General features: G+C 38.7%; 13 protein-coding genes across 21 annotated transcripts; 6 read left to right on the top strand and 7 right to left on the bottom strand.

Annotated features, from left to right (window-relative positions):
• The first annotated feature begins 2,186 nt into the window (after positions 1–2,186).
• Positions 2,187–20,940, top strand: rufy3 (RUN and FYVE domain containing 3). 2 transcript variants are annotated; one of them, XM_063896898.1, is made up of 18 exons: positions 2,187–2,741; positions 7,711–7,884; positions 10,243–10,360; positions 10,971–11,072; positions 11,967–12,090; positions 12,976–13,040; positions 13,584–13,649; positions 13,727–13,796; positions 13,882–13,971; positions 15,126–15,209; positions 15,675–15,842; positions 16,198–16,295; positions 17,323–17,442; positions 17,781–17,907; positions 17,995–18,074; positions 18,163–18,193; positions 18,454–18,531; positions 19,364–20,940. In XM_063896898.1, exons 1-18 carry the CDS (start codon positions 2,480–2,482, stop codon positions 19,505–19,507), a joined length of 2,001 nt encoding a protein of 666 aa, XP_063752968.1. In that variant the 5' UTR covers positions 2,187–2,479; the 3' UTR covers positions 19,508–20,940. The 2 variants fall into 2 exon arrangements, with proteins under 2 accessions (XP_063752968.1, XP_063752969.1); XM_063896899.1 differs by lacking the exon at positions 2,187–2,741 and adding an exon at positions 4,825–5,457.
• Positions 20,941–21,018: 78 nt separating this feature from the next.
• Positions 21,019–27,996, bottom strand: grsf1 (G-rich RNA sequence binding factor 1). Its single transcript, XM_063896901.1, has 10 exons — positions 27,609–27,996; positions 26,965–27,109; positions 26,118–26,273; positions 25,289–25,423; positions 24,496–24,634; positions 23,291–23,409; positions 23,046–23,116; positions 22,798–22,933; positions 21,946–21,991; positions 21,019–21,750 (listed from the first exon to the last, which is right to left on the bottom strand). Exons 1-9 carry the CDS (start codon positions 27,810–27,812, stop codon positions 21,948–21,950), a joined length of 1,149 nt encoding a protein of 382 aa, XP_063752971.1. The 5' UTR covers positions 27,813–27,996; the 3' UTR covers positions 21,019–21,750; positions 21,946–21,947.
• A 3,604-nt stretch (positions 27,997–31,600) lies between these two features.
• On the top strand, positions 31,601–56,530 carry mapk1 (mitogen-activated protein kinase 1). Its single transcript, XM_063896756.1, has 9 exons — positions 31,601–31,943; positions 44,767–44,949; positions 45,888–46,077; positions 46,751–46,867; positions 49,082–49,196; positions 49,668–49,799; positions 50,336–50,445; positions 50,594–50,722; positions 52,874–56,530. Exons 1-8 carry the CDS (start codon positions 31,804–31,806, stop codon positions 50,708–50,710), a joined length of 1,104 nt encoding a protein of 367 aa, XP_063752826.1. The 5' UTR covers positions 31,601–31,803; the 3' UTR covers positions 50,711–50,722; positions 52,874–56,530.
• A 3,197-nt stretch (positions 56,531–59,727) lies between these two features.
• On the top strand, positions 59,728–90,576 carry ypel1 (yippee-like 1). 4 transcript variants are annotated; one of them, XM_063897887.1, is made up of 7 exons: positions 59,728–60,157; positions 60,941–61,013; positions 67,041–67,171; positions 68,296–68,580; positions 81,281–81,324; positions 82,753–82,861; positions 85,715–90,576. In XM_063897887.1, exons 4-7 carry the CDS (start codon positions 68,464–68,466, stop codon positions 85,802–85,804), a joined length of 360 nt encoding a protein of 119 aa, XP_063753957.1. In that variant the 5' UTR covers positions 59,728–60,157; positions 60,941–61,013; positions 67,041–67,171; positions 68,296–68,463; the 3' UTR covers positions 85,805–90,576. The 4 variants fall into 4 exon arrangements, with proteins under 4 accessions (XP_063753957.1, XP_063753959.1, XP_063753958.1 ...); XM_063897889.1 differs by lacking the exon at positions 60,941–61,013 and having other exon boundaries at positions 59,750–59,831; positions 60,105–60,157; XM_063897888.1 differs by lacking the exons at positions 59,728–60,157; positions 60,941–61,013 and adding an exon at positions 63,589–63,862.
• Positions 90,577–106,559: 15,983 nt separating this feature from the next.
• Positions 106,560–134,071, bottom strand: ppil2 (peptidylprolyl isomerase (cyclophilin)-like 2). Its single transcript, XM_063897785.1, has 20 exons — positions 133,911–134,071; positions 133,645–133,694; positions 132,943–132,988; positions 132,769–132,831; positions 132,313–132,364; positions 131,449–131,500; positions 131,119–131,210; positions 130,259–130,348; positions 130,094–130,169; positions 129,780–129,940; positions 126,866–126,941; positions 124,081–124,187; positions 120,059–120,148; positions 118,022–118,055; positions 115,685–115,802; positions 114,924–114,980; positions 110,121–110,193; positions 109,697–109,759; positions 108,421–108,563; positions 106,560–106,795 (listed from the first exon to the last, which is right to left on the bottom strand). The coding sequence occupies exons 1-20, from the start codon at positions 133,940–133,942 to the stop codon at positions 106,693–106,695; spliced, it is 1,578 nt and encodes a 525-aa protein (XP_063753855.1). The 5' UTR covers positions 133,943–134,071; the 3' UTR covers positions 106,560–106,692.
• Positions 134,072–134,556: 485 nt separating this feature from the next.
• Positions 134,557–144,374, bottom strand: LOC134874009 (STAM-binding protein-like A). 2 transcript variants are annotated; one of them, XM_063897970.1, is made up of 10 exons: positions 144,207–144,374; positions 142,344–142,568; positions 142,078–142,153; positions 141,890–141,985; positions 139,778–140,177; positions 139,456–139,580; positions 138,907–139,044; positions 138,047–138,159; positions 136,936–137,035; positions 134,557–135,501 (listed from the first exon to the last, which is right to left on the bottom strand). In XM_063897970.1, the coding sequence occupies exons 2-10, from the start codon at positions 142,544–142,546 to the stop codon at positions 135,445–135,447; spliced, it is 1,308 nt and encodes a 435-aa protein (XP_063754040.1). In that variant the 5' UTR covers positions 142,547–142,568; positions 144,207–144,374; the 3' UTR covers positions 134,557–135,444. The 2 variants fall into 2 exon arrangements, with proteins under 2 accessions (XP_063754040.1, XP_063754041.1); XM_063897971.1 differs by lacking the exon at positions 144,207–144,374 and adding an exon at positions 144,041–144,200.
• Positions 144,375–145,178: 804 nt separating this feature from the next.
• LOC134873267 (outer dense fiber protein 2-like) lies at positions 145,179–156,583 on the bottom strand. Its single transcript, XM_063896750.1, is given in 18 exon segments — positions 145,179–145,438; positions 145,518–145,643; positions 146,436–146,598; positions 146,927–147,027; positions 147,535–147,798; positions 148,452–148,562; positions 148,811–148,946; positions 149,477–149,586; positions 150,082–150,264; positions 151,928–152,044; positions 152,480–152,551; positions 152,626–152,663; positions 152,666–152,699; positions 152,798–152,929; positions 153,016–153,145; positions 153,960–154,102; positions 154,269–154,385; positions 154,955–156,583. Coding segments are annotated over 18 exon segments (2,226 nt in total). The 5' UTR covers positions 155,057–156,583; the 3' UTR covers positions 145,179–145,291.
• Positions 156,584–157,497: 914 nt separating this feature from the next.
• Positions 157,498–161,274, bottom strand: LOC134873268 (protein SET). Its single transcript, XM_063896752.1, has 8 exons — positions 160,985–161,274; positions 159,870–159,927; positions 159,487–159,629; positions 159,258–159,361; positions 159,064–159,177; positions 158,733–158,903; positions 158,453–158,584; positions 157,498–158,370 (listed from the first exon to the last, which is right to left on the bottom strand). Exons 1-8 carry the CDS (start codon positions 161,055–161,057, stop codon positions 158,347–158,349), a joined length of 819 nt encoding a protein of 272 aa, XP_063752822.1. The 5' UTR covers positions 161,058–161,274; the 3' UTR covers positions 157,498–158,346.
• A 3,443-nt stretch (positions 161,275–164,717) lies between these two features.
• Positions 164,718–187,106, top strand: LOC134873457 (serine/threonine-protein kinase N2-like). The gene is made up of 21 exons (XM_063897067.1): positions 164,718–165,043; positions 165,265–165,362; positions 165,640–165,793; positions 167,993–168,138; positions 168,573–168,774; positions 169,802–169,927; positions 171,397–171,506; positions 176,112–176,255; positions 177,106–177,181; positions 177,285–177,477; positions 177,565–177,700; positions 179,484–179,530; positions 179,621–179,678; positions 179,770–179,861; positions 180,372–180,548; positions 180,830–180,892; positions 180,980–181,056; positions 181,265–181,407; positions 181,875–181,982; positions 182,297–182,377; positions 184,226–187,106. The coding sequence occupies exons 3-21, from the start codon at positions 165,646–165,648 to the stop codon at positions 184,427–184,429; spliced, it is 2,331 nt and encodes a 776-aa protein (XP_063753137.1). The 5' UTR covers positions 164,718–165,043; positions 165,265–165,362; positions 165,640–165,645; the 3' UTR covers positions 184,430–187,106.
• Positions 187,107–188,318: 1,212 nt separating this feature from the next.
• LOC134873458 (palmitoyltransferase ZDHHC12-B-like) lies at positions 188,319–193,031 on the bottom strand. Its single transcript, XM_063897068.1, has 5 exons — positions 192,696–193,031; positions 191,751–191,884; positions 191,247–191,327; positions 190,669–190,835; positions 188,319–190,213 (listed from the first exon to the last, which is right to left on the bottom strand). Exons 1-5 carry the CDS (start codon positions 192,802–192,804, stop codon positions 189,898–189,900), a joined length of 807 nt encoding a protein of 268 aa, XP_063753138.1. The 5' UTR covers positions 192,805–193,031; the 3' UTR covers positions 188,319–189,897.
• Positions 193,032–193,369: 338 nt separating this feature from the next.
• Positions 193,370–200,338, bottom strand: slc25a25a (solute carrier family 25 member 25a). 2 transcript variants are annotated; one of them, XM_063897663.1, is made up of 10 exons: positions 199,973–200,338; positions 198,232–198,358; positions 198,026–198,113; positions 197,832–197,943; positions 196,625–196,783; positions 195,895–196,047; positions 195,693–195,800; positions 195,412–195,579; positions 195,099–195,249; positions 193,370–194,748 (listed from the first exon to the last, which is right to left on the bottom strand). In XM_063897663.1, the coding sequence occupies exons 1-10, from the start codon at positions 200,132–200,134 to the stop codon at positions 194,567–194,569; spliced, it is 1,410 nt and encodes a 469-aa protein (XP_063753733.1). In that variant the 5' UTR covers positions 200,135–200,338; the 3' UTR covers positions 193,370–194,566. The 2 variants fall into 2 exon arrangements, with proteins under 2 accessions (XP_063753733.1, XP_063753732.1); XM_063897662.1 differs by having other exon boundaries at positions 193,370–194,751; positions 199,973–200,335.
• Positions 200,339–207,502: 7,164 nt separating this feature from the next.
• On the top strand, positions 207,503–237,440 carry LOC134873711 (early estrogen-induced gene 1 protein-like). Of its 2 annotated transcripts, XM_063897513.1 has the most exons (13): positions 207,503–207,617; positions 207,712–208,013; positions 225,233–225,353; positions 226,108–226,137; positions 228,182–228,298; positions 229,461–229,507; positions 230,328–230,390; positions 230,442–230,479; positions 231,009–231,113; positions 232,484–232,679; positions 232,783–232,904; positions 233,340–233,409; positions 234,459–237,440. In XM_063897513.1, exons 2-13 carry the CDS (start codon positions 207,871–207,873, stop codon positions 234,502–234,504), a joined length of 1,098 nt encoding a protein of 365 aa, XP_063753583.1. In that variant the 5' UTR covers positions 207,503–207,617; positions 207,712–207,870; the 3' UTR covers positions 234,505–237,440. The 2 variants fall into 2 exon arrangements, with proteins under 2 accessions (XP_063753583.1, XP_063753582.1); XM_063897512.1 differs by having other exon boundaries at positions 230,328–230,479.
• Positions 237,441–244,202: 6,762 nt separating this feature from the next.
• LOC134874003 (alveolar macrophage chemotactic factor-like) lies at positions 244,203–246,900 on the top strand. Of its 2 annotated transcripts, XM_063897958.1 has the most exons (5): positions 244,203–244,316; positions 245,066–245,183; positions 245,822–245,902; positions 246,164–246,210; positions 246,367–246,900. In XM_063897958.1, the coding sequence occupies exons 1-4, from the start codon at positions 244,250–244,252 to the stop codon at positions 246,198–246,200; spliced, it is 303 nt and encodes a 100-aa protein (XP_063754028.1). In that variant the 5' UTR covers positions 244,203–244,249; the 3' UTR covers positions 246,201–246,210; positions 246,367–246,900. The 2 variants fall into 2 exon arrangements, with proteins under 2 accessions (XP_063754028.1, XP_063754027.1); XM_063897957.1 differs by lacking the exon at positions 246,164–246,210.
• The last annotated feature ends 336 nt before the right edge of the window (positions 246,901–247,236 follow it).

The following is a 247,236-nucleotide window of genomic DNA, read 5'->3' as shown; positions in this document are numbered from 1 at the left end:
GAGAGGTGAGCAGAGTGTGAGGAGAAGAGAGACTGGAGCTTATAAACACAGTGAGAGAAGTGCAGGAGGAGGAGTTTCGACACTCAACACTGCTTTCATTCACTGATTAACTAAAATGTGTTTTTCATGTGACACATTTTTTATAATTGCAGGAGCAATTTCTCATTTATCTGTTATGTTTTTAAGCAGATGGGGCTTACACATCTGTTGATGTACTTTGCATGAGTACTATTAACTTCACTTTTAATGTTTATTTGTAAACTTCACAGAGTGGAAAAATATTGTATCTTCAGATGTTTAAATGTTAACCCCACCAAACAAACATGTTACCTAATTATACAAACTCATTTAAAATCTACTTGGTGCATTGATTGTCTGCATCTAGATTACCTTATGTGAATGTAGTGATTTTTTTTCTTCTAAATTGTGTGTCTGTCTTTTGGGGCCTTAGGAAACAGGATTCATTAATGTCCCGTCATTGTTACTGTCTTTTGTGTATTTATCCCAGTTTCTGTACATTTTCTATTACTATAAGATATTATTTGGCAATATACAGTAGCATTAAAAGCCTGAATTATTCTTCAGATATTATGGATGATGCTGGATGGCTTATTTATTTATATTGTCACAATTAAAGCATGTATTGTGTAAATGAATCCAATAAAATAATCTAAATGTTTTTAAACTGGTTATTGCAAATGGAGCGAGACACTGAGTTGTTAGATGGCTCTGTTATCAGAAGTGTCAGAGAATGAAAAAGTAGAAGTGCTTGTGAGGAGGTTTTTGTCACGGTGTAAATCACTGTGATACGTACTCAACAGTGGTGTCCCATGTTTTACAGTAATAGACTGCTGAGTCTCCCTCCTCCACATTGCTGATGATCAAACGATAATCAAAGTCATTAAAACTAGCTGCACCTTTACCAGCTTTGATTACACTTTAATGATCAATAATTATAATCAACACATATAATATATATTATTCTGAAATGGGGCAATCTGCATAATAAGTACTTTTACTGTCGGTACATAAAGTATATGTTGATGCTAATACTTTTGTACTTTTACTTGAATAACATATTGATGCAGGACTGTTACTTGTAACAGAGTATTTCTACACTCTGGTACTTTTAATTTTACTCAACTACAATATCTGAGTACTTCTCCCACCTCTGATGTGCAGTCAGTTCAGTTTAAGGTCCTGTAGCAGATGTTGTTATTATGAAAATTACAGACCACATCTTCACACATACACCTCTCACTCATGTCTGTTTCTCTGTCTGTGGACAGATGTTGATGCAGGGATAGTGCTGACTCAGACGCCTGCTGTCCACACAGTTTCTACAGGACAAGAAGTTGTAAGAGAGGCTCCTTGATATGTCCTTAGATGTTATCATACTGAAAGTTCACCCAACTTTGGATCAGGATTTTCCTCAGGCAGATTCAACTCTAAGGCCTCATCACCAATAGATTACCAGTTCATCATTAAACAGGCAGAGGCAGGAGACTCTGCTCAGTATTTCGGATGTGGGATGACTCTGCTTCTGCAGCTGTCTCAAAGTGATTCACAAACCTCAGTGAGAGACTCACTACAGTTTTAATGAATTCTGAGAGCGATTTCGTGAATGGTATTCTTTGTCTGATACTGATATTTAGACATATATCTAAAAAGACTAAATGGAGTCCTCAAGTTCATCAGTGTTTTGGAATATAACCAGACTGATGAAGTGAACGAGATTTTGATAGTGAAAGTTGGTCTTAGCAGGACGTTTCAGTTCCACTCCCCATCTCATTTATTTACTTTAGGAGCATGTACATGTATGGTGCATCTCAGGTGACGTTAAAGAGTAATCCAAAGTTAATGTAGCTAGAAGTATAAGTAATTACTTCAGCAGTGAGTAAGTAAAGTAAGGCATTATTTTTTTTAACTACTAGAAGTGTGTAATATTAACCATGTCATTTTAAAACCAAATGTATGAATCGTTGCTATTATAAATACGCACTCATTAATGAAAAAGAACATGTATGTGGCCGTATAACACAGAAAACAAAAACTTCATCAGAGAGTCTTAGAAATAGAAGAGGCACAAGAGCTCCGGCTGGTGTTGCAATGAATCGTGGGAGCATGCAGGCCTTCAGTCATGGGTCTTCTGCGAGTGAGCCCTCTTCTCTCATATGAACAATCTCTGGTCATGTGAACGGATTGCTGGAATGCTGACACAGCGCGCAAACTCTCGCGAAATTAGAAACAGATTTGATCAAAATGCTCACGCATAGCTATTTCCGGGTCAGGTGGAGGTTGTGGAGGACAGCACGAAAGGCGTAGTGATTACTAGGGAAAAGGGGTAAACTAACCGGCCTATCGATTGTTTTACTTCGCTAAAAACGGAGGTGCATGGCCGCTAATCGCTGCTAGCTGGCTGACCACTGACCGACAGCACACTCCCTGGTCACATGAAGGGGATTTAACCGGAGAGAGGATGGCTGAGCAGGATGTGTCTCCGGGACATCCACCTCTGCAGTCGTTTTCGGAGGTTTTGGAAAGTTCTGGGAGACAGAATTCCTCAGATGGAAACGGACACGTTGATAGTCCAGATGAGACCCTCTCTCCGACTTCGGTGATATACTTCAAGGAGGCGTTGAACTCCTCTAACGTGACATTTGGGAAGGTTGAGTCTGTGTCACCCTCCCCGCTTCGAAAGTATGACTTCAGGATTGAGAGAATCGAGTCAAAGCGCAGAAGTAAGTGCTTGTGAACTTTAAAATAGTCCAGCTGGTTAACAGTAGCCTCCGCAATGTACTAACAATAACAACTGTACCTGCTGTTAGCCGTGCTAGCTTGTTTGCTAACTTTTGACTGTAACTAAACAAACGACTTACTAGCTCGGTAGGATTTATAAAACTGATAATAGCTAATGTTAGGGAGATGATGCATAATACAAACTGGCTTTTCAGTTAAAAGTAATCCTCCAATACGTTTGCGAAAAGGAAAGCTTAGTGGTGTATCAATTAGTAAATATATCTACTGTAAACTTCATTCGGTTGCATGTGATCCTCTGATGAACGCCCTGTGTGTCAAAGTCTGTGAGTCTTCACATGGTAAAATGCTTCTCAACGCCACTGGCTGCTATGGTTTACATTTAACGGTGGATTAGTGACACATTAGCTTGCTGTCTGTGATTAAATCTCCCACAATTCACCTCACCCAACCACATATTATGGCAGGAACAGAAAACACATCTTGATAGAGTAACGTAATTGCTTTCAATGTTGCATCATCATAACATAATTGTGTATCTAGTTGAAACACTCTTTTGTAAGGAGGTCAATAATGTGAGCAGCCTGTCTGTCTGTTGCTGACTGTCAGCGTTACACCTTGATATTGCTAAGGCTTCACCATTCAAGTAGATTAGTCTAGTAATTGGTTGTTTTCGTCTTATTCGACTAAGATTTCTTGATTCAATTAGTCATTCTTAAATGCTGAATGACTAACTTCAAAGGGTGTTATGGTCAAATCATTAGTAAACCAGATTTAAGGTTGTGATGTTGCATTAATCTTTTTAGTGATACTCAGTTATTCGTATTTATTGATTAAATTAAATGATAGATTAAATAAACCATCAATAAATTAAAAAAAGGTTGTTAGTCAACTAAGATTATCATAAATCAGGACATATTGCAATATGAAACTAACTACTGTGTGGAATTTGGATCAAACTAGGACTGCTTCTTCTAAGTCAACTTAAACTAGTCACTTGGTCTTTGGTTAAGAAACACAAATCTAAGTCTGTTTTGGCCTATTCTTTGCTCTTTTCTAATGTTGTCCTTTTGGCATTATTTATTTTACTGGGAGGGAGTTTGGTACTTTGCTAAGTTATTTGGCAACATACAAAATATATGTTTTTATTTTCTTAAATAACAGTTGTTCAGAATATATGTGTTGTTTGAATTCCAGGTAAGTTGCCAGCAAGGATGTCTATGTAAAACTTTTTTTTTTAAAGTACCGTTAATTATTGCTGTTTTATTCTGTCCAATGACCGTTGATGCAGTGGTGTTCCAATTTGTTCTGCATAGATTTAAATAGTGGCAGACAAAAACATTGAGTGTCGATTTAAAAATGTCAATGACCTGCCATAGTGCCAAGTAAGAAAACAAATCTGCTCCTGCTGATAAGCCATAAAAATACCTTTTTTATACATCCTTTTTTAAAACACTTATATAATAAGTGGTTTGCAACTTTTCCTGGTTCTTTAGGCTGTTCAGCACTCAGAGGTGCTTTGATTTCTTAATGAACCTGACAGTAGTAACTGTGAAGAAAACAGTCAATCCCAAAATGATCATTTTGACCACAATTAAAAATGTTGTAATGTTTTGTATTGAAATTTGTCATCCATTTATTGATTCCCATTCTCAACACAAATGCTTTACTTTTTAATTAGATCAACCTGCACCTGGCATGTGTAAACTGTACTAAAAATCCAGATCTTACTTTTCTGACTTTCCAAGAACTCACTTGGTTTTTTAACAATGTCATGATGGCCATTTTTTCTGGATAATTGGCCTTATATTTGCTCACTGCTTTGGCTGTCCTGCTGCGAGCAGTTGAATAATCATATGGTCAAATAACCTGCCTCTATCCCAGTTCAGGGGACACTGTTGATGCCTGAGAGACAGCTGAGTCCTCAATGCTGCATCATTAGACATTGACTACTCTAGGGACCCCCCCCCCTCCTTTTTTTTTTTTACGCATGCACCATCTGCTCACGTGACAATGTGCTGCTGTACCCAGCTCTGCTGTCAGCCATCTTGGTCGACACCCACCCAGTGTATTCACTGCGGTGCACAGGCAGTCCAATCACAGTGAACCGGTGCTAAGCTGACCGGAGGAGGGCTGTGATTTTCGGCACTGTGCTCTCTTGCATTTTAAAACCCCCAGTCTGTACAAAAGAATAACAAGAGGTGCAGGAGGAGGTGGGTGGAGGAGGAGAGGGAAGGGCAGCCTCTCTCAAGACAACAGCGTATTCCACTCAGTTGTAACCAGGAGGGGAGGAGGATACAGGCATAAAGAGGAGGAAAAGAAAGCAGCACCCTTTCAGACACCTGCTGAGAGCTGCTGCAGGCCTTCCTAAGACTTCCTTTTTCTGCTCCCTGCTTTGATGCTTTTGTCATCCTCTCTCATTTCCTCTTGCCTCTGACCTGTTATTTGGGGGGACTTGTTTTTGGAACAAAAGCACCTTTTTTTCCACTCAGTGGTGTTGGTTTTGCATCAGCTGAGTCATCATGTCTGATCTGACGCCTCAGAGCGAAACCCCCACTCCCACCACCGACAAGATCACCCAGGCCGCCCGAGAGACCATTTATCTGTGCAACTTTCGCGTGTCTGTCGACGGCGAATGGCTCTGCCTTCGAGAGCTCAACGACATCTCCCTGACGCCAGACCCAGAGCCGGCCCATGAAGGTAATGTGACAGATTAGCTCAAGGTCCTGAGGAGGGCTGCAGGGCACAGTGGGATCTCTGTTTTGGGCGTGGTGGTTGCACAAGGTCCCCAGACGCAACACGTTTCATCCAGTGAACTGTGCTAATGTGTCCCGTTTGAGCTGTGTCACGATGGCTGTCAGGCTTTGATGGCTGAGAGTCTGAGAGCCACACAGCAGGATGATGCCACTTGTAAATAAAACAGGGCCGGGCAACAAAACAACCAGGAAGTGCCACTTGTTTTGACGTTTGATCAAATTAGATTGCAGGAAATCAAATAGATGGCGATGATGGATAATATTTGGTTTCTGTTTTCCTCAATTTCACTATAACACACATCAGGAATAGGTTTGCGCCTTGGTGATGTTTTTTACCCTCACTGAGACTAAACAAAACAGGATGCAACTGAATCCAGATATTTAACTTGACAGTGATTAAGTAACTTGTTTTGAATATGCCGTTATTTTCATAATTAATAAGGTTGCTTATTATTATCTCGATTGATCCTTTGGTCTACAAACATTTAGAAAATAATTGTGAAAAATGTCCATCCGAGTTTCTGACACTCCAAGGTGATATCTTTAAATGTATTCTGTCCAAAACCCAAAGACATTCAGTTTAATGTGATATAAAACAGAGAAACCCAGGAAATCGCAATAATTTCTAGGTTGAAAACATATTTTTCCGCCATTTTTTGCATAAATCACTTCTCTGATGTTGGTGATTATCTTTCTGTTTATCGACTTGTGTTGCATCTGTATTTTGCATGAATCATGTGGCAGTATTTACTATAGTTTCATGGTTTAATTGGATTGGAGCAGAGTATCTGCTGTACAGCAATGGCCTTCCTCTTTCTCATCTGTGGCCACGCCTTCTCTCAGCACAGAGCAGGCAGGTCCACTGTTTTCCTGAGGAAGGGAGGCAGCTCACACTGTTTCTCCAGCTGGTTAGCAAATTTGACACTGCAGCACTTAAAACCTGCTCTACTGCCATGACGTGACAGGACATTTCATAGAAGACAGAAACATTTGTTCTGCCATGCTACTTTAAACTAAATCTAAATCTCTTATGTTGGAGTCTGATCAATGTGTTTATTATCAGGGATGCTTGATATTTAATTGTCCATGTGTATCTTAAAATCTAGAACTTCAGAGTCATTTCATTCTAGCTGGTATTGATCATTTTTAATTATTGCAATAAATCCACGTCTACTTTCCATTTAACTTTTTTTGTAATTATTGCACGAGTAAAAGCTTTTAAAATCCGATCTGAGCTATTAAACTGATACTGCTGGTTCAGATTTATCAAATGTTTGCAATAACAAACCAACATTTTTGTGTTCATTAAATGCAGAAGTTGAATGTCCTAATTACCATGGCCAAAATAATGCCGATTCATCGATTACCATTCAAATAACCCTTACCACGATAGATATGTCACGATAGAGTCCCACATAGGCCTATCCTTAGTTAGGACTATTCTCCATTATCTGTCATTTTGTTTTGGAAGTCTATACTTTCATGCTATATAACCTTGATCAGCCTGAAGGGTGTTCTTTTCCCCATAATGACCAACTCGCTGCACATTATCCCACTTATTACACGGCCAGATACTAAACAAACTAATGACTCGACTCCCAATATTAATTGAATTCATTTGATTTTATTGACTCAAAAATTATCATATTTCTTCCGCTAAGGAAAACAAATCTGTAACTGCGACAACAACTTTACGGCAGCACTAATGGATTTTTTATGAAACTGTTTAGGTCTGTTACAGTTTCTAATCCACTAGTCCATATGCAAACTACAGATCAGTAATCTGGATGTTGTGTTAAATGTAAACAAATGCTGAAGGAGAACACAACCTAGTAGAACTCCTCTACTAAAAGCTTCTCAGTGACTGGATATCTACTTACATAAATGAAGGACTAGGAACAGACGTGTAGATGGATCATTCTCTTTTTCAAAGCTATTCACCGTTTATATTAATAATTAGATGAAGGGTAATGCTTTATTAGGTCAGTTTTACGTTTTAATCTTGTCCATCTTTGCAGCATAAGTGCATTTGTTTAGTCATCTTCCTCATGTACTTCATGACACTACAATTCTTCCTGGAAAACATTGGATCTTGTCCCCTGACGGTGCTTACTAAATTTACCTCCACCTGTTAAACCACATGTTTCATAACAAGGATTTCTCTGATGGCCCTCTTCTCTTTTTTTCCTTCTGTTAGATCCTAAGGATCCCATTGCAATCGAAAGGCTTAACCTGATGAACATGGCCAAGCTGAGCATCAAGGGCCTGATCGAGTCTGCTCTCAACCTCGGACGCACACTGGACTCCGACTATGCGCCTCTTCAGCAGTTCTTCGTGGTCATGGAGCACTGTCTGAAACATGGGTTGAAAAGTAAGCACACTTCACACATGGTCTCCTTTAGCACCTCCAAACTTATGCCCCTTTTCCACCAAACCGGATCCGGTTCAAGATCCGATCTTTTGCTTTTCTGGCGCTTTTTTGGTTCTAGCCTGTAGCACCCCTTGTATTTCCACCGCTCAGAGGCCGAGTGGAGCTCAAGTGGAGCTGTGTCATTGCGTCATCGTTTGCATCATGATGTAACCGTTTACGTCCCCTCTTATGACTGATTCATATTCACTGTCTGACTGTCACACGAGCAGCTGATGCACCCTCCCCAAAACTGAATGTGTTTCAGTCTGAACTGACGCTGTTTGGCATCAAAACGCTGTTATGAAAGTGTCTCTGGCATTACACAGGTGATGTTAGCATAGCAAGCGAGGCTACTCTGACTATCTTCATTACTCTGACTGTCTTCATTACTCTGACTGTCTTCGCTACTCTGACTGTCTTCATTACTCTGACTGTCTTCACTACTCTGACTGTCTTCATTACTCTGACTGTCTTCACTACTCTGACTGTCTTCACTACTCTGACTGTCTTCACTACTCTGACTGTCTTCACTACTCTGACTGTCTTCACTACTCTGACTGTCTTCATTACTCTGACTGTCTTCACTACTCTGACTGTCTTCACTACTCTGACTGTCTTCACTACTCTGACTGTCTTCACTACTCTGCTATCATATTGTGGCATAAGCCGTTTTCTACAGGTAGATTTTACCGCCTCAGTTTTCGTTATGATTTTACTTCTGATGGCAACCTTTGTAGCCCGTGTACTGATTCCATCCGATAGCTGCAATAATACAAAACAACAGGAGCACGTCTGCCTGCTGTTCCCAATGATCAATAACAGTGAACGGATGGTGATTAAAGTACAGTAAAAATAAACAGCATCACACTGAGCCTGGTTAGTGCTGCCTGACTTTATAAAGTGTGTGGTCGTGTTGTAGTCACTTTGCTCAGCGCTACGGCTTGTTACAACTTGTACTCGCTGTACTCGCCATGAACTGTTATTTCTCAGGTTAATCTCTCCCCTCCGAAGTAAGCGTGACGTATTGGTTCGTATTGGATCTTGAATTTTGCCGGGCAGCCAAAGTTGGGCCAAAAAGATCCGGTTTTTCGGTGCTTAAAGCCAGCGCCGCTGCCATGGAAACATGAAAAGCCAGATCTTTATCGGCTCCAGCTCCGGCTCCGGGTTGGTGGGAAAGTGGCATTAGTCAGCAATTCTTTCATCAAATGGCGCACAAACACTTTTTCCTCATAGAATGAGTTCACATAAATACAAGTGTATTGCAGTGCTTAATTTTGGAGTAATTTGACTCCCATTATTATCATCGCACAGTACAATGTGCAACACCAAATGTACTGATTTTTGAAAACAGTAAGTTTAAAACTCCTTACATAGGATGTCAAATGTCAAGAGCTCATGTCGATTAATGTGCATCGTCCCTTGTTAAATAAAGTATTTTAAAAGTGATTTTTACAGTGCACTATCAATGTTACTTTTAAAATATATTTTTGGTAACACTCCGTTATACAGTTCTACTAATTATGTTGTTTTAATGATACATTTTAAGAGCTCCAAAACAACTAAAAACAACAAAGCTCAGATGGACCAGAGAGACAAATGTGTCCTTTTTTTAATGAATTTATGATAAAAACGTGAAAATGTCTTTAAACAAGGTTCTTACGGAGCATTAAAAGTCTTTAATTAATTAATTAATCTAAAGATAATAGAATCAATCTAAGTCATGGGAAGTAGGATTTTATGAATTGTTTTTTTCTGAAGTTACATATAATAAATAATGAATTACATCTACTTCTTAAAATCATTTCACCTAATCTTCTAGCATCACCATAATGCATTTTGGAAAAGTGGAAAACATTTGCTTAAGGTTGTTTTTAAATTTCTTTCAAGCTGGCGTTAAAAAAAGTGTTTAAATGTAACTGCATGGACATTGGAGGTCTTGCCCACTGTGGGTACTGTATAAAATATTCTTCATAAATATATTATCTTAGTTAGGGTTAATATACTATGTGTGTCATTACAAAGAAATGTTAACAATATAATAACTCTACTACCTCCTGCATGTATACCCATTCCTCAGACATTAAGTTTAAGCCTCTTAGACATCTAAATAACATCTATCTTCAATATTGTACGACTTAAAAGGGATTAAAACGACACATTTGCTGATGAAATGCTCTGCATCAGAGAGTAGATTTTAGTTGTCTGCGTACACTTCAGTTAAGAGATTATGCCCAGTTAGTTTCTGTTCCTGAGTATGATGACTCAGTGAACCAAATTCCTCAAAAACAAAGGCTTAACATTCACTGTCTCACTCCTCAGCCAAGAAGACCTTCCTGGGGCAGAACAAGTCGTTCTGGGGGGCGTTGGAGCTGGTGGAGAAGCTGACGCCCGAGGCAGGAGAAATCACTGCCAGTGTGAAAGACCTGCCTGGCCTCAAGTGAGTTTGTTACATCAATTACCTAAAGACGGCTGACAGATTTGTGGTAGTTGCCAGCTAATAGAGTCCTGTTTTGCGTACACCAAAGTTTTATGTTCGAAATTTATAGTACAGGTTTTTTGTCAATTTCTGACATATTCTGGAACAAAAAGGGCAGTTTCAACCAGGAAATGTCCATATTTGTTCTCCCGGTGGACTGCTTTTGGATACGTTTGGGTTGATTTTGACGATTTAGGGGACTCTGGATAATTTGGATTGGACAGATTGCTTATTTATTTGAAAGAAAATGTTCCACAGGAGAGGCAATCATTTTATTTTTGTGCTCTCTATATCCAATGGTAGCAACACCACTCATGTTGGTCAAAATCTGTCCAACGAGACTACAAATATGGCCACCTTCTGGTTAAAACTGCAGTTTTTTTATCCTGAACATGTCAGAAATGGATTCAATATCCTCAATTACCCCCAAAATGGTCAGCCAATTTGACTATTGTTTACAAAGGCTATAGTGCTAATTAAGGCAACTTGTGCTAATTGTGCAAATTACTCAACATATGCAAGTTAGCATCCGGCAGTTTCTATGTGCTGGTGACCCGATTTTTTATTCCAGAACTCCTCTAGGACGAGGGCGTGCCTGGTTGCGATTGGCCTTGATGCAGAAGAAACTCTCTGACTACATGAAGACCATCATCAACAGAAAGGACCTGCTCAGGTGAGGGTCATACAGGGCTGAGGCCCACTTGCACCCGGAATAACAGTTTAGAAGTAAGGATAAGAAATAAAATGTTTTGTGTTTCATTCACCTAATGAAAGTAATTCGCACATACCTTCCTTGTTTGTGGTAAATATCAGAGAGGCTGACTCTTTGTCTCCCTGTTGCTGGTTGAAGTACCCCAAAACACTGGGTCCTACATTCCCCATAATGCAGCATGAGTAGAGTGATGCATTGACGTATTTTTGTAGGCCGACCCAGAATGTAGCATTGCAGAGGGTTCCTGGACAAAAAGTAATGGAATTTTTCATATTCATTCATTTGGGAATATTGCAGGAAAAATATCCACTTTTACCACAACTTTTCTAATCAAGCGTGAAACCAATCGGTAGAAGTATATAGCTAACATAACGGTATATACTGTATGAGCTACATGGTGGTCCATGGGTCAGTTGTAAGCAACTGCTGTTTTAAAGACACAAAAAAGCTTCCAACGTTCACAGGTTGGGTTTTATACTGTCGTGTTCCATGTAATAGAACAAAACGTGAATATCTTGTAAGCTTGTATTAAATAAGACCTAATGAAAGGCATTTCACCAAAAAAAGACCATTGACTTCAGGACAAGGGAACCCGGAATAGCTCAAATGCTGACTAATTTCCCGGTTTTGGACTCATTCCTGCACCATTCTATAGAGTCTTTCATCAGACCCTCACAGTGGTTCATGGATGATGTTTTTTTGTAGGCTGGAATAGCATCGCATTGCTCCACACTACAAAAATCAGTCTATAATGTGCAATCAATCAAGTATTGCAGAAAACCAAACAAATTTAAACATGCTGGAACATAAAGCCTTTTTCTTGTCAGTGACAGTATTTCTCACTCTACTTTATAGTGAATTTTATGAAGCCAATGCCTTGATGATGGAGGAGGAAGGAGCTGTCATCGCTGGGCTGCTCGTTGGACTTAATGTCATTGACGCTAATCTGTGTATGAAGGGAGAGGACTTGGACTCTCAGGTAACACTTCCATTCCCACCAACACGCAGAGCCGCAGTAACACAGGGACATACAGAACTAGTGGTTACAGAAAAAAAGCAATACCTCAAGGTTCTTACACAGTGTTTCTGTAGGTTATCTGAGATAACAGAACATACTGCATCATGTTTTCAGGCTGAAATGCCCTGAATAAACACATCAGCAGATAGAACAGTGTACATTAGTTTAATTCCTTACCTTTTAAAATGTGGCTTTTCTTTTTTCAAATAAATTACTGGTATGACTTTGTAGGATTTTAATGTAGGCGCATTGAATTACCAGTTTGTCTTTAAGTGTAGATTTTTTGTGTTGAATTCACTAAATGTTAGGATTAGATAATGCTTCATATGCATGTTTAAACCATAAAATAAACTTCTATCACACAAAGAACTGTTAATTCAACATGTTTTACCCTTAAAACTTTTAAATTATTTTTAAAAACATCTCCAAAATTGACTTGAAGGACTGTAAAAACTGTGACTCTTAATTAGTCAGCAAAATAAACCTGCATTCATCCAAAGTTAAGACGGCACCTCTTTCTTCACTCTTCATCAGCCGGCAATTTGGGAATAAAGGCAGAGTTATTGGGAGGATAGACATATTGACAGCTTGCCATCAGTTTAGTAAACAAGAGTTACTCCAAGTGTGACAAAATCGAAACTTCTCCACTCATAAAGCTCCTGTTAATTGACTCCTGGAATATTTAGATAACCTGAATACATTTAAACCAGGACAAAAACTGTTAGTGCGCACATTAGTAAAGCTCTTCCAGAAGTAGTCATGTTATTCCTGCATTTATTGCATTAGAGCTGCAGTGTTGCTTCAGTTGTCGTTGATTATCTGTTTCGTACCGAATTACTTCTGCAGGTCGGGGTGATTGATTTCTCAATGTACCTCAAAGATGGAGGACACAGCAGTAAGAGTGCAGAGGGGTGAGTTCTCATTTCTAACTGTATCAGCGTCTGTAGTTATATGTTAGCGTTTTACGATGATGTTTTAGGTGATCTATGAAATTCTGCTATAGTTTGAAACTCCAGTTAAATGTTCTCTATGCTCATTGGTGTCAATAATTTGGGCACTTTTTGAGGCAAAATAGGTCAAATAATGTTTACTCCAAGGCACCGTTTAATTACTTGTTTGTAGTCTTTGCTTATTTTTGAGTAAATACATTAAAGTATTGATAAAGAACCAAAGTAATTACATCAGCACCAATATTAAAGCATTTATTGATTCATATGCCAATAATTTTCCAGATTTGTATTATTTGGTCCACAAAACATGATCAGCACGTTTGAAATGTCTTAATGTTGTCATTTCATCTTTTACTTTGTCTGAATATATTTCTATTTACTAAAATGTTAAGATTGGAAAATCTGATCTTGTTACAACTTAAAAGTTATTTCTTGAAAATGTAATTACACATTTTTGCATGATTCAATGAAAACTGACCAAAACAATCATTCCTACCTCTTCAGTGACGGTCAGATCACAGCCATTCTTGACCAGAAGAATTATGTGGAGGAGCTGAACAGACATTTAAGGTTTGTCCGGTTCTCTCTTCACCTTTTCCGGCAGCTTGTTGAGCTCCAGGCTGACGTGATGTGTCTTCTGTTTATAGTGCATCAGTAAATAACCTCCAGGCCAAGGTGGATGCTCTGGAGAAGTCTAACACAAAGCTAACAGAAGAGGTGAGAGTCATGCTCAGCTGAGCTAAAATACAGCAGCTATTTTGTTGTTGTTTACAGAAGGGTTCCTTGACTTTTGTCTCCTCAGCTCGCCGTGGCAAATAACAGGATCATCACTTTACAAGAAGACGTTGAGAGAGTGAAGGAGGAGAGCTCATATCAGCTGGAGTCCAGGAAGGTGAGCACATCAAACACTGAATTGTTTGGAATATGGAGATAAAACACTACGATATGATCATTTTATCCATACTCTAAAAATGTTTACCTCAATTGCAATCCAGACATGGTGAACTCAAAAATATGTTTGCAGCAGGGTAACCAGAGGCCTGTACTATGAAGCAGGATTTTGGGTTAGCGATGTAACTTCAGGGTTAATTATCAAAATCTAATCTATCTGTTTTAATTGCAGTAACATGTCCTGCATTGTCCCGCACAAAAATAGTTGTTGTCCCACATGTGACTCGTTGGCACCTGGTTTGAGGTCACAAGACTCATGATTATTAAAATGAACTGCAGTCATTTTTTCTTATAAGTGCAAAGAAAGCAACACGGTTTAATATCATCAAACAATATAATGAAATGATTATTTTTTAATAGTAAAATAAATGAAGACAATACAATAGATAAAAGCATAAAACAGTAGCACTACAGACATTGATTTTAAATGATTAAAAAAATTATTGTGAGTATTACCAACCTTTGAAATGTCCAAGTTATACAATTAGAATCAAGGATTCAACTAAGCCATGTCAAAAAAGAATAATATTCTATTTTTTAAGGAGGATATACAGTTATTTTCACACAGGAAAAGATGTCCAATGTGTTTCAGTTATATAATATGTAGTTTCCTATCTAAAGGTAGCACGGTAATTCTTCTTCTGCTGTTAAATCTTATGATCCTGCTTTTTAAATGTTATAATCAGTTTTAGTAAACTTCACTAATTGTATCCCAGATTTAGTAAACTAAGAACTAATTAGGGGTTTCAATGATTCCTCTTTTAAAACAGAAAAATATCTCAACTTTAGCATATATTTAAATAAACTTTATTACGATTGTATCCTTGTTATTAATTGAGAAAACGATGGAGGTGATTTATATAATTGATTACAAGCCCTCTGTATTAAAAACATACACGTGATTTATCCCATTACTGTCACATTGTGGTGGTTGATATAGGACAGACTTTGTTTTAGCCATATTGCTCTGCTGCTGTTTTGAATGGTGGTGATTGGTAGCTAAAAATAACAAAGGTATCACATGGTCGGCTTTAAATGTACATATTCCTGCAATAAACATAAAAAAAACTAAAAACCTTTGTCACTTCTTTTCAGGCATCAAAGAGCGAGTCGGCACCAGACGGACAAGTGCTGGGTGAAACGCGCAAGCAGCTCAAAGAAGAAACGTTGCTTCGATTGGTGCGTGCAGGCTCTACTCAAAGCTTCTCTACTCATGTTAGATGTCTATATTGTTATGACATACTGAGAGTATCTATAAAATGAATAAATATAGATATGAAATATATACATTTATGTGCAAATGTTGCTTTATTTCATTACAACTTCTAAACAATACTGCTTTTCTTTATTCAGTTACGTGTTCAAATCTGGCTTTTCACAATTTTTTTCCTGTGATCTTGCTTTTGCTTATTTGTTTATATTTTCTAGATAACCTGTGTTTCTTTTCTATTTAATGTTCAAATCTACTCTTTTTCTGTGTACTTTTGCTGCTGTAGCGCCTTAAATGTCCCCGCTGCGGGAAACAACAGGATTTCTGATATGCTATAACATTGCATGTTATCTTAACTTGAATAGAATCCCTATGCAGAGGAAATATCAGCCTGCTTTTGTGAGGTGTGCATCTGAAGTTAGGTGTGTGTGCAGGATGTGGAGAAGGAGCTGGAGGTGCAGATCGGGATGAAGCAGGAGATGGAGCTGTCCATGAAGATGCTGGAGAAAGACGTCTGTGAAAAGCAGGACGCTCTGGTGGAGCTCCGACAGCAGCTGGAGGACCTCCGCGTCATCAACCAACAGCTTAGCCACAAGTCACAGGTCAGTCTGTTCTTCCCATCCTTACATTTCACCTGGGAATTGTAGGTAACTATACATCCAATGTCTTCATCTTTTAACTAATAAATCTGATTATATTTTAAAATCTTTGGAGCTGATGACACTAGCTGTGGCTCAAACTGTAATCTATCATAGTCTATGATAAAAAAAAAAAGGTTTTAAAACATCACCCCACACAGCGCTGTTGCAGTTGAGAATCTGAATCTGAACTGAATTAAAACTGGATAAAGGATAATGCTTTGCAGACAAATAATTGAAATAATAAATAAGCACCAAACTCTCCAAGGTTTTGTGTTAAGGAGACATAATAATGAATCGTTTCCCTCATCTTCCTCAGAGTGCAGACGCCGGCTCTAAACAGAAGAGTGAAGCCATCGCTCGCCTGGAGGAGAAGATAAACCAGATGTCAGGCACTGTCAAACAGATGGAGACCAGGTGAGGACAGCTTCTCCAAAGCCACGACTGCCTTTTAAATTATTATTACAGTACATTGTTTTTTCTTCACGGAATCACTTACGAAAACATCTTATTGTCCTTTTTTGTCATTCTCCTCCCTCCACTTTCATTAATTTTTTCATTCTCATTATTTATTTGAATCATCAGTGAGAAGCATTTGGTGAAGCAGGCTAGGAACCTGAACTCAGCAGCGGGGAAGCTGCTGCAGCAGTAGCTCCCCGCTTTCATAAATCTGAATACAAACATACGACCGCTGCCTAATATAGAAATAACCAAACTAGGATGTTATCTCTTTTCTGTACCATGCTCCTTTGTTGTTGAAAATAAAACCATTTTCCCACAACCTCCTGCAGTGGCTCTCCAGCATCCGCTTCGAGTAGTGTGGACAGAATGGATCTATTTAGCGTCCCTAAATCCTTGTGTTCAGATGTTATCCACATCAGACTTATACTTCTGTTTGGTAAACATTTCTTTAAAATAACGCATTGAAGCTTTTTTGGCAAAAGACGAGTAGATGGCTTGGTGTTGGAAGTTCACTGTGAAAAGTTTTTAAAGATTTCAAGGACTGAAGTCCGAATGAACAGAGCCCAGATATTTTGGAGGTAGTTGACTTTCAGTAATGTTACTCCAAAGAATAAGAATAGGTCCAACCCACAGAGATGGAACTGATGTTTATGGGCTGGTGTCACATGCTGTCATTTGGTGATCCAAATTCAAATGTATTAGGGCCAGGATAAGGGTAAGATGAAAAAAGAAAATGGCAAAATTAATTTATTAATTTTGAATTGTATGTGCGCATAACATTGGTGTAAACTGTAGTAATCATTAGGCTAATAAAACAATAAACAAACACAGCCTGCTTCATCTTCCTTGGCCAAAGTCTCCCTTTTCTTTCAGTGTACTCCATTTCTTTGTGTTTTTTCATTTATTTAAGTTCCAACCATGTTTCTTTTCGTCAAGTTTTCATTTTACCATGAGTTTGTGTAACACCCCCTCCCCTAACCAGATGCAAACAGGCTGAGAGAGAGAAGGCTCTGGCTGTAGAGGCCAATCGGCTCTTCAAACAGGAGTTTGGGGACAAAATCGAGAGTCTGCAGGTGGAGGTGGAGCTGCTGAGGAAGAACAGGTACATGTTTTCACAGTTATTTATCCTATTAATATTATATTATATTTTATTTTATTTAGATTTATTTTCACATAAATATATATTTTTTATTTTGTAATTTTGTAAAAACTTGTTTTATTAATATTTGCAGTTAATTGTTTAATTTCTCTGACCTTGTAGTTGTATAACCAATTTTATGTAGTGTGAGAGAGCTTCTTGGAAATAAACTAATAAAAGGTGACTTTAAAAATGCTGCATGTGGATGTTTTATTGCTCTGTTTTCTTCAGACAAAGCAAGATTCTTATAAATGTTATTTATATTAACTCATTTTCACTGTGTTACACTTGTTTGGTTTCAGGTGTTATCTGGAGGTTGAGCTGAGGAAAGAGCGGGAGCGGCGGAGCGAGCATCACCATGGCGACGCTGCTTCCGCCCAGCCCGCTGCTCCTCGGAGGGAGAGGAGACTCCCAGAGAACATACCAAAAGTAAAGCTCTGATTACAGATAAGTAAAAGTTGCGTTTGACTGTCTTCACTTTGTTCTGTATATAATATCTGTGTATTGTACCAACAGCGGCCCTCAGAAGCCCTAGCAGCCAAAAGGGAGAGTGAGCAGTCAGGAGCAGAGGACAAAAGCAGTCTGAGCTCCAGCTTGTAGGTCCTTTTAACAACTACAGCTTTGAGAAACAACATAAACAATTGAGGAAATATTTTTATTTATTATTTTACGTCCTTTTTTAAGGTCCTCAAGGTCACACCATGAGGATGAGCAGGTAAGTTCTGACACACACTACATAAAATATTGAATTATGTTACTGTAGTTTATTATCTGTTTATGAATTTCTGACAAAAAACAAAGGAAAAAATCAATCCAAGTATTTAATTAAAGCAGTTTGAAACATAAAGATGCAAACAAGAACTGTAGTAACAGCTGAAACAGTCAACCAGTAGCGATTCAATAAATAAAAAATGTCTATAATTAACCATATGAATAATAATAATAATGATCATATTTTAAACTGATTTCCTGCAGGAAGAGTCGTTAGGGGAGATCAGTCAGCCGTGCATCTGTACGATGTGTGAACAGGAGGACTCCCTCCTGAAGACAAAGGTACGAGAACGGAATATTATTCTGACCTTCCTGTCTCACAATGCATTTCACAATATTTAATGCTACTTTCAATCAGAAGAGGGTGTTTTATTAAAGCCCACAGCCTCAGTCTTTACCCTAACATTACTGGAACTGACAACCAATGATCAAATCAAATGCAAGGTTTACACAAATGGGATTTTAAGATAAATGATTCTTTATACCAAATTGCGCTTGGTCATTACATTACATGGCACTCCATGTTGAACTTTAAATCAAATAAGCATCAGTCAAATTTCCCTTTATTAACTCATTTTATTATCTTTACCATATTATGCTGAACAGTAAAAGGCATTTCCAGAAACAAGCCTTAAACAAAGCATTTTTTGTCCACATGTAGGACTTAATCATGGCTCAATATCTGACATTCATATAAAGTCTGGTCTGATTTTTAACCGGATAATCTGCAAATTATTTCCATGAGTATGACTGTAGTGATTTGTTTCCATTCCATTGACCTTTTAGTCGAACCAGCTCTGAGTTAGACGAACATTTATAATATTGACATTAACCACAAAGAAAGTTTGGCATCATTATGAAACTTTCTTAACTGCAAACATGAAAACAGAATTACAAAAAAGCTGTTACTGCTCTGAAGAAAAATACCTTGTGTGGAATCTTCAGTGGGATCAATGTAGGTGCTGCATCTTGTTATGCTTTAATAATGGGAACAGTCAAAGTGCTATAATAACTATTGAAATGTGAAATAATAATAATACTGTTTGGTGAAGATTCAGCCAGCATGCTTCACTTCCTGTCCCAGTGTGTTATAACCCTGTTCTTGTGTGTGTAGAAGCAGTGTAAAAACTGCAGCGGGGTTTTCTGTGAGAGCTGTGTGTCCAACGAGCTGCCGTTACCTTCCTCCATCCTCCCAGAGACTGTGTGTACCGCCTGCTTCTCTCTGTTGCTCCAACAATATGCTTCAACCCCAACCTGAAACAACTCTGCATTTTAATACAGGACACTATGTTCGGACACATGGAAACGGAGGCATTCAATTTAAAGCTGGCACTGCAACAATGCACTTTTTGACTTTGTGTCCTGAGACCTTATGAAATATCTGATGGCGTCCCTTGGGAGGTCGGAACTCTAATGTCCAAACATGTGCCAGTTAGAGCTGTTTTGGAGGCAGGTTTTTATGTATAGAAAAAGACAACTTGAATCATCTCATCTCGTGCATGAAAACTGACTCTGCACATGTCCACTAAGTGGATTATTGATTTAGAAGGTCAACTGTAATATTTTATTAAAAATAATTAGGTTTTAAAAAAAGAAATACTGGACTTTTTTGTTTGTCACAACTGTCATGCACCGCTGTTAATCATGTACACATCATGATCCAATGGATTAGATGAAGTAGGAATTTTCACACTTTTGACCGAATACTATATGTAACATTGTATTTCAAATGTCTCAATATTTGCGGAAAGACTTTCAAAAGCTTTATTATCCACCCTCAAATTGTAAAATACAAATTGAATAATACATACGTTGGCAATTCAATAACAAAATTGCATAACTGTAATGCCTAACTTAAGACTAGAGAAAATACAAATATTTACGATATAGGCCTACTGCTGTATCACAATGGCAAACTGCTTGTCTGTACCTTGTTCCTTATCCGATCATCATGTTATGAAGACTTCATCACACTGTTGTTTTAAAACTGTAGAGTGGATTAGGCTGACATTTTGATCAGTGTACTGATTCTCAGTCTTGCAATGAGTTAATGACAAAGTCGTTACGACTACATTCAATATGAAGCTGAAGTCAGCAGCAAGTTAGCTTAGCTTAGCACAGGCTCTGTTCTAAAGATTGTAAAATAACATATGAAGTTTACACATTATTGTAAGGGGAAGGGGGAATATTTTTTTCCTGGGGACAGTAAATACTTTGTGTTGAATGTGTTTGTGTTGGAACTCAAACCTTAGCACTGCGCCAGATATTCTTTATGCTAGGCTAAGCTAACATGCTAGTGGCTGTAGCTTCATGTTAAGCATACAGGCATAATCGTGTTTCCCATGATGGCACACTGTTTACGAAGCTGAATATTCTTGGTAAAATATGTATTTACTGTTGTGTTCAGTCTTAGTTAGGAGTGGCATTAACACATTTGCTTAAAGACTCTGGTTTATCTCAAACAGTGCGGCAGTTTGGGTTATTTTGTTCTGGATAATTTAAGTTTTTTTCTGGACATCTAAACATATTACTGCACTTTTAAAAAGCATGGCTCTGGCTGTACTGAATAGGGCTTATAGCTGCAACAGCTGTTTTTATGTGCAGTAAATCATGGTATTGTTTTTGTTGAAGCTCTTAACACATGAGATGGAGATGCGTGTTAGATCAACAATAAACTTTTATTAAATGTTACTGGTGTGTATCTGGATTATTTCAATGTATTAGCCCTGTCATATATGTCCTTTTTTTGCTTTTAAGTATCAAAACATGTTCAGTTTGCATGGTTTTCTTTATTGCTTTGAGCTATTTTGTGTACAGAAACATATTTCAGAATAGATAAAAAGCTCTTAGGTAAAAGTGGGTGACTGACAATAAGTTATATTTGGTTCACCATAACAGCTTGACAAAATGTATCTGCAATTAGTTTTAACATTCAAATCAACCTTTTTATTTCTGAAGAAACACAAATCACTTTAGATGCTAGTTTTTGCAAAGCACAAGTTCTGTCTGCAAATTCATAACTTTTTAGCTTTATTAAAGATTCGATTGGCTAAAAGTTTAAAGACCAGCAAAATATATATAGATCTACATGTTTGGGTGTTATCTCAAAGCTGAATCAACCAGCGTGGTACCTAATGTGCCAAGAATCATGTTGTTACTTTAAGAGCCTCAAATACAATGGTGTTATACTAAAAGGGGAAGCTCATATGCTTTCTTAAGTTTGGTTAGCTTTAAGTGATATTGAAACATCAGGTGCAGTTTCTCCTCATTTTGGAAAATCTCACTTGAGACATTGCAGGCTTTCCTGCAAAGTACATTAGCATGCATCATTATGGAAGATTTAAAGCAAATCTAAGCCAATCACACACAATATCCAGGTACAAAGCTATTTTTGATTTGACACAAGGAATGTTTATTGTTTGAAGTCCAAATAGGGTTGAACATAAATTAAATAGTCCTGTGTAATGTATGTGTGTTCATGGCTTCTGGGTCGGCCTTCACCTGCAGGAGACGATACAATATGTCAAACCACATCCAAAGTTGAAAAGTACAGCAGAGATTAAGAAAGGTAAAACAATTAACATTTAAATATATTAAAATGTCTAATAATAAACTGTCTTTTAGAAATGCAGCATATTTCTTTCTATCAACAATTTGGAATTTCAAACTTTCTGGACCTAATTCAGTGTTTCTCACCTTCAATTTTCTGAAGAGTTCAGGAATAACTCCACGTATCTTTGTCCTAAAAATCAAAGAAGGTTCAAATGGTCAGTTAAACTCAGTGACACAAACGATAGTGATTCTTTTTTCTATTTAAAATGTCACATATAACGTTGTAGCAGACCGGTAAAACTGGGGTTTTAAGGAAATAAAGATGACATCAAATCACAGCCATATAAATTGCTTCAACCATTACCTACATAAAACACTTTAATTTACACTTCTAAAATGGTGACATACATTTCAAAATATACAGAACTTTAAAGAATAGGAAGGTTTTGTACGAGGATAAATTAGTTATGGACATTATTTCCATCATGGTGATGCAGTGACAGCTAAGGACAAAACGCTACATTTTGACTGTAAAAAACCTACTATAACATCCTGACAAACACCAAGCATCATATCAAGTCCAAACGAAACGGAGAAGTGTTCTTATACCTTAACATCTGATGTCTTTTAAATATTCAAATGTATGTGCAGAGAAATTATAGCAGTATCAGATGAAAAGAAATAATTCTTTTAAAGCCCGACTCCTAGGCCATGACACATACGGGACGGGACTCATTAGATGCTGGTTAATCAGAAATAGTTATTATAAAGTAAACAGGTAATGAAGTGGCAACAAATATGAAGTGTGTAAAAACATCAGTAATGTAGATGTTAATGTTAAAACCAAGGCGGAAAATTAAATAGATGATGGCAGGACCATGTCCAAGTGAAAAGAGACCAGAGCACAATCTGGAGTGGGGCTTTAAGTATTGTTATCTATCTACGTATCTTTCCATTCATACCACTACCTCAGCTGTCTCCCCTCTCCGCACTCACCTATGTAATCTCTGTCTCTGGACATGGCGGTCAAGGCGTCCTGGTGGCAGTTGAAGTAAACTTCGGCCTCTCCATTCGGCCTCCCTTCAGGACTGCACGAAATGGTGATTTTAGACACAACTAGAGGAGCGAAGAACTGGGGAACAAAAACAAAACTTTAAAAATATGAAACCACATGCGGATTGTAATCTAATAAAACAACCCAACCATCTTCAACTTGTCAAAGTTATCTAGATTTTTTTTGTTACCTTAACAATGTCTTCTGCTGACACCTGGTAAGGAAGTCCTCTCATGTGGATGTGGTGACTCTGGGGGGATCCTGATAGAGCATATACAAACTGACTACACCAGTATAGTCAAAGGAAGACATTTGCCTCAAAAAAAGCCAAAAATGTAATTATCTTTAATAATTCATCACTTAAATCACTTCCCTTCTGATATTTGCTATATCTATTTTTATGAGTCTATTCCTCCATTTTTAAAACCCCCTCACCATGTTTGCTCTGTGAGTCAAAGGCCGTCTTCCTGTTTGCGGACTGAGTGCCGGTGTTACTCCTGCCCACCCAACTCGAATAGATCTGGTCAGTAGAGCTGGGAAACACCTCGATGTATCTGCAAATAAAATGGGGAAAATTACCCCTTGTGGCTCACTAGGTTGATTGCTTTTTATCAGTGTGCCTGTGTTAAGCACACATTTTGGCAGGGGTGTGAGGGTTTTTTTCCTTCAATTTTGGAAGTTCAATGTCAGATTCCTGTAATAAGTCTATGATAAACTGAGTAACAAACATGTCTCCATTGAGAACCTATTGATCCACTGTCTATTAAAACATAAAATCTTTCATTCTATTATCAAAAAAAGGTCCAATCTAAAGCCAGCAACATTTGGGGCAATAGTGTCTCTATTAAACAAACTTGCATTTAAAAAGATTCTGAAAAAAAACACATATACAGTATATTTGTTACTTAGTAGTTAAAAAATGTAACTCTGTGAAAGTGGACAAATAGAATTAATATTTTTCTGTGAGTCGTGATGGCAGTGTGACTCTGAAGCTTCGATACTTGCTTCAAACCCTAAACTACAGTTGCAAAGAAACCACTGCTTCAAGTCACGTGACATATGACATCTGAAGCAGCAACTGCTTCATTGCCTGAAGGAATCACCTGACAGGTTCGTGGTCCAATCAGGTGATTCACTGGCACTACCTCGTCTCAATTCCGACAGGTGACGGGTTGAGACAGTTTGAGCGCCTCAACACTTTATAACCGCTCCAAAAAATGCACAATTTGTGGGTTGTGTTGGATTATTATAGAGCCAGCATTAAGAGTCTTTGAGTGTTCCCCATCCCACATAATCACCCCCTGCCATAATTACCCAAGCACACCCAACTATGCCATATTTTCTAGCACTCTCTCCTAAATACAACAAACACCAATCTTTATTTGTAAATACAACATGATATTCAGTCTAAGTATGTGTGTGCATCAAATAGTTTTCAAGGCAGATATTTTAAATCTACTGCAGCCTTGCACTTCACCAGGAGAGGTCACTGTCACTGAATCTTCGAGTAATGAACCAATTTTTAAAGTTTAGGTGAGGCACAGTGTTGAAGGAGTGTTGTGGTATTTGCACATTAACACTATCGGCTGTCAGTTTGAAGTGGGCACATTACAGGTGATGTGAGCGCAGCAGCATCCTACCTGTGTCCGATGAGCTCTCTGTCTCTCTGCAGAGCTTCATCAGCTGCTTCTTTGGAGGAAAATTGCACATAGGCCTCTCCAGAGTTTTTCCCTCTGCGGTTTTTGACGAAGGTGATCCCATTCCCCACTATTTCCAAACCTGAGAGATGAAAAGGCACTGAATTAAATGTCTGGCATTTAAGAAGAATACCTTTTTTCAAATATTGATAATTATTCCCTTTATCGTTGTACCTTTTTCCTTCCTGTAAAATCAGTTTAAGAAAAAGGTGTCAAACTTGGTCATGATACTTTCAAGGATTGAAAGTCTTGTTTCCATAAATAATAATATGTAGTTTCAGAAAGGCTAAAAGCCAACACAAGTGGATTGAAGCAGAATATTCCATTACATAAAACCATGCTGAGAATTTGAGGTATGATCACATCACATATGTAACTTTAACAAGACTTCACAACGCTCTGGGATTATAACAGGTTTGACAGTTGACATGTTTGGATCAAATAACGTGAAAACAATATTAAGCAGCCACCACTGGATACAAACGTATAACGCTATTTTACTGATAACATTAGCTTAGCCTAATCTTTTGTCTGCAACTGTTCAGAAATACCTAATTGAAATAATTAAACATGCAAACGTAAAAAAAAAAGCAGAGCATTAGCAAATCAGCTGTGGAGCTAAATCTGAGCGAGGTATATGGCCAAACTTTTATTAAATAATGCCTCCTTGCCCATCCAAAACCTAAGCTTGTTCTCCGCTCACATGCCATATTTCCAGAAAATGAGTGAGGTTTACCTGAAAAGAATTGGACAATGTCGTTCTCGGTGCAGGAGAAGGGGAGACCTCTGATACGCACAACCCCTAAATCAGATGGAACTTTGATGGCTTTCTTCAGGATTTCATCAGCGTCGCTGGTATTCACTTCATACACTGAAAACGCAGCAAGCAGGACATGAGCATCAGTTTTTATAATGTGTTGTCCTTTATTAACAGTACATTAAACCCAGTAAGCCCCAGGACCCGCACACTGACTAAATGGGACACCAGGTGTCCAAAACTACCACCAGGGGACCAACTGCAGCCTGTGGGCTATTTTTATTTGGCCCACAGCAAATTCTAAAAGTATAACGGAATATGGCCCACACCTGAAAAGTGTGCTTGTCTTGTATTATACTTCTTTAATATGTACATTGCACAGTATTAATGTATAAATAAGCCCAATTTTCAAATAAGTTTCAACATTTTCTGACAAATCTTACTTAAATAAATGAAAGAAAAGATTTTTTAAAAGCCCTTCCCAGCTTATACTCATATGAAGCTTGAAATACACACTTCCTATTGCACCTAATCCACCCCCCCCCCCCCCCCTATTAATGAAAAGCTGTGATGTGGGCAGTTGTTTTTCTGCATAGTCAATTATCAAGAATAGTTTACCCACATTTGATTGATTTTGCCAACTTATAACTTAACTTATGAGGCAATATACCTCAGCTCTAGTGAGTGGCGCTGCCCATTGTATATTTCTCTGTATGTAAGGTTTGGACACCCCTGATCTACACCCGCTACATTTTCCTGCTGCAGCTTGTCAAAATGTCCAACCTTATACCAATAAAATGAGGCGAACCTTCCACATATCGCGGGCCGAGGTACTGTCGGTGCTTCTCCAGAGCCTTTCTGACATCGTCTTCGTGCTCCATCTGGATGATGGCTGCTCCCGACGCCCGCCCCTGCGTATCCACAGCGATATGGATCCCCCTCTCCCCGTCAAGGATCCTGCACTCTAAAACACGGTAACAATTCTTTATTATTTTCTCTCACAACACAGTCGTTGTATTGTTCTCTTGTTTGTTTTTTAATGTTAGATAATAAGGAGGACAACAACTGTAATTATTTACACACAGTGAACAATTAGGATGTTAACTTCAGACACATGTTTAAGGTATTGATAAGTGATAATATAGTTATGATAAAAAAATAAAGGTCATGCTGGTTAACAGTTTGGACATGATCTTTTCTTAAAATAAGAAGTGCACAGATAGATATGAATAGTAAACTTCAGTGAAAATAATACCAACTTAAACTGGGAAACATTAAAATAAAGCAAGTAAATACTGTTATTTTTATATTGAATCACCAACATATTTTGTCCCCACCACTTTGCATTAAGAGAGAGCTATTTTGCAAAAGAGAACATGTAGAATCCCGAGGAGTGTTCAAGCCTTTGGGATTTATTTCTGCAAGTGACGCAATTTGGACTATATTAGCAATAATTGAATAGAAAATAGTAAAGCATAGTTACTGCACAATTTGTCAAAAAGAATTGTAAGCATATGACCGTAAACATACAGGATGTATGTATGTATGTATTGTTTGCAGGGGGTGCTTATTGCAGTAGTTGTTTTTAAAATCTGAAAAAAGAATGACGCCCATGTTTGTGACACTCATTTACTGACTTCTCCCAGAATGCTCACCTGAGAAAAACTGCAGGAGGTCCTGCGTGGAGCATGACCAGGGGAGCCCTCTAACCTCCATGAAGTACACTTCCTTCTTTTCTGGTACTGGTTCAGGATGATAGGGCGTCAACGGCGGGTATTCATCTTCCTGCGTTTCTCCTGCCTGAATAAAAGGAAGGAAAAATCAGTTGCACATCATCAGCCATATGAAACCAACATACTAGAATCACTTGTAGAGGTATGCTGTGGCTTTATCATGGATATATACAATATATATGATCAGAGGTGGGAAGTAACTAAATACATTTAGTATAGTAAATACAGTACAAAACTGTACATGAGTACAATTTTGAGATACTTGTACTTTACTTGAGTATTTCCATGTTATGCTACTTTGTCGGCAGTGGCTTTGTCTGTAAGAGCTTGTCCCGAACAAAAACAATGGAGTGAGCTGGTAGCTGGAGTATTCCTACATTCTGCTACTTCTACTTAAGTACATGATCTGAGTACTTCTCCCACCTCCGTATATGATTCTGAAATGGACCACTCTGCATATAGTATAAACGTTAGCAATTCACGATATGAATACTTCTTCCACCACTGCAAAGTATAAAGCAGCTTGAAATATAAATACTTAACAACACTCTGTGGAAGAGACTCACTTTGGTACAGAAGCGGTACTGGCTGGGTCTCACTGAGAGCTGCTGCGGACAGACTTGCCGGGTTGTCCATGTCGGCTGCGAAAAGAAGCTGGACCCGGCAGACAACACGCTGCTGCTACGTGATGTTGTGATGCCTGTTGGCAACTTTCTGACTGCGACACACCGCTGCAGTAAACACAACAGAGACTTACTGTTCCGGGACATGTTAGCAGAGTCTAGCCGGGTTTCAGGTCGGGTATTTTAGAATAAAATAAGTAGATGTAACAAGCCGTTTTACGTTGGTTTCGATTTATCTATTATTTTGACCAACTAGATTCGCTACCGGCTTATACTGACTCACATGGGTTACTCAAGGGCATATCTTTAGGGTTTCACCGGTGCTAACAAGCTAACAGTTCAATGTGTTCTACTTCCGGATAACTTTTCACAATAAAAGTCAAATCAAGTAGCATTCACATTGTTTACACCTCACAGAGCGATTCATTGTAAACCAACTCATATAAAGCATTTTATAAATGCTAAATATCGAAAATGACCACCAGTTTCAATAGATAAATATTTTAATTTAGAAAACTTCTAAACACCAATTAAAACGTAATACAATTGTGGAGCTGTGGAACCGGGTACTTTTGATGTATTTCTTATGTCAGAATCAGAAATCAGAAATACTTTATTTATCCCAATCTGGGAAATAATTTCGGTGTGTACTTAATGTGTAGCATTATGCAGAGTACATGCCAACGGTGTGTACATTGCTCTTGATTTTTATAAAGACATGTTTTCCTACTACCACTAATGCATGTTGTATTATGTTACATTCCCCCCTGACATATTACAACCTTCAAGAATACAACACGTGGTGATTTGACATATAAAAGATATCATTCTTTTAATTTATTATGGTACATTCATTATTTTAGCCTTCATTTTTGGTTTGTGCTTTCCTCTTTTTTGTTTGGCTCACTGTGCATTGAGCACTTTAGATCATGTATATAAAGAACTTTATCATAAAACTGGGATTAGAAAAACTCATAATTTGCCTTAAATACCTTCCCTGGTTATTACAATCCCTTCATTTTAATGTGTAGGCTGTAAAGGAAAAGCTATGTGTACCAATTTATGTACACTTGATAACTTTTTATTCCATCAAGTACTTCCTGTCTCTCACTGTGCTCTAGCTGAAGTGTCCTGTATGCTGCCACCTGCAGGTCCGGATGCCAGAAATCCTTATTTGGCGTCAAGAAATGCTTTAAAAAATCTTCCAGCTGATTCAGTCACACAGATGGGTTTCTGCTTCAGCTTTTAAAGCAGCACAGAGGTGTTTATCAATAAATATAAATACATTTCACTTATAACATCTGCAGTGCTCTTGCTGTGGGAATATATGTAGTTATGTTATTAAAAGTGGTTTGTTGGGCAAAAGCATTCATCCTCCAGATTTAAGCAAACTTTGTATAAAATATGTAATAATGCTTTAGGTGTCTGGTTACAAGTCCCCTACTACCACCCCCCTGCTAAAAAAGTGCTGTTATATCAGTGAAGAATACTTCATCAGGTTCTAAATAGGGATATTATTTTCTGGAAAGGTAAGTTTTTGTCAGGGTTTGGGGAAATAGGACCCAAGTGCAGCAACAAAGGGAGGCAGGTATGGGTACAAACGAAAGGCGAGCTTTATTCCAAAAGCTGTTTTACAAAAATACGAAGTTAGGAAAAAATCCAGGACATGAAAAACACCTGACTTGAACACATGAAGACGATAAATCCAGGACATGAAAAACGCTTGACTTGACACATGAAAGACGACAATGAACTGACAGAGAACACAAGGGTAAGCAGGACTAAATACAAAGACACTAATCACAGGCAGAAACATAAGGGCAACAGGTGACAACAATCAGGGGCGGGGCAGACGCTGACAATGGCGGGAAAACACACAAAGACAGAAAGTAACAGGGCCTGCAATGAGAAACAAGGTAAGTACAAAATAAAACAGGAAATGGAAAACGAGACACAACATGAAACACAGGGGCTTGACTAGACATGACATGACGTGAATACATGAACACCTCACTTGGTATGACATAAATAGTAGATTAAACATGAAATGACAGACATAATAAATAAACAGAACTAACAGATTTGACGAGACATAACAGTTTTGAGGTGGGATTTGAATAGTTTGATGGTGTCGGACTGTCTGATGTGTGGTGGGAGGGAGTTCCAGAGTCTGGGAGCATTGCAGCTGAAAGCCCTGGCACCCATGATGAGTGAAGTGAGGATGGTTAGCAGACCAGCAAAGGATGAGCAGAGGGAGCGAGAGGGGGTGCACTCATGAAGGAGGGGGAAGTATATGAAGGTTTAGAAAAGAAAAGCGTGGAAAAGAACCAAATGTAAAGAATGTTTTCTTGTCTGTCCAACAGTCCAAAATTGAAGATAATGTATATACCTGATAAGACATTTTTATTTGATGAATAAAACAGTTCTTGGTTTAAATATCAAATATGTTTTTATTTACAATGATTCTCTGAAATAGCAGTTTATAACTATAACATTGAGCTTTTTTTCTTTAACTTTTTATATAAATAAAGGCAAACATTTATTTGGGGGATTTAGATTCACAACTTCAGTGTGTCCCAAGGCCTTCTGTCCCTCATTATTATCCATGAGCTTATGTGTTAATATGACCTTTCCATTACTTATTCGAGTGTTGCTTTATCTAAAGCGATTTACATACATTCAATACCATGGACAATCCCAAAGCAATTTGGTGAAGTATTGCCCACGGACACAACGACATGCTGATTACAGTGGGACTCAAGTCTCCTTGGTGCCAGGATAACAACCTCCATCTCAACGTCAGCAAAACTAAGGAGCTAAATGTGGATTACATGAAGCAGCAGAAAGAGGGACAGGCCCCCATCGCCATCAATGGGACTACTGTGGAGAGAGTCAGCAGCTTCAGGTGCCTCGGTGTCCACATCAGTGAGGACCAGACATGGACTCATCACACAAATACAATCACCAAAACAGCTCGACAGCGGCTCTTCTTCCTCTGCAGGCTGCAGACGGTTCAGCATGGACTCCAGGATAGCCTGCAACTTCTACAGGTGCACCATAACAAGTATCCTAACCGGCTGCATCCAGGCCTGGTATGTTAGTTGCATCAATCATAAAACTTTAGAGGGTGGTGTAAACTGAACAGCAATTCACCAAGAAAGAGCTGCCATCCATGGAGGACCTCTACACCCAGCGTCTGCCGTCTGGCAAGCGGTACTACAGCATCAGGACAAAGACCGCCAGACTCAGGTAGCCTATAGTTTTATCCGACAGGCCATAAGACTACTTAATTCTTGACCTTGCACTACTTTGTTATTTTTTATTCATGTCTTGTTGTATGTTTATATTGCATTGTCTGAGGAACCTGTGACCCAAGTTTTTCAATACAAAACTACACTGTAGCTGTGTATATGACATCATAATCTTTGAACCTTTGAAGAGCAGGCCTTTAACTGTACATGAATACTGTTCATAACTAACGTACTTCTTGTTAATACTACTAACATACTTTTTGGAATTTTGTTTTGTTTGCCCCATTTACATCCCGATCTTTACACAGCCATTTACTGTTTTCAAAGGTCAAATAACAATGGTTAGTTTTTATTTTCATGCCATGTGAGCAAGAGCAATATCCCAATATTAATCAAAAACATAAGCTCTGAATTTTGTAAAGGTGGAATGCTGTTCATATGTATATCTAATATTCATATTTTGGATCATAGAAATATCAAGCATGAAAATAAATTCCCCTTTAAGAAGACTAAGGAAATGGATACTGCTTTCACATCAAGATCAACCTTATTGTAAGCGTGTGCTACTGAGTCGAAGCAGTACCTGAAGACTTCACTGGCCATCTAAAAAAGTAAAGAGGGAAATAAATTAAAAAAAACACCGGATCACATGACCGCCTCGGTTATTTCCTGCAGCAGCAGCAGCAACCTCTCAGCTACTCGCTCCTGCACAGCAGTGGTGTGGCCGCTCTGAACGCAGTCTAACGGGAAGAAGAAAACACTCAAAGTGAAGGCCTCTAACGTGTTCACAGCGACGACGGATATATAACACGCATATAACTGTTTTCAAATCTTAGTTCCAGTTTTTTGTATTTGATAGCCTTGTAAAAAAAACAAGAAGGTTCATAATGGCGACAGCTGCGGTGTCTGCCCCTGCTGGCCCCAGCCCCGGGTCGGGAACGGAGCTAGTCCGCGGCCAGGCCTTCGACGTCGGGCCTCGGTACAGCAACCTCTCCTATATCGGAGAGGGAGCATACGGGATGGTGTGGTGAGTGTTTCTCTGTTTACCTTCCTGGCGTTGTTTACTCTTTTCTTTTTACATGATGTACTTTATTGACGTTTCTCTTTTAGCCCGACTGAACATTCACCAACTTACGTCTTTTGCGTTAAAAACATGACATTAACTAGCTTTAATATCATGTTTGAGCAAGCAGGCAAGAGTTTCAAACCAATGTTAGTTTAAGCAACACATTGTCTCTCTGGGAGGAAAAAACTGGTTAAATCACGGCAGAAATGGCTTGACTTTTTGTCGGTGATGATGATTGACTAGAAGTCGATGCAACTTTGGTCAACGTGGAATTCTATATTATTTGCGTCAGTGGCGGGCCGTGCATTTCACACCTAGGCCTTCAGTGATGTCCTACACAGTCCTACCTGAATTATTCCACCTCTTAATACCATCATTATGACGCCATGGCTCTAGAAACTATACATTTAGACAGAAACGCAGTATAACCGGGCGTTGCATCACCTTAACATAGTCAAGTACAACAGAGTTATATTAATATTTCTGAAGCATTTATAATGAATACATCAGCATATTTACAGTTAACTTAATTAATCAGATTATCTGACAAACCGCTCCTTGACACCTGTGTCCGTCACATAACGCAGGACAAGTGCCAGCTGTGCTACATTACCCACATCTGACGTCTCGTCCACCATAACAGCGACAAAGGGTGCTTTTTTAATCTTCATTTTGATCTCTTCTCCCATCACTTCAGCAATAGCATAAATCAGGTCGTTTTGTATTTTGCCTGAAGTCCCAGTAAACATGTTGTTTGTGTACAGGTGGTAATGCAAATCTGTGTTGTTCTCAGCACGAAAAGAAAGAAGCTCCACGTAGTTTCCTCTGTTTCTGGACTCGGCGCTTTCATCGTGTCCCCTAAATGAAAGTTCCTGTTTACCCAAAAACAGGACACAATCAATCAGTCTTTCAATATTTCCCTATTTTTGTTCACCCTTTCGTTGTGGAGCTCCGTTTCCCTGGGCACTTGTTCGTTGAGCTGTAGATCCACTCGGGTGTCCCCAAAGCTTTTCAAAAGCACCAGTGCTTCCAAGTGCCCAGCTGTGCTTTGGTGTCTCGCTGCTGCCTTGGTTAGACAACTCAAGTTTGCAAATTTAGTGTGGCTCCAAACACCAAATCGATCAGTTGCAAATACCAGGCATTCCCGGTAGTACAATTTGCAGTGCCTCTCGGAGGCTGTGAGCCAGGGGTACCGCTCGTAGTTTCCCTGCTGTGCTAGGCTCGCTAGCGTTGGAGTTGGTCGTTCCCTTTTCAAGATGTGTAGCTTTACTTGAAAAGTTCGTTTTGAAAATGGCGTTGTAATTATATCTTCTACCAAATTGATCTCTTGTCCTCCTTCAGCCATTGTGGGTTGAAAAAAATAGCTTGTAGAAATCTACACAAATTAGCTCGCTCAAGTTCTAATTCTGTTTGCTAGCTTTGCCCATGGACTGTATGGCTCTGCCTACTGCCTAGCTCTGCCTCTCAATAGTGCGTATCCAATCAGAAGATGTGCACGTGCTAACGTTAGCGTACGCCTGCTAGCTGGCCCGTTGTCGCCACCTCGAAATCTGATTGGTTAACGCCACAGTTTTGTTTGCGTTCACTTTAAGCTTACAGCCGCCCGCACTGTTGATTCTGAAGGCCTAAGGGCAGATTTCTTTGACCCTAGCAACACATTATGGCTGAAATATGATTGGATAAAAGCTCTAACATAAAGGCCAGCCCTCCAAATCTCGTTCTGAGGCTGGAAGCAGCGCAGCCAAGACGAACGCTATAAAATGAAGAGAATAGACTATGGGGAATAATTTAATACGTATTTGTGGAAAAAATATATCAAAATTTAATTTATATTCTGATGATGTTTAGGCCAGCAGAGAAGGCCTTGCTGGCCCTGACGGCCCACCACTGATTTGCGTTAGTTAAAAACAAATTATAGAAATGTCTCCATGAAATGCCATCACTTTTACCTGGATGTCTTTCTACATGCAGCTTGTAAAATGAACACGTTTGGTGTAATGTCAAAAAGGGTGTGTCCAATTCCAATTTAAATGTACAGTTACTTTAATTGACTTTATTGTGGTTTCTCTCTCCCAAATCAGCCATTTTAATATAAAACCACTGAGTATACAGGTTTCAATTGTAATCAATAAGAACGTGTACTCTGACTTAAATAAAACATACATGGTCATTTTACTTCTTTTGTAATACTTTATAGAAGAATATTTTTCTGGGTCATTGGGAAAAGCCACTCTTTACTTTGATACCCCTCAATCTGAAGAACCTTTGCAAGTGATAAATATAGGAGCAGGAAAATCTTAAGATTGACCTGATATATTTACACTACATTTACAGCGGTTTAATTGACTTTGGGATGGTTTTGTCTATCCCCCAGACCAACTCTTGTAATACCTTACCTTGGAATAAACAGATTCTCATTTGTAATCAATACAGAATTTATATTCACTCTGAAGCTACTACATGCTATTTTAGTCCATTATATAATCACAGTAAAATGTAAATTTGATCTCAACCACAGTATGTTTACATTAACAGTGATTTCAATTGACTTTCTTGTGAGTTGCCAACTCATAGTTTTTCTCCGCTATTGTAAATTCCTTATGTTCTCTCGGATTTTTGGTTCACGCTGTGTTTTGATTTCATTGATAATATTCGCCAAAAATGTACTAAGGGATTTTTCTTGTACTTGTGCTCCAGTATTTAAGGCTGATGGCTGGTTACAAATGAATAGGCGAGACCTAATCTAAAAGCAGTATTTCCTGCCTAAATGTTATTGTATCAGGATAAACTCGTCAAAACTAAATGTATGGACACTTTCATATTATCACCTTCACAAATCAAGAATGAACTGTTTCTCCTAAACTTCACAACATTAGCATTATAGGGTCGATGTATTGTTAAAATCTGCAGTGCCCTAACAAAACTCTCCTCACAAAGATAAGATAAGATGTACCTTTTATTAATCCTCGTGGGGAAATTCAAGTGTTTTGCAGCAACAGAGAAGAGGAAAAACAGTACAGGTTCACACAGGGATATGAAACACAAATTCAAAATAAAAAATAAAAAATTCTAAAAACTAAAATAAAGGTACAGGTAACACCAAATATTGAAGTAACATACCTGCTTTAGTCTGTATTTTTTCCAAGGAAACAGCGATTCAGTATATTAGAAATGAGGATCTCAACAAACTACAGGAAACACCCCAAAAACAGATTGACTACTGAGTATAAATAACATGGATCCTACTTTTATTTTCACGCATACAAAAACAGGCACGGACAGTTTCTTCATGCTAGACAAAAGTTACAACGAGCTGAATTTACTCTCAATGATACCATATTTCCATTTATTGTTTGTGTGTTCTTAAAAGCCTTTCTTGCTTGTCAGGTGGTTGTTGAGACATAATATGCAAAAGCATAGCCATATCATTTAAACAATAATGGTGATCAGATTTCCGTTGAGTTTCCAAAGAAGAAATTCCGATTTTTAAAATATTTTACTTTCATTTATTTTTTAGAAACTTTTGTTAAAGGCAATATATCCTTCATTTTAGTAATGACCTAAATGACCTTTTATATTGTTACCCTGACCATGGCTACACTTTTTACAATATGTAAATGCTGTATGAACTGTTGAGCCTATTCTTTACTCGTATCGCCCAGTTTTTTACTTTGGTGTTTCTATGGTTTGGGATTGGAGTGGGTGATGTGTCAGACTCCGCATCTACTCCGGCAGCAGCGATCGATGTGATGTTAACTGGATGGCTTATGATAGTAACTAGTTGGAGCTACTGTGTGTTAAACGCCACTACAGAATTGTACTCAAATTTTGCGGTTGCTAGGTAACATGGGTAAGGACACACAATTAATTAGCTGTAAAGTGCATTATGGCTTTTAACGTTCAGGATGCTAGTAACCAGACTGCAGGCTTTTATTTTGAAATGCGGAAACCAAGTAATCAGCGGGCGCGATCCAAAAAATAGCTGGGTGACAAAAAGCATATTTCATTTGGACCTGTGGAAAGTTAGTGTCAAAACTCTATTTGTGTGTAAAATGCAAATCCACAAACGTAGAGTATAGATCTTTACTTGTAAATCCATTTGATTTATTCCTAGATATATTTATTTTTTGTGGAGTTTGTTTGTATATTTGAAGATCCATTTTACATTTACAAAATATTTGTTATTTTTGTTGAGTTTTTAAATCAGTTTTTGCATTTACAGATTACACATTCAAACATGCATTGTCATACTGTCGAAACTACTGAAACAAATCTACCTGTATTTTGTAGACGTACCATGGTTTATGTGACCTTAAATCAGTCATTTGTTCTTCCTCATGCCTTTGTAATAGCATTGCACCATTATATATGTATATGAAACACATAAAAAGTTAGTGAGGCGTTAAGAAAGTTCTAAAACTGTGTAAAAATGTAAATGGATTACACAAGCTTTGGTTATTATGCTTCTGAAGATCAACTGCTTAAGCGCTACAGATCGGAACACCCGTTATGGTATAACTTCCTGTTGGGACACTGTTTTGACAAAAAATACAGAGTATTTCAGTCAAATTCCAAAGAAGTTGTTCCACTGTTCACCAAAAGTTTTGATTTGTTATGTTGATTGTTTAGGTAAGGGATAATAAAGAACCTTCCGGTGCGCGTCAGGCTCCATGATCACCCTGTTGGGTCGTTCTTTTAGTACATGCCACATATTAAATAAACAAAAGACTTGACTCCCAATATTAATTGAATCATAATCGAGTATTAAACTGAGCCGTGTATTAATAACATTTAATCTTTTTTTATTTAAAAGGGACATTAGCCAACATTCAAGCAAATGTAAATGTACAGCTTGCTAGTTTTCAGTAGTCCCTTTGCCTGATGTTGTCATTCTTTTGTGTGTATTTTTCTGAGAAGCTGAAGGATAGTGGAGAGTGTTCAGTTAGTACAATTTGTCCAAAGAACGGTCTGCTTATCAGTATGTTTTGAGTTAGTCAGTATATATGCTGTGTTACAAAATCTGGTTGTTTTTCTAATAAAAGAGAGTTCAACAGTGAGGCAAGTCTTTCTCTTTTTTCAGAGGCTCTTCACACAAGCTTCAGTTTGTGCACACCGTCGGCCTTATACAAACGTAACATACTGTATCACCTTCTGTCATGATATTCAGAAGGTTAGAATGCTCTGCCTTTTCAACACGCCCACATAAACAGTTAGATCATGGGGGAATGCTGCTCAAGTAGATCCAGTTTTATATTTGAGCGGTAGCGGTAGTTGGTCATGTTTGGTCAGTTTAGCAGAACAAGATACTTTATCTATCCCCAAGGGGAAATTGAAGTTCATGGCAAATTTTAAGATATTTAACAATGGGATGGCCTCTCATTGTTTCTCATTTTTATTTTGTTGCTCGTTTATTTTTTTATGAATTTACTTTTTACAGGGTATCTTGATCATCATCATCATTACCACCATCATTATCATCATCATCATCATCGTATGACCTAAGTCGAGAGACCTTGCACTACAATCTTCGAGCATTTCTGGTTGCCCATGACTGTTTTTAAGACTGATTCTTCTCCCTCATCAGGAGCTCTGTGAAGGCTATTTACCAACCCCTCAGATAGGATAACAATGGCCAGCAAATCTAGCCTTCCAGTCGGATGTGAGAGGATTTTTTTCAGGATAGATTATGAACACTCTGAAGGAGGTTGGCACAACACCTGTCAAGATGATATTGCAGTCTAGCATTGAGGGTCCAGGTCTAGGAGCCGTATATGAGGATGGGCTTGAAGGTTGTCCTTGCGTTAGGCAGGTCACCTTATTTGTCCAAATATTGTACCCCGCCCGTGACCAAGACTTAGACTTTTCAATTGAGGGAACCTTTGTCGGAATCTATGATGAATGATCCCAGATATTTTAAATAATTGTAAATCTTTGCGAAGACCATTCCTTGAAGGTATTGTGATCGATAAAGAAAATTTGAATTGTACAAATAAAAACTGACGTAGGTTCTTCATATGTTGACTGGCTAATTCATGGTAAGATCTGCCTTTTTATGGTTGCAGATATGATATGTGTTATCATACTTTATCTGCAGCAATACCAAATCAATGCATCTCTAAGTTGATTGACTGTAAAACTTTAGAATTTATCAGTTGATGTTTGCCATTTCGGTGCTTGTTTAAAAACATTTGTCTGTTTTTTTAATGCAATCGCAATACATTGAGGTACTGTATATAAAAAGGATACAAAATGAGAGCAGTATCTTGTTGTTGACAGTCCACTATCCGACGTGACTTGAACGCCTCCTTAGAACCGGTGTCATGCTTTCTTTTGACATAAAACCTTTATGAAGTGGTAAAGTTGTTGAGACTGCCAGAAGCTGCAGCCTCCACATTGCCCACTTTTAAATAAGTATTCTAACCAATGCAACTAACACTAATTGAAATTCTCTTTATCAGTTCCCTCTTAATGGTCAATCATCGGTGATCACTAGTTCAAGAATTCATTTAAGGTTATCACAGTTTGCCCAAAGCCCAATGGGACATGCCGGGATAACTTGTTTTGCCCAACCAACATTCCAAAACCCAAAACATATTCAATTGAAATGATCGAATGGAGAAAAGCCAGCTATGCTATGTCATGATTTCAGATGTCCAGTAAAAGCTCACCATGATATTTTGAGGGTATTAACGTATGTTTAGTTTGCGTTTTATACATAGTTGTATAGCACTAAAATGACATTTTTAGAAAACAACTATTGTTTTGGGCAGCACTGGCGCACATTTCACATGTACTTAAGATATTTCTAGTAAACATTTAATCATATTTAAACTCTTTTTGTCCCCCACCTTAACCCTGCCTGTTTCTTGCTGTTGCTGATGCTCTGCTTCATTACACCATGAGCCGTCCTCTTGAAATGCCACTGTGGCCGTCTCCATGGCAACCCCTCTGCCTCTGACATCAGTACCACCACTCCATAGCCAATGGGAGAGGAAGGGAGAGAATGAGAGCCTTGACACTCTGAGATGTTGTTGTGCAATTCAGAAGATGTCATTTGAGATGTCATTTGGTTGATTATGCCTGCCAAGACGAGCAAAGTGAGCAAAGCGCGTAAAACATTCCCGCACATGGAGGGTTGTTGCATTGAAGCTGATATCCAGGTTCATCCTCAGATCCTGGCAGACGCGTTTTGTTACTGCTCTGCTGTTGCATCAACATGTTTCTCAGGAAATTGACAAATGAGCACAAACTTGTTTTGCTTGGAGTACACAATTAAGGTTAGAGTTCTGTGTTGTGGCCTGGAGGGAGGAGGGGGAAATGATGGTTATTCTACGCAAAGTCAAATTTGAAGAAGTGGTAAGGCGGTTTTGATATTATCTGTTTGTCTCCTTTTTATATTGAAGAAATTGTCAGCACAGTTGACACACAAGTACAGTTTTAAAGTACAGTGAAGCTTTGTAAGCAGCGCAGAGCTGGAAAGATTCTAAACCACATATTTGCAATAAACGAATGGTTTTGCATTTTGTTCCATGGATCCCAACAAATGGTTTTTAATGGAGAAACAGCAGAGATGTGGTTGATTTAGAAAGAAAAAAAGACTGTCCAGATATATTGATAGTTGTTACAGTTTTCTTTGGAGGCCACAAACTTACAATTAGATTTGGAACTGATTGATTTGGGGATGTTCTTAATGGTTGTGTGTATTAAATCTAAGGCTCTGTCTGTAGTATGTGGTGAATTTTAGTTTGGTGTATTATTATAATTTTATAATTATTTGTTCAGAAACAAACAAGTTTCTGTTGACATTCAGTGTAGGTCAACAGATTGCACTTGGCGTATCTATCAGGTCTAATGCCTTAATGTATATCGTTCTCCTAAAATGTTTGTTTTCCCTACCCACTTTGTTACAGTACTACATTTCCTTGCACGCTTGCCATTTTTCAGTCAGGAGAATTATGCAAAACCATTCGCAGCAATATGTATCGCATGCGTTCACAAGTCTAACATGTATGAAATGACACCTATCTATTACTTTTATTTTGGGTAATGAGTCATTTTTTTAAAAGTATGACACATTTTATGATGTCTATCACCAAGTTTCTTTGCATCACAGGATGATTCTGGAGCTTATCAAAGCGTACATTTTCAGAAGGCAGGGGAAAATACCATCCTTTTTATCTACAAACAGCCAAGGACAAATTGTGTGAACTCTTGCTTGCATTAGTCAGTGTAGCCCGCGGCTTCACTACTGCAACCTCTCAAAAAAATGATATCAGTTCTAAGAAAGACTAAACTTAATTGATCTCTGTGGATAATAAGAGTTTGAACTCTTAAGGCCTTCTAATCCTACAGTACAGTCCTTAATGCACCGTCAACCTGTTGGTCTGAAGCTCTTTGCATCCTCCTGTCACGATGCGTTTAAAGCCCTTGCATATCGTTGGCATTCATATCTGCACTTGGTGGCTCACGTCACCCTTAAGCATTGTGAGCTTTTCGCCTTCTTCCTTTTAACCCCTTGAATGTTGTCATGGTAACAGCCTTATTGCATAACACAGCCGCTGCAGTGTAAAGCCTTGTATTCTCATCTCCTTGGAAACAGAAGCCCCCACCCCTCTCTGCTCCTTCCTGGGCACTGAGCATGCTTGGAAAACCATACAGAAGCAGAGGAAATAGGAAAGGCAGCTCAGAACAGATTGTCGTTGCTGTTATATAAATGCAGTCCATTTACTGGTGCATACAAGACACTGCAGCTCTTATTGTCAACAGAGCATCTTCTATTAAGATAAGCACAGGGGATAAATTACAAGACTATCAGTTTTTGCTTTTTTTAATTGATCAGAATGTATTTAACCTTTTCCTGAATATTCTGATCCATCAAATAAGGCTGCAGGTTATGATTGTATTTGTTTTGATTGATCGCTTTTTAAAATTAATTAATTAATTGATTTGATTTGTGCATAATAAGACAACATTTCTTTTAATCCATCTACATTTCCAAAACCTGATTGTTTACGTAAACTGATTGCTAGAATAAAGTCAATAGATAATTCATTTTGGAATTCAGAAAGTAATCAAACTGTTGTTTTTTAAATGGCTTTTCTAAAGGCTTCCATTGAATAGATTGGTTCATAAAAAGACACACAAAAAAAACTGAATCCAGGATAATTTCCCAAATCTGAAGTTCACTATACTGATTGCTAGTCGAGAGATAATTCAGTTTCTAGTCAGAAAAGACTAAGATAACCAGAACGTTTTCCCATTGGTGTAGCAGCAACCGGTGTTTGTTTTTTCCTAAAATGGAATCTTCTGAAGGCTTTGCAGTCAGGAATTACAGTCAGCTGTGTTAGACCGTTGCCACAATCAGTTGGTTGTGGTCTACCCCCTACCAGACAAACTAACATCAGTTAAAGTCGTGAACGCCTGAGAGTGCCATTCATAGAAAATGAAAGTCCACCCTTCAGAGATATGACTAAGAAGGTCTAGACATTCGCAGTAACCATAGGCGGACATATTAAGACTACAAACTCAACCTCAGTGTACTTTGTACTTCCTCAAAAGGTTCCTTCTGTTACACGCCTTAACAAACTAACAAGGAACTGAAGGGCTTGCCTCAGTAAACATGATGCAATGTACTGTGAACCAAGGTAGTGTTCTCTCCCAACGTTACACAACCACTGATTTCTCTTTTTCTTTTTCTTGTCTCCCATGAAAGCACTTCAAGCATTGTGCACCCTACTTAGACAACACATGTACAATGCTTCTATTATTATAAAATGATTTTCAACCTATCATATAATAGGTTAAATCTATATAAAAGTCAAATTAGGCATGCACTTAACCTCAATTTATGCAAAACAAATGTGCGTTTAATTTATTGATACAGTCTTAGATGGCATAGGGGTGTAAAGACATTGTGCTTTTGAGTTTATATCATGCAAAATCAATTGGTAGAGCCTACTGTACACCATTGACTGCTCTCATCCTGTAGATGTATGCGTGCCATAGCTCCCCGCTGCTTTGTAAGCGAGGGTATCTGCTGCTGTAGAACAATTACATGGAGAGCTCTTTCCTCCCACACACACACACACACACACACACACACACACACACACACACACACACACACACACACACACACACATTCCTCTCTCCCAAGTTGAAAGGAAGGTCACTCATATTGCTCTCGCAGAAGGCTGGCACACTTGTGTTTACATTTTAGTCCCTACAACCCCCATCACTATAGCAACTCATTTTCTTATTTTTGTCATACTATGTGGGTGTTTTTCAGTCATGCCTGTTGTTTGTAATGTGTAGGAATAAAATAACTATTGGCTGGAGATGTAAAAGATGAAGCCAATAGGTACAGCTTCTTTGGACCATCTCGGTTGTTTTTTTTTTACTGCTCCAAATGGCAGCAGCTTGTTTGACAGCAGATGATTTGGAAATCCAGAAAATTGTAGAAGCTGGAAGGGGTAATTAGGCTTTGTTGGCAGTAGGTGGTGAGTTTTGGTGTGTCAGTTCCTGTGCACGAACAAAGTCTAGCCAGATTGCGAAACCAACACAACACTATAGTATCATTAATTCATCAGTCATTCTTTAGGACTCATATTCTGCCATTGCATTTTTAACCTCCATGTGCTGTAGTGATCTAGAATCCACTAATGTATCATAACACCTACAATGAATAAGCAAGCAATAGTCAGAGAACTTGGAAGTAGCAACTATACACATTAGTTTTCACTTTTTGTATTACATTTAGTACAGTAATGAGATGGCATGCAAGACGCAGTTTCAAACCTGTTTGGGAATTAAAAAAATCTCTTGGCTGAGTAAATGTGGGGAAGTTTGTATGGTCATTAAGCCAGAAAAAAAGAAACTGAATTTAAACAGTGGACATGTCTGTACCTGGAACTGTGTGGAGGAGGTGTCTCACCGTGGAATTTAACAATTATTCTGCCGAGTGTAAACACACAGACATTTGTATTGTATACACGTAAAAGAGTTTTTATTGCATTTAGCTTCAAATCGTGTGTTTGGAAAGCAGTGTTTTGTACCACAATATCATCACTTTCAAACTCCTAAATCACACACACACACACACACACACACACACACACACACACACACACACACACACACACACACACACACACACACACACACACACACACACACACACCTGAACCTGTAGGAAGGGTGAAATCCAATATCCCGAAAGAGCTTAGTGCTCATTGAACAGGTTAATACACGTTGATGCACCTTAAGCTGCTAAAAGTTGAATTTTACCCACATCTTTCTCCCACTTGGGAGTTGGGATGTCTTTCTTGTTTGCTTCGTATCAATTACAGGAGTTGAAGTGCTGTAGTGCCTTATTTTTCTTGATTTTATTTTAGTTTCCTCATAAGAAGTAGTGTTTATTAAACTTTTGTTGCATTAAGTGCAGTATGTGTGATGTAAAATGTCTCCTTAGCTCTGTGCATTAACTTACTGCCCCTTTTCTGAATCTGGCTTTAGTGTGATATTTGCAGGACCCATGCATGCAGATTTCTATATCATTTCCTGTATACAGTATGTTCGGCTTTTCTTTATAGAAGATATTGTGAAATAGAGCCGAGTTGTTCTCACCACTCTCAAACAGACACTACTGAGAGCAATTACTTGATAAGAATTTCTTCAATGTATTCAGTTTAATCAATGCTTTGTAATATTGTTTCCTCTTTGTAAATGCAGTTAAGATTCAAACAGTGGTCAGCCTTTCTTGTACTCCTGGAATATATATCTTGAACATTTAAAAGGAATAGAAAGTATTTCATGGAAGGTACAATATACTAGAAATTACATAATTTATTAGAAAGAAAAAAAAGCTTTGCTTAATAACTCAATAAATTCCGCACTAGGATTAAGTGAACAATTTTACACTAATCGATGTTATCTCATGCTTGATGGTTTAGTGTTATTCAAAATATTGCTTTTTAAAGCAAATTGTTACTGGTTTATTTTGTACATCCACAATTAAACAATGTTTTACCATTATAAAAAATAACATGGACTGCATTTTAAAAAATGTACTGGTCCTCAAAGTTCATTCTACAGTAAAAGCCTTTTGTAGTCAAACTTGCACAACACATCACACTCTGCACTTCTGTAGTATAATCACAAACGGAGTAGGAAACCACAATGACGTAAGTTTCTTCGTTCAAGCCATTAATCTGGCATAGCGTCTTCCCTGCGGTGTGCAGAGTGGCTTCATCCGATGCAATGTCCTGTTTGGTAGCTTGCCTAAGCAGATATGGCCTCTAAACTCTACTGGGCTGTGTGTCATCATGCTAAACTCTCAGGTTTGAATACTTATATACCTCAAATGTAGATCAACACTTTCTGTGGTTGGCAGTTTTGTTCCACTCCTACATTCCCGATTGTACTTAAATTGAACAGATGCAGATCTGGACTTGTGCCGGCCTTCATTACAGTTGCTCAAAGCGCAGCTCTGTGTGGTATCCAAACCATATGGAAGATTGATTTATTGGCAACTATTGCTGCTATCATACTTTTCTGTAGCAATGCTATTGGATATTTTTAAGATGCGCTTTGGCTTAACAAAATCTTAACAGAATATACAAAACAGGGAGTTAAAGTTCAATACTATATCCCTTTTCTGCGGTCCTAAAGGTGGAGACGCATGGGGAAAATAAGTTTGGTAATGCTGTGTTCTTTGTATTGTTGTAGTCTTCTTCTACTTAAAAATGAATGTCTAATGTGTTTTATTTTTGTTTTTATCATCCAGCTCTGCCTACGACCGTGACAACAAAATACGTGTGGCCATTAAGAAGATCAGCCCTTTTGAGCACCAGACCTACTGCCAACGCACCCTGAGAGAGATCAAAATCCTTCTGCGCTTCAAACATGAAAACATCATCGGCATCAACGACATCATCCGCACACCTACCATTGACCAGATGAAGGACGTGTATCCTTTTGTATACACTTCTCATGGTTTGCATGCGTTTGGTTTTGTTTGCAGTTCAATTCAATAGCATAAACGGGTCTTACAATTGAGGTTGTTGTTGGCATACTGAAGTACTTGTATTGGATGTTTTTTCCAGATCATCAAGATGTAATGCTTCACCATTAGCCATTACTTGGCCTTAAACGGCAGCATTTGTGGTTGACTAGACAGTTTCTGTTGCACTTTATTACATAATAGCCACCTGTCGCCATATATTTGGCAGAGACACTCTTAATTGTAGCCCGGCAGCATAAAAGCTGCATAGTTACTGTTTTATAATGCAGACAGTGTAGTTTTACACTCTGCCTTGCATAAAGAAATGGATTTGACTGAACGTTGCAGCTATCCAGCTCTCTTATTTTTGCTAGCCAGATCCACCCAAACAAAAAACGTTAAACATGGTTTCAGTAAATTCTAAATACACTAGCAAGACTCATTTTCCAACCATGGGGTAATTTTAGATTTGACTGAGCTGAGAGGTTGCCCACAAAACTATTCAAGTCAGCAGTTTGGCCTTTTTTTTTGTTGCACTGCCAGCCTGCAGGAAGAACCAAAAAGTATAATGTCAAGCTACATGATGCAAAGCATTTCATTTTCTTTGCAATGCATTCAATTTCAATGTGGTACTAAAACCTACATTTTGTTTGGATACTAGGGCTGGGCCCTAAAAATAAACGGTTGAACTCGAGGGGTAAGGAGCTGTATGAAGGAATTGATTGATCGTGTTATTCATGTTGATATGAGGACAAATAGGCCGGTAAAATAATCATAATGTCAGTTTTGGTCACAGCTGATTGCCCAACCCTGAAAACCTTGGATATTATTTTGCATCACGATGTGGAAATTAAAAAACAAATTGCACTGTTTAATGAGAAGTTCTTTAACCTGGAACTGTGCAGATACATTGTCCAGGATCTCATGGAGACCGACCTGTACAAGCTCCTTAAAACTCAACACCTGAGCAACGACCACATCTGCTACTTCCTCTACCAGATCCTAAGAGGGCTGAAGTACATTCACTCTGCCAACGTCCTGCACCGTGACCTGAAGCCCTCCAACCTTCTGCTCAACACCACTTGTGATCTTAAGGTAGTTGCTCAAAGACAAATGAACAGGAATCAAACTGAATGTGCTGATTTGAAAGCCTGTTTTAAGTCCCTGATTATACGTGTTTTGTTTCATATTTAGTGCCAAAACTTACTGTTTAAAGTCCTATCATCCCAAACTGATTTTTGTCAATTTTGTTCACATCTCACCTCACCCGTCTCCACCTTCAAATATCACACTGTTGTTTGTAACAGGGTTAATCCTTGCAGAGATGATGACATTATGTCAAGTTGCCTCTTAGCCAAATGTTAAGAGTGAAATTAGTGCCCTCTAGAAAGCAGTGGCGCTGTTCATTTGTAAAGGGTTTGCGAAAGGTGAGAGTGGAAACTATGTAGACTATATTGCACCGCCAATGAGGTGGACAAGGTAATAGTGTTGGTTGTCATGGTTCAGACCACACTGCCTCTGTTATTATTGTACTACCTTCTTAAGAATATGTGCAAGTTTTGGCTACAGCACTCCGAGAGTGCTTTGTTGATGAGCAATAACAGCAAGAGCACTTGACAAAAACCAGACAAATATTTGTACAATATGTCCCCCTCCGTAAGTACAAAACAAACTATTGCTCTGATAGTTGTTATTGAAATGACTGCCTTTTTATTTTTATCTTGTTATTGAAATGTTGCATTTTTTTTCCCTGTCTTGTCCCTCGCAGATCTGTGATTTTGGTTTGGCTCGCGTGGCTGATCCTGACCACGATCACACTGGGTTCTTAACAGAGTATGTAGCCACTCGTTGGTACCGAGCACCTGAGATCATGCTCAACTCCAAGGTGAGTTTCTTTGCCTGCCGACAGTCAAGGATTAAAAGTTGAGTGAATGTTTGTGGTTTTCGTTTTGTACCTTTTAAAATATGATCTGTTTTGTTTAAAACCTCGTCCCTACTTTAAAGTTTTTTTAAGTGGAGGCTATGCAACTTTTTGTACCTTTTTTTAATTCTAACTCTTCCCAATTGGTCTAATTTGGTTCTTTAAAAATCACTCAACTTGAAACTGAAAGTATTTTTCTTCTGGAAAATGTTGAGGCTGAACTGGACAAGAGAGGCGTGGTAGTGGCTTTTGAAGTAGTAACCAAGGAGGTTCAAATTACAAAGTTATCCATGGTCACATTTCTTCGAATGTAATGTAAATCATTAGCCTGGGTGCCAGCCGAACTTAGCCCCGCCCATAACATTTTAGGTCGGGAAGTTCGGTCTGGCTCTGCTCCGTTGGGGAAACATTATCTCCGATCTTGCGACAGTCGAACCAATCAGATTGCCAGGGTGGGCTTTATACGATGATGGACAGATGATCAACAGGGACGTAATCGACTACGTCACTAAAGAGCGCTGGGGTTGAATTAGTTTGAAACAAACATGGCTGCCGCTGGAGAGCGAGGATGTTTAGATTCTGCCATCGAGTCTGTTCTACAGGATCTCAACATTGCATTCATTTTGAAAGACGAACAGAGGAACGCAATAAAGGCTTTTATCGATAGAAAAGATGTTTTTGCCGTCCTTCCTACGTGAGTTCCGTTGACAACAAGTGTGTGTCGCTTAATCTACGTCACATACTACGTTGCTCTGATTGGTTGTAGGTCTATCCAATTGAGCGAAGAGGCATTTTTTTTCCTGGTTCGGTTGAAACACGCCCCATAATCAAAGTTCTATAGAGCTCCTGCGGTCACGTGACTTTTGGTTGGGAGCCACCATTTTGGCAGTCAACATGACCACCGGTGCCAGTGTTTTCTTACCGAGCGAGTATACTTCTCATTTTAATTCAAGTGAAATTCGGCTTTATAGTACAAAATTAGAGAGATTAAATATAAGCGACCCATATAATTCACCCGGTGTGCTTTTCAAGAGCATAACCTCCTGCTCTGAAGACGATGTACCCGACTTGCGCTACGCAGACATCCACAGCTATCTTGTAAGCTTTCCATCAGTGTACTCAGGAGACTCCCTCAGAGCGTACAAAAGCTTGGAGGCTTACAAATGGTGTCAGTCCGGCTTCGTAAACAACATTCAACTGTGGAGTCTTACATCCAAAAACTTCGGCATCATCACTGCAAGGGTAAGTATTAAATTATTCCAGTTTGATAGGCAGTGTCACGTTAGCATTGTTTGTTTATTAGCTTGGCTAGCTACGGAAGTGTCATCCGGGGACAGGGACATCACAGTGTCCGTTAGCTATAATAACTGGGTGCTACTTCTTAAATTAAACTAATTAAATTTAATTAAACTGACCAGAAACTTTTTGTAGCATTGTACTGTATTCCTTCACCCACCTGATATGAAGTGATCACTGCATAAGCGAAAGCCAACGGCCGGGGGGTCCCATCTTTCAGTCTTTTTCTGAAGGCTCCTGGCTCTTTTAATCGCTCCAATCCACTTCTCCCTCCTCTCCGCGTCTTTAGGAATGCGATAATACGATACACCTTTCTTTTTCCCACGCCTATTTGTGCAACCTGGTGCACAGCAGTTATCCACCATCCTTGACAGTCTGCCAGTGCCTGTCAATTTACTGCCGCGATGACTGCCAAAATGGCTGCCCCTGTCGTATCTCGTCACGTGACCAGCATATATGACATCATCTGCAGGAGCTCTATGGATCAGTTTCAGACTCACTTTCAGAATAGAATCGTGAGTATGACGTAGTCAGGCTAGTAAATCATACCTCAGACACAGAGAATGTGTAGGTCTAGAAAAGGACACCTCACAAATGGTTGTTAATGATGGTGATGTACCTCAAGGTTTAACTCTTGGTCCTCTGTTCCTTACTTTGTATGACCTTCCTGAGATTGTCCACCTGTCAGCTCTAATCTGATGATATGGTCACATATCTACATGCTGCCATGTCCTGCAAGCATGCTTCAATTGTGCTTATATGTTCAAATTCATGCGATTCTGTCTGTGCTTATGTGTTTTATCTGGCATATTTTACAGTCCACCAACAAATACTGTTTTAACTTTAAATGTGTTAGTCATTACTTTTTCCTCTCCCTCTCAGGGCTACACTAAGTCCATAGACATCTGGTCAGTGGGCTGCATTCTGGCCGAGATGTTGTCCAACAGGCCAATCTTTCCTGGGAAGCACTACTTGGATCAGCTCAACCATATTTTGGGTGATTATTGTTTTTATTTCGACTGATTTAAGGAAAAGTGTGGCAACATTATCGTTTAAACCCTCAACAAACCCAGCAGAACTTCTCTGGGTTATCATTGTAGTTCTAATATTGTCAGTAAATTATAGGTTAATGATGGTTGGATATTCGTCAGGGGGAAAAGACCTGAATTAGCAAACCTTTTCTGAATAAAAGATTTGAAAAATCAACACTAAAAGATCACACTCAGACAGTACCAATAGCTTCCTGGTGCCACTACATAGAATTTCTAGCTGTTAATATTAATTTATTAAGTTGTACTTTTTGGTGCTAGACCACACATTGCTTGTCCCATCTGTCCTTTTGTGTTCCCTTCAGACTGTTAAGTACTCAAAAGTTCAAGCAAAGGCTGTTTTAATTTAGCAGTTTTTCTTAGAGTTGTGAATTGCCTTACACTGAAACAAATAGTTATTGCTAATGTTTTTTCTTCAGGAATCCTGGGCTCTCCTTCTCAGGAGGATCTTAACTGCATCATCAACATTAAGGCCAGGAACTATCTTTTGTCGCTGCCTTTACGCTGCAAAGTGCCGTGGAACCGCCTCTTCCCCAATGCTGATCCCAAAGGTCAGAGCCGGGACAAACTTTTCATCGCCAAAACTTTTCCCACTGATCATGGAATAACTATATCAATATAATAATCAAGAACAAATACATTTAACCACTACTACCACAACAGTGGCAACATTTTGGGATGAGAATATATAATCTATGGAGATTATTGAGAGGTCAAACATGCAGCAGCTGAATAAATAAATTCTCAGGCAGCTCAGAATTGAGTTAAAACAGTTAAATTAGTAAATGTGAGCGTGAGAGGAAACCATTTAGGGCTTGACGGTGCCCTCTAGTGGGCTAGCATTGTTGTTTAAGATGAGGTGAAATACACCACTATTAATACCCGAGGGGAAAAGGTATTATTTTATGTGGGGGGCAAGCCTTTGTTGTTTGTGGCACCTTGGTCACGAAGGAGCGTCTGGGGTTTAAGTACCTCGTTCTGCTCCGCTCGGGATCCACCACTAGCTCTTTGGTCTTGCTAATGCTGAGCTAATACAAAGCTCTCCACCAGGAGAACTGAATCCAGCGTTCTTCTCTTTGTGCTGCAGCTCTGGACCTGCTGGACAAGATGTTGACCTTTAACCCTCACAAGAGGATCGAGGTGGAGGAGGCCCTGGCGCACCCTTACCTGGAGCAGTATTACGACCCAACAGATGAGGTGAGACAGTCTTTCTTGGCTATTTGATGTCAGTTGGTGCTGTATAGGACTATTGGAAGGAGGACATTTAATGTTTTGCTAACCACAATGTAGGGCCCTGTGTTTTTGGGCATCTGTATCAACCTGTCCTCTCCGCCTCAATGTGTAGCCTGTTGCCGAGGCCCCATTCAAGTTTGACATGGAGCTAGATGACCTACCCAAAGAGACACTGAAGGAGCTCATCTTTGCAGAAACTGCACGTTTCCAGGCCGGCTTTAGGTCCTAACATCTCAAACAGGTGAGTCTACATCACATGCAACCCAGTTTATAACCTGAAATCGTACATAAACTCAGAGAGAGGCAGTGTTTAGAACTACAGGTGCATAACACAATTGCAATTAGCTGCATTCAAGTCTCGAAACATTCCACTTTCCACTCGCCTCAACTTTAAAAGAGTAGCAGAGTTGAGAGTCCTTCAGGAAAACAATTTTAAACACCAAAACTGCGAGTGAGTGGTGTTACAGCTTTAACAACTACTGATTAATATGTGTTTAATTTAACTACTGAACACTCAAGAGCTAAAGTGAGAATCTCTCATCACAGTATAATATAGATTAAAATGTTGCTTTTAGAAAGTGGAAAATTAAAGTTTCCATGAAGATAACGGCACTTTGAAAGTCTAATAGATGTTTTTCTGTTTCTAATTAAGTTTTTTTTTTTTGGAGTCCAATCATTTAATATCCCTAAGGTAACAACAGATATTTTTAAGGAAACAAAGTGGATCACAACGTTTATGTCATTTAATCTGCACTCCAAAAGTATCAAAACAGTATTTCGTCATTCAAGGGGTATAATGTATCAAAGTTTACAATAAGTGCAAATGCTCTGTTTAAGGGAGCTGTTAGTTTGTACAGTATACAAAGCCAAATCCTATATGAATTACTTCTTAGTCTGGGCTTGAGTACATAGTTGTTCTGAGGGGAATCCAAATACTCCTAAATATTTTGACTGTCAAAGGTTATTTTTGCCAGTGATGAATGTGAAGAAAAATATCCCCATACATTGTGGCTTTTTCTTATGTTAAAAAAAACTAAAACAAATTGTTGGTTAGGCTTGAAACAATTAATAATCGTCAAACTCTTTTAAAAGAAAATGCACTTTTAAATCGAAAACAGGTCAAACAGGAGATAACACAAGGATTTCTCAAACTAGCCTTATTCTTGATGCCCAGCCCACCCCATTCTCTGCTAACCACCAGCTGCTCCCTGACAGGCCTCTTGTGATAATCACTATCCATGCTGAATTTTACAGCATATTGTTCACCTTGTGTCAGTGTGTGTAATTAATGTGTTTCCTCTGCAGCAATCCATGCATAACAATAGTACTGAAAAGCAACATAGTGTGACATCTCCTCAGAGCAGCACGAAGCTGCTCTGCAAAGGCAAAGGTTTGATTGTTTGTGCAGCTTTAAAATGTATTCTCAACGCTCTTATGTCAGTATCTGTATAATGTTCATGTATCTCAAATGCTTTCATATTACATTGTCCCTTTAATGGGATCAAAGTAGAAGCCAGAGGTGATTATATAAAATACTTGTAAATGGTTTATTAAAGAAATGGGATATTCTCTGCAAGAACACCTACCTCATTCTGGAGGGGTGCAACTGAAAGGTTGAGAAGCAAGGCCCAGTATCATATTTAATATGAAAGGCAATTAGCAGTACTTTTAACAGGAAACAACACCAGCAAATGCTTTTGCAACTATTTCAAATAAATTCATATGGAAACAGAGATATACAGGATGGGAAAATGTATAATTAATAATGTTGCAAACGTTGTCCAAAGGGCCTGCAATGACCGTCCTGCTGCACATTATTACGCTTATCATACTGCTACTATTGATTCATGTAAATGACCGTATTGATTCCCCTAAGACAAAACATAACTTAAAGTGGCGCCAGGACTGATCGAGGGTTTCTGCCCCTGAACTGTCAAAATATGCTCCCTTTTCTTTAAACACTTCAGAGCCCATACCGTGTTCCCTTACTATTTCATTCCTGTCCGTCTTCCTCTGTGGGGTCCTACAGCTCTCTGAGTCTTATAACTTCTTTCCTTCCCTTTCACTGTTTTCTTGTTCTCTTTTTCTTTTCTTTACTGGGGACAGTTCAGCCATCTTGAATCCAAATTATTCAAATAAGTATTCAAAAGGTATTCCAGAGGGTTTTCTGATTCAAGGAGTTTTTTGGCCCTCGCTGACATTAAGTAGTTTTTCTGTGGATTTTCTGTATATGACTACACATGGCCTCTTTATCAGACTTCTTAGGCAGTGGTCTTCTGTCAAAAAGAGAGCAGACTGAATGTCTAATTTGACCAATCAGAATTGCGTATTCAACTAAGCCGTATAATAATTTCCGTTACTAATCGCACCTGTTTTCTTTTTCTCCCCCCAGATGTTTCTGTGGACTGGCTCCTGCGTTGCCACCGCTCCTCCTCACCTCCACACTGTTGCTGTGATCGTTTTTATTTTACTGGTTTTTATTTTCCCTCTCCTGTCGTACACATCACCCATCACCTTGGGTCTCACTCGTCAAGTCCGCTCTGCTCAGGAATGGCGTCAGGAATCAACCAATCAATCATTCTCTTCTCTTTTTCTCTCTATTATCTCTATCTCTCTGTCCCTGGGGTGAGGGGCGGTGGGGAGGTTTACATCACAGCTTACAGTTTTGGGGGGTGATTTTGTGTTTTAAGCCAAGATAAACATTTGTTTTTGTTCGTCTCAAAGGTTAGGCTCTGGCTATACCTTTACAAGACCTTTTTATGTCCAATGGAATGAGGTGCAACTGTCCTGATGGTCACTCCGCGTTCATTGCAAAAACAAACAGAATATCACTTATAAGAATCATTCAGCATAAAGAAAAGGGGTCTTTTTGAATTTTCTATCCTTTGTCATACTGTTACAAGGGATTCATTGATCTCTATCTTTTTCTCTCTTTATCTTTTTGCTGAATTAATTCAACTGATTTATGCAATGAAATAACATAATCAGCGACTTTACAGGCCAAAAGCCATGACTTGGTGTTGATGAGGATCTATATTTTAATAAAGACCTATTTGAATCCTCAACACTCACTAGGCCCAAATGCAAATATACATAAAAATAAAGCCCAAAGAGTCTTAAGATATGTTAAGAGTGAGGATAGATGGGGAATCAGATGCATTTATAGCCTTTTTTTAATCAAACACAAACAAAAGATGCCCATCTTCATTTCTCATTGGCTTTGATAAAATTTCAGGGTTGTGTATAAATGCACAGATTACAAGTGCATTGAAAGATTTTCACCATCAATTTCTGCCTTAGCCACAAGCAACCTAAAGGAAATGTCTGTTTATATCATACAAGTCTGTATTTACACTATGCTGTTTTTAATATGGGAGATCATTTTCCGCATTCAGACAACAACGCAGTTATCACAGAACTTGTTTTTGTCTGGAGGAAATGTTGTCGTGCCTCGTCTTTCTGTTACATGTTTTCTTTTTTCTTCATCTCCATTGTGTCAATTCCTCTCTCGCAAGCCTTGTTAGAATAATACTGTGCCCTTTGCATGACTGTTATAAGCTCTGTAAACAAAGACAACGATGTTAAGTGCCACACCAGCCAAGGGACAGCGCCCGGGCTCTTTCTGTTCCAACTTTTGTGGTATGTCACACTATCCTATCACATGGTGCTTTTTGTCCTGTGTCCTTTTTTAGCTTTAGCATTTTCTGTGTTTATGTGAATTCAATTTACAGGTCGTAGACTCCTCATTTTTAGCCAAACTCCATCCTGCATGCTAAGGCGTCTTGTTGTGGTTGCAAATAGGAGAATAACCATACAACTGTATTTATGCCAACCACACAAAAACAACGAAACACGTTTCCCAAACGGGACAAATGGGATCCAGGCATAGTACAGTTGAAAAAATACCAGATCGGGTTTTCCCATTTAGTCCATTGTAACATTTCTTTTTTTGCGTTGAATTGCACATTTTCAGGCTGATAACAGTTGGCAGTGTCAGTACCTGCTGACGAATGCTTTTCAGCCAAAAAAACACCACACAGCTAAAGTCTAGGCCACACTTTCCTTTCGTATTTGTCAGTTACTGCTGATTTAAGACTGTTGAATTTTTAAAGATTTTTTATTTTATGCAAAAGGAACAAAGTCTAAATATATGTGTCAGAAAAAAACAACCATGTCATTTTAATCTGAGTAGCACTGCAGTGTCACATCTGCTTGTTTCTCAGTAGTTTCCCTTTTGTCGTTTACAGTACTGCAGCGTCTAAAGAAAAAACATTTAGTGATGTGTGAGTGACTTAAACAAGAAGTATTATTCACAACACTAAAATGAAATGCACTCAAGCCATAACTGGTCTTCAGACCACATCCAGCTGTGATGTCATGCTGTGCTGACTCAACGTTGAGTACACCTCTACATCACTGCAGCCAGGGGATGTTCAGATGTTGTGAAGAAGTGAGACTTCAGATTAACCTGTGATAATCAAAACCAAGATGGCTCACAGGCTGAGACTACAAATGTGTGTACAAAGCCTTTTACTATGTAATATGGCCCTAATTGCCAGCAAATAAGAGAAAGACAGATAGATTTACAACAAACTATTATTTTAATCTGTCGATCTGACCTTTTATTAATATGATCGTTTGGTCATTTAATCGTGAATTTGCCCATCACCAGTTCCCTGATATATATATATTTTTTATCTCACCAAAAGTTGAAAACCTGGAGATAATTGATATGAAACTCTGGAAAACAGCAAATCCTTTTATGTTAAGAAGCTGTTAACAGCAAATGTTACGTATTTTTCCCTAATAAACCATTATCAGAACCTTTTAAAGATTAAAGTAATCAGCTGATGCTTGAATCATCAGTGCTAAATTGGTCCACTCCAGAAATGATTGCAACAATACCACAACAGGCAGAACAAAGGTGAGATACAAAAATGTGCAATATTTGTACGTTTACGGTTATTCATCAATGACATTAATCGTGTCATATAAGTGCAAAATTACACATGGAGCTTTTAAGAGAATATGAGTATACAACAGCGGAAAATATAAAGTGTAACCCGAAAATATCATACAACAGATCAGTATACTGTTCAACACACAAACAAAAATGTGTTTCCATCGACAGATTTAATCAATGCTGATGACTAAATATGAATAAAATACCAAAACTCCATTGCAGAAATTAAAAGTTTTTGCACACTCAAATATCCCCTGTACACTCACTGAACACGCCTGTCTGCCACAGGATGATTAATGCACTTGCTTCTACAGTAGTTGGGATTGGGACTTGTAATCCGAGGTGCCTGCTGGGATTTGACTTTCCTGTAGATAGTGTTTAGTTGTTTCTTTTTTTGAGGGGTGGGGGGTTCAATTAGAACATAAAGGGCACTGGAAACCTTAATGGGATTTGTTGTATAAAAAAAGCTTCTGCTGAGTTCTTCGTGCAACCTGTCTGTTTGTGCCTTTTTTGATGGTCTTGATATCCGAGATTTGATGTGCAGCTTTTGTTCAGTCGGAATCCGTTTGTAATCGCAGTATACGCTCTTAAAAATGAACACAATCACATCTGAGGGTGGGGGTGGGGGGGTGTTAATCTTTCTCTTCAGTTTTGTACATTTTAAAAAGATGTGTTGCCACAGATGTGTGATTCGTGATTGTATTGAAAATGATAAAAAGCAAACATTTACATTCTTTTGTGTTACCCTTTTCTTTTTTTGGGGGGGGGGCGGTGTTTAGTGCTGATATTTTTTTTAATGTAAAATGAATGTTCTGTTTCTATCAGACACTAATCTTGTTTGAGTTGTCTCCAGTAGAACTTCTTCACTGTATGTTTTGAAAATCAGTATAAACCTTTAATTGTGTAGTTAACATTTCTGAAAGAGAAAAAAATAAGATCCTTGGTTGTATTTTAAAGGTTCCGCTATGACCTGCGATAGACATTGTTTGAATTGATCGGTCAGTTTTATTTTGCTGATGTGTGAAGGATTTGACTTGAACGAAGCATTTCTTTGCTACTATTAAAGACTGACTGCCACTTTGAAAACCCTGTCGTTTAATGTTTGTTATTTTTGCACATTGACATTTAGATAGATCAATCATTACAAAAGTAATGTTTCTTGAGGGACAAAGTACAGAATTGAGAAGTGTCTTCTTTAGGTCACCTATTGTGCAAAATTCACTTCTTTTCATGTGTTCCCCCTCTGTAAAGAATCAGAAAGTTTCAGGAAAAAAAGATTCTCTTTGTCCTGATCCATTTATATGAAAACCTGTCTGAAAATGAGCTGATCAGATTTTGGCCATTTGGTGATGTCACAATGTTTTTTCAATTGACAGCTAACATAACACCTGGGAACCTTATCACCTGAATCTCCTCCTAGAGTACCTGTTGTGTTTTTTTAAAGCAAACATCTTGCAGAGGGGCATGTACAGCTCATTTGCATTTAAAGCTACAGACACAGAATCAGCACTTTGGAAATGGGGCTGAAACAGATTTATGGCATGCTAAAATGCACAATATGTTTGGTATTTCGAGCCAAACAAAGTAACACTTTTCATGTGCACACAAAGCCCTTAGTTGGTGAAATTAAGTAAAACAGACATGTATGACTGATAACAATGTGATCCTTTATATACTCAATTTCTTGACAGGAAAAGCTTGGTAATACTTAATACTCAATTTCCACATAATCAATTTCATCATGGTTGCATGATAATAATATTTGTCTTGTGAGAAACAAAACTAACACCAGGCCAGATTCTTACAGCTTATGATTACAAAGGAAACTGTTACATATTCGAAGAACTGCCATGCTTTGAGATTTCTCCAAGATGCAAGAAATACATCTGCCGATACACTGGTGTTCTAACCATTATTTCCTTCCTTTTTCCTGAAGTCTATCCCTATTACTCTGAATATATGTTCTTGGTTTAACTTCCTAGTCTCCAGATATCAACAGAAGCCCAATATAGGCCTACCATCTATCTCATTGTTAAAGTCTCCTTCCCATAAAAATGTGGCTCCAACCCAGTTATGTAGAGCTTTTAGAAGCCATCAATTATGCCATACCAAAATCCTCTGGGTTTGGGTGACCCTAAAGCAAAATTCTTTAGCCTACACTTCATGTTACATTTCACCTTGAAGAGCATATGCAGGTTATTAGTTTTGATTGCAGGTTTATCAGACAAATGTATATTCTTCTGATGTCCAACACGACTCCTGTTTTTCTGTTATCCAGCTGCTTGATCTTCCTAAGATTTTATTCTTTACTTAAAGACAATTGAAGGATCAATAAAGGGTCATCCTATTATAATAATAAATGTGTTTATTATATTTTGTACAATTAAGCTAAGTCTGCAAAATGACTAAATATGTCAAATGAAGTACCTTAAAATGAATCCGGTACAGTATTGTCTGAATGGCATCCTACTTACTGTAGGTAATTCCACCTTTGCAAAGGTTTAGTATGTTTCTTACAGTGACAACTTTTCGCTTTCATGTAATGATGCAATCAATCATGCAAAGGAAAGTATTTTTAATTGTGTATCTATTTGGTTTTGGATCAAAACAAGATCCAGGGAAAATGTGGTCAATTAGGTTCAAGTTAAAGTAACCTCAGCCCTAACAATTACAAAAATGTGCTAATTCAAAATGTGCTATATCACAACTGTTACTGGTACTGGATGTTTGTTTTGTACATTTGAAATTGTGTAACTTCTACTTTTATCTTGAGTATTATAAGCATACTTCTTAATTAATATTTAGTTATTTTTGGTTCTCTGCTTGCAGTAACAATGTAAATGTCACCTCTGTCGGAGGAATGAAGGTATTGGGATTCTAAAATGCGTAGTTTGTTTAAAATATATATATATATATATATAACCTGCTGTTGGACTTGATGCAAGTTAAACTATAGGGCTTAAACAGAAACCAACAAAATATAAAAACAAGTCCTAATGTTCTACAGATGTTACAGCATCTCACTCGTAGTATATTGTAGTGTAATGTCGCATTGTCCCCTAGGGGGCACTGTTGTATTGGCTATAACATCTACTGCAGTCTGTTCTTTGTCCGTTCAGCAGTATGATTCATAAAATAATGTCATTCACTTTATGTTGCCCACAAACCATAAATAGTTTCAGTTTTCAATAAATTGTTGATACAGTTGTGTAATCCTGTTTCTTAAAAAAATACAAATAATTAACCTGCTAAATCTACAAACGTTGCTTTTCAAAGGCTGTATAAAAAACAGAAATAAATACAGTTAAATGTATAAGAAAGTTAAAGAAATGTAAATAAGATAAAATAATACAATATGTGTATTCAGTAGGCTATGCTTAAAAAAAGATATTAACCCTGAAATAAATTAAAAAATGTAATACATCTAGCGTACAAAGTATATTTAAAAAATAATCAACTGATTTAAGGGGTTTGTTTACTTGCCCTTCTTGACCACGTGCTTATAATGCGGCCTCGCATGCGCGCTGTGTGAAACTGGATTTTGTCACGCGTCTGTGTCGGTGGCGCGCACAACCAAAACAAACCTAGCCACGCGAGCGCGCAGTCGAGCGTCTGGCCTTGCGTTGATTGGCTGTGGGTGTGTAGCCCCGCCCCCACTCGCAACGGATTAGTCAAATGGAGGCTCTATTCCAGTCTGGTCCCTACATCTCCTTCTTCCTTCCCACTTCCACTCCGTTTGCGTGGAGGGTCCGCTAAAATCAGTGCCTTTCCAAACCAACAAGTGGGGGAGTGGGACTTATTAAACACCAACAGCACATGGCTTATTGTCCTACCACAGCATGGGCAACGCTGTTTTGAAACAATATGCTGTGTACAAATAATGCAGTGCAAATATTTGCTTACAAACTTCGCAAATAAACTGAGCTACATTTGGTATTTTACAAATGTAAAAACATGTCCACCTTGTCGAGAAACGAGAGATGTATTTGAGTGTAAAGTTTTGAATATTTAAAGGGAATGTTGTAATATCCATGCACCTCATAATTATCAGATCTGGAAACTAGAAGAGGTTCCACAAAAAAGAAACGCCACTGAATATTATTGGGGTTGTGTTCTGCTCACTTCGCTGTGAGGTTTGGAATCGGGCCGGAGATTCTCCCTTTCGCTGATTGGTTGCTATTTGTAGAAGCTGCTGTGTAGCTAAACTGCTGTTGCCTTCACGTACCTTTACAAAGATAAGAGATTTTAGAGATGAAGTCATACTTTCAGTTGTTTTGGTCGGAAGTAACAGCTGAAACGCACCCAGCAGCCGGAGTTTTTAACCTTTTAAAGGCTATAAACCATCTAAAGTAAAACCTGAATACTGAAGCACACGCAAAAAAACAAGGTGAAAGTTTACTTTTTAAAGGGTTAACAGCTGCTGACATGTATCATTTCTGCTACTATCGGAATAACGATAAATAATCATGTATATGCACGTATATCACGTTGTGACAAAGTATGTTCGAAAGTTAACAAACTTACTTTCAAGCCTGAAATACACTTGTACACTTAGCACTATAAATATATAACGACAACAAACTGGAGTCTTCTTTAGCTGATTCGTTCTTTGTCCCATGCTGAATGTTTCTCATGGGTCTACTTGCTATAAATAACCCAGACTTGACAACTACTAAGGATCCCAATGAAAACTGAGCTACCCCTCATCAACAGGTAACAATGTTACCTTGTTCAGGAATTGTGATGTTACAACTATATTTAAAGTGTAGTCTATGGTCGTTACTGCTTTTTATCTTTGGTGTGTTCCTTTGATGTGAATTATGTCTCTAAACCAAATGTCTTTTGGGATGATAATAATGTTGGATTTGTTCGGACATGTTTCATGTCTTTGTTTTGTGCGCTCCATTCCGAACTCTCCTATCTCCTGCAGCACTTAAAGGCAACAGTGGTGGATGAAATGAAACACCCCTTATTCTGCACTTTAGATATGTGACAGAAACCAGCACACCCAATTAATCCCAATCGTAGTACAAACACTTTAAAAACCGACCAGAGAGTCTTCTTTGACATATCCGTTGTCGTGAATGTGCCCCTGCATTATTCAGAGCGCGCTGCGCATCACGGAGCTACTTAGGATTTCAGTATAAATAAGGCCGCAGACGGGACAGCTCCGCCTGTCCTGCCGCTGGTGTCGGAGAAGCTATATAGAGGTTAAACCTCTTCAAAGACCTGCAAGCTGCTCAAACATGCACATACTCTGACCCGCCTCACGGATGGGACTATACGCAAACCGGACCTATAGAGAAATACCGAGTATTTCACGGTTCAACGCAAAACTATTTGGCATAAGAGCGTAGTGAAGATCCCTCGAGGAGTCTGATGTTTTTGCAGACTTTTTACTGGCACGTTGCGCAAACTACACAGACTCCCAATAGCTATATGTGACTGTGAAGGTGTCCTTATCATTTTTACATGTTTTTTAATAATATCCTGCAGCTCCAGCGGAGGAAGCGACTTCTTCACCGGGTTGTTTTGGTTTCCAAGAGGGGGAAGGAGAAGTGTTTTTGGGGTGAGTGCAGCGCCAGTGACCTGCTGGAGGACACGCATGCAGTGTTTGTCAGAAGAATACCTGCTGTCATATCCCATTAGACACTTTGAATTGTGTGTATGGTAGTGACTTTCTAGCTGTAATTGTACGTTTGTTTCCTGTTGCACAAGGGGATTTATAGCCTGCTGTTTATGTATTTGTGTTTTACAGATTAAATTAATCGCAGGATTAGGTTTCTTGTGTTTTGTGATGCATTTACGGCTAATAAACTATTCACTGCAGGAAAACCATTTTATAATTCTGGTAACAATCCTAGCATATTTGCACAATATTCTCTAGAAAATCTGAGTGTGGTATTTTTGTCGTTTTGTAGTTATTCCTGCTCTGCTAGGATGACAGTTCAGCAGGATTTAAAACATTGCGTCTAAAATAACCCACTTGAAAATCATGTCAATGTCTCCTTTCTTTAATGAGACACGTTTTGCAATTTCATCCTCGAGTTTGACTACATCCAAGAGCAATGAAAACACCGATGTACTTCTCCTTGCAGCGGATGATGATTTCTAGCTATAATCACCAGCATCATATCCTTGGATGCAGATCTCGGTCAGTTTTTGGGGGGCTTATGATGCCACGTGAACAGGCGACAAAAACACAGTAAAAGGGATGAATTTCATAACGCTCATGCGCACACCTAGGAGGGAAGCTGCAGTGTGCAATGTTGTTTACATGCTTTTATATGGTGAAGCAACGCATTTAGGGAGTATTGCAACACAACAACATTGTCAACATTTTATTATTTAATGAAAGGCAGTAAGAAATTAAAAAAAAACTGTCATGGTTGTAGTCTCGAAGCGGACGCGCGTCCTCGCCGTCAGGACAGCAAGGGACGAGGGCAGGCTTCTGTTAGAGAGAGAAGAAGCGGATTGCTATTTCATTTGAGTTGTTTTATTCATGTATTGTCCTTCTTATAGAGTGCAGGCTTTATTTCAGATGTGGATCTGTTCAATGTCAGGATGATGCAGTACTGACACAAACAGTGCAGCAGCAGCAGGAGGAGGAAGAGGCGGTGTGTTCGACCAGGCTGCTGTTTTGTTTTTTCAATTTGAAAACGAAAATCGAGTGGCAGCTTTGTCACAATGGTCCTACCAAAGGGATCTATTGATCTATTTCTAAACTTAACCTGCAGCGTGTTCTGACTCTTGTTGTTTTCCCATTAAAAGCACTATAATAGTTTACAACAAACAAAGAAAATCTACACAGACGTTAAGAAGTCTTCATTGGTATTGATACTACTATTATTATTATTATTATGATGTGTGTGTGTGTGTGTGTGTGTGTGTGTGTGTGTGTGTGTGTGTGTGTGTGTGTGTGTGTGTGTGTGTGTGTGTGTGTGTGTGTGTGTGTGTGTGGCTCTTATAATATCAGTTTCTATGTTGTTGTTTTTTTTCCCCTTATTAACCTGTCAGGATCCCATATGTTAAAATATTTTAACCCACTCTGCTATTTGATCAGGTCACAGTGGGATTAATGCAGACATATTAATCATGCAATTTACCATTTAGGTTACGTTAGCATAAAACGTGCTAATAAAATAAAGAAACAAATTGTGACTTTTCCACAAATAATACAAACATCTGCACGTGGTTCCCGAGCTTTACAAATCACCATTATATTTGTTTATATTACAGAAAGAAGAGAAGTCAGATTTATATTCTAATCTTGTATTTATTTACACATCCGGGTAGCTTCGCACTCCCTCCTCCTCTCGGTAAGTGCCGTTCATGCCGCATGGGAAATATGCACTTCAGCTGTATAAGATAATAATAATAATAATAATAATAATAATAATAATAATAATAATAATAATAATAATAAAAACGTTCAGTGCTTTTGGCCCAAACATGTTTTAATGAATGTGTTGTGCTCTATGAATCCCTCTCACACATCAAAACGTATCATGTGATGCTTTCGAGTAAATGTTTTTTAAACAGTAAACATTGTCAACAACCTAATGCTTCTTAAACATCCAAAATATCTTGACCTTAACTAAAACATTTAATTGAAAAAAAACTAAATAACGATACCTATGTTATAAGCACCACTTTATAGAATAGGCTACAAATAGTCGAAAACAATAAATGTTCCTTAATGAAAAAAACATACACCATACATACATATTAACTAGAACTGAATTGACAACTAAAATGATCACAAATAAAGTTCAAGGTTTATTTATCTATAATTGTACAACCCAATGAAATATAAGCTCTTGCTCATTCACACTACACATACAGTACATAGAAGGTATATACAGATATCAATGAAAATGTAAATTGAATAAAGCAATGATTATGTACGTGTTAGGAAGTTGAAATAAAATCTTTTTAATATAATAATTGCACGAAGTAGAACATGCTTAACAACCCATTCAATGGGAAACTACCTCCTAAAAAATGAAAAGAATAAAATCATTTTATTACCACCTAAATGCTAATCTCACCCCGATACCCATCTTTCCCACGGTAGCCTGAAGGCTGCGCAGCCACCCATTGGCAAGCGGTGTCTGTCAGTCAAAGCTCCATCTCCCCTCCCACGTGGTGACGTTTTCGTACCAAAGTAACCAGCCAGTCCATTACGCACACAAAAGACACAACAAAAGCCCGTTTTGGGAAAAATGACATCCGTCAGCATCCAAAGGAAACAACAATAAGTTCCCGCCTGGCAGCATCACACATGGACCAGAGCCTGGGACGGCGACAATGCTTTATTCAACTTAAAAAACAACAACAAACTGAAAAAAACCCTCTGTCTTTCTTCGGCAAGCAGTTTTCCACTAAGCTGCTTTTTGCTCAGATCTGACCCAGGTGGTGAGTACAGCATCAGATTAATGTCTACCTCAAAGCCTGGTTCTGGTGTCGTGCTGGATTTACAGACACTGTTGCACTTGAGCTCGCGTCGTTGCCCTTTGTTGGGGATAAACACATTTCAGAAAAGGGGGGTTTGGGGGCTGCAAAAGCCTGCCATGAAATAATGAACTTGTTTAGAATGTTACTATGTTGGTATAATCACATGTTGGGATAAATGTGTTTTTTTTTCTGGGGGAAAGACTGAGAGGTGTGTTGAGCTAGTCTTTTGTCTGGACACTTCTTCCTGTTAATGGTTACCAGACACGCAGTGTGCTGCCTCTTTGTTTTCACCTTGCTCAGTTTGAGTATCAGCTGTTCCTGCTGTGTTACCTGTCGAATTTACAGTACCCCTCAAATATTCTTTTGATTTACCCTAAAAAAGAAAACATCGTTGATATCCCACATTTTGAGCTGGTGGGCTACCATGTGACGAGGAAGGCTGCAACAAAAGAATCACTAATTCTCGTGTCAGGAAAATGTTATCTGGATTCAATGCATCTTTTCAGCTAATGTGTTCAAAGAATGATACTGAAAATTGTAAAGTAAGGCCATAAAAACTGAACACAAATAAGACCATGTGTTGACAGATGCCTTGAAGTGAGCAACTTGGCTTTACAGTGACCACAACAAAGAAAAGCTACACAGACGTTAAGTGGTCTTTATTGGCAGTTATAAGTGTGTGTGTGTGTGTGTGTGTGTGTGTGTGTGTGTGTGTGTGTGTGTGTGTGTGTGTGTGTGTGTGTGTGTGTGTGTGTGTGTGTGTGTGTGTGTGTGTGTCAGTCAGGGTTAAACTGTGCTAATTCAGAAAGGGGATTTTGTCCTGTTCATGCAGGGATTATGCCTGTGGCACCTGTGCAGATTATACAGTTCATGTATGTAAATATGGCTCGTCTGGGGGCCACAGGGTTAGTTTGCCATATTTCTTCCTGTCTTGTGCAGACCAAGTTGTGTAAATATGTTTTTGTTTGCAGGGCAGCCATGCTTCAGGTCACTGCTGCTTCCTGTTGCGTTGCGGAAGCTCTTTGTTTTGAGTCTGGCTGCTGGTTTTGTGTCTCAGTGCTGTTGGTCTTCCTGTTGCAGCACATTGGGCTCTGCTGGAAAGTTCTGCATTGAAGCCTGTTATTGGGTTTTCCCTCTCAGGATGCTGCAGGGTTATTGTTGTTGTCTAGTCGAAGACAATAGCTAGTTTCCCCATATTTAACCAATTGCATTCAATCAGGCACTGCGCTGAAGTGCAATTTTGAAGAAATGATGGTCCATCACTTCCTTTTATACTAAGTAGGATTTAACAAAAAAAAAACTATTTAAAACTCAGTCAAAGGATTTAATTCTAAATTGCTTCATTTTATAATCGTAAGAGATCAAAATGTTCAGATTCATTTTTCAATAAACCCATAAATGATGTGCTTCGACAAACAAAAGACAACCTAATCAATACATTAAAACAAACTACTCACAGTAGATTAAATCCCTTTTGTGACTCATATTTGCAATGCACAGTGACTTCTAAACTACCTTTACATTACAGCAGAGTGTACAGTATGAATACTCTGTCACAAGTAAAAGACTTGCATTCAAAAGTTTACTCAAATACAAGTGCAAATGTATTGGCATCAAAATATACTTAAAGTCCCAAAAGTAAAAGTACTCATTCTGCAGATTGGTCCATTGCAGAATATTAGCTATATATTATATGTTTTAATTATAAGTATTGATCATTAAAGTGTTATCAAAGCTAGTAAAGGTGCAGCTACTTTTAATGACTTTGTATACTACTGCACGGTAGCTTGTGAATTTACTCCAGCTGAAACTAAAGTCTTATGAATGCATGACTTAAACGAGAGTGGTGGGCGGTGGGATGACGACGTTAAAGAATTTCGTTTAGCCACTTGTTAGCCAGGCTTTTTTCAAAACCCATAAAAGCTTCCAAATTCAAAGGGGGTAAATTAATTTACGTATTTTATGTCGTAAAAGGATATGTTAAAATGTTGTGTTAGCCACTGACCTTGTTTCAGGTTTGAGGAATAATTCCTCCAGCACTTTATGTGTTATTTTTTGTTCATAGCGCCTTCTGCTGCCCCCAAGTGGCCAGCTATTTATTAATGCAGCGTTATCAATCAATTAATCAAAGTGTAATGTCATGAGTCGGACGATCCAGGTCTGGCACTACACCAGCGGCACACTTTTAAAAATTAAATATGATCCAGGTTCCCTAAAATCAAACTCGTGCCATGAAGCCTTAAGCACTAACAGAGGCACAATTCTCCCTCAAGTCAGAGCAGCATCAACATGATTTTAAAGCTATTATTTAATAATAAAATAGCTACATAATGTTTCCTTAATGACAACAAACAGCCTAAATCTCTAAACACATGTGTCAACACTTCCTTTGACAGCTGAGGGTTTATAACCATCTAAACAACGGGCGCAAACACAAAAACAAACAAATCTATGAATAAATAAACGTCAATAAACATAAATGATAAGGGTCATAAAATGTGGAATAAAGGCAGCAGTGTGTACAAAATAAAGGAGGAAAAGAAAATATATTATTTGAGTATGAATAGGCCCAATAAGACGTAATGTGTCTGACGATGTTAATGATCGTTTCAAAAGTTATATTTGTTATTTTTCACGTTTTGTGTTGAGGAAATGAATGACTGAATTATTGAGGGGTTTTTTGTACGGCTGAATAGATGTTATTGTAAACCTGACTGCCCTGCAGGCATGCTGAACTCATCTCAGCCATGACAACATGATGAAGCTTCTGTAACAGTATTTCAGTGATGCTGTATTTTGCATTTGTGCTTGTTGATTTATATTAAAGTATGGTTCCATTTGTATAAAACTTGGATCATATTTTTGTATTTTGGGTTTCTATAAGTAATGACAATTGTATTGACTAAAGTATTTGCTGGAATATATTAGATTTTTTAAATTAATAACAAAATCTAAATCAACTACAACATATTATTATTGATACATAATAATGTTAAGCTACCCAGCAATATTATTCATTTTATTACCATAAAATAAATGAGGCCATCAATGATTATATTTATATAATGTAAATGATTGTGGAATAGGCCACTGTGTACTTCTGTGTATTTATATATGTTTTTTTTGCTTGTTTCTGTAGAGTTGGTACTTTCAATTGAGTAGAGGAGCTGAACACTTCTGCAGAGATCGGGGAACGAGGACACTAAAGAGGAGTCCGGCGGGGCAAGAAACACGAGCAGATGATCCGACAGTCTGTAAACAAACCCAGAGGTTAGCTAAACTCATTTGTAAAGGACTATAAAGGCAAACAGTGAAGTTAACTCAATTATTTGTGTTGGACATCAGTTACACTTTCCCCACTATCCTCCTGGTACAACTTGACCTACTGCAATCGCTGCCGTAGGCTGCACGTAGCTTTCCAAACACGGGGGATATCAACAAAACTCCAAATCATTTCTTGCCTCCATCTGATTTGTCGAACAGTACAATCTATTAATGATAATTGATAGAAATGATAGCCCAAACTACACATAAAATAAATAAATACATTTATTCTGGTTTATTAAAAACCCTCAATTGATAGCTTAATGATACTAAAATAAGTACCATAAGTAACATCTTTTCAAACTGATTGCTCAATGTAGTGTTTTTTGTGTAATTATCACCAGTTCAAGGACATATTTATTATTATATTGCATGCCATAATCATTTTGAATAAACATTATAATACAAGTTCTATAATGTGCCTTTAAAATGATACAGACAGTGTTCGAACTATGCCGAGATTTTCGGGGGGTCCCATTTTTCTCTCGGGGGGGGGGATGCGCTCGCTCTTGTGCTTGACTCAGAGCGCGGATCTCGAAAACACTATTTTAGAGACCCCCCAACATTTCCCAAATCATGTTTTCGGGGGGTCTCGTGTCAGTTTCAGTAGTTCGGACACTGGATACAGTGACTGACAGATCCCAATAATTATATAATAACGAAACACAGAGTTTGTAAAACAACCTTAAGAAATAGGACGTTGTCTTGTCAAAGGGATTTTGTGAATAAAAAATGCTTTTCCTGTCATGCAAACCAAACACCTGATGCTTCTGACATAGACTATAAATAAAAAATAGTTTGTGATCAAGTGAAACATGTTCTGTGGCTTTACACAAACAATGGTTGGTTTGAAGTGTCATAAATTATTTGGTTGCATCATCGTACAGCCATGTTGGTAGGCAACAACATGTGGGTGTGATCACATAATAGATTCTGATTAAAACCTTGCTTCTAAGGAACAAGCAGAGTTTGATATTGGGAAGGCAATAAGGTCATGAGCTCTAATAATAGAAAGTATGGGACACGTCTCTCACCACATCTCCTCTTTTCTTTTCCGTTTGGCCCTGCAGGTTTGATTTTCTCCTGTGGTGTATGTGTGGAGCGTGCCACACACCCACTCCACAACAACGACGGCTTTGGCTTGCATCTTCCAGTGCTTCTTCTGTCAGCAAGTCCAGCAGAGCTGCAACTCTTCCAGTGCCAGCCCGGACACCAGCGAGGAGCCCTGCCCCACTGACATGGTGAAGATGACCAAGTCAAAGACCTTCCAGGCTTACCTGCCGAACTGCCACCGCACCTACAGTTGCATCCACTGCCGGGCTCACCTGGCCAACCACGACGAGCTCATCTCGAAGGTACAGCCGCTCTACACTCTGCTGCTTTACCCTGCGACATTGCACATGACAACCAACATATAGAAATAACAAAGGCTAGAAAAGAACATGAAAATAATAATATTAACAAAAAGAAATTCACTATATTAATACACAAATGAACAGTTAATTAAAAACTACATTTTGTATAATATTTTGGACTAAGCAACTTTAATTAAAGGTTCTTCAATATAACTTGACTTAATCCTTTTGTAATCATCAGCTTTTTTTAGTAACCTGGTTCAATTACATATATTTTTTCAGTGATTTAAAAAAATGACATTGATTTTTTTAATTTAGTTACGTAATTTATTAGCATAAAACGTTACAAAAAGTTACTCCCCAACCCTGGAAACACGTACTCTACACCACTCTTATATGTTATTACATTAGGAAAGTGACTTGCTCAGCACTCTCAAGGGTATTTAGCTAGCTAAATGACAGTTTACTTTGACAGACAAGCACGTTAGCAGTTAGCTCACCGGCTACATTACAGTGGTGCCGGTTTTGCCCATGATTCATAACCTAATCCAACTTCCATGGCTTTATTACAAACATGTCACAATTTCCTGTTTACATAAGCAACGGTAATGCAGCAACTTTCATTCAAATTTATTTTAGCTCAGTTTTTGGTTTCCACCAACTCCTGAAAATGATATCTGTCTCTGCTAAACAGTTCACTGTGTTTAGGAGCAATTTATATGTGTTTGCTGTTTGGTGCTAAGTGGGAAGTGAGGAGTGGATTTATCTGAGGTTGTTCATCAAGAACTTGAGTTGTGGAAAACAAGTTTAATAAGAAAGAAACCTTGTTGTAAAATAGCTGTAAAACCAAAGCTTAAAGAGGCTAAAAGGGCATTTAGAGAGGAAAAATTGGCATTGCATTTTCTATGGTTTTGTTTGTTATGGCCACAATTGTTGGGTGTTTAAATGTTAATATAAAACATTTGATCAATGTAGCTTTGTGAAAGTGGTAGGAGGAGAATGAGAAACATAAACAACATTTAGCTGTTGAATGTCTCTGGTTGGGATCCATTTACTCGGCTTTTGGATGACATAATGAGCCATGAAGATGAAGTCCTTGTAAAAGTTTGGAAATAAATAAGGCCTAACTCAAAAAATCTCAGCAGTGATTCACTGTTTGTCCTCTGGTATTAGTTGGGGCAGATGTCACTTAGGGTTTGACAGCATTTTAATTTTATTAGGCGCTCACCCACCTTATTGCATCTTCAAAGCTTGAGTTCTTGCATCTGGGATTTATTTCTGTCCATAAATTCTCAGAGGCTTTGATGACAGCCGCTCCTGGTTTTATTTCTGTAGTCAATTTCTGTGGTCAGTGTTTTTAACTTACTGCTTTGGCTATTTTTGTTTCTGTTGCTGTATTTGATTACAATAATTAAAGGGGAAAAGTGAAAGTGCTGCTGCTGTGGCTCGCTTAGACCTCAGAGATTTTACTTTCAGAAATATGAGACAATCGGGTTTCAGATTTGCGTCACTGCCAAGGTGTTTCATGTGGACTGCACTGTTTTGTTTTTGCTTTGTTATAATTGTGTCCTCATTGTCATCAAGATAATCGATATTGGTAAAGGTCAAGCCATGATTCATGATCATTTTCATGTTTTCATGCATATTACAAGTTCTCACAGCCGTGTGTTATTTTTTAATTGCTTACAAGTTAGAAAACCAAAAGGGATTTATGCTTCATAGAAATAAGATGTGACCGTTGTTTAATTCAAACCTTTTTAAAGTTGTGTCAGAAAAACGTCTGCAAGTGCTAGTTTGAATTTAAAGGAGATCTACTCAAACTAAAATTGAAGTAAAACCTCGTAAAGATATGGCAGAAAAGTTTTTTTGTGAAGAGACATTGACATCGAGTTTAGACGTGAAGGTATTTTCAAACATTATGCTTCATGTCCCATCTGGAAAGTCTCAAGTGCAATATGATTGTGTGTAGACTTGTTTCAGACTTTAAGAATATTGAGTTTTTATGCAGGGCTGAAGTGGAGGAAGTGCGCTTTTGAATTGACCTTACCGTCTATGTACTTCCGTTTCTTCTGCTGTAGACAAAATATTTACATTTACTATGACCCATTAATGTAAGCATTCACTTCATGAAACCCCAAAAGTGATAAAAAGTGTGGATGTTTTGCTGGAAGGCCTGTTCAACCTTGTATCGACCCCTGAAATATCTTCACGTGAAGTCAAACTATAATGTGAAAGTCATTGAGTCCTAGGGTCTTTGATCCAGTTGAGAGTTATTGTTCTAGTCATTAACAAGTGTCCACATTCTCATTTAATTAATTTCTATTATGAGACTCTCTCAATCAAATTTTCGGAATAAAATGGGCTTGAAAGTTGAAAGTCCAATTTTCCCTGTGATCACCAAGCTGGCAGTTCTTTTTTTTTATCAACGAACGCCTCGCTGCACATTATCCCGCTTATTACACGGCCACATACTAAACAAACTAACGACTTGACCAGAATTAAGTTAAATGATTTTATTGACTTTAAAACGATCGTATTGCTTCCGCTAAGAAGTTCCTGTTCATTGGTGCATCAATGGCTGGAACTCCGACAACAACAACCTAATTTAAAATGAAGACCGATCTGATTGATGTTTTCTGTGACTGTCCAAGTTCATGGGTGCCTTTTAAGATCTGGCTAGGGACAACAGATGGAAATTAGCATAGCAGCTAACTCTGGCTTATTTACAGCAACTTGTCTGTTAATCAATGAGCACTGTCACTATCAACTAAATAAATAAATACATTCAGTTTATTTCTGCAAACAAATCCTTAAACACTACAGAGCCCATACCGTGTTCCTGTTAGTGTTTACTTCCCGTCCTTTAACATCTGTTCCTTTCTCTCTCTTGAGCCACCTTAGCAATGGTCCTTGAAAGTAAAAATGATACTAATTAATTTTCTGGTGACACACCTAACCTCCAGGCAAATTCCTCCATGATAAAATATTGATAGGTTTGCACTCGCATGCTAATAAATCCTCCCACATCCTGTCCTCAATAAATATCAATCCTAGCAGAGACACAAACAGACACGAAAATCTAATTTTACAGTCAGATTACACACGCTTAAGATTTAGACAACTTGCCCTAAATGAAATTGTCCTGCCGGGTATGCTCATTTATCCGCCCACAGAAAGTGATGAAACAGGGCCTTCGTGAAAATTAAACATCCTCTCGTTCTTTTGCAGTGAGGCCAACACTATCAATCTGTTACCGGATTTCTGGGTATTGAAGTCCACATTGTCCAAAGTGTTTTTTACATTTGGAGCCACAAGTGCTGCTTTAATGCAGTCTGTGAATGGACAGCCTGGGAGCAAAGAGTGAGTGAAGTTTATCAGATGAGGCCGAGTGTCGGTGACTGAAGCAATGACCTTTGTGCGTTATACCAAGACGATGACAGTGTGCTCCCCGTGTGTCGCACTCTCACCACGCTCTAAGCTGATTATTCAAATGGCAAAGATGATCAATCTGCACGTTCGCCATCTCCATGTCACAATCCATTGGTCTCCTGTGGCTCAGGGACTTGGAAGCTCACAGCTTGTTAGTGCAAGCAAGAAGACGAACTCTGGGAAACAGCCACCAGACTGCTGATGGTCGTTACAGCGGGATCAGAGAGGGTCATTTAGGAAATGTGAATGTTGGAAATTATGCCCAAGAAAGTGACAATACTTGCTGATAGGCCCCTTATTTAACCTGTCCGGAGGCACAACAGGTACATAGAATAATTGTCACGCAGCAGTTTTATGATGTATTGAGGATTAATTGTGCGGGAAGTTAAGTTGTTAACTTTTAACTGGGTTCAGAAAAGAAAAATGTTAAATGAAGTAGGGGTTTAAAAATAGCAAAGGAGTTTTTTGCATTAAACTAAATTAATGCGGAACAATCATGAAAGATATAAAAAGAGGCGGTTATTTAACTTTTTTTATTCACAGCCGGAAGTTGACTTAATGTATATTAACTATAAAAATACGGTCTGGACATACAGAAAAAAAAAGACAGAAACAAGTTAACTTATAGGATCTATTTTCTTAGAAATAAATCATGTGAAATGTATTCCATGAATTCAGTTCATTTATAAAAACTTAGTTAAACACCTTTTTGATAGTTTTGCTGAAAAATGCACAAAACAATGAACTGACACCAAAATATTTCTGTCAATCAACTGCCATTAAACCATTTCTGCTACATGTAGTTGAAAGACGGAAAACACCACAACCTAAAATACTTACTTATTGTCCGCACTGACGGCTGCTTTCTAGTGACTGCGGGATATTTCTGAAGTCAGGCGTTGGTGCTGCTGAGGTCACCGTTGGAGAGGCTGAAGATGATAAAGGGTAATGAGTTTGCTTTTATAAAAGTCTCGCCACATTGTCCCCAGAGTTGAGACAGCAGAGCGGGAATGCAGGAAAACTAGTAGCACCACAGAGCCTCGAACTGCAATTAACTGCACAGTAGTCAGGGTGTTCCCCATTGTAGTTGCTATTTACATCATCATAAACGAAACTCCTTTTGTGTTCCAGTTCATTTTGAGACTTTTTTTGGTCACCTGCTATTTGTATGGATAGAAGACATACTGTCGTGTTTTTAAGTATCAGGCCAGACAGGCTAGCGTTTGTTTTTAATTCACATTCATTTGACACTCAGCTGCAATAAGACCACTAATCAAAAATGTGTTAGCCAGAAATATAATCGACAACATGCTACCTTAAATGTGTTCAGAAAGCCTACCTCCATCTTCAGAGCTCCTGAAAAAGCCGTCCACCAGCACTTTTTCAGATGCTTTAAAAAGTCAAATTCAAATGAAGCAATAAAACCACATTCATCACAAGGACACAGCATTAATCACGCATTAAAAAACAGCCACAAAAGGTGAGTTTGGTCAGTGTTTTGAAGGTGGGGAGGTTGGTGCAGTCTCTGATGTGTTGTGGGAGTGAGTTCCATGCCAATGCTCTGTCACTCCAGGTTTATTAATTAAAAAAGTTCTATATCAAACAACAGGAATCATATTTCTAATTAAGCCTATGTTTCATCATGTAGTCATAGAGGAGATCTGTGTGATTCAACTGAGCAGGTGACAAACTTTTCACCCTTTGCTAGGCCAATGTCTCACCCCATTGCAATGTTGGATTTTGTCTCACTGTGCTATGACTGTGCAAACCCTTGTATACCAGTAGTTTAGCACATCAGTTTGAATACATTTTATCTCAGATATTATTGGGACGCATACTGTACAGGTTTTAGAAACACACGTTCAATCCACTTTGTTGTTTTGGACTTTTTAGCACAAGTCATGGGATTATTAACAAGAAGATATAAATGTACATTAAATGTGAATCCTATCTTTATTGCTTTGATTGCATTCTCTCAGTACATTTGGCACAAGTTCGAAAGTGGATAAATATCTGTCTTTATTCATATACATTTTATATGCTAAAATAAAAACTGAATCAGGATTTAAATAAGTTTAAACTTTAAAAAATCCTGTTTTATTCTATTACAATATATCACATCACATCACATGCAGCTATTGGACCTAGAGCTGATTATTTCTTCAGAAAATTATTTTGGCTATTTTTATTTTAAGCAACAGTTTTGATATCTGATTAATTAATATACGTAAAGCTGCATTTGGGTATTTTTTTCTGACATGTTACAGACCAAGTTAATTGTATTAATTAAGGAAATAATAAGCATATTGATTGATAATGAAAGTAGTTTCTCAGTGACATAAAAGCGTCTCTGAACTCAAAGGCAACCGCTGTGAGGAGTAAACTGGGCCAATACCATTGGGTGACTATTGACATGTGATCCAATTAGTGTGAACAATCCACTTTCACAATACATGGATTGAATTAAGGGATCTGACTGGGACAGTTTGTTTGTTTCTCCCATTGGAATCTCACGGTAAACATGTGTTTTCATGTGTTTCACTGAGTGTAGTCCGATGTAATGCATAATAGTGGAACACAATCCACTGCATTCAACATAAATTTGATAAGGGCTGCAACAAATTATTATTTCCACCAGTGTTATTGTTATGTCCATTTAATTAAATGCTCATTCTTTAAAAATATAGAAACAAATATAATGTTACAAGTTTCGAAATCATGAATATTCAGTTGCAAATTCTTAATTTTGTCAGACAGAGAGTAGACAACCAAATATATGCAATTTCAAATTAGATAAAACAAAGAAAAGCAGCAAATATTCCCAAATGAGAAGCTGTAAATGGAGAATATTTGGTTCATGTTTGCTTGAATATTTGTTCAACATTTTAATTTCTGATTTTGCATATATTCCCATATCATAATAAACATTATTAAATGAATACATTTTTAATAATAATTGGGTATTGATTGTGACCATACTGTCCACAGATCTCTAAATAAGCTGTCTATTCTCTGCCACACCCCGTTTGTGTATTTAGCAAGGCAACATCACCAGTCCTCAGCATCAGCCCTTCTAAGCCGATTATGTTACTTAGGAGAAGATGACACCGTAGTCTGGGGTTTTCCACTACACGCTGCCAAGCGCCAGGCGTCCTGGCCATGTTTGATTTTTATCTCATGGGAAATTTGTGAATATCTAGTTCCATGTGTCCTGGTAACTTTTTTTCACTGTGCATGCCAAGGAGTGGAGAAATAGGAAATGAGTTACCCGGCCATGCAAACAACAGTGGGATGTGTTAGAAGAGCTCTGCAGGTTCTGGCAAATTTGTCTCCACAGTTGCAGTTTTAGTTCGGTAAATCTCCTGAGCCAGGTATAAAAATCTGTTTCTCCTCCCCGAGCTTATGTCTTTGTGGCATGCCAGCCAGCGAGCAAAGATGCAGATGGAGCAGCCTGAAATAGAGGATTAACCTGAGCATACAGGCTAGAAGGAAGTATGGCAAGCAGCCCCCCCCTTCTCTCTACCACTAAACTCAATATGAGAAGCTTCTGAAAATGTTTCGATGCTAACCAGCAGCCAATATACTTGGCTTGTTGATCAAGCAAATTTTATTATTAATAAATGTGACATTATTTTCTTCATTAGTTGTTTTCCTAGAAGCCAGGGAGTTGCCATAGTGAGGAATAATAAATGAATGAATAAATGTATGAATGAACAAATAACTTAATAGATAAAGGTCATGATTTATCGTTTTGTGCAAGATTTAATTTGTGGCCTTAATTTAATGAAACGCTTGCCATATTTTGGTTAATTCATGTGAGCAATACAAGTGTATACAGTGAGCCAGGACAACAGACCGCCTTTGCATCTTGCTGGGAATATAGTCAACCAACTCTGAGTATCATATTTAATTGCCATTTAAACACAATAACCCATAAAAGCATGTGTTGTCACATCTCTTGTTAACTTATGCACAAGCTTAATTAAGGAGTCTTTATCCATGACTAAACATCAAAGCTGCACACAATTGCTTGTGCACAAAATTATTTAATAATTGATTTAGTGCACACTAATTATTTAAAACATGGGAGATTTTTTAATTACATTGTTTTGGTTTAACACTTATATTGTATTCAAGCACACAAATGTATTAATCGTTAAATGTTCTTCTCTTTATGGCCAATAGGGCTCCCGAGATTTTTCGAAAAAATGGGAAGAGCGGCTAACGTTAGCTTAAACTCTAAGATAGTAGCATCTTAGCTTAAACAAATCAAACATCCCCATTGAGAAAGTTTATTCTTTCCAAGAAAACTTGTTATTTCTCAAATTTCAGTTTTGAAAACATGGTTAGCTAATGTAATGCACATTAGGACTTGAACAAAAGCTAAATCACTACTGTAAGCTAGTGAGCCAGGCATGCTAACTTAAGAGCTTACAAACACGGAGAAAATTACGAGTTCTCTTTCACTATTTTTAACAGAGTATCACTCAGTAAAACCCCCCGCGCAATGACACATATATATACAATAATAAGCTAACAGTCAACTGGACATGGCTTATTTTAGGCCAAAAAACTCAACATAATTACAGACTTGGCTTTATTTCATCTGTTGACTTCTGATGTTGTCAACCTGAGCACACTGCATCTTTTCGAATTCAGTCTTGTATTTTTATCAGATGTTGGTTACATCCAACAGTAGATAGGAGCACTATCCTGAAATCGTATAGCAGTGTGAGCGACAGTTTGAGAGCCAAGGCCTGCGGTGTGAACGTGGCCCTGGAGTGGGACGGCGCAGGCTGAATACAGAAGAGGAGGCTGAGAGTTTTATTCAGCACCATGGCTTCATCCATCCTATCAGACTGATTGAAGTCCATCTAATGAATTGATCTCACTGTTTCTTGACATTTCCAAATGCTATTAATTTCTCTTTTTTTCACCGCTTTTTCCAGCTTCCAAAAATCTTAAGGTTGACATTAATGTGCTGTCACAGAACAGTCAATTTGTAAATATTCCCCCTGTCTTTTAATGTCATAATCAAACCAAGTGTATTCAAGGCTAGCAAGGTTTTATTAAACATGGAAGCTGCAAAAGTAGTGGTTGTCCAGGGATCTGTCAGTCGTCACCACTCAAGTTCAGAGTGAAATATTGCAACCTATTTTTCCAAGTGTCGGGTGATATGGAATAACTTTTGACACTTTGTCCAATGTTTTTGGTAAATGCACAAACAGCTTAGGCTGCACTTTGTGTTTAGTGCCATTCAGCTAATGTAAGCATGCACAAACATTTGGCTATGACTGCTATCATCCGTCAGAATTGGCATTTTGTTTTACTTTATGTGTGTCAACACAACAGAGTAGAGAAAGCAATTTCCCTGTAAGGGATTAATAAAAGTATGTCTTCTTCTTCTTCTTCTTACATGGGACATATATATATATATATATATATATATATATATATATATATATACATAGTGCCTACCAACCCAAAAAGTTTTTGTGTAACGACTGAAACTACAATCAATAATTGACCTTCAACATATAAATAGAAGATTATTTTGTGTATTTCATTATTTGGGGTAATGTATGCACTTTATTTATTAATTGTAATTATAATAATTGATAATCAATGAAAATGTTAGCATGATGCCACTGGCTTCCTTCAGTTTTTCTCTAGGTAAATCATATCTATATAATACTTGTATTGTATGTGGATTAGATATGGGAAAGGAGCCATTGAATAAGCTTAAGTGTTAAAAAATAAATCAAATCATTGCACAACAAAGTGTAAGATTGTTTAATCCTTAAGAAAACTACCTTACATTGAATTTTAAGTAGAGCTTGTGGGGTTTAACAGGATGCATTTAAATTTAGGCTGAACCCTCACCTAGCACAGCCAGGCATCTGTTGGGACAGATGGTAAAGTTCAACCTCCGTTTGTTAATAGCTTTAACTTTCTCTTTATTTCACCTGGAACTTAATAAAAATCATGCTTTGTGAATGTTGGTGAAATCAGATTTTGTGCCTGTGTTAGAAAACTCACTGCTCTCTGCAGTCGAAGCATTTTTGCCTCTCCTGGGTTGTATTTGTGTTTGGTGTGTTTGGCTGAAGAGGTTGATTTCTCTGTGCGCTGTATTGTTTCCCCCTGTCCCGCATGGTCAAGAGGATTCAGGGATTTTGAGATTTGCTTTGTAGAATTCATTTCAACAAGCGGTTTTAAAACAAAGGCAATTGAGCAGCTTAAGGAAAACAAGCTCTGTAACTACACCCCTGTTTGCTCATGTTTTATTAAGCGTGACACAAAAAAACCTGTGGAAGAACACTTCCAGTCTGCATCCAAACCTCCCTGCACTCTTACATTTTGGAAACAGTCCTTGCAGGATCCTGTTGGGCCATCTGATAGGATTGTTGGGATTCTTAGTGCTGCACCAAAAGCTGTCTGGCTGCTATCTCCATTAAAAAAACATGATCCAAATATTTTCATTTATTTTTACTGTTCTTGTTGGATTTTGCCATTATATTCTAAATTGGCTCTGTAAGACGCATACTCCTGCCTCCTGTTTTTTTTTTTGTAGCCCAGTGAAGCTCACAGCAGCTCTTGTAGAGACAGAAACACTGGCGAAGTATAAATAGCCGGTGGGAAACAGATAAGGGCAGTGAGAGACGGAGCCGTCCCTTTTGGCCAGTGGTTAAGTTGATGTCTGAGCCACAGTGAAACGCAGATATGACACACAGCTCTTGTCACATATAGTAACCCCTCCTTCCCCTCTGTGGACTATAAACACTGCAGAGTGGACTTGTTGTTGACTCCACAGGGACCGACCTAGATCCCTCTGGCAGCTAAGGTCACATGTCTTGTGGCTGTGGACTGTACTGTATGTCTGTGCAGACTTCACTTCAAACCAGCAACAATGAACTTGGAGGATGTAACAGTAAGAGCTCAATACCTACAGTGAGCACAGGGGGTGGGCAGAGTAAAGAAAAATAAATCATTTTTATTATTCAGTTCAAAGACAAGCTCCCATTATCTGAAATCAAGTTGTCCAACACTAGGGCAGCTGAAAATGGTCCCCTGAGGACCAGTGTTGGTGGTGGTGGCTGTGGTCAGAGGAGGTGGAGGCAGCTGGCGCTCCTATTAGGAGGTATTAGCTCAGTGCCCTCAACCGCAGCCACAGACCTATCTGCCGCACACATTTGCAATGGAAAAAAAAGCAAAGCCGATTGGGGCCTGTCTGCCGGCCAAGGATGACGGGGGCATAGGAAGAAAAGCCTAGCAGGCTCTGTCGTCACCCACTGTGCAGGCTTTACGGCTCCCTGTTACATTGATATACAGTAACGTCATGTGTGTGTGCTCAACTGCATGCAGGCAGCTGGATATTTATAAAGCTAGACTTTGTTTAACCTCCTATTCATCAGGGTATGTGATTGATTTGTGTTGAGTACAGTTTTTTTTTCAATCATAAGCATGTTAGAGAATTAACTCCTCAGGGTTAACTTGAAAAACTGAATCAGTCCAGGCTCAATAGTCAACTCACCATACAAAAGCTGCCTTGACGATTTTTGCTGATCTTGATATTGCCTCATTGCCTCATTTTTAGCTAAAATAATGCCAGAATACACAACAGTTTTCCCCACGTTTAAGGCATTGCTCGGAATTGAGAATTTTGGCCCAACATTGCATAGGCTTAAGAGTCAAAGTATATTGCTCTTTGAAAGGCAGTATTTGCAGGATTACGCTAGTTTATTATCATATCAGTGGCACAAAATTAAGTATTTCTGAGACACTTGCTGTCCGTCTTTTCACGCACAGATAGTTACGTTTAGATTTTTTGGATTGATTTTGGACGTGTCTGTTGGCTCTGACATAAATGCCAGCCTCTGATACCTCTGGTCATTTTGTGGCAGATTTTCAAATAGATAGGTGGAATGGTTCAGTCTTTCCTCAACTATTCATTGTTCTGCATTGTTGGGAGTTAGACCTCTCCTCACAACCTGCTACTTTTTTCCAATTGTCATGTGTGTCATTGCCTTATTCGGAAACATATTTAACCTTAACTTCCCAGAATAGGCACAACCAACACCTGGAGGGATGCAGGGTTGCCATGAAGCCTAAAATGCTGCAACCACAATCTAAAGGAGAAGTCTGCAAAAAAGCCTAAATGGATCTAAACAACGCAGGTTCCATAATATTTAAAGGTTTTGATGCTTTAAGGCTGAAGTACTTGGCAGCATAAAGGAAACGTATATCTGAAGGCGTTTGTGAGGCTGTATCTCTACTACCTGTAGGAACGTGAACTTATTTTTTCAAACCCTCCTCATTGGAAATGTTGTTGAGATGTTCACAGTGACTTTTTCTACCTGCAACACCTTGCTCTCTTTCTCTGCTAAGACATTTACATGTATCTTTGTTCCAGCCTCACGATAAAGTAAATGTCTGTAGTGCCTCAAGGAAAGGCACACTGAGTTTTGGTGAGGAAAAACTGAGTGTAAACAGAACAGTGTCTCCACAGGGAACCTTTAACATAACGCAATTCCTCAGACATATCGGGAAACAGGTTTCAGCATGTACTCATTTGGGGTCGACAGAGTTTTGAAAAATGATTCAATCAGGACTCGTAATGTGTGTGTGTGCAGTTTACGTAAAATCCTATAACCTGTATCTCAGCTGCACTTAAACATCGCTGTTAAAGCTTCCCCTCTGAAAATACACTGAATATCTGTAACCCTGCATTCCTACAATGAAGCTTGGTGCCCTGAGTTTGCATATGGGAATACTCGAGGGAATAATGTGACTCTTGCCAGATTTGTATCATTGATTTTATATAATCCCATTGATTTTGGCATTTAACTTCATTAAAAAACACCATTGATCATTTCATCTACTTTCCATGTGCAATCTCTAAAAGCAAATTGCTTTTTATATGACTTTCTTGTAAGATTAAGCAGCAAAACAAAGGATTTTAGTTTGAGTTTTTGTTTACTGCTCTGCTGTTACAGTTAGTAACAAGGAAATAAGGACTCCAACAACAAACAAACATCTCTCTTGCCATTAAATTTAACTAATAATAGTCTAGTTTAGATGCCTCTTTTATTCCTCACCTTCAGCCAAATGTGTGTGTGGGAACTTTGACAAGGTGGATAACAAGTATGCGCAGCAGATACTAGGAGAAAAAGCACCCCAGGGCGTCGGTTGCTAACATTCTTGTACTCAGCGGTGTGGTGCAGCTCTGTACCGTCTGCTTACATTATGTTCTCTCTCTCTTTCTCGTTTGCAGTCATTTCAAGGCAGTCAAGGAAGAGCTTATCTGTTTAATTCAGTGTAAGTATGAGACTCACACACAAGCACTTTTTTTCTCCTGTCTTGAAAACATTTGGTCATTATTACTCATTTGGTTGTGTTACATTGACGCACAAGTAGCTAATTTGTGTAAAAGTTTTAAAAGTGTTGCAGTCTGCATGTAGCTTATCAGGGTTTCCCACAGCACTTTACAGCTTAGCCGGCTGCCTAACCAATGCACGCCTACCGCCTTAACTAAGGTCTTTCCAAAAAAAAAAAATATATATATATATGTATGAGTAATATTCGCCGTGTTACTTTGTCCTGTTTTCTCTCATTCCAAACCCCCGTCCGTCCGTCCGTCCGTCTGTCAGTCAGGTGGCGACGTCCCCTTTCCCCGGACAGCCCACCACCTTAACTGACTAATTTTCTGCAGGAAACCCTGCTTATGTACAATTGTTCTTTGTCTGTGGCATTTCCTTACATTCAAAGCTAATTAGCTCAATAGTTTTTACAGGGAGGAAGGGAGGTAAAGGTGTAATATTTAATACAAAAAGAAAGAAAAACATTCAGAACAATCAAAAGATTTCTCTGACCAAATATTTTGACACAATTAGTTAAGGACTTAGTGAAGTTCTGAAGAATTGACCCTGTATCTACCATCAAATCTACAGTCATCAGTTTTAAAATAAGATAAAAAACCAGCTGGGAAAGAATATGCCCCTTTTGACAAATGCTCAAACTTCACGCTAGTTTATAGACTATACATCCTTTCAGTTAGAATATCGAAGTCATCATTTCCAGATTACAGACGATTTGTAATTTTGTAAATATCTTATTGTCGCTCCAATAGTCAAACTTTATCATCACAATAGCAATATTGAGGAATTGGGACAAAAATGATTAAGTTATTTTCTCCATATGCTCAAACTCACCATATCTTACAACAGGGATTTTCAACAACTGTGCCGTAGTCAGACATGGGAGAGGTAGCCTACTCAGATCTTGTGCTCGAGTAAAAGTAGAAGGAGCAGTGTAGGAATACTCTGTTACAGTAAAAGATTCATTCAAAATGTTACTCAAGTAAAAGTACAAAAGTATAAGGATCAAAATATTCTTAAAGTACCAAAAGTAAAAGTATGCCCAGAATAATATGATATGTTTTATAATTATTGATCATTAAAGTGTTATCAAAGCTGGTAAAGGTGCAGCTAGTTAGGTACAACACTGGGGTCTGAGAGAGCTCTTAAAGCTGGCTACATACTAGCAGAGACACTCATCATTACATTTTCATTTCATATTCTGAATTAGGCTACAATGGGGCACTGTTTTGGCTGTGAGTGTGCCGCAAGATTATTCAGAAGAGGTTGAAAAACACTGTCTGACAGGATTCACCTTTAAGTGAAAGATTCTAGCTCTTCTTCTCCTGCTCTCTCTGACCTCCATGTCCCTTTCTCCTCTTCCCTACAGGGTGAATGTCGGCTGCGGGCCAGCTGAGGAGCGGGTTCTCCTCACAGGTTTACATGCTGTGGCTGACATCTACTGTGAAAACTGTAAAACCACCCTGGGCTGGAAATATGTAAGAGTCCTTCAAATTTCACCCCAGCTCTTTTACTTTTTCATCTAAATGTTTACTGATGCACCATTTATGGCTGCCGCTGTGTTGTTGGGCAACTATGTGAATGCCTGGCTAGCACAAATGATGCTATAAGATAAGATAGGAGGTACCTTTATTAATCCCTGTGGGGAAATTCAGTTGTAAGAGCAGCAACAGCATAAGAATGAAAACAAAACAAAAAACAGAGGCCAGTATAGTATCATAAATACAATTAACATTAAATTAAGTGATGCACAGGTTAACAGGCCTGTTAATATGGAGATTGTTAGAATTCAATGAACAGATATACATTTGTATCCGGATTGTTAAATATATTTACATTGATTGATACAGGTGAATGTCTTTATGTGCAGTCTGGGTTATTGTCAGTGAGTCACATGGCTAACCCCTCGCTGTGCAGCCTGATGGCTACAGGCACAAAGGAGTTTTCCAGGCGCTTAGTGCTGTGCCGAGGTGGGATGAGTCTGTGGCTGAACGTACCCCTCATCTTAACCTATAAAGGGTCGAAGGAACACGGTTTCTCTCGTTAAAGCATTGCTTGTTAAAACCACGGTGACAGCTTTTTCTTATTTGCTTAGGGTTATATTTAGGCATAGAGATTAAGCACTCTATGGTCTCCTAGTGTTGAAGTAATTACAGTGCTTAAATGTTGGCTCCAGACTGGTACCTCTGAGAGTCTACAGTGATTAAATAGCAAGCCATTTTGAAGAGGCTCGTCCTGGTAACTGTCTGAAGAGACTATTGAAGGGAGTAAAATAACTCAACAAATTATAACACAGGGACTCACTTAAAGCTGTTCCTTCAATGACAAAAACAATTAGACTTAAAAAAAAAAGCCTCACAGCAACAGCAGAGCAAAGCTGTTTTACAAGGTAAAGCAGGCTGAGCAAATAATCCAGGAGACAGACTCACATCGACATGAGTCTCCTGGAGCTCAGCGGCACTGCGACGTGTGCCGGAAATCATCCTGCACTTCAGGAGATGTGCTGTCAGACATGAAGTGAGGACTTTTGAAAGAGGTGATTTGGTCACCAGGAAACGTGTCCTGTTTATCTCAAATGATGCATAATGTGGCCGGATAAATGACTGTGCATATTTGTTTTACTGCCTGTTATTGCAGAGTTGATGCATACTATGTTATGTTAAAGTACATTTATTTAAAACCTTTTTTGTTTTTAAAATTCCCTTTGTGGTCCACACTCAAGGCTTATCTACTTGTTTATTTCCTCAGAGCTTTCAATCATTATCATCGAATCATTTTTACTTTTGCATTAAAGCTTGATTTGGCTGTCTGTAAAGGGTGAGATCTTTTTCTACAGATTAGTGAGGATTTTTTATTTTCTCAATATATGTTTTGGAATATAAGGAATGGTAAATTACAGGTCATACAATGTATTACCTTGCATCCTTCTTTATTTATTTTAACAAGATTCCCATTCCCCAACCCTTAGGGAACACACCTTGGCAGGTGATGTGTTGACAATACAACATTTCACAAGTACAAGTTTTCACAGCCATACTTCCACCACCACTCTCTTCCACTTCTTCTTTTTTTAATCATTACACATGTTTCTGCTGCTTTTGATTATTTGGTTTGTTAATATTTTGAAATGGTGTGAAATGCCTTAGTCACACCTTCAGATTGTCAAAATGTACAAGCCCTTTTTGATATTGGGCTTCAATTAACTTTGAATAGACAAATATTAAAAAGCAGCTAGGCAATTTAGAAGTTAGTATGAAATAATGCTCTGTCTAATAACAAATACATTAATTGTTTAACTTGTACGTATACTGATGGGTACTTTACTTACAATATACTCCAATCAGCCATAACATTATGAGCACTGACAGGTAAGGTGAATAACATTGATTATCTCGTTACAGTAGCACCTGTAAGTGGGTGGGATGTGTTCGGCAGCAAGTGAACACTTTGTCCTCAAAGTTGATGTGTTGGAAGCAGGACAAATGGGCAAGCGTAAGGATGTGAGCGACTTTGACAAGGGCCAAATTGTGATGGCTAGACGGTCAGAGCATCTTTCCGAACCGGCGACAGGGTCATGGGCCGCCAAAGCTCATTGATGCACGGGGAGCGAAGGCTGGCTGCTGGTCCTGTTAGAAAAGGTGTCAGAACACACAGATGGCCTGGTCTGATGGATCACGTTTCAGGGGATGGCCAGGAGTGTGTGCGTCACTAACCTGTGGAAGACTCGGCAAGCTTGCGGAGGCAGTGTGATGCTCTGGACTATATTCTGCTTTGGACCTTGGGTCCTGCCATTCATGTGGATGCTACTTTGACACGTACCACCTACCTAAACATTGTTGCAGAACAAGTACACCCCTTCATGGAGACGGTATTCTTAATGGCAGTGGCCTCTTTCTGCAGGATAATGCGCCCTGCCACCCTAGTGGTTCAGGAATGATTTGAGGAACGTGACAACAAGTTCACGATTGTGATTTGAAATTCCCTAGATCTCAATAGTGAATACCTCGTAACTTACAAGACTTAAAGGACCTGCTGCTAACGTCTTGCTGCCAGACACCACAGCACACCTTCAGAGGTCTAGTGGAGTGCATGCCTCGACGGGTCATGGCTGTTTTGGCCGCAAAAGGGGGATCTACACAACATTAGGCAGGTGGTCATAATGTTATGGCTGATCAGTGTATAAGAAATGTAATGTAGTGGAAGTACACAGGGCATGAAAAGAAGACCCGTACCTGTACCTGAGATGTATACAGTACTTGAGTATATGTGCTACTTTATATTCCACCACTGCTCGTAACCTTCTCCCTTTCCTGTGTGTTTTTATTTTACAGGAACACGCGTTTGAGAGCAGTCAAAAGTACAAAGAGGGAAAGTTCATCATCGAGCTGGCGCACATGATCAAAGACAACGGATGGGAGTGATGCTCCTGTTTTCACTCTCTGACCTTGGAATGCTCTTTAGTGAACTGCATGGAGCGATGACCATCGACCACCTTGCCCCCTCTCGAGCCCCCTCTCGAGTCCCCTTTAAAAAGAAAAACTCCACGAACCTCCACCCCATCGCCTCTTTCACACAAACACACACCCACCCGCTCATCGTGAGAGTGAACAGAACAAATGACATTTAAAATAAAAAAGAGGCGACAGAGGAGCAACTGGAGTGCTGTGGCTACTTTGAAGATTGTGTGTTCACAGAGCTGGAGTTTTTTGGGTTCAGCTTTTTTCACTCACCTCCCCTCCCCTCACCGAACCACGCTACCAAGGGACTGTGGTGATATGGCAACCACCATGTGAATGGAGAAAGACTTCACTGAGGGGACATTTGTTTGTTTCCTTTATTTTGCTCACCAAGTGAGACGGGTGACGATTATTTTTAATGTTATTTACTATATTTTTATCTTCTGGGTTTGGTAAGGACTTGTGTTACTGGTTAGCATTTTATTTCCCTGTCAAGTCTGTCATGTTATGTTTTTTTTTGTTGTTGGTTTTTATTTGCTTATTACATCTCTGCCTATAGCTGGGCATGCTTTTCTTTGCTAATGTCCAAATGAGCTATCGGGGAGCGGAGGGGAAAGGGAATTTATTTTGTAGTTACAAATATGTAGCAGCATCTCGCTTTTGAGAAAAAAGATGAGAAAGGATGGGATGCAGTAGGGTGGGACGTTATTCCTTATATATCTTTATTGTTTTATCTTTTTTTCTGTCTTGCAAATTTCCTTAACTTCTCCCCCCTCCTGGTACTTCTCAGCACCCAAAAAGCATAAGAAGCAGCACCTACTATGTGTTGGACATAAATGGACATATAACTATGAATATATATATATAGATATATATATATATAGATATTTAAATATGTGTAGTGTTTGGCTAAGTGCGATTGTGGCTGGTCCCATTTTGCAGCAGTACCACAAGTTCAAAGGAGCGAAAATATTGTCTAGACTGGGGAACCTGACATCAGTGGCCACATGTCATAAAGCATTAAGGCGGACTGTATTATTCCATTGTCTAGTAATGAAAAAATCAGAGACACCACTACATATGAATATATATACACGCATTCTATGATTACATAATTACAAATTCTATGAAACTGTTCATAGTTCGTAAATATTGGAACATGGATTCTAAATATGTTTGCTGTCGTGCACATATGTATATATGCATATGACTTTGTGTATATGCATTGTGTGTGGTCACGCATTACACAGTGACGTACTTGAACGTTGCTAGTTCGTTTGCACTTTGCAGAGGCCTTTGGTTCATCTCAGTTTAGAGGCAAAACTTTAGTTCGTTCTCGTATTTTTCTATTTATTTATTTTTTAATGGCCTTCTCACAGATGAATGAAAGATTGTTGTAGACGGAAAGAAAGTTTGACCTGGACGGTTTGAGGTGATTTCGTTGTTTGTTTGTTTTTTGTAGTCAGATGCTTCTAGCAATTTTGGTTTTATTTCAATAATATCAACAATTGATGCTTTTCCTCTTAGTTTTTGCTCGAGAAAATCGAGTTACCCATTCATTGCTGTTATCGTAGAAATGCGGCCATTTCCTTCTCGCTCTTGTAGGTCTTTTTGCACTTTAAATGCTTATATGTCTCTCTCTCTTAGAGCAGATGAATTGTCTCGTGATTTGCCTCTAAGCCGTATGAATCTTGTGCCTCTTCAAATCATGAACAGCCTCCCCTCTTATTTTTCTGTTGTGTTGTGCAGTGCATAACTCTGAAAAAACCTTTGTGTGAACGATGTCTTCCCCCCCTTCTGTGGCCCTCAAAAGAATTGTTCTTCACAAAGATCCTCATAAAATGAAACTTATACATAAACACTTATATTTTATACATTAAGATTTAGAGGTGCAAAAACAGATGGATATTTCTCAGAGTAAAGCATAGAGGAGGAGGTTTGGACCATGCAGGATGCCTTAGGCTTGTTGATTGACTTTTTATTGTGAGGATAACAAAAAAGTTGGCAGCAGTTGGAGGTTGGGCAGGGCGGGATAGGAGAAATTAATAAATCAGCAGTGATTGATTACTTTGCCGGCAAGGTCAGTCAGATCCTAAAAAACGATGACAATGCAAACCCTTAATATACAGCGGTTATACATACTTGAACATTTAAAGACATAAACAGCTGAGATATTGGCCCGTGTTAAAGTTTTTGTACATAAACTAACATATTTAAGGTTTTATACGTATTTCTACTGGGTTGGTTCTTTTACTTCCCCAACTTGAAGCACTTTTGTTCACTGTACCTCTGACTGTGTGTGTCTGTGTGAGTGTGTCTGTGTGTGTGCATGCAGGTGTATTAGCCCACATGCATGCCTGCACACGAAGGTGAATGTTTAGTTTCTTTTCCGCAGACACTTTATTTTTTCTCTTTTTTTTGGGTTTTGAAGTGTTTTTATTTGTCCTATTGTTTTCCTTCTTTCGCAGCTGTTTGGTTTCTCTCCAGGCGATCCGTGAGGTCGAGAGCCAGATTAGTTTGTTTGGAAGTGATCTATCATTATTTTATGTTGTTTTTCTGATAGCTTGTTTATTTAGTCTGTCTGGTGAGAGCCCGTTAGAGGGCTGATGTTAAGGTCTCTGCTGAGCCGTGTAGACATAGTGGGCGAGCTGGAATCTCCCACCATGTCACAGGGAAAGCCTTTACTTAGACCCTTTCACCATTATAGTGTCTCCTGTATAGAGGCTTTCAGGTGATGAAACGCACCCTCTGGCGGCCATTTTGGAGGTTCTTAGCTTCTGTCACGCTGGCTGTGTGTATCTGATTGTATTTCTTAATTTAGCCTGTTTGGACCGAAAATGAGTGGTTACTTCCCTGATATATTTGATTTCTTGTTTTGATAAAGTTAGCTTCTTAGCTATCGGTGTTCAGTCGCTACATCAGAGTTGTGGGGATTTTTTTAAACTACTATTCAAATAAAGCACTCAGTATTCCACAATCCACTTCGCACATGTCTTTAAAGAGGAACTGTTTTGGCTGACAGTCAGTGTTTCAACTTTTCACCTGGCTACCATGACTCAGAAGTTTACTTTACCAGCGATTGTTTTTACAACTCACTACATAAAAGCACGCTAACCAACAAAAAGCCTTGAGGCAAGTTGACAGCTGCGTTCCTAGGGATACTGCACTCGGAAAATAGGGATTTGAGGCATTGTATATGATATGAAATTAGCTAGCTCACTCACTCCGGAGTCCGTTTACCTAACGCTGGTCAGCCGCCTGTTCAGCTAATTTCTGTAACCAGTGTAGTATGTAAGCATGGTGGAATTGGCTAGCTAGCTAGTTTAGTAGTATGTTGCAAAAACCAAGGGGTTGTCACTACCCCTTGACGCCAGTGTTTGGTTGGGTAAAAGGTGCAACAGAGTACATTTCTGACTACACAAAGCAGTGATGCAGGGTGTAGAACCTTCAAACAGAGAAGCATTCAAACAAATGTCCTCAGCCTGGTGTTTTGTTTCTCATTAATGGTGCATTTAAGCGATTACGAAGGGATCTCATTAATATTTGTGTTCTTGTTTTCATCAGTGCTAATTAAATGGCTACATTTCATGAACTCTGGTATTCACCACTTTGTGGGCCATTTCCTGGTGATTCACTTGAAAACTACTGAGACTGAAAGTTCATGTTTGGCCTGTTTTTTCAAAGAGTTTGATCATATTACATGATCTTCCTAGCAAACAGGAGTTAAAACTGTTCAACCTATATCAGACTCATATCAGAAAAAGTCAAAATCAAGCCGTTGGTTTAGTTTTATAACTTGAATGATGAACCTTTTCCAATGACACTGGTAGATACATTTTCTACAAACAAACAAAAACTACCTTACCAGACCATTCACGTCTGCTTATATGGTAACTGAATGGATTGTTAACTGTTCCATGCACAGAGCCAGTTCCTCCAACAGACCTCCACATTGTCGCCAGCAGTGGTTGCTTGCAGAGCCTCTTTACTCGCCCTGTGCTCAGTCAATCAAAGTTAAATCAACAAAAAGCAGTTGCCAGTGTCACCGCCGGTGTGTACCAAAAAAGTCCCAGGTCCTACCGAATGCGTCAGTGTCATGTGTTAATGACGGGAAGGAAGTTAGGGGTCGAGCGTCTCCTGGAGGTTTAACTTCTATACCAAAATGAAAGTCACGTATGACATTGTCTTTCTGTAGAATGTTTTCATTCTCTGAACTCAACAGCGTCAAAGCAGCCTAGATGAAAATGTTAATATTTGCTGCTGAAAAACTGTTTACTTTTTATTGTTATTTTTGTTTTATTGTGACACTGGCCACCTACTTTATGAGCTCTTACTTTCTAAATATGTACCTAAAGAGTAATCAAAGGCAAGATTGGTATACAGGGGAAAAGACTGTACAAGTTATTTTCTTAGGGCTTTTAAACCACAGTTTAAGTTCTAAAGCATGTTGTATTTATAATGGCTATATGTTGTGCCTGTTTTATTTTATTTTTTTCCTAAATTTAAAACAAAACTATTATATGCTTTTCATTTGACTACATTGCTTTGCATTCTGTCTTAGTAAAGCCATGTCACATGTCTGTTTTCACTCTAATGTAAACTATCAGATATCACAATAAATTTTCAATGGCATTAAATTGTGGATGTGGGAAGTTGTTCTTTTTAGGGACTGTTTTGCAAATGTATTGGAAAGTAAACTATGATTATTTATATAAAGCATATGCTAAAATGTTGAATATGATACATAATGTCACCTGTTTTTTGCATTTCTTTTTAATAATAACTAAAGTGTTGAGCAAATGTTCTAAATTCCCACTAGAAGTTTTGATTTGATAACTTTCTGTACAGAGCAAACATCAATGTGAAAGCCATTGATGTAACAATCTCTCCCAAATTTGGACAACAGTTCCTATCTATAAATTATGACAAAAAAAAAAGAAAAAGAAATGAACTTAGTCTGGGGCGGTTGTGTGGTTTCCTGTAAAGATGATCAAATGTACTTTGTCAGTTCAGCACAGAGGCCAAAAGTCTGATTAAATATTACAGGCCTGGAAGGAAATATGTCAGAAAATGCCCTTAAAGTATAGAACAATCAGTAGAGCATAAATTCACTTGTTCCCCTACTGATGTGTGGGTCTCCGACAGTGAGGCTGGCAGACTGTCTGGTAATTGTTTTAAGAGTGAGACACCTGCACAGTTTCCTGCTGATGCTGCTTTTTTTGTACTTGCTGACCCAGAAGTCAGCTATAGTCTGCAGTCATACTTCCTCTTCACAGGATTTCACTTCCAAGAACATCACTCTGGTTAAACTTTGCATATGACCTTGACAAAGCGGTTGAAAAAAGGGATCTAGATATCTGTCATGGGTTTCAAAGTGTATTCCTCAGATGTCCACATGATTTTATTGAAACAAATTAAGAGCTTAAACCATTTAGATTCTACCAAACTCTGTTTGATTACTTTACTTAAAACTGGTGCAGTGTAACTAAGTACATTTTCTCAAACTACGCAGCATTATATAAAGTAGTTGAAATTATCTCTGTAAAGTTCATGATGATTACACATTAAAGCTTCAATAATTACATTTCTACAATATAATATAATCATTTTAAATATATTTACATACATCGCAAAATGAAGCATAATAAACACTTTTGCCTGTACGTTTATTTGGATGTTAATACTTCTACTTAAGTAAGATTTAAGAGTATTTTTACACTGTAGTACAGCTCCTAATGATACAAGAACATTTGTGAGTACTTGAATACCACTGTATTACACAATGATTATAACCAATTTAAATTTCAGGCCAAGATATGAAAAAATTAAATGAAAGATAAAACATAATTTTGGAAAACAGATTGTGGTTGTATCCTATACTTTGACAGTCCTGGCAGAACTGGTTTTAGGTACACGATTGAAATGGTAAGGGAAATGGTAAATGGACTACATTTATACAGCGTTTTCCAAGTCTTTCTGACCCCTCAAAGTGCTTTTTTATATGGTATGCTGGCTAACCCAAACACACACATTTATACCAGTGAATTGATAAACCAATTTTTGGAGTTAAGTTACGACATGTTGACTGCAGGGGATGGGGATTGAACCACTGACCTTCCAATTGGTGTGTGACTATCAACCTCATGAGCCACAGCTGTGCTGGAAGTAAAAGTGTTACTAACTACTGTTTGCTAAGGCTTGATTCATGCAAGATAGACACTTGTGTTCACATCTGTTATCTGTTATCATCGTTTTCTTATTCATCTTAGTGGTTAATGACTGGGTTATGGCAGACAGCCAAAACAAACGTCGTGCTTGGTAAACTGATCTCAAACACCTTTGTATTTCCCCCAAACTGTGCCTAAAATGGTGAGTTTACCAGCCATGTTTTCCAGTGTAACAACGTACAGTGTAATAAAGATTGTCTATTGCAACGTAAAGACAAACACATTTGATTCTAACAGTAACAACGTAGATAAATAATCTGTTCCAACTAAAAGTCCTGCATTCAAAAAGTTACTCAAGTAATAACTGTGTATACTGCAGGGCAGATTGTGAATTTTCTCCAGGTGTAACTAAAGTCTGATTTAGGTGTTGATTATATTTCACATCATTAATCCAAATCTTTAAAGTAACTATAGGTACAAAATACATGTTGTGGAGTAAAATTACAAAGTGGCATTAAATGGTACTTGGTTAACTGTACTTAGTTACTTCCCAACTCTGCCTGTTGGTTTCTTTCCATTTCCAGTCTGCCTCAGTTCTCGCTCGCTTTGAGAAGTTGACCATCCTCACACCTGCCCACTCTGCCAGCCTGAGGTCAGTGGAAGAAACATAAAAGTGTTGCATCAGCAGACACATCACACTTTGCTGTCACACATGAAATCTTTGATCAGGGGAAGCTGTAACACGTGCTGATGTTAGAGAGAATCTGTGGTCCCTATTTGAAGTCTTACATTAGAAGGTCATTTATTATATCAACACATCAAATACTTTCAATCGATGCGAGACAACGACATTTGTATAAATGAGGACGAGGTAACATTTATTATAATCATTTTTAAGTTTTTATTTGAGTTCCTTACCTTTGGCTAGTTCAGTAATTCAGTTGTAAATTTGTTATAAAAAACTTCAAGTCATTATTTTAGTTTCTTTATTCATTTTTTAATGTTACTAGGGCCCGGGCTCGACTAAGTCAGAGCAAGGACCTATTGAAATCCTAGAAATTATCTTCAATTATCTTTTTATTCAACTGTGAATATATTTCTATTGTGGGTTTCATAATTGGTGCACGCAAAATGGCTCTATAGCGCCCCCTAATGATCAGAGTTTTGTTGTGCTTTCACCTACAAGTCTGGGACGAACAAAAAAAGTCAGCACGAGGCATATCGTAAACCCAACAGGAAGTCGGCCATCTTTTTTGAATATTCCATTTTTGCTATTTTTGCCCTTTTCAAGCTCCATGCCAAAACCATTGGCTCATACAGTTTCATTACAATCAACTCCAAATTTGACCAGTACCATCAGAAGACATGGATAATCAAAAGTTACCATATAGTTTTTGCGATATCGATAAGATCTTGCGGTTGCGATGAACATCTCAAGCCAAAACATTTTTTTTTTTGATAAGGGTCCCGCCTTATATGAATATTTTTTTGCCCCTTTTCAAAATGGTGCTTGCACGCTTGCACTCTTGCACACTTGCACACTTGCACACTTGCGCGGAACACATTGGGTCGAGGATGTTAGTTAGTGACGATAGGCGATTCGGTGCTGCGTGTGCCGGTGTCCTTGAATGCCCCAGCGTGCGCTGACTTGCGAAGACCCGTTCCTCGCTGCTTGCAGCTTAAATTTTTTTTTCAGGTTTTACACATATTTTCTCTGTATGGTCTGTATTTTTTTACTTTAATTTTTCATTATTAAGAATTATTTTCTGTGGTTGCCTGAGTCAATAAAAAGATCTTTGAAATGAATAATATATCTTAAATAATTAGACAATAATAACTTATACAGTAATGTGTACATCTGTTTGATCTTGTAGCTGGTAAAGGTGGAGCTATTTTTAATAAGTTACATAAAAGATGTGCTTCAGTAAATGTACTATCACATTCCAACTCTGCTTAGTCAAACGAAACCCAGTATATTGATTTTAGCAGAGCAATGTTTCCATCCACCTGGGAAAACTGTATGTCAGACATTATCAAGTGAGTTGATTTGATTTCTCAACAAGCATTTTTCAAAACCTGGGAAAAAGTAACCAAATGATGGTACGTGGATATGCAGACATGTCTTTTGGGTGCACTGACCTTTTCAAATGGGGGACTATAGGTAAGCTCTGTAGCTGTTCTAATGACTGATTTATGTAACTACAATAACTGTGGATTCACTTGGATCAGTTTTGTTGGTTCATGTTCCTAAAGGACTGAGACGAGACCTGCTGCAGTAGAGTTATGAATCATTTAATCAGTCCAGACGTTAGACGTGTTTTATAGATATGGAGTTGCTATGGTAGTACATACTTAATTCTTCCCTGCATAGTGCTTTCTGTCCGTCTCCTCACTTGTGATTCTGATGCCCACACAGCTTCGTGTTTTGATGTCCTTGAGGTGTCTGGCAAGTCTTCAAGCAAAGAGAAAAAGCAGCCTGTCAGCCTTTTATTTATCTCACACTCCCTGTCTCACTCTTAAAGCTACAACATGCAGCATTTCTACATTACTTTAATAATGCCACAACATATTGTGTTTCTTATCTATTTATACTAAGAGTGTGGGTCAGAATGCTATTGATTGTTTCATAATTTGACCTAATAATTTGTATGAAATTGTCAAAACTAACGTGAATTTTTGAGTTATGGCTACAAACATGTTATTTTAAGGTCACAGCTACAATTACCTTTGATTCCAAAAACAAATCAGTTCATATTTGAGTGCTAATGGTTGTTGGTGATATAATATAACATAAGCATTTCTGAATTGGGGTGTTGGGGTGCAGAACTAGTTTCTATTATTTGTACTTTGAAGTGTATTTTGATGCTAATAATTTTGTATGTAGTAAATAAATGTTGGAACGCAGAACTTTAATTGTACCGGGTCATAACTACTATACTATTTTAATTAAAAGGGACCTATGCTTTCTCTGTTGTGTTATATAGGTTTCTGTGCATATAAATGGCCTGCCAAGGCTAAAATCCCAAAGTTCCCTCCAGAGGGAGTTTTCCCCCCCTGCCACCTCCATTGGACTCCTTTTTACTTCAGTATCATAATGACATCCAAACTCAACATTCGCTTTTCTATTATTGGCTAGCCTTCCAACACATTGTACGTGATAGGCTAAGGGGCGGGAAAGCTCCAAGTGGTTGACCAATCACAATGGAGCCGGCCAGCTAACCAATCAGTGGAGACTGAGCTGTAGTTTCAGACAGAGGTGAAAAGAAGTGCTGCTGCACAGGCAGTATGAGAAAAATAAAGAGCTTTTTAAACATTAAAGCATGGAGACATGTCAAGGTTCTATTCAGTGTTTGGGTCCGGTTCTCTAGAAATAATATTGCATTTTTTACAAAATACAGGTTGGAGGCGACTGTTGCTGATGATTTTATTCCAGGAACCCCGTGGAACTTTGAGGGCATACATATTTCAGAGCTGCAGGCCCCCAGTGTGAATCAATTGAACCTCTACTTCGTAAGGACCAGATACTGTTCACACAGAGAGAGGTCGGGGGAATGGGAATGGGTTTGTTGTTGTGATGGCTGCAGATAGACAGGGTGCAGTGGTGTTGGTTGTTTATGTTGGCGGATGTTATTCTCATGCTCACAGTCCTCATGACTCCTGACCTACTTCTTTGTGATGCTCGGTCACACAGAGCAAGCTCCTCCACAGGAGGGTTCCTCGCTGGGAGACGGGGGTGTCATGGCTCAGGCGTCCAGTGTGGTTCTTTTGTCCTGTGTACGAGACAGGAAGGAGACAGATAAGGATAAACAGTAAGTGTTTCGGTGTGAGAGAAACCAGAGGAGTGAGAGGGAAACTGAGAGGGTGGAGGGAGGGAGGGATGGAGGGCAAAACTTTACTCACCAGCTGGCCTTCTTTAAAGCATCCATACATACATGTGTGGCTCTATTCTACTGCCAGATGGTTTCAAACAGAAGCAGTGTAGTACCACTAATGCAATGTAAAAACACCCAAAATAACACACTTTACACATTAACACACAAGTAATAGCTACATGTACTATAAACAGGAGAAAAAATAAAGGTACTGGTTATACCGAAAATACAATTTGACTCGCTCTAGCAGGAGTGGTTACGGACGCATTTGCATAAGAAGTGTACAATTGTGGGGTATGTGTACTTCGATTATGTATTTTCATTCTACTCTGAGTAGGACCCCACCACAGTTTGGAGGCCAATAGTGTATTTTTTTAAATCAAAAAACATATATTTTATAACATTCATTTTATTTATTTATTTGTTTATTTGAAAAGGGACAGTGCACATTAATTAACATTCTCAATGTAAACATACACTAAAAACGTAAATGTGCCGGAGTTAGCCAAAGCTAATTTTCGTCCGTAGTCCCCCGGCAGGTCAACACATCATCAACTTACACATTACAAAAGAGTAAAGACAGAATAAATACAAATGGCCTAGAATGAATTAAGACAGCTATTAATGAGTGCAGTTTTGATTGTTTTTAATCCATCTCTTAAGTGTTGTTTTAAATAACTGATAGCTGGTGCTGTCTCTGATTTTGTGTGGAAGGCAGTTCCAATAATTTGAGGCCCGAACTGAGAAGACTGTTTGGCTAAATTTACTATGTCTGTACTGTACAACACAGTCTCCCCTGGTGGCTGCCCTAGTTGCCCTGCCACTGCTGCTCTTCTGTTGAACAAATTCATCCAGTGGAGGAGGTGCAAGCCCATGTAATATTTTAAAAATAAGACAGGCATCTAGATAATGTAAAAAACTGTCAAAGCTAAATAAATTATATTTTGTAATGATATGACAGTGGTGGTAACTGATAGGTTTTTGATCTAGTGTTTTTAAAGTTTGCTTATAGAGGGTTTCTATTGGTTTAAGAGTTGTCATGTTTGCTTGGGACCAGCTTGTGTAGCAGTATGATATGTGAGAAAAGATCATGGCATGCATAAAAAGTTTAGCTGCCTCTGTTGTTAAGTATGGCCTTATATGTCTAAAATTAGCCAGATTATATCTGATGGTATTAGCCACCTTTTTAACATGCTTTTTAAAAGTTAAGTTAGAATCTAGGATGATGCCAAGGTATTTAAAATCAGACACAACCATGAGCTTTTCTCCTTTAATATAGACATCAGCCTGTGGTGCACTTGAGGATCTCTTAGAAAAGAACATACAGACTGTTTTATTAATGTTAAGATGTAGATATGACCTTTCTAGCCAGTCAGAAACATGTACCAGTGTTTCAGTTAGTTTTGCTGCAGCCTGTTGCTTGTTTTTGGAATGCACATAAAGAACGGTATCATCTGCATACATCTGTATATTAACCGAGGGACAAACTGAAGGTAAGTCGTTAATGTACAAGCTAAACAAGATAGGGCCCAGTACTGACCCCTGGGGTACACCAATATTACAGTCCAGATATGATGAATAAGAATTACCTATATGTACACTCTGTTTCCTGTTAATAAGATAGGACTCCATCCATTTCATGGCCTCAGCTGAGAAGTTAAAATAAGATAATTTAGATAAAAGTGTCTGGTGATTCACGGTGTCAAAAGCCTTCTTAAGGTCCAGAAACACTGCACCTACTATACCACCCTCATCTAATTTTGACTTGATGTTTTCAAGGAGGAAACAGTTAGCTGTATCTGTAGAGTGGTTTGTACGAAATCCAAATTGCATTGGGTGTAAAGGACTGTGGCCCAAGTTTAGATGATTTTTCAACTGTTCTGCCACCCATTTTTCTGATACCTTGGAGATTACTGATAGTATACTAATGGGTCTATAATTTGACACCATGGTTTTATCACCAGACTTATAGATTGGAGATACCACTGCTGTTTTCCATGAACTTGGAAAAGTGCTTTGCCTAATTGACAGGTTGATCAGATGAGCAATGGGGCAAGCAAGTGTATCCCTGTGTGATTTTAAAAATGTGGTATCCCAACCATATGAATCCCTTGCTTTTGAGTTCCTCAAGGAGGTTATAATTTTGATAACCTCTGATTCAGATATTTCCTTTATTTTAAAAATAGGTTTAGTATCATCAATGGGGATAGATGGCACAGTTTCAGTTAGAATACCTTGAGCCAACTCCCTGACTGATTTTATAAAGAAATCGTTAAAAGTAATTGCAATCATATCATTATCTTGGGTCAATATTCCATTGATTTTAAGTTCAGGTAAAGTTGTTCTTTGTTCTTTATTCCTACCAATTAGTTTATTAAGATTTTCCCAAATAAGTTTCCCATTTCCCTGTGCTTCATTAATGACTCTAATAAAAAAATCTGCCTTAGCCTTTCTTAGATTCCTTAATACTTTATTTCGGAGAGTTGTGAAGGTAAGCCGGTCACTACTATGCCCTGATTTTAGAGCCCTCTTTAAAGCAGAATCTCTATCTTTCATTTGTTGCCAGAGAGTGTCATTTAGCCATGGTAGGGTGGTCTTTTGTCCATGTTTCTGTTTCACCTTCCTTGTGAAGTTTGCTCTTATTTCGTTAATGGTAGAGAAAAAAGTACTGCAGCTAACTTCAGTGTCTCTGTTGGTTAGAAGATCAGACCAGTCAATTTGATTTATAGCATTCTCCAAGTTCACTATTTCGTTTTTAGGAATTTTCTCATAAAATTGATTTCTTATGGTAGAATTTCCAAGTCGTTTTCTGGTTAGTTTCCTTACCAGCAATGTGATATTATGATCAGACAGACCAGTCAACATGTTATGCGATGTAGTTACTCTCTCCGGTCTGTTTGTAAATATCAGATCGATTTGTGTCTGAGAGGAGTTGGTTATTCTTGTCGGACCTTGTATCAGTTGGGAGAGATTGAATTTATTAGTTATATCTTTTAAGTTTTTACGCTCAGTTTTTTTGTTCCAGTTTATATTAAAGTCACCCATTAGTATTAACTCCTTTTTAACATCACATTGCTTAAGAATATTATGAAGATGCTCATAGAATATGCTATTGGATGATGGTGGTCGATATAGACAAATGACAATGAAAGACATCTGAGGAGATAGTGACATGTTCAACCCAATACACTCCATATCTATTTCCTGTGACCATTCAATGAGGTTACATGTAATTGTGTTTTTAACATATACTAGCAATCCCCCACCCTTGCCTTTGTTTCTATCCCTCCTGAACACGTTATACCCAGAAATATCATAAGCAGCCTCGGGGGAGTGTTTGTTAAGCCATGTTTCAGAAAGACCAAGAAAGTCCAAGTTAGAGTGAGAAAGTAAGTGTTCTAGCTGGTTACTTTTAGAGACAATGCTTCGTATATTTAAATGTCCGCCGAGTATTCCTTTAGGTTTGGATTGTGGATCCCAGATCAGTTTTGCGTGATTGAGAGTTTGAAAAAAGTTCGTTCTTCGATGTTTACGAATCGCCGGGTTTAGTCCCCAGTGTTGCCGATTGAGAGGGGTCTGTTTGACGGGGTTCACAGATTGATTTGGCCTATTCTCTTGTGAGGGTGGAGCAGTCAAAGTTGGTAACTCACCGCTACCAGGTGTTTGTGGACAGGAGCGTTCTCCATACTGCGCCCGATGGAGATCCTCGACAGCTGCGGTCGTTGTAGTATCCAAAGCAGGGATAGTATACCCCACGTCGGCATCAGAGGAAAGTGCCGCATCAAGAGCTCCATTCCCCAGCCAGGACGAAGCAACCAGGCCACTCCATTCGCCGCCGCCACTCCCCCGCCGCAACAGGTATCCCCCGTGGGCACTTCCATACGCCGACGGAGGCATCGTTAGAGCAGGGTGAAGATCCAAGGCACCCGGTGAGGGCAGTAGATCGCCAGCGGAGGCCGGATGAGGCCCTGGGTTTAGTTGGATATCACCAGCTAGCAGGAGGATTGCCATCAGGTAGATGATCTTTCTGTCCGGTTGTTTTAAGTTCTCAGCTCCTCGGGTATTTGTCCAGGTTGGTGGTTGGGTAGCACGGCCATTGTTTAGAATTTTGGCATAGGTTACATATTGGCTCCATGGGTTGAGATTAAAGCCGCGACGAACGTCGCGTTCAGAGCCAGGTTGTTGTTGGCATGAATGGCAACTTCGCACGGACAGTAGCAGTATTGCAAACACATAGTTTAAAACAAATAGTCTTTCAAGTATGTCGGCCAGTCTATGCTTTTTATGTGTGTTTTTTTGAACACAATCCATTTTTTTGTAGGAAGGTAAATTTGGCAATATTGTTTGCGAACGCTCCGGCATGACCTGCCAGCCTGCCATTACGCACCGCCATCTTGAGAGAAATCACTAAAAGGCTTTGTGAACCATTACCAGTGTTGTATAAAGCAAACCAAATTAGCTCCACCTTAAAAAGCTGCAACATTAAAAGTAAACATAATTAATACAATGTGCATAATGAGTGCATTTACTTTTCATACTTTAGGTACAAGTTTGAATGTTTGTAAGACTTGTAATAGAGTATTTGTACACTCTGGTAGTACTACGTTTACTCTAGTAATGAACTAAGTACTTCACTACTACAACAGATCATTTTATAGCATTGTGTTTGTACTTCTTCGATCTGCACAACACTTACTCTATAGAAGAATTATGTTTAGTTTATGCTTTATTTTTACAAGGAAACTTGAGAGATGGAGAAATCCACCCAAAACATAATTGCTGCTCTTGCATTTTGCCTCCCCATCTTCCTGTGTTATTAGCTCTCAGGATGTTGAGCGAATGGCCCCCACTATACGAGTTGTTGCTCCCACCACTTTATTATCGCCTCTGTCACTTTGTGTTTTTACACCCTTGTCTGTCCCTCCCGCCGCCTGCTCACCCCTTCAAGCTGTAAGTGGTTGCTCAGGGTTGCAGGCCTCTCAGCAGGCTACCATAACTGGAAGCTTTAATGCTGCTGCTATTTCAAGCTTACTGATGTCATCTGAAGGAGGGGCCGGGCCGGGTCTTCATCCCCGGAGCGGTGAGTCAGAGCCAGGGAGAGAAAAGGGAGGAGGAGATTCAGTGAAGGAGAGGTATACAGCATCCATCAACAATGAAGATACAATGTTTGTTCCAATGTTGTCCCCGTGGAAATGACATAAGTGAACATGCCTAGGAAAATAGCAACACAAGTGACAACCAGCAAGAGAACACATGTGGAGCAGGGCTGATGTTATCGTTGTCTTTAACTTTGACACGGTTCCTCACTGAGCACAACTGCATACAACAGTCAGCAAAACTTGATAGAAGGTTTTTTTTTTATTAGTCTAGATGTTAGCAATAGTCTGTCGTTAATTCTGATAATTGAATAATAATGACTCTATATTTTTTTCAAATTTGTTGTTGACTTTTTTTTATGGCATGTTTGTATTTCAGTGAAAACAAATGAAAGATTTCAACCATATTTTGTGATATTTATAATGCTCTATTTATTTATATTTTAGAATAATATTTGGTATATATATTTTTTATATTTAAAGAATTTCTATTTTAAAAATGTATCATGTTTGATAAATGGGCTTTTGAAAACTTGTGACGTGTGTTGGGGCAAATTTAAATTTAAATATCAGCAATTACATTTGCAGAAGTGTTGTATGCTATGGCGACACAACACAAAAAAATAATAATGTATAAATATGTTTTTAAGATAATCCATCTTAAACAGTTTCTGTCCGCTTTGCACAGGAACACATTTAATTTCCTGGTATTTCGGTCCAACGTAACAAACGTCTTTGTCTCCAATAATAGTAGGTTTTATCGTCGGGCAGAAAAACAGACACAGGAGCAGAAGGGATGTTTTTCTCTTGTCTCCCTGAGTGATGTCATCCCCATTCAGACTCGGCCTACACAAAGTCGTGGCAGCACTCAGCATCCACTGTCGCCATGGCTACAGCACTGCATCTGCCACACTCCCCACAGCTGAACCACCAGCATACAGGCAGGCAGCCATTGGTCATCGTTCAGACTGGCAGGCGCTTGGTCCAATGAGAGAGTAGGCGAGTGATGTCATTGAAAAGGACGGGACTGAAGAAGAGATATGTGTCCAGACGCAGTGTGTCAAAGATCTTCTGCTGACGCACCAACTTAACAGGGGAGGCTGTCAAATGATAGCGTTTTTCCGTTTTTCTCAGGTGAGGGCGGCCGTCAGATGTTTTACAGTCGTCTGGAGCTGCTGCCAGTCCTTTTTTAGTTCAAATATGTCCAATTAACCCTAGGCTTATCATGATGGGGGGGGGGGGTTTGGCACATGGCAAGAGACTAAATCAGAAATAATGTAGGACTGGGCAAAGCTTTTCTTTGGCAAGGCCCCAGCTTTCACAGCAATACACTTGATGAGACAGATATTTTACCCAAGTGAGACAAAACCAGCGCTAAAAGCACAGAGCATGCACATATTAAGTAAACACAAGCACAACTCTAAATGAACACTTGTGTTGTTCAATATCGGCTGAATGTGTAAAAGAGCCGATGTTTGCTGACATTTATAAATTCCATTCTAATTTTGCATAGCTCACAGAAAAACGTTTTGATTTTTGATTTGAATCACCAGTACCAAACAAACTTCAAGCACCACCTGTCTGATCACGATCAGGTGTGTTTGTGTCTATCACATAGACTTCACTGCCTGGAAAATGTTTAACATTTTCAAAGCATTCAGGTGCTATTTTGAAAATGTCCTTGAGAGCCTCTCAAAAAGAAGGGCAGTCAAACCACATATTTGGAAAAACAGCATTGTTGATTTTAAACCCTTTCATGTTGTTCCTTGAAAGCCATCATATTACCTGGACCGTCTCTTTCACATGAAAACCAGCAGCTGCCTTTGTTGCTCTGCAACACAGAAAAGCATCAAGACTGATTTCTAAAGTTAGGTATAAGGAATTCACACAACACCCATTTTAACTGCAGTTACAGTTCATTTAGCAGTTGTTACTTGATATTTATATCTACTGTTAATTGTCCCTATGAAAAACAAAGCTAACCAGGAACTGTCAAAGCCAACGCTAGCTTGCAGGTCAGTGTATAACAATCAGATATTTCCAACTTATTTTAAATTGTAGCTTATCATTATTACTCTGAAACACACATTTCTTACTAAATAAATAAAGCAGAGTTTTACCTACTTTTACAAAGCATTGAAATGACACTTTTTAAAGTTATTTACAGCTTGTGGCGCTATATTTGTATGCTCTATCTGAAATACACATGAGCTTTATCACTGAAAAGTAGCAGAATTAAAACTGTTGTCATGTTTCACTAAATGATGTTCAAAAGTTCAGAATTGCTTTAAACAGAATCTGCAGATGACTACGTTAAGATTGACTACATAATCCTCCAAAGAGTGTGTATAGGAGCTTTCTTGGTAGTAGAGTTTCTGTGGCTCACTTTAATGTCTCTCTCCGGACTGCGTAACATCATAAATGTTTCAGATTAAAACGCTTCAGCCGGTATGTACCTCAAATAAACCCTTTGCCCTCTGCTGTGGTGCAAAGAGGAAGGGAGTGTTGAGAGTCATGCTTTAGCTCTTTTTCCAGGACGGGTGATTCATATCCTTGTGTTAAAAAGTAACAAGTGATTTATTTTGCTCTCAGAACAGTTTCAATGAAATGGTTGTTGCATGTAAAATGGAGAATTCCATGTGAAATGGAAACAGAGGGACAGCTCAAAGGTTAGAATTGTTTTTTATAAAAATGAGAGACATAAAAAGACCTGAACACTGGTGTTGACAGATGGTTCCTCGGGGCTGGTAAAGGTTGGATGTTTATTTGGAAGCTGAAGAGAACATATCTCTATAAAAGCCTGGTGCTTTTGACCAAACAAATGTGAGAAATTATGTTTTTCATTGTAAAAACCAGTTTAAAGCTGGCAGTAAAATCTAAATGAAAATGGTGGAAAAAGTACTATTTACTCAAAGGCTGCTTTACAAAAGGACATTATTGACTTCCTGATCAGAGGCTAGTTCTTATTCAATCAGATATTTATTCATGTAAACTTGGACTTTGTTAATCGACAGTTTCTTGTTTTAGACAAGAATCTATTTATTCAAATATTTGACGACTTTTGTTGGATGAAAAGAAGGCTTTGCTGAAAACCACATTTATATTCCACAAAGAATAAAACCAAACTAAAGACCGTTTCAAGCAGAGCACGGATTTTCTGGAGAGAAATTGCTCACAAATGTATGAAATAAAAGAAACAGCGGAACATTTGTGGAGGGGAAATCTATTCGTTCAGGCCAATGAAACAATTGAATGAGATGAACCAATGAAATCTTTTATTTCAAGTTCATTATATGGTCAGCTTGTAGCCAAAATGTGCTATGGTCTTATTCAGTTGTGAAGGATAAATAAAGGTCAATATATGGCTAGAGATCTATCAGAAGCTGTGATACCATCATTTGAAACGACCTTCATTTACTGACTCCTGTTTTAACTAACTCAATAATTATTGTGTGAAAGCGGTGTTTTAGAGTCACACAAAAACACAAACAGAAACAACCCTTAAATGACAAACAAGGTCCAGTGTAGCTTCTTCTTGGTGTACAACAGGGCATAAGTTATAAAGTCATTCTGACTGGAGGAAATCAAAGCATCACACAGAGAAGATGAGTAAACTGGAGCATACTGTGCGAGGTGGTTAAAAGCAATTATGTTAAAAAACTAATGTTACCAAGAACAAGACTTTACTGTCACATTTAAAATATGTTGTTGAAGGCCATAATAGAGGAAGGACAAATAAATAAAAATCCCCAGACCTCAATTATTTAATAAATGAGTGACTATCCTGCTGGAATTGATGTTATGTAGCTGTGCTGACTGGGCAGTTGTGAAAGCGACTCAACATTAGCATCACACACCACAAATCACTTTTAGCACTCCACATGTGAAAAGGATAATTGTGTAGGTCTGGACCCTTAGTTTTGGAGGGCACTGACTTCATTTTTCCACCTCCTGTTTTCACAAAGCTTTCACTGAGGACACTCGGGGGTGTATTCATTCAGGTGAAAGCCCACAGCTCGGCAACTGCTGCCAAGAGTACCGCTAAATAATGAGGCTCGAGTGGAGCAGCATTAAGGCGATAACCATGCATCCAATAAATTATGTGAGACAAGGGTGCTATAACCAATACCGCCGTGTCACAGTGATCCTAAAAGTAATGATCCCACCGATTCATGGAATTACCCGTCTCAGACCATGAAGGCTTTTAACAGTTGCGGCTCTGAACACCTGCAATTCAAGGTGTTGCTGGGCAAACATTTATAAGGAATCGAAAGCAACAAGGGGTGATTGAAAATGTACCTCATGTCCATTGAGGGAGTATTAGAAGTGTATGATACTCAGGCCTTGTAAAACTTCCCATGGCAGCACAGTTAGCATTTCCAATATACAAACAGAACTAATGAAATAGATATCTACTGATGTAGTTGCTGCTACAACACCTCTATTTAGGCAACACTGTGCATTTGGGAGCACTCTTGCATTACAGCGGAAGCCAATTGAGAAGGGGGACTTCTGTTCCACATAGCAACTGGGGAAAAATAGGTGTTTACCTTCAATCAGTGTCTATGTCACCAGATACACCTGTGTTGCAGATAGGAAATGCATGTAAGTGACAAAATTATCGTGGTTGACTGTATGACAACAGTGAAGGCAATCACAAAGAGCAAGAGTGGAATAACGAGATATTGAATCAGCAGATTTAAAACAATAATTTAGTCATTTTAAAGTTCTTTAGGCATTTAAATCTATATACATTATCAGAAACCTGAAAACAATCAGAAAATGTATGTTTTTCTACCCTTGATCTTCTGAGTGTATGGTATATGCCTGTACCTTTTATAGATCAAAATCTTATCTTGCTTATGGTGCAAACAAATTAAAATAGCTGTATACATTGTGAATTACCTCCTTTCAAATCCCATGATGCAAATGTCATGAACAATGGCCGATGAAAATAGGAGCCTTGACTGCATACCACAGTAAGAAAAGAATAGCATCATGTTTTATTGCATTAGTTAATACATAGCATTTTAAGGTAATTTTGTCAGTTTGTTAACTTAAGCGATGCTGTGTGTTCCCTATAACCAAACCAGAAGTGTGGATATAACAAAAGGGACCAGGCTCATTATATTTACAGTTTTATATGTGGGCCACTTTGGCTTTGTTTCAAGAAGTCTTTCTTTAGAGCACTGTGCTTAATGATCATAGAAACGTGACTCCACTAAATCACATGGGCGTTGAGCCAAGGAAAAAGACTTCTCAGCTGAAACACATGCATGCATGTCGTCATTCTTCGTCAGAAAAGGAACAGAGGTGTCGAGAGTTAACCATGTTCAGAAGTTCTCTTAAACCATTAAATTAAACCATGCAGGACAAAAGGATATCAGTCAGGTTTTAGCCCAGTTATTGATTAGACCGTCTTGAATGACGAAAAGGATATTTGCTACTTACGATATTGATTTTCCTTTTGATAAGTGCAGATAAATCCCTATACTGCTTCTTTTCTCAATATGGTGTCAATACATTGTCTTTGAAAATCAGCCATACAGTGTCTTCAGAGGGAAAGGTGAAAAATGAGATAACATCATGTTTGTAAAAAGTAACTTTAATCGTTTCACATGACGCCAATACTACTGAGAGACAAAAGTATAAATGACCATTTTGTTGTGCTCAACCTGACCAGTAAGAATCTAGACTGAATGCTCAATGTGTCGGTGCTACCAGGAGCTGAAATCTCCGAAGTTGGTCTTGCCTTTGGACTTTTTAGGCACCGCTCCGCTGGTGGACGGCCCACTTTCATCTGCAGGAGCCGATCGTTTCCTGGGGGAGAATAATAACACAATCAGCTGTTTTTGTTACTAAGCATTTGCGTGTCTTTGGTTTACATTGGCTAACAGCCAAACACACAACAACGACCTAAAACAATTACATAAGAAGAAATGTGCTGCAATTTCAGAGACGATACAAATATAAAAACACATGTGTGCCAAAACACATGCAAATTAGGAAACATCACAGCTGGAACAATGGTGGACAAGAGCATTTGTTGAAATTCGGGGATTATAAAGTTTGCCAACTGTCCCTGTTGGCAGAGTTAGTCTGTTTCATAATTCTAAGTGTTTTTTTTCTGTATATTTAGAATGACTAGGTTAGCTACGTTACCTAGCTAGCTTACATTAGACCTGCAAAAATATCAGAAGGTATCAAGCGATTACATTATTAAAATAAGCAACACATTTCTCCTAATGTAAGTGTTTTGGGCCATTGGAGCGCGTTTGCCCCTGTCAGCCACCTTAATACATTCATACATATGCTCAAACATACAACTCCATACAAACATAACTCCTTGCATACATACATATATTTTATATTTGAATTTTCCTTGGGATGAATAAGGCTCTATCTTATCTTAAATGCGTAAATGAAAAACATTTCACTGCCGACAAAAGCCCTAAAAAGACCAATAGTGACTGCTGAAACACCCAGTATGCCACGTTTAACTGTGAAAATAGACAGGCTGTCATTTGGGAGCATTATTACTGACATACTCTATGTTAATGTGAATACGATGTGATGACAGGAGAAGGATAAGATGCGTAAACTCTGAAGATAAAACACCGTAAAAGAGGGGAAAATATGAGCATAATTATTTCTAATGCCCAATTTGGCCTTTTAGGTTCAGTTAATGCACCCTCACTTTGCATAACGACAGTAATTACCACAAACGCTAAACGGCTAGACATTATGGAAAGAGACGGATATGAAACGTGTATATATTATTCTAAAAATACTATTCCTTTAAAAGAAATGCAGCTATAGGGATTTAAAAGTGAACATAATGATTCAAATGATGACGATGAGAGCTATATTATTACAATATTTCTGACAGGATATTAAAGGGGCCATATTATGCACATTTTTAGGTTCATATCTGTATTTTGTTCTTCTTCTGGGACATGTCTCCATGATTTAATGTTCAAAAAGCTCTTTATTTTTCTCATACTGCCTGTGCTGCAGCACCTCTTTTCACCCTCTGTCTGAAACCAGAGCCCAGTCTGCTCTGATTGGTTAGCTGGTCAGCTCTGTTGTGATTGGTCAACCGCTTAGATATGTCCCGGCTCTTAGCCTGGCCTACAATGGGTTTGAGTGCTAGCTAATAGAAGCACAAGTGTTACATAGTGATGTCACTATGTTAAGGAAGTATGATGCTAATGTTGTTAAATCACAGCCTGATCAATGAACCATCGGGGACATGTATTCTATTCTACTTGGAGATTGTGCAGATTCTGTTTATAAGGGTTCAGTCACTATGTAATCACAATGTTTAATCATCCAAATACTCTCCAGTTTTTTGCCTATATTTTCCCCACATCACAGCGATGCTTACTAAAGCAGGAGCAGAGTATAGTTTGGTGACTAGTAAATCAGTATGCATTTGTCCTTACGTTGTGCTAGGGTTGATGTATTTCCCCACACCCGCTTTGAAGGTCTTCGGCGCCTCTTCCTCCTTAGCTTTCTTCAGGGCGACGCTGGTCTGCTGCCTCTCGTCCTCCTGCTTCTGCAACTCCTGCGCTCGCTCTGCTGCGATCTGAAATCATATATACAATCATGTAAATCTGCTCACAGGACTTCATGCTCATCAATTGTTCCTTCCACTTTGGCATTTGCACTGTGCTTCATAGTTAGAAATACAGGTGGGACAACGAGCCTCAGAGGGTCTTTCTAAAAACATATATATCTAACGAGGTAAAGAGTTGGATGTAAAGCGGTTACATGTGGTTAACGGTTACTAGCGCGCTAAACTCAAACAATGTCTTCAAGCAAAATGCCGCAGAGGCACACAATTAAATGTTACTAATTATTTAGCTTTATGCGGTTCCACTCATGGTAAACAATTCACAAAAATCCTTCTTCCAATGTCTTTGATTTTGAAGTTGTTGTTTTTTTTAACGTTTGATTTATTTAAGACAATAAAAGCGCTATTTTGACATGAAATCAATGCCTTTTAAGTCAATTAAAAAATGTGTCAACCAGCAGAGATGATTCGGGACAATTTCTACCCAGGTAGCTTTGCATCTCTTTAGCATCTCCTGCTTTATTGCACCATTTTGGGCAATGTTTGAAAACCGTTAGAGGTCATATTGGACATAATTTAGGGCTGAAACTAATCATTATTTTCATTATGGAATTAGCTGCAGATTATTTCCTAGATTAATTATAAATTAAATGTATGTTATATAGAATGTTGGTAAAAAAGGATCCAAAAAGTTGATGTTTTCAAATGTCTTTTGTCAGTCAAAGATCCAAAGCTAATATGACAGGGACAAAAGGGACAGCAGGAAATCTCCTTCTTTGAGATGCTATAAAACTGAATTCCCTCACTTTTGATCAGGTAGTAAGTGTAGTTTGTTTGTTGATTTATGGACGAGTCAAATAATCTTATCAGCTCCAACTATTATTCGAGGATTTATGTGTAAGTTGATCGAGCTGCTTTGATTTATTACATTTTTTTATACAGCAAAATGTGTTTCTCTTGGTTGTTTGATCTTCTGTGTGCAGAATGAAGTACTTGAAGAGTTAGACACGATTTCATTGCAAATCTGCTACAATAATGTTCCACTGTCCAAATACTTAACCCTCTGCACTGTAAGTACCCACAAAGAATCTTAAGCATTAAGGAAAGTCAGTATTGTTTATATATGCAAACAGAGAGATAAAAACCTGAGCGTCAGCCTCTTCGTACGGATCCACAAACACAGTGGCAGTTATGATCTTGATCTCCGACTGTAAATCAAACAAGCAAAATAAGTAACCAAAAAAAACACAGCCCTACATAAAATGCGGACTTATGCTGGGCATCGTTAAATTATTATAATATCTAAAATGTCAGTAAATTCTACTTTAATATACCAATATCTAAATTATGAAGCAACACAAGTACCAAGTTATTGCTAAACCCTCTTATTTTGCATAAACAACCTCTTGATAACTGCAGAAAAACAGGACTGACTATATATTACATTTGTATTTGTATTGTTTTTAAAGAATATTTTTAATTAAGACTAGAATAGTAAAATGAATCCTCACTGGAATATGAAAACTCATCTCTCTGTCAATCTGGACCTTAAAAGTCATTAATTCCCACCTTTGGTTTGTCAGACTTGGGATCACTCTCCACATTCTCCATGGCTGTAAGCGCCTCAAATCCACCAACAATCCTGCAAGGAAAGTGAGGAATAAACATATATTTCATGACCTATTTTCTTTACAACAATGTAAGAGCAAGAGAGGCCTGAGTTCGCCACACAGGTCCCAGACCATTTAGATTTTAGATAAGAAAAAGATACAATTATGGCAGCCTATCCCTTGCAGGAAAATCTAAAGATGTAACCCTCACTGAATCAATTGATTCCGAATTTAGACATTTGTCCTGTTCTTCTCATATCCTCTGTAAAGACTGATGAGGGCTGTACCTGGTTGGTTTCAAAGATTATAATGAAACTAAATTCAGACTCCTGTGACACCTTCCATCTGGCTGAAATGCCCTTGAGCCTGACACGAAATCACTCTTATTTACATGGCTGCTGAACTTCAGCTAGGACTCATTTGGAGTTGTGTATGTCCAACCGATTAATGCAAGTCAAATATTGTCTCTTTTAGCTCCATTTTTGGCCTCAACCAACTCCTGAGGTATTTCTTCTCATCTTTTAAGCAGCTAAATAGAGTTCTGCAGCAATAAAGTAAGTAGTCGTACGCCAACTCCAGATGCGCCTGGATAATTGCATAAAATAAGATATATGGCAAACAAAAGGGTGGATCATCTTTACATACGGACAACACTTTTATGATTTTTGAAGCTTAAATGCATTTATCAGAAGCAAATAGCTATTGTCATTTATAGACAAACTACACCAAGGTTGCACGACTTCAACCAAGTAGATGAGTTTCCCCGTGTTTAGAGTGAAGTCCTTTAATTTTTCCAATAACCTCTGTAGTCTCATTTACCCACTTTAGCCTTGCTTTTTTTAAGATACAAAAAGCTTTAAAAACTCACAAGTGGGGTATTTATGATGTAGAACAAAACGTTAACCTGCTTAAACAAAGACCATTAGAGCTTTAGTGCAGGTTGATTCAGGCATTAAACCAAAAACCCATTAAAAAACAATTGTCTTTGAGAAGAGGAAACCATTAGTGTAAAAATGTTTACTGGCATCAGGTTTTTGGACTCATTCCTGCAGCACTCTATAATCTACTCTGTCCCCCCGGTGGTCTCTAACTTTGTCTGTCTGCAGGTTGGTGTTTGGTAAGGCAATGCATAGTGGGTTTAAGAGTAAAACAGCTGCCTGCGGTGGGGTGAGTAAAGCAAAGCAATACAATTACAGCCAGACAGCTGAACAATGAGCTGAAACGATAAAGCTCCGTAAAGCCAAGGGTGCGCTGCAGATTCAGGTGATAATTCTCTGTAGGGTTGTCACTAGGAGCGATCCCTTTATTTGGTCTTTCAGATAACTGTGCTGCAACATTGAAGTGAATAGAAATCAACAAAGCACCTAAAACTTGAAAGTAATGTAAATAAAATATTTCCATTGGTCAATCAAAAACAAGTGTGCTTCCATCACCCTGTTGTTTATTTTTATAATAAAGAATTTCCTACAGCCGCTGAGGGATTGCACAGACCTCAATATATTCCTGAGACAGTGAACACAGGTCCTGGTTATCAGCACACCACTGGCCTCTTAAACACAGCCCTGAAAAACACCTCTGAAGATAGAGAGTCTGTCAAACGCTGAGGGCGAAGAGGTGTATCAAGGAGCAACTCCCAAGCTGCAGAGCACTTTAAAGCAGTTGCTCTCGCCTTGCTCTTTTAAAAGCAAAATATTTGTCCCGACGCTCCTTCGGGGGCCCCCTGTTACAATGTGTCGACTGAGAAGACACAAACCTAGGGATTGGTAAGGAGAATTGGATAGACAGTGTTGGAGGCAGGGCCGTTTGTTCCTGTGCAAGTTGCTCAGTGGTGCATGAAGCCAAAATGGCCCGCCACTCGAGGACAAAATGATCTTTTATGAGTCTTCGAGGATTTGGGATCGTAGAGCATGCACTTTTGAGTTTCCTTAAGCCCCGCCCTTAAATTTGATGGGGCACCACAGCGTCACGACTGATCTCCTCTCAGGCACATTAATGGAGCAGGAAAATAACTGTACTTTACAACTTTTGGGAACAAATGATTGAATAAGCAAGTTTCAAATGTTAGCACTGGGAATTTGATTTCGCTCAAAAAGTAGAAAATCTGCTGATTTACTTTTTTCTTTTCTTCTGTAGTACGGCCATTTGGCCACTAACAAAATGTAATTCAACAGCCAGCTTATTAACGAGGGGTTTGGCCCAAACAGTACACCCAATAGCTGGCAGGGGGTGCTTCTCAGGCCACAGGAGGAGCAGCGAACCCTGGATGTGGTGCTGACCTTGCGATATAACAGAAAACTGTTAGGGTCCCAATAAATGTGCTTTAAACGGACACGTCTATTTTAACACCTACATGATGGAATATATTCTAATGTCATCCAAGACATTTACGCTGTCACCAGTTCAAATATTTTCTTTGACTGCATATCTTACTAGGAAAAAAGCAGCAATATTCATTCAGTAAGAAATCCATCCCGGGGCTTGAGAAACGCTGGCACTTCAGATAAGGAGAAGAAGGAGAATTTAGGGTCAAGGAAATGTTAAGTTGTGTAGGAGGAGGATTGACTGGCATATTACGAGGAGATGTCTGTCTTAACACTGAAATCTATTATTATTATATTTAAACCATGGCCTACAAGTATTTTAGGCTGTCTCTCACGTACACCATATTTCCATTCATCTCTCTACTGTCAATTCTCTGATAAAACAAATATTAAAAAGCCAGGCCGAATACAACAGGGGCAGCATTGACAGTCATAGGATAGAACATATAAAAAGATTCTAAATTGATTCTTTATTTTATATTGTTCTAAATAAATAACTGGAATTCATCAGGGAAAATGAAGCAGTAGTGAGGCCTTTAAACAACAGGGAGTTTTATATTACATTTAATTCACACGTCAAAATAGTTTTTTGTATGTCTTGTCCTTTGTCATGAATGATTGCACATCAGAATGTGTATATTACGCGAAAAAGCGCTGTAATACTATAAGTCCTATTTTTTGAGCTTTCAAACATGAACGAAGGCCTAAACGAATCACGTTGTGCAGAATGGAGGTCATGTCTAAACCTACAGGATAGATAATGTAGTAGAGAGTTATGATTTGAGTTTGTATTTGGAAATATGACATTACATTAGGCTGATGCTTTCCTCCAAAGCGACTTACAATAAGTGCAAGGTTTTTTTTCCCCAAGAATTGAATTGCAAAGAAGCAACCGAAACTGATGCCTGTTCAGTTTGCAATGGAAGATATGCAGAGTTTCTGCTATCCTGATGTCAATGGCGAGCTCATTCCACCATTTAGGAGCCAGGATAGCGAACCGACTGATATCATCATGGTGGCTCTGTAGTCTGATCCAAGATTGCCAACTCGTTTACTTCTTTTAACATAGCATCACAAACACATCCGCTCTATCTATTCATAGCTTCCACAAGAAAAACGCCCTATACATACACACCATTTCACTGTTTGACTGTGATGGGCAAAATTCATCTAGAGCACTTCACTAAAAGCAACCTGAAAAAAATCCATAATTTCCTGAAAACAAGTTTTTTATATTTGCGTTGTTCATTTGTCACACCCCCAGTGTTGAAAGGCCTTTAGTGCGCGCCTTGGTCCTGAGAGAGCTTTCAAGCTTAAAGAGTCTCAATTAAATGACCTGGCTGTGTTCAAACCTCAACAACTGCACAACAGAAGACACCAAGAGTCCAGTCTGATTTCAAAATAAATGTTCCATTGTGAAAGAGTCCACATTATGTCTAGATCAGGTAAAGTGGACTGTCTCCATCGTTCCCTTTGAATCTGCAAAGACTACCGTCTGGAAAGAAGAGGAAGCTTTTAATAGTGTGTTGACCATGTGAAGAGTCAGGCACTTGAAAGCCTTCTGAACGTTTTTAGACAACACACAGGGCTTTCTCTAAAAAGGACAGTCCTTTAAGATAAAAGCCCAGCACAGCAGCTCAAGGGAGCCTTCAGTTAAAAAGGAGCATCTTCTGAATATTTCACTGTTCTTGGGCAGACTGGGAGTCACAGAAATATAACCACTGTATGGACTTCCAAAGCAACCAGACACCTTTAAAGAATTACATGAGAAGGTTATAAACACCAGGAATAGACTGAGAGCAAAACAGAGGGCTAATGAAGAACAGAGTGAAAGCTAGAGTGAACATGTGGTGATTTCCCAACCAATATTCTGACAGGATATTAAAGGGCCCTATTATGCACATTCTTAGGTCCGTATTTATAATTTGTTCTTCTTCTATGACATGTTTACCGGCTTTAATGTTCAAAAAGGTTTTCATTTTTCTCATACTGCCTGCAGCCCCTCTTTTCCCCCTCTGTCTGAAACCAGAGCCCAGTCTGCTCTGATTGGTTAGCTGGCCGGCTCTGGTGAGATTGGCCCCATATGGCCAATTACGTACAATATGTTGTGGCGCTAGCCAACAGAAGCGTGAGTGTTACATACTGATGTCACTATGAGCAGGAAGTGAACAGAGGATTAGAATAGGGGTCTTTCAGGCGGGTGGGGACTTTGTGGGAGAGAAACTCCGTCTAGAGATTATCTTATTATTATCTTGAGATATAAGCCTTTGCAGACCATTTACAAGCACTAAAACATATATAACGCACTACAGGAAAGGAAACACCCCAAAAGCATAATAGGGCCTCTTTAAGGGACTATGGTGGGCGTACCTCCAACATCTTTTTGTATTTTAAAGTCAAATGCATCATTCTTGTGCGGTACAAAATAAACATTGGTTTACCTTCCAAAGATTGTGTGCTTCCTGTCAAGGTAGGCGCACGACCGGAACGTAATGAAGCTGAGAGAAAAAAAAGATACAGTAAATGAATAGGTTAACCGTGTAGGAAACATAGGTTCTTCCCACACCACCCATTAACAAATATAAATAAGCAGTATATCCCCTTGTAGAGAATTGTAAATAAAACGTTATAATGTTGTTATCATCACATATGAGGACTTTAATTGCCAAGTGTTTATAATTGTAGTGTTTTAAACTATGATTATTATTTAGTCATTATGGTTTAATCCAGAATCACTAGAGGCCTTTAACTTGTTGAGTACACCATAAATAAAGTGTACCAAAGACAACATTTGCTTTATAAAAACAATCTAAAATCTCTAATGAAAACTTCAGATTTAAATATGCATGGTTTTTGTCCATAATCAGAACTAAATGAGTTATTATGTTCCAAACACTTCTACTTTATGTAGGAAAGGTAATTGTTCAAATTGACTACTTTGAATGAGAATGTTACCAACAGGACTCTGTTAAGTACTAAATAAGAGAATACCAAAATACATCAGATGCTTGTCTGTGCAGCCAATAGAAAATAGTGTATTCTGTCAGCATTGATTTCTTTCTTCATGTATTCGCCTGTGGGGCCTCAGCAAAGAAATCAACAGGTAAGGAACAGACAGCAAAGAAAATAAGTCCCTGCTGACTGACTTCCTATAAAACAGAGAGGGTTGAAAGTTTAGGCTCTAAAAAAGAGCAGTTCTTACAACTGAGATTTGTTGGTGTTTGGACCAGAGTTGGCCATGCTGAGAACCCCTCGGCCAGTGTGAGACAGGTTGGGCCGAAACTCATCCTTGAAAGGTTTCCCCCAGAAGGATTCCCCTCCTGGGAAGGGAAAAAGTGGGTGAGGGGTGAAGGAGAGAGAAAAACATTGAAAACAAATTTTTGCTAGAAAGTTCTTATTGTTCAAGGAATCCTTTGATGCTCATTTTCAGGTTCATATTTGTATTTCGTGCCTCTACTGTGACATGTGTACATGCTTTAATGTTCAAAGAAGGTCCAGTCAGCTCTGAGTGGTCAGCGGTTATGGTTTGTCAACCGCTTAGAGAGGTCCCGCCCGTCAGCCTATCACGTACCATGTGTGTACCACATAGTGTTAGAGTGCTACAAAGTGATGTCATTACGTTACAATTGAGTCAAATGGATGTGTTGGACTCCCTCTGGAGGGAGCTTTGGGATTTTAGCCTTTGCAGATCATTTCGATGCACAAAAACCTATACAACACACTACAGGACAGGGAGAACCCTCCAAAGTATAATAAGGGCTCTATTCCGCATTGGCTTTCAGGCAGAGGGGTTGCCACTTCATTTTGACAGGCTGTACCAGGAGTACATATTCAAAGTAGAGAAAGAGATATAAAAAGGCGACATGTATTTTCACGAGACCTGTATGCCCTTGAACATGGAGCCGTGTTGGGCGCCTTCAGCTGTGAATCCTTAATTGAGATTGACTTCATCATTAAGAGTCATCACGATGAGAATACAGGCAATACGCACTGCATGAGCTTATTGGCTCCCGACAGAGTGAGAGGATCTGTCGCCCTGAGGTGTGTTTCACTGTCATGCCAGCTGGTGTACGAGCATGAAACTATGTGTGCAGACAGTATATGCAAGGACAGTATGTGCTGTATGTACACACTGGGTAATGCTGCAGTGTAGGTGCATACTACCGCCAATCAACCCTTTCAGCAGCTGTGTGCATCCATCAACTTTCACTGGTGACACTTTTGCATAATTTATCAACTGGCTGTTATTTTAGAGCAGCAGTTAAGCAGAATGACAATAAATGATCGTCAGTGGCATCAAAAAGCAGAATACCAGGGAAAATAGCAAACTGTCAGTCCCTTTTTTTCCACAAACCATAAGACTGCTAAATGCCTGAGCTCTGTTAAGTGCCTCTTGAACTTTTTGTATTATGTTTATTTGTTTTATGTCCTATATAAAAACACAACAGTTATACGTTTTTCATTGCCATAACAACACTGTTGCTACTGTGCATATGACATTAAAGCCTTTGAATATTATGCTTTTTGGGTTCTCCCTCTCCTGCAGTGTGGTATATATGTTTCTGTGGATGTAAATGGTCTGCAAAGGCTTAAATCCCCAACGTTTCTCTCGCCTGAAACACCTCGATTGTAGTCCTTTGTTTACTTCCGTAACAGTGACATCACAACGTAACACGTAACACAATGTTCTTCTATTGGCTAGCGCTCCAACTAGTTGTACGTAATAGGTTAAGGGGCCACTCAGGGGTAGACCACTCACAACAAAGCCGGCCAGCTAACCAATCAGAGCAGACTGGGCTTTGGTTTCAGACACATGGGTGCTACAGAAGACCTTTTTGAACATAGAAGCATGTAGAAAGGGCACAAAACACAATTATGAACCTGAAAATGCTCTTATAGGGCCTCTTTAACACCTGTTTTTATGAAAGATACAGAATGAAAACAACAAATGATTGACAATAGTCCAAAGTCTCAAAGCAGTTGCCTGTGTACTATTGTCTTTGATAATACACACACATTTCATGCAAGTAACTGCTGGGGAAATCCCTCTTTCAAGTCCAGCCAAACGTCTCTTTATGAGTTTCATTTCACATGTTGTTCCATCTGGGTTTTTACCCACAGGTCAGGAATTTAGCACCTTCATAAATCTGTTTGCATAGTGTTCAGAGACGCCCACAGACACAAGACACACCTTTGTGCCACAAACTCTGTAACTTCACTGTATTAGGCCTGCAGTCGATTACACTGAGGAGCCTTTAAAACTGTTTTTAAAGACAGGAAAACAACACTGAATGCTGGTCAATCGCTTGCTTTTCTGTACCCTAAACTCAGTCCTCTTCCATCTGCACCATCTGTGTGTGCTTAAGTGTGGTCTTTACTCCCCTGGGCCTTAACAGAGAGTATATTTAGTAACACTTTTGACTTGCATCAGGAATTGCAAGCTGTATTTACTCAAAGCTTCCAAAAAAGACCTATAAATAATTCAGCAGAGACGCGTTACGTAATTCAAAATGTGGTTTGAGAGCAGTCCTCATCTTACCTGTACCGGTGCCAGTGGGGTCCCCTCCCTGAATCTGGAAAAAATGTAAAAGAAAACCTGTTAGGTTTGGATGCCGTCTTTTGCTGCACATTAAAAGTTGTTCCCATTACTTTAAATAGTAAAATGTGTCAGAGGTCTTTAAATAAACCTTTTTTATTTTGTCACAAATCCAACTTGGAGGCATGTTCCTTGTAAGCATTAGCAGTCACTGACACGGGATACAGGTCTCTATTGTTCATTGTTCAGACTCAACTTTCCTATTGGAGAGTAACTGCTGTGTTTCTTTAGACTGGGGGGGGGTTATGACCAATAGCACTTTGGAGCTAAGGTTTGATGAGGGGATCCTTGTGCTGTTACTGTGCAAAAACGAACGTGGACATGGACACGTTGTGCTTGTGAACAGAATGGTAAAAAAACCCTCCCAGTCCCTTATGAAAACGTCACATTTTACTGCTGTTCCTTCACTGCCAGAGATCCTGCTGGAGTGTGATCTCAAGGAGTTTCTGGTCAACTTGCACAATTTCGTTTGGTTTTGCTAGTGGCACCTATGAGTAACACTCTGAAAACCTATTTAGAAATAGCCAATCTTCTCAGTAATGGTCTCATTTGCTTGCATAGGTCATTTAGAACAGGGGTCTGCGGCCCGGTACCAGTCCGTGGGTCATTTGGTAGCGGGCCGCACAAAAAGATTGAATATAAAAATATTTTATTTAGTCTCTTGACACATGTCAATACCATAGGTCACGACACTCGTCTCAGTCACGTGACACTTTACTTCAAAAATTAGCAGCGGAGCTCATAAGATGTAGACTGAAGCCTGAAGTTTACGGATGACAAGAAAGATATAGTTCGGCTGTGATTGGGTGTTTGTCGTCACTTCAGAAGCGGTGCGCGTTGATGCTCGAAAGTAACTCGAAACTAAAGACACAGCCGTAAGTGGCGTCTACATTAACAGTTGATTTGAGCATGCAAAATCAATGTATGCATTTATTTGAGCAAGGACCATGCATACATTACATTAGTCTCAGAAAAGAGAAGAGATGATTTATGCCAGATTTTTAGCAGCTCATTTCTATCTGCTGTCCTTGACTTTGTATCCGCCTAATCAAAGCTGCTGAATACCTTTATGTTCCCTGACTGAATGGAAACAGCAGGTTTTCAGAAAATGCAAGATTTCACTGCAACATGACTAAGAGTCACGTGTGAAACAGGCTCAGAGAGAGGGTCTACAGACTAGGATGCACCTGAGGGGTAGCAGCCTTGATGGGCCTCCCATGTTCCACAATAAACTTTTGAGAAAATCACCTGAGGATGTTCTATACTCTCCCTTTTAAAGTAGTTTATCAGGCCCTTGTGAAAGTGAGGGCCACAATTATTTTTGCCATTATTAATCTGCTTGTTGTTATGAAAGGATTCTCTCCCAGGCCACCCTTCTGTCATTTTCAGCTGCTGAGAATACGTCAAAGGCATAAGTGGCAAGTAATTATAGATAAACAATTCACAGCTTGCCACTGTCTATGAAGACCAAAGAAAAAAAAAAGTGAAGGGTCCCCTCGAGACCAGATATACACTAAGAGCCTCTTTAATTATGGGAGAGGCTGCTCTGAAATACACAGGCGAGCGGCTGGTGAGAGAACTCCGTTAGAGGTGAATTTTGCAGTGACTAGCATGACTTTTGATACACGGATGTTCTGGAGGATAAACCATACCTAAATCCAGTTTATTACTTACCACTTTTGGGGGGTTTTCCCATTCCTGTAGTGTGCTATTTAGTTTTTTGTGCAAGTAAATGGTCCTCAAAGGCTGAAATCCCAACATCCCCTCCATAGGGAGTTTCTCTCCCTATCTTGTTAAACTGCAAATAACCAGTAATTCTCTTTATTTCCATTTGGCTCAATTAAATCTATCCATCCAAAAACAGGTGTCACTTTGTTGTTGTGAAAATGAGAATGTGGAAAGGTCCTTTAAGTGAACTGGTGGTGGTGGTGGTGGTATGTAAAACGCACAATGGCATTTTGATCTTGTGAAAGTCCTTACCATGAAGTTCCTGATGAGCCTATGGAACACTGTCCCATCGTAGTAGCCTTTCTTACACAGACCGATGAAGTTCTCTCCAGCTTTAGGAACCTGGACGACAAAGCAAGCACAGACTGTTCAGACACCCACACTAAAGATTGCTAGAATATATTCGTGTTCACAGTCACACAATGGGTTTTCCTGTTTTACTTTAAATCCTAATGGAAGAACAAAGCTAAAATTACAACAACAACAACAATAACAATCATAATAGTAATAATAATAATAATAATAATAATAATAATAATAACAATAACAATAATAATAATAATAATAATGGCTGAACATTAAGAAAGCCCTAACAACAAGGTGGCTCATTAAAGAACGCCCTACAAGAGGGGAATGGATTGGAATCATAAAAGAAATAAACTGCCCGGCCAAAAAAAAGGTCACACAAATGATGTCTCATGCTCCCTGAACCACTCTTTCACAGTTTGAGCCCGATGGATCCTGGCATTGTCATCTTGGAACATGCCCGTGCCATCAGGGAAGAAAAAATCCATTGATGGAATAACCTGGTCATTCAGTATATTCAGGTAGTCAGCTGACCTCATTCTTTGGGCACATAACGTTGCTGAACCTAGACCAGACCAACTGCAGCAACCCCAGATCATAGCACTGCCCCCACAGGCTTGTGGCCATTTTTTTGGCCGGGCCGTGTATATAACATGTAAAAACTAACTTTTCTCCTTGAATTTATGTGGAGGTTGCATGTGTGTATCCATGTATGTGTCTAAGTGAATATGTATGCATTTATAGATATGCATTTAAAAACAATGGTCCGTAACCCTTGTGTATGTTTATGGAGTACTACACCCCCCTCATACGAGCATCGAGGATACCAACAAACTGGATATTGAACTGTTTCGGACTTTTGATTCAAATGCAATGCTCACTGTATGGTCATACAAGAGGAACTATCGCTTAAATATATTTACACCAACTGAACCGACGGGACGATGCAAAAAAGAAACAGACTGGAATGAAACAACTCCCAAGCTTGACTCCTTCTCTTTAACTTTACAAACGATACCAAAGTGACTCATTGACCACATTTGTTATTTTATGGTTTAATGCTTGTCCCTGTTTTTCTTTCCACTTTGTATTTTATATAATGTAAAAATCAATAGCAATAAAGTAAAAAATAAATAAAAAACCCACAGTAAAACAAAACACATTAAACAAAATGTTCCCTACGACAGTTCTAGTTTTCCACACACTGAATGGTCACTCCAGCAAATCATATCAGCTACTATATGATGTCATTGTTACTGAAATCAGTGTGGGGGTAAGGCATTCAACATACACAAAAAAACAAACACATAAGGCTGACAGAAATCAATAAACCCATTAACATACCCGAAATCACACCCTCGACCGTGTAACATTAACTCACTGAATGTGAGTCAGACTAAAAATGTAGTCAATGCAAAAATAAATTCCCTTGTTATTGTTGTATTTAACATTACATTTGATTTCATTTAGCTGGCACTTTTGTACAAAGTTTATTAGAAAAGTGTATTCAACCAGGAAGAAATACAATTGAGAATTGTGTAAATCAGTTATTAATAAATAAAACAAATATTGAAAGTTCATTGGATTCAAATGAGCAAAACATTTCTCTAAGTGATACGTACAGAGGACATTTATTTATGCATTTTTAAATGGGCCAGTCTTTGAAGGTGGGTTTTCAGTCAGGGATGGAAGACGTGTAGTCTTTCTACTGTCCAGATATGCAGAATTATGGTAAGAACGGCATAGATTAAAGATGAATATATTGCAGATTTGTAGTGATTCTTTAAGGGGAAGGGATGGGCTCTTCTAAAATCGTACCCACACAGACGATGGCAGATTTCTTACTTCCACAATGACCTCAGATCAGAGGTTCTATTTGAACATCTGGGTTAGGCTGACAGCTCTGAATTCACATCAACAACAACAAACAGAGTCTCACACACGTGTTACTCTGTCTGACCTGTTAGAAAGTGTGTTATACAAAAATGAAGGAGAGTTCATCTGTTGCCTGAGGCGGCCTCACATATCTATATTGCCGGAAGCCAGGCTTAGCAGTCTTCTGAAAAACTGTTTTGTGGGTGTAAAAACCTCACAGACATCTGGATCTTTTTCCCTCTTGCTAAAAAAAAAAGGTAAATCCTGGGTCATAAAAACTTTTAAGCATCTTGTAAATCATAACAAAAACACCCACTGACAGAAGTTCATTTTGACTGACTGGCACTGTGTGAAATAAGCCGGTATGTGTCCCCAGAGCAGGAGCGTGGCTTTGACTGTGGTCTGATGTTATTAGGGTCAACAGCAAAGCGTGTGATTGCGTGAGAAACTTACTTTTTCCCCTTTAGCAAAAATGGTTGGTAGTTTCCAAGAAACACCAGATGCTTTCGTAAAAAAAAAAATGGAATTAATTCCGCCGTGTGACAGGTTTGTCCAAGCTCTACTGGGTCTTGTTTTGTGCCATGTCTCACAATTGCTGTTAAATCCCAGATTTTTAAAGCACTCTGGTTCAAAGAAGCTTATTGTTTTAAACCTCTTGACAAAAAAATAAATAAAACGATTGACTTAAACCATTATAGGTGTCAAAATAAAGGAAAAGGAATGCCGAAAACAGTTTATAAATCAGATGCTAATACGTGAATAAAGAAAATGCACACTTAAAATTTCAAAGCCTAATTTTTGAGTTTCTATTACTACTTTCATCTGAATCCCATTAGTTTTTTAAAAGGAACCGCCCACGTCAGAGATCTTCATCTAATTGAGATGAATGATGCATGCATGCTATCATGTTTCTGTGTTGGAGGTAGATCCTCAGAACGTTTAAAATGTGACCGCAATTCAGAAACACAGAAGATGTTTGTGCTTGTGCATGGTGTGTGACTATGTCGATGTATGTACTGTTTGTATAATACATATTTTTATTTTATTATTTGAAACGTTGTTAAACTAACTGTTAAGTAAAATAATTGTGTGCCTTAATGACATTTCAAATAGTCTATATCGTTTTATTAAATTGGAGTATTTCGAGTTTTGTCAGATTTAAAAATGCGAATTCAGATAGTTATCCAATTGTAGCCCAAACAACGGCTGGGGGGGGGGGGGGGGGGTGCCCAAACATCCAAAGCTGTGTGAGAAAATGGGCTCTTTTACAGAGAGGTGGGCTCTGGGCTCGTTTGACCAAGAGTGTATGTGACAGTGAAGCGGCACTCATTAATTCATAAACAGCAGTCCACGAATAGAGCTGCAATCTTGTGTGGAAACCACTGGGGAGGAAGGCGGGGGGTAGGGGAGAGTTGGGGATGGGGGGGTGCAGAGGGCAGGTTGTCTAACCGCTGCAACTTTCCCCTCATTACCCTGATTCAACAGCTCAGAAGCCAATGAAAACCAAGCGCACGAAGCGCCCTGGTTACCAGGGCAGAAATGCATTCCTGGAACTTGCTGTCTCTTTGGAGCCCCACATACCTGACAAAAAAAAGAGGAGAACACAGGAAACGCATCTTTGCTAAGATGTCAACTTGGCAGCCCGGGGAAGAGACTCTGCAAGAGACTTTAGTGTTTTAGATGAGTCACCTGAAATACGATTTAACCGGCTCCTTGTGCCAAAGCTACCTTGCAACAGCATCATTTGAGAACCAGCTTGAAAGTCAAAAAGTACTCAATTATAAAGTTATATACTGTAAACATTTACATTTTATCAGCTGGTCTCAAACATTGTTAAAAAGAAATGACATCAACATTCTTCCAAGTCTACCTGCAGAGGGGTGGAAAACACACACCGTGTATAAGTCCCATTTTCTGCAATCATGTGAGAGACAACCTGAGCATCAGTCAACTCAGTTACTACATCTCAGGCTGGGGAGATGTAGTACGGTAACTAAAACCCTGGAAGAATTTCCCCCAAATAATTCAAAAAATGCTTTTCTTCCCATGGCATGTTGAGACATTTATGCTTTCTATCTGTGTCTGTTTTTTACCTTATCACAATTCAACTCAAGGTTCAGGTCTCCCTTGTTGGTGTGCAGACGGACGTAGCCTTTCTTCTTCACATACTGGTAACGCACCGTGTCGTCTGCGATGGCATCTATAAGAGAAAAGTGATATGAAGCCATTTTCAATTGTCTTTATAGATTACTACTTATGATTCTGACAGACAGAGGCTGTCATTAATAAAAAACTATTTTTAGATTTGATTGATTGTTTGCGAGTCTTAGCTTGATGCAGCAAGACCTTTAGAAATCCCCCAGAGCCTCTGTAGATGTTTTCAGAGTTGAGATTACATTTATTCTCCTATAAACAACGTTTATGTTAAAAGTTTTACTAGACACAAGACAGTCAGTGATCTTAAAAAAAGTATTTAATTCAAAAACCGAAATCTGAAAAACATTAAAAAGTTCAGAGTTGGAAAAATATATTTACTTCAGTACAAGTAGAAAATACTACAGTGTAAAATACTGTGTTAGAAGTAAATGTCCTGCATACTAGAGTACAAGCTTTGGCATCAACTTTAAGTACCAAAAGTAAAAGTACTTATTGTGCGTAATGTCCCATTTTAGAATGATATAAATTCCTTGTTCTGGATTATTATTATTCATATATTAATGCGTTTTTCACTGCTGGTAAGGGTTAGGGCTTTGACCTCGAACTTCGTTGTTCGAATATAATTCGATTGTTTAAAAAAATAAAGAAATTCGAACGAATTTTAGGGAGCCCTTAATATTCGAACCTATATGGGAATTATTTTTTATTAGTGTTGTTTTCAATTCAGATTCCAAGGTTTTTTTCACGCCTGGTGAAGTAAAACCGCGAGCTCATTATCAAGGCTATTATTGGTCATCTGGGCTCCTGTAGACCTATGACGTTGGCATCCTCCTGGTTCGCGCAATCGCGCTTATTTTAAAACAATATTCTAAAACAATGGCCGCGCCAACGACAACTACGCCTGATGAGGAGTAAGCCTTAACCTACTTAGCCTGACTGGCTTATTTTTTTATTTATTTTTGATGAGAACAGTGGATAAAACTGTTTGTGTTTAATCCAGAGTCTGAAAATAATACAATTAAAAAAACCAAAACAAGTGACTGTGTTTTTCTTCCGAAAGCATCATTGACTGACTAGGTGCACGTCACGAAAGGTTCCTGTAAGCTCGTGTATTTCCGATGGAGCGTTAACTGTCATATGTGGGACCCACACTAATGTTGTACATATTACGGACACCCGCCATTGACTGATACACTGCCCTCTGGTGGACAGAACATCGAACTGAAGTGTGATACTAATATTGGTCTTACTGAAGACATTTAATGGTCAAAATATTATTAATAAATATTCGAATACATTCGAACTTTAATATTAATAAACAAACGAACTTCGAATATGATTTTTGGGCAAAAGTCAAAGCCCTAGTAAGGGTCAAATAATGTAATGACTCCTACTTTTACTTTTGTATTATCTTACAATGTGATAATGTAAAGTAGCTTGTTTTGCTCAAATGTAGAAGAGTACAATATTGGTTTCCAAAATGTAGTAGAGCAGAAGTATAAAATAGCATAAAATGAAAACTTTAAGTAAAGAACGAGTACCCCAAAGCCTCAAGTACAGTACGTAAAAGTGATTCAACACATTACAATGAAATGTTTTGGTTCGTACTCAAATATAAATATTTTTCTGCATTCTTATTTTCTAAAGATTCTTAACTGAATCACAACTTTCAAAACAATTAAATAGATATCAATAATAATAGGGTTATTTTGTGTACAATTTATTTTTGAAGTAGTCAATTTTGAGAAAAGAAAGGCAGCTAGTAACTTTTAGTTTTTGTTGTAACTTCAGCTTACTGAGTCACAGAGAACTTTTTAGTGAAGTGTAAATTGATGTTTAGTGTTATTAGAAGATCAGCATTACATTTTCTCTAAGGTTGTCTTTTTTGTGTTGATATTATTGTGAGGAGCAAATCAATATGTACACCGAATCAACTTCAAAATCTTACTCACCACCTACAAGGCCCTCAACAACTTAGCCCCCCACTACCTTGCTGACCTCCTCCATCACCATGCCCCCTCCCAGTCCCTCAGGTCCGTCTCTGCCAACTACTGCAAGTCCCCCGGACAAAGCGCCGGACCTGGGGTGATCGGGCCTTCTCAGTTGCTGCCCCCACCCTATGGAATTCGCTTCCCTCCCACCTCAAAGTCTCCCCAACCCTCTCTTCTTCCAGATCTGCACTAAAAACAGACCTTTTTGCACTAGCCTTCACCATCTAACTCCCACCATCTTATTCTTGTTTTAACCTCTGTTTTTGTTTTGAACCCTAGTGTAAATTACTAAATGATCTGTTTGCATAGTTCTGATAGGGCAATATGTAAAGCGTCTTTGAGTACCGTAAAACGCGCTATATAAATGGGATTTATTATTATTATCATCATTATCAATAGAAACAAATGGCATGCCAACCTTTTCCAGAAACCTAAACGGGGTCAATAAATCCAAACGGTTCCTCTTTTAAAAGACAACTGAATCTACTGTACATTCAGTTGCATAACAGCAGGTCTCTCCCATGCAGCAGCTCAGAGGATGACAGGAAGCGACATCACAGCGACCTGAGCAGCTCGCAGTCGCAGCTACACTCAGCTGTGAGCACGAAGCTGCACTTGGTTGCAAAAGAGCAGGCGTGACTAGCCACTGTCCCTGATTGATAACGATTAAAGAAACTAAAGAAGACGAGGCTAATGTTTCCGCCTGCTGGGAATGATGATGATCACTTGCCTGCTACGTGTACTGTTGCAGGAGTCATGGCCGTTGATGTGAAGGAGGCAGAAACTCTGCCTGTGGAGTAGTGAGCCTGAGGAGAAATAAATACAGATATCATCTTTTATAAGCCGTTTGTAAACCCTTCTTACCTCATCCTCTGTTAAGGTATCATTTTACCATGTTAGGATTGTTCAAAAGCCATTCTATAGATAGAATTGTAGTTTTTCTTTTTTAATTAAGTACAGATAACATTTTAGGGGCCACAAACCATTTGATAAATCCGCTTGAAATGAAACAAAACTATTCGGATAGCTCAGAAACGCTTCTGATGTTTCATGACAAAATACAGTTTTATTTCAGAGCTCTGAAATGTTGATCTTGGGCCACCGCTAACTGGGTAACTTGATTATTTATCATCTGGTTTGATTCTATTCGGTTTCCATTGTGTGTATCTATTATTGCCTATATAAGTAATATCTGATCTGATTGATGTTTTCTGTGACTGTCCAAGTCTGTTCACAGTTTCTGATCCACTAACAAGTCCTTAAACCCTACAAAGCCCAAACCGTGTTCCCGTTAGTGTTTACTTCGGTCTGTCTGCATCTGGTGATTTATCTGACGTGCAGCGCTCCGTATTTTAACCTCTGTTCTCTCTCTTGATCCCCCTTAGGAACGGTCATTATAGTGCTTAACAGCGGTCTGTACTACTGTCACATTAACCTTTGAAATGTCCAAATTGACCAATCAGAATTGAGTATTCAACTAAGCCAAGTAATACCTTAAACTGCCTCAAACTCAACATGTGGATTTAAAGGGGCCCCTTTTGAGCTTTTTGTTCCTTTCCTGTAGTGTGTTATCACCTTTTTAGAGCATATAAACGATCTGCAAAGGCTTAAATCCCTGTGGCCCCTCCAGTGGGAGTTTCTCTCCCACACACTCTTTCCCCTGCCTTAAAACACCTCCATTGGACTCCTTTGTTTGATTACGTAAAATAGTGACATCACTACGTAACACTCGCACTTCTATTTGTTAGCGCTCCAACACATTGTACGTCATAGGCTAAGGGGCAGGACATCTCTAAGTTGAACAATCACAAAAGATCCGGCCAGCTAACCAATCAGAGCAGATTGGGCTCTGGTTTCAGACAGAGGGTGAAAAGAGGTGCTGCCGCACAGGCAGGATGAGAGAAATATAAAGCGCTTTTTGAACATTAAACTATGTAACCAATGCCACAGAAAAAATATATATATGAACCTGAAAATGAACATAACAGGGCCTCTTTAACATAAATGTAGTAACGGCATCCATGTATCATCTAAGCATGTATGTGCATTGGGAAGTTGTGTGATTAGGAGACAAATTAGCATCAGAACAATATTATAATACAATATTATAGTTTGTCTAAAAAGATAAATCAATAAATAACCACATCTTTCAGCCCCTATTTGTACATTTATCCCTGATGATCAGCTAAATATGCATAGCAAGTTTTTTTGCTCAGAGGCACTTCATCAGGGAGTGCACATCCTTGGCTGGTCCCCACATTGATGCCAAGAGGTGCGTAATGACAGCCTCTGCAGCTTGCGGATTTATACCATTTCATAATCAAGCGGCTTTCGAGTTGTTTTGAGCTTCTTTGATCTGAAATGATAGTAGAATAACTGAATAGTAAAATGCAGCATCCACAAATACCATAAAAACAAGAGAATGGAGTTATTGGAGTCAATTCAATAACAAGTGAGGGAGATGAAAGCAGAGATGAAAATGCCTTTTAAAAGCTCAAGTCTACTCTGCAGTCCTGGTTTGGCATTCTTCTGCTCTAGTTATCGTGAAGGCGCATGAAAGCCCAGACTTTACCTTGTGTGCTCCGTCTGACCTATATTCCCTGTTCTCTCAGATGCTGTCGGAGCGTCACCTCGACTGTGAACTCGAGATGGAAAGCAACTAAGGAATAGCTCAGGTGTAAAAAACTAACAACACTGATCCAAAAGAGAGCAGACGAGAGAAGTTGTTGATGCCGTTCAAATTGAATTATCCTCATCAGGTCATTCAAGGACACGGTCACGGTGGTCCACGTGGCCACGTTTCACCCTTTTTAGTTACACATCTGTGAGCCGTCCTACAGTTAGACCTGATTTGGGTAACAGTTCGTATCTAAAAGAGGACTTGAATTAATGAATATGAACCTTTTTATAAGAAAGGCCTTTGTGTTTTCAATTTTTCTCTAAGGTTGATGTTTCAGACCGACACATGATCTTTAGTCTTTCTCTATATAAATACATTTCCTTTAAGGTATGCTTGAAATATAAGAAATCTTCCTCGCAGCTCTGTGAATGCTCTTTGTTCTGTTTCTGGATGCAGTTGTTTATCTTGTTTGCCGACATTACTGTCCATGCATTACTGTGTGTTGGCTCCCTCCTGTGTGCAACGTTAAAATTACACGTCCATGCTACAGCAGCACAACTGAAGAATTCAATAATTGATGTAAAAACGTATTAATAGGGTTAGGACTGTCGAATCACCACTTCCAAAAAAGTTAATAATTATGTGTGACATCCGAATTTTATAGCATTTTGATAATTCTTAGTACATTTTACAATTTATAACCACATCACGATAGTTATAAATTATAAAATGTAGATGGCTGTGTATCCCCTCACTAGAGGAGGCAAATTGTCGTCGTGATGACATTTAGGAGTCTCATTTAGTCATACTCCTTTTCAAGACCTATAAAAGCTTCATTCACCATTGGGTGTTTACTGACACAGCTAATGTCTTAGAACAGAACGTTAAAATGTCATAAAAGCTCGTGTTAACCATAGACCTTATTTCAGGCCTGTTACCAAAAACGGGTTAAAAAAAGGTTGATTTAGAGACGAGGCTAAAACGCTAACTCATACCTCCACAACTCTTTAGGGTTTTAACTTACAGCGTTCAATTTGTCTGTCTTCTTGGCCACCGTCTCCTTCATAGTGGAAGCCAGGAGCGTGTCCCCCTTGTAGTCTTTGTACAGCTCCGCTAAGGTCTCCCTGGTCTCCATGTTGGTCGTTTTCAGGTGGTAGGCCGGGTCCAGCTTGGCCTTTTCTTCATCTGACCCGTGCCAGGGAAAACACAGCAAAGGGAAAGACATGCAAAGTTTAACTGAGGCAAGTTCATACTGCATGACTAAGCAAATGTTTCCCAGAGTAGAGATTAGAAGGTGATTTTATAAACTCCCCATCTCAAATAGTTTTGAAAACTCACCGGGATCCAACACTTTCAGGTTGTTTTTCACGTGGAAGAAGTCGGACACGTTGAACTTATCCAGGTTTGTTGGGTCCTGTAAAGACATTTTTATATCAATAAAAAGATCAACTTTTCCCTAAATAATGAGCGTTTTCTGAAAACCAAAGTAAAGCAACAACCCACCTGAAGTACTATGATGTCCTTTCTAGTGAAGGGTTCGTCGGTCAGCAGGTCTCTAAAACTTTTGGTCTTAATGTTGAGTTGCTCAACAGCCTGAGTAGAAACAGAAATATACAAAAATAAATAAAAGCCTCTCTTGGCACGGACCTTAAAGGGAATATTCTCCACCCTTTATGTGAATTTAGGATCAGCGTTGAAGGAGGAACTCAGATTTTTTGGTCAACATACGTAGCATGCAGTAAGGAGTTGATTGCTTCGATAGACAGCACTGATTGGACATTCACATCATTTAGGTTAAAGAGATAATGAATTCATTTTTTGGTGATTTTTTAATTGATTAGATATACGTTATTGATCCCAAATTGGGAAATTGCTTTGCTACAGCAGAATGTTAACAAGACATTGCACATGAATCAAACAAATAAATACAAATAGTTCAAATACAAATGTGCAAGTGGGAGGATATATATCTATAGAGTATCTACAGATACACCACTAGAATAAAATATAACAGGATACTACATCAATTGTACAAGCGAGTTGCACTTTCTTTCAACTATACGACAGATTTCTTTTGATCAGACAATAATAAAACAAAAAGATGGATTCCAAGTTTTGTAATGTTTTTGTAAAACCAGATAAAATGTGTGCATGTGTGTTATCCCCAACCTTTTGTAAAAAAAAATGTTATACAACTATTCAGTGAGATGTTGGGCAGCATCTTTTGAGATCATGAGGGCTGTGCCTCTGGACTGTATTACAGTCAATCAATAAAGTGTGTGTGTGTGTGTGTGTGTGTGTGCGTGCGTGCGTAATTTTAGATATTGATCTGTGTTATAAAGGTATTAGTGTATTTTACCCACCTCATTGGAGAACACATTGCCGGTGACTTTGTTGGCCACGATGTGAGAGTTATTTGTGAAGACGTTGTACAGAACGGGGCAGTGATACTTTCCTGGAACAAGATAAGACGAGAATCAGAAGCAGAGTCACTCAACCTGTTGCCGTAAGCGGAAAAAAAGTCAACCCTTTAAAATAAAGACAGAAGCTAAGGGCTTTGACCTTTATTTTGCCAAATTACTTGTTGATTTGAGTGATTACAGTTAGGAAAAATAAGCTTAAATCGTAATATCAACCGTTTATCCCCCTTTGAACCCCTTAAGGTTAAGGTATAATGAAACATGCATATTCACCATCGCTGTTCTTAGCAATGTTAAGTCTGATGAGGGACTTTGCTTCCAGTTTCTGTGGAGAAAAAGAAATACTGAGGTGTAAGTGTGTGATCATGAAAATAATGGGAAAAAAATGTTCCATTTTCCTTAAAAAACAATGAGGACATTACTGCTGTGTGGACTTCGTAAAGAGCTAATGTTTATAAAGAGCTGTCATTTTTTTGTTTTCTATTACCAAATTTCAATAATTAATGCATTGAACTTAATTGAACTGTGCAGACTACACTACTAGAGACTATTAATTAGGATGGGAACAACTCACAACCAAACTAAAGTAAATAATGTGGTGTCTAAAAGCGGTGTTAGAAATAAATACCACTAGTCACATTTAGGAAGCTGAACAACACATATTTGGGAAATGAAAAGAAAAACCTCTGAAGAGTGAATCTTTCAAATATTCTGTTAACTTTCTATAAAATGTCAGAACATCTTTGAACATCTGTCTGACCGACGAAAACCAAAACATATCAAATGTACGATCGAACGTTGTTAAAAGGAGTAATACATTTGAGGATGAACCATGATGATCTTTACATAGATCACTAAATAAATCAATAAAAGTTTGTTTGTTTATCATTATTTTTTCAGCACTACTCCAAAGTAAAGAAATGTGTATTTATGTCAATGTATGATTGATTGCATTTCCTACTTATACAAGTATACATTTTAAAAGTTGTGTGTGTGTCCACCTACATTTGGAACAATGCTTTTGTTCCGTTTGTAGCAGATTAATGTTTATTCTTCATTGTACCTGACTATTAACTATGGTATGCAGGTTAACCTTTTAGTCACCAAGAAGCTGCACAATGTGAATTGATTTCTTACCTCTCCAGAGATTGGATTGGTACCATACTTCTTGATCCAAGGGACGATGCTCCTGAAACAAGGCAAAAAGGAAGGGATATTTATTTCAGGTCAAACAAGACAACCACAAAACATTTGCATTTAATGGTTTTACAACAACCGTCATTTGTCCTCATCTTATTTGTAGCTCTTTGCAATTTCATCTCCACCCGTGTTTAGTACGACACCAACAACGAAATAACAAGGCTTAGATGAGGATTACTAAGAGCTCCATGTAACACTTGCTGACATACATCTGAACCTGAGCTAGTATGATGCTCAAAGTTAAATCATGCAAAAGACTGACCATTAAAAAACATCCTTAACATCCCTCAAAGCTCAAGCAGCAATATGACACCGCTGGTAATAGATTGGTTGACAGTTCATAATCATAATTGCCTGTAAACTAAATGTTTTTCATAACTATATTCTACTTACAGCAGATCAAAGACGACTCCCTCCTCGGTACAGACAGGATACTCAAACGGCTGCAGGGACAAGCTGAGAAACTGTTCAGAGAAAACAGTCAAATTCATAAATGTTGTTCATCTTACAGTTACTGAGCCAACCTCAGGCAGCACACAACTAAGACAGTTCTAGTGAATCCCTTACCTGCAGTGGTCAAATGGAAGCCGTCTGAAGTTTGCTTGTGGGATGACTGAAAAGTAGAAGCATTAAATAGCAGTTAGTAAACAGGCATGCACTTCAGGTGAGCTACTAATTCAGTCAAATAGTGACTCCGGACTAAAGTAACAACGGGAATTCTTTGTACTCTTTGTTTTTTTATGATTGTATTCATTACATTATGAACGTGATGCTATCATACATTTAAATACCATAGACATGTTTAAGGGAAAGATTTGTGTATGTGGACTTTTGGTCAACAAAACAAGACAGCTGAAGACTTCATGGGTTGATGTGTGCAGCCATTCTCAGTCTAAATAAGCTTATATTTCGATTCATTATTCAAAGTTAAGATAACTATGCATACATTCCATTCATCCCCATGATAACCAGCTGCAACATTAAGTGAATAACCAGTTAGTGAAGGATAAACAATTATAATTACATTTTTTTATAGTTGTTGTGTGTATACAAACAAGGCACAGAAAAACTACATAATGAATAATTGTTTTGTTATAATTTGGAAGGTGGGACTTTTACTAGAAACATTGTTTTCCCGGTGTATTAATAAACTAAATTACTAAAGTAGTAGATCCGAGTAGTTTTCCACCACACAGTTAGATTATAGTACAACATAAAAGACAACAAGCATGCAGTAAAATCTTAATTAAGTAAAGCAATACAACTCACCTGATTGCTTCCCTCCATAGAAGTGTGTGTACTCAGAACATGTGATGTACCTTGTTATGCAGATAAAAGACACATGTAAATAGCAAACAAGACTATGATTCTTGTATGTTTGAAGGAACCCTAAATAAAGTAGAGTCAAATATAATGCCAGAAAAAGGGCTTTAAGTTAGCTAACTCATTAGCAAAGCATATGAGCTAGCTAAGCTAGCAACAACAACATACGATAAGTGTTGCGATGTACGTCCACGAAAACCTCTGATACTCACATTTTGTCTTTTTGGTGCTGTCGCTTCCCCATTTTGAGTTGCTTTGTGGCTCCCAAACAATATTAAGAATAATAACGATAGACTTTATCGTCAACAAAACCCACCAATTGTTTCTGGTGACTTCCTGTTTACGTTCTTCGTCGTGAACGTCTCTAACTGCGTACTACTTATGGCAATGACACTCTGTCGCCCCCTGAAGGAAGAATGGTTTAACACAACAATAACATGCAATACACTCTTCTTTCGTTTCTATTTTATTTATTTGTATTTTTATTGTATGGTTAATTAGAAAGAAGGGACAGTGTAAATTAATAAGCATACACAGAAGAAGCAGTAGTCTTAGACCAAAGCCTTTCCATACTACATCAAAGAAAGAACAGGGCATACATTTTACAGATAAGGAAAAGATGAATAGCTGTTGATAGGACAGGATCTTTCCTTGAGTATAGGAAATATAAAACGTTTGCTCCTCTGTCCCGAGTTAATGTATTCACTATTTCTCTCCCTTTATAATTACTAGTGTTTGTTTTCGCTCACAGATTATCTTCATTTACACTCTTTAGTTCTGCTTAAAAATGTGAACCTGGTTACTAACTTGACAAACATGACAAACAAAACCACGGAGAATAAATTCATGTACAACGAGTTATTTTTACTTGGCATTTAATTTATTCAAGGTATTCTTATAATTATTGTTAATCATTTAGTTTTTTCTCAAAAAGCAAAGGGGGTAAAGAAGTGGATAGAGGCATGATTTATGGCCAAGTGGTTAGTAATATGTAGCAGAAGGTACATTCACACATGTCTGAAGCACGGACAAATAGTACAAGAGCTAAAAACCTTTTCCCAAAAAAACATCAACAAATAATAAGACTAAAGGTGCTCCATCATAAGCACGAAATAAACAAATCCTTTTTCTGTTAAAGGAATAAAGGATACTGTGGAGTGATGGAGGTTGTATATAAAAATATAATAATACAAAACAGCAAAACAGCAACACAGCCTGCTTACCTGAGTTATAACCGTTTTTAGTTTTTCCCATTACTCAAAGTACTTCAACAGAAAAACCCGTCAGATAAACAAACTAAAGACTTCACGCAGAACTTCATGTTGCATGGTAAACAACTCAACACCCATTTAATGTGGTCCTCCTAGGCACATTATCTGTCAGGCAGAATCCAACTTTGATGATAATCATGAAACAAAGGTTGGGTTACCGGACAGAGACAAACATACATTTTTATTAATGACAGAAACAAAAGTCGAACAGTATGGAAGTAGTGCACATACTGAAAAACATTAGAGGGGTTGAAGGTCGCTCAGCTAAGTGGATGGTAGTTGTTTGCCTGGAAAGTGCTATTATTTGTGGATTTCATTAGGTCGTTCCCTCTTTTTTTGAAGTCCATATGAATGGTAAACTCGTGGCCAGTATTTGCTCAGTACTGTCCTGTCAATTATTTGGGTTTTCTCCAGTAAAATGTCAGCGGTTTGATAAAACAGTCTATGAGTGTTCTGGTTTTAAAAACAAAGGAAATCACCGCAAATCCATCATGGACACAGTGTCGTCGGTGATGTTGACATGTCCCGCGTGCTGAAAAGGAGCAACAGATTTGAGTTAGACTTTGCTCACACGGAAAGCAGATTAACTACAATGCAGTATTACATTTAGCAAAAGGTAAGTTTGATAAATTAAAGAGGACATATTATGCTCATTTTCAGGTTTTTATATTTGCATTTTGTGCCTCTACTGTGATAATGTTCAAAAATGTCCTTTTTTTTTTTTTTTGCTGCAGCACCTCTTTTAACCCTCTGTCTGAAACCAGAGCCCAGTCCGCTCTGATTGGTCCCTTTGGAGCAGGGGTGTCAAACTCAATTTCATCACGGACCACATTAGCATTATCTTTGCACTCAAGGGGCCGGTTTTAACTTCAAGACATTATAAATATACATATATAATATATATAAAATAATGTATTATATTACGTTATTGTATTTACAAGTATTCATCGTCGTTATATAGAGAAAATAAGCTGCATGTCAAGACCTCATATTACAAAAGTGGAAATAACCGTAATGCAAGTTTTTTTTAAACACAAATCCATGTGTGTCTCTGAATGAGCCGTAGCGACATCGGACTGACTCTTACAGAGCAGCATATTCTGTGAAGCAGCCGTCTGTCGGTTCTGGTTCCGGTGTTTCTTGTCTTGGTTGCTGAAGCAGACTTTGCTGTATGTTTGGTGTCGCTGTGCCGCTGTAACTAAACTCTGTCACTCACTACTGCTTCACTCGACAGTGACTGAAGTCGCTTCAGTGGAAGCAGCCGTCTGTCGAGATGTCACTAAACGAGATGAATTGTGGGACATGTAGTTTATGAGCAACGAGCTTCTGTAAAGCGGCGTGTAGCCGTATAATAACCGTATTATATTCTTTGAAAACTCTTGCGCCACATAAAATGAGTTTGTGGGCCAGGTTTGGCCCGCGGGCCTTGAGTTTGAGACGTATGCTTTGGAGGGAACTTTGGGATTTAAGCATTTGTAGACCATTGCAAAGAAACCTATAGAACACACTGCAGGAAATGAGTTTAATTGGGCCTCTTCAGATGTTCCAATCAGACTATTTAAAGGGTAGTTCTACCCTTATTACTTTAAAAAAAAAAAAAAAGGAGACTTACTGTATCAAGTTCCTTTTTAAGAGTTACTACCACCACAAGTTGGGGGGCTTTCAATGTTCAAAAACTAAAAAAATGCTAAACTTCACTCAGAAAAACAAGATGGGACATTTTAGTCTAGTGGACCTGTTCTAGCCAAATTCATGACCATATACAGAAATAGTTATTCATTATTATTAGTTTTTGTGATTTGATCCATTAAATCAAGATCAGTATGAGATGAGATTACTTGTATCAATAATATCCATTTGTATTGAAACAGAAAACACAAACTGCATATCGACATGTTTTGCCCTTAATGTTCAAGGAGAAAAAATATTCAGTATGGGGAACAATTGATGGCAGAGGTATACTCACTGTAAATAGAGGGGGGTCTTTGCTGTGAGGGTGAAAGCCTTTCTGTTTACATGTGGAGATCTCATTTGTTCCTCGATCTGTCAACCTGAAGTAACCGATCCTGGGACAAACACAATCAAATTAAGGAACACTTCAGCATAAAGAGACAGAGGAGATGTCCATCAACAGCTTACTACTCGACTATATACATCTTTATGCTAATGAAATAGTTCTGATTAATAAGTTGTGGAGTCCTCTTCAGGGTTTGACAAACACCGGCAAAATAACTGATGACAGATCACAATAAGAATGGCAGTGATTGCTTTGCGGACAGCCGACATTCTCATTAGACAGGCTGATTCTGAAAACAAGAGGTGAAAGCAACTAGGAAAGTAGGCTTTAAGAACTCCCTCTACAGACATTATAATGTTTATTTAGAAGCTTTTAACAGCAAAGCCATCTCTTAGACACGCTACAATTACACAAAAACAGACAAGGTAGTTAAAGTAAGGCTTGCATATTAAGACGGACTGTGTGGGCTTAAGAAGCCCAATCACACAGCGCTTTTTTTCATAATTGAATATGTATTCCTGAAGGACCCTGAATGCCTAGAGTTGAAAGGAATGAGTGTTTTACCATCTTTAACTTGGATTAGTTGAGAGGCGGCCCTCTGTCGTACCTACTGCTAGACACCTGGAGCTTTATGACTTTACCAACTGTATCCACAGTTAACTAACCAGAAATCAGCCTTTTAAACTCTACTATTGAAGCCAGCATACAGTTCCTGGTTTGTGTTAACATTAGCACTTATTTGGTGGTTGCCTAGCTACAATGAAAACAAGGCGCAGCAAACTAAAAATAAACGTTTTATCTGATCATGGCATCTGTAACAACCAAAGGCAGTGTGATGCGCCTCGTGTTTTACAACGTGCAAAAAACCCAATCAGAGCCTATTTCTCCTTTACAATAATTCCCAGCTTAATTACAATCTGGTAGGCACCTGTTTAAAATATGCAATAATTAGATTGCTACTTCCCCCTCTGGGTGTCTTCTCCATATCCCTGTGACAGATCCTGAAAAGATTTTAATCTAGATTGAGGAATGACGCGACATCACTGGTTGTCTAACTCACTCATTAAACTTAGGCGAGCAGACGATGGCGATGGCCTCGGGCATCATCATCTGGTAGGAGCAGTGCGTGTGGAGGTCGACGCTGGACAGGAAGGCCGTCTGTGTGGGGTGAGTCTGAGAAATACACAGCGGATACACCTCAGTTTATATCAACCGCTTTACACTGGTGAAAGTTAAAAAGAAGGTGATTTTATATATGTAAGTAAGGGATAATGTACGTTAAAATAAACCCCGGGAAGGTTAGCATGACCCTAATGCAAACTCACCACACATTATCAGGCACTTAAAAAAGAAATACATACTTATATTTGTACTTAAAAAGAAATACGTTAATCATTTCACACAAGTGTAGGGACATAAATAGGACTTAATTGCATCTGCTACAAGATATAATCAGCCCACTGTGTTTGGATATCAGACGGAATCCATAGCAACGGTCTGTTATAAAGACATAACCGTAGTAACGTCGAGTAAGAGATTTGCAAAAGATACATATAAGCAGATTAAAGTTAAACAAGGGAAGATTCTGAACTCAACATCACAATAACTCAAGCCCAGCTGTTACTAAACCTGGGTGATTTGAGTTAATTGTTCAATATTCTTGGATATTATATTCACTTTTGTGCAAGTGTATTTGAATAACAGTAACAGTTAAAGTATGCTATGTTACACATTTCTTTCAGTCACAAAATTCTCAGAGCTCTGAGTCTACTTTATTTTGAAATCGCTGCTCAATTATAATGACAATGATTTCCTTGATTATTTAAATATCATGTTCCTTCTGTTTATTATGTTGGGGTTTACACAGCGTAAGAAAGGGTTTATTTGACCCTCTAGAAATGTCCTTTGTTCTTCACTCACATGAATCCAGCCCAGGGTGATGAGATCGTACTGGTCCTGTATTAGGAAGAGTTCCTCCTCATTTTCTGTGTCACAATAATCCGGTCCACCAGACTGCTTTGGTACAATGACGTGGGTCACAGTAAATGCGTTTCTCGTCTGCAGCAAACACACATAACAAAAAGCGTTGCGGTCACACTATCACAGCCCTTTAAATTAAGCAGAACAACTGCCTGCCAAAAAGTAAACCAAGGAAAAAATTAACAAAGCGCTGGACAGTTTGCTGCTTGAAAAGCTTCAAGTTTACCTGACCAGCAAACGATATAATTCAAACAAAAGCCTGAGCAGATTGGGGACAGTAAGAGAAGTGTTACTGTGGTGGGAGGTCAGCTGATGTCTCCATTTCAAAATCCACATTTTACACATTAAAACCATGATAAATATCTCATGTTTTCAACATGGGAACATGAGAAAACATTTCAGTAAAATGTCACATATACAAGTTGTTGTGCTTCTGTGACAGATTGATACAGAACGGCAGTCAATATCGCTTTGTCCCAGCAGTCTTACCAGTTTGCCACACAGGATGCCACAAGTTTCAACAGCTCGGATTGTGTTGGCTTCGGCCAACCTCAGAAAGCTCCGGCACAGCTCTGCGGGAACAGCCAACTGCCGAAGGGCATCAACCATTGTATCTGCGAAAACCATGTAGAAGAAAAAACAAAGTTAGATTCTTGTGATGTTCCGAGACAAGGCATGGTGTAAGCAGGAAATTAAGTAGGTCAGGGGGAAAGAAATCAGCTCAGATGTTTAAATCCTTTAAAGCAGGAGTACGGTGGTATTTAAATCCTCTGCAGGCCATTCCCCATTTTCAGAAAAAAGATTAACTCACTGTTGTTCCCCGGACTGACCAGAGACCCGGGCTTGAGCGACCGGTCAAAGGTGGGCGGGGCAGTGGCAGGTGTGCCGATGGAGGCGGGAGGATCGTTGTATTGATGGTTGGTGCCGCCAGACAGATCCCCTGGGCTCTGAGGCGCGCTGGGAGAGACCGCGGGGGGACCCTTGATGCCCGGGAGGAGGGGCATGTTGGGGGAAGGAGCGGCAGGCGTGGCGAACTCCAGGAGCACACGCTGACGTTCCTTCTCCAGCTCCTGGCGGCGAATCATCTCCTCGAAGGCACTGAACTGCTCCTGCTCCCGCTGCCGCCGCTGCATCTCCACCACGCGCTCCCGCTCAGCGTCCAGCGCTCGCTGCTTGGACTGTTCCCGCGCCATCGCCTCCTGCTCCGCTTTCTGAGCATATAGGAAACACATCATGTACAAGCACGTTGAAAAAGCAGGTGGTCTTTTGCTATTTGTATTCATATCCAGGTCTTCACTAATTCTGTCCAGAGGTTCAGGTTTTTTTTACTGCGAGCCTACTTATCCACGGAGGTCTCATATTCTTAAAAGCAATCACACATATGAGTTTAACCGGTAAATAAACACTAAAGCAAGCTGTATTATGTTTGAAAATCAGTGTAAGCGTAGCCCGTTTCTCTGAAAACTTAATATCGGAACGCGTGGCTGAAATATCTACAGTGGGGCAAAAAAGTATTTAGTCAGCCACCAATTGTGCAAGTTCTCCCATTTAAAAACATGAGAGAGGCCTGTAATTTTCATCATAGGTATACCTCAACTATGAGAGACAGAATGAGAAAAAAAAATCCAGGAAATCACATTGTAGGATTTTTAATGAATTAATTGGTAAATTCCTCGGTAAAATAAGTATTTGGTCACCTACAAACAAGCAAGATTTCTGGCTCTCACAGACCTGTAACTTCTTCTTTAAGAGGCTCCTCTGTCCTCCACTCGTTACCTGTATTAATGGCACCTTTTTGAACTCGTTATCAGTATAAAAGACACCTGTCCACAACCTCAAACAGTCATACTCCAAACTCCACTATGGCCAAGACCAAAGAGCTGTCAAAGGAGACCAGAGACAAAATTGTAGACCTGCACCAGGCTGGGAAAACTGAATCTGCAATAGGTAAGCAGCTTGGTGTGAAGAAATCAACTGTGGGAGCAATTATTAGAAAATGGAAGACATACAAGACCACTGCTAATCTCCCTCCATCTGGGGCTCCACGCAAGATCTCACCCCGGAGGAATGGGCCAAAATACCAGCAACAGTGTGTGAAAACCTTGTGAAGACTTACAGAAAACGTTTGACCTCTGTCATTGCCAACAAAGGGTATATAACAAAGTATTGAGATGAACTTTTGTTATTGACCAAATACTTATTTTCCACAATAATTTGAAAATTAATTCATTAAAAATCAGACAATGTGATTTTCTGGATTTGTTTTTCTCATTTTGTCTCTCATAGTTGAGGTATACCTATGATAAAAATGACAGGCCTCTCTCATCTTTTTAAATGGGAGAACTTGCACAATTGGTGGCTGACTAAATACTTTTTTGCCCCACTGTAGTTAAAAACCACCAAGAACTGGAAAGTGCACTGGTTACACTGGATCAAAAGTATTCTTATGAAAGATCTGTTGCCATTATAGGCAAATAAAATGGACGATTACTTTGCTTAAATTTACATATTTCTCCAGGTTTTAAATGTTTTTAAACTTTGTACAGAGCCAAACTACCACATATTTAAAATTTGTCTCGTCATTTTTAGACATCTTAATGCAGAAATGTTACGCATTATACATTTAATGTCCCTTTGGATCACTGAGTCACAAAATGTGACTTTCGATGCCATTGATTCTGTTAATGAATGCCTAACAAGATGAAATGTCGCTGCTGATTAATGTTTCCCCTGAATAAAAGTTTACGCAACACATTGTAAAATTACTTTACAATACTAGGCGTATTGTAAATTAGCTTTACATGTTAGTCTTTATTTCATGTTCATGAAGGTAATTCATCTTGATTTCTGTGTCATTAATTAAAACAGCAATGTCTATGACAGACGGATCCATTTCAGTATAATTGCAGTAGTAGGAGTTTACCTTTTTGACAAGATACTGTGCATGCTCTTGTTCAAATCTCCGCAAAAGAGCTTTTTTCAGGATTTCTGCTTGAGGAAATGCAATGTCCTTTAGTTTCTGTGGAAAAAAGACAAAGAAGGTTTTGCTTCAACCATTCCTTAGAACAATTAAAATGTGAATTGAAAGGACAGCATGAACAATATAAGTACCTTTAGTGTGTCTTTCTTCTCAGGAATGTTTGCCGTTTTGTAATCCCGATGTTTGGGAAGTTTTTCTATAAAGAGACTGGGTACAAACAAATGGAAATCTTGTTATTCACTGGGGATTCTGCCTGCTTGTTTAAATATTGGATTAAAAAAAGTATTTGAAAAAACAGATCACGATCAAATCATGAAGAATTTTGTGTATAAAATGCGATCAAACAAATAAAAGCTGATCAGCACAATGATCCAGCCTAATCGCTGTAAACACTCACGTGATATATTTATTGAAAAGGACGAAGGCATGCTCGATGTTGCCCTCCTCTGCGTAGATGTTAGCCATGCGGATCATCTCCATGCCGGAGCGGAAGTAGCGACGCGGGGGCACGTCATCATTAACCTCCACCGAGCTTCCCTTCTTGGTGAGAGCGCGGACTCGCTCCTCCGGCTGCAGACTGATGTCATTGTGGTCCGCCATCCCGTCAGCTCAACCTGCAACACTGTGAAGAATAATGTAATACAGTAAGGGGAACCTGCGACTTACCCTGAGGGGATTACTTTCTACTCTGCCAAGAAAAAGCTTGGCAACATTGTTATTATTATTTATTTTGGTTCAATCATTACTTTAAACGGTTTTCTAGATTTTAATAATTTCATAACTAAATGTATATTGATCGGATTCACAAGAAAATATGTTTTTTATTTTGGGACTTACTGCATTCTTAGCTTAGTTTCAGTTTCAGCTAAAATGACATTTAACACCACAATAACATTAAGATTTTTTGAAAGGATTTTTTAACCAGGTTCAAATCTGACTTGCTGTATTCTATTTTCTTCTATAGCTGTTTAATCTTTTTTTTTAAAAAACAGAGCAGAAAACAGGACAAGATCTAGGGTGGATTTGACTTATTTTCAACATGAAGGAAAATGTACTATAATTCACCATTTTATATCTGTAAATCTGATAAAAACATACTGTTATTTGGGGTTTCAAATATTTAAACTAAGAATGGCTATGGTGTTATGATCTGAAGACTTGATCTTCCTTATAAGTTATTCAAAGACCATATGCTGTACAAACTAGAACAGAGAGGCAGTGTCCCTCTCTTCACACCCTGTATTTTGGCCTCAACTGGCTGAGTATATTTAGAAAAAAAGGCAATGACTGTGCATGGTGTGTCCATGACTAGGGGTTTTCTACTCTGTATCGATCAATGTGAGAAGGCTCCATCAGCATGAGTAACAATAGCCAGCCAGCTTGTACTGACTGTGACACTGTGGCTAGCTGGTACAGAAACACAGTAAGTGTAGAGACACACGTTTTTATCAAGGGGTTTGGCTCTAATATAAGGTGGAGGTAATTGAAATCTTTTCCATTTTTATTTTAATGATTTTACAGCATAGTCTACCTCTCTGTTCCATATCGAACACAACGTTCAGAAGCTGTCAATGTATCGCTGTTAATTTCATGATTTGAGGAATGAAAACATTTTTACAAAATAAAAAAACAGCGACACAAATATATGATGATGAGGAATACCATTCATTGCTGTTTATTCAACTACCCAACAGTATATATAGGAGTTAAAATGTGCTCATCTTCAAACATCTACAGCAGTATAATGCAACATACACATTATCGCAGCAGTAATATTAATCCAAAAACATGACACAGAAAAAGAATGACAGGGACACTTTAACGTGTATGAATAAGTGTGTATACTTGGAGTATGTACATGTTAGGTGTACTTTGATGTGTCATTTACTCTTAAAGTAAATTACATAACTTATTTCTGAATTTAACAACAGCTTATTACCATACTTACTGTTTCCTTATCATCATTATCAAGTTCATTTTGTGTCAGAAATACCTCTAAAGTGTCAGTGTGAGATGAGACAAAATGCTAAACTGTAGGCCCTTTTGAATGACACAACATAATTTGGACATAACTTATAAACCTCGTCTACTCACATGCTGTAGGAGTCATACAGATATGTTTCACCCTCCACTGGTGTTGATATATAGCTCGCCCTGTCACTGAAGTGTTTCTCAGCGACGTCGCGTTAGCCAAGCTAACTTAGCAACAGTTCAGTTTAATACAGTTAATTTCACAACCACACCGCAGCTTCTTTCTTACCTGATCAAGCTGTGAATGGAAGCTCAAAGAGACCTACATATAAGTTAGTCAAAATTCAATAGATGTATTCCTCTCAAGAGAAAATTACTTCAGTGGGCTGCGGCAGCGCCTACTTCTATTGCTGCACTTCCGCAATCAAAACAACTTCCTTCTTCTTCTTCTGTGGTTTTACTGGCCGGACTACACATCATCGTTAAACGTGGTAGTCGCCACCCTCTGTACGGGAGGATGTACCTACATGACATCGGCTCTTCTTCTTCTTATATTCTAATGGCGGTTATGACATCGGCTCTGCATGACATTAGGAAGAAGTTATAGCCTTGAGATTCCCCCCCTAAATTAACTGTACCAAAAAACACATTTAAAAACAAAAGTCTACACCACCTTTTTAATAATGTTTAACATCGCCCAAAAACATGTTGGGATAGATGCAGCAATAGAACCAAATAACAAATAGCTTCTCCTTTTATTATGCAGAAAGTATATAATATTTCATTTGAAGTCTTTCCAGTGTTTGCTTTATATTCTATGTAAGTTTAAAAGACACTTCTGTTACTTTATAATTAGGACATTTGTTTACAAGGCAAATCCAAAGTTAAACTTGGCCTAAAAGTAGTGTTACCAAAATCAAAAGTAGTTATTTATGTACATAATGTGATACTTTAATTGTGTGTACCCTTACTTTACAGGAGAGGTACAGTAAAGGTTTCGATCCGTACATTTATATGGTAATGAAATATTGGAATCTCTTGTAAGAGGTGATGGACAACGTTTTTACCATAAAGACGTTCGTGTCAGGTAGTGTCCCTGAGCATGTGCTGGTAGATGCAACACAAACACATACTGAGTGTCTTAGGTAACAGAGTTTCTAAATACATTCAAAGACGGACGTTCTTTTTCTAAAATTGTAATCTGAATCAACAATTGGAGAATCTAAATATAAATTAATTTCAGGCAGCAGTGATGTGAACATTTAGTTTAAAAACCTTTTATTTATTTCAGTGATAAAAAAAAAAGTAGCAGAATGTAACTTAGATGTACTGCAATGCTTTGGGAATGGATGAACGCTGGTCAGGTTTATGCTGTCAGCTTGCAAGTAAAGAGTCACCGAACACATTTCCATATGAGGTTTTGAGAAAATGTACATAGTTCTGTAGACTGCGGTTTGTAGAGTCTGACTGCCCCAGTCTGTCTTTCATATTCTGCAGCTGACTCTGGAAACGACGCTCCATCTAAAAGGAAACAGAAACAACACATGAGAACCAACGGTTTGTATGTCGAACAGGAAATTCCAAAGACATTATGACGTACCTCCTCCTTGCTTCGCTGTAGCTGACTCTGCTCTGTTTTAGCTCTGCTAAGCTGGCTCTGCAGGTCCAAAGCTTTAGACTGAGACGCTCTCTCTTTGACCAAAACCCTCTGCATGCTGTTGTCCACCTTCAGGAAGGAAAACGTGTTCAGTTTAACCCTTGCCATTTATTAAAGACTTTTAGTATATTCTAAATTATAAAATCAAGTGTCAAGTGTTGAGAAACCTGAGGACAGACCCTTTAGGATGGTACATTGTGTGTCATTACTTTTAATAAATTCTCAACTTAATACAAGCACAGCTCAGATAATATTAAATATAAATATTGCATTCAATCAAACCACACAAAAATGGAGGGCCTTTTGGGGAGTAACTTAAACCTTCATCACTGCACTTTTCAAAGGCTTCCCCAATTGGTCTTTGTCAAATTTGTACTTCTGCCGCACTCACTTAATAGTCTCAAAAGACTAATTACAGGCTTGAAATTCACATATAAATATTGCTATATTATTTAATCTCTCATTGTACATTTTATTAATTTATATAAATATCTTTATTTTATCTTTTTTTTTGACATTCTTATGTTTATATAAATATTTGTCTTCTATTTCATCTTTAATTCTCTATTGGACATTTTAATATTTTAATTCTATTTTATTTCCTATTTTAGTCAACATTCTTTTTGAACTTCTTTTGTTTTATATAAATATGTTTATTTTATTTTATCTTTTTTATTGAACATTCTTACGTGTACATAAATATATATTTTTTCTTAATTATCTTTTATCTCTAATGGAACTGCTATGAAACCCAATTTCCCTAGTGATAAATAACGTTTTCTGATTCAGAAAAAGCGGGACAACAGTCAGGACTGTAACAAGTGAAGGGAAGGTAAAGAAAAGGGGCTACATGTTTCAGACCTGTCTCTGTGCGTCGTCCAGAGTTTGCTGCAGCTGTCGAGACAGGAAGCTGCACTCGTGGCTCTTCTCCTCCAGCTGCTCCTGAACACTGCGAAGACTGGCCTCCTTTGATGGCAGAGTCTGAGACATCTCTTGGTTTTCTACTGTCAAGTCTTCCAGCCTCCTGCAACAAATAACACAAAGATCTACAGCTGCAGTTTGGAAAATGTTCCGCTATAATGACCCTCTGTATAATGGGCGCTTCCTATGTGCTCTTATAGTAGTGATGTTTGCTCACTGATGTCCAGTGGTTTCCAGTCAGTGCAACACATGTAGCTTGTGCCAGTTCCTCTGCTGTCTTTGCACTTTCACTGCTATAGATATGCATGGTAAAAAATCTACATTTCGAGTTCCTTTCAAGTGTTTTATAATGCATGCAGTCACTGTGTACAAAGGTTTTAGCTACATCGTATATATTTGTTTAATAAAGGTCATTCTGTTAATGTCCGTACCTCTCCAAGTTGTGAATCTTTTCTTTGAGGACGTTGTTCTCTTCCTGCAGCAGCAGGTTCCTCTGCTGCAACGTCTCCAGTTGACTGCCTTGCTGTTCCACCTGTGAAGAAACACAATTAAGGATCACTTATGATACTAATCCCCCTCCAGGGAGTGCCAAGCTCTGACAATATAAAAGCACTGCTACTGGTCGATTCCAGCCAGGAACCTCAACCTCTGTTGCAGGCCTGTTCAATACTGTCAGCTTCATAATAAAGGTGAAATGTAAATACACATCCAGGCACTCATCCTGCAGGAAATAAACTGAATGTTGCAACAAATGACTGTGGAGAAGCAAGTAGATGTTTGTTCTTAGACAAATCTGCAGTACAAGCGTGACCTTTAAATTGGTGATTCTCTTGCCAGCATTGTAAAGCGGTTTTAATATGTACAAGAACGACAATTGGGAACTGAAGACTCCATTGTACCCCTTGTTTTCCTTTGGTTTTGAAATAGGCCCTACTGTGCTTTTGGGGTTTTCACTTGCTGTAGTGTGTAATATAGGCTTTTGTGCATTTAAATGGTCTGCAAAGGCAGTTTCTCTCTGAGTCAAAGGGTGCTGGAGTACCTTGTGTCTGACTTCAGAGAGGGCGGAGTTGTGTTCCACGTTCCTCCGCTGGTGGTCGTCGGCATCCTGCTTGGCGTCTCTGAGCTGCTGCTCCGCCCTGCGCAATCTGTCGGGCAGCGCCTCCATCTCTCGGAGCCGACCTAGCAGCTCCCTCCTCACCTGCTCCGTCTCCCTCTCCAGGCTCAGCTTAACCTCCCGCGCCTCCTTCTGTGTCATCTCCAGCTTCAGGCAGTACTCCTCCGACTCCAGACGAGCCTGCTGGACCTGCGCAGAGAAGTAGGAGGTCACTTCATCACAGTACCGATTAAAACCACTCTGAATGACAGCCTGTTTAAATATTTAATCTTCCACTTTATTGGACATTTTTGTTTTTCAAAATTGTACATTTTTAGGTCAGAAGCCACTTTCCCTCTTTTTTTTGGATTAAATATAATTCTATGCTTGGTTGCTGAATGATTAAAAATGTAACAGGTTCTTATAATATAACCCAAATTAAAAGCCCTATTCAACAGAATGAATCTTTCAGTATCTATTTAAGTACTTAAAGACTTTTCTTTTTAGGTTTAAATTTTTTTTGTTTCGATTATAATTATAATTATTATGGAATATTTTTGTGTTTCTCGCTGGATTTCTTTACATCTTATTTTAATTCAAAGGAAAAAAAGACCTGCTCTACATTATTGGGTATTTTGAATTGTTTTGCAGATTACATTTTTGTGAGAAACAAAACAAAAAACATAATAATTAATATCCAATCATTTTCTAAAACTTGTTCTAGGGTGTTTTGTTTTTCCCTGGGCATGTTTGCAGATATCAGTTAGTTTCTAAATCTGCTTTGCATCCAAGGACTTAGAAAAACTTTAGGGTGAATCTGTGCATGGTGCAGATATTTTATTAGCCGATTTGAGTGTACATACCTTCTTCTTGTATTTCTCCCCCAGTTGTTCCTGCTTTTTAATTGACGTCTTCATCCGACGGGCTTCAGACTGCAGAGTTCCGAGCTTCTCCTCAGCGGATGTCAAGTGACCCTAAATATGACACAGAAATAACGAAACCGTAAAAAGCTTTCAGAAATGTTTAAACACATAAAGCTGCAAATAAAACAGTATAAGGCAGTCCTCCATTGATAGGAAAGTTGACCTAAATACATGATATTATTCCTAACAGATATAATGTGAAGAGTAAGGGGCTTTTGGTGATGAATGCTTGAACACCGCCGTATGTGATTTGAAGTTGTGAGGAAACTTAAATACTCTGGGGAGATTTCTAAAGGTACCTTGAGTCTTTGGTTTTCCAGATTGATGGAGGTGTTTTCAGCGCTGAGATGATGAAGCTGCTCCCTGAGCTCCTCCCTCTCCGCCTGACTCCTCTCCTCCGCTGCGTGACGCTGAGAGCTCAGCTCCGTCACCTGACTGTGAAGGAAACAGGCCTGCTAACCTCGTTTTACAGTTATTGGTCTCAAGCAAAGAAGCCTGATTTGGTACAGCCAGGTTTATAAGAGGACTACTTTATATTTCTAAATGGTCTTTCACAGCGTCAGGTTGTAGAAAGTCCTATTTGAAAGTCAACTTTATTAGACTGAAAACTATTTTTTAAAGGTTTATTTATCAAATGCAATTGTATACTTGTGCAGAACCACAATCCTATTTTAATAATTGTATAATATCATTATTATAATATAATGTAATTATATATTTATAGCACATCACATTATTGATATTTTTTAATCATTGGATTTATTTTCTTTTTCTTTGAGTTTCAGCAATAATGAATGAATCCATTAAACCAGTTCTATTTTGATGCTACTGTGGCTTGAATTGCTGACTTAAATTCTGTCTACTCTTAAAAGTCACACATAAAAAAAATTCTGAGAAGGTTTTTAGGAACTTTCTGCTTTGTTTTCACAGAAACAAGTATCAATGTGTGTCTGACAAGTACTCACAATTTGAGAGCAGAAACCTCCTCTTCCAGCTGGGCTTTAGCAGCTGCCTCTTTAGAGTGGCGGAGGCACCAGTCACTGGATGTGGACAGAGCTTGAGCCAACTGGGATTCCTGAAACAAAACACACATGTTGTCTAATCATTATTATTGTCACCAAATCAGCTTCAAACCACCTCAATAACGTTTCCAGACTGCAGGCCCTCACTCTCTGTCTCCCTAATACACGCCTTCATCTCCTTCCACCTGGACTATTGCAATGGAGTCCCGTCTAGGGTTCCCAGCAAAGCCCTGGAGAGCCTCCAGCATGGCCAGAACTCTGATGCCAGGGTTCTCACATGCACCAAGCCCTGGCAGCACATCACCCTAACCCTCATCCACCTTCACTGGCTCCCGGTCAAGTCCCAGATCCAGTACAAAACAATTCTCCTGAAGTACAAATCTCTCAATGCCCTTGCCCCCCAGTACTTGACAGACCTCCTCCGCCCCTACACCCCTTCTCTCTCCTCATTCCCCGCACTCGCCGGATCAGTCTTCCTATTGTGGAAAACCGTCACACCAAAGCACACAGACCTCTTGGAGTAGACTGTGATACTTCTCAATACTGACCTTCTCCTGCAGTTTTTCTGCGAGCTGCCTGGTGGACTCCTTTGCTCTCTCGGCCTTCTGGGTCAGCAGGGTCAGCTCCTCCTGCACCTCCTTTTCCTTATCTCTCAGCTGTCTCAGGGTCTGCAGCTCCTCCTGCAGAGTGTGCAGCTGCTCCTGCTGCTGCTCCTGGCTCTGTTGCATCCTCTGCTCCACACACAGATGAAAACAGAACATTCAAATCCAGCGATACTTTCTTTTCATGACACTTTACACTTCTACTCCTCTACATTTTAGAGAAAAATGCTGTACTTTTTCCATTTTCAAAATTAGATTCTGGGATAAGCTTCTTTCTTTATTTTATTTATTTAACTTTAGTTTAGTTTTAGTTAGTGTTTAGATTAGATCTGGGCATAATAACACACAAAATAAGATATTTTGTGGTAAATAAACTATACCTATAGTATAAAAGTACAGCTAAAAGGAATAGTTGATTCATAAATCACTTGATCATCTTATTGAATGATTTTCTAAATATTTAAGGCTGTATAGGCTGCTCTTACAGTCTGAAAGCGATGAAAAGGCTTGAATAGGAGTGTCCACATTTTCACATTCCAAAGGACTGGGTAACATTTTAATAACGGCAACCAATAGCTAAAGTTAGCAATCATCAATCACCTATCTGTACGGTCACTATGCCAATATCTTGCTAAATGTGCTACTTCATCCATAATGTGTATAATGAAACAGGAGTTGTTTGCAAAGTTTCGATGAATGGTTAACACTGTGGTTTTTTCTATATTGTCAATTTTAAATATGTTTCTTGCCTTTGACATAGACTTTGTATAAGAAGTGGATGTAGTCAGGAAACTGGAGCGAAGGACTACTGAACAAGAGTAGGAAAAATATTTTTTTAGGCAACTAAATTGATATAAATAACTTTTATGAACTGAAAACACATTGGGAAAGAGTTACATGTTACATTTTTAAAAACGACCTGTCAATCACAAGGTTGCCCCACCCCTACAGAATATGCTGCTTTATCCTCTATTCTACTGTAGATAGGTCCACAATTTACAAAACAAACATTATGCGGAATGGAGAAGACTTGAAGCTCAGGATTGAGACCATGAACTCATAAGGAAAAAGTGTACAGATGTAAAAAAGGTAATGAGAAGAGAATAAACACATTCATTTTTTTCATAGATTTCTTTACAATAGAAATATTGGAGAAAAAAAGCAAGTTGTGCTTGGTGTTTTCCTATTTGCTTTTATCTTTAATTTTCTCTTACAAGGTATGTTGCACCAAAACACAAAAGCAAATTCTCTGTATGAGTAAACCCACTTGGCAATATGAATAAAGTATAAAATCATATATATAATATAATTTCAATATCACCCTCCTACTGTTGATTTAGTCACTGACTGATCATTAAGACAGCAAAAATAATTGAGTGTTTATCTAGTGCAGTAGAAAATAAGTTTTCTTGCACAATATGGAAAACATAACAAATTGGGATTTTTCTGATATTCCATTTACTATATACAGTAGATCATTTTTGCAACATTAGTCACATAATCGGCTTTAAATATATTAAAATGATCCTGATTGTTTTTGACAGGATCTAAACCAAACTTTTATATTTGTTAGGTTTGTAGAATATGCTTCTGAGGCTATAATTAGCCTTTAAAAAATATTTTTATTCCTGCAGTTTGAAAATTGCACAAGTCCATACTGCAATTTTGATAACATGTGAAGTAATAGTGCAGCCCTACTCCAATTACAATCAGCAGCACCCAATTAAAAGTCAGCTTGTTGGACCGATGCTAACAACAGGTCTACATCCAACAGTTCAGTCTGTTTACAGACCTGAATCTGAGCAGCAAGATGGACCTTTTCAGCTTCTGCTCTGCTCAGCTCTGATTCCAGATGGCCGTGGGTTGACCGTAGGATTCTTGAAAGTTCCTCCGTCTGCTTCACGTTTTCCTGTCAGTACAGAGAAAAAAACAGGGTGATGCATAATTTCTATTTCTAAACACCTTAAAGGTTTTGAAGGCTGTGACATGTTTCCATGCTTTAATGTACAAAAGCTGTTTATTTCTCTCATACTGCCTGTGATGCAGCACCTCTTAACACCATCACTAGCCTATATTATTTCGAGGGTTAGTGATGTCACTATGTTACGAAAGTAAATAAAACAGTCCAATGGAGGTGATTCAGGTGGGGGGGGGGGGTATTTAGAAATTCCCTCTGGATGGAGCTTTTGGATTTTAGCCTTTGCAGACCATTTACATGCACAAAAACCTATATAAACACACTACAGGAAAGGGAAAGAGAAATTAACAGTTTTCTATCAAGTCATGATAAAATAAAAGTTGCGAGAACCTTTTGTCTTTGAGTAACACGCACTCATTTTCAAACCTTTTCGAAGTCTAAATGCTTTTCGAGCTTAGAAGCCTCATTCTCCTTGTTGGTGAGTTTGGTCAAAAGTCGCTGTGGGACAAAAAGAAAAACATGAAAGAACTCCTCAGATGCAGCGCTGCATGTGCCGTGTGAAAAACACTCACAATGTTCTCTGCCTCACTGACAGTCAATCTCTTCTTTAAGCATCTTTCTTTTGTATCCACTCCAACGATTCTCTCTATGGAAACAACACAGTATTTAAATAACAGGCAGTAGACATTTATTGCATGTTTGCATTTCTTCTCATCTCCTTGAGTTGTTTTCTACTTCTTGTACCTCATATTCACTCCAGTCTCTGAGGAGCTCTCGTAGGCTGTGATTCGTGTTGTCAAACATCTCGATCTTTTCAAGCAACAAGTCCTGCTGCCGTGCCAGTGAAGCTGCGTTCAAATTTGACAGCCTCTTGTCCTGAGAAAATAAATAAAGTCACAATCATGTTCAGCAAAAAAAGCCCCCACCAATCATTCAACTTTTATCTGTCCCTCTAGGTTTACCTTAGTAAGACTATCGATAGTTTCCTTCAAGGCTGTCAGCTGATTACCTACTGCTACACCGTCGATTTCTGCCTCTACAAGCGCCCTCAGGAGCACGTCAGTCTCTCGGTGCTGACTTCTAGAATCAGACCTGTAAGTGAGAGGGAAAAAATCTAAGTGAGATTAGGTTACTGATCTCCTAAAGAGATATTCAGGTGTTGCAACAGCCCAGAGACAGAAATAAAATACAAAGAGAATAGAGTAAAATAAAATAAAAGTAAATATAGAATCTATACAAGTGAAATCAGAGAAAATGTTAAGATATAAAGTGACAATGGTGTGGTTTAAAGCATTTCAAATTTACGTAAGCTTTAAGGGGGCCCTATGGTGCTCATTTTCAGGTTCTATATTTGTATTTTGTGCCTCTACTGTGACATGTCCCCATGCTTTAATGTTCAACAAGCTCTTTATTTTTCTTATACTGCCTGTGCTGCAGCACTTTTATTCACCCTCTGTCTAAAACCACAGCCCAGTCTGCTTTGGGATTCTAAAGTGGTAAGAATCTGAGAGGACAAAAATGTGTATTGTATAATATTATAAGCACTTGTTCCAAGAGTTTATTTTCTGTATTAATCCCTAATCTAATGGAATAATTGTATTAGCTTAGAATGTTTCCAGTATGCTTATGCAGACTGACAGAAGTCTGGATTTATGCCTTATCCCCAGGAAACCTCTCCAGTGGGAAGTTATATTAATTTTGAGGTGAATGACAACAGTATCAAAACTAACGCCAACTAAAAGTATCTGAATTGAATGTGTCCTTGTCTTAATGTTGGGCAGTTGATGTATCCACCAAAAAAGGCAATTCTTAACTAAATAAAAAGAACATAACTTAAAGTTGTTTTGAATACTATTAAAGTAATTTGGAGACTTTGTTATTTTGTAGCTGCTGAAGAGGCGCTTACTTCTTTAAATGACGAATGCTCTCTTGCTCTCTGAGGAGGACAGTGAGGTTTTTGGATATTCCGGCGAGTTCTTCGTGCTGCTCCTCTTCCTCACACTGATGTCCGATTCCACTTTCCGATCGATGTTCTACTCTACTGCTTCTCTGCCAGTGAGACACAAATAAACAAAACTTACTAAATGTTTTATTATAGGGCAAAACAGAATAAAATGAATATCCCTCTTTCACTGCGTTCAGTTGCAGGCACATATATTATTATTTGGCTCTGGTTAAAAGCATTGCAATGAGAGATAAACACTATAAAAAATACCTGGCACTTAGGGGAGCCCACTTCTCTTCTGCAGGGCAGGATTCCTGGAGGAATCCACGGAGTACGGACCTTTGGCCTTCCGCCATCTCCCCTCACCTGGGCATCTTTTGCTCTAATCTGCAACGGGATTCCACAGGTAAAACTCATCTCCACTCTCAAAATAATTGAGGTTATTTATTGTTAACACTTTAAAAAGCATTGTACAGGGAAAGATAAAAATACACGGTGAAAACGATATTAATAGGTATATTATTAGTATATTATACTCTTTAAGCCACAACTTTCAGATTCAAAATATAAATGACAAAAACATTATGAATGAGTTAGTTTTATAGTAAATGTTAAGATAAAGCTTTATTGACTTCTGGGTGGAAATTCACATTATACCCTAACCCCGCAGTATATAAAGTAATACAAATTAGCTCCAGTTTCACCACACGAAACTTTAAAGTGATGATGCATGAATAATATAATATACACTTTTTTCTGAAATAGGTCGCTTTGAGTACTTTTACATGTTTGGTACTTTTAAGTATCTTATGACAACAAACCTGTTTTTCTTTTGCTTCAGTAACATTTGAAAACAGAACCATTACCACTGTGAATTTGACCTATTAGCTAGTTAAACCCTAAACAATTAAAAAAAAACCTGTACTTCCAGTATAATTAACAAACAGCATAATAACCTGTGTCTTGCAGGGACTCCTCCTCATATGAACATGTACAGGTGTGGTCTCCGGTACATGTACGTGAACCGGCGGCGGTGGTGGTGAATCCCGTGTTTTCATTCTTTTAGGATGTTAAAACATTCTTTCAACAGAAACACAAACAAACTGTCATTTGAAAGCCTTAAGGGTACTTTAATGCTACCGTGCTAAGCAGCTACATGCTTCCAGCATAAATCTCGACGTTTGTCTCCTGTCTGCTGCGGTTGTTTGGATTTACAAACGAAATCTGTGATTGGCTCACTTTCAGTATCGTCGTCTGTGATTGGTGGAGGCGAGTTTACGTAAACGTTGTCCGTGGTAACAACAGAAAGTAACGGGTGGAATTTAAACCAAATGCTATGTGCAAATTAAAGGTAGATTAAGTATTTCCACTTTATTTTAATTTAAAGATTAAGATTAGATGATGTGTTTTTTTTAGGTTAAACTCCTAAACTGTGTTAATGAATTAAAATGAGATTCTAGTTTTACTAGCAGCAACATTAAAGTGCATAGAACAGTAAATAAAAGCCATTAATATGTTTTATTATGTGTTCCTAAACTATGGTAGAACATTAAAATCTACTGCAGTGAAATGCAACACAAACAGTAGTGCTTCAGTAATATTATTCAATAAACATTAAACATAAATGTATCTCTAGACTAAATACTTTCATACAGTATACCGATAATACTAACAGCATTTTGGGTTAATTGATAAACGTATCACGTCACTAAATCCACGTGTTAACACCATGGATAACACACTGGGTGTATGGATGTGTGAACTAATTTACTCTTGCTGATAATTCGATAGATAAAGTTGCATAGGTCTCACACAGTCCAAAGCTTTTAATAATTATGATACCGTAAAACAAATGACTATTTCCTTTATTTGTGTTGTTTACTGTATAAAATAGGTGATGCTGTACAGAAGGAAATTGTTGAGATGACGGCACTTCCGCCCATAAATTAGCTTGTAAAGCTAGCAAAGTATTCTCGTCTTACATCAATTAATTATGACGTAGAAATATATGTACACTGAAAGTGGGACTTTTTGTCGTAGTTAAAATACGTCTATGATGAATCTGCTGCACCTTCGACTAGTATACGATAAGGAAGCGACTTCGATGTTAGACCACTTCAGCTAGAAAACACACGACACTAGCTAGGGAGTTTAAGCTAAGCTAGTTTGTGATTAGCCTTCCATGTGCATGGGGGGCAGGAATGATGCAGGAGATATTTATAATAGTGCAGTATATTTCCTTATTACTTCTGGTTTATCCTGCTGCAAACCAGCCGGGTGAGGCGTGTGCTGCTGCCGGAGAGGAGGAAGGGGGGACGAGCAGCCAAAGCCCCGCCGCCGCCCTGATACTGTGCAGGGCGTGCGGACACGAGCTGGCGGTCGGGACGGACATCCACATTGTTCAGAGCCGGCTGGCTCTCTCCAGCCGCAATGACACCTCGATCGGGAGCCGAAGGGTTAACGTCCAGCTTTTCGAAAACCCCCACGGACACCAGTTTGAGGTGATCACCTTCAGGAAAGCGGCCGTCACTCTGCAATGGCCGGCAGATAAACACTTCTCATGGTTTCCGGGGTTCTCATGGATGATGGCAACCTGTCCACGGTGTAGAATTCATTTAGGTGCGTACCCACAACGGTGAAGAGATGCAGTTTTCATATTTTAAGAAATAAAGATTTCATTAATGGGTGTGGGAACTGTAACAGACTGTGTACTGTGATACAACTTTAATGCATGTTAATGGTCTGCAAGGAAAACATTAAACTGTTATTTAGATTGTTTTTTTATGTGCTTAATTGTGTAGTAGTTGTACTAACTCCACATAAGCACACTTGCATAATACTTGGAGACTTTTGTTTTAGTTAGTGGCTATAAATAAAACGTTAATCTATCAGGCTTTTGTAAAGCAAGTCTTTATTGGGAAAACACATGACTGAAGTAAAACAATGATTTATGCGCACTCCTAACATCTGAAGAAATCTTTACATTACCATAGCTTCATAATTTATGTTTAAGAATTAGATACAAGTCTCGATAACTTACAACCGTTAGGTGGTTAGTGGGTACCAAGTACTTTTTTAAATGTTGATGTCATTTGATTTATTCGGTATGCAACTAAAGGAAAGTTACACAAAGACCATCTCAAACTATCCTAACAGACTTTTCACTTGTCTTGATCCATGTGCTAGATTTGATGATTAGAATGCCCATTTATTCAGTCTTAATGATTCTGTGTTTTAAATCTTCTTCCTCTTTTCCCCACTCAAGGTTGGGGCTTCCAGCCCAGTGACTGGCCGGATACAGTCACAAAAAACAGATTTGAGGAGTCTGAGCACACCTTCCTGGCTTTAATCACCCACCGTCTTTTAAGAGAAGACTTCGCTTCAAGCCTGCTTATGATTCCAAAGTCTTTCAACAGTTGATGGGACTTTCAACTTTTCAATTAACCCAGGTGCCTCTGCTACCTAAAAGTATTTTTTCAATAAATGTCTATGCACCCACTTGTAAACACATTTAGTTTTATTATTGTAACAAAGCAAATTTTACACCTCAAATTAAAATGGTTTATTTAACCCCCCCCCCCAGCAGAAAAGGAAAGGCGACTTTGTCAATTCTATGTTATAAGTTGTTTTTTTTATTTTACCCATGAAGCATTGGGGGCCAAAATTTACAAGCTTGTTTTTTTTTTCCATTTTGTTCTTTATTAAAAATGTCATTTCAAATCTCATGGATATCTGTAAAACAATACAATGAAAAAAAAAGTCCCATAGAAATGGTGTCAAAATAACCACTCTCCCCAATAACCAACATACTCCTGTCCCACCCCCCTCCCACTAAACATTACAAGTCAAAAGGAATGAGCTGGTACTTGTTAACCACATAGGGGAAAACAAAAGTTTTTTCTTCTAGGGATCAAACCCCAAATGGAAAAAAATAGATGGGGGGGGGGGGGATTGATGGGTCAACTAGCGCTGGGTCACTACACCATGGCTTTAAGTCAATTTAAAAAACACATCCTTTAACAGGAGGAATTCAGTGTGAATTGTCTTAAATTCTACTCAGGATGCCGTGCTGATTCTATTTTTATACATTTTTTATTATTTTTGAGATGACTTCGGGATGGTACTCACAATTCAGGGCAAAGTGCCATTGGCCTAAGATGATTCAAAGGAGAACATAACATGGCACCAACAAGGTGAAGAGGCTTCAGAATGGAAAATGAAGCGCACAAAGATTTATATAAAAAAAAGTAACAAAAAAAAAACAATATATAACCTCTGCTCCCGAATGTGAGTGGAAAAACCAAACAGGGAATAGAAGGTTTAGGGTCTGGGTAGATGAAGTTATTTCTTAGTCGTCTTCTCCCTCGTCATCCTGAAAGGAAAAGATACAAGAAAGTTAGTGACTTGTTGAAAACACACCACTTAAAGAAACATTTTGGACTTTATCACTTTACCTCTCCATCTTCTCCATCATCCTCTTCGTCCTCCTCTCCATCTTCATCTCCCTCCTCATCGATGTCCTCCAGACCCTCCTCGTCCTCGTCATCATCCTCACCTTCGCCTTCTTCATCATCCATGTCAGGAACCTAGTAACGAAAATCACTTTTAGAATACCAAAAAAAGATTGCATGCTTGGAACTCACAAAAAGGATTACATTAATATAAAGCTAAAAATAAGTCAGGTTTTTGTGGAATGTGGCAGCTAAGGATACATAAACTGGTTAATAAACATACCAGGTAGTACTGCAGTGGGTTTGGCCAGATGTCATCCTTGATGACCTCCCCGAGCTCATCAGCGCCGGCGTCAGCGTGATCGGTGAACCAAGTGAAGAAGCTCTCTGGTTCTTCATGTTGTCTCTTCCTTCCGGCTTTGTTCTGTGTCTGGCTGGATCGCTTGGTCAGGTCCTACAAACAGGGACCATAAGAAAATAATGATTGAAAAAAAAGTCCTTTTGTCTGGTCCATGCTTCCTTGATACTTGTTGCTTTTGGTCAATTACTCGAAACAAGCATATCAACTCCTTTGCAAAACGTTTTTGAGTTTAAGTATTGGTAAATACACATACCTTTCCTGATTTCCATTTGATTTCTGTCGACTTTGAAGATGGGTCCCCGCTCTCATTCAAATGGAACTCTTTGGAAAGTACTTTGTTTTCGAAGTATGGATTTTCGTCAAAATACTAGACAACAAAATCATTACAAAATTAGAAAGAATATATGAAACGACATGTTCCTCCATGCTGTGTGTGTCGATACTTACAAAATCTATTCTGTAGCCCGACTTGATGTCTTCAAACTCTGTCACCTCCACTCGGCTGAGGTAATGAAGTGCTTCTTCATCTTCCTCTCCCAGTAGGGCAGATACTGTTGGGGGGGGGGGGGGGGCAGACTTTAACTTGAGCCACTGTCCAAAACATTTTAACTTTGTATTGTAATAACTTCAGAATGACTAGGCTATGAAAATAAAATCCTCATGTTGAGTAGCTCACCCTGTGGATGGTTTACAAACGTGGTGACCCAGAAGTTGGGGATTTTGGCGATCAGTTCTGACCTCTTCTGAAAGAATGGCTGACGGAGTTTGTTGTATTTCTGTTCTACTTTGAGGATCTCCTCACTGGCTTGCTCGTTCAACCTGAAGGGAGAACAATGTTAAAGAAGTGTTAAAAAACAATATTCAAACAGTGTTGCTTTCAAATAGAAAAGCAATGATATTAATTTTCAGATAACAGGAAGTCAAACAGTTCAGAATATGTATCGTTAATGCCAAAACAGGCTGCAGCATCTGACTTCATTATACATCACTACATTTAAAAACAGTAACCTTAACCGTAGGAGGATTTCATATATGATAATTTGAATGTTTTTAAATTACCTGTCGATTTCGTTTTGAACTTCATCGATGTGTTCAATAGCTTCTTGCTGCTCTTTCTCTGTGAAAATGAGCAATGTGTTATAAAATATGCACAACAGACCTTGGAAAAAATAACAGACTTGCTGAGAAAACGCGTAACAAGCATGCAAAACTTAACTTCAATTCAAATGTGTGAGCTGTTTGCCACAATGAAGTCTCACTGCACTTTCAAAATATTCGAGGTTTTACCAATTCAAATAGATCGAGATTACAATTTTTAATGGTCGTAAGTGCGCGGTAAATTGCGGTCTCCCCCGGAGGTTAATGTAATATGAGCGGCCAATAGCTGCAGCTTTAGCGGCTCAGACACTGTGCGTTTCCTGCCGGCTGAGATCGACAAGGCCGCGTGGTTTAAATGTGGGTCTGCACATACACACACATTGCCGCTATAAAGTGAGAGACCCAGCTAAGATAGATGCCAGAACAACCCCTCCTAATAGTCGAACCGCTGGTCATACGGCAGAGCCCTGCGTCCGTTTGAATGAATATAATATATGCCTAGTTAAACTGATAGAAAGGCTGGTAAATATGGATGCGTTTTGACCAGTAACAAAACATAACGTCGTCAGCTAGCGTTAGGTAACATTACAACAACAACATTAGCTGGCTAACTGCTAACGCCTGAATGAAATTGCTACTTTCCTCGTTCCAAAAGCACAATAAAAGAGATGTAAAGATATCGTGCACAAATTAAGCTCATTTTAGAACACCACTGAACGCAAGTAATCATCCAGCATCGCACACATCCACTTAGTCAGCAGCAAACGACACAACTGGCCACGCTGATGGCGCTAAGGGCTAGCTAACATGGCCTCTCAGCACCGGTCTGAACTGAACAACAGCGGGCATGCTAATAAATGCGTTAGCTGGCGAGCTAGCTGCTGTTCTCGAAATACGAACACACGCAGCAAACAACCGCGGTCAACCACAAATACGGTCCTGGAGCAAAAATAAAAGCAATACACACAGTAATTATCAACAATATTGAACCTTATAGCAATGCAAATTGGGATAGAAGAAGAAGAAGAAAGTGAAAATGGCGGTGAACGGGAGGCCGCCATGATTCCCCATCTTACCGGAGGTTTCGTCCGCTCCGTCATGGTTCGAGTTCAGCTCCTTTTTACTCACTTTTGCCGCCGAGGCCGACATGATTTCTCAAGCTGGGTTAACTAACAGTTGTCTGAGAAACTAGCTGGTAGCTTTGAAATCTGGTTTCTCCTTGAACAGGAGAATTTTCGGCGTAAAGTTCACAGCGTGCAGAAGCCAACAACGTGCTGCTTTCCACACAATGTAGCTGCCGATGAGCGAGGAAGTCACAGCAACCGCCGCTCACGCGCTCCTTTCATTACGAACGCGCCTCGCCGAATGGAGAAGAGGGCGAGCTCCGCCTCTCAAAATAGGTCTCACTGCCTAGCTCAAATGTGCTGATTTACACCTCTTTCTCTTCTTAAAATATCACTCAAATTGAACTAAACTTCAAATTAGTACTTATGTTGATCTGGGATTTTTAAAAAAAAGTTAATTGCTGCCCAGCATATTTTATTAATGCAAGGCCAAACGTTCATTTGGACCGACTCGCACTTGCGCACTTTAAAAAAGATGCTGGATATCAGTGGAGGCAGGAGGGACCTCATTCTGGTGGTCAATGCAAATGAGCTTTTCAGTTTAAGGATTTAATTGTTCGTATTTGATACGAAAAGGAATAAAGAGGACGTTTAGAAATATATTTATTTAAAATGTAATTAAAGAAATTGTCATATAGCCTAAATTACACATAGGACTGAAATACTATAGGACATACAGTATTTAGCATTTACACTGGCATGTCTCTCTATCCTGTGCATTTGGCTTAACCACCCAAAAGGGTCTATGTCTGCAGAAGAAGGTGTAAGACACATCTCCATATTCAGCTACAAATTTCATGTGAAGGTTTTGCAATAAGTCACAAAGAAGCCTTCTTTGTTTCTTGACCTTCCGAATGGTGAGGGTGTTTTTTTTCCCTGTGGTCATTCTACTGACATCATCTCTCAGGTAAAACTGTCTCACCAACGCCCTTTTCCCAGAGGCATCTTCACACCTGCTCCTATGTTCTTTACCAGCTTTGTACGAGAAGCTTAAGCTCTTCTGACACAGTGCCTGGAACCTGCATCTTCTTATTTTTCTTCCATGCTGAATCGAGGCAATAGCCCTCTTTGTCTTCCCCGTTGTGGAGGCTTTGTATTTTTCCCTCAAATCATCCAGCAGAGCATAATGGAAAGTCAGTGTTTTTTTCACTGGTGAGATGACAGACTGACCTTGAAGAATTTGTCTTACTCTTGTGGATGGACTCCCAGGATTTGCTGTTTGTTGTTGTTTTGTGGAACGAGACCATCGCTTCTTGTATTTGTTGCATTTTTTTGTGAGTTGTTCTAATTCGTTCTTCAATTTCCGTATTTTTCTTTGTTGTCTTTGATTATGACTCCTACGGACTCTTCTTCCTTCTTCTCTTTGCCTATCAACAACATGAAGTATGTAAGAATATTAAATACAATGAATACTAAATAAATTAAATACAAACTCACTGACAAACACATGCAAACTGACACTTTGCACACATTATTAGTCACTCAGACACTCATTCAATCACTCATGCACATACACATACAGTACAAATGCACATACATATCCTCTCTCTCTCTCTCTCTCTCTGTGTGTCTCTCTCTCTCTCTCTCTCTCTCTCTCTCTCTCAGAGATAAAGAGAAATTGATGAACTACTGTATATTAAATACTACATGCCACAAGGGGCTGAGATGACAAAAGAAAAAACCTGTATTAACATGTGCCAGGTCTACCTTGGGATGCTTGGTGATCTGTCTGGAGAAGAGGTTGGGGTCAAGACTGCCTGGACTACCCTCATTCGCTGCCTGCATCTGGCTTGGTACACACGCCATGCCTTTCGCTGAGCTCTCCTCTCTCTTTCACTTAACTCTCCTACATTCTTCCTTTTTTTGTTGACGATATCACTGACATAACCCTCACGCCGTTTCTTCAAGTACTCTGCCCTACGTACAGGGTCTGTATCTCTCCGCTGCCTGTATAGTTTCTGCTTTTCAGCAGCACTCAATTTGGCCATACCTGAAATATTGAACAATACACTAGCAAAAACTACAATAGCAAAACAAAATAACTATACAATAACTATACAATACAAATAACTATAAAATAATTAAACTGTTTTGGTAAAGTTTTTTTCTCCACTTGATGTTTTTGTTGGACCTTTTATACAGGAATGTCATTGGTGTTACCAGTTTAACCAGGAAGAAGAGTAACACCAATGACAGTAACACCAATGACAGTTTGGGGGAAAAACTACAATTCAAACAAAATGGCTGCTGTGTGTGAGACCACATGCTTTCAGTGTTATCAAAAACTTAAATTTATTTGATGTATTCAAGTTTTATTTTAATTTTTCTCAACCCCATGGCTATAAACTGAGTAACACCAATGACGGGCTTCACAGCTTCATATACAAATCTAGAAGAAATCATGACATTTTTTAAAAAATGAAGCAAGACATCTGACTTACCTCATGTGCTTGACCACTTGACCACAGGAAATTACCTCTTGACCCGAAGGAAGTCCAAAGAAGTGACATGCAAATTTCAAAATAAAGTGTTTTGTGTAGCGATAACACCAATGACATAATTTTGGGTGACAGATATTTATTTGATATTATTAATAATATTTAACTATTTCTTAACTATTTATATGTCCTAGTCATTGTATGTAATGTTAATGAACATATAAATTTGATTAATTTAATTAAAAAATTATTTTTAAATGAAATTATACACTTCCACTTCCATGTATTGTAATTGTGACACAGCGATTCTATGAATGTGCCATTTTAAATAAGTTGATAAAATTAAATATTAATCATTAGACCAATAGAGTTTATTTTTACATTACCAAAACAGTCTTTATTAATTGAATATATATAATGTATGTGATTATCAGGACAACTTTGGCAGTTTTGGAGTCTACAAAAGTGTGTGACAGCAATATCCACCGTTTTTGGAGAATGACCCAAACAAGTAGACTCAAGTACAGCCCAATGTGTAACACAGCAGGAATTATTTTGTTCCTTTTGTACGTTTCTGTTTCTCCGATTTATGTTAAAGTATATTGTTATCCGGGCATTTCTTTTACATGCTTCTTTATATTTCTACTCACAGCAAGTCAAAAGGAAATAGCTTAATACTGTAGTTTTTAATTGTTTTCTATTCAACTGCAGTTACTTTGCAGATTTACATTATAATACAAAATATAATTCAACGTTATAAGCCCCACCAGCTGCTACATTAGGTCATCAATAATTATTGTCTATCTATATGACAAAATATAGTATTCCTACTACTTATTAAATACTTAATAGATTTTGATCAATTTAACTTCGAAAGCAGGACATTGTAACAGAGTATTTTACTACTGTATTTCTACTTTTAATTAACCACTGGTGTCCTTTCATATGTACATGTAACTCATATTAATGAATTTCAATGAACAGAGCCATTCATCTCGGTTCCAATTTCCTAAGGCAACATAGAGCTGTCATACTTGCTGCAGACAATAGGTGTACATGCTTGTAATCATCCACAGTATTGTCAGTAAGCCTTATGTTCAGTATCATGTTCAGCACACCAGAAGCTTCTCCACCATTCCCCACCCCCTGCATGTACTACAATACTTAAGGTTATTAATTTCTCTCACACCCGCCTCTTGTCAGAGCAGGATAAACAAATCTCGTAACCACCGCACTGCCTTGTCCCGAAGAGAGCAGCAGCAGCTCTCTGTTTGTCTTTTGGTTGGTGACAACACAGGAACATGTGGTCATGCAGCGGCCAATACGAAGCCCAGAGCAGGCGATCAACACTGTAAGACTGTAGCAGCAGCAGCAGCAGCAGCAGCAGCAGCAGTAGTGCTGGCACCGGAGAGGAACTCCGCCGTCCGTCCCCTGCAGAAAGCAACCCCCTCTAAAAGAGACATAGAGAGAGGGGGGAGAGACGGAGAAGATTTGTTAATAGAGCAGAGGAGGATGAGGAAGCAGTGGGAAGGGGACGTTTTAGAGGAGGCTGCACAGAGGCAAAAACAAACAGGTCAGTCTGTGTGATCCAGGTCTCAAGATGTAGGAGCGGCATCAGAGGAGTCCAAAGTCAGAGTGTGTGTGTGTTGTGTGTGTGTGTGTGTGTGTGTGTGTGTGTGTGTGTGTGTGTGTGTGTGTGTGTGTGTGTGTGTGTGTGTGTGTGTGTGTGTGTGTGTGTGTGTGTGTGTGTGTGTGTGTGAACGCATCATAACATCAGAGGACTTGTGTTTCAAGGATAGTGAAGGTGGCAACCCGAGAAGTCCTCCCCTCTACCTCCACAGAGGATGTCAAATTAGTCCTTATTCAGCAAGGAGCGAGAGCATCAACCTGAGGTGAGTAAAGTGCAAAGTCATGCTGTTTCCACATGATGTGAACACGTTGTTCTTACTTATCTTCTTTGCCACTTGTTTTTGTCCAATATGGAGATGGTGGTGTGTGGTGTGTGCAGAGCTGCATGTCTCTGGTGATTCCCTTTCTGCTGTGCCATTTGTTTTGATAAATGATGGCTGTTTTCCATCTTACTCCCCTGTCCCAACTGATATGCTGTGGGGAAACAAGTGTGGTAATGAAGTGGGGCTTGTTGTCTCTTGATGCAATTTCGTTATCTAGGATCAGATGTTGTCCACGGCTCAGCAGATGCTGCAGGATAGCCGCTCCAAGATTGAACTGATCCGACTGCAGATTATCAAAGTCACCCAGGCTGGCAGCAGCAGTGGCAGCGGCGGAATTGACGAGGAAGGTGGCGGAGACCCCATTCATGGAGGTCAGAGTCCTGGGCCATGACTCCTATTCTAGAGGGTCGCTGCATGTCAAAAAGAGTATTTGTTGTTTCCACGATTGGTCCGAAGATTATTTGAGAGACGTTTGTACTTGATGTAAAAACTGGAAATGTACAACATCTTCTAGCATGTAATCTATCTCCAACAAGGCATGAAATCATATTTGCTATCATACAATTACGTCCCCTACCACGGGCGGCATGAACACATCTGTAAGATTTGTTTTCCTTTTTCTTAACAGTCATCTTTTCTTAATGTAGAGCAAGCTGACTCATTACACCAGCAATCTATAAGGAAGAAGGAATTCAAACATAATAGATAACAACATACTGGGATAATACAACTGTAATGTCAATTTTGCCAAGAGAACCATACTTTATAAACTTAAATGCTCAAATCCTTGTACAAATATGATGGGAATTGAAACCTTGAAACCTCAGCCTCAGGGTTGCTAGTATTGATAAACAAATACATACTTCCCAGCAGAAACTGTTATTATAAATCTTTTTGTGTGTCAGGAAAAAATACTGTTTAAAAAGAGACAATATGGTGTCCGATGATTTTGATGTCCTTCTTCTCTTGAAGGGGGTCACCACTCAAGAAAGGGGATTAAGTGTAGAAATATAATTAACACCATGCCAATGTATTTCCCTGCTGATGTTAATCTAGAAACACAAATAAAGTAAAGTCAGTCAATTAGGCAAGAGCTTCTTTTATTAAACAGGTTTTGGTTGACATGCTGTAACAAGCTGCGACAACAGTTTTTCATTTTGAATAATGTTTTTCTGTTTCAAAAGCACTTCCAAGTAAAAAAAAAATACAGTTGAAAGACACCTAGTGACAGCTAGCAAAACTTCTGTCCTTAAATATAATACTACCCATGTTAGTTGAACCGTGCTTCCTTCCACCCGTCCTTGTTGCAGGCATTATTTGTATAATCCGGAAAGTGAAACCACTCTTGCAGCTCTAATAAGAGATGGTGAATTTAGCATTTACTTCTGAACTGTAGAAATGTGCCATTTAGAAAACTTTGAAAGTAACACAAAATTATTCATGGCTCAAAGGTAATATGAGACATGTAACTACTATACCTTGTTACTTCGTCTAACGTTTCATTTCCTTTACCCCTGACCTTATTTCTTCTCATTGATTCTTTTGTTATGTTTTGTTCTGCTGGGAAATTAAGTCCTTGTTACTACTAGCAGCTCGATTCACTGTTTATCCAAGTGTCAGCTAAATTTAAGACAGTAGGGCACTTTACACCTCACACACTGTGCTGCTGCTTTGGAAGAGATCTGTTAAAAGTGGATTTATCCCAAAATAAAGAGTTTTTCAGCAGTTGCAGTGTAGAGTGGGAAAAAGTGGAAAATATAGACCATAAAGGTAATTGATGGTGTGAAAAAAAAAAAAACACCCCAATTCCAGAGGTGTTAATACGTTAAGTTTTACAAATATAAAACAGTAAGGTGCAAGTGCAAACACTTAGCATTAAGGGTCACGAAAAGAATACATAGATTTGTTCACAACTTTCGACAATAAATAACTATTAGTTTTCAAGCCCTAAAAGGACACGCAGGACTTAAATACAACATTTTGAGAAATAAGGTTAAGAGTTGATGCATTTCAATGTATACCATCCAGATGATACAGATAATACACAGAAACCCTTTTACCATGTCTACAGTTCAGGAAATGTTAATTAAAGGGGCCTTATTATGCTTTTGGGGGGTTTTCCCTTTCCTGTAGTGTGATTCATAGGTTTTTGTGCATGTAAATGGTCTGCAAATGCTAAAATCCTAAAAGCCCCTTTATGGCTTTTTCCCCAAGGAAAACAAATATTTTGTAGAGAATCTTTTAGAAAAAAAATGATGGAATGGATGAAATGTTTAAAATTATACATTAATGACCTATATAGGACCGCCGACTCCTTCTCCCAATGTGTAGTTTTTTGATTTCCTTTTAGAGCTTTCATACATTTCAGATAATTGTCAGCGCAATGTCAGGAACATAAAAATGCAACATAAAGACCTTTGTGAGGAGCACAGAGACATGTTAGAGAAAAGGGCTCAGTTAAGCCTTATAAATATTGAATGCAGGACTGAGGAGAGGCTATATGAGGATGTATCGCTCATCTGAAGTGAATTCCTTTAGACTGAAATTTTCTCCCTCTCTCGGTCTTAAAGGGACCTCTCCTGTCAGTGCTGTGGATGCTCGTTTGGCAGAGTTGCAGCACTATATGCAGAGAGAGACAGATGCATTGGTGCTGGCCAAAGATGTAGTGAAGCAGCTGGAGGGAATCTCATCCCTGGACCAGAAGGCACTGACTGAGGTACTGTAGGATCCCCTATCAAGCTGACGTGTACTCAGATATGGAAAATCATCTTTAATTCTTGTTACCAAATTAAGAAAATTGTATCAAACAATATGAAAATGTTACTGGTTTATAGTTTAGCCACTTGCAAATCATATACAATTAACATAAAATGACTGATGAAGTGCATCGGACTTCGCTAAGTATATTTTTCCTTTAAGAAGCTTTTCACTGTTGTCTAACAGTGTGTCATCTGTTAGGGCTAAATTCATTTGGAACTTCCTTGAGTTCATTTAGGCCTTGTCACTAATTCACCAGCACTTACTATGGTATGATCTTGTTTGAAGTGAATATATCTGCACTTTCTTTGTTGTTCGGAATTTGAATCTTAATGGTTTTTGCACTTATTGTTCAGACCCATCATATCAACACATTGTTTATCTTCCTTTCAGGCTCAGACTCGGGTGCAGGAGTCCTCCCAGAAGCTGGATCTTCTGCGGCTGTCTCTGGATAAGTACAAGAAGGAAAACAACCAGGAGCCTGCAGGGGGGGCTCTTCCTTCTGAGGGCACTCAGTCCCCCAAAAACTCCAGACCTGGATATCCCCTGTCCACCTCCCCGTCCATATTCACTTTCAGACCTGCCTTTTTGACTGGTACACATTGCAAGACTGACACTGATCTGATCCATAACTGCTTAAAACTTTAATATACTTGCGTTTCATTTTATTTTACCATTCCATCTCACAAGGTGAACCACAACACAGCGTTATACATATGTATATAAAGCTATTCTCCCACTTGTATTAAGTTATAAGGCATTATATATTTTTGATGACGATGGTTTTGCTCATTATCTTTATTGCTGTAAGCTATTATAATGGTAACATTTCTCATTAGAATTATTAAAGGTATATCTTAAAAAGATCCAATTGAAATTGTTGAATTGTGCCGTTCATAGTGTGAGTAAAAAAGTCTGCGCACACCAGTTTAGGTTTACGTGGTTTTAAAAAGTCAAGTATTTTCTCTCAGATTTAGCCGCATTAAAACTTTTTTCATAAAATAACATTTCCTTCTAAATTTTTGCCATTTTTTTTCCTTCTTTTCTTACTCAAATATTCAGTAGTATTATGGATGCCTAGTTTATGAACATGTTTAGCATATGTTGACCCCTGGCAGAGGTTAATCTGGATGTGTAATCTGTTGGTTTTTTTGGACAGTTCATTTGTAAGCCGCACAAAAAGCCTTTTGATGATGTAACAAGGAGGCAAATTCTGTAGTAGCTCTGTTGGCAGCAAATAATGAGTCTCAGAGCGATGAATACACTCAAGTTGATTTTTGGGTCCAGAGCTATTTGCACTACAGTTAAATTAAGTACATTTAGATGTACAAGCTCCAGAGAGCAGCACTGATTACAGGCTTCGGTCTGAGAGATTTATTCACGCTGACAAATGAAAGGTTTAATTTGAAGTGCTGCATTCACTAGCTCAACTTGCCTTAACTGAGGTTCATTACCAGGCACACACATGGTTTGTTACTTTTATAAGAGTGCTCAAAATCACTTAGTCATTGTTACACTTGATAGCAACAATGTTTTAATTTAATGGAGGCTGATCTTGAAAATTGAATCTAAAACGTTCAGTTTTTTAAAGACAACATATTTTTGATCCTTTTTCTTTTCAGGGAAACTTGAAGTCAGACTTCTTGGATGTGAGGATTTACATACATCTCGGACAAACCCAGAGCAGGAAAACCATCTTTGTCCCTCTGAAGACAGTTCAGATGCTCACAGGACACAGGGACACCCTGGTAAGTGGACATACTACTTTGGCTTGTAGTTTATTTTAGCTTGTTTTTCAGCTGTGTATCCTTTTGAATACACAGTAGGATTTAATGTTATTAATCACAAAAAATACAATTGAATTCTTGCAGCTACAAAAACTAACAATATAGATAATATACAATAACAATAGAAAAAAATATTGCTGTGACATTTCCCTCCAGGAAATTATACAATAGAACTTTCATATTTAGTTTAAATGAATAATAAAGAAATAGTTACTTGGTAAGGGTTTACTTTAAAGAGGTCTTTTGGGGGATTTTCCCTCTCCTGTAGTGTGTTATATGGGTTTTTATGCATGTAAATGGTCTGCAAAGCTGGAGTTTCTCTACCCCACACTCCTAACAATAACATTAATCTAAAGCAAACTGATTTAAAAAACATTTTTCATGAAAACTGAAACATGCTTGTGAAGGTTAATCTAATCAGTGAGTTTATTGCATTATATTTTCTTCAAAGGACATTGGAAGTCATCTATAAAAGGCCAGTTCCCAAATGGCATGACATTTACTCTCTAATATAAATGGAAAACAAGTCAAAATGGGTTATACGTCGGCATCTTAATCCCTGTAGAGTTTTCTGGGCTGTGCTGCTGTTTCAGGTTTTAAACCCAGCTGTAGTGATCCACACTTTTTTCATATTTATTATTTATATTTATTTATTTTGTGTGTTATTATTTGAGTCTCTACAGTCAACCCTGATAAAACCAAAATATACAGTCTACCTGAAGCAAAGGGGAAGCTGTGTGTTGAGGAAAGTGCAGCTTCTAGCAGCTAAAGAGGCAGATTTGTTTTTCTGGAGGAGGAGGAGGAGGAGGAGGAGGAGGAGAGGAGGAGGAGGAGGAGGAGGAGGAGGTTGCGACTAAAACAGAGGTCAAAGAGAGTGAAAATTTGACTTCATCAGGCGGACAAAAACATGACTTTTGCCCGTGTAATTGCTCTGTGTCTGGAACGGTGACATTTTTACAATATGCAGTGTAGTAACCTTATTGGGCGTAAATGTGGCCAACAAAGCAATAAATGCAGCTTTAAGCTAATGCACATGTATTGTGCACACTTTGAGCATGTTCAGATTTCTTTTTTTAAAGTTTGAACTGTATTTGTTTTCATAAATATATATATTCACATAGTTGATAGTTTATGGTAAATGCAGTTTTTCCAATCTTATTTTATCTTGTTTTCACAGTTGAAATAATAATAATAATAATAATATTAACTCCTTACTGTGACAAACAATTGGAACAAGACCTAGGTTTTAGTTTGAAGTAATATTTATATAACTAAACAAGTTTACTGTTGATTTATTTAACTCCACAGAAAGAGCTGTTCAATTGCTGGTTATAACATTCAGATTGTTGCATAATCCGATTAGAAACACTTTTCGTAGAATGTGGTGAGTCTTTGGTTTCAGTTACTTTTGATGTGTTTCTATCCCACAGTGGAGGTGAGTGCGGTGCTCCGGTTGGACAGCAGAGTGGTCGGACGGACGTGCTTAGCTGCTGTCGGCAGGCTGACCTGGGATCAGACGTTCTTTATCCAGCTGGAGCGGGTGAGTCGTGTCATTGAGATGCAGTCACACCAGTATGTTTACACCAGTAGCATCTCCACTCTGATCCTGCTGATGATCATACTGAGTGTACTACCCTAGGCTTATAGTAAACATGGAGAAAACTGAGTATTAATCTCCCAAGTACAATACTTAAAGTAGGTGGGATCAGGATGATTTTTAAAGAGTAGTTTTTGATGAAGTACTCTTTCTTTATACTTTTACCTAAGTAATAGTAGCCAGAATAAATTGTTGAAATACTGTTTAAAGTAAAGTCCTCCATTCAAAATCTAATTTGAGTACACATACATAAGTATTAGTATCAAAATATACTGAAATCATTTGTATAAAATAGAGGATAACGAAACATTTTATATTAGAAACTCTCTGTATGTGATGAATGCATAAATCTTATTTTGTGGTAACCAAAACTAATTAAATAAAATTGTTGAATTCTTTTTACCTTGTACGCTAATTAGCCCCTTTAACACAATTAAATCAACCAAGTCAATTACAGAGGCACGTTCAGCCAAAACAGTATGGAAAACTTAAACAATAGCTCCACCACAGATATCCCATAATATAAACCTTCTTCACTGTTGTAAAAGCCATTTGTGCATTTCATTTATTGTAATTATTTATGTTTTTGATGAGCCGATTGCGTATTCTTTTAAGTTTACTTTGATGAACTTAATTATAATCATACAGTTTTTGTGACATTTTGTTTGGTTTATGGACTGCCCTTAGATTATGTTTCATCATTATTTATAGACTAGAATTATAGCAGGCTAGAGTGGGCTGTCTCAGGTATTAATGTCGCTGCCAGCGTGACAAAGCAAAAAAGTCTGGAAGGAAGTCTGGTAGGGGCAAGCAAAAAAGTTTTTGACCGCACGCGTCCCCACGCCTGTTGTATTTTTGCTTCTATCAATTTACTTGCAGTGCAGAAGTCTCAAGTTGGCAGTAAGGCCGACAAAGGATTCATTGAAACCTTGAAATAAAGCACTTGAATGGAACGATGAAGGTATCTGGATTTATTTATTTCATGTGAGTCAATACTTAAATTTGCCCCGCAGACTAAGTGACCTTTGAACATTTGGTTAAGCATATTCGGCCACTACAGCTGTAGTTCAGCTACCCGTTTCTGTGATTCATTTTATAATTCCGATCACCAGCACCCAGGTTCAAGCAGTACTTCCTCTGCATGTACATCCTGTTTCAACCTGAAATTGGTTGAATTACAGAAACAAGATGCCACTGAGACACTCCAGGAAAAAAGACAGCATGTTCTCCTTGTATGATGGATGTACTGAACTTTGTCTCTGTGACATTGGTGCAGATAGAAAGAGGATCAGCAGCTTACAGGCTGTAGTAACGCTACATGTGCTGACACGTTGTATAATACATCCACCACAGGACCTTACAGACTGTACAAGGGCACCGTGCAGGGGAGAATACACAGGAAGTATACACTCAAGGTATAAAGCGTGTATAAAAACTTAAAGTTGAACTAAGCAATTCCTTTTGTCCTCAACATGACACCGGGAAACACATGAGAGAAACTATTCATGCTGTTTTTTTAGAACACTTTCTTTATTTTTTCTAGTGTCCTGTGGGTTTTGTCTTTTTAAAAGAAACACATTCAATAACATTAAGGGAGATAACAAGTGATACAATTATATCAAATAGATTCTATTCTTTGTTTAGTTTATTACAGTAGTTTGTGTAGTGTATATTAACGTTTAGCCTTTCAAAATACACATTTCAATTCATGGTATTTTTGAAGTCAATAATTATATAAATAAAGAGGTAATTCTATTCTATTCTATTCTGTCAGACAGAACAAAAAGCTTTAAAACCACTCTTGATCTGGATTTGCGCAACTCCCTTGCGGCTCTTTGGCGCCTGCACCCTCTCGTTGATCCAAAGGTTCTGTCTAGGCTGGTAAAACGATTTGCAAGCATTTTTGATTGTGTCCATCAGGGCTTCACTCGGAACAGACGGTCATGCTCTGGTGTGCCCTCCTTTTTGTCGCTTTCTACATCTTTGGCAGGATCACTCATTTCAAAGAAATCAGGCTGTACCTGTCCCGGGGCATGACATTGGCTGGAAATGGCACACTTAAGATGGTATTCTTTTTCCAGTTATCCAAGATGTTGTCCAGTTTCACCATCACAAAGAAGAAAGTGAGTCCCACATACTTGAAAAACTCCTGGGTGTCCATGGGAATCGGCTTTACCTTTCCGGGATGTTGCAGTGGAGAACTGGATCTTGTTCGACCTCTCTGTATATTTTGTGCACGCCCATGCCCTTTTGAGAGGGAGATTGTTCTCTGGGCTGCTCTCCTTCTGAAGAAATGGGGGAGCTGGAAGGTTGTCCTGCAGCAGAGGTGACCTTTTTTTGTGTTTCGCATCATTACGCAGGATGTCATGGTAATGGCTGCGATTGTTTGACATGCCCCAACCCAGTCATTGTCATTTTGAGTCTTTTTGTAGTTGTTTTGTTTAATTTAGATATAGTTCTGGTCTTTTAATATTTTTGCTTTTCTTTACCCCTTCCTGAAGTCCTTGTTGTGGTGAAAACTTCTGAAGCAATGGAGACGAAACTCAGAGACGCTGGAGAGCAGGAACTTGATGGCAAAACACTGTTGGATTTATTCGGAGTTACGGCCGGAGAATTGACAAGACAATACTGTAGACACGAGTTGCCACAGCGTTTGCCAAACCAATTCTGAAGATCTTGACAATAGGAAGAGGTTTTAACTAGTTCCAAATGGGTAATCAACATTCTCAGAGCAGCAGACTAAACAATCTAGGACGATACGTCAACACCTAACCTGACATCCCGGTCACACATAAGGTGTCTAACGAAGCATCTGGGCTCAGCCCCAAACAATAACACCATATCTAAGAACAGGCGTAAGCTTGTACCCACTGTGGGAACAAGGCTGCGGAAGCTTAATGAAGATAGCAGCACCTGCAAGGCCGTTAGCCTATGCCAGAGGAGGACAGAGAGGAAGGACACAACTGGCTAACTTGAAAACAAGCAGTACACAAGCAGCTGTGAGGAGACCAACGGTCATGTGTGTGAAGAGGTCACAGCCCTGAGCGAAAGGTTACAAGCTTACACAAAATATTCCCTAACACTTCTTGTGGTCAGTTTGTGTCTTTTAACAGGTTAATAAAGTACCTCTTATCTTTTCTTAATCTTTCTATTAGTGGCATTCGTTAGGTAATGGCCACAGGGGTACTGACTAGGGATTAGGAGTATTAATAAAGTATTTGAGGGTATGACTAGTCCAATCTGCACTGTGAAAGCATAAACTTATAAAGTATATCTTTAGAAATTGTGTTGGTTTATGATCACATATACGTATATGATAATGTCGGAATTCAATACAACAGTACTCAGTTATATGGCTCTTGCAGAGGAATTCCAAAGCTGGGAAATACCTGTCTGATTTAGCATTAATTGTCATATATCAAAAATACTGATTTAGAGTGTTGTTCTTAAATCAACTTTTTAAATGTAATTTCCCTTTTCAACCAATCTCAACAGAGAAAGTCTGGACAGACTAATACATTTCTAATTTTAAATAAAATGAAAGACATTCACAGTTAAGAATAAGATATAATTATCGCATACATTTACAGTACATTTTTCTCCTCTGGGGTATTGTAATAGAAATTAAACGAAACATTGAAAGTTAAGTTAGTCCTCCACCGGATCCAGTCCCTTGATAAGTTATCATCTCTCTTCGTCTGAGAGAAAACTCTGCTCCTGACTGACTCCCCATCGTCGTCACTCTCCAGTCACTAAAGAGGCTGCTTTTTTTTTCTTTTTTTTTTTTTTGGTGCCATGATGGTTAAATACACAAAAGGCTTCAAAAGGCCGGAGATTGTCCCATGTTTTTCAGTAGTTCTCCTACTTCTACTTTATCGATAACAATAGGATATTGCAGAAGCGGCACAGAGCCACTGCCTTCTTCTTTGTATTTGGCAAACTATGGCGAAGTGTCGCAGTGCTGCCCTCTACTGGTGGTTATCCATTTAATGATATGATGATTCCAGCAGGAGCATAAAGGAAAAGTCCAAGGGCATCTGGTGGAGGATGGTGGAGAATGGAGGAGGGTATCGAGGGAGAGAGAGGTGGCTGATTGGATGGGATGGGAGGCAGAATGAGACACCATTAGAATATAAACAAGCTGCAATCATAAAACAAAATGAAAAGCTATTCTGCGACATCTGCACTCCTATCTGCCACCTTTTGAAACTCGTGTTTTTTTTTTATCCATATGATACTGTTGATATCTTTGAATTCTTACTTGCAAGAGATTGTATCATGGTTGTTGTAGTTCTGTCTGTAACCAGCAGGTGTCTATCTACTACTGCACCTCATATTTCATCATCTCAATCATGCATTACATGCAATGACACTATTATTAAAGATTTCCTTAAATAAGATGGCTTTTGTTATGGGAGTTATTTGTTATTCTTCTCGTATTGTGGGGGACATGTTTTTGGATCACATTTATAAATCAATTAAAATCAGTAGTAGTTTGTGTATATTAATTGTTGTGCTTTTTTTGTGTGCTCTCCTATTTTTGAAAAGTCTCGAGAGCTGGAGGTCACTGTCTTCTGGCAGGACCGGAGAGCGATGTGTGCAGTCAAGTTCCTGCGACTGGAGGAGATGATGGACAACCAGAACCAAAACCAGGAGTTCACTCTGGAGCCACAGGGCCTCCTCTACGCCAAGGTACAGACAATGACCTTCTGGTGTTTGCAGTGCAGGAATGTCTCTGAAATAGAGAATTACTTAAATACATGTAAACGGACTCAACATATGTATTCTTTTTGTGTTTGTAAAATTCTCGTGCTCCTTTACTGATTAAACTATCATGAATAAGCTGTAATATAAAACACGTCGGTTTTTCTGAGAAATTCTTAAAAGGTTGGTTCTCATAGGAAAACCAAACACTTATATTGTATGATGCATTGCTGTAGATTAGCAATTAGCAACTACCAAACAGTGTATAAAGGATGTAAAACTAGTACAACCTTAAACATCTACAGCAGTATAAAGAGGCATACACTTTGATGCAGCAGATCATATTTCCTCATCCAACATCGTTTTACTTAAGTCGGTTTTTGAATGCAGAATCACCTTTACATAATATATAAATTCTCGTGTGACCACTTTGTGTTTGGTAGTAAAAGTGTTGTTACGTCTAAACTGGGAGTACAAATAAATGATTCAAAAAAAATATATTGTTACGTTCCTTATTAGTCTAGGGATGAAAGAGAAGGGAAAAAAGTGGGAGAAAAGAGGAAACTGATCAGCAAAATTAAAAAGATAATGTTTTACTTAAACTTAAAACAAAGAGGGCTATCTTACACATTTACAAAACAAACCAGGGCATCACAAAAAAGGGGAAGGGATAAAAGCAAACAAGCAAAAAAACAAACAAACTGGAGCACATCCCCCTGCAATAAAGACCAGTTAAAAATCTCACAGGGACAGAACACCATACTCGCCGCATTCATTTACATGCATACATTTTGAATATCAGATGTTGAGAAATAATTCTTCTGTAATGTTTTCTCAGCTTCAATTCATAGACACTGTTGTTGAGCGGCAGCCGAAGCTGAGGCGTCAGAGATGTATCTTCACTAAAGAGAGAGGTACAGAGAAAATACATAAGCATCAAACCACTTCATTCCAAAGAATTTCATCTGTATTTGTTTCTGTTCCTCTGGTGTAACGTGGCAACATTTTCTTCCTCAGGGAAGAACTTCCTCAGAGCGGCCCAGATGAACATGAATTTTGCCACATGGGGTCATCTGATGATGAACATCGTCCCTCGCTACAGCTCCTTCACCACCTTCAGCTCATCCATCTATACGCCCCCCGACCTGGTGGTCAATAACCCCCCACCTCCAACTGAGATGGAGCCTCTAGCTACCACTCCACTGCCAAGGTCAGAACCATCTTGAACTGACACTTAGTAGGGTGTAAATCTCTGCCTGTACTGTGAGCCAACCTCTTTTATGTCTTTGTATCTCAGCGAATCTCCAGAAGTCAGACTCAGCCTCACTGAGGATCAGCCGCCTCCCACCAGCCTCCATCAGGGAGACAACCCAACCGCCATCATCACCACAGCACACACAACATCATCTGTGCCTGCATCGCAAGAAAAGCTGGTACATGACTGTTATACATTTATGTACCAGCAATGAAGGAATTTTGTGTCTTAATTTTTACTTTTATATTGAAACAGTGAAGACAATGGCAAAATACTAAAGAGTTTGACCTCCAATATTATAAATACAGTTGGTTTCACTCCCAGGCACCTTTTAGTATCTGAATGAGTCTGGCTTTTCAAGAAACAGCAGGTCAATAAACACAGGACCAGCGTTCGTGTCCCTGTGTACAAAGTTCCTTTAACTGGCGATATGACGTCACCTTACCTAGTCATTTTTTTTGCCTCAACCAAGCAGGGTCATTAGGATCGATGCCAGATCACTGAGCCACCTGTGATGTTATCTGTAGGTTAACCTCGCGCGTCAAGACAGAAAGAGCCCCACTGTCCCCTGAGAGGCAAAATATGGAAAGCAGGGATGAGACCATTTTTATAAGTAATACTAGAGACTATCTTGCTTTGGGATCCCATCGTTGCAAAGTGGGTTGGGGGGGACTAAATGCTTTGTTACCCACATCCTACCCCCTTCATCCGGAACCCTCTCACTGAAACCATCAAGCGTAGCCTTTATTTTGTTCTCAACTATATACCTAAAAGGGGGAGGGGCAATGACCTATGTTCCCCTTTGCCGAAAAGTAAGGAGTCCCAGTACCGCACTTTTCCAGGATGACTGGACAGAAGCTGAAAGATTATAAAAAAACTAAAGTTCAAAATCAGGATCCAAACGCAGAATTGTGATGGAAACTTCTAAAGCATTGGAGACGAAACTCAGAGAGACACGGAGAGCAATCACTGTTGGATTTATTCAGAGTTGCGGCCGGAGAATTGACAAGACATTAACAGCAGACATGAGTTGCCACAGCGGTTGCCAAACCAATACTGAAAAGCTCTACTACAATACGAGGTTTTAACCAGTTCAGAGTGTATAATCAACATTCCTCATCAGCGAGAATCAACAAATATGGACCCTGAATCTAACTAGAGCTGTCATCCATGGAAAAGAATGTGCGCCAGTGAAACTACGTTCCAGATAAGAAGGGCTTGTAGACGTCCCTGAACAATAACTATCTCAGCTCAGCTTGTGCTCGGTCATAGACTGGCATCAACAATGTGCCCAAGCTGCCCCTCCTTAAGGGAGATAACAGCACCCCAAGGCCAAAAGACCTATGCCATGGGAATAGAGACAGAGGAAGGAGAAAATGATGAACTGTCTCAAAGTTTAACTACCTTAGCCAAAAATTCCCTAACAAGAATGAAAAGGAGAAAAGTAGCCTTTAATTAAATAAAGCTGATAAATAACCAGGGAGCAAAGCAAAACACACAAAAAAAAAGAAACACTGAACAGGTACAGACCAAAAGCAGGAGCACAGGCCGGACCTTGGGGAACCGGACAAGACTAACAAGACTAATCACAAAGACAAGACACAGAGGGCAGGCAAAACACAAGGGTAGCGGGTGAACACAATCATACAATCACACAGATTGGAAAACAAAAAGACAGGAAGTAAAACCAGACAAGACAAAAAGAGAAAATACATTCACAAATAATCCAGAAACATTAAACACAAAAACTAAGATCATGACAAAAGCCAGCTTTAAAGTAGAAAGTCTTTCATAACAGAAGGGTCGATTGAGAGTCAGGCAACACTCCTAAACATAATCATAATACCGTAGGCAGTGGATCATTAAGAACACTTTTGAAGACATGGTGATGTTAGGGGGTCATTTGTGGGTGGACTGAATGATAACATGTTCCAAACTTTGTCTCTTTTCATTTTTTGCAGTCTTCCAACACAGAAGAAAGTGGAGACCAGCCTGTATCTGCTCTAAAGTAAACACACACAAACGCACGCACACACATGTATACACAAATACAAATCCTAACAACTGTAAAGTCCATTGTTGGCCCTTCTTTCACAAGGATGCAGATGGAAGATTTCAAATATTTTTCAGTTCTGGGCAGAGGACACTTTGGGAAGGTAAGAGTTTGAATGCTTTTCACCTAAACTCTTAAATCATCTTCTTCTACTGTTCATCTTTAGTTGTTTGTCGTGAATTGTTTCTGTTTAGGTTCTGCTGGCAGAGTTCAAGAAGACAGGAAAACTGTACGCCATCAAAGCCTTGAAGAAAAGAGACATTGTGACACGAGATGAAGTGGACAGGTGTGTGTAAGGAAAGCTTTAAAGGGACCCTATAATGCTTCTTGGGCTTTTCCCTTTCCTGTGGTGTGTTGAATAGGTTTTAATGCATGTAAAGTCTGCTCTAATTTAAATAAGTTTAAAGGTAAAACAAGACAGAGTTTGAACAAATAGCTACAATTTGCTGGATGTATTTCTTAGGCTTTTAGTTTGAAGGGAATTGTTTTGTATCTTCCTACATTTTTGATTGTGAATTGTAAACCAAGGCCAGACTTAAAGTAATAATCTTCAGGATTATTAAGAAAGGCCTTGGCAATTGGCAAACACTACAAACACCTCTAATCAACATAAGTGCCGCCAAAGATAATAAAATAGATATCTCGAAGAAGTACTCAGTAAAAGTACTCATTTTGAGTTAAAACCTAACAACAAAAAATCCAACAAAATTAAAGACACTCAGCTAATGTCTAGAGATTTGTAATACAGTTCAATATAGGATGTTTATTGTATTGAGTCTGAGTTGTTATTCTGCAGCCTTATGAGCGAGAAAAGGATCTTTGAGATGATCAACGCATCCCGACATCCATTCCTGGTGAACCTCCACGGCTGCTTCCAGACCAGCGACCACGTCTGCTTCGTCATGGAGTACTTACCCGGCGGAGACCTCATGATCCACATCCACAACGACGTCTTCACCGAGGCCCAGACCAGGTGCCTGTTTGTCCTCCTATATGTTTGTGTTATGTTTATGTTTACTAGGCATTAAGTTCCATTCTGAGGTAATTGTATAGAGTATCATTTTTTTTTGCAAATCAACTAATACATTATGACATCTTATAACAAACTAAGCTGCCCAGCAGTATAAAAGGGGATTAAATTAACCCCGCCTTCATCAATAAAATAAAAAAAACCTTCAAGAAATAGAAATAAAGTCCAGCAGGTGTTCTTGTATTCAGTATTAAAACTCTTAATCTATCTGTTGTTGTCTACAGGTTCTATTCAGCATGTGTCCTGCTGGGTTTAGAGTTTCTACACCTGAATAAAATCATCTATCGGTAAGTCATACAGAATAAAGTGATTTCAGCTCACTGTGCTGTAGCGTCAGACATGATTATACATGCACTGGGTGTTTTACAAAACAGAGATCTGAAGCTGGATAACCTGTTGATGGATGCAGATGGGTTTGTGAAAATCACAGACTTCGGACTTTGTAAAGAAGGTGAGTTGATCGCTAAATGCATCACTAGTTGTTATACAGCGGTAATGGGCCATCAGCTTAATGAGGGCTTTTACTTTTGGTATGGTTAGACGGCATAGATATTTTGATTTCACACACTTGTCTTTAATTTAAACTCACACCTTATTCAAAATTAAAAAACTCTTCTAAAGACCGTCTCTGATGATTCTTGTGTCAATTTGTTTTACAGGGATGGGTCACGGCGATCGGACCTCGACCTTCTGTGGGACTCCTGAGTTTCTGGCTCCCGAGGTCCTGACAGACGACAACTACACCCGGGCGGTGGACTGGTGGGGGATGGGGGTCCTCATCTTTGAGATGCTCGTTGGAGAGGTAGCGTGTTTTAGTGTTTCTTACATTAGTTTCTGTTCGTTTTCAAAACCTTGATGACAATTCTAACATCAATTGAAACAGTTCATAGCCATTTATTTTTAAATTAGTCAATTATCACACTCCTAAATGGACTAAATGTAAAGGGGATATATCACCAAAACTCACTCTTTCAGTGCTTGTGAACTTACAGTTAGGTATAACAAGTGCCAAACAAGGATTCAAAAAGCCTGTGTCACATGCAGGCACTTTAGAATAAACTGCCAGGCATCTCCACCTTGAAAACTACCCTTGTAAAGGTGTACCATATTTTTTTCGCAAGCCAATCACAACTTTTTTGCGAAGAGCCTTAAAGACATAACCGCTACAACTGAGCGTTTCAGACAGTTCATACAGGTGTATAGAGGTATACACAGAAAAAATTATCAGAAATATAATGTGGTTAATGTGTTACTCTGCCATGCTACTAGTCCCCATTTCCTGGTGAGGATGAGGAGGAGGTGTTTGACAGCATCGTCAATGATGATGTGCAGTATCCAGGGTCTCTTCCTCCTGATGCGGTCTGCATCATCAAGAAGGTAAAAGCCTCTTATCTAAGGCTCCCTTAAACCCTGATTTTATTTCAATTACTTGATGTGTTTAAGCTTCATTTCATACTGCATTGTTTTTGTTTGTTCAGCTTAACATATTTTTGTATAATTGCAGACATTAAACACACATAAAGAACGATAATAACAGTACCACCAGCGGATAACAAAACTAGTTAGCATGTCATGGTCCTTAGGTTTAATGTTTATTGCAGGAAGTGTTTCACTTTTGGTATCCTTGGTTAAGGTGGCTGTAATGATCCGTAAACCTTTTTTTTCATGTCAACACGATCATCCTTCTGTAGCTGTTGAAGAGGAATCCTCTAAAAAGACTCGGAGCTGGAGAGAGAGATGCAAATGAGGTCAAAGGGGAGAAATTCTTTGAGGTAAAATCCCTTTCTTTAACTTTACGTACTCTCTAAATAAATTAGTGTGTTTATTTAATAAAGTCCAAACAAGGGCTTATCGTTATAAACCCATCTGGAGATATACAGTGGGGCAAAAAAGTATTTAGTCAGCCACCAATTGTGCAAGTTCTCCCATTTAAAAAGATGAGAGAGGTCTGTAATTTTTATCATAGGTATACCTCAACTATGAGAGACAGAATGAGAAAAAAAAATCCAGGAAATCACATTGTAGGATTTTTAAAGAATTTATTTTCAAATGATTGTGGAAAATAAGTATTTGGTCAATAACAAAAGTTCATCTCAATACTTTGTTATATACCCTTTGTTGGCAATGACAGAGGTCAAACGTTTTCTGTAAGTCTTCACACACTGTTGCTGGTATTTTGGCCCATTCCTCCATGCAGATCTCCTCTAAACCAGTGATGTTTTGGGGCTGTCGCTGGGCAACACGGACTTTCAACTCCCTCCAAAGATTTTCTATGGGGTTGAGATCTGGAGACTGGCTAGGCCGCTCCAGGACCTTGAAATGCTTCTTACGAAGCCACTCCTTCGTTGCCCTGGCGGTGTGTTTGGGATCATTGTCATGCTGAAAGACCCAGCCACGCTTCATCTTCAGTGCCCTTGCTGATGGAAGGAGGTTTTCACTCAAAATCTCACGATACATGGCCCCATTCATTCTTTCCTTTACACGGATCAGTCGTCCTGGTCCCTTTGCAGAAAAACAGCCCCAAAGCATGATGTTTCCACCCCCATGCTTCACAGTAGGTATGGTGTTCTTTGGATGCAACTCTGCATTCTTTCTCCTCCAAACACGACGAGTTGAGTTTTTACCAAAAAGTTCTATTTTGGTTTCATCTGACCATATGACATTCTCCCAATCCTCTTCTGGATCATCCAAATGCCCTCTAGCAAACTTCAGACGGGCCTGGACATGTACCTGGCGGCGTAGTGTGTTACTGATGGTAGCCTCTGTTACTTTGGTCCCAGCACTCTGCAGGTCATTCACTAGGTCCCCCCGTGTGGTTCTGGGATTCTTGCTCACCGTTCTTGTGATCATTTTGACCCCACGGGGTGAGATCTTGCGTGGAGCCCCAGATGGAGGGAGATTAGCAGTGGTCTTGTATGTCTTCCATTTTCTAATAATTGCTCCCACAGTTGATTTCTTCACACCAAGCTGCTTACCTATTGCAGATTCAGTTTTCCCAGCCTGGTGCAGGTCTACAATTTTGTCTCTGGTCTCCTTTGACAGCTCTTTGGTCTTGGCCATAGTGGAGTTTGGAGTATGACTGTTTGAGGTTGTGGACAGGTGTCTTTTATACTGATAACGAGTTCAAGAAGGTGCCATTAATACAGGTAACGAGTGGAGGACAGAGGAGCCTCTTAAAGAAGAAGTTACAGGTCTGTGAGAGCCAGAAATCTTGCTTGTTTGTAGGTTACCAAATACTTATTTTACCGAGGAATTTACCAATTAATTCATTAAAAATCCTACAATGTGATTTCCTGAATTGTTTCCCCCATTCTGTCTCTCATAGTTGAAGTGTACCTATGATAAAAATTACAGGCATCTCTCATCTTTTTAAATGGGAGAACTTGCACAATTGGTGTCTGACTAAATACTTTTTTGCCCCACTGTATGGTTTTCACTGTCAAATAAATGTAGTGGAGTAAATAATATGTCTCTCAGATGTGTCTAAATCTGTATTAAATGGAAATACTCCAGTACAGTTACATGTTTCCACAACTATATTTGGTTGTAAATTACAAAAAAGAGTGTACAGTATTCTATATAATATTGATTCAACAAGAAAGGATAACTTTGTCTTTCAGTCTATCGACTGGGAAGCCCTCCTTACTAAGACAGCCAAGCCACCATTCCTGCCGTCAATCAAAGAGTCAATGGATGTCGGAAACTTTGACAGCGAGTTCACTCAACTTCAACCAATCCTGTCGCCTCCCGCCAAACCCTTTATCCTCTCTGCCGAGCAGCAGGAAGCCTTTGCAGACTTCGACTTCTGCGCCTTGCACGGATGAAAGACGAGCTGAAAGGACCAGGGTGGGAAATGTAATACATTTAGTCTACGGATGGAAGTTTTTCCACTTTTGAGTCACTAACCCTAATCATTTACATACTTTTGTATCAAACCCCACTATACTTGCAAGTAAAATAATTGAATTGGGTAGCTATTTACTATTTTTGGATAAAAACATTAGAGGTTTAGCAGTTTAGCCAAAGGACTGAAAACAACATTTAGAGGACTCTTTAAAATGTGCTGTATCAGCTCAGTTATTATCAGTCAATTGTCATAAATTAGTGGCATAATCAGTGACAATTATTATAAGTGATTATTATCTAAATAAAAATAAGGTACCAAGAGTAAAAGTACTTTAGCAGCATAGCCCATTTTAGAATAATGTATATTATTTTATTTTATTTTATTGGTGCATTAATGTGTTTTAGAGATGCATTCTATTATTCAATCTACAGAAAACTATCTGGCAACAATTTGTGAACTCAATTAAACACTAAGGTTATTTTTATTGCATAAGAATGCTGTTTTCAGGCCCTCAAATCTTCTCTCTCTATTGAATATCCTGGGATTAATGTAAACATACATTTAAAGACATCAACATGGCCTTTGACAAAATAAAAAGGAAATTTTCACAAATATTTGGACATTTTATAAACCAAACTATAACCTAAAAAAATCTAGAAAAATAGTCGGCAGATTAATATTGAAAGTCTGCAAAGTTGAGTTAAAAGGTATTGGAGTAAAATATACAAGGTAGCATAAAATGGAAATACTGAAGACAATCACAAGTACCTCTTTAGTACGTTTATACGTTTCCCAGCCTGGTCTTGATAGCACCAACTGAACTTAAACCCTGTAAAATTCTGCAGCTCATTCATTTACAACAGGAACTATCATACAAACCCATGGCTGATTTTGCTGACTGTTCTGACCGCCATCCAATCGACGGCCAATAGTCGATAAAATAAACGAGGCAGCATTTTGTTTTTGTAACAGAGCAAAAGAAAGTGAGTATAACCCTTCATATTTTCTGTGGAGAATGAAGCTTTGCTCTGTTTGTTCAAGCAGTAATAATAACTCACATGCTGTTGCTACAAAGAGTTTATTTATGAGATCTGGTCAGGTGAAATGTCTACAAACAGGATGCTTGAAGAGTTCATAACATTATCACCCCATCTTTATGGTTTACTTTCATGAATTAAATGCTGGAACATTTGTTCCGAATCAGAACAAATGCAGGGGGTTTACAAAAGAGTGCAAACTAAATCTTCAATTACTGTATCCATGCAGTTAAGACTGGCAAGATAGTTCTTGAGTCAAGTTATTTAAATTTTTGAGGTTGAAAATCATGTCTTCCAATCAATGTTTGTCAGCCTAATGAATATGTGACCATTGTTCATTGTCAGTCCATTGACGTCATCATTTTAGCCACTTTTCCTCTTGATACACTACATATTTTTTCTAATTTTGAATCTGATGCACCTTAGTTTAGGCAGCAACTGCTTTGTTCTCTAAGAGTCTGTAAGCTGCCTTGATGATTTTCATACCTCTCTGAAGGTTAACACATGCTGTAATGCTGACTTGTATTTACTTGTGTAGCAGTGTGCCTCACTTGCTGGTGTGTCATTCAAAAACAGGGTTATATGTGATGGGGGGGAGGATATGTTTCACAAATCATCACAACACAATATTACAAAGGAAAATTACAATGACACGAAGCATAAAGGAAAACATCTTCAAAAGAATATTAAAATCCATAGCATGTACATACCCTTGATAAAGTGAAAAAACAAACACTAAATGAAATTATTTGGTTCACCAGATATTTATTTGCTGTAATCAGTCTCAACAATCCAAGACTGATGAGTTAATAATGACTCCTCCAAAACAATTCAGCTTAGTTCAACGACTGTAAGAGCTAGATAATCTAGCCAGGTAGCTATCTGGCTAAGCTTTCGCTAAGTCACTCATGATAACATTTTCATGCTAGCTGTTAGACTACTTCTTTTTTACAACACTTTACTGCCCGAAGCCACCTGATACCAATTAGAATGTGTAATATCAAGTTTTTTTTACTTGACTACTGCTAACTACAAGCCTTCTACTAAAACCATAGCTGTTAGCAATATCTGTGTTAGATAACATTGACTTGACTTATGCTGACTGCCATTTGTTTCATGCTCATCAAGTTGATTATTTAGCTATAAGACAGTGTTCATCAATGTAAAACCAAACTCATCCTTATGTATTAGCCTGTCTTTGGGCAGAAACAGTACGCAATATATGTATGAATAACCAGTCCTAGCCTCTTTAACCATCCTGTGTGTTGGAGACAGATTCTGCTTGCTTTGTGGCCTTTGCTTATTATACAATATTTGTCCTTCAGAAGTACAGTACATGCTGCCAATTCTATGCATCACTGTGACAGGCTTTGCCCACTGCCTTGACCAAACAAACGAAACACACTAACCCAATTTCTGGTTACAAGCCTTTTTTTAAAACATGGAAATGTTTCAAGTACTTCCCTCGTAAAGCAAAGATGCATCTATCTCCACCTGACCAACAGTTTTTTAGCAGAAGTGCATGGCACCGTGATGAACTTGTGCACTAGAAATTCTATAAATCCTATAAATACTATACTATATATATAAAAGGTAAGCCATAGAGAATCTTATATAGCCATAAAAGTAGGAAAAATAACTGTATTTTGAATTTAGCAAATAATATTCTGTGATACTGAAGCTCTAATGATGTCAGTGCAATAAATTAAGAAGAAGAGAAGTGGCAATGACGAAGGTTTTAGATGCATGTCTAGATTTTGTTGAAATTCATTTTAAAAAAAATCCCTTTAAGCTCTGTTTTTGATAATAACAAACTCACATTTTAATAGAAAACCCCTAACTCTGACAGGAGAGGCCGATGAACAGATTTATACTTTAAAGAGTAACTTAACACTAAAAGCAGTTCAATGAGCAATCATTTTATCATACTATTAATTGATTTTCTTTATTTTTCAAAAGTTTTTAATCGTTTTTTCCAGAGCAATATTGAATACATATGAAATCTACACCAAAAAGAATACAAATGTGTTGCTGTCTTGTGCTCTGTGCACCCAAAAAGTACAAGGCAGAATCTGAAAGAATCAGAAATCAACGTTTTGAGGAGGTCTGCTTTTTTATTCCTGACTGCCAAAGACGCTGGAAACTATGACATTACTGTAAATAAAGTTTTGGGTCTCATCCATTCCTAGAACCGTAGTTGTAGACATTTGAAAAGAGGTGGAGATTGTAGGAAAGATAGTAGTGAAACTCAAGAATTAAAACATCCCAATTGATTAAAACTAAAAAGGGACTGAGGGAGTGACAAATTTAAGCGCCATTCAGTCTGCAAGTCAACATACAAGAGCAACATCTATTTTAAGCACCTAACCTCTCATTTCTGTCTGCCTTCGGAAAAAGGATTTGTTGTTTGGGTGTTGTTTACCTACGTAGACAGACAGATTTTTTTGTCGCTGAGTCCAGATTTAATGGAAAATCTAGTACTCGCTCAGTTCTTTTCATCACTTATTTACTCATTTCTTTACATTATTATCTGTGTTTTAACAGTGTTAAGCTGCTCTTTAAACAAAGAGAATGTTCTGGAATTAAAACGTTTAGTTGGCTATAAAATGGCCAGTATGTCCTGCTGAAGTGCCCCTGAGCAAGAAACTGGCCTCCGGGGAAGGCCGTCAGCTAATTGAATGAATTCTATCAAGACAACGTTGATGTAGCCGCTGTAGCACTTTAAGTTCATGCTGCTGAATATTATACATTACTTTTGTGTCAGTACTGTATTTATGTATGAATGTGAACAAGGAATGTGAGTCTGTACAGATGTACTCTATAACAACATGCATATCATTAGTGTTTTAATGTACTCTTGTCAATAAATACAAAACAAATACAGTAAGAAAACATGTTTGGTTCACTCACGATTTTCTCATTATAAAGAAGCAAAGGCATAAGACCTGAATCGCCGTATAGAAACAAAGGCAAAGGGTGTTGAAATGTGAAGGTCACCACACTCACAAGGCAACAACACACAGATTTACAGAAGAGCAAGTAGAGACCAGACCTGAGAGGAAACACGGACGGGTTTTCAATAATTTAGATCTTTGAAAATGCATTTCTGTTACAGTGGCATTGTATGTTGTTGTGATGGTCAAGTAAAAGGCCTGCAGTCAAAAAGTATCAAAATACATTTAAAGTAACAAAACCAAAAGTACTTATTATGCAGAATGTATAAGTTGAACATATAATTGGAATTTGCAAAGTAACTAGATTTCTCTGTGTGAAAAATATTTGAGAATTATAATGTGGCATTAAATGGTAACAAGTAAAGTACCTTGAGTATTTGTACTTTCCACCACTGAAAATAACCATCAAGCGAACTAATAACAGTTGTAGTAGTCTGTATAATCACATATCATAGAAGGACCATAAATGACCACAGAATGTCAGATCTTTAGTTTTGTTCAGTATTTTTAAGTCAGATTTTATTTAGTGCTAGTAATTCTATAAATGAACACATTTTTTATTTGGGCTGGTTTTAAATCTGATTTTATGAAGTCACAGAGGAGGGATTTAAAAGAGAGACTGTATGCTTGTGTAGGCGCTGTAGAGTTTAGGCTTGAACTGACACTATCAGGGCGTCAGTGTGGAAATGATATATTTGAATTATATAGGTAAGGTGGATTGGAACAAAGTATTAGTAGTCTATAGGATCAATCAGACAGGACTCCTGCCAAGGCCTTTTCTATAACTGAAAAAGATGGTGTGCCTTTTCCCCGTGATTCTAATCCAAAATGTTATGGGTTACTTGGCTAGTGCTACACTCATCCAGCAAGCACTCAAACGTTGCATTCAAAGTCAGGGCAGTAGTTTCACGTAATCTTGCTGAAAAAATAAATCAACAACTGTGGTTGGATTTATTAAAAAGACTGAAATGCTAATATGGAAAGCCCTACACCCCTTGATGTGCATAGGATCCATCCTCTGAGGGACATGAGTGTCTGTACAAAATTTAAAGGCAATCCATCTAAAGGTTTTTGAGGAATTTCGGTCAGGTCTAAAGTTCTGGGCCAACATAAAAACTGACATTCAGAGCGACTTTGCCATCTTTGCAAGATGCTAGCATTGGTTTAAAGGGCGTTGTTTTTTTGTAGAAAACCTTGTTTATACTCCAGCAAAGAGTTATGCTTTGTTATGTTTAAAAACTCTGGTACAAATTTGAGTAAATGAGCAAAAACCAGTTCAATGCTCAATACCTGATAAGCACTGTATCTCACCGCTCGCAGGTAGTAAGGAAATATGTCATGGTCCACTCAAGTTTTAAAGTCCTACCCAAAAGGGCAAATTAAATAATTCATAAGAGTTAGTTCCCTGAAAGTTGCGTCTGACCCTAGACTGTCATGTGCCGTCTGGTTGGAGGCTAGACAGAGTTCGGGGTGTTTCTGGCGTATATTTTCTCCCACACCACCGTGCTGCACACGCAGAAGAAATCCCACAGGTTACAGATAACTCCGCGGTCGAACGGGTTCTCCTCGTCACTGCAGTTCTTCAGGTAGGAGATCCTGTGGCGTGACATGAACTCCCAGGTGGTGCAGTTGATGGAGACCAGGTACAGGTGGCAGCCCAACAGCAGCAACACCACCATGGAGAAGACCCCGACCACACCCAGCGTCGCAAGCAGGAACCCGTTCACTCTGAACCACTGCTCCCACGTGAGGCTGGGGGATATGCCAGACCTGGAGGATAAAAACAAATGTTCAGGTGAGTAACTTATTGTCTTTGGGGCTGTTCTCTGCCCTGATCAAGGTCTGGCAGGCTGATTGTCTTGCCTAGCTGTGTTCAACACCGATCAGTACCTGCCATTCACATCACAACCAATTCAATGGTTGTGTTAAGGTTTAGGTCATAGATTTGAAAGATTCAATAGGTGTAATCTATAGAATCTAGCCTCTGATTGGTTAGCTGGCCAGCTTTTTTGTGATTGGTCAACCACTTTCTGTACATTGTGTTGTAGCTAGCTAATAAAAAGTGCAAGTGTTACATACTGATGTCACTATGTTATGGAAGTAATCAAAGGGGTACAATGGAGGCATTTCAGGCAGGGAGGGGAGTGTGTAGGGGAAACCCTTAAAAACGTAATAGGGCATCTTTAAAGACCACAGGGGAAGTTCAGTGTTCAGCAGACACATACAGAGTGATGTGTAGCGCCCACAGCAGAGCGAGCAGCTGCACCAGCAGGTAGACGATGAACCAGCGGTGGTTCCTCTCTCCCACACAGTTCTCGATCCAGGGGCAGTGGTGGTCGAAGCGACGGACGCAGCGCTTACACGTCTGACAGTGCTTCGCTCTCATTGGCTGCTGCTTAAAAAAAGGTGAGGGGGGAGAGAGAGAGAGGGGTTGTATTGTAACTGGGAGAAGTGAATCCACTATCCAAAAGGTAGATCTAGGTATGGAAGGGTATAAGCAACATGTCAAAAATATTGCAGTGTCTTTTTTTCTTTAAAGCATGATTCAGTGCGCTGATCAAAAGCTTGTACGGGAAAAAAATATTGACTTAGTAACTCAAATAATGACTTAGCTTTTCTAAATAAAGACAACCAGGATTTCCCATCTCACATTGGTAGAAATGGTCTTCCAAACATCATCATGCCACAGGTTAATTAGTTGTTCTATCACAGTCAACACGTTGTCTGAATTATTTTTTTCCAAAGTGGCACTATCAATACAAATTTTCTTCAGGTGCTGATGAACGGTCTGAGTTGGTGTTACCTGCAGCAGGCAGTATCCACAGCGCCGCAGCCGAGGGGTCAAAGACTGAGGAATCATCGACTCCATTTCCTCATTTGAACCCTGAACACAGCACAGAATGACGTGGGTCACAAATGTACACACACAAATACGCACACTCTGACCTGGACAGGAATTTACGTCACGTAATTGCATGTAGGCTGTTGACCTATAATCACTTAAAAGCATAGCTGTCCATTTTATGAAGTGCAGTAAGGATTTCTGGATTAACTCCTTTAATCTACGCAGCTCAGATAATCAATTTCCACATGTGAAAGGGTAAAAAGATGTTCCATTATAGAGCACAGCTTGTCTAGTTTTCTGTTAAAGTTGCGTTATAATATTGCATCATCATGAGAGATGTTTTAAGCTCCATTTAAGACCTGACAGTCTGATGGTGACAGTAACTATTCTAGTGACATAAACAGAATTACATGACATAATGTTCCTGCTTTGCTTTTTAAGGTTTGGTTGGGTTAAACTCACCTTGACAGAGTCAGTGAGAATGAAACCAGGGTCCATTAAAGAAACAGCAAAGTATAAGAGCACTGAAAGAGCGACCAGGAGGAAGAACAGGAGCGGCAGCAGCAGCTCTCCTTGCTCCTCACACTTCCGCAGATCTGCAAACACACACCATAGAGATAAACCAGCCTAATTAAACAAAAGTGCTGCAATAAGACTATTGGTGATTTCATCCTATAGTTAGTTAATCTAATCAACAGTTGGAATATATGGCCTAGAACCGTCGGGAAACTTCAGAAACTTGTAAAATAGAAATGAAGCCCAGGAAAATACAACATTAAATCATTAAAATTTCTCTTGCATAAATGAAACATTTCCTAGAAGCGAATCCAGTTTTTGCTTCAAACAAATAGGTAAAAGCAAATAATAGGGAGGCTAGAACAGTCTATTAGGCCAAGAAAATTACACCACTTTACTATTATGGAGTCTTTAACACCAGAAATAGACTGTGTGGCATATTACGATGCATAATTTAAGACACTATATCTAGTTTGATATAGTGCCTACTTTAAATAATGTGGAGGTTCGTTTTAACATCGTCTTTTTAAACTTTAATACTTAAAGTACATTTTTCCGATTGTACACATACTTTAACTTTATCGTTATTTTACCTAAGTAACATTTAAAACGCAGGACTACTATAACGATGAATACAATACAAGATTAAAAAAAAGGAGCATAAATAATACCCAATGCATTGAGAGGGCTTTTGAAGTTACGACTATGCAAATACTATTATATTTGGGCCTTTAGCGAACCTATGAAGCCATTCTTTAACTATTTAACTATTGTACTATTACTACTGTTACTATAATCCTTCTGAAGCCAAGTGTGCTTGTTGCTATAGACTAGTGGTCTGTCACGATGCTAGAAGTTTCAGATACGTTTTATCAGTCTAAATGAACTTACCTGTGTTGTGCAGGAACAGTATGAGGGTAATGACCCAGGTGAGCACGGTGTGTGTGGCCCGGACCAGAAACCCGGTCCGGAACATGTTCTGCCCCATTTTCAATATCATTCATTAGCACCGCTGCTGCTGCTGCTGCTAACTAGCTAGCCTGGTTAGCAACAACATCGTTATTTTATAAGACAAATACATTTATCGTAAAACACATTTTAACCACGTTACAAAAATAGATATGCAGTCCATAGAGTTGTACTGCATCTAGTCAACGTAATATATGGCCATTTTATCTCTGGTTCTGTGTTATCCATCCTGTTGTTGCCTCTTCCTTGTTTAGGTACGGCAGGACTGCGTGGGACATAATAGGTGTACTGTGCGCAAAGGAGGAAGTCAACGTGTTTTCTACGGATACACATTTTTTTACGCGAACACCAATACTGATAAATCTGCAGTAAAATAAACTGGTTATATGTCTAGCTCTAGAGATTAGGAAAATTAAGGAAATTACATCTTTATAAGAGTTAGTTTATAAAAAATTAAAAAAAGTGTTTATCTTGTGTTCGCGTGATTAAATTAGCTATTGAAAAGTAGGAATAATGTAGCTTGTGGTTGAGGTGAAAATGTTATAGTAATGCGATTTGATACAAATCATACAGAGAAAGACATCGGAGACCCAGTATTACAAGAATTTGCATTTATTTGCATCAAAATGGTCCATTAAAACAAGACTAAAAGTCATTCTTTACAAAAGAATAATTACATTCCAATACATGGATTGATATGACATTCATTCAGAGGCCCTTCCAGCATTGATTAAAGTGCATCATGTCACCCATCTTTTTTTAAAGCCTGTGGTTTCCTCAGTAAACATGTAGTGTGCTTTTCTGTGAATTAAACAATAACCTGCCCTTAACCTGAGGTGAACATTAAAGACATCAATACCTTGAAAACGGGCAAGAACATCTACACATTAACAGACATAACCTGAAGAAGTTTGCACAGGCAAAAAAAAAAGTTATTTCCCAGGTCAAACATTAGCTATGACTTATGAGTAGAGGCAAAAAACACATTTTCAACATTTCACCAGACAACTATATTTAGCGTTTCAAAAGGCACATGTTAAGGCTGTCGCTGTTAGTTTTTACCCTGAATACAGACACTGCATTTATAAAGGTCGCACATTTGGCTCTTCAGAATCACGCAGCATTGTACCTCCTTCCTCTCCGAGACATTAAAACAATAAATACAGGATGAAAGGAAATAAATACTGCAGACTGGCATTCAGGAAATCCTGTCATCCATCCATCCATCCATCCATTCATTCGGGAAAGGGATGGAGAGATCAAACTCACATGTGCAAAATTCTCTCAGTTAAGAACACATTTTTTCCTATAGGCAGAATGGTTGAATAATGAAACTGCTTATTAATGCTATCTGCCATCTTAAAAGGTACTCGTAATTGGAGTTTCCCCCCCCCCAAAACTTGCATACCACAAATGCTGGTAAACTGCCCAGACCTTTCAATGTCACACTAATATGAAAAAGGCACCAAACAGCAGGAAAAACTAATCATTTGGTCCTCCATTAACTGATCACCCACATCCATCATTTTTCTCAGATCAACTCTCAACAGCTCTTTCAAAAAAAGAAAAACAAATAGCAGCAGTTTACAATCCCGACAGCGTGAGCTCACAGAGTCCATATCCTCCACCTTTTCAACTTAAGTGTCCTTTCTCGTCTTTCATATTAGCGCAGACATTCACAGAATGAGGTCGCTACAAGAACCAAAAGGTCCTTGGGTTTCCCTGGCAGGATTTGTAGGCGACGGAGGGGGTGAGGGTCACATCAATCTTCAGAAGTGTCATGAGGGTGAGCTTCAACGCGATTTCACCCCCAGCTGTGTCTTCAAATGCTCGTACACCACGTAGCTAATGCTAACAGCGGGGATGACTTTGAGGAAGTTGGGGGCGAGGCCCCTGTACAGCCCCGTCGGGCCCTCAGTCTGCAAGATCTGCCTGAAGAGACCGGACATGGTCATCTGTTGGCTGCCTTCCACTGCTGCTGTAAATACAAAAAAGAAAAGGGTTACACACAACGCAAGAAACAAAGCTGTGACAAATAAAAGGGAGAAATAGCGATGGATTTAGGTTTTGAATTCTATTATTATTTATATTTCTTTTCTTTTCAATAAATAAAATTAGGACATTGTCTGAACCACCTCTGTTAAAGTCCCTCCATCATCTAAAGAAACATAAAAGTATGTGTGGTCCTTTAAGAAGCTGATACTTCCTTATATAGATTATTTTTACTTCGCATTTCTAAAAGGAACCTGTTCCACATTCTTATCTACGCCATCATTTTGGTATGAGCAAAGCTGTGACTAAGGTGCAGCATTTCAGGAGCCTCACCTTGTGCTTGCATGCGAGTGCGGACCAGAGCCAGAGGATAACTGGCGAGCTGACCGCAGGTGCTGGACACGGTGCCGCAGGCCAGCAGGACCACTATGCCGGGGTCGGTGCTGTTGGTGCCGTACTGCTGCAGGTAGTGGTTCTTCAGCGTCTGAGGATAGAGTAGAAAGCGATGAGGAAAAAGGCACTCGCATTTTTCTCAGTACAATGTTGTTTGGTATGTGTTAATTAGGTAAAGTGAGGAACATATTTAGGGCTAAAGATAGACCCACAGGTTTAACACTGCAACATTTGGGACTGCAGTACTGCTCACCTCGTACACTGCCAGGTCGATGCCTGCGTAGGGGATGATGCCCAGCATGTTGGGGATATAGCCTTTATAAAAAGCACAGAGTCCCTCTCTCCTGAAAATCTGCTTCGCACAGTCCGAGATACTCGAGTACTGCCCGGTTTTCCTCAGAGCAAGACGGGTTTTCAGGACCTGGGGGCCAGAAAAAGTGGATTCTGTTTAATTATAAAGGTCTTGAGAACTCCTCTATACAGTTTCCAGCTGGCTTTTTATTTAAGAGTGGATGTAATTAAGCTGGTAATCACCTCCATGGGGTAGATTGTGCTCTGTGCCATCACTCCGGCCAGAGATCCTGCAACAAATCGGTCCATGATCCCTAGAGTCTGCCTATCGTTGCAGATTAATTTTTTTATCTGCACAAGCCCATAGATAAAGAAAACACATTAATACAGGAACATTAGCATCATTATTGATTTATTTTAGGCAAAGCAAAGCTGATCATCATACCTGCTCATATGCCATGAACTTTAGGGCCGTCTCCGGGGCGATTTTGATGATGTTCACACCGTTTCCTCGCCACAATGACCTCGTACCACCCTCTCTGATCATCTGCATCATCCCGGTCATGATGCACATGTTGTTGGTTCGGGATCCATAAACCTGAGGGGGAAGAAATTATAATTGTTAATGTCTTTAAAAGATCTGATTTAACTGACACTTACACAATGACAATTGATATTTGAGATGATCTTTCCAAAACAAGGTCTGTTTTATTAATCGCTGGGAGATGGCCAAAGCAAATAACTCCTAATCAACATGGGCTCAAAGTAAATCTTCCATTAGTGACGCACTTTGGGGCCATTGACCCATCCCATCGCTGATGGCAAAGTGTATGTGGCCATGGGTGTGATGAGCGAATGTGCGCAGCCATTGGTCGCTGGTGTGTTCTGGCTTTGACGGTTACTCTGGAACCCTACTCTGACACACTGAGTGTCAAATATTAACTGGCTTATTGCGCTTAAGTAACTCAGTCTTTCGCAATTGGGTTTCTTATCAATTGTGACAAAAAGCTTCCAGCTAAAATCACCCACAAGCTGCTGATAAATCTACTGTAAGATTTTCAACAGCTTCCCCGTCAAAAGGTGTAGTTGTCATGGCAGGGAGAATTGAAGAACACATTCCCCAACTTCAGTCAAAATTAGAATGAGATTTACCGTGGGAATCAATTTAGTCTTACCTGCATCATGACTTTGAGTCGATCCAGTGGAGCCGTGAAGGTCCTTGAAACGGCTCCAGCTCCTCCGCCTGCAACCAGGTGCTTCCACCACATCCCAGTCTGCTTCTCCTCTACAGTGAACTCATCGGGCACCATCAGGTTCTCACCCACATCGAATATCTGCCAACACAACAGACGTGAAGTATTAGATACAGAGAAGATGAATGGCGCCATTAATCCCGCAATGACTGCAGGCCAAAGGACATTTGCAGCTGCGCCATCTTTACAGATCGTGGGTAATAAGGAACCTGCTGCACTGCTTTGAAATCTGAGCTATGATGTTAACGAGGCTCCATAAGGTAAAACTGGTTCTGAGTAAACCCGCAGCTTCAGATCTGTGGCCCTCTTCAACAAGTCCTAAAATACATTTAGTCAATTATATCTTTGACTTATCATTGTGACTTAATTTAATTTGCAACTATCTATTGCACATCTCAAATTAGAGGGCATCAACAGCCTCCCCATTCTCAGCCGGTGGAGGGTCTCACTGGTGTTGCTGTGGGGATTTAACAGGTGACCCCCAAACCAATTTAATATCAGATTTTTTATTTATTTTCTTTTAGAGGGAAATGACCCTAGCAGCTCATGTTTCCTCTTCAAATCACGAGTTACGGCTTGGCCCCCAGGAGGGTGGAGACTCCCGCTCTATTCCTGGCCCTGGTTTACTCTGTCAGTGTCTCCTGCAAAGTTGAGGCAGCTGGACTCATTAGAAAGACCTTCCTTGAAATAACACCCAAGATCCTGCTACCCTTTTGCAGGAGCGCAGCTATAGCACTTTAACCTCAACCTGCTCTGACTGGCTGCTGCTCTGCGTTACATAACCGCAGAAAAATCCTTCGGACATAGCTTAATATGGCTTTATTACTGACTCATGGTTTGTGCTGAAAGAGCGTTAAGAGATCTAGCTCTTCAGTTGACTTTTTCCAAACGGAATGTGTAACACACTCTGCCCTTTGATTAGTTCCAGATAACATTATCAGACGTCCTGATAGCCTTTTATTTGAGATGGCTATGTGAAAAAAAAAACATCACAAGATGTATTGAACACCAACACCGGATACAGAGAGCAGAAATGTCTGGTTCCTTGAATCAGATACTCCCTGTCACAGCACAAGTGTTTCTTCCTGTGGGTATTTTGGAGGCTAAATGTGTAAATGGCTAAACGTACCGTAGAGTGCTTCCAGTAGAGGATGATTTCAGGGATGTTCTCGGTCTTCTCCTCTACTGGGTAGTTGCTCCAGTCTTTACTGCTGATAGTTATCATTCCGTTCTTATCCATGCTTTAAAAAATAAATTAAAATAATGTTAGCCCCTTTATCCAACAAAGAACAGCAGCAGTGGATGAAACTGAGAGGAAATTACCTTTGAAGGGCTTTCTCCGCATCCTGTGGAGAAATATGCACACCAAGGTCCTGGAGGGACTGCATGAACTCCTGAGAATCAACGTAGCCTAAAAAAGGGAACACAGTTGTAAGAAAAAGGTCTCCCACAATGCAGGTGAACTATCATCAGGGTGAAAGATGACACCAAGCGAGCACTGACACATCTACAACGTGAGCGCCTCATACCTGCATTCTTACTGGTGAGGCTTTTCACCACCAGCTTTAGGTCTTTCTCGTAGTCCTGTAGATAGTGGACAAACTCTTCAAAGTCCAGCTGTCCATCTGAGTTACTTTCTTCCCTTTTGAAAGTTTTCTGCAAGGAAAAATAAATGCACAGTGAGACATTGTACTTAACATCAAATAAAAGTGTAATGTTTGAAAAATAAGGCTTATTGGGAGGGATAGAAAGTACAAGTATTCTTTCAAAATGCAAAGGCGCAAACTAAGTGTGGTAGTACAATATTTTCACATAGGTCACTGTCACATGTTCTGGAATGTACTGTCTGCCTGCCAGTCCTGCAGTCCAAGAGACAAGCTGTTCTGCCTTGTGGTTTATGACCATGTAGGACAGCACATTGGCCTTTTACTAAGCTGAAAAGTGTTCTTGAATGACTTATGACGTCCATTTTCCCAAGAGTGTGTGTAGGGGGTAATTAGATAGTAAGATCTGATCTATGTTTGACCTCAACGGCAGGCAGACAACTGTTGTAATCCAGCGCTAACCTGCTCAGCCTAAAACAAGATGAGGACACCAGCAGTCCAGCGCTGATATCTGACACTGCTGCTAACACACAGGACAGGCATATGACTGTCACACTGTAACCACACTCTGCAGGACATCCCTGCAGCTCACATTTTACTACCTGTACACATGCATACAGTTAGATGCATTCCCATTCCTGTGCTGCATGTGGGGCCCTTTTCCCTGAAGTCTAATTCAAGAATCAAACACAAATATCATAGTTGAGTTGACTGGAGGCAAAAGGTGCTAAATGGTGTTGCCACAACTAAAAATGTGTTTACTGAATAGGTCTGTATTACAATTGGTTTGTGCACAAAAATGTGAACGTCAGCCGAGTCCAAGAACTAAAATGGTTAGGCTAGTTCTTGGATAGGTCAGTGACCAATAGATTGCTGATGGAGCATTAGTCACAGCTCAGTGCAACCTTTCATCACAAAATCAATGAGTGCCAGATTTTGATTTCATGTGTCAGTAACACGAGTTTCTTAACCCTAAAAAGATGCAATGTTCAGCAGAAACCACATTTTTAAAATGTAGGGAGGGAAGAGATGTGACCTCCCTTTTTTGGTCTTACAATGGATCTTTGGCTTACATAAATATTCAATAAAAAGGGCCATACACATATTTTAGCAATTTACAAATAGTGAGTTAAGGGCATAACCTGAATAGTTTGATTGCATTGCACACATTTATGAAATAACATTCATACTGGTCTTTAAGTTTAATTTTATTTTCACATTACATTTTCAGTTTAAAAAATGTGGAAATGGCAGCAAATACTGCCTTTCGTTACTCTACTTTCTTTCATAGCATACATTCCTTTTTAGGGTGGAAAATTGTAGCCCGCGCGGTTCAGGTCAGTATTAAAAAAATGAATGGGAATTACATTTAATAGACAAAAAGTGAATCAACATTTAACAATTTGAGTTTAAAAATATATAAATAGTTGTACAGTGGCTTTGCCACATGTTTAAACAAATGTAAATGCTGTTGCAGCTCTTTTGAAGCCGGTCACCTAATTGTGGCCTAGTCGTAAGGCTTTTGACAAAACCACGCTAATTCTTCCGGTGGCCGGAAATAAAGATCTAGTGACAATCATAGTAATTATATATTAATAAATGATTGGTTATACAGCTACACAGAATGTATATTGAGATATAAAACGATAACAAGTGACATTTTTACCTTTCGCCATCTTTGGTAGGATGAAAACTCCTGGGAAGGTAGGAACACGCTCAGTTTGTTAAACAGAGACTTCAGCTCCAACGGCAGTCTGTTAGACTCAAAATATTCCACCTCAACTTGGTCTGAGTTGGAGACCGGGACGTAAAGGCACAGGCTGAGCATCTTGGGTTCCGTAAATGTTAAAATACACTACAATAAATAAATAAATAGCGCGCCTCTGTCAGTGAAACTCCTCCACGGGGTAATACTGAAATGCCGGTAAGGAAGCACCAGTTTCTGAGCAATATCGTCATTACCACGCCTCTTCCCGGATAGCTCTACATCATTGGCTGTAGTGCCTTCATAAAAACGTAATTTTACTACTGACCAATCGCTGAGGCCGCCCATTGATGGACCCCGGCTCGGTCCCGCCTTCTTTTATGTGGAGGGTTTGACAATGAACAACCAATCCCGTCTCTCCTTTCATCCAGCTACTGAAAATTTGACCAATCCAATGTTTAGTTTCATTCAAATAGTTGTAGAAGAGGTCAGTGGGTCCAATTGGCGGAATATTTGCCATGATCTCCTACAACAACTAGAATAGAAGTAGAATCGGAGGATGAAACTCTCTTTATTTGTCACATACATGCACACAGCAGAGCACACACAGGAACATTTGTCCTCTGCATTTAACCCATCCTAGTACTAGGAGCAGTGGGCAGCTATTGTGCAGCACCCGGGGAGCAATGGGGGGGGGGGATTAGAGGTGTCCGGTGCCTTGCTCAAGGGCACCACAGCAGGGCCTAGGAGGCGAACTGGGACTAAAATCCCTGTGTGAGGCACTGCTGGGAAATAATAATAAATATTGAAATAATAAATATTGAGAATGCATGTATACGCTTCATTCAAACCCCATTTAAAAGAGAGGGCCCACCTTTGTTTAGTTTGTGTTTCAGTAGTGCAAGTTCACACAAAGTGGACAATTAAGTAAAGTCCTATCCACCAATTAATACACAAATAACCTGGGCAGTTTGCTATCCAGTCCTGGATTAGAAAAATATCACATTTTATTTGTGGGTTTTGCATTAAATAAACAAACACTTTTTTATAAAGATTTAAAAGCAGTTAAATAATTATCGTAGACATTTTTTAATTTGCAGCCAAGTATAGATCCACATAATTCTTTCTTAATAGTTTCAGTTGACTCATTTGAGACATCAAAACAGACATATTCATTATTTAAAAACAATAAATATGAAAGAAACTCACATGCAGTAAACACAGTAACAGATCACAGATATCAAAATAGTACAATAGGTTAGATTTTGACAAAAAGTGAGCGAGGTTCATTCAACACGATCCAGCCAAAGCTACTGAGTGACAAGCTGCAGACTATGAGGGTAGACACGTCCACCATCTCCTGGATTACCAACTACCTCACAGACAGGCCACAGTATGTCCGGCTGGGCAGTGTCCTGTCTGATGTAGTGGTTGGTAGGAGCCCCACAGGGGACTGTGCTGTCCACCACTGACTTTCAATACAACTCATGCCACCTGCAGATATTTTCGAATGACTCTGCAGTGGTAGGGTGTATAAAAGATGGATGGGAGGAGGATTACAGAGCGCTGGTGGATGATTTCGTGGAGTGGACTGGAAGAAACCATCTACTTCTGAATGTGGCCAAGACCAGAGAGATGGTCATTGACTTCAGGAGGAAGAGGACGTCTCCACAGCCCCTGTGCATTCTGGGAGAGGATGTGGCTGTTGTGGAGGACTACAAGTACCTTGGAGTGCACCTTGACAATGGACTGCTCCAACTCCGCTGTCACAAGGACAGATACAGGAGAACATTCCTACCTATACTGCCATAACCCTGTACAATAATTCCCCTCTGGCTGGCAGACAACTCACTGCTCCATAGCCTCTCTGTTAACTGGAGATACACTTTACATGTACACTTTACATTGTACATATATATTGTATTTTCATTTAATTTTCCCTTACCTTGCACTATTTTATCCGTATATTTCTTGTTTTTATTTCTTTTGTATTGTATTTTGCTGTGGCAATGAAAAAATGTCCCACTTTGGGATAAATAAAGTATTTCTTATTCAGATTCTGATCTGATTGTGCAATTCAAGCCTGTGCTCAGGATGACATGTTCCTTTGAGGTAGAAAGGAACAGGGGACGAAGGCTGGGGAAAATGAACTGGGAAAAGAAGGAGCACAAAAAGCCAAAAATGGATCTGAAGGTACGCCGGCGGAATGCACAAAACATACAAATCTTGCTGCAGCATAAAGATTGTATTTTAGACAAGTTAGCCCCTTTCTGTCTCTGCATGACAACCATGACAGTGTTGTTTTCCAAGTGTTTTGCTGACAACCTCGACACAGAAACCCTGCACAGAGCCCTGCTGACCACAACTCGGTCCAAAACAACTTAACTTACACCAGCAACATGTTGAATGCCAGACTTGCATTAAGACTGTACTATTTCTATAAATATTTCTGTGTATAATCTGAGTTTGTCCTCCACCACATTATTTACCTCTAAAGTGTCAGAATCAGAATACTTTATTTAACCTGGGGTAAATAAGGTTTTGGCACAGTAGCTACATTTAAGAATTTGTATATTTATATGAATAAGAAATTAGAGTTAAAATGACTACAACATACATGAATACTACACGATGGTGTATTATAATATGAATGCTGAAATGCACAGTTGTGGAATACAATTTACAATATACAATATACAATTTTTTAAACCAGAAACCAGGTCCTCAAAACTGACCTTTAATAATAATAATAATAATAATAATAATAATAATAATAATAATAATAATAATAATAAAATACTAAGGTATTTTCCAGCTATGGCTTTAAAGATCTGGATATTTTTACAATGTTTTCAGCAGTTTGCAAGTTCAGCAGTTGAAAACATGTTGGTGTGGCTGCTGTTATTGAATAACCTGCGTCACTCAGCTGGAGGTAACCGATAAAGTGCAGAGACAGAGACACTTTAACCTTCAGGATCAGACAAACAGTCCCTCTCTGCAGGAATAAAACAGGGGAAAGGTGGTGGTGGTGGGGTGGGGTGGGAGGGCCGCAGTGGTATCAACAGCAGCGCACTACAACACAATGATCTGTTGTCTAGCACCTGAGTCTCAGCGTTAGATAATTATCTTTTTATGGTTGTTATGGGGGTGGTTGTTGTTGGGACTGACAGGTAACAGGATGTTTCTTATCACCAAAGGTTCACTTTGTCTTTGAGTCACAACAGCCTTAGTACAAAGAAAACGGAAGAATGTTTTGCTTAAAGGGGCCCTATTATGCTTTTGGGGTGTTTTACCTGTCCTTTCGGCCTTAGTGTGTTATGTTTTTGTGAATGTAAAAGGTCTACAAAGGTTTAAATCAGCATTGAGTTACAAAGAAAAAAAGTGGGACATTTTTTCATTACCACAGCAAAATACAATACAAAAGAAATAAAAACAAGAAATATACAGATAAAATAGTGCAATGTAAGGGAAAATTAAATGAAAATACAATATATATGTACAATGTAAAGTGTACATGTTATGTCCAGTTAACAGAGAGGCTATGGAGCAGTGAGTTGTCTGCCAGCCAGAGGGGAATTATTGTACAGGGTTATGGCAGTATAGGCAGGAATGTTCTCCTGTATCTGTCCTTGTGACAGCAGAGTTGGAGCAGTCCATTGTCGAGGTGCACTCCAAGGTACTTGTAGTCCTCCACAACAGCCACATCCTCTCCCAGAATGCACAGGGGCTGTGGAGACGTCCTCTTCCTCCTGAAGTCAATGATCTCTCTGGTCCATGGATGATGCCATCTCCCTCACCCTCCACACTGCCTTCTCCCACCTGGACCAGAGGAACACTTATGTGAGAATGCTGTTCATTGACTACAGTTCAGCATTCAACACCATTGTGCCCTCCAAGCTCATCATTAAGCTCAGGGACCTTGGGCTCAACAGCGCCCTCTGTGACTGGATCCTGAGCTTCCTGACGGGCAGATCCCAGGCAGTGTGGATGGGGAACATCACATCCTCCACCTTGAGCCTCAACACCGGAGCCCCTCAGGGTTGTGTGCTCAGCCCTCTCCTCTACTCCCTGTTCACGCACGACTGCGTGGCCACACACAGCTCCAACACCATCATCAAGTTTGCTGGCGACACGACCGTCATCGGCCTGATCACAGTTGGCGACGAGATGGCGTACAGAGAGGAGGTCCGAGCCCTGACATCTTGGTGCCAGGACAACAACCTCCATCTCAACGTCAGCAAAACAAAGGAGCTGATTGTGGACTACAGGAAGAGGCAGAGAGAGGCACACACACCCATCACCATCGACGGGACTCCTGTGGAGAGAGTCAGCAGCTTCCGGTTCCTCGGGGTAAACATCAGTGAGGACCTGACATGGACACATCACACCAGGGTCATATCCAAGACGGCTCGACAGCGGCTCTTCTTCCTCCGCAGGCTGCGGAAGTTCAACATGGACTCCAGGATACTCTGCAACTTCTACAGGTGCACCATCGAGAGTATCCTGACTGGCTGCATCACCGCCTGGTATGGCAGTTGCACCGCCCTCAACCGTAAGACTCTACAGAGGGTGGTGAAAACTGCTCAGCACATCACCAGGACAGAGCTGCCATCCATGGAGGACCTCTACACCCAGCGGTGTAGGAAGAAGGCCGGTAGGATATTAAAGGACCCCCATCACCCCAGCAACAATCTGTTCTGTCTGCTGCCGTCTGGCAGACGGTACCGCAGCATCCGGACCAAGACCACCAGACTCAGGGACAGTTTTATACCACAGGCTATAAGACTGCTGAACTCCTGAGCTCTGTGAATGTCTACTCACATCTGTTTATAGTACACACATACATATATATTATACACATCTGCCATACATATCTGTTTATAGTACACATATCTATATATTATACATATCTGCCATATACATCTGCTATACATAATATATGCATCTGTCCATACCTCCTCATTCAACAGTGTAAAGTATTTAAATACTTTCAATGTATTCCACATATGTATATATTTCACATCCTTAAATCTTTATTGTTGTTATTGTAAATATTCTTCTCTCTTTTTGCATTTTATTTATCTTATTTGCACCATGTATGTTGAGTTGTTGGAGGAGCATGGGATATAAGATTTTCATTGCCAACATATACGTTGTATATGCTGTGCATATGACCAATAAAACCTTGAAACTTTGAAACCTTATATTTCTTTTTCAATATACTTTGATATTTTGGACCCAATTTGGAGAACAGCATCATTATAAAGGGTTTTCTACATTATTTATTTCTGTTTTATGACCCAAGAGACATAAAGACACTCAGTTACAATGGAGCATGTACATAGTTAGTTCTTTAATTTTGATTTACATTCATGTTTTACAATTGTATTTAGTATAGTTTAAATTGTCCCACTCTTGGTTGGTCAGGTATATATCCCATCAGCCCAGTACCCTTTTTCCTTTTCTTTAAAATCAGTCTAGAAATGCTACAAGATAGCACAGGTCATAAGTGTGATCATCATTTAAATTCCAGCATTCTCTCTATTTACAGCTTATTTTTCTGTGAAAGAAACATTTTTTTCATCTAATCATGAAAGAAAATAGCACATTTTGAAGAATCGGAATCATATCTGAGCGCTAGTATCAGAAATGGCAGAAAGAGATTCAAGCCATATTTGTGCCAGGTAAAATAAAAACACCATAAAAATCCACCAACACCAAAACCAAACTGGTAGAAGAGTTGAAACTGAGCTACTACTTAATAATGAATTGACCCCACTTTCCTTATTTTTAGGTTTTTTTGTTTTGATTATAATGATATAATAATAATAATAATAATAATAATAATAATAATAATAATAATAATAATAATAATAATAATAATAATAATAATAATAATAATAATAACAATAATAATATATCTTATTTTTTACTAGCGTTACACACTATAGAGACATATTTATAAAAAAGTGCTGCTGTATGGACTAACTGGTTAATATAAGTGTTGGATATATTGTCTTTGCTTTTATGCAGTACTCTGCTGCCCTCTGTTGCAAGATAAAAGTATGACATTTACTTACAACTCAATAATCTAGTGTTTAAGTACTTTATGAAAAACAAACATTTATTCACAGATATGCCTAAATGTAATCATATACAAATTACAGAGATGATACCACAAAAATACTATTGTGATCTATAGGATGAAACACCTTAATGTTATAAATAATATATTGTTATTAATTTAGTTAATTTAAGACACACTGTAGAATTGAATAATAATGAATGGGAAATTGGGAACACATTTGATATTAAGTATCCTTTGTGAGTGAATTTTAAAACCTCAGGGGACATAGACTGATTCATTGATGAACTAAACAGCAGCTCAATTGTTTATCACTGAAATAAAATTTCCATTTTTACGATGTCAAATGGAAGAAATAAAATACAAAAATATGTACATATATAGCCAAAAGTTGCAAACATAAATGTCCAGGGAAGGTAATTAACAAAAGTTCCTCAAGTAAACATCATTGAACTGACAGACTATCGCCACGCGGTGGCGCTGTTTCTCCGCTGAGGCTGCAGAATGACTGGCCTGGAACGAGGCTCCACGGAGCTGTGTCAAGCTAACGAGGGTGAGCTGGTTAGAGAGCGAAGCTAAGTGATTTGCATTCAACAGTAAAATCAGAAAAACGTATCTGCAGAAGTTAACTGGATTTAATTTGCTTGAATTAATTCTACATCATAACTTTAGATGTAGCCTACCTAAATAATAACTTCTTATGTTGACTATATGGTGTGATAAATTTGGACACAGGTCAATTACAAGCTGTAGGAAAAACATTTAATTAAAAAACAAAGGTCTATGTAATTAAATTATATCATTTCAAACTTGATATATGTTTTTATCACATACTTGTCGTTTGTATATCACCATATTAATATAGTATGTATCATTTATGTAAAGAAAGTGAAAAAAAAACGTATAAGAAGGACCAGTTTTCCAATATTCTTTCAAATAAAAACGAAACAAAACATGATCTGAGTGCTTTACAAACACAGGCAATATACAGCAGGTAAATGTTACTTTGACTTTTCGGGTGGCTTTTTTCAAGTATTAACACGTTATTTTTATTTATGCATCGCCTATATGCTTTTAATGTAACTCTAAATATTTTTAAATACTATAATAAACCTTAGGGCTTCTTTACATTTCATACAATCACTTCCTAACTTCATGCACCACTGGCTTGCTGCATTATGAGACAATGGGCCCATGGGAACAGCTATGCAAAAGTCAGCACCTCTCCAACATAGGAACAAGATACATAGGCTTTAGTTTATTCACCTCTTTTTGTAGTGTACAATTATGTCTAAGTAGTGTCACATTTGAATGTTTTGTGAAGTTTTTAGAATGTATATAGATTTGAGCTTTATTCTGAAAAGTAGTAACCGGTAGTCAGCAGGCGCGCTATCGCCTAGCTTGATGCTACTACTGGCGCAAAGTTCCTCCTCTCGGTCCCGAAGGTAAACGGACGAGAAACCTCTTTTTCTGTCATTGTATGTTGTTGTGCCGCTAGTAAAGCAACCGAAATGTCTCCCGGTAAGTCTTTTGTCGCTTTTTAACGAGAGACGTTCAAGTTTTCTCTACGTTTAGACATGTTATTAACGTAAATATTTGCATTTGTTTTTTTTAGATTTCTGCGCCGAATCATCAGTGAGAAGAGAAGCTCGCATGAAAACACAGCATAAAATCACTAAAAGTATTTCTCAGCAGGGAAATTTCCTTTAGTGTTCGCTTTCAATATTTTCTGGTGGCGTTAGCCGTGTTTTATGTGAGTGAAGACACTGAAACAATGGCGTTCTTCGTGAAAAAGAAGAAATTCAAGTTCCAGACGCATCTGACGCTGGAGGAGCTGACCGCTGTGCCTTTTGTCAACGGAGTGTTGTTCTGCAAGATGAGGCTGCTGGATGGAGACTTTGTCGCCACTTCTTCCAGGTAAACAAAAACACCCTAAAACATCCCGTCAATCATGCAAAAGTTATTTAAGTTGCATGTGGTACAGATGTAATAGCTTTTCAAAAAGATAATCCTATTTACAAGTCACTTAAATACACTTACAGGAGCTCAAAGTGCACATACGGCTCTGATAAGTGACATAATGGGCATTTTAATTCAAATTGGCCAGGTGGTCATTTTATGTGTCCATAGTATTCTTAATGTTTTCTAAACTTTCTTTGCTATGTGTTAACTATAGTAAAAAAGGTGTATTATTTTGAATGTATTATTATTATTATTATTATTATTATTATTATGATTTTGCTGGTTGATTTGTTTCCTTTCTATCCCCCTTTTAGAATCACAGAATACTAAATTCTTTGCTGTTTTCACATTATACCACCTCTAAACACCATTTAATTCATGCAAACATTGGTCAAAAGGCATTTAAAAAGGATTTTGAAATATGTTAATACAACTTAGTTTGCTCTGTCTAAGTTACTCAAACACTCTTACTTGGGGTTTAAGTGCATTTATGGAACTATGTAGTGGCATTTTATATCCTTATAGATGTTTTTCCAACATGGTATAATATTTCATATTGATCCTTAACTTGTTTTTGGTGTGCTTAATTCTAGAAAATATGGTGATTTTGCATTGATAATACTTATAGGATTTTGTATCCGTTAGTTTGTAGTTTTTTGCCTTTAGTATTGTAACAGACTTCAGCGATGTAACAGATTTCTTTGTTGTTGCATTTCTGTACCACACTATTGGTGTTATTTCTTTGCTGCACCACTTCAGATGCACATTTCACCAGCTCAGGCAGGTTGATGTTAGACTGGTTTCCTTCGAGTCACATTTAAACGCAGGGTGTAGCCTGTTAAGTGGCCTCTATGTGTATCTGCACAGGCAGCTCAGCTAGACTACCAGACTAAACACAAGAACACCACTCAAACCAGTTTGCACGGGCCAAATGCCCTGTAGGACCATGGCAGTAGGGTGTTGTGAACCTGATAGTGAGATTGTCTTTTTCCTTCATGTCACAGAGTTCAAGATTCCCTCCCTCCACTTTGAAAACATCATCAACTTTCATCTCCCTTTCCCTCCCTTGTCTTTCATTCAATAGATGAGATAAGAGGGCCATGAAAGTCTCGTCAGATGTCTGTTCCAGTTTTTTTTGTTTAATATTAAAGATGAGATACAGTGTGTGCCTGGAGACAGGTTGACCTTTTGTGAATTCATTGTAGGAATGTTTTTTAACTGACTTTTCCACGACAGGTGTACAAGTATTACACTGGCCTCACTGGTCCTACATGAGCTAAATAAATGAGCAAACATCACAGATAACTAACTATTCATGACAATTATTTTAATTAAATCTCAAAAACACCTTTAGATATCACCACATACAAATGTGCTCTTAAAGCTCTTTATTGTTCTCATACTGCCTGTGCTGCAGCACCTCTTTTCACCCTCTGTCTGAAACCAGAGCCCAGTCTGCTCTGATTGGTTAGCTGGCCGACTTTGTTGTGATTGGTCGACTAGTTTGAGTTGCCCCGCCCCTTAGCCTATCACTAACAATGTGTTAGAGCGCTAGCAAATATAAGCGGGAGTGTAACGTAGTGATGTCACTGTGTTAAAGAAGTAAACAAAGGAGTCTAATGGAGGCGTGTCAGGAATGGGGATTGGGAGTGTGTGTGAGAGGAACTCCCTCTGGAGGGATTTTAGCCTTTGCAGACCATTTACATGTACAGAAACCTAAATAACACACTACAGGAAAGGAAAACCCCCCAAAAGTGTGATAGGGCCCCTTAAGACTTACAGGAACGTTAACTGTGTCTTCAGAGCTTTATAGTGAATTTATTGACTTTATTTGCACTTAGGGTTTATATTATTCTATATGGTTCTTTTGTTGTGCTTAATAAAGGGATTTTTATAGGTTTTTTGTATTTTAGGTGGTTTGGGTTCTCAAAGTCTGCATGGCAGATCCCTCCTACTGGCTCTGATCTACTGAAGTACCCTCAACTTGTAAAAGAACATGAGGCGGCATATTGTCAAGGGCTTTATTGACAGAGAATCTCTGAACTGCTGCCTACCCATTTTTGGATAAGAGGATAGTTCTGGTTTACCATGACTTCTGATCTGTTCAGTAAAAGATGCCCTGTATTATGGACTCAAGTTGTCTCATGGCATGAGGTGTAAAAGAGGAGGGAAAAGAAAATGTCTTTTTATCAGGACTTTACCACAAGAGTTTGTACCTGTGTTCAAACACGCCCGTTAAACTTTTAAATCCCCAGAGCTGACTTTGTGAAGCGTTTGTTGGAGAATGTTTTCTTTCTGCAAAAGCATATCAGTGTGTGTGTCCGTGTGTGTGAGTATGGATCACGTTTCTTGTCAGCGGAAGTTGCTGTTTTCTTACCTTTCATCAGTGAGGGGAGAGCAGTTTGCAGGTTTTGTCTCATAAACACAGATAATCTTATTGGTTGAGTGAACCCACGTCAGCCAGCGTCAAGAACAACATTTTAATGTGAAATACATGTGTAAGCCTTGTGATTCACCTAAACATTATGCTTTTTAACTCTTATTAGTCCATAACAACTTAGAAGCGGACAAAAAATACGTGTTCTGAGATGTTAAAAAATTAACAAAGCTGAAGAGAATCACTTGATATAAGGTTATTTAAAGGCTGATAATACTCCGACTGGAGATGTTTGACATATTTAATTTGTAAAATACTTAAATCAATCTATGCATGCAAGGAAATGAAATAATGACATGTTCGATGGATCAAATGACAATGGAAAAGGTGTTGTTTGTAGTGATGAATCCACCAAAAAACCTTCAGCTCGGTGCTTTTTAGCCTCTATTAGCCCATAGTTTTGTTTTGATGACACATTTATTGTATTGTCTCAGCACTCCTTCTAAAATGTATTCACAAAGAACCACTGTAGCTATACCTGTGACTAAATTCTAATTGTTATTCTACAGTGCAATTGGGTCTTATTGTACTCAGCTTATTTTATTTTGTTATATTATGTCCTTTTTCTGTGTGTATTTTATGGCTTTCAGTTTCTTTTATATCCCTTCTTAGTGCGTTTCTGTATTATGTAAGAACTATGAAAGGCCTTGTTAAAATTAACATGCACTTCCCTGATTATGCTGAATATTTTAACTCAATATTTCAGAAGTTGTGTTTTATTACAACAGTTAGATGGTATTTGCTAGACCTCTCAATTAATTTTGGATGAATAACAAACCCATTGCCATGCTGATATTAGCTTTGAACTCAAATGCACCATGACTGTTACCTCTGAGTGACACACACACACACACACACACACACACACACACACACACACACACACACACACACACACACACACACACACACACACACACACACACACACACACACACACAGTATTTCCAAGAAATGTTGGTATGAATATCTGCTTATAACTGGTAACATGGAAAATCACAGCTTAGTCACAGCTGCTGAGGTGCATGGTGAAGGCAGAATAACAGAACAGTTTATGTTTACCATTGACCAAATTTAGTTTATTATAATCTAATACTCTTTATTATGTTAAAGTTTTCCAGCTTGTTACTACATCAGCTCTTGATTCAGTGATATTATTTTCTTTCTAGCCTTATAAATATGTTCGTTTGTCAAAATATAAAACTCCAATTTGCTCTGGAATAACAAACTGAAAGCCCCTGTCCTGAGCAGTGAGGCCTGTGATATGCGAGGCCTCTGTTCTGTCAGAGGTCACTTTCCTCTCGGGAGGTTATATAACAGCCCAGACTCCCTCCCTCCCATCTCAGTTATCATCTCTGTGACAAACAACAAGGCCCTCTCAGAGGCCGAGGAGACGGCGCAGGGAGGCTCCCTCCACGGCGGACAGAGATTAGTGTTATGTCACACATCAGACAAACCCGGCCTTTGTACCCGGGCTTGGCCTAGCCTCCCCATGTTGTGGGTCGGGAACATTCGGGGGAATTAACAGCGAGATTATGCAGCGGGCCGAGCGGCACCACATGGAAACCCTCCCAGAGTCCCTGTTTACTCCAAGTCTGACTGTAAGCACCGAGAATCAATGGCTGCGAAATATTTTTAGGCCGACCAGGAAGTAAGCATCGCAAGGGCTCTATGGAAAAAAAGCAATACGACTTTTCCCTTTACACTTCTGAATATTTAATAAAATAATATCCTGATACTTACACATTTTGTTTAATGTCACAATTTCCTCATATTTACCCCCTTAATGATTGTTTAAGTGTAAATGCAGTCGCCAGATGTTCAAAGCTAACCCTGGCTATACTACATCACAATCGCATGGCTATGCATCAACACCGCTAAGCTAAAGGCAGCTGATGTTCTGGGTGATGACGTTTAGTAGTCTGATTTAATAATTTGTTAGCTGTTTTTATGACACATACAAACGTTATTCATTCCCCGAGCGAGGTATTTAATGACGTATTTTATGTCGTACAACAAAACGTAAGCTTTTGGCAACCACTGACCTTATTTGAGGCAACTGGAAGGAGGTAAATGCTGACTCATTTTAGGTTTTTAGGGCTCATTCCTGCGGCACTCTGTGTGACCAATACATTGGTTTTAGTTTGGCCGTTGTGATATTCGTGATATACTTCAATATGACTCAGGTTCAGCTGCTGCACAAATACATATTTATGTGTTTCCTCATCAGTTTGGCCCCCTGACGGATTCCTAAACCCGTTTTTTGTGTGTCATGTCCTTAACAATGAACCACAAGATGCAGCGACAACAGTGAGGAGACGGTAGGGATGTGAAGTCAGGCCATAAGAGTGCAACGTTTTGCAGAGGAGCTCATATGAAGTTTACTGGCTGCATCTTTTTCTTTGTTATATCAACATACCATAACCTGCCTTTAAGATTTTACAAGTTGCAAGTGCTCAGGGAGGATTCTGTGTTTATGTCAGAGAAAAGATGGGAGAAATAAAAATAATAATTGATTTTAACAATGAATTGACCGAGTGTGAAGCGGCTGGGAGGAGGATCAGCACCTCCAAATCTGAGGCCATGGTTCTCAGCAGGAAACCGATGGACTGTCCACTCCAGGTAGGGAATGAGGCCTTACCCCAAGTGAACGAGTTCAAGTATCTTGGGGTCTTGTTCTCGAGTGAGGGAACAATGGAGCGTGAGATGGGCCGGAGAATCGGAGCAGCGGGAGCGGTACTGCAGTCGCTTTACCGCACCGTTGTGACGAAAACAGAGCTGAGCCAGAAGGCAAAGCTCTCTGTCTATCGGGCCATCTTCGTTCCTACCCTCACCTATGGTCATGAAGGATGGGTCATGACCGCAAGAATGAGATCGCGGATACAAGCGGCCGAAATGGGATTTCTCCGCAGGGTGGCTGGCATCTCCCTTAGGGATAAGGTGAGAAGTTCAGTCATCCGGGAGGGACTCGGAGTAGAACCGCTGCTCCTTCGCGTTGAAAGGAGCCAGTTGAGGTGGTTCGGGCACCTCATGAGGATGCCGCCTGTTCCAGGCACGTCCAGCTGGGAAGAGACCGAGGGGTAGACCTAGGACCAGGTGGAGGGATTATATCTCTTCACTGGGCTGGGAGCGCCTTGGAATCCCCCAGTCAGAGCTGGTTGATGTAGCCAGGGAAAGGAAAGTTTGGGGCTCTCTGCTGGAGCTGTTACCTCTGCGACCCTGACGGAAAAGCGGGAGAAGATGGAACAATGAATTGATTCTCAGAATGATTTCAGCCATAGTAAAGAGCACAAAGAGTAAGCACTGTGTAAATAGTGGGCAAAATGGTGAATTTGTAGTAGAATGTAGTTAAAACAACCCACCATGATTAAATAAAAGAAATACAATACAAGTCCGGTTTTCCCAAGTAACAGCTCTGTGAATTTAAAAGCTAATCAGACAGCAACGTGGTTTATAAAACCCTGACAGACACTTTAAAGTTCAAAAGATTGGCGACAGATCTCCAGTCTAAAAAAAGATGAACCTGATTTATTTGCAGTTGGCGTGTTTCCGATGATTTAACCTTTTAAATGAGTAGACAGAGGGTCTTTTGTGATTGGACCGGCCTGCAGTTTTACAGATTAAAGTGATGTTACATAAAACAATGTGGTGCATTTATATCTATTGGACACAGCAAACAGAGGAGCCAGAGGCAGAAGAGAAGTTACATAAAACTCTTTGTGCATGTTCAGTTCTCCTCTCAGGACTTGAACAGCATGAATACTGGGACAGAACTGCAAACGACTGCTGGCCTAATCTTAATATTCTACCTGCATTTACTTTTCTGCCATTTCATGTAAAAATCACAATCATGTATGTGCTCTGAGTCTCCAGAAACCACACCCTTCAAAGCGCTTAACAAAATCTGTAATGAAAAGAATGCGTGCAAACCCAATTGTTTTGGGTTAAAAGTTAGAGATCATATTTAAAATGTATTTCTCTGGTTTGTGATTGCTATAAAAAAACGGTGAAATTCCTCATTATATTTCAAAGGAATGCTATGCAGACTGGTGTTGAATTTCAAGTGCTTTCAAGTATCCATTCCATCACGCCAGCTTGAGAGTTCATGCAGCCAGTCTCATTTGATAATGGATAACGCTCCATTATCATTCTGTGTAGCTTTAGTACCCATATGGTCTCCATTTTGACTTGGCAAAAGGTTTTCAGTGGTGCTCCAGAGCGGGCTTTGTCAGCTATGTCTTGATTTTAATATGAGAACGAAAGTGCAGAGAAGATAGAGGGGATTTTAGTTTTTAAAGCTTAATATAATAGAGGAATGTTGCAGAATTTTCGAGGCTAAAGACACCTGAGAGGATGGCATTTAGAGATGGTTCATCTATAGAAGAGGAAGTAAAAACCTGAGTCTTGTGGCAATGTGGACAGATTGTGTTTGTTTCCTGTTCAGATAGTAAACGACAAAGTGCAGGAACACACACCCCATATTCAGTAAGAGCCAACACTTTCACAAATACAGTGTCATGGGTATTACCGGAACTTGCTGTGTTCATTTCCCAAAAGCTTTACAGTCAGTCAGAACTTACTGGACACTGTAGTCCAATATCGTGTCCTGTTGTCGGGCACCAGTTGTGTCAGCCTTCAGGATGTAGTTCTTAGGAGCCTAAAAAGTACCAGATACTCTTGGGTGGAGCTGGCAGAGCTTCCTGTTGTCAGGGGCCATCCAGCACTTGACAGGTTAGAATTGTTGTAAAGGGCATTGTTGTTTTTAAGTTTTAAAGGGATTCCTTTTGCAGCTTTCATGGATTTTTTTTTATCTGAATATGTCCCTAGCATTCTTAAAGGGGCCCTATAATGCTTTTTGCTTTTTTCCTGTAGTGTGTTAAATAGTTCTCTGATATAGTGTCTCTTCCACACACTCCCCCCGCCCCTGCCTGAAACACCTCGGAGGGACATCACTATGTAATACTGGCTCTTCTAACCAGTAGCGCTTCAACACATTGTACGTGATAGGCTAAGGGGCGGGACATCTCTAAGCGGTCGACCAATCACAATCGTCCCCTCCAAGATTTCTTGGAACCCTTCATTAGCGCTTATCCCGCTGGGTGTTAATGCATGATCACAGTTACAAACATGTCCATTTGGCAAACCTGTAAAGAGATGATTATATTTCCGTCACACGAGGAACCCTAAAGGCTGTTGAAGGCATACATTCCAGTGTTGAGTGCACTATATCTTCAACGGGAATTTGTCTTAGTGTTTCGCTGCAAAACGAAAAGAGTCAAGAATAAGATATACAGCTCCGGAAAAAATGAAGAGACCACTCCAACATATAATTAAGTCTTTATCTCTAAATTTGATCCCGGAGCTGTATAAAATAGAAAGTGGCTAAAGTTCCTGTGAACTATTTGTTGTTTTTATGTAAAAATAATAAATGTGGCTCACTGTCCACGGTGTGCAATCATGGTCATTGTTTTTAGTACTCACCTTTCTAGGCTCTCTATGCTCACTGAAATGTTTCATGTCAAATGGCATAAATGCGAAGAAAAATGGCAAATAATCAAATGAAACTCCTCTGCTTTCTTTCTTGGGACTCATTTGTCGTTTTAATACTGATACAATGTTGTAAAGTATTCCCTGAACATCTGTTTCCACCACACAAACGGAAGAAGTAGTCAAGGTACAGGAGTATATTAGAGTTACATGTGATGCTACTGCTTTCTTTCTGGAGAGGCTGCTCGTCAATGCTAGGAATAAAAATATGGGATACTTTGTGATGGCTCAGCAGTTTGGATTCACACAGTATTTGAGCTTTATAAAGAGTTAAATACACTCAGGTGTTTTGTAGTGTCTCATGTAGCTTGTGTGTGTTGTCAGGGGCTTCACAGCTCACATGTTGATGGAATAGCTGCCATGTCCCCACAGATTCTTCTCAGCTCTGTGGACCACTCATGGGTCCCCTGTGGGGGTGTTGGTGGCCCAGGAAAACAGTCTTAAGCTAAAATGGCTGTAGACTGGTAATAATGGGCAGTGATTATGGCAAACACCAGCCGAGCTTTACAAAAGTTATGTTTTAAAATATACTGAATCATTTCACAACTGACAGAATAATTAATGTAATCAGTTAGTCAATCAACAGTTCAGTTAATCTTTATCAAGCAAACAAAATGAGAGACACACCTTGTTGTAGGCTTTCATAGGACAGTGGTGGAAGCAGTATTAACATCATTTACTTTACAAAAACAAGATGTAGAAGTCCTGCATTCAAAACCATAGTACTGATACCTGTTGTTATAAATCACACAAAGAAAAAATCATCTTCTCAACCAACAACCCTTTTGATCTACTAAGAAGCATCCAATTAAAAATGGATCATTTAGCTTGCATGATTTTAAAGTTTGAGTATGAGTGAATCAGCTAGGGAGTTGATTGGAAACAGGACCAAACTCTGTTTTAGGATCAACTTATCAAAGTGCCCTTTCAACCAAAATGTACCTGCAGTCCTTTTGTGTTACCGTCAGAGAAGTGCCATTTTTGCCACCTGATCTGACATTTGGCTTGTGAGAGAAGGGAGGAGGCGAGTGAAAGGAAGGAAGGAGTTTGTGAGGAGAGTTAGGAATCGACTGGGACGAGCAGCTTCTGGACAGCTGTTTCCTGTTTTCATCTCACTTTTCCAGCCGTTAGCGTTTTGGTGGGATGTGAGGGGAGCAGTGTGTATGGATATGGTGCGGGGGCTGTTTGGGCATTATTCCTCTGGTATCCGGCCAGGTAATCAAAAGGTCTCTTTTCCCATCGGAGGGAATTCCTGTGAAATTGATTTATCAAGCTTCTCTCTCAAGATCAACCTTCCTTATCATTTTTATCAAGTTTACTTTTCATTAGTTGATGAATTGCTTGTCAGTTATTAAGTAAGCATAACCAGGCATTCCATAGCCCGTTGTCCTTGCAAGATCTGAGCTGTGCATGTAATTCTTTCAGCTCTATATGCACGGTTGCACCTAAAAAATGTTGTGATAGGGCTGCTAACTCTTGCACATTGATTGTGAGAATTTAAGTGACACTTTTCACACGCTTTATTGCCACATGTCCATTTTCTCATGGTGTAAAAAACAATTTTGAACCAATGATAATAATTTAACGGTCCCAGTACTTCGGAGAGCCCTCAATGCATCACAGCAATAATCTTATAAAGATAATATATAATAAAAACGTCATTTTGTAGATATACCGTCATTATAGAAGTCCCATTATGATATTCCCGTTTCTTTGTTGGATTTCTTCCGAACATGATCCTTAGACCATAACAAATGTGAAGTGTGAATGTGCTGATAAATGTGCAATGGGATTTTTCCATTGGATTTTGGAGGATTGCAGAGAATAAAATCTGTGGAAACACAGCAGGTAAATCTTCACGTTATGCTATAAAGGAACTACACCACGGTCGCTATGGGCTGCTAATGTTCAGGGTGATGGCTTTTAGTAGTCTCATTCAGTCACCTGTTAGCAACCGCCGTTGCTATGACACATAGAGGCTTTGGTTATTCACGAGTGGGGTCCTAACTGAAGTATTTCATGTCATAGAACAAAATGTTAAAATCTCTTAAGCTTGTGTTCATCAGAAATCGTATTTAAGGCCTATAAATAAATTAAACTTGACTTTGAGACTGGGGAACCAGAAGTGGTTGAAAGCGAACTCATTTCTGAGTTTTAGGACTCATTCCTGCACCACCCTATTTCATTCTGATAGAATGTCACTTAATTGTGCAGCCCTAGTCATTATCACAGTGCAAGTAAATACTCTTGTAAGGGTGTTTTCTTTATCTGAACACATGGTTGTTTGAAGGTCGTCCGCTCGGATCGATCCTGGGACCTTGTGGGTACAGGAACATCCTCTGTGACACCTCGCCCCTCCTGCTGGTGCGTCCTTACGTCACCGTCCCCTGCAGGATCTGTCTGCTTCCTCAGCACTCTCTGTCTCTCTGCGCTGTTTATCTGAGCCTGACCCGACCCGGCTGCTGTTTGTGTTTCTGCAAGCGACCGGTGGGGCCCCCAGGAGCCACGCAGCCAGGATGGGAGATAAGGATCCCATACTGCTGCGTTGCTGACATGTTGACTCATCAAAAGCTGGGGTCCTGTGGGGGGCAAGTCAAATCAGGGACTTAGTGTTTACATTTCAGGCTTTCTGATGACTTCACAATTAGACAGTAGTCGGTCTACTTCAGTCTGATTCATCCTGGGGAAGTTCTATTCTTTCTTTTGCTATATAAAAAGATGTTTAAACACAAGTAAAATGGACTAAGAAACAGTTCTATTATGGGACAACTTTTAAAAAACCTGTCATCTGACCAGATGGCACATTTCTTGCAACAGGCAGAAGGTCAAAACAAATCTGATTACAGTTCCTGGAACTTAAGCCTTACTAACTTAACTTAACTTACTTAACTTAACTTAACTTAACTTAACTTAATTTGATTTAGTAAGGTCTTCCATTAGCAGGAACAGCTGATTAATAGACAAAAGTGGGAGTCCACTTATCCTTCAATCCTGGAAATTATTGTTTTTTGGCTTTGAGAGACATCTACCCATACAAAATTAATCAAGCATGAATGGGAAAAAAGTGAATACTTATGCCAACAAATCCTTGTTTCAGATTTCATTGAATTATCAAGTGACTGAAGTTTAAAATGTTTTATACATTAAAGAAACGAATACAAAAATAATTTGAGCTTTTAACAGGAATGTAGCACTGAGATCTGTATTTATTTTCAACAGAGTTCTTGCCAACATTTATAGACTAACAATATGAACGGATACCACAATATAGCTTAAAGTCAACCAGGGATCTTTCTGAAACCATAAGTAAAATGCAAGCAGCGATAGATGGGCCTTCGCGCATTGTCTCTTGTCGTGTACCTTCAAGGATCCCGGTCAACGAAGCGGTGAATCGCCACGACCGCTGAAGACCGGTCTTTTGCACATAAAATAAAAAATGGCCGACTTCCTGTTTGGTATACGATCATCCGAGAGGCTTTATTGTGCATATCACCATGCTACATATACCTATGGATTTCCGGTTTAGGTGAAGCCTCAACGATGGGCTGCCTTTTGGCAAATATGTACGGATCCAATCCTGACAACCCTGCTATGAAATTGAATCAGCTATCAAAAAACTGCTGCTGCTTTGGCCCTAACTATGATGTATCTCAAATGATCAGCAGCATGAATAGAAAGCAAAGAGATACTTAACAGTCATTTAGCTGTACTTTCTTTCTTTGCAAACTGCAAACGTAATTCTTAATAGGTCATTTATATCCTGGGTGTCTTTGTGGCCTCGTTGTTATGTGGCATACCATTCTCTTCGTCTGTTTCCTGTAAATAATTGTTTGAAAACCATATTGTATTTTTTTCCCCCAGTTAAACCCTTGTCCTCAGCTCCCTGGCTCTCATGTGCTTCCCTATTACTTCCTAATCTAGTCTGGATGTTATGTGATCACAGGAATATTATGTTCTACCTCTTGCCTTTGACGCTTGGCCTCCTTACTTTAATCTTTGTTTAATTGTTGATAATGAAGTAGCCTGTTCTACTTTAGAATACATTACTGGTCAGGAGAGGGGGAATCAGTATGCCATCACACTTTGTGCAGTTTTATGATCACAGTTTTTGGTTTAAAGTTATAAACCCAAGGTCATTGGGTCATCATCATCATCATCATCATCATCATCAGCGTGTCTTCTTTGTTATGAACATTTAGTAGTCGTGATGAAGTTCCCTGAACTGCCACTCCTCAATCTTCAGGATGACGTGTGGGGAACATCAGGTTTCACTCTATTTTCAGCTGTCGGAAATTATGTTTGGTTGAGGCAGTTTTTCAGTTTGAAACACTGATTTGGGTCAACATGATCAAAGAACTACCCGCAGGACAAGCGCATGGAAGAGAACACGCACAAGGACGGCCTTTGTGTTACTTTTTCTTTGCAGGCGTTATGATGCCGCCCTCAGTCCTCTGTTTATGTGAGCTCTGTTCAGCTGGAGTGAGAGCAGCTCCAGTGTCTGTCTGCTGTTACTGTGGCCTGCTTTAACCGAGGCCTGGTGTAAACATGCATTTTTTCTGATCCAATCAAAGGTGGACAGCTGAGACATCGAGAAAGCGTTAAGATCTGATCTCTTAGTCCACATTTGGACGTGCTCTGGAACGCATATGGCCATGTTCTTTCACTAGTGTGTACTTATTAGGCAGAATTCAAGGACTACTTACTAAACTGCGTTTGTGTGTGCTCCTCAGAGTGAGGTCATCCAGAACAGCTTGTAAGACGATGAAAAACTGTTTCCCTTATTTCGTCTGCGGGGGCTCTGCTAAAGCGAGATCCGATCCGTGGACAGTTAAATCTTCCGATTAATATTTTTTTATGATGTTAGGTGTTACCAGACAAATAATTAGCTACCTTTAAAGTCATATATAGGGCAAGTTAGGGTGGATATGAATCAGAATGAAAACAGCATGACTGTGGTAGGTTTGTTGTTGACAACAGGCAAAAGTCAGAGTTTTGATACTCAGCCAGAAAGCTCTCCGTTAATGCCTCCGCTGACGCATTTCTTTTAAATGTTACACCCCAGTCTCCTCCTTCACAAACACTACAAGAAATGCGACTAAAAAGAGTCAACAGAAAAGACACAAAGGTTGTAGGTGAGATCCCAAACAAACGGGGGGGGGGGCTTATGAAAACGTCCAGAGGCTCAAAGACAGAGTGTCGATGTGATAGTCTCCTCCTCCTCTGGGCTGCTGGCAGAGCGTCGCTGGATTTGAGGAGTGTGAGGTTTCCATGGAGTCAGAACAAAGCCATCTGGACTGAGGAATGTGGTTTGGGAACGCTCCTCGTTACACACTGGACAACCAATAGTGTGGGGGTCCAGATAAGCGCTGAGAGAAAGAGTGTGCGTGTGCTTCAGTGTTTATACTCTGACCACCTCTCTTGTTTCCAATCCTCATTTGCACATTTCTACACAAATAGTTAATGTAGGAGTCGAACTTCAAGATGATTTAATACAGGTTTTTTTGTGTTTTTAGATCTCTCAGTTGGGAATCCACCCTTGCATGGGCTATATTTTGGCCTTCATAGGCCTTGAATTCATGTTGTTAGGATGGATGAACATTAGCAGACACAGCCTAAAGAGCCCTTGCGGAGTTCTCTTATAAACAAACAAGTTATGTTTACATTCAGTGATATTCACCAACACGCATCGTGTGGTCCTTGAATAGATAATTTCCCTCTTTACTAAACATTTGCAAAGTTTGTTTAATCCAGCATGGTTTTCATCTATGTTTAATAGCGCACAATCTTCTTCTTCTTTGTTAGCTTTTGTGGCATTTGTAAATCTTTGACGTTTACTGTCACCATTTGTGGAATAGCGAGACGCTTCTTGTAGGACATGCAATTATGGGCATGCATGTGTGTCCGTTAAGTTAAGGTAATCTATGGCTTTATGGTTACTAAATCTGATTTACACAACAAATCGTAACATGCTTATGCTACATATGTATGCTATTGCTAGCTATACATTTCACGATATTAAATAAAGACATGCAATAAAAAAAGCTTTATGTGAGATGTTTTAATCAGCAATTATTTCTGCTTTTAAGTGAGCCATAAGTTACCAGAATCGACCATCAGTTGATTAATTAAAAATCAAACTAACACTGAAACATTTAAACTGAAAAGACCCTGCCATACATGCCATACACAGACACTTAAAATCATCCAAAAATAAAATGGAAGAGCAGTGCTAGCATTAATACAAGACAAATTGCAAAGTGACTTAAAAAGATGTCACTGATTCTGCAATGGCAATAACAAACAGAAGCCCTCATGGAACATTTTTGAATGCTGTGAAAATATAAATATACAGGGTTGTATTGGGGATTCATCTTTTGATGCCAACAGTTTATTGTACAAGCAGAGCAAAAGTGTATGTATAGCTCAAGTAAAATGTTGCTTAGAAACTGAAAGTAATTGGTCAAAGTAAGAGAAAGCAGATGCAGGTTAGAAACCACCTAGCACATTGTGGAGGGATGGTGGGGAATGGTGAATACGGTGATGGGGGAGGGTAGTGTGAGGAGCAGCTGCTGCTTGTGCTGCCTGTCAGTTGTACATGTGTAGCACCTTCTGTCTCATGATAACTCTGCTTTTTTAAATCAATCTAAAGTCAATCGATCCATTAGTCTATCAATCCATTAGTTGTGTCAACGCAATTGTTTCTGTTCTCTTAGCAATATGACTTAAAGATCAGTTTTTTCACAAGTCAATCTCTTTAACACTTTAAGCTCTCTCCGTAACCTTTGGCCAGATTGCCTTTCAATTTGCTGCGTATGTATAAATGTTTCCCCAGGGGATACATCCTAATGTCTTTTCTGATGACTTTGCCTCAAGCACTACCATCAGCCTGAAATTTGTAACAGGAAATACGTCAATCTAATTGGTAGAGTGTCAGGAAATCCAGACGATGAACCCTTGACAGGTCTTGAACGAGTTAATGTTCATTCATTAAAACTTTTTTTTGAATCATGTTTTTGTTCCCTGATCTGGTTCAAGGTTTATGGATGGTAATTCACTTGGATCCTCAGCACACTGTCAATGTTTCTAAGTTTAAGAATTTGACATGAGCTTAAGAATAAGTCAAGAGATATGTTTCTTCCTCGGTGTACTAATTACCTCGGAGAAATTCATCTATAGATTGTGCAGCATGTAAACATAATTATATTCCAACAGACGAACACATAGCCCCTCTTATTCAACTTTATATTCAGTACTTAATATCATTTTGGGATTTAAAGAGGCCCTATTGTGCTTCCCTTTCCTGTAGTGTGTTATTCTGTTTTATTGGTGCATGTAAATGGTCTGCAAAGGCCCCAAGTTCCCTCCAGAGGCAGTTTCTCCCCCTGTCTGAAATGCCTCCATTGGACTCCTTTGTTTACTTCCGTAACATAATGACATCCATATGAAACACTCACGCTTCTACTGGCTAGCGCTCCAACACATTGTATGTGAAAGGCTAAGGGCCGGGACATCTCTAAGAGGCTGACTTAAGCTTGAAATACAGCCACACCCCTTATTAATGCACTGTGATTTACATGTGTGTGAAGGAAAAGGTGTCATGCAGTTTAAGTGACTCGGTAAACGGTGGGCTGTTAAGTTCATCCACTTCTTCTCACCATGTTGTTGGACAGAATCCAGTGTGAGATCCAAAATTAGATGTTTTTAAGAAGAGAACAACAATTGTTTTCTCTTGCTTGTGATCGACAGCACATTCACACAAATGACTGCTCAGAAACAGGATGGTATTTAACGGAGAAGTTAGGTTGACAAAATGATGTACGATCACACAACAGTGTCGATTCACATATTCTAGAAATAATAAAGACCTACATCTACATGATTTTTTCCCCACCCCATAATTAGTATATAGTATTTTAGCGTACATCTCCTGGTTTTAGAAGCACACACGCTCATAATTTTGGAAAAAATGACAGTAGAAAAACTTTTCTAGACACAGGAAGTTATTAGTTGCAACCAAACAGTTGTCTTTGCTGACTTTAAAGTTGACTTTTGAGTAAAATATCAACTACACCAAGAAATATTGAATGGTTGTAACAAAACAATGTCATTTTAATTCATAAATGTTAGGCTAAGAACATTTGGAGTTATCCAACATAGCCAAGGGACATGTTTTTTGTGGATCCCATCCTCTATTCACTGAAAATGTGTTTTTAACTCCAAGCCTAATTTACAGATTACATTGTGGGGCTGCAGAAACTTGGCATTTTCACAGGAATCTTGTTCTGGCAACACAACTCATGTCAAAAGTGATATAATAAACAAATCAGGTTGTCTAACAAGTCAACATCGTCCTCGTGCTGCGTGTTTCGTTGTTTCTTTGACGTTTATTCTCTTGTTACATCAGTCTTTGTTTTCAGAAACAAACAGATCGGTTTTTACTCCTACTGCTGTGTTCCCAGCCTTTTAACGGATGTATGGATACTTAAAGGTTTTCCACTGGCATTTTCTCTATTTTGACCATCAGCTTTTCTTATCAGTAAAGTAGGAGGGAACATCCTGAAAACTCTTACCACTTTAAAATGCGTGTCATGTCGTTCCGTCATGACAGCCTTGGGGAAAATGTCAGTTCCCTGCGAAATTTGCCCCCATCCACAAAATCAATAAAATTATCTGTTAAGTTCCTGAAACGAGAAAATGTACCCAGTGTCATAAGCCATGGGAACCGGCTCTGTAATGTCGTTTTGGAAAAACTTGCTCACAACATGTTTTCTCAGTGCTGCTCTGATAAATCTGATCCTCGTTGGACACACTGGTCATGAGGCTATGAGACTAGGATAACATAACTGTAGAAAAAGCTGCTGTTGTGAAGTCACAGTATAACAAATCAAAATGAGGGGTTTCCAAGCCTTGAGAACGTTTGGGCTTGACCTACTTGTCAGGAAGTAGTCTTGGTCTATGCATGAATACATACTTTATGGTTGCTGTCTTTTGACATCAGTGTCATTGACAGTTTAATTGCCTCAGTGAGTAAAACAATGAATCATGCTTTTATTAAATGAAGTCTGCAGCTCTAGAAGCGAGGAGTAAGCAGAAATGAAAAGGCTTTTCGAGTCATTCATGGACATGTACAGTACATAAGCTGTAAATCGCAGAGATTTATGTTCCCCTGCTGTGTGTTTTTTCTTCACAGGCAGGAGGTTCGAGAGAACTGTGTTCGCTGGAGGAAGAGGTTCACCTTTGTGTCCAAAATGAGTGCAAACCCCCACACAGGAGTCCTCGATCCCTCTGTCTGCAGGGTGTCAGTCAGGAAGGTACGACTTTCTGAAATACAAAAGAGATTAGGCCACAAATAAGGGATAATGCATATTAAGGTGTTTTGTTAACAGCAAACAATGGAGCATGCAGTCGAGGTCAGCGGGTGGTACATTCCCTTAATTGAATCCAAATGCTTTCTAAAATTAGGACACCATGGATTGCTTTTTGTTTTGTAATGAACCACCACTACCTTAAAATACGGTTTATTTAACCCATTTATTGGTTTATTTGAGTCATTTAACAACAGGTTAAGTTGCAGAAACCCCAAGTAATGCCATGCCCTAAATTGAAAATATAATTGATCACTAGAAGTAGTTAAACTGTTTTCTGGAATCATGCTGAAGCCATACTGACACACTACTGTTCAAACATGTTGATCAGCTGTTATTTCCTATTGAAATAGGTGCTTCCCCAGAAGAAGAATCACATTTTTCAAACTTGTTGCGCGGCACCGATACCTAGCCCTGAGGAACTGTATCAAACAAGCAACAAATCAGAATAAATGTACAGTCTTTTTGAGTCAGAGCTTTGGAGTCATTCTCACAATAATGTCTCCAGGATATTTCAGTGATGCCGAAATCGCCCATGTGAACGGCGCCTCGGAGCATGGCACCGAGGCGCCGTTCAGTGTGGTCTCAGCCTGTAATTTTAACTCTCTCTTTGGGAGCCCTGTAATTGGAGGCCACTGTAATATGAAGTTGGATCAGTTGGATCACCAGGTTCATTACTGTCTTCCTGTTTTCCCTGCAGGAACTCAAAGGAGGAAAAGCATATTCGAAGGTAAGAGCTTGTGTCTTCCTAACACGTTCATGAAGTTGCAGATGAGCTCCATGTAAAGCCACATTGTGTAAATATTAGCATTAACTAGCAGGGCTTGACAATAAATCAAAAACGCGTCCTCCCTACTTCCACATTTGCCTGGAATCTGCAGAACTTCCTGCCAACACTTCTCTAACCGTAACTGTAAGAGCTCCTAACAAATTAGTCATGTCTCGTGCAATCAAAATACAAGGTCAAACCCCTCAAGACGATAAACTTTTGTTGATCCGTGGACGTTGTTGCCAAACAGGAACTATTTCCTCTGTTTTCTCCATTCTCCATTTAGGTTTCCTTTTTGCTAAATATACCCAGCTTCCCTCCTTAGAAGTTGGCTTCCTTTTAAATACACACCTATGAAAACAGAAGCTCCTCAAGAAAAGGGAAACCTGGAGAAGGAAGCATGGGAAGATTTAGATTGAGAGGAGCTGTAAATTGTAGTCGATTTAAAATAACATCCCAAATGCGCTTCAGACAAAGGCGGTTCCCACACAGCAAGAAACTGTAAGGTTAGTTTTAGAGGTAAAGGTCATGTAGGCATGTAGATTTACCTTCTAAATCAGGATCTCTAATGCCGGTTTGAGAATACAGAATCAGAATACCTTTATTCGTCCCACATAGGGGAAATGTACATTGTTACACCAAGAGTCAAAGATAGCTTAATATAATCAAGAAGTATGCATGAATATATTAAATATAAAAGTAGAATTTACATTTTTAAGTACCAGTACACAATGTTAGCCTGATTTTAGTCCAAACTGGCAGATGTTGGCTAGGATTAGGACATGACAATGGGGAAGAAATATATGTCGTAGTTGAGAACAAGCAACGTTACAGGCGCCAATAGCAGCACAGAAGAATATATAGTGTTGGTGCTGCTTTGGTGAAACCGTGAAACAGAGGGAGGGTCAAATTCCTTTTCTTTAGGCAAGTGTTTTGTTCTGAGAGTCTCCTAGCACCTCCTTCCCAAAACTTGAATTGATAGGTACCCAGGTGAAGACTGTCTCCTGGCCAGGCCAAAGCAAGCATTTGTGATTCTACAGTGGTCTGATCTGACGTGGTGACGTCACAAAAGTACTTTAACCTTGACCGCTTTTATATGCGTTAGAAAAAACAGGGCCTTCTGAGGTCATATTTCAGACATTGGTAGCACTCCAACACATTGTACGTGATAGGTTAAGGGGCGGGACATCATAATTGGTTACCAATCACAACAGAACTTGCCAGCTAACCAATCAGAGCAGACTGGGCTCTGGTTTAAGACAGAGGGTGAAAAGAGGCAGTATGAGAAAAATAAAGAACATTTTGAACATTAAAGATGGAACCATGTCACAGTAGAGGCACACAATACAAATATGAAATGTGCACAATAGGGCCTCTTTACAGAGGGAAAGAGGTTTTTTTGTATTCATTTATTAAGAAACCAAAATGAATTAAAGACCATGTTAAGTTGTTTTTGTTCAGTTTTTTGTGCCGTTACAGCTCGTCCTAACTCCCCCTTCCTCTGTGACTGTTTTCCCATTCCTTTTTTCAAACAACGTACTGAATCTCTAGATTTTTGGGAGGGTAAAGGTAAACAGATTACAAACAGACTGGATCATGCAGGGAGAGGCCGTCCTAATACTTTTCCAGAGCACACTGATTGGGTGTGCCATAGATTCCAAGGAGTCGTTCCCAAATGAGAGACTATCATCAGGGTTGCTCTGGCCTTCCTGTCATGATTTGCTCACTGGCTGTATATCCAGAGAATACCAGCTACCTTGTGTACAATGTAACATGTGATTGTCTTCATCAATCCAACAAAAGTATAGGTTTGATGTCTGTTAAGAGTGACATGTGGTTTATAAACCCTGTCATACACTAAAACTTCAGAAGCCTGTGACTTTTTTTAACTACGGTAATTTAGTAAATGATGGGCGTCACAGAGATCTCTCGCGCCGAAAATAAAATGCCAATGAACCCGTCCATTAGTGAATCTAGAATTAACTTTTTCTTCTTCTTCACTCAGCTGGGCTTCACAGACCTCAACATGGCGGAGTTTGCGGGTTCTGGCTCCACTGTGCGGTGCTGTCTGCTGGAAGGATACGACACCAAGAACACACGGCAGGACAACTCTATACTGAAGGCAAGGAGAAGGGTGTTCAGTGACAAAAAAAGGACATAAAGTCTGTCCCCTTATGGTCTAAACAAGGATTTTATTGTGTCGTAAATGTTATGCCTGACGCAAGCTTAATCATTAACTCTGAGGCTTTGACCTTTGACCGTTTGATTGATTGCTTCCAATTCTCGAGTTTAATCAGAAGGGACCCGATTGGAAATGGAGAGGATCAATAGGCTCTTTGTCATATCAAACTGGAGACTTCTGTTTAAGTGCTTTGGTTTTTTCCGTCCAAATGACAGATATTGTTGTTTGGCAAACAAACAGTGGGTTTCTAAAGTATGCACACTATTAAATACACAGAAAGACTTCAAATGCTCTTTAATAGGCCAATATACTGTTTAAAAAATATAAACTCAAGTTAAAATTCTAAATTGTTATTTTAGAATATTTGCAAGGTCCACTTAGGATGCAAATATCAGGATGTATTTTTGACCGACAGTTATTGACTGTTTTTTTTTTATGTTATTTATTTGACTTTGGAATAACATAGTGTAGTTAGATGAGCGCATTTACAAGTAGGGAGTCAAATATTTACCGTCCAAGAAAATATTAAAAGCAACAATTGAAGTATTGGTCAACACCTGAGTAAAAAACCGAACACACACAGAAAAGATCAAATAAATAAAGAATAATAAAGCTAGTGCAACATTTTCTTAAGAATAAATAATAACACAGCAGCACTTCCTCAAGCCCAGTGTCTATACTCCTCTAAAGTGGGCAAAACCTTAATCTAGGATTGTTGGGAAATGAATCCTCCTTACAAATCTGAAAAAAGGGCCCCATGTTCCCCCATTTGATTTGGAAGAGCAGTTCAGTCGCAGCTGAACAGTTTAATGTCTCTGTGGATGAAGGAGCTTCTGGATCATTCTGCACCGCCACCCAGAGGCCATCAGGAGACACTGCGCTGTACAACAAAGAGCCAAGACAGTCACGAGTAGCTCTGTCATCTCATTCCTCTGGAAGACGTACAGTTATCTCGTACGTCAGTGAGTTACTGGAAATTGACTTTCCCCTTTCCAGTTCGTTAACAGAGATCTGGGTCAAATCATGCAGGTTAATCAATAGAAACTGAAAAAAACATGTTGGTAAATGATGTGGTAAAATGTATTTGTTTGTCTTTTTAAAGGTGATAATTGGGATGACCCTTCTGTCTGGAGATCCGTGTTTTAAGACGTGAGTATTTCAAATGAGTGTGAGATATAGGATGTATTCATGTCACAGTCATTTCCAAATCTATAGACAGACATGTGTCACAGAGCTTGTATAACATCAGCCTGTTGCTGTTATTATTAGTGTGCTGACCATTTTAACATTGTTATCTGATGGCGATCAGACTGGAACTGCAGTAGTAGAAGTATTGTCTGTTGTGTGTTTATACACATTAATATGCAGTTGTATCTTAATTACAGATCTTTCTATATCCAATCATTTCAGGGTATTTTATTTTAACTTTGTCAAACTTGGTACAGAAAAGTTCTGCGGGTTCTTTTTGTTGATGGAAGGAATAAATAGAGTTTGCCTCTAACTTTTAGCAATGTAAAAGTTTTGAAACACTGAAGTTCTAGATTAAAAGCTGATCAATATAAACCAAGCCACACATTTCCCTCTTGATGAACTGCAGATATTTTTAACAGTCAATCTGTAAAACAAATTACAAGCATTTCAACCTTCTCAAATATTACCACTGTTTGTTACGGACAATTCCATATTGTTTGCTAAAGCCAGTTTGCTCCAGGATTCAACGTTGTTTGTCAAAAATCCTTCTGTTAATGGAGTCCTGTATACATTATAATTGGTTTCTTTATATTTTATGGATCTTTTCAACCTTTTAACCAGACTGTTGAACATCACATTTCCACTCATCTGTCCTGTATTGCTGCAATGACTCAGCTTCCCCGCAGGCAATCCAATGAATGTGAAGAGGCTGCCAAGCTAAGCAGCTCTGTGCTAATCTTTTCCAGACTGATAACTTGTGTTTACTTTTCTCCTACAGGCCTAGCTGCACAGCAAAATCCATCTCCATCCCGGGACAAGAACACACCCTGCAGCTGGACTGTAAGGGGGAGGGGACTGCCGAGCCCGGGCCGACTGGAGGGGTCTCTCTGGGCCGAGCCTCCAAGCCTCGACCCTCCATCATCAGCTCAGGTACAGCTCAGGTCTCAGCTGAACCCCTTAAATAGGACTCTTTTAGTCTGTAGGTTACTCCGAGACCAGGTTACATCTTAAACCTGGTCCGAAGCTGGAGAAATACCCTTTTATGTTAAACCATTGTCTCCCGAAATGCGGTGGTAAAAGGCAAATAAAATGGTGTCAAAAAGAGTTGAGAGGAGTATGAAAACATCTGATTCAGTCTTGAGTCTTAGATCTTGGCCAACCGCCTCAGCCAGAACTGTTTTTTAATCAGAGACAAAACTTCCTGGAAGAAGTAAAAAAAAAGAAAGAAAATCATTGTCCTTGCTGGAAATGTTTAGGACTTTTTCATTTTGAATTAAAATACTTGAAAAACAACAGGTAGTTTGGAAAGGCAGTTGCTGAAAAACAGTTTGAATTTAAGCAAACAAAGACTGCTTGATGTCTGATCCTGCAGAGGAAGCAAGAAAATAAATATTTTGACATGAGATAAATAAATGTGAGGTGGTAACCGTTTTGTTTTTTCTTCTTTTGGTGCCTTCAGGTCTCCTTGAAGAATCAGAAACCAACCACTCCGGTCCTGCAGAAGGATTTCTCTCTGGTCACTCTCGTAACTCCAGCTACGCCAGCCAGCACAGCAAAATCTCAGGTACAAGATTTACTTACAGATGTGTCATGCAGCCCTTCTGTGGAACCTTTTTATACCCACATTAATGATTTATTTTTAATAACAATATTATACTAACTCTCATAGCACATAACACATAATCAGGGGGAATCCGGTTAGGCAGGCAGTGTGATTAAAGCATGTTGAGCTTAGATTTAAAGAGGCCTTCTTATGCTTTTGGGGGTTTACCCTTTCCTGTTATATAGGTTACTGTGCATGTAGATGGCTTGAAAAGGCTCAAATCCCATAGTTCCCTCTCACACACACTCCCCCGCCTGCCTGAACCACCTCCATTGGACTCCTTTGTTTGCTTACATAACATAGTGACATCACTTCTATTGGCTAGCGCTCCAACACATTTCACATTATAGGCTAAGGGGTGGGACATTATAGCATGGAAACATGTCACAGTAGAGGCAAAAAATACAAATATGAACCTTAAATTGAGCATAATATGTCCTCTTTGAATCTTAAAAATATCTAACATTTTTATGGCAGTTTTTAAATGTAGTGATACAGGTCCATTGGTAGAGAGAGAGTGATGACAATCCACAAAGGTCTCCAGCAAATGTCACTGTTACATGGTGTCCTATACACAATTTCTGGGAACCCTTCATTAAAGCTTATCCCACTGGGTGCATGGTCAAATGTTACACACATGTCCATTTGGCTAAACCTGTAGAGAGATGGTTATATTTCTTTCACACGAGGAACCCTAAAGGCTGCTGAGTGCATACATTCCAGTGTTAAGTGCACTATATATATCCTAAACGGGAATGATGCCTTGGTGTTTTGATGCATAACGAAAAGAGTAAAAAATCTGAAATATTAATTATCAAATGTAAACATTATAATATACAGGTTTTCTTTATGTAGTTACTCTTTAAAAGAAATCAATTGCTCAAAGCTTTATAGTACCTTAAGTTTTTCTTTTATTTCTTAATTGGACTTCGCTCTGTTTTCACTTTGCAATAAAGTAATACATCTGTCTATTGCTCATATGTATATATTTACTGTTTATAAGTAATTGTAATTAATTATAGTTTTTAACTTGCATTTTCTTGTTAACATGCTGCTGTAGCAAAACTTTTTGGAATAATAAAGGAAATCTAATATAAGCCTGGGCATGGTGTTCCAGAGCCAGTTATCTCGAAGGCTGTGCTGACTGGAATAGATTGAAGGCCTTATCAAAGTGCATGCAGGGACATACTGAGAGACAAGATCAGAGCTGCACCATTAAGCGCTCTTTTAATAATCAAAATAACTGTGAAATCTATTCTAAATGCCCTGGAAGCCGCTGTAAAGAGGATAAAACCGTTCCAAAGTTGTGTTAAAAGCCGGTGTCCCTGCAGGTTACAGCACTGAGCACTCCTGCTCCTCCAGCCTGTCAGACCTCACACACCGCAGGAACACCTCTACAGGAAGCAGCGCCTCTGGGGGCGTGGCCTGCCCTGCTGACACCCCTGCAGAGGGGGACAAGGACGCCGGACGTCCAGAAAGACCCCCTCGACCTCCGCGACCCATCTTACCCCTTAACAGGCCCTCCAGGTAAGAACACAGAGTACAGTGCACATGTCCTCTGCTCAGGAGAGTACTGTGGTTTGGCTTCTTCTAACTAGTCATGTATTTTTCCTTTATTGTATGTGTTCAGGAGGAAGCAGGACTCGGTGGAGAGTCACCCCTCTTGGGTAAACGACACCCGCATGGACGCAGATGACATTGTGGAGAAAATAGTTCAAAGCCAAAACTTTGCAGATATCAACAACACTGAAGGTACAGTGGAGGCCGATAAGATTCAGAGTGATCCAACATCAATAGCGTAGCTCTGCGTCAACCTTTTCTGTATGTTGGACAAAAACAGCACTTTAAACAACAGCTGCACATTTTAATCTCAGTAGTGGTTGCTAAACAGGTTAAAACTAAATAAAAACAGGAGCTATATGCTACTTAAATACTAAGGGGCTTAGTTACAGCCCATGCACACTAAAGAGAACTAGATTTAAAGGGGCCCTATTATGCTTTTTGGGGTTTTCCCTTCCTGTACTGTGTCTATATAAAGTAGGGTTTTGTGCATGTAAATGGTCTGCAAGGGCTAAAATCCCCAAGTTTTCTCTCCTACACACTTCAGCTCTGTGTTTTCTCTGTGTATCGATGCCTTGTGGTTCCCTCAACAGCTGCTTACTGTGTTTCTGTGTTTCTGGCCTTCAGACAGCAACCTGCGACTGTTTGTCAGCAGAGACGGAACGACGGCGCTCAGCGGCATCAGGCTTGGGAACAGGTGAGAGGCTTGGTTATAACTTTCTATTATTGAGCGTATTTTAAACACTTCATCCTACATTTATATTTCATTTAATATGTCCTTTTTGCACACTAAATGTAAATAATATCCCACTTTTAAATTGTGTCAGATAGTTTGCATATTTTTTTCTCACGGTCAACTTTTATATTTTCACTCTTAGTTCTGTTTATTTTCTGTTTTGAGATGTTTATATTGTATAATTGTTTATTTTCCACTCTTTTTTTTCTTCTAATTATGTTCAAAACTTGTTTACAAGCTGCTGCAACAAAAACATTTCCCCATTTGGGATCAATAAAGTATATCTTATCTTACTATCTTATAAAGTTTTTAAAAGGTGTTGAAGTTTACAGTAAACACATATCTGGTCAGTTTTTATTTAAAGGGATCCTATTGTGCTTTTCCCTTTCCTGTTTTCCTGTTTGAACCTGACGATGAGCATAATATGTCATCTTTAATTTAATTTGGTTGTTCCGGATTTAAGTCATACTTTTTGCTCCTGTAAGATTGTATTACAGGCTGTCAGTTCTTGGCGCAGCGCTTTGCTTTAGAACAAGTGCGGCCTGATAGGTTTATGGTTGGCTCTCATAGATGGTTAGGGAAGATTCGGAAGTCCGTAAGAGGCAAATTCGTGATTTATAGATTTGACTTGACTTTTACATAACATTCATTAAGCTGGCACTCTTATCTTTGGTGGGGTCAATCCCCAAAAAATGCAGTAAATAATCTTCCTGATTCACGGAAACAAATGGACCACATCAACAGACTCTAACAAACAATATTCACTTTCAAGCATTAGTTTGAAAAATAAATAAAAACTTGCTTAAAAGTATTTTTTTCAGAGCTTTAAAAAGTACTTTATTTGAAAGCTTACCCCGCTTCACAATAAACGGTTAATAAATGCCCATGGTACCAATTAAATTAAGGATTAAAGTGATGTAACTGTGATAAACCTCCAGCACATCAAACACACTAATGAACTTGTTCACACACACTCTGAATCTGGTTCCTGTGTGTTTTGGTGTCTGCAGGGTGTCTGCAGGCGGGTACGAGCCTGTGGTGATAGAGAGCCATTAAACCTGGAGCAGGAGAGGTGGACGTGTGGAGCTGTGGATCGTCTCGTCTTCTGTCTCACTGGTTTTCCCGGAGCTTCAGCAGGTCTGATGCTGAGAGGGGGAAAAAACCTCGTCAGTTTGCACTTTATGTGAAGTTTGTCTGTAGTCCGTTCAGCTGATTCTCTGCCTTGTGGTGTGTTTACCTAACTAGATTTTGGATGGGATTTAGATCCAAAGAAGTCTGGAGAATTAAAGAGATAACACTTGATGGTAATTTCATTTGCCCTGTTAGGGGATAACAGATACAGACAGCAACGTCATCCATTTGTCCCTGGTTTTATTTGTCTGACTGATGCTCTATGCTTACTGTAGCATAAAAGAATGGAACGGTTTAAAATTACGTCTGAGATGACTGATATTTTCTGTGTTTAAGTTTCCTTTTTCATACCAACTGCTTGAAGTACAGTATACTTTTTTGTCGTAGTACTTTTTCTGCAGTAAGTTTAAAAATTCTTTAAAAGTTTTATTTATCAATATTTCAATTTACCTAGACCTTTCTGTAGTTTCCCCATTAGCAGCGCCAACAAATTTGAATTTTTTCAAGCTTAGAGCTCCTCTTCCATTTTATCCTTTGTGCATAAATATTAATATTATTTTAGTACAAAAATCTGCTCAGTTTTAGTCTCTTATCTGGAATTGAAAAGGGTTAACATGGAGCCTGCTTCCATCTGATATTGTTTGATCTAAAAATATTGGTGTCTTGTTAGGGCCTGCGTAACTTTAGGTAAAAGAGTTTACAGTTAATGTCAAGAATATTATGTCACTGCTCAGAAACAAACTATTGAGTAGGACAGACCACAGTACAGTCCACATCTCCACATCTCCAACTTCAGTCACATTTAAGCCAAAGGCACGTGCTACAAACTACTTACCTAGATCTACTTTACCTTCCCAGTCCAGGTTGTCATGGTGCATTTTAGGCCAAAACGATCTTATAATACGGACTGCCAGAGACCATTTGTGGAGAACATGTGTGTGATAAAGTGACAGTAATGACATTACATTAGAGCCACTGGAAGACAGAGACAGGAAGTCATTGCCGGCTAGCCCTGAGTATGGATGATTAGGTTTCATGTTCACCAACGGTAGAAACCTGGCCAATTGATTACTAATTCCTCCGTCATAAACTGTTTACTTACCTCAACACTTGCAGGATGATATGTTCACCACACCCAACAAGTCATTTTTGTTAACACTACAGATTATATACACTTTTATTTTGCCACTAGGAGTGCAGCCATGGCTCAATTCAGCGGTTTCACTGTGGATTGTGTAAATTGGTTCCACCGTTTCCCAACAGCCAGACAGGATCTTTCTGTTCCGTGCATTGCATATCAAACAATCCTACATGTACATTTGAAGTGTGTTAACTTTCATAGACAGGCCCATCCAAACACTGAATGTGAAGAGTTTAGAAAACCACTGCAAAGATGCCAAAACTCTGAACCACTTTTAGTTTTTTGTCTTTGTTGTTGCTGTTCCCTGTTGATCAGGGAAAGCAGTAGAACCACTTTGTGCCTATAAAGTTTCTCTTGAATGATTCTGAAGCATCAGGAAATCTGTGAGTGCTCGTGATGGAGAGGAGAGAAATAATGTTTACTGTTTTTCTGTTTCTGTTTTAATTGTGTTCTATGTTGTAACATGCAGGGGAATCCCATCCTATACTCACTGCATGTTGCTGCTCCATCTCCATGAAGGATCACTTGTTTCTCATTTAGTTCTCCTCTCTCATCAGCCATCGAAAGTTGAATGTGAGGTTGATCTGAGAAAGACCACAGTTCTGTGGTACAAAACTGCTCTGGTTTTATTTTTGAAAGAAAGTTTAATCCATGAAGAGGGATTTCTGCAGACTCTAAAAGTCTTTGTTGCCCCCTGGTGGAGCAATGACTGTAAGCCCCTTTGGTGTTCACATGGATGTTTAGTTAGTTTGTTTACAGCTGTCTTCAGATGATCAAACACTAAAGAGGAGTTGTGTAGATCACCCACCCACACACACACACACACACACACTGGCAACCAGCTGGCTGGTTGATGGTTTTTTTAATCAAAACGTTTTTCCATTTGAGTTACACCAGATACTTTTCCTAAAGTAAGAACATTTCATTTTGACAAGAGTCTTAAAATCATTTTGTTGTTGTTGTTGTAAAAGGGTAAAAAAAGAATCAAGTCTCTCTTGAATTTAGTTGAATGACACAGATGTTATCTGCCTACAATCATAAAGAGGGATAATCAGCACATTTTCAAAGCCATTTTGAAACCAACAAATGATTGTCTTTTAATCTTCATTTATTTTTACTGTTGATAATTAATTTCCTTTCAAACAACAATTCGACAAATTGTTTACTTGCATCCGACACAAATAAAATAATTATTTTTGCTGAATATTTTTCCTTGTTTACAAAAAATCTGATTTTAAGACTCAAAAATGTACTTACGGAAGATATTTTTACAGTGAAGCTTCAGTTTTCCACCTTCCACATCTTCACACTACACTGGTTGAATCCAGCTCATTATATAAAGGTTGAATCACTTTTCTTTACACTACCTGTTTGTATTTTTGCATCTGTTTGTTTATTAATCACATGGTTTCTCACAGTTTTCGGGATGAGCCACTGACTGTATAGTCTGCATTTGGGTTTACATCACCATAGCCTAGTATTCTTTTTAAAGCATTTATTTATATGTTTTTTCCCCATTTTAATCATTTTATTTCTCGTTGTCTGGAGGTTGGTAACAAGCTATGCACACAACTCACCTCCCTGAGCTTTTTTATTTTTACAATTAGAAAATTCTAACAAATTATTATATTCTTACAAAGCTAGTATTTTATAGAGAATTAAGTTTTTCTTTTTGTTATTTCTGCTGAAATGACTTTTAAACAATAAAAAGGTAATTTGAGTTTGTTTCTGTGTTGTGTTTTTAATCAGCAGTGTTGTTCTCGCTTCTGTATCACTAAATGCACTAACAGCATCATGTGTTTCCACAATGACTTGAAGATGAGCTTTCTACAAAAATACACATTGTTCCTCAGGGATATGTTTCCATATATTAAGTTATATTAAAGCAGTCAAAAAGCAGTTCTCCAATACAAGTCAATATCGTGCATGAGAAATCCTACTTAACTTAAAGAATTTAATTTTGAGAGCCTAGATGCACTTTAAGAATTCTATTGAAAGCACTTTTTTTCCCAACAAAACTGATATATATCAAATTATTATTTTAGCCAGTTTAAGCTTCTTTATGAACAGTGCATTTATTCCAGGTTTTTCTCCAAAGGTCACATTTGAGAGGTAATAGTATGATTGAAAGGAGAGGAAATAAGAGAATTTCTTGGATCAAATGTAAGCTTTCTTTTGGAAAATAATAGATTATACTTCTATACTTATGTATTTTGAATAACTATTATATTTTTGTCAAACACTAAACCTTAACTACTTTCTTTTATATTATAATTTAGATCCCAGAATAACAAATCTGTGAGGCTGAAATGTTTTGTCAATGTTTATAAAAATTCCCCACACATCATATTGTTTTCCCCAGAAGAGGGCGCTCTGCACAACATTATTAATTCAGTGCAGGAAGCTCTTAAAAATGATAGAATTTAAATCTACTGAAAACTAGAGGAAATGTAGGCGGAACATTTTTATTTTTACTTTTACTTAATCTCACAGATATTTATCAGCGGTATTAAATGATGTCTTTGCCATGATTACCCCCGTGTGATAACTCTCCAGCAGTAGTGCACTTGAAGGACACATGTATGACGGTTACATGCTGCTATTCCGACATACCTCTACTCCGTCATTGACGGATAATTGTCGGAGTAGCGGCGTTTCCATTTTTTTAAAAACGCGCCACTACCCCGACAAAATTGTTTCCATTGTCGGAGTAGCGGCACTTTTTGTTCAAACGTTCCGCCATTCCGACATGGTGCGTTGACACTGTCAGACAGGCAGGGCCCCCCTCCTCCCTCATGGACGCTTCCGATAGCCCTCCCGAATCCACCGCCACTGCTCCTCCCAGTCTCTCCATCGTCATCCCATCACCTCCGCAGAATTGGGAGCAGCCTCGATGGCTTGCACATCTTTAACTTTCTTTGAGCGACTCCCTTGCAGATCGGATGCAGGGCGATCGGACAACAACGAAATTGAGGGCCAACCAGTCAGTGCATCCATTACAACAATAGGCTATATTATATTATCCAGTTAGCTCACCTAGCTAACAAGGCTACAATGACTTCAATATCTGCACTGATGAACAATAATTAACAAGTAATGTGAGCTACTTTACCATTTTCTGTTACTTTTACATAAGCCTACTTTTACAAATACGTTTGCTTCACTACTGTATATCTTAAGATACTAATTTCCTTTCAGATGTATGTTATTAACTCAAAACACTAATACAAAATTATATATTATAATAGCTTAACCTTATAGAGTTAACAGCCACATTAAAGTAATGATCATATTAATCCGCCAACAATTATAATTATGTTATATAATATATATTTTTCTGAAATGAGCCATTATACATTGTATACTGTGTATCCTTCACTACTTATTTACTTTGAATTAACTTGAGTATTTCAATGTTTTGGTACTTTACTGTTACATTTTTTTTTTAAAGGGAAACATTTGACATTTGACTCACCATGGTGATCTAACAGCTTTACATTACGTTACAAATTTGACAAACATATGATACATTTTTAGAAACTATGGGACACTATATATTTAACTCCAACAGCTGTTACATGCTGCTTACATGTCAAACATAATATTCCAATTATATAATATAAGTAATAAGTATATAACTCTGAAAGGGACCCTTCTGCCAATCAAGTACTTTTACTCTTATAATTAATAATGAAGAAGAGTGAATATTGGAGATGGATTTACAAATGGCCAGAAACATTGCCCCATATTTGTACATTTATACTGTGAAAATTCGCCCTCACTTTAGACCCTGCATGGCCCTTTCTAACAACAGACAAATTTCACATTGGTTTTACACATTTTCTCTTTTATATGAAAAAACGTACTCTTTTACAAACTTTCAAGTAGAAAAAGAGGCTAGTGATTTACACTGGAACTAGATTATAAAGTGAATACCATGGACTGACACATCACACTTAAAAAAATTCTACAAAACAGTAAACCACAGAAGGCCTTAAGAAAAAGAAAAACCCTTAAAACTTGTATTGTTGAGGTTTAACAAAGATTGAGGGTAAATTAGGCGACTCCGGACTCTGAAACTAATTTCAAAATGAACAGAATTTAAAGGGGGTAATAGTAGTAGTTGACGGAGGGAAGAATAATCACAGTTGATTCCAAACTGAATGTCAGATTATATGCTGGTTTTCTCCATTTTAAGGAAGCCATGACTACCAAAATTAGACACTGTGTGTCAAACTGGTGAATGGATATTCCAGAGCGCCAGCTGGACAGTGTAGGGTGAGTCCATTACTGAGGCACCAGGTAAGATAGGAGGAAATGATTAATGAAGCCTAACACCCAGAGAATATTTTATTAAATCCAAAAATGTTAAATGTTTTAGATTTTTTTTTGCCTGGTGATGTCAGGTTTATGTGGCCGAAGTCACTTTAAAAAATGTTCAAATATTCATTAATTAATATCTTACGTTTCATCTGCAACTGCTAAACAGTGCGATGTGGTTAGTTTCTTTCTTTCTACGATGGAGGTAAAGTTGTAGGGGAGGCAAGTCTTACCCGTTGTGTCTCGTAAGCTCCATCTGGAGTGGGCACCATGAAACAATAAGACCTGGAGTCACGGTGTTATAACAGCACTGATAAAATATATATTTATTCCAGTTTACATTGATAGTTTGGTTGATTAGGGGCAGCTGTAAAAACAAACCAGACGTGTTATCACATCCAGCAGATACCCAGCAACATTACCATACATTTGGTGTTGTATTGTTTCAGCATGGTAAGTAAGTCTGATCAGGCAGGGCAAGTCACAAAAGATTTAAGTCACGCATGCATAAGAACACATAATAAAAACAAGTCAAAATGCAAGATTAATTCAAGACTATACAATTTAGTACTTATTTCCGCTCTGATTTAATCATTACAAAAAATAAATTTGATTAAGAGCAACAATGCTGCTTACATAATAATTCATCAATAATAGTGATCCAATAATACACTAGTGTAACTCTGCATTTCTTAAGGAGGCCTGCATTAAGTTTTGAATACCTCTGTACTTTAATTTAAGTATACTTTTGAATGTCGGACTTGAAATAGATTATTTGTATCATGTGCAATTGCTGCTTCTTTTCTTAAGTGAAGGAGCTAAATACTTGTTGTTGTTTTAAAAATATATATTTTGGGCCAGACAGTGCCTTTATTGATGGACTGCATATAGGCAGGCCAAAAAAGAAACTGTCAAATATTTCAAAATCATGCAAACACCTTTTTATCGTTCATTCACTCCATGTTAGCTATATTGCGGCCCTCAACAGCCAACTAATAATTGTGATATAAAGTGCTTTTTTTCACAGTTATTGAAATAAATTCTCAAATGTCAACAAATTAACTTGTATCATTGGCAAAAAGTAGGATTTTAAAATGATTTACTTTGATTACCAGGTTCCAAGATCCCTAGTATCTCATCCACTAATGAATGATGTGAGTCTAAACAGGGTTTAAAATGCAGCAGATTATTACACAATCTGGCTGTGTTCAGCAGGTTTCCAGTACACTCTTACTAAGCACTATTTCTAACCTTTCTTTCTATTCTGATGCAGAAAGCCGGGAAATTTAAATTCAGTGGTTTCTTTTGTTGGTAGACAGATGTTCCTCATTAAGAGGCTTCTGTAGTACCCAAAGCATACCAACAGACTGCAGAGTTTTTTTTGCTGTTGAGGGCTGCCCGGATCTGTCATTAGGAAGCAGTCGAGGATGTTTAGTTGTTCTTTTTCTGCAGCATGCTGTAGTTTCACTTCTGCAGCACCACAGCCATCACAGTAATGCTTTAAGTTGTGTTTTAACTTGAACATGAGGACAGATGAGGGCAAATGAAGCAAATTCTGGGAGTTTCGTTTTACAATAGTCTAAACCCTTCTCTTGCGTTTTGGGTCAAATCTGACCGAGTGACTTCGTTTGTTATCAAAAATATTGTGTTTTTAATACCATTGCCTCAAGACCTTATGTATTCCTCCACACTAGGCCTCTGAACATATACAATTGATGATCACCACTTGCAGTGAGTTTTGAGCGATTTATTCAACAGTGACACACCCATGATGTTTTCGGTCAAAATTGACCGCCATAGGAAATGAATGGGTATGAGTATATCATGTTCATCCTGCAGATGGAAAACATCTCCCCCTACACACACACACACACACACACACAAACACACACACACACACACACACACACACACACACACACACACACACACACACACACACACACACATACACACACACACACACACACACACACACACACACACACACACACTGATGCTACATAATACCATGTAATGTTTCAAATGCTGCATTATATGCACACATTGCATGTTGTGGCACTCCTGTCGCATGCACTTATTAATTGTTATTAACACGGACTTCCAAACTTCTTGTCATATCAATTTGGAAAACTGATTCACTTGAATAAACCAAGTTTGTGTTTGTCATGCATATGGATGTAAAATTCAATCCTAAAGTAACGTCAACCTGAGACCCACTCATCACCCTCTTGTGGTAGTCTCCAACATGATTCCTGCAGATCTCTGTATTTACAGTACATGCTCAGCTCATTAAAATGTAATCTTAGAATATATATCTTATTTTCATAAACGGGAACTGCCTGTCTAATTTTGGGAGGGATAAGAGTCCCCATAGATTAATTAGTTACCAGAAATAAGGATGTGGCTATCAGTCTGTGACCAAATACAGAAGTACAGCTCTGTTTGAGTTTGGCTCTTGGTACTCTCCAGTATCAAGTAGCAAGTATTCTCAGTTCCTGATTATCACAAACTACCGCAATTCAACACCTTCTACGTGTTTTTACCCAAATAGTCCAGATGAAAATATTTATTTTTGTCTGCTTATGCAACTGTTAAATAAACAGCAGAAAGTAAAATGCAGAATCAGTTCATATCATATTCATGTGTCACCTCTGTGAGTCTTTGTTGTAAATCATGTGGAGTAGATCACTGAAGAGTAAGCAGACCCATAAACCCAAGCAATGCATCCTCGTGTGGCTAAATTGAATTTGGATTACCTCAATATCATATGCATAGCAAAATAAAGAAGAACAAATAAATATCAATAACAATGTTAATACTAATGTGTAACCTTAGAAAAGGGGAAACCGAGATCAGAAATGTAGTTCCAGTAATAGTTTACAACTGCTTTTTAAGCTTAATACATTCATCAGAAGCATAGACTGTATTTCTGTTTGTTAAATCAGTTGTCCACCTACCGCATTAAAAAAAGAAACGTATTTCAAATAAAGAAAATGTAAAGTAGTCTAAATAAAAACCATGAAGAAAATTCATCCATTACGTCTGCCTAAATGCAAATTCAGAAGTATAATGGAATATGGCCCACAAATGAAACTATAGGTTGTCTTCTATTGTACTTCTTAAATATACATGTTGAAATATATTACACAATAGTATTCTTGTGTTAATAAGCCCACCTTTAAAATAAATTCAGTCAATTCAAGTTGGGGTTAGGGTTAGTAAATATTAGTTGATAAGAAAAAGCCCAATAACTTATTTCCATAACTTGTATTATACCCTTCATATTTCTCCTTATTATCAGTAATCTGAGGCTTCTGTTTTAAGGAATGAGCTGCCAACAAAATAAATGAAACCCTATAGACCTTTATACACCTTCCATTTTCAAGCATAATTTAGCTTCATTTGATTGATTTTGCTAACTTGTAACTTAACTTATGAGGAAATATATCTCACCCCTTGTGAGGGGCCCGGCCCTTCGTCGGTTTTTCTGTATGTGACCCTCAGGGAAAAAAGTTTGAACACCCCTGACCTATAATATAGCGACCTTTATTACAAAATGTTTTGTAACACTGTAATCGTGCTCTCTATTCTTTAGAAATGTACCAGAAATCAGATAATTGTAATTCTTATTGTAATAACTCCCCAAACCTGACTAAAGGGTTCTTGGTGAACAGGATCTCTATGTGCAAATTCTGTTGGGATGTTTGTTTGGTAGAACATCTATACTCACTCTATATGTCAGTGCTGGTTTTTGGTAGCACTTTTGGTTTAACATATCTCTACATTCCCTACAATGCCAGATGGGGATGATGGTCAGCCAAACTTAACTTCTTCTCATTAAATCATTTCTGACTTAAACATCAAACTTAAACAAGTGGTATTTCTTTTTATTATTATTTTTTTTTACCAAAGTCAATGCAATAAAATGATTCCACATAGTGTCAATGTGGATAATGGTTAGTGGATCTATCAGCAAAAAAAAAAAAAAGACCCTCAAAAAGGAAACTCCAAACTTATTTAGCAGAAAACCCCCCTAAACAATTAGGATACCACAATATTTACATTTCTATGTGTCAATACAGGAAAGTGTGGCATGCTTCCTTGTTTGCTGCTTTATAAAGCCAGACTCCAGGGCATCAACCCATTGAACACTCTCACATCACTCTCACGTCCTCATTGGTGCTGAAAGATCAAACAACCGGCAAGATGACGACCAAACCATTGCTCCTCCTATCTGCTCTTATGCTCTGCTGCTGCATCGCCTCTCTGCATGGTAACATATTTCATTTTATACTTGAAAAATTCAATACATAATTCATTGTTTTTTAAAAAGAGTTCCAACTCTGTAATCCCGTCTGTTGGAATGCTTCCTCTGACTTTGTCTTTTGGTAAATTGTGTGACATAATTCCAAGAAGCAATAAGCTGCCATCTGCATCTAATGATAGTTTAAATATATTGAAGCTGTACATTTTTAAGAACTTTATGTAGCTCTCATTTAAGATGATGCTATATCACAAATTTCATTTTGATAGGCAGGCAGTTTGACAAAAAAATACCATTTTATATTTCCATGACGATGGTTTCATTGGGTTTTCTACGTTTGATTTATTGTTTCTTTTAGTTTAACGTATAATTATTATCTAGTTTTCTTTGACCACACTTCATACTTTCCACTATTCTCACTTTTTAGTCAAGTTAAAGTGTTATAATCTGTTATAAGTACATTCCTGACACTGGAAACAGCTGAAAATCCTAACTCCTTTTTTTCTCAGCCAAACGAATTTGAGCATTTCCTTTTATCCAATGAAATGTCAACCTGAGCAAATGCTGTCAGTGAGATGCTGTTCAAGCTTTAGAAAGATCTACTCACAGGAAGGGCCTTGAGTTTGATCTTTTGTATCAAACTTTCTCCAAGGTTAAGAATAAAAAAAGAGTCTTTATTGACACAAATGACGCAGTATTCACATTCATTCAGATTTTCAGAGGTTTCTCAGGGGTAACATTTGTGGTCAATCTCACAGCTTTTCCGAGGGAGCGGTGTTTGTGCATACGGACCACCCCTTCTCCCATACGTGTTGGAGTCATCAGGAGAATCGAGGTGATTCCCATTTCAGGACTCTGCCGACGGATTGAAATCATGTGAGTAGTCAAGATTTTTTACAGACTGCAGGTGTCAATATATTTGATATTTACGACAGATTATGAAAAAATACTCAAAACATTTTATTTAGAGTTTTTTATTTCTTTTTTTACCTGGGGGAGTGATACGCCATGCTTATTGAAAGAAAGGGAATTTGTGAATGAGGGTGTAAGAGACAGTCTTTCTGATAGAACCTGCGCCATTCTCATTTGTATTGCAACATAAAATAACACCTCTGGAGAGTCAGGCTGCTTTCAGTCCTCATGCATGGCCTCTAACATATCGTCTCTTAGGAGGAAAGCAAAACAACATATTTTACTAAATGTTCTGCTATTGCTTAAAGAACAGTATCTGAGTACTTCAAAGTAACTGAACCGTGACTTGTGTTTTTGTGTGTCGATCGAGTGTCTCCTGGAATGAACTTTAACACATAACAGATTGTAACACTGTTTACTCGACTAATAAAAGTGAAAGTACAGGAGAAAAAAGTCACACAGAATGGGAAAAACTAAAGCATGCAACTATAAAATAAACATATACAGCACTGTGCCACTTCAGGAAATATACCACGGAAGCAACATCCTAATACCAACTGGTACAATTCATTTTTTCTAACTCCTCTTCCTCTTCTCCGCAGAGTCACCAGAAAGAATGGCTCTAAAGTTTGTGTGAACCCAGCGGCGGACTGGGTCAACAGACTGATCAGCAATCTGCAAAGGTAATGATAGTTTACTTTAATCCATGATTGCAAAAACAATTAGAATACCTAGAGTATAAACACAATAGGGAATTGAGGACTCTACAGTAGAAAGGTAGAAATCCAATAGACAAGTTTCTGACATTTAATATATAAACAATTACGTTAAACAAAAGTGTCAGTTTACAGTGTATTGTAATGGAAATGGAGATGTTTAATTTGAGTTTTCTTCCTTTCATTTATAATAGCTTTTATTTAAAACATCTATAAATGTTGTTTCAGGTTGAGCCAGAGAATAAGCAATATACAGCCCCTTTAATAGGATAAAGGTAATAAAAAGTTCACATGCATCATATGACACTGTATATTTCCCCACTCGTGTATCATTTCCTCCCTGATCACAATACAACATTTAGCCACTGTGGGTGTTATTGCTTTCTGATTAATTGTCTTTAATTATTTTGCTTGTCTTTTTTAAATTACAGCCAAGATGTGAACTCAACCCCTGCATATCCCAACACTTTCGCAGTCTGATCACAATCTGTGGCAACATTTGACGTAACAATGGCTTTAATTGAAAGTATCAAGCTGTGAATTAAGAATGGGAGGGCTGGGATCTGTCCAGCTTTAAAAGCTACCTAATGGTTCAACACCTTAGGTTCAAATTATTATTTGGCCTTTCTTATGTTGCCTATTTAGAAAAGCTCTGTCTTACTTATTTCTCAGATGCCTGAAGCACTGACAGTTGGTAGCACTTCACTTTAATGGTGCTGCTTTGCTCCCATTTATATACCTTTTTAATGTGGATTTCATTTCTGCTGTATGAATACTCAGAACTTTTTAAGAGCCATAAGATAGTACTGTGTACATTCTGTGATGGTTTGATTAAAAAATCAATAGAATGCAAAGAATGCTTTCCTGTCAATGTGAATACACACTGATGCTGGGATGGTACTGTAACCGTTGTCATTTTGGTGTTATATTCAGCATTATTAAAGAATAAAAGATTTAAAAAGGCAGTGCTTTTTGTCTTTTCTGTTTGCTGGGGGTGTGTGGAGAGATGATACTGATGTTGGGGTTTGAACTGAGGTGTAACACAGCTGCGGCCTTTGTAGGAGACCTCCATTCACTCATGTAAAATTGAGTGTGTATTGAGTCCCTTTATTAATAATCCCCCTGCAAAAAAAGACACATTATTCGTTTTAATTCCCATTTGTCTGCGATTTAGTTGTTTTTTCCCCATGTAAAGCACTTTACAACTTTGGTAAAAGTTGTCCTCTAGTATGTTAATTCAGCAAAGCACAACATCATTATAAAAAAACGACGGAGGATTTCAAATTATATGTAAGCATGAA

Source organism: Eleginops maclovinus, chromosome 12 (assembly GCF_036324505.1).
Source record: "Eleginops maclovinus isolate JMC-PN-2008 ecotype Puerto Natales chromosome 12, JC_Emac_rtc_rv5, whole genome shotgun sequence".
Classification (NCBI taxonomy): domain Eukaryota; kingdom Metazoa; phylum Chordata; class Actinopteri; order Perciformes; family Eleginopidae; genus Eleginops; species Eleginops maclovinus.
This window is presented reverse-complemented; position numbering and strand designations above follow the sequence as displayed.

Coding starts and splice junctions, on each gene's coding strand:
- grsf1 (XM_063896901.1), bottom strand. CDS start 27,812: ATGTCCCGGAACAGTAAGTCTCTGTTGTGTTTACTGCAGCGGTGTGTC. Junction 25,424..26,117: donor CGGCCCGCGATATGTGGAAG/GTTCGCCTCATT, acceptor CTGCGTTTTCAG/TGTATGAAGTGAATACCAGC. Junction 23,410..24,495: donor AGAGAGCTCATCGGACACAG/GTAGGATGCTGC, acceptor TTTTATTTGCAG/ATACATCGAGGTGTTTCCCA.
- LOC134873711 (XM_063897512.1), top strand. CDS start 207,871: ATGGCGTTCTTCGTGAAAAAGAAGAAATTCAAGTTCCAGACGCATCTG. Junction 225,354..226,107: donor GCAGGGTGTCAGTCAGGAAG/GTACGACTTTCT, acceptor TTTTCCCTGCAG/GAACTCAAAGGAGGAAAAGC. Junction 228,299..229,460: donor AGGACAACTCTATACTGAAG/GCAAGGAGAAGG, acceptor GTCTTTTTAAAG/GTGATAATTGGGATGACCCT.
- slc25a25a (XM_063897662.1), bottom strand. CDS start 200,134: ATGCTCAGCCTGTGCCTTTACGTCCCGGTCTCCAACTCAGACCAAGTT. Junction 198,114..198,231: donor CCTCACCAGTAAGAATGCAG/GTATGAGGCGCT, acceptor TCCCTTTTTTAG/GCTACGTTGATTCTCAGGAG. Junction 196,048..196,624: donor GACTCAAAGTCATGATGCAG/GTAAGACTAAAT, acceptor CTTCCCCCTCAG/GTTTATGGATCCCGAACCAA.
- LOC134873457 (XM_063897067.1), top strand. CDS start 165,646: ATGTTGTCCACGGCTCAGCAGATGCTGCAGGATAGCCGCTCCAAGATT. Junction 168,775..169,801: donor CAGACCTGCCTTTTTGACTG/GTACACATTGCA, acceptor TTTTCTTTTCAG/GGAAACTTGAAGTCAGACTT. Junction 177,182..177,284: donor TATCTTCACTAAAGAGAGAG/GTACAGAGAAAA, acceptor TTTCTTCCTCAG/GGAAGAACTTCCTCAGAGCG.
- rufy3 (XM_063896898.1), top strand. CDS start 2,480: ATGGCTGAGCAGGATGTGTCTCCGGGACATCCACCTCTGCAGTCGTTT. Junction 12,091..12,975: donor GAGAGGACTTGGACTCTCAG/GTAACACTTCCA, acceptor TTACTTCTGCAG/GTCGGGGTGATTGATTTCTC. Junction 18,075..18,162: donor AGCAGTCTGAGCTCCAGCTT/GTAGGTCCTTTT, acceptor TCCTTTTTTAAG/GTCCTCAAGGTCACACCATG.
- ypel1 (XM_063897887.1), top strand. CDS start 68,464: ATGGTGAAGATGACCAAGTCAAAGACCTTCCAGGCTTACCTGCCGAAC. Junction 68,581..81,280: donor ACGACGAGCTCATCTCGAAG/GTACAGCCGCTC, acceptor TCTCGTTTGCAG/TCATTTCAAGGCAGTCAAGG. Junction 82,862..85,714: donor CCACCCTGGGCTGGAAATAT/GTAAGAGTCCTT, acceptor TTTATTTTACAG/GAACACGCGTTTGAGAGCAG.
- LOC134874003 (XM_063897957.1), top strand. CDS start 244,250: ATGACGACCAAACCATTGCTCCTCCTATCTGCTCTTATGCTCTGCTGC. Junction 244,317..245,065: donor CTGCATCGCCTCTCTGCATG/GTAACATATTTC, acceptor TCAATCTCACAG/CTTTTCCGAGGGAGCGGTGT. Junction 245,903..246,366: donor CTGATCAGCAATCTGCAAAG/GTAATGATAGTT, acceptor TTTAAATTACAG/CCAAGATGTGAACTCAACCC.
- LOC134874009 (XM_063897970.1), bottom strand. CDS start 142,546: ATGGCGGACCACAATGACATCAGTCTGCAGCCGGAGGAGCGAGTCCGC. Junction 141,986..142,077: donor AGAAGAAAGACACACTAAAG/GTACTTATATTG, acceptor TTTTTTCCACAG/AAACTAAAGGACATTGCATT. Junction 137,036..138,046: donor TGCTCGCCTAAGTTTAATGA/GTGAGTTAGACA, acceptor TGTTTGTCCCAG/GATCGGTTACTTCAGGTTGA.
- LOC134873458 (XM_063897068.1), bottom strand. CDS start 192,804: ATGATATTGAAAATGGGGCAGAACATGTTCCGGACCGGGTTTCTGGTC. Junction 191,328..191,750: donor TTCTCACTGACTCTGTCAAG/GTGAGTTTAACC, acceptor TGCTGTGTTCAG/GGTTCAAATGAGGAAATGGA. Junction 190,214..190,668: donor TGGGCGCTACACATCACTCT/GTATGTGTCTGC, acceptor TTTATCCTCCAG/GTCTGGCATATCCCCCAGCC.
- LOC134873268 (XM_063896752.1), bottom strand. CDS start 161,057: ATGTCGGCCTCGGCGGCAAAAGTGAGTAAAAAGGAGCTGAACTCGAAC. Junction 159,362..159,486: donor GTTTGTAAACCATCCACAGG/GTGAGCTACTCA, acceptor CCCCCCCAACAG/TATCTGCCCTACTGGGAGAG. Junction 158,585..158,732: donor ACCCACTGCAGTACTACCTG/GTATGTTTATTA, acceptor TTTCGTTACTAG/GTTCCTGACATGGATGATGA.
- ppil2 (XM_063897785.1), bottom strand. CDS start 133,942: ATGGGGAAGCGACAGCACCAAAAAGACAAAAT. Junction 131,211..131,448: donor CATTGCTAAGAACAGCGATG/GTGAATATGCAT, acceptor ATCTTGTTCCAG/GAAAGTATCACTGCCCCGTT. Junction 118,056..120,058: donor GGCTCATCAGGAACTTCATG/GTAAGGACTTTC, acceptor CATTTTTTCCAG/ATTCAGGGAGGGGACCCCAC.
- mapk1 (XM_063896756.1), top strand. CDS start 31,804: ATGGCGACAGCTGCGGTGTCTGCCCCTGCTGGCCCCAGCCCCGGGTCG. Junction 49,197..49,667: donor TCAGCTCAACCATATTTTGG/GTGATTATTGTT, acceptor TTTTTTCTTCAG/GAATCCTGGGCTCTCCTTCT. Junction 49,800..50,335: donor CCCCAATGCTGATCCCAAAG/GTCAGAGCCGGG, acceptor TTTGTGCTGCAG/CTCTGGACCTGCTGGACAAG.